Source organism: Eleginops maclovinus, chromosome 9, assembly GCF_036324505.1.
Source record: "Eleginops maclovinus isolate JMC-PN-2008 ecotype Puerto Natales chromosome 9, JC_Emac_rtc_rv5, whole genome shotgun sequence".
In the NCBI taxonomy this organism is placed as follows: Eukaryota; Metazoa; Chordata; class Actinopteri; order Perciformes; family Eleginopidae; genus Eleginops; species Eleginops maclovinus.
The window spans coordinates 19,096,786-19,328,642 of NC_086357.1; the positions used below are offsets into that span (position 1 = coordinate 19,096,786).

A 231,857-nucleotide genomic window follows, 5' to 3' on the forward strand; every position below is an offset into this window, starting at 1 on the left:
CTGGAGGCGGGAGCTGCGTCAAACTTACCAGCAGTAGCTAGAGTTGTACCGGAAGTATGATAATTCAGTCTTCATAACAAGAGCATAGATGTTGCAAGCATGTTGAAAGCATGACTGCTCATAACTGCTCATTATCCTTTTTACTAAAAGATTAGTTTTGTGATAATAAAGGGTATTTTAGCCATTGTATGATCTTTGAATATTTATTGTGGATGAATCTTTCTGACATAATGTCGCAGATAAAAATAATATGTAAAAAAATAAAGGCACCTACAGTATGAGGTTTCAAATTGCACTGTTTGTGAAATGTGTGCAGTGATTCAGTAACTGTCACTCATTCATACCCACACTGTCCTGTTGAGGCATATAAGCTGAATGTTGTGATTTTAAAAAGTGATATCCAGTATGGTTTTTTGTGTTTTTTTCATTCACTTAACTATCAGTAATTTAAGCCAGGTTATGGAAGATATAACCCTTTAAGCCCTAGCAGATGCCCTGAAAAATAAATACCAAAATGAATCAGGAATTGTTTTCAGCAAGAATTCTTATATGGTGTTTCTATTTTGGAGTATTATTTACCTTACAGGAAAAAGTATATAATCTACATTTTTCAAAGCAATATATATATTTTAGTCTTGGATATAATTAATCATAATACTCTGGAAAAAGATTATGAATGTATGACATTATGAAAATAAATAACTACTACTCTCTCAACTGAGTTGAAGTAAAAGCAATTAATTCACTTTTAATGCTAACAACTATTTATTCTCCTTCTCTACTACAACTTTAAATGTGATGAAAAAATGTTTTTTTATGTACTATAGCCTACTTATACAAACATACTTTTATAATAAAGTGTAGTTAGAACTTCTAAAGATAAACTTCAACGGTTTCTGTTTGATAGGAGGTTTGGTTACTTCCATAGAGGCATGTTTCTAATAAAATAAAATCTACAAAAAAATCCACATGTTTTATTTTGAAATGTTCTAAGCGGAAGTGGTGTGCCGTGTCGCTGTGACTTGGCTAGCTGGTCATGTGAGGGTTAAGGGAGGGAGGGACCCTTGTTGAAAACCCTACAACACGTTAGTAGCTGCTAGGCAATTACAGCAGCGACGTATCGAAAGGAGGGTGGCCACCGAAACTAATCAAAAGGGCCGTCCAGCACCTGAACCATCAATCGGGTTTATGAGTAAAGGCGATCAATCAGCCCGCGGTTAACCTTCGGTGAAACGCGGAAGTGTAATTCAACGTCATCGTTTTTTGTGACTTATTATCGGTGACAACATGGCTGAAACTGACATTAGCATCGACAAGAATAAACTACCTGGAGTGAAAGAGGGTAACGTCTATAATATATTCGTGTGCAGTAAGCTAGCTGTTTAGCATCACATCACTAGCTAGGTGATACTAGCTAGGCTAACCGAGTGAACACAGGTGTATATGTTTGGTGTTGTGATTGTGATGGTTGCTAGCACATCTTGCCATTTGCTGCTAAGGCTGTTAATTCTGGAGTCAGGTGGTATACACTTCTCGGCCTGGGAACAGATGTCGTGCCAGATTTTGTATCCCATTCTACATACGTTTCTTATTAGGCCAGAATACTAGACATTATTTAAGAAGGGAGAAAACAGTTGGGCATATTGTATCCCAAATAACATTAATGGTTTGGATGATGCTCAAATGATTTGCGGGCAAGTGGACATTACAGTGTACCGTCTGTCACGAAACCTGTGTGTGTAAATGCATTGTTTGAGCCAAGTGGCTTAGTACTGATCCCATGGAGGTGTTTCGTGTTGTAAGGTATGTGGAGGACTAGATGATTTGTTTATGATGAAAACAGCATGAGCAGTGCACTCTTCATTTTGAATTTCGTATCTGACAAACAAAGGTGGAAGAACTCGTAGCCTACATGGTAGAGATCCTGTGTTACAAGTAAAAGTCCTGAATTCAAAATGTAACTGTACAAAACTATCAACTACTTGGAGACCCAACAGTGAAATGACTCGCTATGCATAACTTGTTAGCTTAATCTATCATGAGTATTGAATCATTAATATGTAAGTAACTTGAGTTTTCTTGCTTCTCAGATGTAGGGTTGTAGAAGTATCAAAAATGAAGTCCTAGTAAATGCAGCTATCTCAAATGTGTACTTAAGTACAGTACTTGAGGGTCTTAGAACATTTCCACCACTGCTGACATTAACTGTTATGTTTTGCTTTTGGCTTGAAAATCTGTCGCTGCTTTGACATTTTATCATGAAGACTTTGTCACAAGGAAGACATAACCAACACCAGGCCCCCCTTTCTTGTCTGCCTCTGTAAGTGATGTGAAGCTGGAGAGTGGATCTTTCACACTGAGGCAGGATTTGGATCTGAAGCTGTGTTTGTCGGAAGGACCCGTCCTGTTGGTGTGAAGCAGCTGCTCAGCAGGATGCTTGTTATTCTGGTCAGAGAGAAGGAACGTGCATTGCCACTGCTTGATTAGTCTGCAGAGGCAAAGACTCAGAAAGCTGCTGGAAAAGTTTCAAATTTCATCCACCATGTGTGAGGAATCAAGTAAATATTGTGAGCTGTCTAGTTGTGCCATAACTCACAGATTTACTGAGGTTGTATTTTGCCATTTCCCTCTGCACATAAAGTGGTTCTTTATACTTCAAACTGAGAATCATCCTGCCTCCACAATGCACAAATTGATCAAATGATTGGCGCTGTAATCCGTTTGTCACTTGTTGCTTTTGAAAATAACATCAAGTCAAATACTGCATTTAACGTACATAAGCTTTTGAAGCATCTGACACAAACATTGTTAGAGAAGTAAAATCAACTAGTGTTCACGCTGATATATCCAGCAGAATCAATCTCAATCAAGGTTCCTTGGCTAAGACTATTAAGCATATGGTTGAAAATAGTCTGTGTTGTTCAAATCCTGTACTGGTTGGGGCTTTGTGGAGGTCTCGCCCTCCTCTTGGCAGCATCTGCTTAAACCCAGCCATCGACCCAGTCACCTCCCATCATATTAAACTGGACAATCTGGACCACTCATCAGGGTTTAGTTTGAATCCCAGACGATTTTGTGCTTGGCTTTAACGCAAGCTAACACATACTCATAGACTGTTGCCAGTTATTAATTTTTTATATGGATGAGGTCATCTTTGTGAGAGCAGATGATGGGCTGTGAGCCTGGCAGCCTGGGGTTACTGAGCGTGGGTTTTCTCTGTAATGAAAGCTGAGAAAAAGCAGAGCTGGAAATACAAGATTAGTGTCGCATAAAGGCTTGACTGAATATATGTCGTGTATTAATTCTCATCCTATAACAAATAGAGTAGGTTAAAGAAATACTTAAGAGTAAGTAAAGTATTCTTTAGTTTGGTCTTCGCTGAACAGAAGCCTCTGCCAACAGCAGAGCGGTGCGTGGCTGCTTGTGAGATGAAATCATGACCTCTTTTTGTTCTTCTATATTTGATGCAGTGATGTTTACACAATTTTTGCAGCTGAAGAAACGTTTCTTCCCGTACTATTTTAAGGTGTATATGGTAACCACAGTGTAGTTAAATGCATGCACTGAAGATCTCTACAAGCAGATGCTTTTAAAGACATATGTCCTATGCTATAGGGTCCACATCCATAATTAGCTAAGGCTTTGAGAAAGGTCTTGAATATCCCTTTAGCTTTTACTGTTTCCTACACTGGAAACAGCCAGTATTCAAAAGACTGGTGGAGCCATACAAAATGAAAGGCTTCTTCATTCAGAACAGTTCCGATGGATGTGATGCTTTTTTTTTTTATTGGGTTTTTATAAGGAAACCCCCCTCCTCTAAACATTTTCACAATTGTTTTCATAATGACTGATTGCCCTCGGTAGCCTTAATATTGGAAAATCGTGGATGGAAAGTCTGCTATAATTTAGTGTTTTTTTGTGTCAAGTTCAGGATATTAGTCATATGTGATCAGTTTGAGTCCTCGAGCGTGCAACTGAAAAGACAATAGGCCAGATAAAAATGATATTCTGTTTTCAAAAACTCAGCTTCAGTAAGTGTGAGTCACTGGTAGTATGCTGTCTGTAAGATTTAAAGTTAAAACGGAGTCACGGTAACATATATTTGTGGCTGATTAACATTATGTAATTAAATCAGCATTTAGGATAAACCATTTTCAAAAATATATATATAACTGAATCTCTGACGGATGGACACGTAGTATCGCAGTATTTCTCGAGAACTGTCCACCAGTTTAGGGAATTTACCCGAAAGCTTGTCAGTGGTAAGCATACTTCTGACTAATTGCATCCCTTTGCACCTCTTGAATAACTTTGAATAAGATGTAGCCCAAAACTCACCACAAAATCAGCCCTTATTTAGGCTTTTACAGTCTGAGGGTGAATAGTTGTTTCTCATTCAAAGTTTCGCACACAGAAATAACCTAACCACACACCACTTGCCAAATGGCCAAACTTTTTTTTTTAACAGACTGAGAGAAACAGTTTGTTCCAGTTTTTAATCTTTGAAAAATATAGTCTCAAAGTGTGATGAAGAAAGTGTTAAATAAAGGTATTTTGTTTCAATGTAATCTAATAGTCACACAGTTTAAAAGGCACATCCATAAATCATGTGGACTCGTGGTGAGCATAAAATAAATCCATACATGTAATATCTCTTAAACTGCATTGATTGAAAAACAGACGCGTTGCTTATGTATATCATGAAACATGACCTCCTGTATTGGTTGTGAGACAGATTTAATTGTGTGGCTCTCCGTGCTTATCTGTGTACTGTGTAGTCATGTAGAACACCTGAAACTGAATGTCAGATTAAAATCTAACATCTCAACTGCCTCGAGCTTTCCTTGTACCAGCTTCATAGCTTTGAGTCTGAATAAACATGCATGAGACTCATTTTAAACCTTGTCTTTGTTCTTTTTCCATTTCAATATATTTCCTTTTCAGTGTGTCGAGACTTTGCTGTACTGGAGGACCACTGCCTGGCCTACAACCTCCAGGAGCAAGAAAGTAAGAAACTACAAATTAGCCATGTTTTTTTTTTATGTCATCTTCCCAGCCCTGTTCATCTTTCCCCTTTTTAAAAGATGGGTAATTCAAACAGGGGACATCTGCTTTAAATCTCACTGATCTGTGGTCCCATTCAGAAAACAGTCTGACTACCTTATTAAGAAAGGAAATAAATATTCATACAGGTATTGGAAGTCCATTTCCTGTCGGTTTAAACACTTGGTACATGTTTTCTGCATCAAACCCCTGACATCACCGCTGACCTGCTGCATTCTACTTGTAGGTCACTCAATGCTTACGTTGCAAGAGAACCAGCTATGAAAGATGTTTTCAGAGCGTTGCTGTAGAAAAAATGAATGCAGTCCACAAAGCTCCCTTTTTTTCATTTATGGAAAAATCTGGAATTGTCTCCCATCTGCAGCATCAGTGGCTGCAGTCTGATTAAGCCGACATAAACCCTGCTTCATCATCGCAGTTAACGGTGTGAATGGTGCAGGGTGCAACAACAATACTGTATCAGGGCCGTGGCAGTGGACTGCTGCATGCGATTAGTTTGGATTTCATTAATTTGTGTGTGATGCAGCTGTGGCACAGAGAAGCTTAGCCAGGTTTTTTTGGGGGGAACATGCTATGAGTTGTGGTGCCAGTGTGTGTCCCTGCATGCCTTATTAGACTAGCTGGTGCTTTTTATGTGAGCTCATATGTTTGTAATTAGCCGGCATGTTTTTCACATGATTTGAAAAGGCACTTTAGGGACTCACTTGAGAGGGTTTGTTCCCTCGCTGCTGATTTTCAGTAAGTGTATTATTAGGAATTGCTGAAAATCTCAATGTGATTATAACTTCTTTTTCTCGCATCAAAAGCTTTTTTGGCTTAAGTGTTTCCGGTTAAGTTATTCTGTGTGGAGCTGCTGGCCCTTGTCTGTAGGTTATGCGGTCGAGGCGGGTTGAAAGGACATGCATAACAGGGGCTTCCTTTGATCAGACACAAATGGATGTGCAGATGGCTGTGATGGCCACAGAAACTACTCATATCCTCCACCTTGACAGGAACTAACAGAAAAATGATTCTGCTTTTAGGGTGTGAAGGAAATTAGTTAAATTCTATTCACATTTTTTTTGGGGGGGGGAACTTGAAGCCTGTTGTTTCATAAACACTTACCAATCTTTACTTGGTTATTTCAATACATTACTCACCATAAATGGGTAAATTATGCAACAACTCTTTAAGTAAGAAGAACAAATGTCACCTAGCCTTGCCCTAACTGCAGGTTAGGTTTTTTTAGCTTAGATTCATTTTGTTTTGGCTGGCCTTTGTGTTGTCATTGACCCTTTTTAAAGCTTTAGTGATCCATGAAGAAGGATAATCCCCCTCTGCTCAGTTTGTTGCCACACTAACTGATCTGCTTTCACCTTTGACCTTGGAGGTTACTGAGGTGAATGCTGCCTGACTTCTGAATATGCAGTGTAATTTTTTCCTGGATCCTATCAACTGATGGCCGTCCCCAACAGATTTTTCTTGAACACATTGACTTTAAGTTAACAAGGAGTTAAAGCTGTTAAAGTTGTTTCTGGAATGTGTTTTTCTGTATTACTGCTTTTCACTGATATGTCTAAGGTTCAGACACTCTCACCCCAACTGCCCTGTTCTGAATGACGCGAGAGCCTTTCAAGGTTGCGTTTTGTTGAATGAACGAATGTCACAGTGTCTGGCCGTGTTTGTTTTGCTGCCTTGAAAGATGAATCAATTTTCCTTTTGTTAGATGTAGCGATGGATAAATGATAGCCTTAGCTTGAGTTATGACATCAGTTCTTTCCCCTCAGATATTTTTTTGTAAGGTGCCATAAACTTTAACAATTGATCAGCGTCATCCAAAAAAAAAATCAATGTCAGCCCCTTGACTTTTTATCAAGTCTCCCCAGCTGTGACTCGCAGCTTCCTCTTTCAATCCCACCAGTCACAAAGCATGAACTTTATGGAGCCTCTCACGGGTAAATTGCCAAACGTAATTTGGTCCTTTTCACATGAAAGCTGTGACCAGATCGATAGCCAGGTGAAACAGAGCTGAGCAAGTGAGTGATGCCCTCCTTGCTAACAAAGTACCCAGAGTGCGTCAGCAGGCAGGATTTATCATCTGTTATGGCCCACAACTAGCCATCACACAACCTTGGAACAGCACCTCAGTCGCGAACAGTCATTTCTCAGTGACTAAGAGCGCTCTCTGTTTATCACCAGAGACTGGAGCACCTGTGTCCTCGATGTTCATCTTGTTCTCTTCAGTCCATCTTAACAACACTGCTGCTCCCCAGAGAGGAAACGTTAAGAACGTGTGAATCTGTAAATAAACTCCTTGATGCTCTGCTGCTCATCACTTCTCTAGTTCCTCATCACCAGCCACAGGCCCTCTCTGCTCTGTGTACACACATTTTAAGAGAAGTGCTTATGTGTTTGTGTCCAACAGTTGAGAGCCACTTGGCGTCCAACGTCAATAAGAGCCGTCTGGTGCAGAAGGACCTGCTTGTAGCCAAGAAGCTGCAGGAGGAGGAGGATCTGAGGGCCAAGGGCCAGATCCTGAAGCAGCATGTTGAAATGTAGGTGTTTCTCTCTCTCACACACACACACATTATAGGTTGCGACTCTCATATTTTATATCAAAGCACAAGTTAATGGAGGAAATTGACAATGAATCTATACACACAAAAGTGGAGTAGGCAACTCATGAAAATACGTGGTAAAAAGATACATTTTTCTTTAGTAACATATTTGATACCAAGAGTTGTTCAGAATACTTTGCAATAGTAGCTGTGTGCAGTATTGCTGTTGATGGCATCTGTTTCAGATTAGTGTAATCTAGTGTAATTACTCCCATTCCCCTATAGCGACAGATTTATGCTTCAGCAGCGAGGGGATCCATCACTCCCACCACAGATAGCTCCAAACTGATTTATCCTTCAGTGGAGGGTTGACCCTTTTATCGTCGTAAATTAGTAGGTCACGGCTTGCATTTATTACCAGCGCGTTCATGCTCTTTCATTTAGTTTGTGCTCGAGAGCAAAGATACAAAGAATCAGAATTTGGTTTATTACCAAGTAGGTTTACACATACGAAGAATATGCTTGGGTACATACAGAGACACAGAAAGAATAATACGTAGCAACAAAAAAAAGTAACTATAAAAGCTATTTTATGACTTGTAAGAGATGAAAAATAAAGACAGTATTTACACAAAATAGAATTATGTGGGAAACTGAGTACAGTGAAATACAATACAAGGTTTGACTTTGTCAGAAATGAAGATTTTTCTACATTCTGTGTTACTGAGTCATACATTCAGTACATATACATTGTACTTGACTCAACATTATTGATTGATTAGTTCTGGTTGTTAGATCACACAATATAGTGTCTATCTTATCTGAAACAAAGATAATCCTCAAGAATGTCTCTTGATATGTTGTTTTCACAAACGTGTAGTAAAACAAGCAGCCAAAACAGATCTCAGTTTCTGTGGTCTCTGTGTTGCATCTTCATAGCCCTGAAGTATAATGATATTTCCTACGGGGTCTGTAAGCTCTACAGTAGCTGCATGTCCAAAGCTCTGCAGCTCCCACACAGTTGACTGACAGCTCACTCACACAGGGAAGTGTTCTGTTGCCTCTTGTTTTTGGTCCAGATCAGGAGCTGCAATCAAGCCCACTCTGGAGTTAGTCCATGCAATCTTTATTAAAATGAAAATGCTGACTCACAGCTTAGAGCGAGCCCTGCTTCACAAACCTACACAAGCACACACACACACAGACATACTCTCCCCCCGGGGAGAGGCCAGATGCTCCAGCATCGATGCAGGCAAGTCAATGCTGCTCATCACGCTGGGAGCTCACACTGTCATCCACCCTGCACTTACCAATGCCACTTTATATTCACACACTCTGACATGTGGCTGAGCGCACACACACACACACACACACACACACACACACACACACACACACACACACACACACACACACACACACACACACACACACAGGGGAATGCAGCATCTCTTGTTTCTTAGTACGTTCTGATGAAGGCATATTAGGGCGCTACTGGAAAGCATTACACTTATGTTTGTCTCAGAACTCAAACTGAAAAATGATCTTTGCTTGCCAGCCCTCGGGGCAGATGGTGTTGTCAAAATCACGTCTGTGAAAGATGAGTGAGCCAAAGTGAGCACATACTCCTGCCTGAAGCAAACATGCTACCTCTCACATGTTAGATAACGTCTCTGCTGATCACTGCTCTCTGATTATTAACTGTTGTGTGCCTTTGGTTCACTTTGCATTTAGATGTATTATTATTTTTTGACATTGATGACGTGTTTTAATTTTCTACAATGTTTTAAAAAAGGGCTGCAAATGAATAATTTTCAATTAATCTGACATCTTTTTTATTTATTAATTGGTTGTTTGCTATAAAATGTCTTGTTTAGTTTGTCAAACACCGGAAGATGTTCAGTTTAATGTGTTTATGAAACAGAACAGCAGGAAATCTTTATATTTTAGAGGAATAAAACAGCCCTATTTATAAATGCAGTGAATTTTAATTTAATCCTCATGACGAGGTGGAAAATGTATGTAATGTCTGAGAGGGATTATAGAAAATCAGAAGAAAGCCAACAGATGAATCAGCAGGAAGTGCTTAGAAGAAAGAAGAGATACAGGGAACTGACAAACATTTTTATTGTTTATAAGATGCTTTACATGAATGAAAAGCATGTAAAAACAGTGGTTCATGGCCATCGTCAAGAAACATTTTACATTAAACATTAATAACGCCATGACCCCAAAGCTATTAAAAGGTTAACTTTATGTTTTCTTTGTTCTCCATACCCCTCCCCACACACACATGAACCCTTGGTAACCTCAGAGAGCGTCAAGACAATGAGATCGCCCAGGAGATTCAGGAAGAACTGGTGCGACAGGCCGAGCAGCAGCTAAAGCAGGAAGAGAAGGATGCGGTAAGAAACGCACACACACACTGACATCTTTGCACACTACGGCACAATGTAGGGAACATCTACTCCACCCGTCTGTCATTACTCTGAGTATAGATGTACTGTACTGGGTGGGTCATTCAACTGAATCGTCACGTCTCCCCAGTGTAATAAAGGAATGACGGCCACAGGGATCTGACCTGTATTTTTTCTCAAAGGTTAATCACAATGGTTGTGTCCTACATAAAGGGCAGCGATTCAATGAAGTATATGCACCGAGATGCTTCAGGTGAATCAGCCCATCAGCGTGCAGGGGGATGGGGAAGGTGGTTGGACTAAGATGGAATTACAGTACAACATGTACAAGAGACATATCCAAAAACGTTACCTTTATTTTCAAAATCTTTGTAGATTTTCAGTTAATCTTTCAAAAAGTATTGCTTTCCCTTTTAAGTTTAAGGAGTTGTGGTTCCCATTGCTTCGCAGTTCTGTCATCTCACCACTGTCATCTGATATACTTGAAGCTACTCTGATGTCAAAAACTACTACCCAAAACAAAGTGACATATTTGTTACATCTCAGCCCAAACAAGGATTTTTCATATTTACTTGGGACCCCTTGTTTACTGTGGCTTTGTTTGTTTGTAGGCCATAGCTCGTAAGCTGCAGGAGAAGGAGATGAAAGAGGAAAGGAGGAGACAGAAGCAGATGGAATCGAACCTTGAGCAGGAGTACTTTGAGGATCACGGAGGTAGGCAGAGAATCCCTGACTGATGTTATTATGTGGCCGTTCCTGCGTCTCCTGTCCTTAAGGACATGAGAGAAGATGTACCTCCTCCTCTGAGGCCATTTCTTTTTTCAGGTCAGGATGTCTAAGGGTTTGCTTTTGATGCTGCACAGAGCTGGAGACTGTGGCACACTCGAGGCAAAGATTTTGAAATACATTTATGAGCTCATTATGAACCTTGAAGGCAGGATTATATGTTCCTACAGAGAAAAATATGTGATTTCAATTCCATTCTACAGGAAACAGTGCTGTAAAGGGTTTAACAGTGCTCCAGTTTTATGATGCAGCTTGAATTTGCTTTGAAGACAGATTTAACCTCGGTATAAAATTAATCGCAAATTGTCGGGAATGATTGTATCAAAAACATAAGGATTTACCGTCTAATGATGCAGACCAACAGTTATGTATCTGTCCTCCTTCTTTAACAGTGGAGAGAATGTGTCACACATCTGTGTTAAGTAACCCTTTGCGGATGATTTAGCTCAAATCTAGGTTCGATGCAATCGCCAAATGTGCGATTGTGAGTATAGGAGTTAAGTGTATTTCTCACAAACTGGTGTAATGTGGCACATTGACTGCATGAACACTTGTGTGGTGTTTGGATTTTGTTCACGTTTAGCATAACACAAAAAACAAACAGTTTCCGCTCTCTCTGCTTGGTTTTTTCCCGTCCAAACACCTTTCTATTCTCTGCAATAAATACACAGGACTATGTTGTATTTACTTTCTCTGCCAGTGTTGTATTGACTCTTAGGAATAGTTTTGTTGGCTTATAAGAGGAATCTAAGGCTTCCACTCCTTGACTTTCAATAGGGCAGTTAAACATTGTCTGCAAAACAGGACAGCGTGACAGACCGTAGTCGAAAGACAGTTTCTGTTACAGATGCCTGGTTTAGATACTGCAGCACCTCACTGTGTATCCGCTGTGTTGACTTGAACAGGACTGAGAAAAATGTTCTCAGCTGTCAGTCTGTCTGTCCTGCTGTGTCTGTATCTCATCAGCTGCCCAGGTGCTCTGCCTCTCTGTAAAGCTGTCACACGTGGCTGGTGCTTAATGAAGCCACAGCCTGTGCTTGCTGACTGAGCTATTTATACTGGAATATTTGCGCCACTGCCAGGCGCACTGTCTTTGCCCTATTGTTTTGCTGGTTAAATAAACCCTCACCTATAATGTCCCTGCATAGTGTGTGTGAATGTACACACAGTAGAACAATGACTCGGTTCCCTTGTTTACTTTGGCCTCTAACCCTGTACAAGTCGCTGTGAGTAAGCGGACATATTTATGCAGGTTAGTAGATTTTCACAGAGCTGTTACAGTTTCAGACCAAATCTCTGAGCAATTTAACCTTCTTGTGCTCGTGACAGTTTCATTTTAATCCCCCCTTCCACCAAATGTGTATGCCCACCTTATGCTCATGTACACACTGGCAGAGACACACACATTCACACCAGATCATGTTGCTTTCCATCCGGTCGTGTAATTGGCTGCTCCTCTCAGGAAACGATCGCCTGCTGTCTTAATCCAGTGGATTACAGTCGCACACAAACCAGCGGGGGGGCAGATCTGTCTCAGGTTGACTGGTAAAAATGGGAAGGAAGAGAGGTTATTTAGAAGAGAGCAAACACTTATGCCTCCTCTCTTGGTGTATGTATTTACCAGTCAGGCCGTTTTGTACCTGCCTTTTGTTTTCAAAATGTGAACATCAACGTGGTGTTGAGAAGTAAAGTAGTCGGGGAGATAACTTGAATTCCATTGAGCAGACAGGCCTCTGCTGTTTGCTTTACACAGCACTACGGTTTTCTTAAGAGGTGAGCATTTGTGACGTCCCTAGTTCAGTTATTTTTCCTTTTTAACTCAATCTCGCACAGTTTTAAAAAATGCAGTGATTGCATTTTTCGTGGGATTCTGATTTCACAAAAGTCTGGGTTTTTTCTCCAATGAAAAATAAAGTTGTTTGTTTATACATATCAGAGAACATGTATAAAGTAAACTATTTAATAATTGTCTAACACAATTTATTTATTTATTTATTCATTCAGACACAACAGGTAAGTAAAGGTGCATATTATTATTTTAGACACACCCCACCTACAGACAGACGCTGTGATGACTCTGACCAGTATGCATGGGAATGACTCAGAATCATTGTTAGGTTTGTTGTTCCAAATGTTTTAAGGTTGTACCACCAAATCATTTTGGAATTGCAGGTGTTACAGATCGCCAACGTTATGTACGTTCAACAAAACTGAAGAGCTGGAAATGAAGGGTGTTGTTTGTTTACTACTATAAGTCTGAAGTATTTGGAGCTTTTTTACTCTTCAGGACAAAATTGTGTGAATATTACCATCTTTATTTAAGGCTCCAAACACTTTAAACTCTGACACGATTTAACCCCAGGGTAGTAATCCCATCTCTGGACATTTTGGGAGCAGCCTCTTCATCCACCCTTAACATCCATAGCATGAACTTTGTCTTTCCATCAATGTCCTCACAGGGGTTATGTCTTACTAACCATCTTAGCTTACATCAGTCCTGTGTTTTTTTTTGTTTTGTTTTTATGTTTCTATGTTGTCATCAAACACCTTCATCATTCTGTCCTCGCCGCCCTCTTCCGATCCTCTCTGCTCAGCTGCCAGTCAACACCTTGACCCGGAGAAACACAGGCGTCACAAATCCAGTTCCCCAGGCCGACATGATGCATATGCTCCAGTGAGCACACATCGTGATAACTCCCCTGAATATAGCTCAACACACCCCAAAAGGAGCAGGTACCCAAGACAGGACCCAGCAGCACCCCACAGCCACTCCCGATACCCCGAGCATCACCTAGTGGCAGAAGGAGGGCGAAGCAGGCACGCAGACCCGTACCCAGAGCACCTGTTGCCCTCTAAAGGCAAGCATGGGGACAGGTACACAGAGTATGAGCCCACAGAAACTGGCAGGGCCAGGGGCGACGGGGGGGGCGACACAGTGGTCAGGACAAAGGAGAGACCGGGCAGACCGCCTCCACCACAGAGCCCCATAGAGAGAGACGGGGCCTGGGATAGGAAAAGGGACAGGCACCATGATCGAGACAAAGGCAGAGACCTGGACTGGGAGAGGCATATGGGGAAGGATCCGAGGAGAGAGCAGGACCTCAGGGGGGCGAGAGCAGGAGGGAGAGATGATGAAAGAGAGAGAGACAGGCAGAGACAGAAAGACAAAGACAGACAACGGATAAGAACAATGAGCAGGGACAGAGGATTCGAAGAGGAACGGGGGCACAGCAGGGACCGGCCCAGGGAGGGCAAGGCGTCTTGGGAGGAGGAGGAGGATGACGGTGAGAGGGAGAGGAGGGCCGGGGTCCGGCTGCGTATCCACTCAGGCCCCGAAAATGTGTTTGATGATCTGGAGTTGGAAGGCGGGGGTCCTGGCAGGGGACGCAGTCATTCTCGTTCCAACGGAGAGACAGGTACCGCCCTGAGCCCCCCCCCCCCCCCCCCTTGGGGCTCTGTGGGGGAGTTTGTGTGGTGTGCAGCTTTTTTGGCTTTGGCAATCTCAGGTGGTGGGTTCATCTAACCTTGCAATCACTAACAAAGACACTAATTTCCTCCCTTCTCATGAGGACCACCAAGTGATTCAGATGATGGTTTGGATGATTCAATTTGTTGTTGTTGTGCTGTGGGGTTGTTTCAGTTGCAATGTGTGCTGGGTTGTTGCAACGAGCAAAGAAATGATCACACTGATATTTTGTGTGTTGTGATTTTGTCGTAGATTAGCGTCGCATATTCTGATGACCTCAAATCTGGTAATCTCAAAGGGTTTCAGGGCTAGCGTGCTGGTTGTATTATCCCAAAAATGGTAAAAACATTTAACCAAACCCACTGATAAACACCAGTAGAGACGCACTGCAGCCCTTTGAGGTGCCTCATCACTTAAATCCAACTATAATTGAATTACTCGATCAGTCAGAAAATTATGTTTAATTGGATCATTCAATTTGTCATTAGTTAAGAAAAATGCCCCCAAAAAATAATAATAATTTAAAATAAAATATACTGATTATTTGACTATGGAAAGAAACCTTTTATCTATTGTTAACTGTTTTTGGCGAAATCAACAGGTCGTATTGTGCACCGAGGGAGCGGAGCAGTGATTCCAGCAGAGTTCGGAGTGACCGAGGCCACCAAGGGATTAGCAAAGCTCGATATCCGTGAGCAGGAGCTGAAGGACATGGAGGTGGCCAGGAAACTGCAGGAGGAGGAGATCAAGGTGAGGAAGAAAACCTGAAACCTTTTTTGTTTTCTGCATGTAAGATATGAAGGAAAAATTTTAATACAAAACCCTTAAAAATTGAAATTACACAATATGTTGAAGATGTCTTATTCTACTGGGTTTTATGTAAAAATACCATTACCTGGTCATTACTTAACAACCTCAAGCACTTAAACCTAGTACTAAGAGCCACAAAGAGCAACACCCATCAGATATACAAACTAATCTGATATGCTTAAGCAACCCAGCTCCAATATCTGGAGCAAATACTGTAGCAAAGAAGCACCAGAATGGCACATTGTGATACATTGAAATACACTCTGATGTCAATGCAAAAAACAAACTGAAATGCCTCAATCTCGGCCATTTCCTATGTTATGTAACACTGGAACAATGTTTTCCACTCTGACTTTTTGATTGTTCTCTGGTTTCAGGCCAGCAAGATGCACGTGCGTTCAGCTCAAGTCGCGCAGGATGAGGTGAGTGGGCACGAAGTCTGGAAACCTCTCTTAAGCTGTCTTTCCTCTTTTTTTATATACCCTTTAATTTCCTGAACTGAGGCAATTGAATCAGCTTTATTTTCCTACACTCTTGATTCTGCAAGGCCATTTCTAAACCAGCTTTTGGCCCTAGGTTATCTAAAAAGTAATGTGATGTACCACTGTGCTGTGGCATTTTATTATAGATATATTATATGGCTATTTAATGGTCTTTAAATATCGCTGCGTAAGATAATTTGCTTCTCTTTGTATTTTGCTGCTGCAACGCAAACATTTCCCAGTTTGGGATAAATGAAGTACTTCTGATTCTGATAATAAATGCATTGCCCACACATTAAATGCATGAGGTTGTTCTGTGTTAATTATCCTGTTGATGTGTCTGATGCATCTGGCAGGAAATCGCCCGACTGTTAATGGAACAAGAGAAGAAGGAGTACAGGAAAAATCGAGATCGGGAGAAAGAGCAGGACAGGGAGGAGAAAGAGAGGGAGAGGTTGGCCTTGGAGAAGATGGCATATGAAAGGAGGCGTCCAGAGGGAGACTACCGGGTAATTTGCTCTAACCAAACTAATTTTAAAAGATTTGCTTTGGGGTGAAATATTTTTACAGACCTGACTTAAAAAAGTGTATTTCCACTGCGGTACTGGAACCATAATTTAAGAAACCATAATTTGTGTTGGTTTCCAGCCCAGCTCGGAGGAAGTCGTCCGGCCCAGAACACGGGATGAGCAGGAACACCAGAGGCAGAGGAACCACAACAAGCCTTCCAGGTACAGTACAAGACTCTTTACTTCTTAAGACCAAATATTTTGCGTCAGTCGAGGCTCACAATCTCAATTATGTCATTAACTTTTTAATGTTTAATGTTTTTCTCCCTCCGTCTGTCTCAGGCCTCCTCAGCCTCGTGCACATGACTATGAGAACGTGAACTCTGCCTACGGCTACTCGGACCTCCATGCCCCCCCCCCGCGCTCCCACCAGACCCGAGGCTCATATCAGAGGTATAAAACACAGATTATTAACATTACAGTTTATTACTTTACTAAAGTTTTATTTTTTTGGCCTTCTTAAAGCTTGAAGTGATAGTATTTTTTAAAATATGTTTTACTCGATTCCATTTGCTGAATGCTTCAAAAATGGTGGACTGTCTTGACTGTATATATTCTGTACTGTTGTGGAAAGTAGTGTTGGTCTTTAAATAACAATTAAGAAAATAAAAGTTCTCAACTCACAAACCTTCCCATAATTATGAATCCTGGTTTATAAAAAGTTTATATGCTGTATATCAGTTGAGTTGTGGCTGTTAGATAAGCCAATTGCTATTTGCACACAGGGTATAAATAGTCAGCAATGCTAATTGTACCTGGGTGTAAATCATCAAGAATATATTATTGTCAAATATTTGTTGTGGGTTTTTTTGTTACACCTGGGTGCAAATATTATTGTTGACTGTTTTCACCTGGGTGTACATATTTTTGGGGTTTTTTTTACACCCCGGTGCAAATAGCATTCTTGACTATTTACACCCGGGTCTAAATATTGTTGTCCACTATTTTCACCCGGGTGCAAATATTGTTGTACTTTCCGGATCTCAGAGACAAGCTGATGTTTGAAAGTTGCAGTGCAGAAATACTATGAATGCAGCGTGACGTGTCAGTACTGATAGATGTGTCTGTCTCCTCCGTCTCTGACAGGTGCCTATTATAAGCGGTGACTCCGGCTCTACACCCTGTCCAGACATCCTTTCAGTCCTCCTTCGTCCTCTTTTTTATTTTTATTTATCTTTGTGTTTTACTCTGTTGACCCAAAACTTTCGGAAAAGTTAATGCAATGGGATTCTTTTCTTTTCTTTTTTTAAATACCCTCCAAAGTCGGCCCAGAGTTAGGAAAGTGTGTTTGTGAGTGATGCAATCGCACTCATCTGTTCCTTTGTTTTATTTGTAAATTATTTTATTGTTTCTTTTAACTGACTCAACATCCAGACAAGCCAAAAGCCTTGTGACACGACTCCCCCTGATTCTTAGCTGTCAACATGTAGAGGCTCCTCACTTTCTGTGGTCAACATGTGCTGATGCTCCTGCCATCTGTGGACCATGCCATCACAAGGGCTCAACGCCTCTGCTGGATATGACCATGCAATCTCTAAATTCCTCTCATGGACGTGCCTGCCTGGTCCAACTCGGCTGCTAGTGTCTTACATACCAACATGGCAGCTGCTTTATACCTCATGCTGCAGTTCTGTTGTCTTATCATGCTGTGCTACGAGGCTATACAGGCCCTCTCCATGTGCCATACAGCGTACCACTCCTGTTATTCAAACAACTCGAAAAATAAGCCTTTATCAAGATGCTGGTAGTTTTGCTTCGACATTTTTTACCACCTTGTTCCAGTGCAGGGGAGGTGGAGCTTTGTGATGATCCATGGACATTTTAATTGGCTGTAGGCTGTCTTCTTCTGCTTGTGTGGGGCACTTTTTAGCCCCATCACCCTTAAAACTGTGGATGGATGATATTCTGTGTATGACTCACTGTTTCTATGTGCATGCTTACTGAAAGTATACAACTGTGTACATGCATTTCAGCTCTATACCAAGTTCTCTGACTCCCTCTTTATTGTCAAAGCCACAAAAAGCCAATAATATCTTTGTGAATGAACAAAATATATTAGCTCATACTGTACTGCTGTGAAATATATCACTTTCCTGCCATTATTTCAGATCAGCTTATCATTTACAAACCAAACCTGGCCCATAAAAGAACCAGTACCCAAATGAAATGCATGTACATTGCTTGTCTGTCAAACCTGAATTCATGCTTGTGCTTGTATGCACTTGTTGTTGCGATGGAATATATGCTCTTTTATTTAAATGTAAATATCCAGTTTTTGTTTCTTTTTTAATTGTGCCACCAAATGATGTTCCCTACAGTGAAAAATACAAGGTTCTCTCATTAGTACCTCGATCAAGTGTCTCCACTTTTTTTTATTTTATAAAGGGACCTTTCTATTTTTTTTCACCACTGTTTTATTGGTCTTTCCTAAGATTGTTTCTTTAATTTACATTCCCAAAAGCTTTCCCACAGTTACTTCAATCTGCTTCTTTGTCTGAAGCTCAAAGGCAGACTTAATTTCCTGCCGGCAGAAAAACAATCATTCCCACAATGGAAGTGCATATGGATTTAGGGAAATCGGTCAAAGGATCAGCTTCAATACATATTACTGCTCAAAGGGACCTATTTTAATGTCTTTATTACTCTGGGATCCATTATTTTCTGTTCATATTGAATAATAAGGATGTTAAGAAAAGTAAAAAGCACATTTATGCTTTTGAGTTTACTGAAACGTTTGCGATTCTGTCCTTCCAATCTTTAGTGCTGCCTCCGAGTCCTCATGTTGTATTCAAATGTCTGCTTCCAAAATGACTCCCTCCCTTTTCAGAGAAAGTGTAAGAGGTTTGTATTGCCAAGGACAAACAATTAGGTGTTGAAATATGAAATGTGCTAGTTGCTGTTGACTTAATGAGATTCGTGCCATATGTTTGTAATTTTCAGGGACTTGAAAATGGGAAAAACGTAGAAGTTGTTGTGGTTGTAGCAGAGAAACCACACCAACCAAGGTGGGACTCCTTATTTATTATTTGGTGAGAGCACCACCTTGTGGACATGTTGACAATTAAAAACTAAACCTACAAAAATGATATGCTTGGGGTCTTAAGTGTATTTGGGGATAATGTGCATCAAACATTACTTTGGAATAGAGTGCTGTCAACAAAGTGCTACAGTTGTTTCTTTAATCCAGGGCTTGTATGCAATCTACCAATCATGAATCAGCACACATGTTGGCATTTGCTGTGACAGATTGTTTTTAAAGTAAAACAAATGAAGTCGATTTTACCTTTTTAGCATCTCAAATGTAATAAACTATCAGCATTTCCATCGTTTGTGCATCGGACTCTTTCATTAAGCCTCATTTTGGTCACCGATACAAAATAAGCTGGTCAGTGAGTTCACCGGTAAAACGGGTTTACGCCTTCATTTAAAGAAGAACCTTAAGGTTTCTTGAATCATTTATATCCATATTTACATTTCCAGAATGTCCTCTAACCACAAGACACTCTACCAGTAAAACAGGTATGAAGCTTACGAGAGACAACCTGCCCTCTGAAGCAAAACGTGTTTTTTTTGTATCCCCTTTGAGCTCTCCCTCGTGGCACTGACCTGCTGAAACATTTGACCATGAGTAAATCTTAAGCAAAACTCAAATAATACCGTAACATTTCATTAGGATTGATTTGTCCCACCCAACTGTTGAGCAGATCAAAGTTAAGTCTGCATCTCTGCAATACTGAAAAGGGATCCCAGTTTGAACTATGACCTTCAGCTGTTTGTGCATAAAAATGTTACCTAGACTAAATCTAGCTAAAAGAATAGTGAGACATGAAAACTAAGTATACAGTAATAATTGTATCGTTTATTTATCATGTGTATTTCTTTTGGAAAAGATACAAAAGTGTATATTTAATATAACCCAACATGCAATATTTTTCCTTTGATATAAAACAAATACTTTGTAGTTTTCATCTCATTATCTGTGACTCGTATCTAAAACATGACAACATCATGTGCTCAGTGGATTCATTGTGCAATACTTGTATGTCAGTTAGTGTTTTATTGACAGCATGTTTAATAAACCTTGCCAATCTCCAGTAAAGTACAGAGTTACACCCTTAATCTGAGAATGGCTGAGTTGATCTAGTTGACCAACATACCTGACATACTGACGCCTGCTTGCATGTGGTAACACCGCTGCCATGCCCTCAGTGGGAGATGTCACAACCAAACTACTGGAGCTACACCTCCACAACGAGGAAAGTGGTTGCCGTAGAGCTTAAAGGGTTTTGAGATCAGACAAGAAACCTGTCTTGCTTCTTTAGTGTCCTTACATTTACATTTGAATTAAAACTTGTGAGATGAGATTTCAACTGTGTTAAAAATTAAGATTAGAAATAGTTTAAAAACTATAATATCCATGCAACTCTAGATACTGTAAAAGTATACAGTCATGCTGCAACATTTTGGCTATGCTGTCCAGACAGTTTAGCTCATCGGTGTTTCATACTGGCATCCATTCAAGTGTTTGTTTTTTTTAATTTACAAACTTTTTAAAAAAATAGATAGATTTTCCAAGCCTGAAAACGGCTGTGGCTCAAACAGATAAGAAATCAGCCATAACTCCATTGGGTCAGCTCTTGTTGGCACTGATGTAGCCTGCATTACACACACGACCAGAAACAATGACTGAAATTTTTGAGCAAATAATACCCAGGCAAAGTTTCCAGCTGTGCGGATTACAGAAATACTGCAAAACCCTGTGAAGAAAAAAAAAGTATAAATTATGTTTTAACAATATATAGTTATGCGTCATTTGTAGGCTACACGTTTGAGCGTGTTTCTCAGACAGGCTGCATAACATAATAGGCCCAAACACACACAATTATCTTAAAACTGCATTCTTAACACTTTGCTCAAAACTCGATTGATATGAATAATTTGACTCTTCACTGTGTGGCAATCTGCACCGCCACAACAGGTGTTTGCGCCGAAAAGTGCACAGAAAAAGTTGACAGTGTTGCATAACAGAATTACGCGTTTTCACGGGTAATTGAACTCACCTGCCTTCCAATCACTCAGGTAGCACGAGAGTGATAAACGAGCTGCTTTATTCAACGCGAGAGTGGAATCAATTCTGAGGACTGAATGTCTTTTCCGTGTCTCACCTGGCAGCTAACAAGGTGAGTGCAGCTGTCTATCAACTGCAGCGTGCCGTGTTAAGACATGAAGACGCACCCACTTATTAGCGAGAGAGGGAGGGAGGGGAGGGTGGGGGAGAGAGGGAGGTTTCTGTCTATCCTGGTCAAGTGTATATCAACATGTAAATCCTACACAGAGAAAATAAAAGCATGTGCTTCAGTTGCGCTGTTTGATATCACTTAATTATTTTAAACCTCATTTTAATCCTTTGATGTATTTTCTCTCTCTCTCTCTCTCTCTCTCTCTCTCTCTCTCTCTCTCTCTCTCTCTCTCTCTCTCTCTCTCTCTCTCGGCCTGATGAAGTCTTGGGCGCATCTTCAGGAAAAACCGGTGGAGGGAGTCAGATAACTATTTGCCAGACACTCAACTGATCCAACCCTCAACTAAGCTCTGCCTCATTTTCATGGGAGGGGATCATTACTGCAGTTACAGATCAAAATGCAACTCAAAGAAACAAGGAAAGTTGAGTGAAAACCACATTTCTGCACTTATCCATAATCTGAATATATTTTATCATTGCATTTGCAAACCTATTTTGCAACCTATTTATTTTTGTTTGAATCCCGTGTTTGAGTTGTCTGTCTGTCTGTCTGTCTGTCTGTCTGTCTATTAATCCAGGATAACTTCATATGAGGTAGCCCGAATGTATCAAACTAATGAGAGTGATATAGCACTCATATTTGTGCTCATATGCTAATCTCATCTATTCACTTTTCTTTTTTTCCCCTAAACTTCCTGTATGAACTTAATAAAGGTACAAATGGCTCTCTTATAGCCCTTGAGTGCATGTCACATGTTGAGATAAGGTTGAAATATAGCTGCAGAAAGGGACAGCTGATGTAAGCTGCCATGTCGGCAAAGGGAAATATTCTCATGATTAGGTGTAAAAATGAAGCAGGCGGTTGAGCCCTAGGCGCTCCGTGCTGTGCCTGATGCAGGAATGACATCGGACTGGTTTAAAGCTGCACCAAGGCCCATCATGCAGGGAGTCACCCTTGTATGCATGCCAAGGTGATTATTTGCACAAAAGTACCAAGTACAACTGAAATCATTTTAGAATATTGATCCATTAAACTTGTAGTTAAAAGCGGCTATAAGAAATACTATACAGCTTAATGGCTATTTGTTTTTTAAAGATAATGCCCTGATACAGGAAGGAGACTTTAGAAAGTTTACTATAAAGGGTTTAATCATGTTCCGTTGACAGACTGAAGACATTTTGAACTAGACACAGAGCAAATAAGCAATGAAGTAAGTTTTGCTTCAATTTAGCTGCTTCAGTTCCAGGAATGTGAGTGATGGCTCATTGACACACTTACTGGGACATTTGAGTAAAACAAAACCTTTCTCATTCTTATAATTACATTGGGGCTTTTCCTACTACGACAAATCAAAATGTCTGCATGAGAAAGAGGTTGGGAAATCTGAATCTGGGTCCTTGCTGAAAAGCTTCAATGTAACTCACTCAGATACAACACTCTTTTTGAAAGGCTTGGAAAATACCATATCGTTCATGTGTAAGAGTACCAATGCATAATGAGGACCACTGCCCCAGAACATGAGGGTTTCATGTTCTGGGGGATACATGCTGTAAAAACACTTGTGTGTTCAAAGACCTAGCTTTAAAGCCTTAGATGATCCTTGTGACAAAACTACTGACTATACAGGAAGCCTCTCTTCCATCCACTAGGAGCAGCACTGAGCAGCTCCTCAGGTGGGACAGAAGAAGAACCTGCTCCATCTTTGATGTCACATGCTGCATTGAATTTAATGGAAACCCCCTCTCTGTCAAATGTAATCATGAATACTCAGGCTTTTGATATGCCTAACATAAGTACTCCTGCTATAAATGTAGAAAAGAAGATTGCCTACCCTCTGGTGAGTTTGTATTTTTCTGGAAACACATTTTATGATTGCCTGCACTGAGTGACTGAAATCCCCACCAACAAGAATAATAAAAACACACTTTAAAACGTATGAAATGTCAAATACTGTTGAATAAAGTCCACAGAAAGAGGCAAAACCATCTTCAACTTACGGCTATGATTAACTTAAAGTATACTCCCAGTACCCGCCTTATTTGTATTTGTACAAACCAGACACACATTCCTTACAGGAAAAGAACAGGACTGTAAATGCTTTAAGAGCTCTTTGGCATTGAAACACCTTTTGGACTGCAGCCATTATTATTGTTATGAGTTACACCCCTGTATGACTATTTAAACTTATTTTTTGGGCAAGGCTCACTAGCAGTCAGTCTCCAGCTCTCTAAAAACCGTAACTCACATTATATCAATGTAGCAGTAAAAATGATAAAATACAGTATCTAAAATGACTTACTATTTAACATTCAAAGGTAACAATGACAGTTACAGAGCCTTAATAATTCTTCCTGATTGAATCACTTGTGCACTGATTCATAAATCAGCAATAACACAAATTGTAGTATAACATAGAATCATATGCTATTTGTGTTGATAGGGGTAAAGAAATGACTGGGATCCAAACTGTTAAACTACTAGGGGGGGCAGTGGCTCAGTAAAAAGGGACTTGGGACCGAAGGGTCGCCGGTTCACGTCCCGATCGGACCAAAAAAATAAAAATAGCTAGCTAGAGAGGTGCCAGTTCTCCTGCTAGGCCACTGCTGAGCCTCTATCTGCTCCCTTGGCGCCAGGTACCTGGCTGCCTCTCTGCTCTGCGACCTCTCCTCTGCATGTGGTTGTGTGTGCATGTATTTCCTCTGTGTTTGTGCATGTATATCCTATGTGTGTCAACACAACAGAGTAGAGAAAGCAATTTCCCTGTAAGGTATTAATAAAGTATGTCTTCTTCTTCTTCTTCTACTACACAAAGGAAAACTCCAAGGTTCTCTATTTAATACAATGTAAATGCTTTTATTGTTACAGTGTTAGACCTAAAGTCAAACTCTATTTGCGTTTTAACATTAAGATTTTGTCCGGGTGTCAAAAAAATAATAACTATAACTTTGGCACTGAACTCATCTTGTAACAGGTGTCTCATCTCGTTGGGGTTGTCTTGCTCAGAGGAGCCACTAGATGGCGTCTTCGTCATGTTTTCCACCGTAAGAGGTATCCTCACCATGATCCTTACTATTATTTGTAGCAGTGTCAAACTTTGTTGTGTTTTTTTTCATACTGGGGTTTGCTTAATTAGTGATTGAAACACTTTTCCGCTTATAAAGTTGTAACCATTCGTTCACTGTCGTCCCTGCTCTGAGATTTTTTGTTTATTTTGGTCACATTGTACAGACATAATAGGAAGGCTAATGACTTTTAACATACTTTCGATTTGGCCTTTTCCTCTTAACTAAACACATTTTCGGGTGCAATTAACAATGCCTCACTGCTATTCCCAGAAATGAGATTACACTGTAACTCCTCCCAGATTTGGGCTTCCTTCTTTTGTGTGACGATGGCAAGAATCTGTCATCACTTCGAGGAAAGCATGCCTAGCGATTGCCAAAAGTACATTTAGAGAGTCAAACAATGACAGTGGCAGTATAAAGTCATTTTAACAGATAACTTTAATTTACTGTAAATCTTACAGGTGATTTCCAAGAAATTAAAACGTCTCCCTAAATTGGTGTTGACCTTACTATGTGCTGACTGAACTCTCTAGAAGGGTTTTGTCTGCAGTTGTATATTTTTGAAAAAGTCACACTCAATTTCCCAAGTGTCAACCATCAATGTGTCTGTTTTAGTTGTGTTTTGTTTGTGATCTTTACTTCCTGTCAATGCTGATAGATGTGATAGAGGATAATAAAATAGATAACTTCAGAAAGACAACTGAACAACAGCTTTCACAGCTCAGTATGGAAAACCAACCTTCAGTTTAACAATCCTTTTCCTGCCAAACTATTGTACCACAGCATAAAACCAGCCACCGGTGACAAAGCTTTAAAAGAAAACAATGAGTTTACAACTGATCTCGAAGGACTGTGGTTTCCTAACAAACAACCTTTTCTGTGCCTTTTTAACTATGCATTTACATTTTGTCGCAATTTTGTGTTTTGTATCCACAAACACACCCAGTGAGAGGAAACATTATCAGCCTGCTGAATGTTGATAAAGATTGGAGTTACCTACATCTGTCTTTATTTTGCAAGTCGGTTTTTGCGTTTGTAATAGGGGTTTTCTGTGTACCCTGTCTGACATGTATTTTAAATAAAATAAAATGTTTATATCATCCTGACCTTTGCATTGTTTAACTTTCATCCTTTATCAGCTTGCAACTACTTTCATTAGACTAATACTGTAGCAGCTCTGTGATGATGCAATTGGTCCCAAACTATGCTGCAAGCTCAATGCTAATGTCAGCATGCTAACATTCTCATAATGTCTGGATGCTAACATGCTGATGCAAAGCAGGAACAATGTTTACCATAATCACCATCTCACCTTACCGTGTTAGCAACATTGAGAATTAGCTTAAACAAGTAGCTACAGTTGAGGCTGATGGGAAATTAAGACTCAAACTAATTAACCACATTTTTGACAAGAGGAAGGCACTTAACTGAATTTCAGGGGAAACCAAAGTTACTACAGTTCAGGGAACAATGAAAGTGTAAACTACATTTCATGACAACAATTCCAATAGCTGATGGCAGTTAATGAGGTTTTGTGTGTTTATTACAGTAAACACATAAAACCAAATATAGTTTTTCTGTTTCATAGTGGCAGATTGACTGTGACTCTGTAGGGAGTGTGTGCATCCGTTGTTCAGGCATCAGGATCATAGTTATGTTTTGAAACACTCTAGGTATGTGTCATACTTAATGTTACAAACATAGACACAAACTATGTGACTATGGTTCAGTGCCTCCTTACCCTTGAAACCATGAGCAAATTGCATGAGTTTTCAGTTTCAGTGTTGCATTAACCCTAAGTGCAAATACAGTGAATTTGATTAAAACTTTGGTCTTTCTCACTTTTTTTGTTTAGAGTTTTTTGTGTAGTGTTCCAATGCCTAATTGAGTTTATAACTAAAACACATGCACGATTATGTCAAAAAAGGCTAATTAAATCATGAAAAAACCAAGAAAACCATTTGCTCTGATGGCATACTAACTACTACCTGTTATCAGCATACATATCCTACAGATACAATCTAAAATCTCTTTCTCAGGATGTGAGTCAGTGATTCCACATAGTGGGGTAGCCGATTTACAATCACCATGTTGTCCAAGCGGCGTTGACGTATGAAATATACAGTATTTTCCTCTATAACAAATCCTATTACTAATACTATAAAAAGAAGTCTGTTTCCATGCACACAGGAGTTGTCAGATTTGATAATCATTTTACCATGTAATCTGCAATCATAGACCAGGAATTCCTCAATATTAATGTGTGGCCTGAGCAGACCTTTTAAAGTGATATTAAACAATGGGCGTGAAACAATGTAATAACTAAACTAAGTGCCTGTAAGGGAGGGCTACATAATGACTTGCTTCAGGAGAATTTAGATGGGAGCTGTGACTTTAATTGCGGCACAATGTTTTGATGGAGGCTTTTTTCAGGAAAGGGTGGAAACTGATTCAATCTAACAGACAAATGCAGTGTTTACAAACTGGCATCCACTTAACCAAATAAGGTCAAGTGATTTAGTAATTGCCTGAGTAAAATAAAGACTTTTTAACCACGTAAACATAAGCTTGCTGCTCTAATTTGCTGAGGAAAGGAACATCAATTAAGCATCCTAACCATCACTTGTTTGGTTGAAAGACCTCCTCTTTCAGTGATGTTTGTGTCAGTTTAGTTCTTGTTTTTATTTGTTGTCTTTCTTGTTGATACTGACATGCACAATAAACCAGTCCTGCACTAGGAACAAACTAATCGTTTTGATGACCTCCATTTAGAAATAGCCAATTGACACCTTTATGTGCCAGCCTATCACTCTCCCATGTACACCATTGGAAGGCAATGTTTCCTTAGTCTTTTTGTAATTGTCCAGAATAACACAACATATATTCAGTCAGCAAATATTACTCAAAGGGGATCTATTGTGCTTTTCAGGGTTTTCCCTTTCCTGTATATAGGTTTTTGAACTGCCATTTTGAACTGAAGCCATTGTCTGCAAATCTTAGAATGGGCATCATCAGGGAAAATAACCTTTTTATTATTTAAGAGTTATAAACAGATAGATATAGTGTCAGAAGAGATAATCCAGAGTGGTTACATCTCTATAGATACCAGCACACACTTGTAGTGGGTCATAAGTGATGATCTAGAAGGATTCTTTTTGTATGAGCGGTGGTCGAAAATAAGTATATTTACTCAAGTACTGTACTTAATAATCATTTGAAGGTACTTATACTCTCCTTGAGTATTTCCATTTCATGCTACTTTATAGTTCTACTCCATTACATTTTGAAGGCAAATATTGTACTCATTACTCCTTACATTACATTTATCTGACACATTGTGTTACTTTCCAGAAGTATACAATTAATTGCTGATGATATGTATATAAACTATTAGATTATGATGTACAACAAGGAAGATGCCTTGCAGGGTCAAACTCAGTAAAGTTATAATAAAACAATAATAATAAATCACCAATTATTATCCATTGATATAATATATATTGTTAAAAGGTAATTCTGCAATACTATACTTTTAGTTTTGGTACGTTCAGTATATTTGACAAAATGTTTGTAACAACATGAATGCAGGACTTTTACTTGTAGCAGAGTATTTCTGCTGGTATATTTACTTTAAGAATCCGAGTACTTTTTTCACCACCATGAGTCCATACAGTGTTTTTATTTTTAGGGAATTGCTGTATTATATATTTGAATGTGTTGTCTTTGAATGACATTGGGTCTGCAGCATCCAGACCAAGACCACCAGACTCTTTTATACCACAGGCTATAAGACTGCTGAACTCCTGAGCTCTGTGAATGTCTACGCACATCTGTTTATAGTAAACACATACATATATATATATATATATATATATATATATATATATATATATATATATACATACATATCTGTTTATAGTACACATATCTATATATTATACATATCTGCCACATACATCTGCTATACATAATATATGCATCTGTCCATACCTCCTCATTCAACAGTGTAAAGTATTTAAATTACTGTACAGTGTATTTAAATACTTTCAATGTATTCCACATATGTATATATTTCACATCCTTAAATCTTTATTGTTGTTATTGTAAATATTCTTCTCTCTTTTTGCACTATTTTATTTATCTTATTCGCACCATGTATGTTGAGTTGTTGGAGGAGCACGCGACATAAGATTTTCATTGCCAACATATACGTTGTATATGCTGTGCATATGACCAATAAAACCTTGAAACCTTGAAACCTTGAAACTCACTCTTGTGTCAAATGTGTAACACTGAAGGTAGAAACTGACATTCTAATAATTTAAAAGACTATAACGTTTTTGTGTTTTTATTATGCATTATTCACCGCAATGCATCTAATGTTCTGCTAGGACTTTCTAAGAAAGTGTATTCCCATCATCCACTGCAGGTGGAGTGGACGTAACATGCGTCACGCTCCATGCACTTTAAATAGAGGCTGCAGAGGAGCGCGTGTATAACGGTCTGCGAGGAGTCACATAAAGGTAGATCATCTGTTGGCTTCAACGACTTTTGCTCGCTTTTAGATTTTTTTCCTCTTGTATTCAGTTTTCAACCAACTTCTCGGACTTCTTACAGTAATTGAACTCTTGACGCTGTACGATGGCCAGCTCGGGACTGCAGCTCCTCGGTTTCTTCCTCTCTCTGGTCGGTCTCGCTGCCACTGTGGGCGCAACGTTGTTGGTTGAATGGAAGAAGCAGTACCAGGGCAAGACGCACCGCATATTTGAGGGTTTGTGGATGAGCTGCAGTGGCAATGAAAGAACAACTTGTGAATATCACCAGTACCTCCTGAAGCTGCCAAGTACGTTTTTATTTATCACATCTGCATCTCCTCCAAAAACCAGACGCTGCTTCTTAAGATAACAAGTTACTATAATTAGACAGAAGTGCGTCTTTGTTGTATGAGCTCTTTAGATTGACCTTTACTGATTTTATGGTATGTCCTATATTCATAGAAAGTATATTTCTTGAAAGTACATTTTCTTGTTGAATTCTTGAGGATTTTTTTGGAGATTCATCTTTATCTCAGCTTTTTCTTTTTATAATTGTTTGCTGTCAAAAAGTGCAAAGGTTAAAAAAAAATGCAGCGAAATGTGTAATGATTGAAGTTACAGAAAGATTATGCAATTTCTCACAGAAGGCATTTCCAACAATTATCAGACAGTATACATGAAAAGTGTTTATGTTCCAACATTCCCAGTTTTTCTCTTCTAGGGGAGGTCCAGGCTACAAGGGCGGTGATGCTGATCAGCGTCTTCCTCTCCACCGTGGCTCTGATGGTCTCCACAGTGGGGATGAAGTGTACTCGCTTCATGGATGGCAAGCCTGAGAGCAAATCCATAACAGCTATGATCGGAGGAATCATGTTCATGGTTTCAGGTGCGTACAGTGGTTACAGGCTTTACCAGGCCATCGTACTCAATATAATATCCTAATCATATTCTTAAATGTAACCTTTATATAACAAACAAAAGAAGCATCATTGAGATTTAAAATCTCTGTTTTTCTCCTGGCCACAATGAACAGCAATGATAAAGAGTAACAGACACCAAAACACGCATGTCAAAAATATGCCACAACCCAAAGTTAAAAAGAAAAGCTGTTATAAAAATCACAAATAGTATTTTTAATAGTAATTTAATATAAAAGATGTAATGCTATAAACAACATTACCCAAGAATTGTTGAAAAACATAGACGTTTCTTAGACTGATGCAAATCAATAACTTAAGGAGACTCACACATTAATACTTTACACAATCACAAGACATCGGCTTTACTAATGGGGCACCGAATTGATATTTATATATATTTAATTGCTGAAAAACAACAAGCAATTAAAGCCCTGCACGGTTAACAGGTCACTATATTTTGCACTTTGTTTTACCCATTATTTCTAAGATCGTGTTTTCTTTTTTTATCTGAAAATGAGGTTAAGCAGTGGTTTGTCGTCAAGGAAATTACTCATCTATCCTTTAACCTCATGTTTTTTCGCGCCCACTGTTTTTTTTTACCGATGTCATATAATTGAATCATCCCTAAAACATTAAGCAAACTACACAAGAAACAAAACAACTAAAATAATTTAAATGAGCCCTTCTCTGTTTCACAATATGATGTGTTTTCTTTTTTCAGGTATATTGACAATCATTATAACCTCCTGGTATGTCAAAGTGATTGTTGACATCAACCAGGAATCCAGTCAACTTCAGAGGTATACACACACACACATACACACACACACACACACACACACACACACACACACACACACACACACACACACACACACACACACACACACACACACCGAAGGTTTAAATACTAAGGCATACGTACACACTGACTGGTCTGATGTGCTCTGATCGGCCTGGCCAATAGGAGCGCTTCAGCTCGGCCTCTCCTTACCTGTGGTAAGATCAACATCACAGCTCCCTGCCTTGATGTACTGCCATGTACTCAGTTCATAAAGACGTCAACACACTCTTAAGACACAGGGGGGGCCGAAAGAAAGGTCTGCTCAGAAAGATCTTAACTTTCTGCTTTGTTGTAAAAGAAATGTCACTATTTCTTTAAAACATATGTTAAAGAAATAATAATTCTTCCCACAATAGATTAGTGATATTTTTACAGCTGGCTGGGAATCTGTGAGTGAGGTCGTGACTACGGTCATGTCTAGACAGGAGCGTGCACTTTTATGAGAGGATCACATCAGCTCTTAGTTATTCTATGCTGATTCAGAAAAAAATGTGTTGCAAAAGTAGTTTAAGTCAGGACACAAAACACCAACATAAACAAATTTGATTTTGTACATCTAAATGTGTGTATATCTGTTTTCCTCTGCAGCTTTGAGTTTGGTAATGCTGTGTTTGTCAGCTGGGCTGGTGGTCTCCTCACTGTGGCTGGTGGAGCTTTCCTGGGCTGTCGGACATGCTCGCAGTCTCAGACGACCGGATCCATGATCTCCAACAACCACCTCCTCCCCCCCAAGGAGGGCCCAAGGTCCAACTATGTCTAGTGGAGAGGCTGCGATACAATCAGTCCAGCAGTGACATTACAGAGCAAAGCAGGTTGTGTTTTTATTACACGATTAGAAATACTGAACATCAAGGATCAGGATTACACACAACATCAGGCAGTTTGTTCTGAAATTCAATATCATTTTTTAAATTTAAAGTTTTCTATCAATCAGAAAGTCACTGCCTTAACTTGTTTTATCTAGAAAATGTGTTTGGGTGAGTACACAATTGTGAAGTTGCGCAACAACTACTAATGAAGAGCGATATATCAAAAACTAAGAATAATGTAGAATAATTATTTAGATGCCTGGTGGCAAAATGCCTTTTTTTTCATTGCTGTACAATCCATTCTACTTCAGTTTCACACTGGTGTATCGTGTTGCTTGTGTATTTTGTTAAAGTTTTATATTTTTCTTGTTGTTTTTATTTTTTTCATTTAACTTGGTTGTTATTTTTATTTGTCAGTTTGAAAGATTGTTGTTTATACATTTTGAGAAAGTTTTTTAACTGATTCTTTACTCAGGTTAACTTTATACTCTTTTATATTACATACAGTATTCACTTTATGCTTGTGTCAAACTCATGAAATCACTTCTGGCATGTTGAATACAAGGTATATACATTTATGCTGTCCAAAACTAGTATTACAAGATTATTGAAGGTTTTGTTGCTATATGTGTGAATGTTTTTTTGGCTGATGTAATGCACCTGTAACACCATTCATTGCATTTGCTCACTTCTCTCTGTTATAAATCACACATTTACAACATACACATATTGTGATAATATTATAAAACTTAAGTAAGAAAAAGGGACTAACTAAACTGACTATTTATATAGTTTGTTTGCTCCCCTTTTTCTTGGTTGTGTTTACGATATGATTTAAACACTCACACATCGGCTTTTGATTCGGCCAAAATCTTTGGACTTCACTCCACTGAAGTCTGGTTCTTATTAGGAGAAGAGAAGTTTTAGGCAAATTACGTGATATATTTTCTCTTCCTTAAATGACTCAAATACTTAAATTCTGACTTTTGTGGTGCAGTATTTGAGTTAATGTACTTGTTGACTTAATTTAAAATGTGAGGATGTTGATGTTTGTTGTGACTAAGTGGAGCCTGTGCTGTCCTGAGGCTTGGCTCCAGTAATGAGAGCCTTCCTGACAGCCAAACAGTTTCCTTCCTCTCGTATCTGCTGTCGTTTTACTCTCTAAATACTGTATTTACAGCCATCTGGTATCAACGCTGCTGCCATGGTGAATTCAAAATAGAGAATAGGTTTTTGTACAAACAGAGACTGAGAGTTACTGCTATGAGATTTGCTTGACGACACTCTTGATCCTTATTGAGATTAGTGCACGAGACCTAGATGTGCAGGTAAGCCATCCTTGGTCAAATGGTAGCAAAAATCTGTCTCTTCAGTTAAGCATACATTAATAATTTGCTGGATTGGGTTGGATCTTCAGCGGATACAAACTCACGTAGGAACCTCTCATGGTGGCACAGTGCTGCCCAGACTCTTCCTGAACTCTCAGAGAGCAAGGGAAAGTAAAATAGTAGAACATGTAGGCAGCATGATATCTTTTTTTACATGTTTTAAGTACCTGGTGAAACATGGTATTTGCCAACCTTGCATGCTAATTCAGATCCAGATATATTTACTCTACACATAAAACAAAACAACACAATCTGTACAAATTAAAACAACCAGTTTATACCTGCAGCACAAACTAAATTACACCTACACCTAGTGTACCTTCTGCATGTATATGAATAGAGACACAAATATCTGGATGTGATGGCATTCCTCACAGTAAGGAGCTTGTTGGCACCTCAGCAGATGTGAAGTATCTAAACCACACATTCACTTACTCTATTTAAAAAACATTGAACCACACAAACTGGAATTTAGATCTCAAAGGTGGAGTTGTCAAAGTTGAGGGACTATCCAGGATGCCAGTAAGGTGTATTTTAATGCAGGTATGTGTAGCAGTAAATTATTGTTACTGCTTTTGCTTGACATTGTGATGACTAAACTAATGATGATAAAAAAACATTATTTTAATTATTAGCTCATAACATTTTGCTGCAACACTTGTGTTCACAGCAAGCTTTCTATTGTGTACTTTAGCTTATTTACTGGAGTGATTGTACCTGCTTGGCTACATACCCATTGCCCCTGAAGTAAATATAATAATAATTAGCAGTTGCTTAAAATGTAAAGTTTATTTATTTATGCTTCATGGATTTCAGTTTTTCCTGAAAAAAAAGGTAAGAGTTTGGTTGAAAAACAGGTAGCAAAACTGCCTTGAACTGAATTATCCTGGAGAGGGAGACATTTTCCTTTAAGTGAATTGTTTCTGACTCTCACATCAGCCCTCCTGAATATAGAAACTTCCAGAAGACAAGACAGCACATAGTCTTAGATTTAAATGTATAACTCACAATAAGGGGTTGTGTGTGAAACACATATTAAAACTAACTATCAGCCAATTTATTTAATATTTCTCTGTATTACTGTTATTTATTGGTGTATTTAACAGGGCCATTCTGTAGTCTGTGGGCTTATGTTACAAATTCAAGCAGAAAAAGATAGATATTAGGAAGGGGACATTTTTCTTCAAAAAACACATTCAAAAATTAAAATAAATAGCAATATGGAATGTTAGGTAGGTTGTTGCTTCAATGCTTTCTCTGACGCAACAACCTTTGATTTAACTGTGCCATGTGAACCACACTTCATGAAGTGTAAAAGTAAATTGGTGAAGAAATGATGCTACTAACAGTATTATTTCTCGTTTCTCCCTAAAGGACCCTTGTGTGTCTCTGCTATAAGGAAAGCTGGCATTGTGCTCCGGCCATTCATGTCTTGGAGGGGCGGAGTTAGCGGAGCCGGAGAGGGGTCATAACAAGATGTGTGTCCCCGACTGAAGCAACATTATTTCCGCCCTGGTCCCGAGCCGTCCTGAGTCTCTTTGAAAGGAGCTTTTAAATGGACTCTGAAACGAGTCTGAGCTGATCGCAGAAGTGACTGACAACTCTGAACAGAAGCAGAGGATGGATGGGAACTTTTCCCCGGCTGCTATCTTCTCAGTAGTCCTGCTCACCGTGGTGTTGTCCCCTTCAACAGCTTTTCTGGAGCCTTACGACCTTTTATATGACAATGCGGTTCAGGCGTTTTACAACAGCGACTACTCAAATGTGGTGCGCTTCATGGAGGGAGCGCTCAGCAGCTACAGGGAAGTCCGCCAAACCAAGGTCCGGTGCCGGCTGAGGTGCCAGGACCAGCATCCCTTTGATGCGACCTTCTCGGACCTGCGCTTCCCTGACGTGGTGCTCCGGAGAGCAGCGTGTATGAACACATGCATCGAGGAGAAACTTGGCAGTCAGTCTCTGCACAAAGTCAGCGAGGATGTAGTGCAGGACTTCCACAGGAGGATCCCCTACAACTATCTTCAACTGGCTTATAAGAAGGTAGGGGGAGGGGGTCTGCATGAGAAAACTTGCTCTGAATGAGCACTTCTGTTGTCAACCCAGATGAGACTTCATTATCTTTCTGCTATACTTTACCTGCTGCCACAGTCTTCATCAGCTGTTCCTGCTGCCCAGCCACCTGATGCAGAGAGATGAAGTCAGCTTCACAGCGCACATGTAGAAAACACTGTAGCTCTTCCCGAGGATTCAAGGTGTTGTCACTTTACTGTTAGGCTACACTTAAACTAATATTTGAGGATATTAAAAAGTTGGGCATTTACACAAGTAGGCAGCCTCACTCGCCTTTAAATTTGTCAAAAAGCATGATCTCTCACAAATGAGGGTAATCTTTAACCAACACCCAACTGCAGAAGTACACAATTAACCATGTTCAGGTAACAATATTGATATTTCAGATCATAAATAAGCATTTATTTAATATTTGCAAGAACATAATGTAAAACAAACTTGATAAGAGTAACCAACTATTTGATCAAGTTGAACCTGTAGACCCAACTGGGATTGCATTCTGTCAATAACACATAAAAACATACTATACAAATATATATACTTTTTTTTTTAGCAAAATGAGGGGACATTTACCATTAAGATGCCGGAGAAATCAGGTACCTCATATCTGATACTGATCTACAGTGTGTGATAAATCAATAGTGGCCTGCTGATATTATCAGTTGGACTCTTTGCACTGTAATAATGAACAAGCGAAAGCTCTATACCTTAGTTCTTTAAAAGTCAAAATTATGTAAACGAGCTGCCTCATCCCAGCAGGCTGACACTACAGGTGTCTGTGCACTTGCTTCAGCCCTTTGTTTACAACCAGACTTTGGTTGTTATGGCTACTCTCTGTGCTATGTTATTTTCAAGCAAATGTTTTTCTGGTATCTTTCTGTTTTGGCAGTTCCGACTTTCTCTTTCATTCTTCATTCTACTTCCACATTGACATTAACCTGCAAAATGGCAGTGCATAACTTAAAAGTGCAGTCAGGTAATAGATTCAGTTTGCTTTTGGTTATTGAAACACACCTAAACTACCATTATTCGATAATCCCAACACATTAGCACTATTTGTTATTTGTTTCACATTCAATGTACAAACTTCCAGATCAGCATTTCCCATGAGAAGGCGTGGGAACAATCCAAGAGACGGGTAAAACAGGAGAGCTGGGAACAAAGTGTAACTGCTGATTCAGACTCAGTGCTGTGTGCTAGATCTGTCCCAGAGGAGCAAGTGAATTTGTTTTGTCTGTTGAACATTTGCCATCAGTGTTATACTTGGAGTTGCACGAATGTATCTCTTGTAGAGATATTTTATTCCAAAGCTCATTATTTATAAATAATTGGAAACCCCCAACTTTTTTGTTTGCAATCTTTGTGTGGAAAAAAAAAAGTAATGGGAACATTTGGAGTGTCTCCAAACCTCCCTTAGCTGAGTATTATTTTGGACTTCCGACTGATGAAAAGAGTGAGACTTGATCTTTACAAATACTCCCTTCAATATGAAGGCATACAGTAATACAATGAACGATTCCTGCATAAAAAAAATATTTGTATGCATCTCCAAACAGCAGCTCAGTCGACTTCAGGACACTTATGCTTATAGCTTGAAGTGTGGTTATCATACAGCAAGGACTACATGTTAGTGTGTACAAATAATAACTCTTTGAACTTTTCACCTTATGTGAGCAAGAGATTGACATTTTAACCCTGTTGGAGCTCCGTTGGGAAACTGGCATGATCTCCTCACATGAACCTGAGACTCAGTCTACTTCCGCTGTCGCTGACTGCAGACCAGCTCTAAATGCCAGGGTGATGACACACAGCTTCCCCCGCTCAGAAGTGGTGGGAAGTCAATCTGCCATGTTGCTGTCTGCTGGGCAAATGGTTTCCCCATTTTTTTCTGAATCAGCATAGAATAACTAAGAGCTGATGTGATCCTCTCATAAAAGTGCACGCTCCTGTCTAGACATGACCGTAGTCACAACCTCACTCACAAATTCCCAGCCAGCTGTAAAAATATCACTAATCTATTGTGGGAAGAATTATTATTTCTTTAACATATGTTTTAAAGAAATAGTGACATTTCTTTTACAACAAAGCAGAAAGTGAAATTATTTTTGAGCAGATCTTTATTTCGGCCTCCCCTGTGTCTTAAGAGTGTGTTGACGTCTTTATGAACTGAGTACATGGCAGTACATCAAGGCAGGGAGCTGTGATGTTGATCTTACCACAGGTAAGGAGAGGCCGAGCTGAAGCGCTCCTATTGGCCAGGCCGATCAGAGCACATCAGACCAGTCAGTGTGTACGTATGCACATTAGTATTCAAACCGTGTGTGTGTGTGTGTGTGTGTGTGTGTGCGCACCCTCACGTGTGTTAATATGGGGGTACTTGGTGGTGTTTGTGAAAATAAATAACATTCCTGCACATTCCAGCGTCACACACCCTCCTCCTGACAGCCTCTGGCACAATGCTGCCATTGGGCCTGTAAGAAGAGGTTCCACAGTCACCAACTGTTCTCCTCACTCAGGCTGCTGCGTATGTCCCTAGCTCGCCCATCATTTAGCCTGGCAAATATTTTATTTTCCTGTTGTGGTCTGTTTACTTTTCTAAAAAAAGCGAGACACGCCACATTCTGCAGGTATTAAAGGGAGACTTCTGTAGCTGCCATTGCCCTGGACCTGCAGTGATTCTTTGCTTCTGGCCACAGCTCTCACTACAGCTGCCCAAATGCAGAGCGATCAAAGACCCTGAACTGCCCTCAGAGACAAGATGACATCAAATCTCCAACGCCTATATGCGTTATCTGTACAGCTGTGCCAAGAAGTTGTTGTGAAAGAAGGCCCCTTACTGCAGGACTGTGAATTTATCAACGTTTATCTTGATTATGAAAAATTGAGTGAAAATCTGATTGAGTGTTCAGTTTTGAGTTGAAGACACAACCACTTATTTTTACTAGATGGTGTCTTGCGAATAAGCAGAAGCTAATTTGCATTATATAGAGACATAAAATCTTTGTCAAAATATATATTCAAACTTTGATTACCTTCTGAGAATCAGTGAATTTTCTCATGAGGATCATCTATAAATGATAGGCATACACTCTTAAATCCTACAACAGGCTATAGGTGGTCAGTCATTACAAACTCTTGCAGTTCAGCCAAACATCTCCAAACCAAGATAACTAATAATCTTGTGTTTTGGCTTTTTAGAAATGATGTACATTTGTGCTCATCTTACAGTAACTGACATCTCATATAACCAAACCATGGGGTTTGTTTAAAAGCTATTGTTTTTTTCTGCTGATCACAATGATCTCCATGTTACAGATGAGTCCAGGGAGATTGGGATAGCAGTTACTAGTAATCAAGGGGCTTGATGTTGCTCCAAAATGAGCCTGTTGCGATGCTCCTCCTGTACGCCCACCAAAGTACATGCAGCATTAATGATGAGAAGAATATTCAGCCTAGTAGCAACCAGTAAAATGAAATATGTCTTTTTGTTATGGCACCGACCTACAAGAGAAAGCTAAGGAATGTGGGACACGCATCGTCTTTATGTTTTGAGAACTTCCCTGTCTCTCACAGCATGATGTTAAAAGGTGACAGGGGGTCAGGAGAGTCTCTGAAGCCTGATGTTGTGAGCCTTCTCTGTAGATTCCTCTAAAGTCCGACTCTCTATCATGTTTCCTCTGTGAATGTGATGATTTGGTTACAACACAGCAGGCAGCTTATGGCTCAAGTACAGTTCCCTTAGAAGGCCACATGGTGAGATGAAATTTGCTAGTTTGAATGTGAGTAGAGGCTTGGTTAGTGTGAAGGGGCTGTAATGATCTTGTGAATAATCTCCTGATTATGCGGAGAAATTGCCAAACACCCAGCAGCATGAACATGTCTTTTTCCAGGTTGAACCCCAGTGATGAATGTTTGGCTAGATGGAACTCACAGATATTGTTATTGTCATCTGCAGCTGTTAATAGGTTGTAGACAGAGGGAGAGTGAGCTTTGTGTTTATAATGGATAAAGCAAGTTGTAACGCTGCCATTTGCTCAGAGGCATGTTGTTTGCCGCCAAGTCAGATTTTATGTATTTGGTGTAACCGCAGGGTTGATTTGCGCTTATCCTATTTGTAAGGTCACTTGGAGCAGTGCAAGAACAGATGACGTAGATGAAGAAATCTTAGAAAAACACATGCTTAACTGAAGGAAATGAAGGCTGTGGCTCAAAGGTCCATTTAGGGTTTGTGATTAATAAAGTTGTAACTGTAGCAACTTTTAGCGTCTTCATGAGAGTAGTATCAAGCTAAATAACAGCTCTGATTGTACTATATTTAAATGTGTCTTTGTGTTATTAAAGATATTTAGGTTTTACAATGTCTGCTTACTTGCTGGGCAGTAAAACACCAATACAAAATAGTTGAGATAAGATTGAAAGTTTTCTTTCATTGGAAAAGCTCAGGGAAACAAATCATAGTGTTCCAGGAAAGTGTATTGGCAAAAAGAAACGACAAACAGGATCCTGTCTTCCTAATACATGTAAATAAGCCCCTTAGCAAGAACTACTTTCTGCACACACCTGCAGTGCCATCATGCTCCCCTGGGTCCACTGACCTAGCGTGCAGGGCTGTGCTCTGCCCAGACAGCCAGACATTGTGGCACTTGGCTGTGCCAAAGGCCTTCTGCATGACTGGATTTGAGTGGATAACCCACTACAGGAATGTGGGGGCACACTGTGGCGTGACACACCAATATTGTTCCTGCCCCCATTAACAATTAAATGCCTGTAGGATATGAGAACCCAGAATACTGCTAATGGGTCACTGCTGTAAACTGTGCATTGGTTTGGGGGCTGGGACGAGGCAGCAGCATGTTGTGGACAGGAGTTAGATTTTGTTTAAATGTGACAGTGCTGCCACCTGTGCATGTGTGGCTGAGGCCGAGCAGAACAGCAACTGGCCAAATGCAAGAGCTGACGATCATGAAGCTTTTGGTTCAAGTTCCAAACTCTTGATTTATTGAGAAATATTTATGATAGTGACTTCATTCTGATCTCAGTATATTCTTAATTTATGGAAGATTAGAATATCACCTGTCACAAAAGGGAGTATTTGGACCAGGATTCGCAGTCTTGATCCAAGCAGCTGGAAGACAGCATGTCAATATACGTAAATCACTGTGTGTGGGGATTTCTGAATTTCCGTAAATGAAAAGTTGGCGGCAAGGACAGATTCAGTGTGTGTTAGTATGTGTACATTTGGGTTGCGTCAAAGACCAAAGACTCCTGGGTGTCTGAGTGGAGTAATCAGGGCTGGGATGGAAAAACCAGCGTTTGCCAGGCATCTGTTCAGCTTCACTAGTGAGTTGAACGATGTGTTGGCGTCTGCAGGGGAGCGAGCAGAGAAACATCTTCTATCCGTCATGACACCTTCCACAGAGCACGCATTATCACACTTCATTTTTCATTAAATCAAGAAAAATAGACAAATGTTTCTCACTATCAAGTGTGGCACCATCACAGTACACACAGTAGAAAATGATATTTTCCGAAATATGCTGTCAAATCAACTTTGCACTAGCTGCATTAGAGAGAAGGAAGCTTTCATGCTGAAGAGGAAGAACATAAATTGATTTTTGTTGTTGACTTTTTCAGAAACCCATGGGTGTGTTATACACTGTATACCTAGCTGTTAAAATATGAGGTAGAAAGGGCCAGTGTACTGTGTACTGGTTGGTCATTTTCGTTTTTACCAGAATGTTTGTTCACATAAAAGCCAGTAGCTAGTTTAGGATATATTCCGAGTGTGACTAAACACATATTTGGCTTTGACAGAACTGTAGGTAGGTATTTCAAAACATTTATGTCCACACAGAGAATAAAATGTTCCACAGGTTTTCTAAAGGTATCTTATATCCACCTCGCAGCTTGTTCCACACAACTGTGAGCTAAATGTATCTAACGTTTCAGGTTGCTTCTGTCCTTGGCAGATAATTTCTGGGAAGTGGAGAGCTGTGGGCTTCAGCAGGAAACCACAAAGAGGCTAGAGGGTACACAAAGTCAATTCTGATCTGAAAAATCTGTCTTTTTCTAAGTTAGCAGTTTTACTTTAAGTTAAAGTATAGAGGGTTGTTTTTTGTCTTTGTGAATCTTTGTGTGTTATCATGGCAGAATGTTCTCCTAGAGACTCCTAATGCCGCAGGAACAACCACAGAGGAGGTTAAAAGTAATTTGCACGTGTTTATATTTCTGTCTGTCTTTCTGGATTTGGACACATTTTTTGTGTGAAGTATTGTAAGCTTTCTATGCTGTCACGTCTCATGTGTCTGGGTGCTGGGCTGTTGAATAGACAAAACAAGCTATCAAATTATTAGATACAGCCCTGGAGTACAGTGATATAAAACTGGGCTTGTCTGCTTTTGGTATGGTATGTTGCGATATTTCTTTTAGTTATGAAAGTTAAGATGCAAGTAACCTCTTTGCTTTATAGGATACATTAACATATTTTTTATGCAATTATATGTGTGAAGTTTGGCAAATTTAACACGTCTTCTTTACACAAAACAATTGATTAATTTTCAAAATGTTAATTTTGACTCCTGGGCCAAATCCTCTTCCAAAGTGAGAGGCATTCATGTATTGAGGGCAGCTTGTCTGCTTTTTTGAACCAAGAGCTGTTTCCTGTGAAATTCAATTAGAGGTCAGCAGGGCAATGCTCCCTGGGTGTCTCTCTAGCCAATTTCTGCTTATATGGCACTGTTTAGGTAGGTGTAGGTGTCTGTTTAAGTGTGTTTGAGAACTAAGATATATAGTTTGATATCAGAATGTGTCTAGATTGAAAGCGCCCCTGAGATTCTCTTAGTATTAGAAATGTTCCAGATGTCTTTTTATCATACCGTGAAAGACAACATTACATCTCCCCTGCTATGCTGCACATCACTAAGTTAAGTTTGACAGCTGGCATGGAGAAGGGGACTCTTTCCAATTTGCACACCCCTGTCTTTCTCCCTCCTACCGACGACTGCCAAAGAATAATTCATGTTAGCAGTGCATACCGCCAGGATTTCCAACTATTATCCCCTGCCGCTCTGTGACCTGCTTATCTTTGTCGTTAGATCTCAGCACCTCCTGATCCCTGGAGGTTTTTCCCTGCAGAGAAACGGGTAATATTACCACCTATTAAGAAGTCAGGAGAGAGTGGTTTTCATGATCTCATGTTGACCTGTACCCTGGTCGACACTGACCTCGCAGCGTCTCCACATCTGGTTCAGATCTCTGAATTGCTGCTAATAACAGTGCTAAACAGCGTCAGGCCCAAGGAGCCACATTCAGGCTGTCTATTTGCCAGACTACTGTGACAGCATTAGAAGAAAATTAGGTTTGGGATGAATTGTGCATTAATGTACGTAGTTTTAGTTGCAAATACGTCAATATGGTGGTGGTGTTTATTGTTTAACCCTAATTATTTATCTATTAACTCCAAGAACTGTGTATTTAAACAATGGCCTTCATTACTTACATAATTGTCAGGTTTTACCTGTTAATTGTTTTTTTTGGTAATTATCCATGATAACTGAAACAAATATTGGAAGAAGAAGATGAAGATGGACCTTTATTGATCCCCCGAAGGGGAAATTCAGTTTTCCACTCTTTTTTCTGACTGAACCACTCCATTTTATAAAGAAAATAATCCATGCTTCTTAAATACATCCTTAAAGAAAACTAAAAGTAGTTCCAACATGTGGATGGGTCATATCACATTGCTGCCAAAGTGGTGATTAAACAGTATAACTAAGAGTCAATTCTTCCCATGTGAAAGACAAATGTCCTTAAGGAACCTTCACTGCAAATGTAAGCATTTGCCTGAGAAGCAGGAGTGTATTATCCTAGAGTTGCATGGACGCTAGTTCTTTATCATTTCTTGCTGGCTCCTACAGCAGGCTTTAAAAATTAGATGCACTGATTAATTGGACAAAAATGAGACTGCCTAAAAACTGACTGCTTTTTGAATTGGAAAATAAAAGTTCAAAACTAATTCTATCAGTTTTAATATCTTAAAGCAGGTCTGCAATTCATTATTATCTTAACAAATCAATATCATTGAATACTAGGACTTATATAACACAGAGAAAAACAACCCCGTGGAACCAACCCCGATAAACAGTGATAGAAATAGCTGGATAAACAAACTAATTATGGTTTTATTGTGTTTTGAAAAAGTATTTGCCTTTGAATCTATTCCTTTTAGAAGACCTACATCCTCTGGCACCTGAATCAGGGATGTCGTTTGAAGTACATCTTTGGCAAAGTCAAATGAATTGTGATCAGAACATTTCGTTTCCTTTCAAAACATATATAAATGATCACTGACATGTCTCCTTTTACTTTATGTGCAACTGTATCTTCAAAATGTAGCTGCAACCTTGATCTTATTTACTCTTTCTTGGAGTTACAAATACATATTAAGTCATTCAGCATGCGTTAAAATGATTTACTCATAAAGGCCCATCCTAAACAAACACAAGTCCTTGTAAATCCCTGAACACTGCCGTCAGCTGTCCAAGTTGCAATTTATTTTACAACATCTTTTTACAATTTGATTATGCTTGAGGCTAGTGTTTGTATTCAGCAAGGTTTGCCAATTTTCTAATGAGTCACTAAAGTGAATTTGTAAGTTCAGTTTATATGAAGCAGTCAGAGGACTGTGATGTCACCCAATGGGAGAGTCTCTGCAAACAACGTAAACTTTTGGCCCCCGTCATGAATTTGAGAGAAAACAACCTTGGTGTTGCCACTCAGGGAGACATATTACCCTGTGACTACATGCACTGAATACAGAGGGAAGGCATCAGTCTTCTTGAACGTCAACATGCAGGAGTAATCATTTCTCCTGTGAAGACAGACGAATCTGTGAAAATAAACTCTTCCGTGTGCTGTGATCATAAACCTGGTGACACGTCCAAGGCCAGAGACCCGGTCTGCTCAGGAGGAAAAAAAGACTTCTAGGAAGTTCACAAACTGTTTGGTGTTCATGCATAAGGGTATCGAATGTCATCCCGAATGTCTGCTTCGTATAACGGTGTGGCATGTTTACAATACTTTATTGTTTAGTTCTTGTAGCTATTGCTGAGGTACTGTCTCTGGTTAGCACAGAGTTTTGATGTTATAGTTATGGTGGATATTACTGTTTATTTAAGTACAATTCGAAAAGAAAAATATTTCCTAGTTTTATCAATGACTGACCTTTTTATTTTCTGTTTTACGTGACTAGTTGTATGTTTCTGGTTCATAAAGCCTGAATTTGGATTTTTTGTATTGTCATGGGTAGAGGCAGTGTATTGACAGGAAGCTGTTCAAAACAAAGATGGAATAAGGTATTGAACCTCAATCTGAACCTCAGGTTATTGCAATACCCAGCATTTCTTAAACAGTTTAGCAAGTATCCATAAGTATCCAAAGTTTTACCCCATAACGAGTAAGAGTTAGAACAGTCAGGCTGAAGGAACACTACACATATTTGGCTTCTGTTCAGGAGAAAATAAAATGTTTCCATTTTAATATAAATGCCATTCGAACAAGGGCGGCTGTGTCTTTTCCCTTGGATGAAACTGACATTATTGTTACTGTGTCAGCGTTGGTTTACAGGAATTTAATAGAAACAGGATTACCTACTTTTATTGTTCTCCAGTATGGAAACCTTGACATGGCAAGTAAACTACGCTCAACAGGCTTCTCAATTTAGCAGCAAAATACTCTGAGGTATTTACAGAATGTGAGTCCTCTGGAGGGCCAAGGCCATCCTATACGGCTCCGAAAGGCACCGTAAAAAAAGTTTGAACTCCTGCCATCAGGCCACTGCTGTGGAGCACGTGGTCAGAGGACAACAGGGCTGCAGGTTGCTTTTGTATCCATGGCGCTCAATAACACTCAACATGGATTTAGCTCCTGCACATAAAAAGCTGATGACCTTTTGCACTCTGTTTCCACTTGAACATGTATTTGTATGTTATTCTTTCTTCCTTTTGATCTTATATTCTGATCTTTACTGCCTTCCAATCTGGTGTAGTTTTTTGTCATTTAAGCTAAACCGTTGTATTTGTAGTGGAGTTAAACCTGACTTCATGTGACTTTCACTTAAGTTTTAGTCTTAAATCTGTGTTAATATTTACATAGTTGCCTTCGAGTCTAATATTTATTATTTTCAACATAAGTCCATCACAGTATCAGTTCATGGTGATGTAATGTTTATACTTAGAGGTTGGGTTTGTAAAACTGTGTTATTGTTGCTAAGTTGCAAGCTTAAATGCTTATTATAAAAGTAAACAATTGATACTGAGTTCATTATATTAACATGGGCCACGTTCATAATAAAGTGCACAGACTCGATTATGAAACTAACTCATGACACCCATGATAACTCCTATCTTGAAATAATAATTATACTACTGCATTCCATACTTATCTTTTTTGGCACGGACTCCAAAACAACATGTAGGAGGCAACATGTATCTTTGTGGTTCTACTTATGACTACAGTATTGAGTTATAGTACTGTTAAGTAGGGCACTTGAGATACATTTAGCCTTAACTTACTTCTTTTGATTCCTGTACAGCGTTTTTAAGCTGTGGATATAGACCTGAAGTGCTGACGCATTTTAAATCCACATGACTCAGATATTTCCTCTTTATGTTGCTTTTTTCTGGCAAACCCCATAAAGACCAACATGTTTTCTTTTATTGGACTAAATGAGGCTGTGCATAGCAGTTAAATTTGGCTTTAGAAAATTATACGTGCTGGTTCTAAGAATATCTCACATGTTCATGGCATATGTTTGCATGTTTGAGGTTTTGCCTAGGTACAGCTGAAATAAATCATGAACTGTGTATTGTAGTCCATTCCTCACTTTAACTGCGGTACACACAAACTGAACCACATAATTAAGATGTTGAATTTCAGCAATGAAACCTGTCCATCATTCTTTTATTATTGCTTCCTCACAGAGAAGGCTATTAATGGCTTCAACCCAGTGCAAGAGCTCACCTTGTGGGCTGGTTTCTAAGCAGCAGCAGGGATACAAACAGATCCAATGAGAGACAAGCTGCACCGCGGTTTGGTGTCTCAGAGCATCTCTTCACCAAAGAGGAATTTTTAAATGGTTCCCGCAGAAAGCAGAATCTTGGAGACTGTCTCAATCTGAGGAAATGACTAGTTAATTCCCCATGAAAGGATGTAATATGGACTTGAAAGAGGAGTATGACGTGATGTACAGTAGGGCCCTTGTGGTGTTACAGAAACTGGTTCATGACATCATGTTGGACAGTAAACAAGTGTTCTTTGTTACGCACCGTTTGAGTGGGACAATCGTGCTACAAGTTATTAGAATTCCACGGAGTAGTTTCACTGATTGGTTTTGCAGTATCTCATATGATTTTGACAGTTTTCAATATACAGTACATCAGGCCCCAGCTGGCACTAGTTTGACTTGCTGTCATGAAGCATTAGGTCATCTTCATCTCCCTATGAAGCGTCCACTGTGCCTTCTCTTTTTTAAAGTTTCGTGTGGGCCTGTAGTCTGTGTCCAACAAAAACTGCACTTTTTGTCCTCTCACTTACTGGGTGCAGTGTGGTTTTAAGTAAAGTGTAGACATGTCATGCATCCACTGAGGCCTCCGTGTTTCATGTTTTCCATGAGCTACTTGCTTCTACTGTACAGCCCAGCTGAGGTTTTGGTGTCAGCCTGTAGGAGGCATAGCCTGGTGGCTCAGTAACGGCATGCACAGGCGCTGACTTTGCCTCAGACGCTGATCACTGCCAGGGCAGGATGAGCTCATGTGAATAAGTGGTGCTACAATATAATTTTATATGTGAAATGACTGATGAACATTGGGAAATTGGGAAAGGTTTTTTTCTCTTATTCTTACAGGTGTGCCACTTTCACATGTCTAAACAGAATTGTCTCAAAGCAGTTATTGCTTTTGTTTGGTATGTGTGGGCAGGTATGAACACAAAACTAATAAGGTAACAACCTTTTGAAGATGTTGGGGACTCCATCTCTCTGTTTTCCTTGAACAGGCGTGACAGTCTGTTTCTATTGAGAATGAACCTACCAGTACAACCAGCACTGAATATATGAGGCGTAATGTAGAATTAATAGGTCAGACAATTTTATTTGATTGTTATCTGTTGCCCGGAGTAGTGGATTCTAAGGAAACATTAAACATTGTCTGCAGTTAAACACTAGCAATCAACTTATCTGCCTTTTTGTGATGTTTTGCCTGCCCTAATATGCACCTTTTTAGGTTCTTATTTGTACTTTGTGCCTCTACTGTGACATGTTTACATACTTTAATGTTCAAAAAAGTGCTCTTTTTTTTCTCATACTGCCTGTGATATCTGATTGGTAAGCTTGCTGGCACAGTTGTGATTGGTGCTATGAGATGTACCGCCACTTAACAATGTGTTGGAGCGCTAGCCAATAGAAGCTCAAGTTTGTTGTCATTATGTTACGGAAGTAAAGAAAGGAGTCCAATGAAGGCGTTTCAGGCAGGGAGGGGGGAGTGTGTGTGAGAGAAACTTCAGCCTTTGTGGACCATTTACATGCAGCAAAACCTAGAAGAAAGGGAAATCCCCCAAAACAGCACAATAGGACCCCTTTAACACAGTTGGACAGTGAGTGTGTTCCTAAGGTAGCATTTAGTGTTGAGAGTTACTGTTTCCAACGGGTTTCTTGTTGAGCTTGTACCTGGTGTAGAAATGTCACACACCCTGTGTAGCCAAAAGTTATTCATCTCGGTTTTCTCACAACCTCTACAGCGGACTTTTGACGGCTGAAAAATATATCTGGGTCGACAAACTATGTTACTAAACCACTGTTTCTACTTTTTGAATTCACACAGTGTTTGTCATAAGTTGATCTTGGCCAATACATCAATTCCTCGGTCATGGCTCTAAAAGAGATGGTTGAATAGTCATACAGTTCATTTTTGAAGCATTACCATGAGGTCAGAGCACAGTCTTGACTGCTCTTGTTCAGCTATGTGTTCTGGTCGGAAGATACTCTGTCACACTATCCAGCGCCTGAAGATGAGCTATTAGCTCTGGAATGAAAAGTGCTTTGTGCATATTGGTACAGATCTGTTATTGTCTCTGTAGTTAAAGTGGATCAGCAGTGTTGGAGTGAAGTATTTGGAAAAAAAGAACCCCTGCCCTGTGTGTTTTCAATCATTGCTGTCTCGCCCCTAACTCACCCTCAACTTTGTTATAAACTCCATGCCCTGATGCGAGCAAACAACATTTATCATCTTAATAAGAGCTATGGAGAAGATAGTGGCGGCTTTATAGTACTATTAGGCATTTCCCTAGATCCGATCTAGAAATATTCGCAATAAACAATAATAATGTCACTACCACACAATTTTAGGCTATTGAAATAATAGTAGAACTGCCACACTTGTCTCAACAAACACAATGGATAAAATATCTAGGTCAGAAAAAGTGACCTGAGTCATGTCTTTATACGATAAGTCAAAAACATATTTATTGTGACACTTACAATCCCACATAATGTTATGTAAGAGAAACCCCACAGTCACCTTTCCTCACCTGCTTGAAATTAATAGGCAAGGTAAAGGTTTGAAGATCTCTGTAAATGCCTGGTTTGATTTGTCAGTCCCACCACTTACAGCTGTCATGGCTTAGTGTACAAACTTACACTCATAACAATCCTTCATCCTTGGTTATCCTGGGGGCCTTAGAAAGACGACAGTAGGTATAATTTACTGCCTTACAAACAGATTATTCCAACACTTTGAGGGTACATACCTTTGTGGATTGTTCAGTGAAAGTGTAGGCATGTCATCATCCCTGTCACCTACTGCTTTGTAGTTTAGGGAGTGTGTTTTTTTTCCTGTTATGTAACTATGTTATTATGATGTTTTCAGCTGCTCTCACAGTTGCCTCCGCACCTCCTCAGGCTATCAGAAACATCAAGTGAGTCTCTATTTCCATTCACAAAATGGGTAATAAAATGTGAAGTGCATGGTTTTATAAGTGTGATTATTACATTTTCAGCCTGTTTCCACCTATTCCTCTTCCTCACAATGCCACACATGAGACAGATCACAGCAAAATCTTGGCATCGCAGCGCCACAGTGAAACCCAGACAAAAGAGCTGTCTTTGGAAAGATGGAATAACAGCTAATAAAGTTAATGGAAACAGCAGTTGGATGTTGTGACACATCTCCGTCTCTGGTGAACAGAGGCAGGAAGACGAAATGAGGAAAGATGTGGATGGTTTCATTCTCAGGGGCTCAGTACGAGCCAGCTGTGGACAGGGAGGAAATGAGGTCGGCCCCTACTCAGGGAGTCACATTTGTAGAACTGCCCACAACTATAACGATGATACATTTCTTCAGCTCTTGTCATCATCTCTTTTTATTTAAATACATCTTTATAAGACATTTATGGTACAGTAGAGCCACATGATTCAAGATGTATTGATAGTGATGGTCGAGTTCTCAAGAAATGTTTTGGTTTGGGAAGTCTGGAGGAGTTTTTCCCCTCCAGATTGTTGGGGATTTCCTTTCCTTCCCCGGGGACATCCTGTTATCTGAGATGACTCAATGGAAAGACCTGCTTTCAGTGACTGGAAGTTTTCTCCCTCTAGATTACTACACTTGATTGATGAAGGCTATTTTTCTTATCTAAAACCCCACATTGAATACTCTGGTTCAATGTTGCAGCATTTTATCATTATTTAATCAGTCTAGGAAATATAACCACTTCTGACGTTTGTAATCGGTCCTTCTCTTTTATAACTTTAGCAGCTGTGTGTGGGATGACTCAGGTCTGGACAAGCAGAAATACAGAGGGGGGGGGGGGGGTAGTTACGACAGCTCAACTCTAACATTTCTTTTGAGGAAGGAAAAACTTAAACTAGTCTTTGTGGTTCAGGCAGATGTAAGAGGGTTAAACATGTGTTATTTGAATTTTATTTATTTGCAGTTGTTTTTACAGACATTTTAATGACAATACATAATTTAAGTCCTGTCCTTACACAACACCACAACTTAAATCAACAGCTCAATTTTGGAGCAGTGGAAAAAAAAGCTAAATTGGCGTCTGTAGGGCACTTATAATATCTGATGCCTGCCAAAACTGTTGTGAAATAATTAAGTTTTATGATGTGACAATGCTATGTTTAAAGATTGTCCCCGCTTAAAAAGGAAGATAAACAAACTGTGGTCTCCTATTTTAAAGTCAAACGTTTAATTGTTTATTGGACTTAATCCAAAGTGGCAAACATTAGGCTAAAAACAGTGAGGAGACTTTCCCACCAGGAGAAGAGTGCGACAGCTTTTTTTATCTGTGCTACCATGTTACTCCCGATATGTCCATGTATATTTGTATCTTTTTAGGAAGGAGAACACCAGATGTCAAACTGTTGTTTATGAGTCACTAGTAATGTTTGGTAGCTTTGTGAATAACTGACTCGCACAGACAGCTGGGGCAGTTATGACAAACTTGTCCACGGTGATTTCTCTAGTGTTGTAACTTTTTGAGTGAAGTACACCCCAGTGAAAGACCTGACCTTTGCCCTCAGCTTCTAGCCTTTTCCCTGATTAATTTGTTTGGTCGAGCCTGGTCTGTGTCACACAAGGTTTCTCCAAAGACTAATTAACATCATGTGAAGTAGAAGGAATGACGATGATAGAAATATAGACCAGTTGTGCCTGTGGGCCTGCTCTTAAACACCTGGCTGGGTTGAACTCTGCCCCACCTGCGTGGACCCTCCTCAGATTAACATGTCAGTCAGTCGCTCAGTTTCTATCTTGGGAGTTTTAACAAAGAGAACACACTATGCTCATTTTCAGGTTTATATTTGTATTTTGTGCCTATACTGTGACTTTACTTGGACTTTATTTTTTCTCATACTGCCCGTCCTGCAACCAGAGCCTGGTCTGCTCTGATTGGTTGTAAGCTGGTCGGCTCTGTTGTGATTAGTAAACTGCTTAGAGATGTCCCGCACCTTAGCCTATCATGTACTGTACAATGTGTTGGAGCACTAGCCAATGAAGCGCAAGAGTTACATAGTTACAGCACTACGTTACGGAAGTCAACAACAGAGTCCAAGAAAAGTATTTAGGCAGGAGGGGAGTATGTAGGAGAGAATGTTGGAATTTTTGCATTTTTAGACCTTTTACATGCACAAAAACCTATATAACACACTACAGGAAAGGGAAAACCACAAGCCTAATGGGGCCTCTTTAATGCTATTTCTGCTGTCCCATGTCACACCCAAATGAGCTTTCATACATATAGAGTATGTTGTTTTGCTAGAAAATATGCTGTGAATGATTCAGTTGTTAATGTGTGAATTATAATTTTAATTTAATTTACATTGCATTCCGTCCAACATCCAGTGTTTGTTTCTCACCCTCTCTTCAGCCCTACAGAACAAGTGTTGTCACAGGCGAACATTCCAGAATTTGGGACGAACATTCTAGAAGTCTATGTCCCAGATTCCGGAATTGTCGTCCAAGATTCCAGAATGTTCATTCAACATTCTAGAATTTTCGTCCCAAATTCCGGAATTGTCGTCCCAGATTCCGGAATGTTCATTCAACATTCTAGAATTTTCATCCCAAATTCCGGAATGTTAGTTCAACATTCTAGAATTTTCGTCCCAAATTCTGGAATTGTCGTCCAATATTCCAGAATGGTCGTTTAACATTCTAGAATTTTCAAATTCTAGAATGTTTATTCAAAATTCCAGAATGTTTGTTCAAATTCTAGAATGTTCGTTCAACATTCTGGAATGTTTGTTCAACATTCTAGAATTTTCGTCCCAAATTCTGGAATTGTCGTTCAACATGTTTATTCAAAATTCCAGAATGTTTGTTCAAATTCTAGAATGTTCATTCAACATTCCGGAATGTTTGTTCAACATTCTAGAATTTTCGTCCCAAATTCCGGAATTGTCGTCCCAGATTCCGGAATGTTCATTCAACATTCTAGAATTTTCATCCCAAATTCCGGAAAGTTAATTCAACATTCTAGAATTTTCGTCCCAAATTCTGGAATTGTCGTCCAATATTCCAGAATGGTCGTTCAACGAATGTTCATTCAAAATTCCAGAATGTTTGTCCAAATTCTAGAATGTTCATTCAACATTCCAGAATGTTTGTTCAACATTCTAGAATTTTCGTCCCAAATTCCGGAATGGTCATTCAACATTCTAGAATTTTCATCCCAAATTCCAGAATGTTCATTCAACTTTCTAGAATTTTCGTCCCAGATTCCGGAATGTTCATTCAACATTCTAGAATTTTCGTCCCAAATTCTGGAATTGTCGTCCAATATTCCAGAATGGTCGTTCAACATTCTAGAATTTTCAAATTCTAGAATGTTCATTCAACATTCCGGAATGTTTGTTCAACATTCTAGAATTTTCGTCCCAAATTCCGGAATTGTCGTCCAAGATTCCAGAATGGTCATTCAACATTCTAGAATTTTCATCCCAAATTCCAGAATGTTAATTCAACATTCTAGAATTTTCGTCCCAGATTCCGGAATGTTCATTCAACATTCTAGAATTTTCATCCCAAATTCCGGAATGTTAATTCAACATTCTAGAATTTTCGTCCCAAATTCTGGAATTGTCGTCCAATATTCCAGAATGGTCGTTCAACATTCTAGAATTTTCAAATTCTAGAATGTTCATTCAAAATTCCAGAATGTTTGTTTAAATTCTAGAATGTTCATTCAACATTCCGGAATGTTTGTTCAACATTCTAGAATTTTCGTCCCAGATTCCGGAATGTTATTTCAACATTCTAGAATTTTCATCCCAAATTCTGGAATTGTCGTCCAAGATTCCAGAATGGTCGTTCAACATTCTAGAATTGGAAAATTCTAGAATGTTTATTCAAAATTCCAGAATGTTTGTTCAAATTTTAGAATGTTCATTCAACATTCTAGAATGTTCATTCAACATTCCAGAATGGTCGTTCAACATTCTAGAATTTTCGTCCCAAATTCCGGAATTGTCGTCCAAGATTCCAGAATGGTCGTTCAACTTCTAGAATGTTTATTCAAAATTCCAGAATGTTTGTTCAAATTATAGAATGTTCATTCAACATTCTATAATTTTGTCCCAAATTCCGGAATGTCGTTCAACATTCTAGAATATTGAACGAACATTCTGGATTCGTCGTTCAAATTTTAGATTTTTTGTTCAACATTCCGGAATGTTTGTCTAACATTATACAATTTCTGTCCAACATCTAGTGTTTGTTTCTCACCCTCTCTTCAGCCCTACAGAATGGGTGTTGTCACACTGATAGGCTGAGAGGGAAATGCAGCAAGCTGCTCTTAATTCTTAATTAGGAGCCGGTATCCACACCTCGTGCAACAGGTGATCTCAATTAATTGCAATCAATTCTATTGATTCGTTTTTTAAATCAAAAACCGTTTCATCAACTTACTAACAGTAAGACAATCACGAGGTTGTAAACAAACACTTCGTTGGTAAAACTTATTTGGAAGAAAAGACAAGGGCGAACAATAAAATAAAAAATGATCTGTAGATACATGGATCCAAAAAGGTAAAATTGCATTGGAGTAAAACAGAGCGAGGCACAAACAACTGTAAGCATACATAGATGATACAGCTGTTTGCACCTTGTTTGTCTTCTTGTTCAAAAACTACTGATTAAGTTAACTTGTATTCCCTGGCCTCCTGGCTCATAGTATGAATTTTGTCCACGTTTAGAATCAGACATTTTCCTCTATTCATTTCCTCCCATTGAGTCTCAGCCCAATGATCTCATGTTCGTGTCTGTAATTACAAATATCAGAGGGGCAACAGCCTGCCCGGTTTGGATCAGGATGTTTGGATCAGCATGTGTGTATGAAGAATGTGACTCTGTATCAGGCTTAAAGAGAAACATTTATTCATTAGTCTAAAAGTGTTTGAATGTCATAAAGACACATGCTTCCCTTTTTTAAATATTCTGTCATCATGTGGTCAATTCACAGTGGTTTTCCTCACAGCTTTAAAGGAACCACAGAGTAATTTATAGGTCTAAATTTGGTCCTGACCAGTATTTCAAATTAAAGACATTTATCTGCTATATTGGGTACGTTTTAATGACAGACAAGAACGTTAAAACAGCTGTAATCTATATATCCTTATGATCCTTATAACTGAATAACATCCATTCTTTATGTGATCGCAGCACCATCATTTAGGCATGAACTTACAGGAGATTTATGTGTCTATTAAACTGGCAGAAGATCTAATTTTCTAATGACTGTATGCAAAGGTAAAGAAAAAAGGCTTAAGAATGTAGTGGGTTTTATTGGGGATAATATATTGTGCGTTTTCTTAATAATTGTTAAGTGCATACGGCTTAAAGTGTATCCCTATTTACTGTACCAAGCAAATTATGGAAATCCAGTGAAGCATTTGGGAAGTTGGTTGTTGTTGTTGTTGTTGGTATTTTTAAAAAGTGTCCCATGCCAACCAGATAATGTGAATGCAATCTGGGGTACGCCTATAAAGCCTGTCTGGTATTTCTCACTTTCTCCATAATCTTTAATTGCCCTGTTTTTGGATGTGTGTGGGTTTTCATGTGGTCCTTGCAGTTGTTTATGGAGATATTTTGAGATATTCTTTCTGTGTTTTCATTCTTGTTAAATCAGATCAACTGTGTTGTAAGATGTTATAAAGACTTTATTCTAATTTAATCTTCAGGATGTGTTTGTGAAGCAAAATCAGATGTTAGAGGGGCGCTCTGTTGACCACAGTATGCCAGCTACAACCTAGATTCTCTGCATAGGATAAGCAGACTTCTTATAATGAACAGATGTCTAATCCTGGACCTCCTGCGTTTCCTTCTTTTCCAAACCACTTCCTTAGTAGTTTAACAGGGCATGGACTCCAGACCTGAACCTGAGTCTCTCACCTCTGTAGCAACAGGTGACATGCATCCAACAAACATCTCAAAATACTCACTCAGGATTTCACAATAGCTGAGGTCCAGAAGCCTCTCTGTTCACTATTTTAAGTGGTAGCTGGCATTGTTTCATGCCAATGTCACAGCCCTGAAAATAAGTTTTAAAGTGAAGTGTCAGAGCTGCCAGAGTCTGAATGTTTGAGATTCTTGGTTGAAGTGATGCTCTTAGCCTGTATTGTGGTGCTTGGCTGAAGAAAACCAGGACTGTTTGTCTCCGTCTGTGTTTGTGCGATGCTCTGCTGACAATGGAGATGTTCAAGTTAGAAAAAAAATTAACGAGAACCATCTGTGCCCTTTTTTGAGGCTCAGATCCCATCATTATTTATTCTCCTGCGTCTGTTAGCTCTCAACCCAAGCTGGGAGATCGGCGTGCACACGGGTTGACGTGCAGATACACACACTCATGTATGGACACACAGAGGCTCGAACAAACCCTTGCCTGAGGTGTACACATGCTAGAATACACACACATCCAGGGGAAGTTGATGCAGGTGGGACACATCAACAAGCAATAACCCCACACATGTATCCTTCTGCCCACACACATCTTTTCCACCTCTCTCGAATCAAAGCTGATCTCAAAATGACTCTTGTTTAACCTCGACAGGTAATCTCCGCACATGTTTTTATTTCCCGGGGTGCTATTTGGAGGAAGGGGCCGGTGTCCGATCTTACGGTAGAAAGTGTGTTGATTTTATTGCCTGTGACCTAGCATGACAGCAGCAGAAACTATTGCCAGGTGGGCCGCCTCGCCGCGCAGACTGAGGGATGCAAATGGAAATATCTGTCTCTAAGTGTTTCAGGATGACTGGTATGGAGGGATTAGCTGCTGTCAGTCATTCAACCATCATGAAAATCAACAAATACAGAAACCCCTTTTTCAAACCCAGCTAGGTTGCTACTGCTGGGTTTGTTGTTAAGAAAGTGTCAGGATTAATTGGGTACCATTATTGCATTTTTATAGGTAGCCATCGTGACAGCCTGTCCATCAGTCAGACCGTTAAGCCGCAGGCTGTTCTCAAGCCTTTTACATTTGTTATCGTTTTTAACTATATTATATTTACCCTGAGGTTTAAAGTCCATCTGCTAATGGCAAAAACCAAAACCCTTTACAATTCAGAGAGTGACAATTAAACAAAACAAACACAATTTTAGCCATGCTTGTGGCCTAACTTGAGTAGTGAGTTGGTCAATTCACAACTTCAGTTCAGACTTAAAATATCTCAACAATTATTGGATAAATTCCTGTGGAATCTTGTATGAAAATGAAAATCATGCTCATCAGAAATCGAAGCCTACTTTGTTGTTTGTTGATTTTCTCATTGAGGTGAAAGTCTTCTTAAGGGACGTTAGAGGCTCAATTTCTGATGTTGGTGTAGGGCTGTGGTCTTTTTTTTTGTTAGAGATATTTACTTTTATGGTGCTTTGTATAACTTCTTTTGTAAAACCCATTCCATAACCATATATGCTTGCTTGCTTCGTAAATTGATCATTATTTTTCACGTTTTCTTCAACTTTTAAAGGCCTGCTATTATGCTATATTTCAACAATATATTGTAGGGCAATATCTATACAAAACATGTCTGTGAAGTGTTTTGCTCAAAATACCAAACAGATCACCAATTGTAGCTCTCTATTTCAGCCCAAAGTGCTGATTCTGTGACTGTCGCTTTAAATTTGAGCTGACCTGAAGCTGGCCATGCCCCTTTGGAGCGCATGCAGCTCTCTGTCTGAAGAGAGAAGTTTTTAACGGAGAAACTCAGCTAAACGCTGCCGTGATTAAACCCCATATTATGTTCCAAACCACATCAAGCATTATTTCTGAAACACTTATTTTCTCAGTGTTTACAAAGAGAACAGTGACATTATATGTATTATATATACAACAACTCTAAGTCCCTCCTGCAGACATCCTGCTGAACACACAGACACAAAGAGGTGATGCGGAGGGGATTCAGCCCGCGACTGTATATTGCGTATGATAGGTTGGGACGTGTCATGTGGATGGGACGTTGCCAGGAGTTCAATGTAAAGCCAGCCCACATTTCCGATATGACGTCATAACCGAAGCAAATCTGGATCATCTTGTCTGAACCCTCATTTTTAGAGATGTGGGTAAGGAGGAAAAGAGAGAGGCTTGTATTTTCTGACACTTTGTGAGTCTACTTACACACCGGGGACACATATTTATGTATAAAAGACAGCAGAAAGTGCATTTTGCATAATAGGAGACCTTTAAACAACATTCTTTCTGAGTGTCCCTGCTACTTGTATCTATATCATACTTTCTCTCATTCACATAAACACTCATAATCTGATGTACACACAGACACTTTACAACACCTGGGCTCTCAGTGTGTGACCACACAGGGTTTTCTACAACAGGAAACAGAAACCAAACAAAGTTATCTACACACAAGCAAATACTGTAGAATTGTAAACAAACTGCCAACATCTGGACCAGGTCGTCCCTTTTTCTCCACCAATCACTGCGTGAAGAATTGAGGCCTGGACATAGTTTCTGCAGCTTACGAGAGCTACGTTTCCCTGAATAGGTTCAATCATGGAGACACAGACTTTTACTCTTTATTTAATTTGGCATGGAATTAAAACCAAATGGACAGACTTGGACTCAAATGAGGTCAATTAGTTTCCATCAGCGTGCACACACATCACTAGCGCTCCCAGTACTTCTAGCAGCAGAGGCTTGAGAGGGGTACCCTCGTAACAAAGAACAATGAATTGCAGAAGTAAAGTGGAAGCAGATTTTCATAATGAAGGATGGAAATCCTTGCTGGAAACATATTTAAGGGAAATACACATGGAACATATTATTGCCAGGTCTCCAAATGTATGATTGTGAAAGATTAGCTTGTATCTAGGTAAGGTTTGGACTGCGCTCATTCTGTAACATTATTCAGAAAGAGCTCCATGTGCTTGGCCAATGATTCTGAAGCTGTAGCAGCAAATATGAGTCATCAGCATCACTGAAACTACAAGCGGGATCAACTCCTGACTGTTTCATTCATGCTGTTCAAAACCACAACCAACATTACACATTGCAGCATTGCAGTCCTACCCTATTATCAACCCAACACACAGTGTCTTTCATAGCGAGATGCTGGTTTCTACCACTGTCGCTACTCTCCCTTAACCACATTTTAGTTTGGTTGAGGCTTTTGATAACATCTCTCTCCTGATTTCCAGATGTATAGTAAAACACACTGTTTAAAGACTAAAGGAAAGAATTTGAGAAATAAAAGAAAGTCTTTAGCTGAGTTTTCCACAGCGGAAATCAAGGTTTTCTCTTATGACTCACCCTATAGCCTATAGTCTAAGGATATAAGAATTTTTCATTGTCTTTTACCCAGAATCAGTGACCACTTTTCCCCAACATTTGTCCAAAGTGGTCTAATTAGTGAGGGTCATTATGCCGATGGTTTATCCGCATAATGTATTTTTTCAGAGAGGCAAAAAGGCTTTACCTTATTTCTATAAAAGGTCATTTCTGAGCTATGGGTTACAAAACAACAAGATGGAGAACTTTTGTTGGAATCAAGGTGGAAAACCTTATTACTCCTTTCAAACTTGACAGAGGTGCGCTTCCTGTGCATTTTCTATCTTCAAAGCCCTTCTCTTAACATCCAAATTCTATCATCCACTCGACAAACTTAGCTTCCGCTATACTCTGAAATGCTCCTGAGTCAAAGAAGTTCCTAACTCCATCTAAAATGTCATTTGAAACTTTTATAATGAAAATACTTTTATTGGAGCTATGATCACATCCGAGTTTCTCTCCATATGTTGGTTTGCTGTAGTTGCATCCAGCTCTGACTGTCTCATCTTAACACCACAGCTCCTCTGTCACTGTTTGAGAATGTGAAGCATGCTCCTTCCTGGGACGTCTCACCACTAAGTTATCAGCCTGCCAACACACGACCCCTGACCTCAGCCTTGTCCAGCCGCTCACAGCCAGTCACATCAAAGCAAAATGCAGAAAGGCGAGTCGCCGTCTGCGCAGGGGGTTCAGCCGTAGACAGGAAGAGGTGGGCAGGCACAGACTTGCTTGCTAACACTGACTTATATACTGACTTTTCTTTCACAAAACATATGTCTTTATCCCTGAGTTTGCAAAACAAAGAGTAATCAACACTTAACTTGATGGCAATGCAGCAAAAACTGATCATTTGGATTTGCCTATTGTAGACATGATCCTCTCATATACAGTACATGACACACACACACACACACACACACACACACACACACACACACACACACACTCAGATCATATGGATCTTGGGAACATGTAATCAATATCATGTGATCTGAAGCGTGGTGTGTGAGTGTGAGAGTTTATTTGGACTGAATTCCAGTCATCATGCTGTGTGTCAAGAAAACTAGATTCATGTAATGTGACAGCAGCAACAGGAGCATGTGGTGTTTATGGAGAAAGCGCAAATCACTTTCCAAGGCCTTTGAAGAGATTTACCTCCACCACTCCCTGGGGGGGCCACAATTACATTTACCAATTAAGCTACAAAGACGGTGATGTTATTTGAGTGGAGGATACCTCGTAAAAAACACTGTAATTAACATTTTTGTGAAAATCTGATTATTTTTCATAAGGCTGATCAATAAATCAATATGATAAGCATAGTGATATAAGACTCGAGATTTTGTAATATTGCATTTGTGTTTTCCATTTCTGGTTTGAAAGGCTACAACACAGTTACGTGATGTAATTGTCTGAACTGGCCTAGCTGTTCTGTTATTGCCTTAACAATCATATTCAATCCACATTAATGATCATTATTCATCAAAAGTCTCATTGTTAATTTATTTGTTCAACATACCAGAGGTCAACCCCAGAACATTACCTTTTATATTTGGTAAGAAGTATCATAATATATAAAGATCATGGTTATCTTTAGATCCCCTAGCCCTTAATATGCAGTAAGGTCTCACAGCAAAGCCTTTCCCAATTGTATTTTAGAGAACAGTGTCTGCAGTAACTCCCCTCATGTTCTCATGTGTGCACACACTCGTATAGAAGAGTTATGATCACTGGCTCACACTCCAGCCGACAGACATGGCCTCTCACACATACAAACAAATTCACAACTTTGAGTTTTTTCGCACACCTGTCCACACACTCCAATTCACAGCGAGTGTGTATAAAAAGCCAGATGAAATGTGGCGGTGTGTGGACCCCCGGCAGGGCAAGGTGGCAAGGTATTTGAAACGGCTCCCCAGAGGGAAGTGGTGTCGGGCTGAAAGAATGTCTGAAATTAGGTCTTGTCAGCTTTTTCCTCCCGACAAGACCTCTGAAGATTTATTACCCTCTGTATCATCACATAATGTGCAGAGTGTAGTTTTTCTCTTAAAATGCAGTCACAATAAATGTGAATTATTGTTGCTGTCACATGAATGTAGTCTGTGCCAAGATCCCCCAGTGGGTAATGTAGAAGTGTGTGTTTTTGCACATATTCATGCAAATCTTTCTTTAGCGTTGCCGCTTAAAAAGATTTCTCGGTTGTTGGTTGGAGGCATTCTATTTCAAGAATGTCCTTTTATCCGCAATAATGGTTTCAGCCTGTCAAGGAAATGTACATCCAACAGTTGGTTCTAATTTGTATTGATGTTTTCATACTTAAATAGGCTTACTTGATTTACCACACATATATATTTCACAGGTATTAAAGGTTTGGTTTGTCTTTGTTTTTCTTTTCTTTATTGGACAACACAACAAAAAAGCCTCCCACTACTGTCCCAGATTTATGAGACGCCAGAGGCCAATCTTAAATAATCAGCTGAACTCGCTCTGTAATGAAAAAACATCCTAAATCAATCCCAGCTGGTGGTGGATGTGAAACAATGCAAATGTATAGCAGGCAAGGATAAGTGTTGCATGATATTAAGCACCATGTGTTCTTTATATTGCTGTAGGAAGAGATGGAGGGAAACACAAGAAGCTTCATGTTTGTCTCTCACAACAGCAGCCTAAAGCGACACAGCTCATATCTTCTCAGCTGGAATCTGTCTTTTACCTCCCGCTGAGTGTTTACAACTCCAACCTGTGTCTGCTTTTCTTGCCTCCCCTTTTGCAGCTGACCACTAAGCTCCTCTCCTCTCATAACGTCTGATTGTTCAGCCCCACAGGGATCTTATCCTGGATCCGGTTGCATCCTCTCTAGTGGTGGTCTCTGCAGGGGAACTAAGATGATATCGCCAAAGGGAGGGGAGAGACACTTACTGTAAACTTCATCTCACCTATTGGGTGCATGGGAAGATTATTCTTTTGGCAAGGAACCTGTCACAGGACCATTTTGTCTTCAGAAAAACTGAACTGAAAGGCAGAGGAAGGCTTCATATGATGGACTACTGGTCATTTGAGTCATGCTTTGTTAAGGATCTGGTTAGCTTAGTCTCAAGCAGGCATACCACTAGCAGCTTAAGAATGAGACTATGGGAAATGCATTCTTCTCTCCTTTTAGGTAATCCTTAAATCATGCAGGCTTTTCTGTTTTGGCTTATTTCCTTGGACATTTCTTGATATTTTCCATGTCTGAAGTATCCTTGGGGGGTTCTCTTCCAGGGCTCAGAAGGCTGCAACTTGATTGATGGGCTGTGTCTATGCTTAATCATTGGGCTGCTCTGTCATTGTTTGATTTAGCCCTCAGAGAAAGGTGTGTCTATTCACAAGAAAAAAAAAGCTTTGCTTGAAGTCTGACCCAGGAAATACTTCTCCAGGGCACTTCAACCGTTTCATATCTTCAAAATCAGCTGGTTTTTAAGTCTGTTAGATGATGATGTTTCCGGTATGACAGCCCCTTATTCATAATCAAATATGCTGGTAAACATTCTTGAGTGACATGGGAAGTTGCTCCTTCATGCTCACTTTCAGTTTTTTCCGATTTGTTTTGCATTAAAAGGCAAATGTTTGATGGCTTCCAATAGTTTCCTAATGTAAAACTCTCCTGTTATTCTTAATGTAGAAATATTAGTGATTCTTGCATCCATTATTTGTTCTCAGATGCATTTCAGTCTCCCAGCTCAAGTTGAGAGTTGTGGGCGTTGTTTATAGCGTGTTAGTTTTTAGAAGTGTCTCATTGTTTGAACACTAGATTGATTTCAGCATGAACAATTATATTTTATATCTCTCTAGGGTATGAAGGGGCTGGACAGGGTGAGAACTGCAGTGAGTGGCTTAATGAATGCTGGCTTTGTCTGCTGTGGCACACACACTGGCTGCCACACACAAACACACACTTACACACAGTTCATCATAGCATACTCCTTTGTGCTTTCTTGAAGACTCTGTTGTGTTTGAACTAAACATTTGTCTGCTTAAGATTTATACTTAAACCTCAGAGCATGCTCACCTCTACTTATACAACCAGTGGAAACGCTGAATGTGCAAATGTTCATATGAACGGGTGACCTCCAACCCCCAGCTCTGTGAGTGGCGGGCTCGTAAATGTTCCTTCAAATGTGCTGGACCTTGTAAAGTTCATCTCAGAAGGGAAATCCCCTCATCTCTGGAGCTTTATAGGGAAACATAGTTAAAGGTCTACAACATTTAGAAGTGGTTCAGTCCTTCGCCTCTGAGATATTGGTAACTTCTGAGACAAACATGTAAAAGGGGCCCTGTTATGCTTTTGGGGGGTTTCCCTTTCCTGTAGTTTATTATATAGGTTTTTGCGCTTGTAAATGGTCTGCAAAGGCAAAAATCCCTAGGTGGACTCATTAGTGTACCTCAGCGATATAGTGTCATCACTATGTAACACTTGCGCTTCTTTTGGTTAGCGCTTCAACTGATTGTCCTTGACAGGCTAAGGGACATCTCTACGTGGTTGACCAATCACAACAGAGATGGCCAGCTAACCCAGTCAGATCAGACTGGGTTGTGGTTTCAGACAGAGGGTGAAAAGAGGTGCTGCAGCACAGGCAGGAAAACTAAGGCCATTTAAATCATTTAATTATGTTAACATGTCACAGAAGAAGCACAAAATACACATATGAACTGAAAAATGAGCATAATAGGGCCCCTTTAATGTAAGAATCTGGCTTTTGCTTTCTTTGGAGTTATCTTGGTATGGTGTCACACCAGCTACAATGCCGATAAAAGTGTTAAAACCTCCACAATATCCATTAATAAAACATAAAAGAATTGGATTTAACAGCATAAATAGATGGGAAAATAACATGTCCAATGGCATTAAATGCCTGGAAGAGCAGCGTACTGCAACTCCTACAGATATGCAGTGACTCTAAGCAAGAAAGCAAAAAAGTATATTTCACACTATTCCTTTAAGCTGTTGCAACACAGTAGAGGTTTCTGAGGAAAAAGCTGCCTGCTGGTTTCTGATGTGTGGGCTCCAGTTCCAGTCTGTATACACCTTCAATACACATAGCACATCTCTACTGAAAGCAAAGTTAGAGAGACAAAACACAACTGTTAGTCACATTTCAGATTTCTGGTTCCAGTTAGAGGGTGTTTTTCCAGTCTTGAAAAAGGCACCTTTATGTGAATGGAAACTGGTGGAGTGTGAGATCAGAGGATTGTGGCGTAAAAATAAGACGTCGGTCAGTGGGCGTGTGCAGCTGTATTTAGAAGTTCCAGAGAGAAAAGAGTGTGTGTGTGTTACTGTATTTTGGGCAGGAGAGAACGTGAGGAAGGTGTCGGGCGGAGGGCATCTAGGCGACGGGGGAGGAGGGAGACATTATAGGTGATTTTCCAGCCCGTCTGCACTACTTAAAACGTACGCACCTTGTGTTTTTGAGGTTTCCATACAAAGCTGCCTTTGTGTGTCCTGAAACTGCCCAGGAAGCAAGATCAGACATGGGAAAGAGTGTGATGGTTGACTAAGGGTACAGTAGCCGGTGTGGTGTCAGGTGGCCTCAGGATAGCTTAGAGAAAAATGTTGTGTAGCCTCTCAGTGTTAACTCCCACAAAGCTTAACTAAGCTGTCAATGGGGATGGAGACGATAATGGAAGCAGTCATTTCTTTCTATACAGCCAAATGATGTCAGCCACAGGGCAGACACAACTACGGATGCACCAAAAGCAAGACCTGTTGCCTGATCCAGATAAGCTCATAATAGATATTAATTGTGTTTTGATAACTAATTTATTCTGGATCATGAGGGGCTGCTCCACAATCTTTCTGAGTTCAGGATGCGTTGCTCAAATACGTTCACTCATATTTCTCTCTAATCCAAGCCAGCAGCTTCAGCGCACACAGCTCAGGCATGCAACAACAACACAGAGTCAACAGTGGCATTGTTATTGTTCTACCACAGTTTTCTAATTGATGGACTGTTTCTGCCTGCTGGGGGTTTTAAGGATAGTTGAAGACCAGTGAAGAAAAAAGTGAACGCTGTCATTCGTCCTGTGTGTATCACTGGGTAATGAAAGAGGCTTTTTAGCAGCGACAGCGGTGAGGCATTCCTTTGACATGACCTTCTAGGAGGAACACACTCCGGCCCAGGGTGGGGCGAGGACAAGCAGAAAGAGGCCACTGTGCTGAGCTGTCAGCGGGACGGACAGATGAGAGAAAGAGGGTTGGTTCGATGTCGAGAGCAAGGAGCAGAGGGAGGGAAGACATCAAGGTGGACAACTTTAACCCATGACATCACATAGAGGAAAAGCTCCCCTCATTTCTTTCCACAGCATGTGCTTAACGTGTTGGCCATGTTGCATGTAATGTACACACTGACCGGCTGGCTGGTTTCCTGCCTGGCATTGCAAACATATGAGTTACAGTCCAGGTCTTGTGTTAAAGTGTTATTTGATTTAGCAGCAGAGCAAAAACAAACCCTTGTCTGGTTCATTTAGCTGAGATTATCAAGCGTCTAATTCACACCTGCCTTGTACAGTAAAGACGTTATGCGGCCTGTGTGAACAGTAAGCATAAGCGGAAGCAGCCTTTTGTCCATCAAAGTTAATGGAATGAAAGACTTAAGGGTAAATGATGGAGAGTTTCATTTGTCGAGGCTGTAATGTTTTCCTGTCCAATTAGTCTCACACTTACATCATGAGCACCCGCTTCGTTCTTGGTGCTCAAGTGTGCATTTCTAAAGATGTGCAAGTGTGTGTGTCCACTACAATGTCTTCCGCATCATCTTGTCAAACCCTACTTAAGTCAAGGGTTCTGCTGTATTGTCTTACAGGGGATCTTTCAGTGTAAACACTTGAAAACAGACATAAGTTATTTTCCAGACTTCCAGGAATTTCTGAAGTTCCTTGAATCGTCAATCAAAGTGTTCGCTGTGTGCCTTTGAAACGATCCAGAGTGGAAGGAAGTGGGGTGCTCGCCTCATGGGGAGGTAATCATTCAGTTAGACAAACTTTCCTACAGTGAATTGCTTGTGCCAGGCATTGGTGCCAATACCTCGCCTCCGCATCGCTTATACAACTATCACTGGCAACACAAAGTTTGACTTAATAGAGTCTTTAGGCATATGCAACTCTCATCATCATGGAAATGTAAACCCAAATCTTCTTCCATTTGTTGATGATTTACATGTATTTGGAAGTACTCTGATTCTTCTTTCCAACCTGATGCTCATATCAAAGTGCCATGTGTTTTCTCAGGCTCAAAACTCATCAATTTAATGGACCATGACTTTGAAAAACATAGAGACTTCATTGTTGATACGAGTAGAAAGACCACTCTGCATTCAATGAAAGTACATCATCTATTTGATGATTTTCCATGATCATGAATATTATCATAAAGGGAAAGCTGAGTGAAGAAAATAGCGAACTTAAAGGAAAAAAATATATATTATTATAGGAAAGTAAAAGCTCTATTATATCCAGCTTTATTTATACAGTGGGACTTCTTCTAGATTTATGGATTTTTCACTTGTTTACTAAAGTGATCTGATTATTTTTATTTGTATTGACCTATTGTTGTACAAATATGAAAGCTGAGTTTTGGCACTAATAACTAAACGGTACTCTTTTTTGTTAATTGAACCAAAGCCAATCTTTAAAATAATATTTAACTAAAGCAGCAGCTCAATAACTATTAAGCTCTTGAGTAATTCAACAGTTGTTGGTAGTCTGTGCTTCGGACGCAGTTCAAGTGGTACCAATACAGTATTGAGTTTTGATACCCAACCCTTCTCATAAATTAAGCCAAAAGGAAGCGAAGCACCCCTTTCCTCAAAGTGTTTCCTGCTGTGAACCATTTACAGTGTAAACGCAAACATGGACTTTCTTCTCTCATCATAAACTTTAAATCATGTTGTGTCTAAACAGCTGAAATGTTTGGCTTTGTTATGTCTGCTCTCGACCCAAAGTGAGATGATTATGTGTTTTACGTGCTTGTTTGGGGGATATTTGCGACAAAGGCCTCAAACCCTCCAACTCATTACACAAATATTGGTTTAGTGACAGTAAACTTTCCCATTGGTCTGGTCAGAAAAATGACTACTGTGTTTAGAGACGAGTAAATATCCTTCCCATTAAAACACTCCTGGGATACGTTCAAACATATAAGTGCTCCTTAAGCAGATGGCTGTAAGGTTTAGGGCCCAGCTGTGGCGCACAAATGTGTTTATAAATCCATAGATTTAGGTTGCTTTTGATAGTTATTATCCTTTTATATTTCAAACCAGATCCCAGTTTGACTTTAATGTGTTTTAAAGACAAGCTTTTCTTTCCATCCTTCAAAGATTTTACAAGCACAGGTTGAGGTGAAACTTCTTTTGTGTTTTTTCTGATAATTTGAGTTCCTCTGAGGTACATTCCTAAACAGCTGTATCACATTGACCTTTCTTAAGCAGACACCCCCCCTCATACTTCAACTTAAAACCATTATTGGCTCTATAAGGATGCTGTTATCACTGTTGCAGATGTTTCTGCTGGAATACGTTCATTGCAAACTGGCTTGAGGCCATTTAGTCCAGGAATGGTTATTTAGGATTTAGCAGGCTAAATGATTCATTTCACTGCAGCTGTATGACATAAGCAATTAGCACTTAAGGGGAGTGACTGAAAATGTCTGGAACGGTGTGGGTGTATTGTTAATTGTATGTGTGAGAAGATAAAAAGAAGTCCAATTTCAGTACTTTGAATTTGTTTTAATGTTTATCAGCTGCCGAACTCTTACCTAACCCTCTGTTTGATGAGCAGGAGCTAAACAGCAGAACTGCAATGCAGGAATGTACACATTTGATTGGCCAATGCAGTGAACTGTGAGTTGAGTTTGGGTTGACTGACAGTAAAAGTTGATTCTGTGTCCTTGCAGGTCTAAACACTGCCTTTAAGATGAGGGAACACTTGAAACTAGTTTGTGCAGCAACAGTGTGGGAGGGGGAAAAGTAATTACAATTGTTTTTAATTAAATCACAAGATAATATGAATGTTACAGCACACACTTTCATTTCATTTATGGTTATGCTTGAGAGTTTACAAACCTTGTCCTCTGTCTCATCCCTGCACATCTGGCCCATCTCGACATGAAGTAAATGTATGAGCATTGCTTTTGCAGGCCCCCACCCCCCCGTATCTGACCAGAGAATGTTGTGGGTTGATGAGGTATTCAGAGTGTTCAACAAAATGACAAGCACTTGAGTTTACACTTTACAGCCTTTAAACTGCTCACTGCACTTAGTTTAGTAACCTCTTGGGGAACAGCTTGTCTATTTAGGACAGCTGCTTTCCAGGTTTCACCCTTGTTGAGCTCATTTTTCCAAATCCTCTATCATTACATGGGTGGTGGTTCTATTTGGGACAAGTTCTGTCACTTTCTGTAGCTCTCTGTAACTGTTTCAAGGCTTGTTTGTGGCATTTTGGATACGTGCTTTTTGTCACAACATCATCTCTGCATCCGTGGCGCCAGCCCAGGATTATTTAAATACCTGTGAATCAAGCATGAGGCCCAGAGGAGAAAGGCATGCAAATGTGCGTTTGCCTTGGCACTGTCTGTGCCCACATCAGAGCACGTCTCTCAGAGTGGCAGGGCGGTCCGGCAGCTCTGACACAGGTTGTGTTTAGTGAGGAGGGTAAGCTGAGGGCTCCCACTGAGTGCTAGTTATTCACCTCTACAGGTGCTCCTTTGAAATTCATGTGAGAGGAAAACTGTACTCATGTGGTACGACATGTAAACTTCTGATGTGTTCAAAGGTTTGCTTTTAATGGCAGGATTTGAGAGTTACTTTGATATTAAGTCTTGTTCAGATTCATGTCAGAAATCACTGATAGAATTCAGATCAAATTAGCTGTTGTGATTTGCTAGCTCAACATGTTTTTTGTGTTTTGAACTTGAAAGATAGAAACATTTATTTAGCACAGATGTTTTCAAGAGTTACATCAACACTGCAGTAACCTTGTGCAACTTTTTGATTTCTATATGAAAAGTACTTTTTCCAGTCAGTTTCCTTTTTGTACACAGAATAGAATAGATAGTTTGATTGTGGCGTAAAAATAAGACGTCGGTCAGTGGGCGTGTGCAGCTGTATTTAGAAGTTCCAGAGAGAAAAGAGTGTGTGTGTGTTACTGTATTTTGGGCAGGAGAGAACGTGAGGAAGGTGTCGGGCGGAGGGCATCTAGGCGACGGGGGAGGAGGGAGACATTATAGGTGATTTTCCAGCCCGTCTGCACTACTTAAAACGTACGCACCTTGTGTTTTTGAGGTTTCCATACAAAGCTGCCTTTGTGTGTCCTGAAACTGCCCAGGAAGCAAGATCAGACATGGGAAAGAGTGTGATGGTTGACTAAGGGTACAGTAGCCGGTGTGGTGTCAGGTGGCCTCAGGATAGCTTAGAGAAAAATGTTGTGTAGCCTCTCAGTGTTAACTCCCACAAAGCTTAACTAAGCTGTCAATGGGGATGGAGACGATAATGGAAGCAGTCATTTCTTTCTATACAGCCAAATGATGTCAGCCACAGGGCAGACACAACTACGGATGCACCAAAAGCAAGACCTGTTGCCTGATCCAGATAAGCTCATAATAGATATTAATTGTGTTTTGATAACTAATTTATTCTGGATCATGAGGGGCTGCTCCACAATCTTTCTGAGTTCAGGATGCGTTGCTCAAATACGTTCACTCATATTTCTCTCTAATCCAAGCCAGCAGCTTCAGCGCACACAGCTCAGGCATGCAACAACAACACAGAGTCAACAGTGGCATTGTTATTGTTCTACCACAGTTTTCTAATTGATGGACTGTTTCTGCCTGCTGGGGGTTTTAAGGATAGTTGAAGACCAGTGAAGAAAAAAGTGAACGCTGTCATTCGTCCTGTGTGTATCACTGGGTAATGAAAGAGGCTTTTTAGCAGCGACAGCGGTGAGGCATTCCTTTGACATGACCTTCTAGGAGGAACACACTCCGGCCCAGGGTGGGGCGAGGACAAGCAGAAAGAGGCCACTGTGCTGAGCTGTCAGCGGGACGGACAGATGAGAGAAAGAGGGTTGGTTCGATGTCGAGAGCAAGGAGCAGAGGGAGGGAAGACATCAAGGTGGACAACTTTAACCCATGACATCACATAGAGGAAAAGCTCCCCTCATTTCTTTCCACAGCATGTGCTTAACGTGTTGGCCATGTTGCATGTAATGTACACACTGACCGGCTGGCTGGTTTCCTGCCTGGCATTGCAAACATATGAGTTACAGTCCAGGTCTTGTGTTAAAGTGTTATTTGATTTAGCAGCAGAGCAAAAACAAACCCTTGTCTGGTTCATTTAGCTGAGATTATCAAGCGTCTAATTCACACCTGCCTTGTACAGTAAAGACGTTATGCGGCCTGTGTGAACAGTAAGCATAAGCGGAAGCAGCCTTTTGTCCATCAAAGTTAATGGAATGAAAGACTTAAGGGTAAATGATGGAGAGTTTCATTTGTCGAGGCTGTAATGTTTTCCTGTCCAATTAGTCTCACACTTACATCATGAGCACCCGCTTCGTTCTTGGTGCTCAAGTGTGCATTTCTAAAGATGTGCAAGTGTGTGTGTCCACTACAATGTCTTCCGCATCATCTTGTCAAACCCTACTTAAGTCAAGGGTTCTGCTGTATTGTCTTACAGGGGATCTTTCAGTGTAAACACTTGAAAACAGACATAAGTTATTTTCCAGACTTCCAGGAATTTCTGAAGTTCCTTGAATCGTCAATCAAAGTGTTCGCTGTGTGCCTTTGAAACGATCCAGAGTGGAAGGAAGTGGGGTGCTCGCCTCATGGGGAGGTAATCATTCAGTTAGACAAACTTTCCTACAGTGAATTGCTTGTGCCAGGCATTGGTGCCAATACCTCGCCTCCGCATCGCTTATACAACTATCACTGGCAACACAAAGTTTGACTTAATAGAGTCTTTAGGCATATGCAACTCTCATCATCATGGAAATGTAAACCCAAATCTTCTTCCATTTGTTGATGATTTACATGTATTTGGAAGTACTCTGATTCTTCTTTCCAACCTGATGCTCATATCAAAGTGCCATGTGTTTTCTCAGGCTCAAAACTCATCAATTTAATGGACCATGACTTTGAAAAACATAGAGACTTCATTGTTGATATGAGTAGAAAAACCACTCTGCATTCAATGAGAGTACATCATCTATTTGCTGATTTTCCATGATCATGAATATTATCATAAAGGGAAAGCTGAGTGAAGAAAATAGCGAACTTAAAGGAAAAAAATATATATTATTATAGGAAAGTAAAAGCTCTATTATATCCAGCTTTATTTATACAGTGGGACTTCTTCTAGATTTATGGATTTTTCACTTGTTTACTAAAGTGATCTGATTATTTTTATTTGTATTGACCTATTGTTGTACAAATATGAAAGCTGAGTTTTGGCACTAATAACTAAACGGTACTCTTTTTTGTTAATTGAACCAAAGCCAATCTTTAAAATAATATTTAACTAAAGCAGCAGCTCAATAACTATTAAGCTCTTGAGTAATTCAACAGTTGTTGGTAGTCTGTGCTTCGGACGCAGTTCAAGTGGTACCAATACAGTATTGAGTTTTGATACCCAACCCTTCTCATAAATTAAGCCAAAAGGAAGCGAAGCACCCCTTTCCTCAAAGTGTTTCCTGCTGTGAACCATTTACAGTGTAAACGCAAACATGGACTTTCTTCTCTCATCATAAACTTTAAATCATGTTGTGTCTAAACAGCTGAAATGTTTGGCTTTGTTATGTCTGCTCTCGACCCAAAGTGAGATGATTATGTGTTTTACGTGCTTGTTTGGGGGATATTTGCGACAAAGGCCTCAAACCCTCCAACTCATTACACAAATATTGGTTTAGTGACAGTAAACTTTCCCATTGGTCTGGTCAGAAAAATGACTACTGTGTTTAGAGACGAGTAAATATCCTTCCCATTAAAACACTCCTGGGATACGTTCAAACATATAAGTGCTCCTTAAGCAGATGGCTGTAAGGTTTAGGGCCCAGCTGTGGCGCACAAATGTGTTTATAAATCCATAGATTTAGGTTGCTTTTGATAGTTATTATCCTTTTATATTTCAAACCAGATCCCAGTTTGACTTTAATGTGTTTTAAAGACAAGCTTTTCTTTCCATCCTTCAAAGATTTTACAAGCACAGGTTGAGGTGAAACTTCTTTTGTGTTTTTTCTGATAATTTGAGTTCCTCTGAGGTACATTCCTAAACAGCTGTATCACATTGACCTTTCTTAAGCAGACACCCCCCCTCATACTTCAACTTAAAACCATTATTGGCTCTATAAGGATGCTGTTATCACTGTTGCAGATGTTTCTGCTGGAATACGTTCATTGCAAACTGGCTTGAGGCCATTTAGTCCAGGAATGGTTATTTAGGATTTAGCAGGCTAAATGATTCATTTCACTGCAGCTGTATGACATAAGCAATTAGCACTTAAGGGGAGTGACTGAAAATGTCTGGAACGGTGTGGGTGTATTGTTAATTGTATGTGTGAGAAGATAAAAAGAAGTCCAATTTCAGTACTTTGAATTTGTTTTAATGTTTATCAGCTGCCGAACTCTTACCTAACCCTCTGTTTGATGAGCAGGAGCTAAACAGCAGAACTGCAATGCAGGAATGTACACATTTGATTGGCCAATGCAGTGAACTGTGAGTTGAGTTTGGGTTGACTGACAGTAAAAGTTGATTCTGTGTCCTTGCAGGTCTAAACACTGCCTTTAAGATGAGGGAACACTTGAAACTAGTTTGTGCAGCAACAGTGTGGGAGGGGGAAAAGTAATTACAATTGTTTTTAATTAAATCACAAGATAATATGAATGTTACAGCACACACTTTCATTTCATTTATGGTTATGCTTGAGAGTTTACAAACCTTGTCCTCTGTCTCATCCCTGCACATCTGGCCCATCTCGACATGAAGTAAATGTATGAGCATTGCTTTTGCAGGCCCCCACCCCCCGTATCTGACCAGAGAATGTTGTGGGTTGATGAGGTATTCAGAGTGTTCAACAAAATGACAAGCACTTGAGTTTACACTTTACAGCCTTTAAACTGCTCACTGCACTTAGTTTAGTAACCTCTTGGGGAACAGCTTGTCTATTTAGGACAGCTGCTTTCCAGGTTTCACCCTTGTTGAGCTCATTTTTCCAAATCCTCTATCATTACATGGGTGGTGGTTCTATTTGGGACAAGTTCTGTCACTTTCTGTAGCTCTCTGTAACTGTTTCAAGGCTTGTTTGTGGCATTTTGGATACGTGCTTTTTGTCACAACATCATCTCTGCATCCGTGGCGCCAGCCCAGGATTATTTAAATACCTGTGAATCAAGCATGAGGCCCAGAGGAGAAAGGCATGCAAATGTGCGTTTGCCTTGGCACTGTCTGTGCCCACATCAGAGCACGTCTCTCAGAGTGGCAGGGCGGTCCGGCAGCTCTGACACAGGTTGTGTTTAGTGAGGAGGGTAAGCTGAGGGCTCCCACTGAGTGCTAGTTATTCACCTCTACAGGTGCTCCTTTGAAATTCATGTGAGAGGAAAACTGTACTCATGTGGTACGACATGTAAACTTCTGATGTGTTCAAAGGTTTGCTTTTAATGGCAGGATTTGAGAGTTACTTTGATATTAAGTCTTGTTCAGATTCATGTCAGAAATCACTGATAGAATTCAGATCAAATTAGCTGTTGTGATTTGCTAGCTCAACATGTTTTTTGTGTTTTGAACTTGAAAGATAGAAACATTTATTTAGCACAGATGTTTTCAAGAGTTACATCAACACTGCAGTAACCTTGTGCAACTTTTTGATTTCTATATGAAAAGTACTTTTTCCAGTCAGTTTCCTTTTTGTACACAGAATAGAATAGATAGTTTGCCTGTTTAAATGCATGGTATACATGTAGGTACCTCCAGCAGCAAGGTAGTCTGCTATTCAATCCCTGAAATCCTTGTGTCAGACCATTTTGGACGTTGATAAGCAAAATAACGAGCACTGTAAAAATATATGTCGAAGTGGCTAACACTGACTAAGGTTTTCACTGAAAAATAATGACTTTCTTAGTATCCACTTTCTCCTCTTTGGCAGACAAGGCATGAACCTTTTTGATTTACCCACTCCCAACTGTTTCTAGGCTGCATTGTTTTGCAATACACTGTTCAGTATGATGGCAATCTCACTTTAAAGAAGCCCATGATTGATTTCTGCTCTCTCATGAGAGGGTGTTTCAACCTTTCACTCTGGTGGATATATGAGCATCTGTTTTCAATCCAGAAGCTTGGAGTATTTTGTGTTTTTTTGACAGTTTGATACAGTACTCCCAGAAATCATCCATATTGAATTATCCAGCTCCATAATATAGTAGTGCCTGTCCATCTTGTATGTGTGGGCTCAGCTTTTAATGATTGTAAATCTATCACCCAAGTGTTAGTCATGCAATGAAACACTCAGTATATATATATTGTTCTTAATTTCTGCCCAAATGCTCCAGATAACTCCTGAACAGATAAGGTTTTCTTTTATTCAAGTAATTTTAGCTATGATTGTGAAATCCTGTCAATAAAGGAAAAAAGCCTTCAATCTTTTCACAACTTTTGGGATTTCTTTTCCCCAGGCAATAGATATTACAGTAGACAAGAACAGCTTTGTGTGTGACCAGCACTGTGACCTACATTTGACCCTGTCCATAGCCCATTTTTTTCATCAGCTTAAGGGAAGCCAGGTCCAGAAGAGGTGGAGGCAGGTGAGTTCACGTCTGCTGAGTCTCCCAAAGACATATCAGCAGATAATAATCAAATCCAGTTAAGCCAGGTCGATAATAGTGTCTTTAAGGAGGATGTTTTCCACGACTAACCTTAGGGAGACTTTGTCAGGAATGCAGCAGCAGAGGCAACGTGATAGAGCTGTGTTCTGTGTTTGAGGTTGCGCCATCACTTACACCCCCAGATCCACTTAAAATGATTTCATCAGCGTTTTATTGCATTCCACGATTTATTGTGTGCTCAGTTGTTGCAACTGAGTTTTCGGTTTAATCAGCTTTTCTAAATGTGCAATCTATTGCTACTTTTTCTGATTGTGATTTACCTCTGCATTTTTCGTAACAACTCAGTTGGCAAACTGGTTTTGATTTGAGTGTTTTATTCTTAGAAATACACAAGGGAGAAAGTAGTTGTTTGTTCATTATCTGTCAGCCAGCATTTTAATAAATACAAGTCCTCAAAACTGCCGTTGGTCGTTCATCATCCCCAATTAATATCAATTGTACTGTAAGTATAACAGCATAGGAATGCCCACTTTAAGTATTTAATGCATGGCATGAGGAATATGAACTGCTCTTGGAATTTTGTGATCATTCACAGAATACAAGTTAACCTTGTTTAGAGTTGTGCATTATTCAGCTTTTATATACAGTATTTAATTAAATGCGTCATGCAGTGCACATGCACAGGACTTAATATGTGCCACCCACCTTTCCTATAGTCGTCATGGTATGTCTCCCGGTGGCTCCAGCCAGGTGATCTGACCAGGAATGCACCCGACGCCACTGCAACTCTTTGGCCTTTCACGGGTAACCAAGCATGTCCAGCTGGGCTTTTCGCTCCTGCCTCTTCAAATACCACATGAAAGAGACCCAGTTGTGTCTCACAGGAGAGTCCTTCTTCATAAGGAACTGGGTTGTTTGTGGGAAACAGAATTTCTGCTTCTTCCATCAGAACAGTAGTTCAGTGTCTGTTTTATTATGCATTGTGCAGCCTTTGTGGAAACAGTTTTCCTCTTTGTGCTTTGTTTTTGTATCAACTTCAACTTCTGTACATTCAGCTGTGTACAGATTTCCCAGATTTCTTGGATAAATGTGTGAATTCCCAAGCTTTATCTTGCCAATTCACCTCATAAACCCCCCCAAACAGAACTAAAGTATTCATAACAACAAATGTCTTTCCTGGCAGACATGGATCAGTGCTGAGTGTCATAACAGAGGCTGGGTGTGTTGAGAAGCTCTCTCAGCCTGTTGTGGTTTTGGCAGCCATGCCAGACTGACCTTCTCAACTGTAAAACACTGGAATCTGCTTCACATTTGCACCTGTTGGGACCATGAAGGATCTAAACAAATGTGATCAGATGTCTCTGAGTTACTGTGACTGAGAGGCGTTGCTGCAAATATTTCACAAGAGAGCAAGCTCCGTCTACTCTCACCTCTCTGTGTCTTGTCTGCATCTTATTTTCTCGTCCTGTCATCCTCCTTCTGTATCGTGCTCAACTCACATTTTTCCCAGTTCAGTTGCTATCAAACACATCATAACTCTACTGGTTTCTAGTTTCAGTTGTCAGTACTTTATGCTCTAGGACAGGAGTGCCCAAACTACGGCCCGGGAGCCAAATGCGGCCCGTAGGGCATTTTGAATCGGCCCTCTGCAAATTCTAAAAGTATAATGGAATGTAGCCCACAAATTAAACATTTGCGTATCTTATATTGTACTTCTCAAATATATATGTTATATGTAAAACATTTTCTAACAAACCTTAGTTGATAAAAAAAACCCAATAACTTATTTCTATAACAAGCTTGAAATGTAACCTTCATATTTACTCATTATCAGCAATCTGAGGCTTCTGTTTTAAGGAATGCGCTGCCAACAAAATAAATGAAACCCTAAAGACAGACGGGATGTAGGCTGTTTTTTTCTGAAAGCATTTTCAAGTATCGCGCATTATTCACCTACATTTGATTTGTTTTGCTAACTTATAACTTAACTTTTGAGACAATTTTCACCTCTATAAGTGGCCCAGCTCGTATGTTTCTGTATGTGGCCCTCGGTGAAAAAAGTTTGGACGCCCCTGCTCTAGGAGATTAAAATGCAACAAATGTCACATGGCAGCATACATCTTCGACTTATTCTCTCTTGAGTGTTGTAAACTGGCTGTGTTGAGTATGTCGTACTGTGCAGTAAAAGACTATTGTGTAAGGTTGTTATGTAAGTTGACCTATTTTGAGGCTCAAGTATGATCTCAGGATCTTGTCTTCTGATCTTATGGTGGCTTTTGGTCGTAGTTGTTCTGAAACGATCTGTGTTTTTAGGGATAAGCATCATCTTAAATCTACAAGAAACAAGCTTGCACCAGACATCTGGGATCTCTAAGCAAAGTATTTTTTGGTTGAGAGAACTTGTGTTGTGTAATACCAGAGCGTAACGGTCTATATATCTGACATGTTAGAGGAAAGCAGTGGTAATGATTGGGCAGAGGCTTATTGTGTTACTTGTAATAAATGTTTCCACTTCCTTAATTGTGGTAGTATTGTTAAATAGTTTGTTTTGAAATATATTTGAAATGGAAGTGAATTTGTCTTGCTCTGTTGACATACAAACGTCAACATATTCTTTATATTCTTTTTTATCGATTCGACATTTGATCTACTGCTAAAATTATTAGTCGATTAATCAATAAGTAAAGAAAATAAACATTTCAGGACATCACTGTGGTCACTAGGGACCTGTTGCTGATATTTGAATAAACATGTAAAAAGATGTGGTATTTTATCTAAAGCCATATCAAAAAGTTACATGTTACTTTTTAACAAAGCTTCATGTGTCTCACTGACTTCTGTTTGTTATTTGCATGTCCCCTTTATGGTTTAAATTAAACAATAAATATATATTTCAAATGACCTTCCATGCATAGCGTACATCAACTTTAGTATATAAAACATATTCACACATATTCAAAAGTACTTTTTCCATTTGTGTTATTTTATTTGTCAATCATGTGAGAGCTGCTCTGCTCTATATCCTTTTTAATCTTAAGACATGTTCTGCACTGTATCAGTATTACTCGCACGTCTCTTATCTAGCCCTCAGCTGTGTTTATGCTGGATACATTTCTCAGAAAGAGGATGGGAGGTCTGTTATTTTATTCAAATACTCCCTTACTTTCACGAAGTTCAAATGCTTCAAGTGCAGAGACCTCATCCATCACATTAGTTGCTATGATGAGGGCTTTTTTTAATGACAGGATGTAGATGGAAACGGTTTGTGGCCATAAATCTTTTTCATTTTTCCTCTTTCCAATTAATTCAATTCAGAAATATTACTTCCTTGAAGTTGATTCCAAATAACTTGCCAATAGGAAACACTTGAATGCACCCTCGTATTTAAGTCTGTTTCGTTGTCCAAAAAACACTACAGAAAAACATCTGCAGATTGTCTGTCTGTTTTTCTTATTTTAAAACTCGTTTCAAATGTTTTCATAATTTTTGTAACACATTTCAAAACTCCTTAAGAAAACATTTGCTTCATCAAATTACAAACTCATTTATTTTGTGTAGTTTTTGTCATTAATGACTAACATCGCTTTTTCCTTCTCTCTCTGTTTCTCTCTTTAGTTGAAGCAGCCTGACAAGGCAGCAGCGGCGGCTCACACTTATTTCCAGGCCAACCCAGAGCATGTGGAGATGAGTCAGAACCTGGAGCAGTACAAAGACCTGAAGGGTGTCGAAGAGGACCACTTTGTGGACCGAGAAGCCCGGCCTCACCAGGTAAGATCTAGAACAGTGTTAACTGTTATTTATTCTAGTCTATTTCATCGCTTTTATTTGTTATACCTTACCTTCTAGCCTTGACAATCATACCTGATAACGTTTAAGATAATACATTTAACCTTTTGCCATTCTTTTTTCTATCATAGCCAAAATGTCTAGATTCTTTTTGTGCTTCTCATCTTTCCTAAAAGGAAATGACAGCTTTGTCACTGACAGTATGGAGGAGCCTTTGTGGTAATGGCCTGACTGGAAACCTCTTTAGACATTTAAGTGCTATCCTGCTGTTAAACCCTGAATGCCGTACAGTTTTGGATCCTTTGTGCTCTCATTTATGTACAGAAACATATCTCTCTTTGTCAAGCTCCAACATGTTTACCTTCTCAGAGAAGCTCAACAGATATAACAACTGCAATATCTTATTTATTCCAACTTATCCTCAATTTCTGTGTCTTTTTTTTAACTTTCCAATCCAAACCAACATTTATTCAGGGACCATAAATACATATTGATCCTTTTTTGAAAGTATTCATAAAGTATGGAAACTGGGAATCCTGTCTGACTGGCAGACATTCAGGCTAAGCCATACCCTGCTCCTTCTGTTTATCCCAAACAAATGATCGTGCATGCTGTAGGAATAATGATGTGCACCAGAGGTCCTGTTAAACTTTTATGAACTGGCTACAGGTTTACTTTAAAAGTGAAAACAAATATTTGCTCATGTACAAAAATGTCAATACAAGCATTACATAAATAACTTTACTGCACACTGTAGATCATAAATACTCATCCCATCATTCCTGACTCATAATTTTTCCATTTCTCCTCTACCACAGCGCTCCTTTGCTGGCGCAGTGAGTTTGTATGATAAAGGCTTCCATGAGGAAGCCATCGCTCTGTTCGAGCAGGCTCTGGTGGAGTACTATAAAGCAGACTCCGAGTGCCGGGCCCTGTGTCAATGGCCACAGAGGTTCGAGGGCCACGACTACCTCCGCTACCGTTACAGCCTTTATGAACTCATTTCAGGTAAGAGCCCGCATCTAAACAGGTTTATTACTGAAGAAAACAGCTGTTGACCTGCAAATATACACAAGTATCTAAAGAAATCTCCCTGGGCTGAATAATGTAAATTCATTTATACCTGTACTTAAAATGGGCTTTGGAGGATAAAGGGGGTCTGCAAAATGTTATTCCCAGTATGAGCTGATTCTAAATTGATCCCCTCCTTCTGTTGCAATGCATTAAGAGCTTCCTCCAATGTTCTCTGCTTTCTGAGGAACCCCACCTTTGTGTTTTCTGTGGATTTGTAAATACCACTTTGTCTTGATTTTAGACACACCGCCCTCTGACAGTGGTTTCATAAATCCTGTCTTTAGTGTTTCTGAAAAGACCCAGAGGTCTATTACAGTCCTGGATGAAAGGAATGGGACAGTTAGGTTGTGGAGCATTTTGTCAACTTATCGTGACTGCTCCCCCAACACGAGGATTGTACTGAGTGGCTCTGAGCCCAAACTCAGCTGTTGTTGTACAAGGCCCTTCATGCTCACTCGCTGATCAAATCTCCCTGGCAGTGGCTTGGCACTGGATTGAGATTGGCACGGAGGCAAAAGGCAGAGGAGATAAAAGCCATGAAAAGAGAATGTGTGTTTTGTTATATAAACTGTATGTGTTCTTAACTGGATTTTTCCCTAGAAATATTGACAGTTGAGGCTTTATTGTGACACAGTTAGCTATCCCTTTTATTAGGAAAAAGACTGTTAGTTACAATCAATATTCATATTCATCATTCTCTTGGATTTTACTGGCACTTTACCAGTTCAACATATTGAAATAGAGATATGTATATGCTGATGCTTTGGTTTGAATAACTTTGAAATAAGAAGGGTTACAAAATGTCCACAGCTAAGGAACACCAGGTCCTCCAAACAGTTTAAATATTTTGTCCACAGACTTCCTTCACCTTCCTTCCTTCAATGTTGTTGGTTTTTCATTTACCACATCACTGAGGATTTGGGTAAACGCATTTACTCAAACTGCATCCAGAACATTTTTGGTCTTACATTTTTATTCATAAATTTCATGTAATCATCACAATACTTTAAAAGAGGCCACATTACAGGCCCTCAGGTGTCATTAAACTTGACTTATTATGCTATTCAGACGTGTTGAGCCATGATGCAGAAAGACTCACGGCACAATAGAGAGCCCATTGATTTACTGCTAAAATCAATATATTACGTTTGGGTGCATTGAGTTTGCACTGTATGTTTTTAGCATCCTCTCTACGCTAAATAAAAAGCAGATCCGAAAGTATAGATTATTAGGGACTGTTCAGGTTTTAGAGCTTTTTACCAACCGACCTTGCTGTTGTGTTTCTATGGAGGGGGGCGCTGACATCCGGCTTGGTGTAAGTCTACCCTCGGCGACGTGCGGCGCTAGAAATTGTTGCCGAGTTCTGCGCTCAAAATTGAAAGTATTTAAACATTTACCTCAATTTCCGCTGACCTTTCGCTGAGCAACCAATCAGATTATTGCTGTGCCAAGCGACGCAACCTAGCAGGGGCACAAGGTGTTTTCACCAATCATCAAAATCGCAAATCATGTGAATGCAGTCCGAGGATAGGATTCAAAACCAATGTTAGTAAATATGAAAAAACATAAAAAGAAAACTGCACTGATCCCAGTCTCCACAGCTCAGTGTTTCTCCCTCTCTCTGCTGCTGATCTCTGTACCCTAAACAGAGAGCAGAAAAACGAGAGGGCACTGTGAGACATTTAACGTTCAGCCCTGTAGCCGCTGGCTTTCATCAAACTGGCAGCTACAGAGGGGAACTTCCGTGTTATCTCATCATCGAGTGTTAATCATACAGTTTTAATGAGCTTCATAAACAACAAGCTCTAATCACTGAAACATTTAATGTACCGCTTTAAGATCTTATCTTGTTTACATCATGTTGGGCAGCCAATAGGAGTGATGTCGGCCTTAACTATCTTCCTGCAGAGAATCAGGCGTTTTTGATGTGGAGGGATGTGTGTATCCACAGCAAAGCATCGGATCATAATTACGGGATTACACATTTAAACATACACATCTACTTTGGGCAGTCTGGCTTTTGATGACATGAGTCAGGCCTTTCTTTCTCGAAATCAAGGCAAGTTTTGTGCAGTAGCCACAGCTTAATTTCTGACAAGTGTGCTTTGTCTCAAAAATGTATGGCCTGGTTGCATAAACACAGAAACCATAGGTAATTAGTTTTGGCCATGCTTTGTTTTACTTACCATCAAGGGATTATTTTCCATAGCACCACGGTAGAAAGGTCTGTGATTATGATGTTTATTTATGTTAAGATGACCTGTATGTATTTTTTGAGAGTAATATAATCCGCTTTGTGGGTTTAATAAAAGAGAAAGTTTTTCTTACAATGGCTTCCTCATGTTGTGATTTGATTTTCAGAGAATAAAAGAAGCCCCTTACAGTGCTGCACGATGCTGGCCTAAATCATTTCATATTTCAGCACCTCTGAGACTCAGCAATGCTGTCTGAACATGAGTAAAGTAGCATTGCAGCTGCTCAAGAATGACCTCACTGTATATTCATGCACACACACAAACACACACATGCTATCATCTCTTTGTCTGGCTCTCCTCTCGACATAAGAAAATGATATGTAACACACTGTAAAATCTGTTGTCCATGAGGTGGTGATGAATCCTGTTGTTTGTCGAACCCTCTGGAAACACGAAGACATAAAAATACTTTACTGTTATAAAGTAAACAACTTGATCTACTTCGCATCACCAGGGAACAACGTGATGTTGGAAATGCTGTATTTGATTTGAAAACAAAACTGGATGAAAGGGAACAAAAGACACCGCTGAGGTGCTTTAAAGAGTCCCTGTTGTGCTTTTTGGGGTTTTCCCTTTCCTGTAGTGTGTTAGATGTAATGGTCTTTAAAGGCTAAATTCCCAAAGCTCCTTCCAAAGGGAGTTACTCTTCCACACAACCCCTCCCCCCCTGCCTGAAACACCTACATTAGACTGCTTTGTTTACTTCTCTAACATAATGACATCACTATGTAGCACTTGAAATTCTATTGGCTAATGCTCCATCACATTGTACATGATAGGATAAGGGGCTTGATTTCTCTAAGCTGTTGACCAATCACAACCGAGCCGGCCAGCTAACCAATCGGAGCAGACTGGCCTCTGGTTTCAGACAGAGGGTGAAAAGAGGTGCTGCTGCACAGGAAGTAATAGAAAAATAAAGAGCTTTTTGAACATTAAAGCATGTAAACACGTCAAAGCAGAGGCACCAAATACTATCTCAACAAGTTTATTTTCAGTTTAGGCAACCATAAGGATACACTATGTTCTCATGTCCAATAGTAATCTCTGCAGTATAGTATACAACAAACAAATACACCATCAGCTATTCAATGTTGTTTTAAGCATGCGCCTTAGTGCCAAACAGGTTCCTGAAGAGCTGGAGATCTGCTGCCATTAGCTTCCATCAGACTGACTGTAATGCTGACAAGCAATTCATTACATTCAGCTCCATTTGTAATAGTCACCGTATTGCATTGAAGCATTACGTTTACAACAGACCAGAGAGAGGTTCAGTGGTATTGTTCATACTGAATATATAAACTCTGTGATGGAAGCTGCTGGCCACTGTTCTGGGTTGATTTAAAAAATACAGGTTTGAAATAACGGTGACTGATCAAATCATTATGACAGTAAAGATGAAAAAAACATCATGTTTTCTATCTATTCCTGGAGGACAAAAAGTGATGTTATGAACGGATTGTAAAGACCTCTTGCAAAAATGTTTAAATGCCATTTTGGTAAGAAGTACTTTGATTAGATGTATTTTGGACATGTTCCTCTGCACTATGGAAAACTGAGATTGAGCTGAGAATATGAATGCTGAGATTTCACCTCAGTTTGAGCTTTGAAACATTTAGAAAGAAAGAAGCGTTATACGTTAAATGAAAAAATGTGCAGGTTTTGTAAATAAGCGTTAACTAACAGGCGGATGTTTTGTATAAACTCATAACCTCACATCAAGTATAGGTGATAGTAACATTGTTCCACCCCTTAACCAACACACAACAAAATGCATTTCAGATTCTGATTTTTATCATTAATCATTTTGTTGATTGGTTGCAGATCACTTCACTCAGGTGCTGCACTGTGAACACGAGTGTGTTCGAGACCTCGCCACCCGACCTGGCCGCCTCTCACCCATGGAGAACTACCTGCCTTTGCACTACGACTACCTGCAGTTTGCCTACTTCCACGGTAAGTTCAATAAATGTGATACTTTTTCAGACCTTTTACAGATTTCATTTTAACGACTTTTCTGATTGAAGTGTTTTCAAAAAGCTATGAAGCACAGGGAACGAAACTGATCCTGAACACACACATCCAAGAACTCATGGTGAAACTGGAGCTGCAAACAGCCGGTCAAAAGTTGTCCGCACCCCTTGACATTGTCTTTAAAATGGGTATATCTATGTCTCATGTCGGGGCTCTCAGGTGTTGTTTGTGTGGGTGTGTGGGTGGGTGGGTGGGTGGGTGTGGGTGTGTGTGTGTGAATAAAAGGATAGGCTCAAGTCTTTCTTCTGTTCTATTCTCTTCTATTTGTAGTCACGAAAAACTCTTTTAAATGAGGGCGTTGGCACTACAACAAAGCGAGTTGGGAAAGTCATTGTGCCGAGTGGTTGTGAGATCACTAGATTATATTTAATGACCCGTAAGCATGTGGCTCTCATAAAGCAAAGTGAATCATTGGGTCTCTGCAAACACACTCAGAGCAAGCTTTGATTTTTTTTTTTTTTTACAGCCTCTGTGTGTGGACATGCATACGTGTGTGTTTCTGGCTGTCTGTGCTTTTAAGTCTATGTTTTATATCGGATAACACTGGGCAGATTTCAATTCAGCAGGCCTTTTACTTCTTCTTTTTCCAAATTATAAATCTATGGCAGTAACTCCTTGCCACATGTCAGGAATCTGAGTGATTGAAGGGCTGACCTGTGTCCTGCTGTGATTTACTCTCCTCAGTGGCTTCACATCACACAGCAGTGGACGTTTGGCATCACTCAGCAGCATTGTGCTTTGGCTGTCTCAGATTCTTAAATAAATTCTCAATGACGTTTTTCTGTTTGACTGAGCTCATATCTCCAGACTCTTATTGACCAGGGAACACACAGCTGAGCTGACAACGGCAGATTTGCTGCCTCAGCCTCTGCCAAGACAGGAAGTCTTTGGTTAACCCTCATCTTTACAAGCTAGTAAAAAATGTGTTTGTGTGTGCACTTATCAGCTGTCGTAAGGCACAAGGTGTGTGTGTGTGGGGTTACAGATGTGATTGTGGATCTGTGGTCTAATGATTATTAATTAAAGTGTGATTGTATACGTGTTGTAGGGTACAGGACCGTCCTGCTGTATGTTTGTCTCACTTTTACTCCTTTATATTAACAGTTTTGGAATGTCAGTCTTGATATACACACACACACACACACACACACACACACACACACACACACACACACACACTGGTCAGCAGCAACCAGTCCATGATGCTAATGGTTATAAAAGGTTAACTTGATTTATGTTTCTATGTCAACATCAAAGGATACACCACTTTAACTGCTTTCTGTCTCTCTGTGCAGTGGACAGGCTGGAGGAGGCGCTGCAGTGCGCTCTGACCTACCTGCTATTCCACGAGGGAGAGGAGTCCATGACGGACAACATGGATTACTACAGAGAGGAGCTGGGACACGATGGCAAGCCAAGAGAGGTCAGGATCTGCTGTTCTCATTGGGTGTGGAGGGGGTTAATGGTGACGGCTGACAGCTTAGAGAGCCATGAACAAACCATGACAATTTCTAATGTCAGGATTGATTATTCTCTGTAAAAAATGACAATAACTTGGCATGGGAATTATGCCCCCTAAAATTCCTGGTAGAAAGACATTATAGTAAATGTACTTTTTGAGTGCTTGTTTTTTGGTATCTAACCCTCAGACTGTGAACTAAGACAACCAATACAGTTGTGTGTACTTGTTGTAAACATGTCCTAGTAAAAACTCAAACTACAGGAATGAAGCTGAAAATGAGCAATATGTCTCAAAGAAAAAACAGCTTGTTCTCCTTGTGGATTTAGGTATAGTTATTGGGATGACTCATCAATTATCATCATTAATGTCTTCAATTAGTTCAACAGTATACATTTTCAGCTGAGGTAATGTAGGTCAGAGACGGGAGAGGAAAAGTGTGTATTTGAGGGAAAACTAGGGGACTGGAGGAACCAGGCTGTTTTCTGTATTTCTTGGATAGGTTTGCTACTCGCGCTTGGCAGCTATCGCCTCTTAAAGTTTGCTTTACACTTGTATAGGTCCTTCGTCCAGCTGGAAGTTTTAGGCAGATTTTGCTACATCAATGTGTTAACGACAACATATTTCTTCCTCTGGGCTTGCTCTTTATGATGTCCTTGCCCCCCTGGTGTTTATACCACTCTGAATGATTAAAGGCTGAACGTCTGCCTGCTCAAGAAAATGTAATTAGTTAAGTCTGGCTACCCATCAGCCACTTAAGCATTGGGAATGTGTTCTTTCTCAAACTCTGATCAGCTGCTTTGAAAAGTCAAGCAGTGCTTGGTCGAAGTCTCAATTACAGAAACTGTCTTTTTCCTACAAAGCCTGGTACTGATTATGTTGAGCAAGACTCCCAGAAGGACTGTGTGTGTGTGTGTGTGTGTGTGTGTGTGTGTGTGTGTGTGTGTGTGTGTGTGTGTGTGTGTGTGTGTGTGTGTGTGTGTGTGTGTGTGTGTGTGTGTGTGTGTGTGTGTGTGTGTGTGTGTGTGTGTGTGTGTGTGTGTGTGTGTGTGTGTGTGTGTGTGTGTGTGTGTGTGTGTGTGTGTGTGTGTGTGTGATAAAGAGAGGCCTACTTGTTGCAGTTTTTCTGTTTTTCTACTCATAGCATACATTTTTCTAGCATTAAAATATTTTCAGTCCCGTCAGTTCACAGATCAGTCGGTAGCCCTGCGTCCTCTCTCTCTCCCTCCGGCCTCGGGGAACTCATTTAAAGAGCCCCTAGATCTCAGTGCCAGGCCGACCTGCCTCCCTGCCAAAGAATCCTGCCTTTCAGGAACGTCGAGGAGCAGGAAAGTCATGTCACAGTGCCCACAGAAGTCTCTGGAACAATTTAGGGGATGTTAATATTAAGGGTGATGGAAAAAAAAAAAAAGAGCTTCTCTTTTCTATTTCTTTCAAACCACAAAAAGAACAACACTATCGGGGGCTCGAGTTTCATAATACTCAACTCAACAGCTGACAGTTGTTCCATTTTAATAAAATAGAAAAATTAAAGTATTATATAAACATAAGGAGTAAAATGTTGCAATAAAATGTCCAACAAAGATACCATAAATCAAATATTATATAAAATAAGAAGTCATGTGACATTTTGACTCTATTGCCTGAAACTCCTGGGGAGGAGTAGGATAATCTAATGGCCACAGGCAGGAATTACTTCCTATTTCTTTTTGACTTATCTTGTGTGAATGAATATCAGTACATCATCGCATTTTTAGTATTTTAATATAGTAAAATCGATATTAAGGTAATAAAATCCTGTAACATCCTGTAGATGCAAAATCACTGCAGAACCCACTCGCACTGTATTATCTTAGCTGGAGAAACAGCATTTGGTTTTTTATTTAGGTTTTCACTCAAGGCAGGAAACAGTAGTAAAACTGTCCCTCTGAGAGGACATAGAAACAGAGAGGCCATCATACCCCATTAGTCCTGGCACTGAGGCGAGGAGAGCCGAGGGAAACAGAAACTCATCCTGCTTCCCTTCATTTAGGGTGAGAGTGGGAGGAAAGGAGTACACTGTCACTTTAAGAGTTTGGAAAAGTTATGGCAATGAGCTTTGAAACAACACCCAAGATATACGTTTTTAACCATAATAGTTTTACTCTACTGTACCTATGGGGAATGAAAGAGTGCAGTGATTTAAATATGTTATTGATGGCTTAAACATTCCTTTATAAGTCATACAATAGGTTCATTTGGCAAAATAATTCATTCTATTGTCTATTTTTCTATGTTTTCTGCCGTTATTTCCCTCCTAAACATCTGTCCCGGACTTAAAGCATGTGCTTACATTTACCTTAATGACCCAGGAAACTGTTAGCCATTAACGTTTGGTGTGTTGTTGTTCTTAGAATGCGGCATGGTACCTGAGGAGGCACAAACAGGAACTGGAGCTCCTTCTGATTGGCAGCGAAACCATGGGTGTAGAGTTTACAGAAGGGGTGAGTTAACAGAATACAACCATATCCCAAATGTTGTTCATCTTCCATGTGTAACCACACACTCAAAGCAGGCTGCCAGTATTTATTGGCAAACCAGTGCTCTTTAATTCCCAGGTTTGCCCAGAAATAAAAGGAGATTGTGTAATTTAACAGGCGTATATCCCTAAGCCAGTCCACATGTGTCTGATGCTGAGCAGATCTCCTGCTGAGTGTGTAAAGGCATTAATGTGCCTCCACTGCTGGCTGACTCAAAGCAGGGTAACAGGTGTTTGGCGGCCACCATCCACCACTATCCTCTCAGCCTACAGCGACACCTGCTGGCCACTTTGAAACATATCCCACTGGCATATGACTCCCTGGCACCAGAGATTTAGAAAGTAAAAATGTGTATTTAACACATTTCCATTATTTTTCCTACAGAATTATTGGAGCAGCACAGGTCGAAGAGAGGACTCTAACAGGTAAAGAGATATCTGAATCTGTCAAACTTGTAGGTGTAGCCTTAGTCTTTTAAGAAAAACTGTTTCTCTGAACTCTGTAGGGATTTATATTTATATAACTTGTTTAAGCTCATTGTTTAGCTGGGGGGACTGCAACTTTACTGTTTGTGTTCATTCATAACTATTTTTCAGCTCTTAAAAAAACATTTGTATGCTACACACTCTGGACTAAACAGCAGACTGACACAGTAAACAAATAGCTGTGAACATAATGGAGCATTTAGTAACTTTAGAGCCAGATATTCCCTCAGGAGTCGAAAGAGACAGATACAGAGCTAAAGGGGAAGGAATATTGGACTGACATTTATCAGGAAACCCCCTAAATTAACGATAAGGGTGTTTTGTATCTGCTTGAATTTGTTATATTATCAATTCAAACCAAAACATAACATGTTGGTGTTTGCTGGTGTCAAAATTGCCCACATAAATACATTTTAAAAATAAAATAATACTTATGACCCCTAATGGCAAAACAATTATCATTTTTTTCTATTTTTCCAGGATTCCCTCTGGTACAGACGGTTGGATGGAGTATGTTCCCATCTCAGAGAAGAAGAACATCTCTGCTCTTGCTCCACAGCAACTCAAAGAAGGTAACTCCTCACTATAACCAGAGATAAAGCAGAACAGGAGTTAAACCTTGAAGAAGAAGCTCTCAGTTAAATTATCTCTGAACATCATTGCTAAGATAACATGTTGCATTTTTTAAATACTGCTCTGTGATCTGTGTAGGTGGCCCCTTGCTGTTCGACAAGGTGCAGCTGGTGCAGAACTCTGCGGCTTTGAACGGGACGCAGCGGGTGCTGCTGGATCATGTCATATCTGAGGTGGAGTGCTCGGACCTCAGAGACCTGGCACATGTAAGGACATCCCATTCATTAAGATTTTAAATCCTAATTTTACGATGAATCTTATGAATCTTAATCTTGCTTCCAGGCTGTCACCAAGGCAGGAGACGGCTACAGAGGGAGGATGTCTCCACACACTCCCAATGAGAAGTTTGAAGGAGCCACTGTGCTAAAAACCCTGCAGGTACACTCACCACTAAACAGAAAGGAATGACTGCATTAATCATCAGACTAGATTGTTGTCAGGGTTACAAAAAACTGCATATTGTCTGAGCTAAAAAGAGTCCAAATTCAATCCATGGGCTCAGCAATATTGCACCATTTGCTTCATCATCTGTGGTGTTCAATAGAATGTGTCATCTTTCTTAATTTGTGGTTTACCTGTACATGCTCCATTTTGTTATTATTTTCCCTGCAGTACGGCTATGAGGGCAGGGTGCCGATGAGGAGTGCTCGCATGTTCTATGATATCAGCGAGCGGGCAAGGCAGATTATCGAGTCTTACTTTCTGCTCAACTCCACCCTACACTTCTCCTACACACACCTAGTGTGCCGGACAGCCATCACAGGTCAGGAACCCGACCTCACAAGTGCCGTCTTTTAAAAAGTAGTCTTTAAGTTATACGTGTAACAATAATCTTCAATTCTTGTACTTTAATCACAGCCTAGACTGTAATAAAGAACGCCCTCCAATAGTCAATCTAATAAAAAGTCTTGCCATGCTTTATACCTTGAAAACTACAGAGGATGTTTGATTTGTATTTATGCGTTTTGTGTATTGCTTGTCCTTCACAGGTCAGCAGGATCACAGGAATGACCTCAGCCATCCCATCCATGCTGACAACTGTCTGCTGGACCCCGAGGCCAATGAGTGCTGGAAGGAGCCTCCAGCGTATACATACAGAGACTACAGGTGAGAGGATGCCATTGTTAACACTGCTTTAAATAATTAACCCACTTTTTTGCAATGGCCTCTTTCAATTAGTTGAGTTTGTGCTGATCTTTACTTTCCTTATTTTTTTTTCAGTGCACTGTTATATCTAAATGGAGATTTCGAAGGAGGGGAGTTTATATTCACAGAAATGGATGCCAAAACAGTCACGGTAAGAAACTGTCTTCTTGGATGTGAGAGTTACTTTAAAATGATTTTGCGGCACAGGAAGTCAGCGAACATGCTAATGTCACTAAACCTAAATCTCAATTTCTCCAGGCATCAGTGAAGCCCAAGTGCGGCCGGATGGTGGGTTTCTCATCAGGAGGGGAGAATCCACACGGTGTGAAGGCCGTCACAAGCGGGCAGAGGTGTGCCGTCGCTCTGTGGTTCACCCTGGACCCGCTCTTCAGAGAACTGGTAAATTAATGTTTCTGTTAAAGAACACTTGCAACCATGAAGTAGAATTACTCTGTTAATATGTTTATTCTAAGATGGTTTCAAGTTTAGTGCTATTAGCAAATGTGACCATGTTTACACTAAGATGTGTAAGTGCTTAGCTCCCAACCCCACTGCACATAAATACTGCCTAAGAGAGCTGTTTGTTTGTCGATCTACAAAACAGCACAGCTTTAAATGACAAAAGCTGGTCTTAAGAAAAATCCAAAAGAGGGGCTGGCATAAATTTTTCCCATAAGTGAAAGGCCATAGATCTACTTAGGTACTATTAGGTTTTGGAGGCAAGTCAGCCAAACACAGGAAATAATGGATCTCCCATTTCACCCAAAGCAATGGGCTAGCAACAACCTTTAGTTCTTATTCGTATAAGAAATCCCTTCAGATGATTTATTTGGTGTGTAATTTTTACTCTAGCCTGAATTAACTTTTTTTTTTTTGTGCTAGGAGAGACTTCAGGCGGATGAGGTGATCCAGGCATTGGACACACAGTCTGTGTGGGATCAAGGCCTCAACATCAACCCTAAAGATGAACTTTAGAAGCTCCACCTCTTCCCCTTCTACCAAATCCTTCTAAATATTTTAACTATTTATTGAAACAGCCTTTGGATCAGAACTTTTCTATTTTTGTACTGTTTGAAGTGCAAGGTTAATAATATTGTCGTTTTTTTTGTGTTTTGTTTTGTTTTGTTTCTCTACCCACAAGTACTTGAGTTTACCTTTTGTCTTTCCCTCCAGCGACAGCTTCTGAAATTCAACTATTTCTGTTTTGTTTTGTTGTACCTGGTAAGTAGACTGTTTCATCTAAGATTGATTATATCTGTAATCTCACTGAACTGTGAAGAAGCCAAACCGAAGAACGGCAGTCCTTTTTTTTGTTGTTGCTCTGAGTTGTGCTTGTCCTTGTTTTGGACAACATATCTAATGGGTTTTATTCATCAACACTATGCAGATATTTACAAAGAATGTCGTACTTTCGTGGTCTCTATTTTAAAATAACTCACAAAGGGTACCGTTGCAATTACTATTAATAACTAACAACATAATGTTCTTCAATATTTTTTATAGTGCCAGTATTAACTATTTTCAATGTAGAAACGGACTGTTTTTCTAATTTGGGTACCTGATTTTATAATAGTGCTCATACAAAGAGTTTAAGAAAGAGATATGTTCTTATATGCTGAATATTTAATGATCATGCACTCTGTCCTCCTCTGTGTGCCAAGTCTGAAACTGTAAATGTCTTCTTTTCCTTTGTTGTTTGCGTGATCCCCCTTACTCTCTGGGCACACAGAGCAGAATATACTGTTTTACATGTTCACTGACATATTTTACTATTATTTATGTGTTTTTTTAATAATAGCCAGCTGCTGACGTAACTGTTGGCATTTAATATGAGGAACTTTTTTCATAAAAGATGTCAATCATTCCTGTTTCAAGGAATAAATATGTATCTATTTTTTTTTTTTGTCTTTATAATTGTGTTGAGGATACAGATGAGAGGTCGAGTCGTGCACTGTAAATCCAATGGAGAGAAACGTACAAAAAGCTTCGTCTTCTTCTTTTTTTTTTTTACATAGATACAAACTGCTAACCAGAAACTTAAACCTGTCGTGTTATGAGGTTGGCCACTTTTGTTTCACTGATATTTAATTCTGAAATGCTGTAGCACACAAAAATGTATGTGTCCATGTCTATAAATTAAAATTATAAAATTCCATATCTATATTTAACTGTGTATATTGTTTTATTTGTTCATCTCATCATTTGTTCCTTTGCAGGAAACAAGAATGCATTTTAAATGAAGCAAGTGATACATTATTTGTGTATCTGTCTCTCAAACTACCAGGCATATTTCCCTTTTATAGATATATATTTAATTCCTTTACAGTTGTCTCTGTTAAAGTCACCGGTTGTAAACTCAAAGGTATCTTTGTATGTCTATGTAAAAGTAAAGTGCATCAGCCACAACACAAGGTAAATACAGTATAAAATCATTCAGTCTTTAAATGTTATCACACTAAGAGGAGGTCACGTCGGTAAACTGTTTCTTCTCAGAATGTGCTTTAACACAACCAAGAAGTATAAATAGATAAAACAAGATCCTTGCAACAACTGGACAATACATGGTTTACTGTAGTGTTGCTCAGTCCGGAGTTTGAGGTGGTGTTTGTTTTAATTCAGGTGCCGTTTGGTTCAGAAGCGGTGGTCCAGCTGTTCAGTGAATCTGAATGGCTTTGTTTCATTGACCGTGCAGAGCAGGTCCCTCATGCGTCGTGCGCGTCGCTCTTCCAGCACCAACCTGCGGGATCGCTCTCTAGCCGCCTGCTGCTCCGCTCGCTTCTCCGCCCGTTTACGCTTCAGCCACCTGAGGAGGACGGGAAGAGGATGGAGATGATCAGATGCCAATTTACGCATGAGGAAAACATGTGGAGAGAAACACAATTGAATTGAGATAAACATGGCATTTTTCTACGTGTAAAAAGACATTTCACAGATAATGTAAAACAAACTTACTAATTATAACTAATAACTTACTTTGCATGCTATAGGTAAATTGTCAGATAGGCCTATGCTAATATACTGTACACTGTATATATGAGGATTCAAATAGAGAGACATTTCGAAATATTGTGAGTAGTTGTGGGGAATGTAAATAAAAAGGTGAACTCACAGTTTGAAGGCACGTTCACATTCCTCTCGGCTGCGCAGAAGGTAACCACTGTCCTCCTCCAGCCTCTTCAGCTCCAGCAGATGTCTCTCTCTTTGCTGCTGCTCTTGCTTCCTCTGAAGCCACCGCTTGAATGTTTCCTCTGGGTCGCTGGACTCTTGCTGCCAGACATACATCTAGTAAGCAGTAGCACTTGACATTTAGTACAGTATTGCTGATTTGTTTATCTTATAGGCTCTCAATGCTAACCAACTAAGCGCTCATTTCTATGTGCGTTAAAGATAGATCACTGTTACTACTTATTGTAAAAGTATGTTTGGCCTTTTGCGCTATGGAATTTTTCTTGAAAATGTATCTGCTATACCTTGAGCCTAAACAAGTTTGCTGTACAAAATGCAGATGATTTCATGTCTTTAGAGTAGGATAAAGACTTGAGAAAAACTCTTTGAATACCAAAGAATTAATAAATATTGGTAAGATGATATTGAAAACTTTATTAGAGTCTGATAAAAGAAAAGGAATATAAAGCATAATCTGCTGTATCTACATCTGCTTTCACTGCTGTACATCCATGCTGTGTGGCCTCCTGTTGTTGTACCTTAGCACTGTTCCTCTCCATCTCCTGGGCTCTGTGGATCCTCTTCTCCTCCTGAAACTGCTCTCTCTTCTTCATCAGCCAGGCCTTAAATGCCAACTCGTTCTCCTGCTTCTTCAGCTCCTCTTCCTCCTGTTTCCTCTGCTCTTCCTGACACGAAGAGCAAGAATGATTAGATCTGTATTTTAAGTAATTAAGGCTCCAAGTGGAAATGATAATTGGTTGTTTTGATGCTAACTGTGGTACTCTTACTGGTTAAATACAGTATATACTATTTTTTGTCATTCAAGTATTCTTTGTTACCTCTCTGGCCAGCCTGTCCTTCCTCTCCTGGATCCTCTGCAGCAGCTCTTTCTGCTGCGGTGAGAGGCTGTAGGTGGCCTGGCAGGGTGTCCCGGTGGCCGACTGCACCCGCCGCTTGCTGTTTCTTCTCTGGGTGCCTCTCTGGCTGTGGCTGGCTGAGCTGGGCCTGCTCCTGGGCTGGGCTGGAGGTCGGGGTGCGGGGAGGTAATTTATGCCTTGATGGAAAGGGTGAGAGACGGCGCGAGGAGAGACAGAGGACCTGGAGCTCTTACTGGAGCCCACAGTCTGCTCCGTGTGACGTGAGAAGGAGAAGTCACTGTTGTTGTTGTTTGCTATAGGAGGAAGCAATCCTAGACTCTCCACCTCTTTCAGGCTGACTAGGTCAAACTTACCATCCTTTTCAACAAGGACTCTTCCTTCCTTTAACCCTCCCTCACTACTCTCCGCAGCTCTGCTAGATTCTCTCTCCTGTCGAGGGGAAAGTTTAAGCTCAGAAAGCTTCCCTGACACTTCGATCTCTACCTCTGAATCCTTGGTGCATGGCTCCCCTTCTGTAACCCCAGTGTTTTCTATCTCAAACTGCTGTGGAGACACCACCAGGTCCACCAGCGTCTCTTTAAAATGCAGTCGCCTGCGCCTTGTCATACTCGGAGCCTCCTGGTCCTGCAGCTCTCGATTAGCCTGCTGGATCTTCTCCAGGATGTACTTCTTCTCCTCTTCAGTCTGTTCCTCCATCTCTGGAGGAGGTGGGACTATGGTTGAGGACTTGTTTGGGCTATCTCTGTCTGAATCATACTCTAATGGCTCCATAGGAGAGGGCCACCTCTCATCCTCTTCTTTCAACTCCTCTGATTTTTTGCCTCTCTTCTCCTCTAAGGCTTCTCGGCTTTCTTTTCTTTCTTTTCTGTTTCTCATCCTCCTCCAGTTCTTTGTCAATTTCTGCTTCTATGTCTTTAAAGTCAGGACCCTGGGGTGCAGAACAACAGAAAAACTGCATTAATTAATTAGGTTTGAAGGTAAATGAATAATCAACATCAATAGTTAGCAAGTATTAGGTGGTGTGATAACAGACATGCATTAGTGTGTTCATCAATATTGCATCCAGCAGTGGTGCACAGTGAAAGTATGTCACTGCATGTCAACAGCATGGGTTTCACATGTATACACTGATATGTGCCTGGCTGGGTAACTCAACACTACAGATGCTGCACCTAGTCTGCAGTAAGTAGAGCAGCACAGACCTAGTTTCCCATGATTTAAAAAACAAGCAGTATTAACAAATAGTATATAGAAGAGAAATTATCAGCCTTTCCAAAGACGTTATTTAAATCAATTACCTGGCCCTCACTCCGGGATTCCTCGCTGATCAGCCAGTCCAGATCCTTCTCAAAGTCGTCCTCGTATTCCTCCTGAGACTTTGTGCAAACCACCCCACTCATAATCTTGACTGGAAGAAGATCAGAAATAATGTTCACACAAGATGGTTGCCACATTAGCAGAAGGGCCTGAGAAAGATATCTTAACATCTGACCAGATAACCCCAAATGATTCTTGCCAACATTCGGTCAATACCACCGCATGACATCAAGGTAAGTGATAGCCAACAGAGGTTAAAGGTCAGATGCTAGACATCTCATGACTCTCATCACTGAGAATGTTCACAGATAAGCAATACTAAACATCATCTAAGGTCGTGAGGAAAACAGATTATACTCCATCTATTTGGATAATCAAAACGACACCACACAGACCTTACAGAGGAATTTTTGGATCGTTGTGTTGCCCCTTCTTCCCACACATCCTTTTATGTAATGTGGATATACAAGGTAAATTAAAAAAAAATTAAAAGCTGGAATGTTACTAAGAACATTTACTCAAAGGCTGTACTTAAATAATGTAATTCAATTTTGTGTGTGTGAATTCCCTGCTAAATGACACCTTACTCTATCTCCATTGCATCTCAGACGGGAATACTGTACTTCTATAAATCACTACAGTTGTGATACATTAACTTACTAATTACTTTAGTTAATAAAGATAAGAAATATAACATATTCAACAAACTACGACCTAATATTAAAGATGAGACCTTATTTATCCCGTGGTCATACTCATGAGCTAGGAATAGCAGAATGTCGCTCAAATGTTGAATGAAGCTACAATAAAGCAATGCAAACATTAGTATATCAAAAAATATTATCCAGTATAACTTAAGCATTCATGTAAAGAACCATTCTGAACAATGAATACTTTTACTTTTGCTGCTTTAATAATATGTTGGTGCTAACACTTTTGTGTTAATTTAAGGACTTTAACTGTAGTATTGCTTCTGTGTATTAATAAAGATCTGAATCCTTCTTGTGGGTATACAATTTAATTCTGTTGAGGGTTGGTCGTCACCTACTGGAAAGAAACCAGTTCTACCAGAGCACTAGTGAACTAATATTCTTGTTGTTGTTCTTTGTCACAGATATGCCCTCTCTGTTGACATGTAGGTTTACAGTAGCTATGCCTCTGTTGTGTCTCAGAACCAATTCCACTGGCTATAACACAGAGTTCAACATGTACAGACTATAATCCTGTTTATCTGTGTAGTTTTACGAGCTGCAAATAAACAGGAGACCGAATTAGGGGGCTGATTTGTGAGGTTGCTTGTCTACCGGGAATTAAAAGCATAGCAAATAATTGGGACAATTGTTAGTAAACTCACCAGCACCGGCGGGTCCTTGCTTAGTATTCCTGTTGAGTTAAGAGCGATGTAACCACCATCCGGCCGGGTTGTTCTGTAACTATCCCTCCATCTAACTGGCCCACATAGTGTCTGGCAGTCTGTGGAACAACACCTGTGCACATAATCTGCTTCCAGTCCCTCTGCAGCCCTAAAAGGTTTATTAGACCCGTCGTCATAGAGACCTACAACACGCTTTACCACTTGCGCATGCGCACACTGGACACACAATTCACTTAAGTAATAACATCTCCATGCACACGAGAGAAAACACACACATTGTTCCAGAAATCCCTCGGAGAAATGTTAGGCTAGTATACAAAATTCCAATACCACCTTCTCTGTTTATTTATTTCTTTAACAAACGAGTTGCCTGTTATAGTAGCCTATCATAGGAGATTAAGAAATAAAACAATGCGAAAATCATGGCTTGCTTTATGATATTTAAACAGTGATGGAACAAGTACTTAAATGTTTTACCGCTTAAAGTACTAATACAATTGAATACTGAGTAGAAATACGAAAGATATTAAGGTTCTAAAAGTAGGCCTACTGATTATACAAGATGATTCATTACTGAAAAATAAAAGACAGCTTCTGATTTTCATTGCAAGTTGGTATGTTGATGCATCACTACTTTATTACTGCTAAATCACCTTATGAAGTTCATTTTAAGGCTTATTTAATTAATTAATTAATTAATTAGTATATTAATTATATTAATTTTAGTCAATACGAAGAAGGCTGCTGTAAACAGAGACTATTGCCAAAGAAAGCATTACCCTATAAATTACAAGAAAAATGTCATTTAATAAATAATGTTCTGTAAATCTTGTTAGCACAAACGGCCATTGCGTCATTGGTCAGTGTCAGAGCCGTATGTTGGCTCTGGTCAGTGTGCCACATCATTTGTTCTACATGACACAGGCACAGTCAGTCATCCGATTACTCTTATTTTGTTAATTTTATTATAGAAGGAAACTATAATACATATATATAATGCAAATACCTGTACATGGTTGTTAATTTTGGCATCTAGGATAGTATTGTTGTATGAACAAAACATAAACCAAGCATAAAAAGTACCAATTTCGTACAAAGCACAAAATACGAAACATATTACAATTATTTGAACGCAACATTTGGTGTGTGGCGCACTGCATTTCGGGCCATGAAGTTTTTTGTAGACTGTCATTACGTGGAGTGAACTTCAAAGAACGACATTTCCCACATTGCATCTGTTACTACCGAGGAACTACACGCCCCCTTGACTGATAACACACATGACAGCACGTAGGCACAACTTCTGATAATGTTTAAGTAACTATACAATAACTACAAATAGCCCTAGAGCGGTTGTTTTTCCTACAAATGGCTACCATTGTCTTTTGCTCTGTTAACAAAACGGCCAGGACCACTGCAAGACGATGTTTGAGTTCATATTCGAAAGGGCTTGCTAGTTCAGGAGAGTCGCCGTTTTCCTGCACTCACAGCCCGCTAACGACTCTCCTTCCGGGTACAAGATGGTTTTCCAGGGGCTCCAGCGTACGGTTCATGTCCCAAGGGACCGCAGGCAGAGCCGGGGCCGGGAGAACCAGGAGGGGAGCCCTGGCGCTCACTGGAGCCGCAGCCGTCACAGCAGCAGCGGCAGTAGCAGGATTTTTAGCCAACGCTAACCACTTCCAGCGTGCCGAAATGGCAACGAAAGTATCCCCAATTGCTGAGGAGAAGCAGCCGGAGGGGGATATCTTGGAGAGGTGCAGGGGGTTCATGTCTCCTCCGGTGACCGACATTGGTGAGCTGCAAGAGAGGAAAGGGGAGATGAGGACGCGGATGGAGATGTTGATCATGGAGACGCAGGCCGACTTCTGCAAAGCTCTGCAGGAGGTGGACGGTGGGAAGTTCAAGGTGGACCGGTGGCAGAGGAATGAAGGTGAGGGGGTCTTGCCTGCTATTTATTCCTTACTATGAAGGCCTATTGAAGTTGGTATTTCACCATTTGTGTATGTGTGTGTGTTTCAGGTGGTGGAGGAATCAGCTGTGTGATGCAGGATGGAAAGGTGTTTGAGAAGGCGGGGGTCAATGTGTCCGTGGTGTTTGGACACCTTACGGAAGAGGCTGCCAAGCAGATGAGGAGCAGAGGAAAAGTGCTCAAAGGGAAAGATGGTACGTTCTGTTCCTATGATATTTATTGGCAGGTTTAAATCTCAATATAGCTCTTAACTGGAGCCTTTGTTTTCTCATAGGTAAGCTGCCGTTTTGTGCCATGGGTGTGAGCTCTGTTATTCACCCCAAGAACCCGCACATCCCCACAGTGCACTTCAACTACAGATACTTTGAGATCGAGGAGGAAGACGGTGAGCGTCATTTATGATGTCAGCAGTTGTGTCTTGGTGTCAGTGACACTGTTGAGTGCATCAGTGAATGAATGATAACACTTGTTTCTTTCTCCCTTGGCTTTGTGTTTTGTGTGTGTGGGTTCAGGCTCTAAGCAGTGGTGGTTTGGTGGAGGCACAGACCTGACTCCAGTTTATATTAGTAAAGAAGATGCTTTTCACTTCCACAACACCCTGAAGGAGGCTTGTGACAAACACCACTCGCAGTATTACCCCGACTTTAAGAAATGGTAGAGTTTGATTCTAGATTATTCCTGTGTGTGTGTGTGCACTTCAGCACGTAGGCCTGATTTCTGTGAATTTGTGTGTGTGTGTGTGTGTGTGTGTGTGTGTGTGTGTGTATTACAATGGGTGTATCCTCACTGTAAAACGATGATAAGAGGAAGTCTTTGACAAAAATCTTCAGTTACAGAAAAACCGTTGAGCCCTGACACAAGTCAGTGACCATTGGCGGTATGAATGGTACGGGTGTGGTTTATCTGATGTGGCTTTTAATAAGGACGTTTTTTATTTAATTCACCCTGTGCTTGTTCCATCCCCACGGTGTTACACTGTCAAGCTGTCAAAGCTACTATGGAGCCTTCATTTTAACTGCATTTCCCAGAGACATATCATTTATTTTTAAATGCAAGCAATTTCAGAGAGAAGCAGACAGAAAAGTCAACAATATGCATTTTGAGAACAGGATGTCAAGCTGATTCAGCAGCTAAAAAAAGCTGGTTAAAAAAGTAAAGATAGTTAAGCTGAAGCAGAACACATTGTAAAGGTTAACCACCACATCACCCTGCAAGCAAGATATAAGACAATAAAAATAAGGAACATTACTTAAAAAATCTAAAGCAGCATCTGTAATGCATTTTTCCACCAAAGGACCAGACACATGCAGTGTTTCAGCCTGCATTCAGTCTATGCTAAGCTTAATGTCAGAAATGGGAGCACACTTAATTTCCATTGAAATTCCATTATATACAAGCACTATAGATGTACTTTAACCCAACTTACTTTTTTATTCTCTTCGTCCTCTTGCCTTTAAATAATATATATGCAGCATAGCCCAGTTCTACTGAATATTTTAAAGTCTATTCCTGGCTTTAAAAGGCTGGCTTTTTATTTATATATTTGGCTGTGTTTTTCTAGGTGTGACAGATACTTCTACATCAGACACAGAGGAGAGACTCGAGGCATAGGAGGAATCTTCTTCGATGATCTGGACTCCCCGAGTCAGGAGGAGGCATTCAGCTTCGTTAAAAGCTGTGCTCGCACCGTGGTGCCCTGCTACCTGCCCATCGTATCCAAACACCTCAACGACTCCTTTACTGATGAAGAGAAGGACTGGCAGCAAGTACGACGAGGAAGGTGAGTAAAAGACGCTCATTAGGACTTGTGGCTTTTATTGAGTAATGTGCACAATTCACATAGGAGAGGGTTAAGATGAGTTGTTTTACATCGTAGGACATTGTGGTTCAATGAATGAAGGCTTCTAAAACTAGTGATACAGCAACAAACGTAAACCTTTAGCATTTCAATTCTTTGTTTATACCATTTGCGCTTAAAAATTCAGCCAGATCAACTATTAACACAATAAACATTAAACATGCTAATGATAGGTAACCCATCGCAGTCAATATTTATTTTCTTCTTGTTTTATAAAAGTTAAAATAAGAAGATACCCTAAACATGTTGATGTAAAAAAGGTCTCCATGAACAGCCTTTTTATCCAAAAATAGTAGTTTGTAGCTCTCTGCACCAGCAGGGGGAGTATTGAGACATTTCAAAAGAGACCACAGCTAAATAAAAAACTGAAAAGGGAATTTCTGAAAAGTAAAGGTATGATGGTGGGTCAGAAACTCAGACAAAGGTTGGGTAAAGTGGAACGTAGGAGAGGAAAGAGACGCTGAAGTTATGTTTATGGTGTTTAGAAATATGCAGCTGATAGTGCAGATTAATGTGGATTTGGTTACAGCATTAAACGGTTTGTTCTCTGCAGTGAGACGTTTCTAACAGGGCTGCTCTGTAGCACAGAAATGATTATAGAGGATGTTAATGTTAACTGTGCTGGAGTACCTTTTAATAGTGTTTCAAGAAATCTTGGTCTGGATGTTGTTTCTGATTGGATTAGGCACAACAGATGATACCTCATGATGATAAATCACATTACCCTAGGTGTCTACATTAGGTTTTTTCTATCTTTCTGTTGCAGATATGTGGAGTTTAACCTGGTGTATGACAGAGGAGTGAAGTTTGGCCTGGCCACGCCTGGCTCTAGAATCGAGAGCATTCTCATGTCTCTCCCCCTCACTGCCAGGTAAGATAAATTAAAACACCGCTCGCCTTGCTCCTGTATGACAGCAAAAAACTCTCTGTGTTGCTTAGTAACAAACTCCCCCTTCTTCCTCAGGTGGGAGTACATGCATGAGCCTGCCAAAGGTACCCTGGAGGCCGAGATGCTGGAGGCATTACGAAACCCCAAGGAGTGGGTGTGACCGCTGATCCAAGGTTTATACATCACTATGGATGAAACCTCCAGGGATCTGTCTGTGATGATGGTGTGAACTGTTGGACTAAATCAGCAGCAGTTCACTCTGTTTACTCAAATCCTATATCAATGAACTCGTCCGATAATTTAAAATCTGCTATGGTACTTTTCCCTTTTTCCTGTACGCTATGTTTTGCCAAATCAGCCTTGTTAAAACTCACTGGGATTGCATTACTATACTTGTACCTGCTTCTAGGTCACACTGATGATGTTCTCCTTTTGTGAAGTGTTTGTGTCAAACACTAGCTGTTTTTTCTATGTCTAAGCTAAATTGGGCTTGCTCTACTTGAATCTCTGTAGTCTTCGTTTAACAAAGCACTGAAAGAGAAAATTGGGACGAACTGAGCCACTGCATGTGTGTGTGCACCCACAGGTGGGAAATGTTAATAAATCTGTTGTTATGTTTCAGTGCAAATGAGTCACTTTCTGGTTTGTTTGAAGCAGTAAAACAATAGCTGGATGTTGGATCCACAGAGAGGATATATGTGAATCACAGGCCAGGTGTCTCAGTGAAGAAAGGAGAATGGAAAAACAAAATGCCATTTGAAATATATAAAAATAATTTATAGCTAAAATCATAATTGTTTGTTCTGTTATCTTTCAAGTCTTTAATTCAAGTTAATCTCAGTTAGTACTGCAACACGGACCAAAGCTCAGCAATGTGTCATGTGCTAAAAAAGCCTTAGTATAGTATATAATAAAAAAATCTGGATAAGCAATGTCATAAAAAGTGTTACTGTAGTTTGTTATTAAAAATGAAAGTATGCAATAATACCTGTCACCAAAAAGGTATCACTTCATATGCCATAAACATAGTCATAGCAAGTCTTTAAATAGTAATCAATATGTACGGTATCCGTTTTTCATAAAAATCACAGTACAATGTCATAGAATAGTATGTTACAAAAAAGTCAGTTACGTATGTCATAAGAAATGTCATACACTATGCCAATCAAATGTCCATAATGAATTTAAAAGTACAGTACGCCATGAGACGCATTAATTATGTAGCAGTTTGTCACAAAATAAAGCCAGACTACAGAACTTTATATACATGTCCTATGAGAGTAATCGTATGTGATAGAAATAGTCTAGTTATGTAATCACAATCTACAAAACTGAATGCCTCGGTTGTTTCAAGGGTCTTCATTGACACATGATTGACACATTGTGGATCATTGCGGGAATCCAGCAGGAAAAAGAATAGAAAACTCAAATTGAAACTTGCATGGACAACAATAATAATGTGTCACTAAATGAAATTGAGGAAACGCACGTTGCACATTTTTCGTGTTTTATTACAAATTAATTCAAGCTTCTGCACATATCAAGGACTTATTACAACTTTTCTTGCAGTAAATGTTATATAACATTTTGTTTAATAAAGCATTGTAAAAAAAGGGCTCTGCAAGTAACAGTACAACAACTGACCTTACCAAAATGGCTGCCCCCCCCCCCCCCCAACTCAGTTAAAGGTCATTGCAGGTGCTGAGGTTCACAGGTCAACTCACACAAAGTATAATAATCAGTGCTCCACGTCTGAGGTGTAGACAGGAAATGTGACATGTATGAGTATTATTAGACAGATATATTTGGTTTTTAGAGTGTATGCAGCAACATTGCATATAGAGTATGAGCACTTTTTCTCCAGAAGATTACAGTGACATTGTAATGGCTGAAAGTGACGCTGAAGACGTCAAACCAGGGTCCTGGTTTTCATCCAGCAGCTCAGTTTGAGCTCAAACACAAAGTGCCTTCATGTATCCAAACCTACTGTATAATAGAGATCCCTGTGTCACTGCATTGAAAAACAATCACTGTAACTCACCTTCACACGTCAAGACTATACATATTTATATACAGGTACATTACACATGCTAAATTTGTCCATAGTATCGTTAATAACATCTCTTCCCTCTTTTAAACATTTTCCAAAGGGTCTGTTTCTATTGCTTCCTGTCCCACAATCATCTGCAAGTCACTCCCAAAACTCATTAATGGTGTAGCTGAAAACCTATTGTGAGAATCCGCAGTGTGCTTTTAGTGAAAGTGGCACAGCAGAAGACTGTGTTAAATTCCAACACGGTTACGTTTGCTTTAGAGGAAAGAGTAGGGAAACATTTCACAGTTAAAGCAGGCTCTGGTTAATGCCGACAGACCGGAGAAGGCCATGGGAGCTCTGAGCATCAACAGACTGAGCAGAGCCACATCCAACCTCATGAGAACAGACCCAGCTGCATGCATTACCACACTGTAAGCACATACGACACACACACACATTTCACCACCCCTTTATAACTGCTGGTTTTATCTTACATTTTAATCTCCAAAACAATCAAGTGTATTCTGAGGTTGGACCAATGCATTCCTTTGGCATCTTGACTTTTTAAACCTGTAAAATTAGATTGTTTTAAATAATTAAATAAATGTAGAAAACGATGATTGTTTTAGGTTGTGAAACCTGATCATTTACTAAATGCTGGGTCTCAGGACTCCCTTTAACCCCCAATACAAAACTGTGAGCAGTAATTTAAATGTAACCGTCCTGTTGTCCTCCGGTCGAATTTGAAACGTTTCCAAATGTTTTTATGTTAGAATAAAGGTTTGTTCTATGTTCATGCACGTTTTTGAAAATAAGTATGATCACTTTCATTAAGTTTTGGGTTTTATTCAAATGTATAGCATCTGTGATCTTCTGGGGTCATTTTGTAAATACGTTTAACATGTTTGCCTTTTTTAACTCAGAAATGAGGTTTAATTCTATGTAAATGAGGTCTATTTACCATCAATTAAAAAAAAGAAAGTAAAACTTGGTCAGAATAAAGTTGGCTTAAACGGTGTAACATAGATTTGGGTGATTATTTATAATGAAGTGGCACAGTTGATAGGAAGACAAGAGTGTTAATTGAAATTACAATTTAGAAAACAAGCATCTACCACTTGCCCATCATAAAACAGCAAAAGTAAACTCACAAAATGTTGGTGTTAGGAGTCAGTCGACCAGGCCAGAGCTAACGAGTAAATCTTGAACTTAAGGTGGGGTGAACCTGCAGAGAGATACATCATTGTTTGCTTACAGGTTAGACACACAAACCTGTAAGCAAACAATGATTGCTTGATTTTGTACTTGCTTCTCTCTTTCTGACCTCTGGTTGTCAAAAATCACTTATTGTAACAAAAACGGCTCTTTCAGAATTGTGCTAGGCAACATTTTAGCAAAAGCATGCAGTCTTCCAAATGTAAAAGACTGTTCTCTAGCAAGTAAAAAGTATTTGCATTCATAGTTGTGCCCGTAGCTCAGAGGCATTTACAACAGATTCACATTTTTTTATTGGGATTACTTTTTGCATTTGTAAAATCAATCCTTGCTAGTTAGAAAAAAATGAATAGAAACTCTTGCAAAGAATGGGTACGGACTGGGGCCAAACCGTAGAAAATACCATATTTTTTTACAACAAAAAGGTTGAATTCCAAAAAGGTATTCAATTGTAAGTGCAGAATATGTACTAACGAACACTAAAGCCTACAAAATTGGCACTAACCCTTCAATAAAGCATTGGTCCAACCCTTGTATACACTTTTAGAGTAGTTGTCCTCCATTATGGCAATCTGAACCCTTTTATTCCCCACATGCAACATTTGTTATGCCTGCCGAGTTAAATATTTGCGACAGTGTGAAAGCAACAGATGAGGAAAATCAGAGGAGGCTGATTGGTTTTGGGATTGCAACATCCTTCCTGCTATTACTTCACCTCATCAATGAAAGATTAGTGCAAACTTCAACAGTGCTGGCACCGGGCAGACATTGTGTTAGTCCACTGAACGGTTAAAAGTGTCTCTGTGTGAAGGGAAAAGGCTGGTGATTCCTCAACAGTGATTCTGCTCATTTATCAGAGGCTCTTAGTGTGTGTTAGGGCTTCTGTTGGGGTGGTAGTGAGAGCAACTTTACTTCCCATGGCCGCCAGAGCTAGTGTTGACTATATCCTCGTATTGCGGCGGTGGCTCCGTCTCTATCTGGACGTCTGTATGGCCCACAGCCTCCTCATAGGATGGTGGCGGGTCTCCGGTGCCTCCTCTCCCTGATGTGAGCTCTGAGCCCTGATAGGCGGGGCTGCTGTGCACACTGAGTTCTGAATGGTCCCCTTGGTGGTATTCCCTCCCCCAATGGTCCATAGAGACCACTGAAAGGACGTGGTCGTGGTGCGAGTGACCCAGGCTGGGGCTGCGTTGCGAGCGCTTGCGGGAATGGCAGCGCCACACAGTGATGGCGACGGCGATGATGATGAGCACAACCAGCAGCAACGGCACAATCAGGTAGAGAGAATGGACTCCTCCCACCACCGTTTCCAGCCCTCCGTTTGGACTGCTCTCCCGCACATATTCCTCCCAGAACCGCCTCTGAAACCAACCAGAAGACAGACATGTTGTAAAAATGAAATACAGGATAAAAACATTTCCCTTCTAGATAATGAACTGGCAGGGTCAACACGGTGGCACAAAGCGGTTTCAACAACAACGGGGCGCACAGCATAAATGCTTTCTTTCTGGATTGCTGTGAAACAAAGGCGGTAGACAACAACATCCGAAACAAAAAGCGAACACATGATTGTGCCGCGTCCATCTGCGTGACTTTGCTCTCTGGCCTCTCACAATAGTGTAACAGACACACACACCCCCCCACCTCTCTATGGACTCGGCTGTTCTTCCTGCTGATAATCATCACTTCCTGAAAAAACACACACATTCCACAAGCGCCACTGTTGGCATAGCATTTCATTACCGGACACCTAAACCTTACAGAATAGCACTTTGAGGGGATATTTCAAATGTTTGCTGGTATGAGTTACTCAGCAGTAGTAGTATTGATTTGAGGCCCTTGGCTCCAGCTGGAGGTCTGTGTTCATAGATTTCCAGCCAGCTAGGCGGCATGATAAGAATTAATTACTAGAAGGCAGCAGCAGAAAGAGAATTTAGTTTTTTTATAGTTCTTATTATTCTTTAGTGACCCCATGAGGTATGGTAAATGTTTGTCTTTCTGGTAAATCCCGGTACACATGACTCGCTGCTGGAGCTAAACCCCCTTTTCAGACATTGCAACTAACTCAAATAACCTAATGATAATATAAAACTTTCCCTTCATGTGTTTATACAGGTGCCCTCGTGTAAGCCTTACGTGTGGCAGGTGTTTAATGTGTTCTACTTTTTCAAATTAGCACAAGGAAGGTTTGCAGGTCTGATTAGAAGCTAATCTCCTTCCCTCACCGTCTTCTCGTCATTCTCGAAAGCCTCGCGGGCCTCCTCATAGGTGCAGATCTCCTCGCGGCACTCCCTCTGGATGTTCCCCTGCTTCATCTCCTCGAGCAAGAAGTTGGCCCTGCGCAGCCTGTGCAGCACCGAGTGGGCCGCGTCCGCCGGCAGGAACACTGAGAGGCAGGAGATAGAAGGGGAATGGAGGGGAAGACAAAGACAAGGGAATAAGAGCTAATTATGCAAGATGGAAACATGAGCGAGGAAATAATACGTAAATCAAGTGACAAGCCGAGACAAGAGAAAAGGAGAGGAAAGCTGGGGTGAGTCAGTAAGCAGAACAGCATGGGGGAGGAAGTTCATGGACGGACGGTGTTTTAAGCAAAGAGAGAGTGTTTTGAAAGAAAGAGGAGTAAAGTAAAGGAGGATAGAGATGCCAAAAAAGCAGAAAAGGGAGAGGGCCAGGAATGGGATGGTGGGGATTGAAACAAAGGCAGTAGAGCAGAGCCGGGAGCTGCCAAGTGCCCACATTTCTGAATAAAAACAAAAGCTCCTTTGATTTAGGCTTCCATCCCTGGGCCACATAAGACACACTTGAGGAATGAACTTAGAGAAACAGAGCGGCCCTCTGTTTCACACATCCAGGACATGAACATAAACTCATGAAACATGCCCAGGGGTGTGTTATCAAATTAGGGATGTGATTAGCTTGAAAAAATACAGAAAGGAACATAATGGCAAAATTGATCAGAACAGGAAAAAATCCCTTAGGAAAGAATGGGAATTGTGTGCTTAAGACAACAGAGAAAAACCTGGAGAATCACATTCCACGACTGAGCTTGTGTTTCACGGACAAACACGTTTAATATCAACACAACAGACAAGAAAGAAAAAAGGAAATTGGAGATTATTTAGGAAATGTATAAGTGATATGTACATGTGAACTTCTGTCTGTGAAACAAAAGCAAAAAGGTTTCGTGTCAGTAAACTTACCACTCCCCATGATTCCTGAGCGTCTGTTTAGGAGGATTTTTCTGCAGAAATCCAAACACACATGAGTCAACAGCTCTGGACCTGCTGACACAAATCCAACAATGACCAAGACATCCTCTCACAAAATACACATATTCTTTTCAAACATAAACAGTTATCTAAAAAAATCCCCCAACGCAGCTTTGACCTGTTACATTTGGAACGAATCAAGAACACAAGTTTAAAGAATGTGATCACCCAGTACAAAAATAACATCTGATATGAGCCAAATCACTTTCTTAATTATTCACTTTCATTAAAAAATAAAAGCTGAATGAATCAATGCACGACATAGCAGCAGCATAGCCATGTGAAAACATCCCTCTCCTTTTACGACGTATTGCAACATGCTTTGGGGATAATAACAATGGCATATTATATGAATCGGTGGAAAGTAAATGTACTCAGGTATTGTACTTAAGATGGTTTATGACATTATTGTACTTTACTTGAGTATTTCCATTTAAAGATACTATATACTTCTATTCTGCTACCTTTCAGAGGCGATAACCATACATTTTATTTAGTTATTTAGTACATTTAAAATCACATGATATGCTGATATGGTACAATGCAGTACTGGACTGCTACACAGTATTTTAGTATGTCTATTTGGTCCACAGCCACAAAGCAAAGTACTTTCACAGTTGATATTTTTAGTACATTTAGCTAACAATCAGGGCTTGAAAACGAAATTATTTTTCAATCGTTCCGTTCCGAACGGTTCAGGCATGTTTAACGTTTTCGTTCTTGCGTTCCGCCACCAACATATCGTTCCTGAACCGGTTCGGAACGTAAAATATCGTTCGTTCTTATCGTTCCGGCAGTGTTTGGCGGGCCTATCAAGTCTATGTGTGTGGACTTTACCTTAGAATAGGCGTAGGCTACTCATTAGTATTTGCCCTTGATTTACACCGTAGCTCTGCCCAAAAATAATAGGCTAAATCACCGGCGGCATCCAAAACCATTCTGATGGGCTATCCATCCCACATAGCTTACTGTAGCCTGTAGGCCTATTCCATGATAAATAATTTCTTATCAAAAACATTTCTGGATAAGTGGGGGAGAGACGGGACGAATGAAACACGTGCGCCAATGCGCGAGATCCACATTTCTGTTAAGCTTTTTTTCTACCATTCTGAAGACTATATTTAATCTAATTCACTTATTCTATTATTATTACTTTAGGCTACTTACTTGAGCCCTGTTGCAGAATTTATAGTGGATCGGATCCTCCTGTTTTATTTTGATCCAGCATTAAGGCGTGGGTGACGATTGAAACAAGTGTTTCATTCGTCGAGTGTCCTCCTATACTGACACTTAAATCCTTTTTGTCAGTAAACCTGACAACGTTAACATTTCAGACTTTCGGATTTATTAAAGTAACGATTCATCTGCTGTATGGTCATAACATCCTACTGCATAAAACAACTAAAACAACTTTTGATCACAAAAAAACTACGACGGGTAAGATGAATGTAGGCTACTGACAGAATAGCCTACATGTTTCATATGTGTACTGTTCTCGAGGAAATCGCTGTTTCATTCGTCCCTGCTCTCCCCCTCTCCTGCTAGAAACTCCTTACCTGGTTGTAAGTTTTATCCATATGGAGATCTTCAAAGGCTTGCTCAATAATTCCTAACCCCGCTTATAAGCGAACATGTTGTAGCCTGTCTGTTGCTGACAAATATACCTCCAATTTCCTATTTAACGCCGCATTAAATGAGAAATGTTTTCTCATCGGGTTTTCCTGGTTCCGTCCCATCTAAACAACACGTAAAAGCCAAAATAAATGTAAGCATTCAATCCGTAACAACCAAACTAGCCAGCTAACATTAAGTCCTAATTGGCTATATAGCTAATGTTGGCTAGTTAGCTCACATTAACAGTGTAGCTGATTCGTTTTTCGCTGCTAGAAATGTCTAATACATAGATTTTATATTTATATTTGTAACCTTGTAGTGAGTTACTGCTAAGTTAACGTTATTATTGTGGACTCGGTTAATTAAACTCAGTTACCTTTGTTGATGTTTTATATAGCTCAGCTTCAAAAGCATCGCCTCTCGCTGGGGTGTGATTCGTGACAGCAGCCTGCATTGAGCCTAGCGGGCAGCGAAGTGAACGTTCAACCGGAAGTAGTCTTTTTTTCCCCTGACAAAGGCTATGCTTTTGTGAAATTTTATAAAAGTTTTGAGAACGAAAAAAAACGTTATTAACCGGTTTTGTGGATTTCAGAATAACAATTCTGTTCCGGAACAGTTGAAGACCATTTCGTTTTCGTTTCCGTTTCCGTTCCTCGTAAAATTCCGTTCGTTTTCGGTTTTCGTTTTCGTTCCTTGAACCGGTTCGGAGCCCTGCTAACAATACTTCTTTACTTTTTAATTCTGAAAAAGGACCTTTTGCACAATGAGTAATTTTACTTTTGTTACTTTAAGTGTATTTTGGTTCTAATCATGTAATACTTAAACGTTAGTAACATTCTGAATGCAGGACTTTTACTTGTTACATAATATTCCTACACTCTGGTACTTCTACATTTACCCAAGTACAAGATCGGAGTACTTCTCTACCACCTCTGACTATGAATCAATGCCTGACATAGAAGTAGCACAGCCGTGTGAAAACATCACTCTCCTCTTAGACATTTTGCAACATGCTATGGGGATTATAAGACTTGCATATGGTATTCCAATGGATGTGTAAGGATATAACAGCTATGCGTTAAAGGGCGTGTAGTGAGTGTGACATCCTTGACCAGAGTGACCAATGGCGGCTGCTGGACAGTGTTAAGTGTTACGGGAATCCTGCTAGCAGCTACCCGATTTAGATCACCAGCGGAGGAGACATCACACAAAGAGCCGCCGCCCCGTTACACAGATTAAAAGACAGCCTGTAAAAACAGAAAGCTACAACAATGCTAGCGAGCATATTTAGGGTATATTCTCGTCCGTATGTGTAGCGCTGTTAGCTTTGGTTAGCGCCCCGTGTATTGACAAGCGGGGATGATTTGTAGGATCAGTGAGTCTCCTGCCTCGGATGCGATTTAACGAGCAACACATGATTCACACGGCCGGATACACCGAAAAAGAGGTCGAAAGAAGAACCGCTAAATACTACAAGCATTAACCTCGTTTGGGAGTCGTGTGTCAATGTAGGAAAAAAGTTTATCACTTCAGCTCACCTCTTTTCGTCCCAAAAATGCGCATAAACGATCCCTCTTCTCCTCTGCCTTCCCAGTGTTGCTATGCACGTCGCGCATGCGCAATGCTCTGTTTGCGTCCAGCGCCCCTTCCCCTCAGTTAAAGGGACATGGACCCAAAATATTCACATCAAACATAATAACGTTTTATAGCACTAAATAAATGTTTATATTACTAGATAATACAAGGTAAGCTGAATTTTCATTGAAACCCCCTAGTAGAGTTCTCTGTGTCTTACTAAAAAATGGATATTGCATATTAAAAAACCAAGATTACTTGTTAAAATAAACATTGCATTACATTGAGAAGAAAAAGTCATTTGACAAATCACAGATTTGTCGTTTTGGGCTTTACACTGTACACACGAAGAATATAAACCACAAAAAACCGTTAACATAGAACATGTAGATTAGAGTAACTGATGATGGGAAGGTGAGCAATGAATCGTTTGTAGAACAGACAAACATCAAATTACGATATAGACAGCTAATATAACAAATGATAGCTACATAGAGTGAGAACATGAATGAATAACATAGATCTAGAAGGTTGTCAATGGGAACAGTTCATCTTTTGCAAGCCTTATTGTGACCACTAGAAGTCACTCTTCACTGTCAGCTTTTCATTTACTGATCACAGTAGTTAGACACTTGGAATGAAAAAAAGTGGAAGATAATGTCAGATTTCAGCCCCTTTTCATCTTCCATTTTCTTTTTTCAGAACAAATTACTGTACTATGAATACATGTGTAATATGAGGAAATCTGACAGATACAAATAAATTCTGATTTGAATTTATTGTGTAAATTGTTGCAGTTCTTGTTAAATAGAAATCGTTACAAATCTTGATTTCTATTCCTAGTTGGAATGGCTGTAAATTGTATTTGAGAAAGACATTGACTGCAACAATTTCTCACCTTATGTTGTAACTTTTGACATTTTCATGAATTAAGAGACTAAGAAAAAATCCCAGTCCAATGAATTCGATCTTTTTTATTAAACAAACATTTAGTACATCAGCCTCACATTTGTCCTCTGCTGCTTTAATTGAGTATTTTGCTCACATCATTAATCAGCTGCGATACACAATTTTCCATGCAGCTTAACTTTTACTTAATGTTTAATCCAAGCAGTGACATTTTGAACCCCACACATTATTAAATATGTGTGCTGCAACCCCACAGTAGTAATTTTATATCAACGCTGAAGAAAGAGTAGTAAGAAAGGAATGTGTGTGTGTGTGTGTGTGTGTGTGTGTGTGTGTGTGTGTGTGTGTGTGTGTGTGTGTGTGTGTGTGTGTGTGTGTGTGTGTGTGTGTGTGTGTGTGCGCGCGTGTGTATAATCATGTTTTCGGTCACAATCTACTGATTACAATCTGTAATAATCAATACATTTTTTTGAAAGACTTTGCCGCCAGGATTAGTTGACCTACTCCTGTGAGGTTTTTTTTTCAAGTATGTCTGTTTTTAATGAATCCATATGGGGTTTGGGAAATTGAAATCTCATAACACTTTGTTTCGTATTACATGACCACTATCTTCTTTAATGTATTGGTTCCACTCTACCGCCAGTAACCCTTTAATGTATAGTTAATTAACAAGAAGCATTTATTTTTAAATGTAACCATAAACTTAATTTGATTTAAAAAATCATATATAGTTCATGCATACAGTATATATTGTGTGTGTGTGTGTGTGTGTGTGTGTGTGTGTGTGTGTGTGTGTGTGTGTGTGTGTGTGTGTGTATGTGTGTGTGTGTGTGTGTGTGTGTGTGTGTGTGTGTGTGAGTGTGTCTTACTGTATCAATAATGAAGTCAGAGAATCTTCCCTCAGGACAAAGGATTAGCTAAGTTCAATTAGGCAAAAAAAATTAGCCGTCTAAGCATCCCCTCAGCACATTTTGTGTGTGTGTGTGTGTGTGTGTGTGTGTGTGTGTGTGTGTGTGTGTGTGTGTGTGTGTGTGTGTGTGTGTGTGTGTGTGTGTGTGTGTGTGTGTGTGTGTGTGTGCGCGCGCGTGTGTGACAGAAAATTGGATGTTATACAAAATGTAACCTGAAGACATAAAAGAAAGAGCAGTATAAAGAGGAGTCTAAATAGCGTTGCAAACACAAAGCAGAGATGATGTAGTTAAAAGGTGAAACAACTAAAACAAAAACATGTACTCTATTGCCATTCTTAAGTTATATTACCACAAATCTTAAGATACTTTTCTGAAAACATTTTTATTTTTGGATGTTTGCCTCCCGATGGCTGCATTTGATGACTGCATATGTTGCTGATATTCTCCATAAGCTGTTTTTAAAAAAGTATAGCAGCAAAACATCTCAAATCCCACGGCAACTCATGATTCACGTTTTATAATACATTGTATACTCTAAGAGTATATTATGATCAGCAACACGTTTTAAAACACATTTGAAAAGTTTAAATTCAGCCACCATACAGGTTTGAGTGTAAACAGCTGATAATGTAACCGGCTGATCTAAATACAAAGAACAATGCACAGTTTGGCTTATGGCAATTTAAACCCATCAATTGGTGTCCTTTTACAACGCTACATTTGTTTAACATAGTTAGTGACTTTACACATTTGGATTAATAATGTGAAATATAATTAACACTCTAGTTAAGACTCTAGTTTCACCTGGAGTAACATTCACAAGCTACCCCGCAGTATTCAAAGTCATCAAAACTTAACAAAAAAGTTGACTTTGACTCCTACACTGGTGGTGGATTTAGAGTAGGCACTAGGACCCAGCAGGTGCAGCCTGTTATCTCATCGCTCAGCAGCGCGGTCCCGTCAGCAGAGCGCAGCTCAGCGGCAGCAGCGTCTCTGGACTCTGGACGCTCAGTGAGCAGCGTCTCCCCATCCTGCTACCCACAAAACGGGCACGGGCAGGGGGGACAACCACAACTTTGATTCCTTTTGTGGATCTGAGGTACAACACAGAACCACAGAAAGCAAATGTTTTACTTATTTTTCATTTATTTTAAATGAGTAAGATACTTTAGACATGTCTTCATCCGTGAGCGGCACAGAGGAGGTCCGGGTGTCGGTGTTGACGCCCCTGAAGTTGGTGGGACTGGTGTGCGTCTTTCTCGCCGTGTGCCTGGATGTCGGGGCCGTGTTGAGCCCGGCGTGGGTCACTGCGGATGACCAGTACTACCTGTCCATGTGGGTCTCCTGCTGGAAGCCCGTCAGCTCCGCGGAGTGGTCCTGCAACAGCACGCTGGCCACCGGTGAGAAACACACTCATGCGCCTGCACACACACTGATTAATAGTGGCTGATGGGGTGATGAGCCACCATGTTGTTTTGGAAGTTTGAAACCAGTGGGTTGTACATGGTTGTTGTAGGTTTAGGAATGTTTCACCCTTGAAATGGCAGATTTCGAGGTGCAGACAGACACCCACATTCATATTCAAATGAAGTCAGAGGGATAACAAAGAGTCCCTGCAGACAGTGCACTGCTGAAGCAATCTGTGGGTGAGAATTATAAAATATCACCCAAGAGAGTGCTAAATATAATTACTTTATAATTAGTTATTGCCTGCTTAATTTAAACTTAGAACTGTTTTATACATGCAATAAGATAGTTAGCTATTGGCTCTTCATTGCAACCTGCCAAGTGGGAAATAAAATAAAAACTATGACGTTATCCTTGAGTCATCAATAAAACATATTTGGTTTATCTATTTAGGCTAGTTAACTTTTCTTTTAAAACATTTGTGCGCCTCTGAATGATGTGGGAATTTTGCCTTGCCAGGAGCGGTCCAGCTGGGGTTTCATTTGGCCTTTTGTTGCTCACAAAATGAGCCTTTGTATGGGTTTCTTCACCAGCCAAGGAGAGAGGGCAACTCAGAGCAGAGAACTCCCCAGAGGTCCAGATGCCTGGAGATTAGTAACCAGGGAAACAAGTGAAGCACTCTAGAATTGCTGATATTCCTCTATTTAGGAAACTCCTTCACATATATCCCATGAAGGTTTATTTCTGGAAGTATTTCATATTTTCATCACAATCATTAATTCAGGAATGACATGTGACTAAGAATAGGTTACCATATCGATAACATCCGCAAAAAATCAATCATGAATTCAGGAAAACATTTATTTATGTCTTGTTGTGACAATTATAATATTGAATGTAATCCAATACAGCAGCCCTGCATAGGGATTCAAACTGGTTTAACTTTGGCTCCATGTTACACATTGTGGGTTTGCTGGAAAAGGTTAAACTGTAAGATGGAAAAAATAACAATAATGCAGTCAGCAAACACAACTATAACACGAGGAGAACAGAAAACAGTTACAAGCTTTCTGAAGTTTGCAGGGTAACTTAGCCTAATTAGCACTAAATATTGTGTTAATATCCAATAAGGGACTTTTTCAAAAGTTGTCTAAACTTTGTTCTGGAAAAAAAAATGTAGCTCTATCTTACACTACAGCTTCTTTAGTTATGTCTTTGTGTTCATGTGTGTCTCTGTGTGCACCTATATATAGCCTATAATTAGTTTTCGTCTGCGTCTGACCTCCTCCTGTACTCCTGAGTGGTAAATTGTGTTTTTGTTAGTCTGACAAAATGTTTTCTTTCTGTCTGAGAGATGAGTAACTGTGTGTCACGCTGGCCCCGATCCTCCTCTGTCAGCGGAGACAAAGTGCACTTTGGTGCCATATAAAGACAAGCAGTCTCCGCGTCAGCTCTCAGCATTGGCGGCAGCATACCACAGTAAATGCACACAGCAAACTGCCCATTTCCTCAGGCGTGTGCTTGGCTAGGCTTATTGATTTGAATCCCAGTAATCAGTTTCTACCCCCTCCTCACCAGCTCCCCAATATTTCCTCAGTGTCATGCTCTGGGCATTAAATAAATCCTGTTAGTTAGAAACACCAGCTGGCCTTAGATGTTCTGAGCTTGTTCTGCAAGGCATGTCTGTGTGAAGTTGAAGGCAGAAATGAAATATTGCTTCACTACGTGCTCGTGAAGTGTTTAAAATATACACACACAAATAGTAATCCTCCTTTCTTCCAGTTTTTCTATCTCACACACATACACACACTTGGGCAGAAGGTCCGAGGTCAAGTAGAAAAGATACAGACATTACGAGATTAGGAATGTGGAATGGTCGTGCAAGAGAAGTGTGTGTGGATGTCATGTCGGTGTAAGACGAAGGACGAATGTGGAGCCAGTGTGTGAGCTCGGTCATACGTGGTGAAGCCCAAGCATATTAATAATTTAATACGTTATTGATCCCGTATTTGGGTGACTGTTTTGTCTTTGAGGGAGGTCAGAGCATTATGTTGGACACAGAGTGCTTGTAAAGATTCAGCGTCCTGCTCACAGACACTGGGGTCATGACTTAAATTGATGAACTTCCTGCTTCTTATTAAATTCCAGTGTTGAGAGAGCAAATCTGAACTGGTGTGTGACAGCAAGAGAGAAACTCCAGGCTCTTCTGTGACACAGATCTTCCACCATTGTCTTGGACAAAAAACAGACCCCAAAGGATTCTTTTGATTAACACTTAAGCAGTGCCTGAGATGCACATAGGGGACCATAATTAATGCTCAGATTGGATCTTGTGTACTGTATCTCCTTTTCCATCTGTCATCATGCAGGGCTCAGATAAATAGTTTGGCGCTTCCTGCTCATCAAAGCCTTTAAGCACTCACACTCTGGCTGAGTTTCTTGCACAGCGCAAAGGGTCTGTTCCAAATCTGAGATGAGATGACTTTCTGCATCCTGCTTTTTTCAGGAGCTCTCTGATAAGGCTTTCGGTTGCAGGCTGGCTGGGCTAAAGGCACCAAATAGACCGAGAGAAGATATCTCACCAGTGATAGGCTTTGACAACTGCGGGTCAAGTCATTGTGGCCCTTTGCTGAGAGAAACCAGTGAGGCAGTGGTAGAGAAAGTCAAGGGGTCAGTCTCCAAGGGGGCCTCGTGTTGTGCAAGCTGGAGGCCGGAGGGAGCAGGAGCTCTGTTTTCTGTGGGCTCTTTCCAACATCCTGTGGTGACAGGACCCATTTTTAAACTCTAAGTCCTGAGCCATATTTGGTCAGAAGTAGTTGATGTTTGTTTATATTTGAGCTGCTTGGCCCCTGGAATAAAGTTTCCCTCCAACAAGAGTGGGAACTGTACTTTAAGCTGCTTATGTTCAGGCACTTTTTCTCTGCTGGTTTAATGATTTTCTGCCTCAACAGAGAGGAGATAATCTTGGCAATTCTTTATATTTCCAAAAAAGACAAAAACTAAAAGTCTTTAAATTCTCCACCCACTATAATATTGGATCACTTACACAGAGCTCAGCCCCCTTTATGCTCTGATGTTTTTTCTCTTTCCCCACCCACTGTACTTTAAGTGATTTCCTCCGGTGTAATCAAATGCTTCATCACAATATCCTCTGCTTGTTTACCAATGGACCTCCTGCTTCCGCAAGTACACAGTAAAAACAGTAAAACTACGAAAGAGACACATAATCTCTAAACAATAACATATAGTGTGCTGTTAATTAAGTTTCTTAAAAACATTTTTTATATGCAACCTTCTGTTCAAGTTTTTTTGTTTAGCACAGAGCAAACAAGAATCTTTAAAAAATGTTTGTTTTCTACTTTTTTTGACGAACACATTCCTATTTTGTCCACTTTTTTTGTTGTTGTTTCCGATTAGGCATTCCAACAAGGATAGGAAGCGGGATTGAAACTGCACTTATTTCCAGTTGACTGTTTTGAAGTAAATCTGAATGAAATGCTGAGAATGCTGCTGAGCTGGCATCAGCCAAGAGAGGGGGATACTCATTATCTGAGTCACTTCACAGAAGCCTTTCTGCTGCATTGGGATCCATTACTGAACCTGCTGAAATGCGTGCGTAGCCAGGCATGTGTGCGTTTGTTTGTTTCCTGTCAAACAGAAACTGCTGTGCTCGGTTCCAGGGTTATTCACCGCATGGTTCACATTCTTTATCTTCTCCTTCTGCTACTGGCTATGGATCCCCAGTGGCTCCTATCAAAACATTATGAGCCACCAGAAGCTTCTCAGAATGTGCTCGAGGAGTTGTCTCAGCCACAAATAGTCTATGTATACACTGTGGTTATTTACCAAAAACGTCAGTGGGTGGAATAATACGTGTCTTGTGTGAGATTGAGCATGGCAGTTTTCCTGCGGTTCACCAATCTGGCCTGTGACCTATCCTGTCCTTTTATTCTATCTATCTAATTTCCTCCCTCCTTAACAGAGCAGACACAGCTCTCCAGAGTAACCTTGTTTTAGCTGCCTTTGTCATTCTATCTCAGTGTGATAACATGCCTCCCACCCACCCCCTGCTCTCTGTCCCTGTATGTGTGTGTTTGTCTCAGACTGGCAAATTGCCACACTGGCCTTGCTGTTGGGGGGTGCGGCCCTCACCCTGATCTCCTTTCTGGTGGCGCTGATCTCCCTGTGCTCTGGATCCAGGAGTCGCTGTTACAAGCCTGTGGCTGTCATGCTGTTCTCTGCAGGTATGCAAGTTATTCTGTAGCAAAACACAAGAGCTGAAGGATAGTGGAATAATAGAAAACAATCACTGTCCAATTTCCAGAGTCAGGCACTCTTCAAAATTCTTCATTACTAGAAGATGTTGCCGATTGCCTTGATTTTCCCTTCTTGTAAGCTGCTCAGTCATGTTTTATATCTGCTTGTATTTACCAAACTGTTTTTGACAACTTCCTTTTTTTCCTTCTGCAGTGGTGCTCCAGCTGTGCAGCTTGGTCCTGTTCCCCATCAAGTTCATCGAGACAGTCAGTCTGAGGGTGTACCACGAGTTTAACTGGGGCTACGGCCTGGCCTGGGGATCCACCATCTTCTCTTTTGGAGGGGCCTTCCTATATTGCCTCAACCCTAAGAACTATGAAGACTACTACTAAAATAAGTTTAACAGGAAGAGAAACTGAGACTCTGCTTCAAACCAATTTCCTCTCAGCAATATGACAGTGCACAACCACAGACTAAAAAAGAAGAAATACAAATGCTTATTGTTAGTTTCGGGACTGGAAATGAGCTCTTTCATTTGATACTGTGAAAAAATAATTGTCCAAAAGACTACCCTCACTCATTGAACCGAAGCCTCGTGCTTTTCTCGGATGGTTTGGCAGCAGACCTGACTGTGAAAAAAGAAATCCAACCCAGCCTGTATGATTTTTGAGAGAATGTCAGCACTCGCATAACTCTGCTTCCCCTTTAAGGTGAACTCCAGTAGGTCTTACATTTGGGCAGAACATCTGAGGGAAACAGATGGAGTCTCTGCCCCCATACCAGGAGGAATTGGTGAAATAATTAACCAATCAGAGCAGAGAATGATGTAAACACAGGCCAATCAGGGAAGTCAGGGCACCAGAGAGGGAGACATCCTATTTAAGTCATATCATGAGGATTACAAAGTAGGAAACACAGGGCACATCTAAGGAAATGCTACATTCCTCCAGGGATAAACTACAACTGGAAAGAGCGGCTTCATGTTCTCTTGTCCTTCTTGAGTCTATTAAAAGCATCAGAGACGCTGCTTATAAACAGAAGCTACCCAACAGTAAAAACATTCCACAGCCACCCTCCAAATGATAACATACTGGTGAGAGGAACATTTACTGGTTAATGAATAGCACAGCATGTCACATGTAAACAGTGGGGAAACCTTTGGCTGCCAATGTAAACCTGCAGGCTAAACCAAGTCATACCTGCTTTTTGATAGAAACGGTTGTATTATATGTAATAATAGGTAAAAATATTCTCATTACAAGACCAGTGGGTAGGTAGATGGCAAATGACCATGTCTGTGTGCGCATGTCTGCATGAACATGCCACCCAGCATGTGCTGCTCACACACCTTCCCATGAGATGCCTCTTTATGTTCTCACTAGAAGAGGCAGTAAATATACAACACATTTCATAAAATCATTGTAGTTCCTGAAAAAGTACACTTAAGTTTTTGCATCTAAATTAGAGTCCATGATAAAGTGCTTTAAGAGATGACCGAGTGCAATGTGCTGTGTTATGAGGACTGTAGGATCAATAAAGTAGGAGAAGAGTGTGATCACAGCAGGAGGCCGAAGTCCTGCACTGGTAATAACATACTTTTTCAAACCTCATTCAGCTTCTCCAACCCCCTCCTGCAACATTAGTGCACGAGTGTGTGCATGCCACTACCATTAGCTGCTGTGTTTCTGATTCCCACTGGTTTGATTACTTGCATAATAAAAATGTACTGGGAAAAAAAAGGTGTGTTTGTTTCATGTGAGGAAAAAGGAGCATCTGGGAATTATTAAAAAAAAACTATGCGGACATGCCAGCTGTGCATGGTCAAGTCACATAGAATCAGCTCCTTTATTAAGTACAGCAAGTTGAGGCATTTGCACAGGATATCAACATCTGAACACGTAATACAGGGTGGCATTATATGCATAGAAGTACCAGGAACATACTTGTATGCAAATGTCTTTAGTGTTCTTTTTTCAGTGAAATCAGCTCTAATACAGAGCCGGATACAGTGTACAGTCTACATTTCGCATTACTCAGAATGTGTATAGCATTGCTTTCATTGTTCCACTGTGAGAGATACAAGTTCTAGATTAAAGTGGAAGTGCCTCCATGTCGAGTTCAGGAATGGGCGCAGTTGTGTAAACAGGGCAGTCACTCTTTCTGCGTGGAATGTTCTCTAGGTAAACCACAGCTCCTCCTCCTCAACCCTCAATCCCTTTGACCGTTCCGAAGCCCCGGCCCACAAACTGCCAGAGTTGCTGCGTTCCAGTCCCTCTTCTACACATGTTCCATGATAAGAGTCTCTACCTGCCCTGAATAAGAATCATCATCCTCCAATGGAAATAACGGGTCAAAGTGCACAGGAGTAGTAGATGGGAGCAGGACAAGTGGGCAGAGAGGGATAGTGGCTCTTCCTCAGCAGGTAAGAGGGGCTTGTATATTGATTGACAGGGAAAGACCTCTAGACAGAGGGGTGGGGTTATACTATCCAAGGATTGGCAAGGGATAGGGCGGGGTTGGGCAATACAGCGCCAAGCTCAGGTGTAGCGCGGCATCTCGCACTGTTCACAGCGGTTGAGGGCAGGGTGGTTGAGGAAGGTGCAGCTTTCACAGTTCCAATGGGCTCCTTCGAAGTCCTCGTCCCTCTGGGGCCCCGGCACCGGCTTTGGGCCCGGCTCCCCTTCTAACAAAAACATAGGAGAGACAGTTTATGAACAAGGGTGTTTATTCATGTGATAAAGTGCAGTCGCCGACTTAGGGCGGGGAATTAACCATGGCTGTCACTCAACACACATGCATGAAAGCATCAGTGTAGATGTTGATAGACTAAGCATGCACTTAATGGCAAGGTTTCTAGTCTGGTTTCCATGCCAACACATTTCTGAAGACCGAAAAAGTTCAAAGTCAGTTCAGCTTTTTGTCTCGGTTTTCAAAGAAAATGTTTCAAATCTTCCATGAACTGGAAAACAAAAAGGACGAGTAGTTTTTGTGAGCACTGACTGGTCTCTAAACTCAAATCTGTCTCGTGGCAACAGGTTAACTTATGATTAATCTGCAGATCTATTTTTCTTCTCTTCTTTACAAATCCCATTGAAGTCTCATGACTCACTCTTGTGTTGGGAAAAATGGAAATGTCTCACCTTTCTTTCCAGGTTTCGGCGGCACAATAGGACCGGGCTGAATGTGGTCATAAAAGTTGTTCATTGCTTTCGGATCAAACTTTTCTGTGGAGGAAAAACCAGATACAGAAGTATGTTAAAGATCCTGATCAGAGGTCTAATCAGTCCAACTGGTTTCAAGCTTTTCTCTTTGAAACTCCTGACTGACTGCTGCATTCAGACAGACAACAACAGCATCCTTATTCATTGTAACAAAGAGGAATTAAAAAAAATAAAGGACGCAGGGGCATTAGTTAGGGTCAGTTCAACCCATCTCAATTTCTACAGAAACGTCATGAAGCATCTGGCTGGTACTTTGTTATTCAACCAAATGCATGCACACACCTCCTCTTAGACTCATTTGTAACATGAAAAACAGTGTAATCGTAATGCTCCTTTTAGGATCTTTGAAACGGAGTTTGGTTAAATTATTGTTGCTATAATTTTCCAGAGTTGCAAAATCCTCTGTCATAGTATTATAAACCACTGTGCAGCGTTTTGGCTCCAAAAAGCCTTAAACACATTACTGACCAATCACCATAATGGCTCCCTAAGCAACATTAAATTAAATTGACAGGACCCAAATGATAGTACAAACATAACTATTCACACATTTGAAGGGTTTGGCCAGGAGATGAAGCCTAGATTTTTGATGGCATGTCTTGACTCTGACTCTCATTTTTAAGTAAATGCAACATAAAAAAGGATTCTTGGATTTTTTAAAGCCAATTTGGTGTTTTTTCCAAATCAGATTAATGTCACATTTCTTAACATAGTATTTCATTGTCTGCTTGGATGAAGTTTTAGCAGCATCAAAAAGAAATATAGGCCTAACGGCTCCAGGCTTGCAGTTAAATTGATTAACTGATTTATTTTTGCAACTGGAAGGAATTTTCTTCAAGGAAAATCCCCCAGTTCAATAAGCTGCTTTATTAAGCAGGGCTCCAAAAAAGGCACGCAAAGATCACACACAAATTAGCGATAATTTACACCATTTTTCAGAGGTCTACAACAACATCCATTCATTCCAATTTTCTCTACACAACAAATAAAAAGCAACACTTGCAACACCAGTAGTCACCAAAATAAAAAGACAACAAATACATATCTGTGTAAATAACAGAAAAAGGAATCCATAGCTGTGTACACCTGTCCAGCTGATATGATGCTAACTTTAAGCTTGCATGTATTCTCTGCCACTGAACACATAAACATGCTTAGCTTAACATAAAAAAATACAATGCACCCAAATTCACAACTTCAAACTTTCTATTTAAATTGCAGCAGCTTTTTTTCTACATGGACTGAGCCAGCCATTCATAAAACCTAGGGCGAGAGGGGCAATGGTGAAGGAAGTCAGCATTCAGATGCTCAGAGAAGAACCATTGTTTATATAACAACTGCTGCCCGGGTGCTTCATCATTCACAGCTTCAGGGAGGAGTGGCAGAAAGAAAGCCAGTGTTAAAAAGAACTTGCATGACACATCAGCCAGAGTTTGCTAAAAAGCTTTTGGAATACTGAAACAAAGTGGAAGAATGCTCTACGAGTTTTCATGAACACAACCAACCAAATGTTGATGGGCAGCAGGCTTCAGTAGTGGCCACAGTCTTTAGCCTGCTGCCAGTTTCAAAAACAACACTTCTTGTAAATATGTATAGTGCTTCAACTCATTTCCACAACTCATTGGTTAATATCAGGGCAATGCTTTTATCAATTACGTTATCATCGATGACCACGAACGCTAACACTGTGCATGAACCCAATTAGGGTCAACCTTGCATTGGCCCAGGTCCTGTCACAGACTGGTCATTTTTGAACACTGCATCCGTGTGAAGTGTGAAGGAGCCTCACCTATCAGCCAAGAGCCTTCTCTGCCTGCTGCGGGGCCTGGCTCTTTCAAGATCAATGCTTCAAATTAATCAGAGAAACACTTCAAAGGCTTATGTGTCAGAATGTGTATTTTAGCACGTTGTATGTTTGTATACCTCTAGACTGTAGCAGATCCATCTCCTTCAGGGTACAGTCGATATCAATCTGAAGTTTTCTGTTCAGACTCCGCAATCGAGTCATCTCTTCAGGCTGCAGCCGGCAAAAACACACAACCCGGTTAAATTAGACTACATTTTTGGGAAAACAGCCAAATATTCCCCATCTCCCCTTTCAAACTTTGTCTTACTGGTAGGGAATTGTTTCAAACATCACTTTGTATGATTGTTGGGGCAATTTGTCTTTTTATTGCTTCACTTTTTCTTAACCTTAAAATAAAGTTCTTAAAGTTAAGAGTAGTTTGAGTTCTTTTTCTTAGGGTCAATTTGATTCTAATCCTGCCTTTTGAAAAACACACGACTTACTGACAAGACAATACAGAGTCTGAAATATTCCAAATACTGAACATGTGACATAATTATAATTTCCCAGCCCATTGTTGTACCTTATCTTTTGGAGAATGTGAAATAGCAAAAAAAGTTTGTGGTGACAAGGAATTGTCAAAAGGAGACAATGATCATGTTCAGTTGAATATTACTTACTCTGGGTATAAGACTGGTGGAGTTGACTCTTCGAAAGCGTCTTTGGAGGGCGTCATATTCCATGTTGTTGACATCGGACTTCAGGTTTTCGAGTTTCTGCTTCTCCATGCCCAGCTCCTTCATTAGACGCTCCATCCTGGCACGTTGGTGGAGGAGGAGAGCTGTGGGGGGAACACACAACAACATTATTGAAATTCAAGAATAAAAAATACATTTGATATAAAACCGTTTCTCTCTTTAAGGGCTTTGTAAATACTTCTTGGGAATATAAAAAGCACCCTCACGTTGAGATACAGGGGCGGAATAAACTATTAAACACATCTGGTGAAAATAAAACACAAAAAAGGCAGCAACACTGACGAATTGTGAAATAAAAGGCCAACTCGCATATCGAGTCCAAACGTACATCCAATGTAAACACTGGCAGAAAGTCAGATATACGCAGGGCGAAAGACAGAAAAACAAACAGGAATCCTTTACCTTGTGTGTAGGCATAGTCATCGGAGCCTGAACTTGAACGTCGGGGCATGTGCTGAAACTGACTGACAATGTTGCCTGGCAGAGCGGAGATGGGCAGGATGGGTGCAGGGGCAGCATTGTGCTCCCCTTGGTCTACTATGTTGAGAAGAGACTCTGCTTCGGCAACAGGAGGCGAGCTGAGCGGCCTCTGGGGCTGGCCTCCTGGGGAGACTTTGATTTTGAAAGTGTACGCAGACTGGCCTGGTTGAGGAGAGGAGGCAGGCCGAGGTCTTGCGGGGCCCTGATGCTGCAGGTACATCCCAGGATGGAAGGATGCCTGGCCTGAAGGTCCAATCATAGTGATGCCCCTTGAAGGGGAACTGGGCGAGGGGCTGGTGGCCATGTAATGTGGTCCCTGGGGGTGGGGGGTGTGCACAGGTGAGTTGCTGCGAGGTCGCTGCCCCTCCATGCTTATCTCTATCTGGTTCTTGAGGGTGTTTTTTGTGTGGTAGGGCCTGTAAACCGATTGCTGTTGCTGGGGTTGTTGCTGGTGATGAAAGGGCATGCTGGGAAGGGTTGGGGAGCTAATGGGGTGGAAGACATATTGCTGGTGCTGGGGTTGCGGCTGGGGCTGTTGTTGGGGCTGGATTTGATGCTGAGGAGAGCTGTAAGGTGAGCCGTATGTGGGAGTACTATAGGGGGACTGCTGATGCTGATACACAGGCGCCCCTGGCGAGGACCAGGGCGCCGGCTGTGGGCTCTGGGAGGGTGAGGGTCGAATATACAGGGCATTGTTGTTGTTACAATAATGCCCAGGGGGGATCTGCAGGGCCTGTGGGATATTGGGTATACTTTGAGGAATTGTGACTGTTATAGGGTTCATAGTATAGCGTGGGACAGGGGTGTATGTGGGAGACATGCCCTGCATTGTGGGTGGAGGAGTGGGAGTGCTAGCCGGACGGTTTTGATCGTTCATGAAGAAGGGATTGTAACCTAGGGAGGGGGCCATAGTGGCGGGGGCTGACAGTGGCTCAGGGTAGCTGGGTCGCTGCGGTTCGATGTGACTGTCACTGGTGCTGTGCACAAGAGAGCGCCCTACTCCTGCTGCCCCTCCATTTGTGTTGCTTGCATCTGAGCCTGGGTATCCAGTGCTAATGTGCAGCATGTGATTGTGATTCAGTCGGCCCTCGTCTGGACTGTGATGGAACTCTCCATACAGGTATCGGTTACTCTCCTGAGCCAGCAGGCGGCAGCAAAGATCCAGGTTATTGTTATTCTGAGAAGGCAACGGTGAACAATTCCAGTTATGCGTGCAGAACAGTCATAAGGAAACATCATAAGGTATACTAGCATTGTATTAGCAATTGGTTAATGCAAACACAGGAAGATATCGTTATACACACAAAATAAATTCCCAAAACAAACAAAAATCCAAACTGCTTTTTCTGAGCATGTGCATGAAAAAGGTGGGCAATTTCTTGTTTACCTGCAGAAGGCACTGTGACACTACCCCCTCTGGGATCTCTGGGAAACGCTGCTTGAGGTCCTGCAGGATGTGGTAGTCCAGCTGAGAGCCTCCCTGCGCCATCCTGAGCCAGCACAGACAGTCAACGAGCCCAGAGCTGCAAACGCTGAAACAACCGATCTCGGCTCATCCCCTGAATATACAGAAATGACAAACAACTGAAGACACAACTCAAATGTCGTGGAATCGTTCACGATAATCCTATTAGAACCGTTGGCCTGCCAAATGACAGTTACACACCCAAATGTGTCAGCAGTAATTACAGCAAACAGATAAACTGAATTGTCTTTGTGGGCATGCCTACCTGAAAGAGAATTATCCACGAAGAAAAGGTGAAGCAACCCGATATAAACTCACGAACACAGAGAAAACACGCCGGTGTCACTAGCATTCGTTCACTTTAGCACACGATAGCTAGCAAGGTGCCTGTCAGTCTGTTGTTGTTTGTTTAACCATACTGTTGCACCGAGCAACGACGACATATCATTGCTAGCTAGCAGGCTAGATACCAGCATCTGTTAGCTTCCGTGCATCACTCAATCAAACAACCGCACCTGTGTGCAGTGTGGCTAAGACAGGAAATCAACAATCCAGTGACATTGTCCGATGTTACCCGTCACTAAATCAGCAGCACACTCCCCGAAACAAGTCACCTGTTTAAACGAGATAACTAATATCTTTAACTGCCTGCCTGCCAGCTAACGTCGCTAATGCTAACCTTAGCTTAGTGCTGTTGGCTGGTCAGCTGTCACAAGCTTGGGTGTTGATGGATTAGCTAGCTAACCATGCTAAAGGCAGCGAGCGTTAGCTACTGAATGCTATATAAAAACTCACCATGTGTTAGGAGTCTCCCTCATGTGTCGGACCATAGCTGAGTCCCGTGGAGAGCGGTGATGTTTCTGAAATGTTACGCTGAGATTTGTCAATAATTATTTTGGCAAGATAACTTATAGTTTCACATTCCAACGTCAGGCCGCTGAGCTGCTGTATATCTATCGCGATAATGTCAGATTTCCCGGACCAGGAAGTTGTTCAAATCGGCTTGCGCGACGCTTTCGCTGATGCGCATGTCTGCAAACTGTGCGTTTCTGATGATAATGTGGCAGAATTTACACTTTTTACTACTTTCTACTTTCAAGCAACACGTCTCATCGAAAAATAGCTTAATCCCTGTTAATACAAAGTGTTTCAATACACTTGAACTCATACATCTATTCTGATTATACCAATTCCCATTCTAATACATATACTATTTTTATAGATATGAACATGGTCAGTGTTGGAGAATGTGAGGTATAATATGTCTGCCAGTTATTTTGTTATTATTTGATAGTTTTTAATTAAGTATACATTAAATGTTAACGTTATTCCTCTTATAGCTCTTATAGCTAAGGGGTGTTTTCCTCCAAAGATAAAAAATAATAAATAATAAATAAAATCAATAATACCTCAGTGTGAAAATACTTAACAATAACTTAAAGTCATGCAATCAAACAATGTTGAGCAAAGTATGAAAGCATTAAATGAAAAATGTAAAAGATCATCATGTTTGTAGCATCATTGTCCTGGGAGGAACATGACCATAGTTGTTAAGAAGGAAGACGAGCTCTCAATTTTTTTTTTATCTTAAAAGAAGCTCCATCCACCTCTTGTTGGTGTGTGTGTGTGTGTGTGTGTGTGTGTGTGTGTGTGTGTGTGTGTGTGTGTGTGTGTGTGTGTGTGTGTGTGTGTGTGTGTGTGTGTGTGTGTGTGTGTCTCTCTAATATTATCATATGTCATATTTGACATGCTTGTGTGACTCTACAGCCTGCATGAGAAGAGATCAGTCACCAGATCTAAATTCATTTTGCATGACTTGATAATAGGTTGTAGAACGCTGACATGAACTGACCACGCTGTAATGTGATAAAATGAACAGAGAGGATGAAGCCATGTGGTAAATATTTATTTATCTTTTTACCAAATTCATATTCACTTGTTCAAGCTACTTTGTTCTATTAAATCAGCCTTTGAATAAAAAATAATAGAGGAGCAAACTATAATATAATGAATGTGTAGCAATAAGAGATTAGGACACAACACTTAGTTTTTAACAAAGAGATCTACGAGCACATAATTGCTGCAACAGCAAAGTCAGGATTTGTTGTCAGAGGCATTTGTCTGCGTTTTCACTAGGGGGCAGTAAGAGATCAATTAATCCTGCACAAGCACTCCCACTTAAGACAAAAACAGAAGAAAGTTAAAAAGGGTGTCTCTAAAGGAACATGTACATTATGGTTTAATTTGTTCCACAAGATTTCTATACATTAAGGCAAGATCAGTAACATCAAAGTCTTTATTATAGGATGCCAGTGCATGTGACCAAAAGTTAAGCACTGCACAATTATATATCAATCTTTGTTAATGGTGTAGTTAGAGATTGTGGTCAGCCATGGATAACACTACTCTTAACCGTCTTGCAAGAGTATGTCTCGCTTATGCCAATGCCTGTTAGCTGAGAGGGCTGACAGTCGGTTTTTGAATTCTACACACATAGGAAAGACACAAGGCATTAGACCATTTCAGACCCAATTTATTACTTTTGATGTTATCAAACTTTTTTTTTTTCTCTCTCACTGTGTGCCTTAAAGTGACTTGTTAGGAGTGTGGTGTGCTCTTTGAATAGGGGGCATCTGTTCTGTGGAAGGGTTGCTTTTATTTTTTTGTTAACCACAGCTGTGTAATTGCAACATGTATTCATTGCTTGTGAAGTTTAAGAGAGAAACAGTTAAACACATTGTGATTTTATGCATACAAATACTACGTGATCATATAAATACAATAGTTGAATTAACTGAGATCAGATTTTTACATTAATTATAAATAGTTTGTATTGCAGGGACATACAGTAAGGATATTTAATTTTGCAATAAAATGTAGCATCAGTTAAGATTTCCCTTGATGAATATGTTTCTGTACAGTGTAATTGATCAAGTCTCCTTGGTAATGCAGTCTGGTATTTATTATTTACTTTTGAACACTGTTTCACTAGAGGTGCAGACAGATGGCGTGATGTGTCCAGCAGCCAGCAGCACAGCTTTGACCTGCTGAGCTACTGGGGCTCCAGGAGGGGGGTGGGGTGGGCTATACCACCACAAAAAACATTTATAGGGGTGTCGGGGCAGAGCTGCAGCAGCTGAGGCTGAGGCCCGGTCTGACTCAGGTTAGCTGTCCTTACAGTGTTGATAAGTCCCCACAACTGTGGTGCTATTTAAAGCCGTCCCCTTGTTGTCCCTAATGCCCCGCAGGACACAGAACAGAGGAGGACGGAGCCCTTTTAGCCCGAGAGTTCACAGAACAGACCCCCACACAATGCATGCCTTAATCTGAGCAGGAAGTGAACAAATGACAGGGGGGAGAAGAGACCCTTCAAAACAATCAAAAGTCCATATGGTGCAGATACGGACACCCATTTCATGTTTATTCTTTATATTTAACTTTCATAAGGCTTGAGTTAAAAAAAACTCCAAACAAATACACCAACATAAAGTAGAAGTTCACGCTATCTTAAACTTACATTGGCTGAAGGTCTTAGTGTGCATCTGCTCTTATATTTATTTTGTTCAGATTTGTTGAATTGTGTGAATAACTGTCTAACTTTTTGCAAGTGATGAACTTGCAGTTGTATTTAAGTTCTTTCAACAAATGAATCCCCAATCTTTCCCATTTCTTTCTCTTCCAATCATGCTCTGGATCTCAGATTTCACAGCACAGTATTAGCCAAAGCTTCGGCCCTCTTGTTGGGGGGGGGATTTCCCTAAGCCTTACCACCCCTAACTGGACATAGTGAGCATTTCTGACATTTGTAACCCTCACTGTTTATCTTGACATTTACCTGTGGTTTCACATTATCATTCTTAAGCAAATCATATAATACAGTGTGCCAAACGAGTTTAAAAAAAAGTTTATGACAGCCTGATAAGAGAGGAGGTGTGCCACTTTGCAAATACATCTCTATAACATTCCTTGAATACTTGAACGGGGACTTTACCATGAATGTACTTGGTGGATTTTCTGCGTGCAGCCTTTTGGTCAATGAGTCAGCAGCTGTGCATGGAGCCATTAGAGCAGACAAAATGTGTCTGCTGCAGACTTTCTATTTACATCCACCCTGTGTTAGAGAACTGCTTTCTCATCTCAGTTCAAGTGAAGACTCAACCATCAGAACTCTGATAGGCTAATGCTGGGAGCCTATGTGTCCTTAAATGTGTGATAGAATTTATTCTGGATGACTAGATGTGCCAATATTTAAGTTGTCATTCAGCTCTTGGCGTGACAATATGCGCTCCAACTGCCATTGCAAACGTGACAGCAACATCTAAGGTAGGCGGGAAAAACAAAGGTCAAGCAGGTCTCCCTCTTAACTGATAAGTTAGGAATTTTGGCTCGAACAGGCCAACATGCAGATAATGATAATGTCTGACTGCAATTAGATGGTATCCCAAAAAGACCTGACCAGAATAGTGTCCAGTTTTTTTTTAAAGCCAGTCAAATCAGACATATATCAGACAGACAATGATATAAACAGAAATGATTGATGAAAGCAGGACAGGTAAGGGTATACACAACAGTTGTGAGACTTCGATCTGCACAAAACTTTCCAAAATGACACAATTAGTCCTCTAGCAAATCAACAACAAACAGATGGAAGTATGATGATCACTGTACTGACCCATACATTTAATAGTTTACACTTAAGAATAACATAAACACTTTTAAATGGTGTAATATGGTGATAATGAAACTATTAAAGCGATAGCACAGAATATAAACATGGTCAGTGCATTATAAACTCATTAACCAAAAACCTGGATACCTTTCAGTGACTCTGTACGATAAATGACTACAAATGAATCATTAAAACACAATAACAGGACCGATAATTGTCCGTACAAGATTGTGAGTGATTTTTAAAGGCAATTATTCGCACTATTTATGCAGCTGCGAGTGACTGCAAATGATCTGGACCAGGCCGTGTGTGTGCGCGCGTTCACGAGGCAACAGCTGAACCTCCAGCAGGCGTGCGCGGCATGCAGTATCCGGTAGAAAGTAACGGTACTTTTATGGAAAAGGCTCGCGGACACGCTACCAGCAGCCAGTGGAGTGTGTGCACGCGGTGGTCGCATCTCGGATTGTCTTGCGTTTTTACTTCGTGGCAAATATCGACCCAAAGGATTTCAAGAAAAAATCAAACACAGGAGGACGACAGCAATCTAAAGAGGTAAACTCCCATGCTTAATAAATTGGCTAGAAAAACTTGGTTTGTTAAACAATAATCTGTTCATCATGATGAGCAAGGTCAAAGCTATGAGTCAATTAAAAAAGTTGCCTTTAATGGATCATAGACTACTTCGTAATTTAGGCAGATACATCAGATAGCCCCTTGTTGTCAATCAACATGTGTTTGTTAGTTTAGATACAGGTGGTAGTGACCACTCATATCCACAATATGTGATCAGGCATTAATAAATAGACGATAAATATATCTGATGGACAGGTTTAGTTATAATAAGTTAACACATTACTCTAACTGTATATTTTCAAAGTATTTTCTATGACCCAAACTAATATACTGTGCCAGCTGAGTACAGAAATAGAATATTACCCCCCATACCAGAAAGTTTGTCCTTTACCTGGATTTTCTTGTAGTTTAGCGTTGATTTATGTGACATTGAGTCAGTCAAACATCAGATCAGAAGATTTATGAGCGAGCCTATTTTTGTTTTGATTTATATATATTTTTTGACATAGACAACAATTTCTCATCACCCCATCTCAGTCATACCATTTGAGTCTTAAATTTGTACACATTTGTCAGTCAGTCTCTCAACATTTACCTTCTTCTTACTGCTGAGATTGGGAGATGAGAGCAATTGATCATGATTAATAAGAAACCTTTCATAATGAACATTTAGAAACAAGTAATGAAATTAGATGTACTGGTTTCGATATACATTTGCATTTTTAATGTCATTCTCATTCAAAAAGCTTGGTCCCATTGGTCAAACAATACAATGCACCTCTTCACACTGTGCTAAACTAGACTAAATGGAAGAAACATGATATTAATATTCTAAATAATGTTGTAAAGATGGTGACTTTTGAGTCACAATGGCGTGGAAATGTTAATTTGATCACAGACAGTGGGCCCACTTCAAGGTTGTAAAAGAAATGTAAAAATCAATGTGATATTGACACTATCATCACACAAAAGGTATTTGAGGACACAGGTGAATGGAAACAGTTGCTAGTGTTGATGACTAACGGCCCAAACAGCCCTGGTTCATCCAGTTGTCTCTTTGTCTGGCTGTTTGGTCGAGGGTCTGTGGGGCGACATGTGGGTGCCACCTTGAGCTCTGTCCAACTGACTATCACTCTTCAGAAATAGCCATGATCACATGTCCTGGACCAAAAACTGGTCTATAAATAGAGGTCAAGCTTCTATTGCACTCTTTCTCAACATACTAGGAAGTGAAGCAGCTTTCTTTGCCCCTAACTTTGTAGTCAATAAATACCTGTGGCACATTTAAATCCCAACACTTGGAACATAATATTACAGAACTATAAATCAATGTAACAGTATAGGATCCGGCTTTTAAAAAAACAACTTCATAATGCAGTTTAAAATGGAATAAAAACATTGTAGTGCTAAAAAGGCTAACGAGACAATACGAATATGGATCAGTGAAGAACTTTCAAAGTTGTCATAACTTTTAAAAAGAAAGTTTATATTTTCTTCCATCTCGAATTATGCACAAATGAAGGCACTGACCGCTAACCCATTTTGGGTTTGAGACTAATGAATGCTCTTGGTAATCCCTACAATGAAATAATAAACACAATGTAGAATTTATCAACCAATGTTTTTCACATGTGTTCCTATGAAGTTTTTTTTGTCTTTTTGAAGACAGTTAGATTTTGCAAAGTGCAACAACAGAGTATTTAAGAAGACATACATCCCATAACGTACTTGTAAAGTGCAGATTGCCAATGAATCACTTGTACATATGGTTCATGCCTTCACTCTCTGTTTTTGCCTTGCAGGTAACATTAGAACAGTCTGTTTGTCAACTTGTCCTTGTGGTAAAACATGACTGAGGTGGCGCAGTTTGCGGCTGTGGACGGCCACGACATGGATGATGTCACAACTGAAAGTGAACTCAACATGAGCGATGCCGAAAACAAGGAAGCTGATGCAACACTTGAAGAAGATGACGTGGTGGTTGATGAAGAAGACACAGCCGAGGAGAAAAATGAGGAGACGTCGCTCACAGAAGAAAAAGAGCATTGCAACGTGACTGATGAAGAAATAAATGAGACAGATAAGACACATATAAATGGTGTGGATCTAAAAGAAAACAGCACAGCTGAGGAGAAGGAGGATAGCTCAGAAGCTGTTAATGGAGTAAAACAGGACACAGAGACAAAGGAGGATGCAGAATCTGACACAAATGAAGACCTGACTACTTCTGAATTGGACCTTAAAAAACAAGTGAGTGAGGAGTATTAAAATCATTAAGATTCATTTTTTTGCATGATGTGATACTTATCATACAAAGACTATTTTGCACAATTAATTTGATATTTCCTCTCAACTGATAAACCACAGAAACTCCTCCGATCCAGAAAGCGGGTTGCAAGAAGCTATGTGCCAAGCCTTAATAAAGAAAAGGGGGAAGTTACGGGCAAATTTGAGGCCATGCAGAAGGCCAGGGAGGAGCGCAGCAGGCAGAGGAACAAGGATGAGCAGCAGAAGAGGAAGGATCAATATGTCAAGGAGAGAGAGTGGAGCCGCAGAAAGCAGCAGGTCAAAGACATATAACCCCACTAACCTCCAACCGTGACCTGCATGGCATGATGAGGCATGAGGGGGTGACAAGGCTGCAAGTTTGAGTGAGAACTTACTGTTACACCACACACTGTTTCATAGAATTAACACAATTCATAAGTATGGTGTCATGTTTGTTCCACTTTGATTTGTGCTTGATTTCAAAAGAGAATTACAAAATATATTTAACCCTAATAATGTTCACAACCACTAAAGGACTGATTCTGCGTAATTGTAAACGCATGTTGTGCAACAGCCTTACGCTAAATGACATTCATTTTAAGTTAATTAACTTCCCGAATTGTACACATACCATGTATATACTATATACTATACCAATATCATAGGGGGAAAACAGTGGTGTATAAGTACTCAAAAAATTTGGCAACAAATGATTACTTTACTGTAAAAACACTTCTCAAATAATTTTAGCTACAAGCATAATTGGGCTAAGATTTGTCAAGTTGCATTGTGGGTAATGTAGGCTGCAGGTTAGGGCAACAGAGAACAATGCGTAAAGTGTCTGTCGTCTCAAATAAGTTCATTTTCTTTATAACCGGCCCCTCTTAAGGGACATTTTTTATAGAAAATATCTACTGCTAGGCCTCAAAGGTAATGACTTTTCTATCTTTTTTTTTTGTGTTAATTGCCAGCTCAATATTTTTGGGTTTGGACTTTTGTTTGAGCAAAGCACAATCCGACTATAATCTGGTCTTTTACGGACTATTGGTTTATCAACTAATCGTTAAACAATGGACAGATTTGTAAATAATATAAAATAAATAATTGTTAGAAATCGTCTAAAATTATAAATGTCTTTTTCAATTTAAGTAATATTAAGCCATTCAAATCAGATATTTTTAATTTCAAAACTGAAATATATTATTAAATATTTTAGTGACTGAGCAGCTATGTGTGAAAATGAAAGTGGAATTCCAGAGATTAATTCTAAATTAAGACAGTTTGTCTAGGGTTTACTGCAGTGAAATAAACAGTGATACGGTGTTACGAGTGGATTATCAGACAGGAAAACCTTCCTGTGTACAACTGTGCCAATGCTGGTCTGGCTTGAGCACCTGCGCTCATCTCCTGCTGGTGCAACAACACCAAGGACCAATCAGAGGCCCACCTGCAGGTCACATGACCCGGTTATTAGCAGGGATTAGGCTCTTGTTCTTGCTGGGACCAGCATGGCTCCTGAGGTTTGCAAAGGAGATGATCCCAGCTAAACTGTAACCTCACCACAACTCTTCCTCTGATCCGCCAACAGATAAAAGAACTACTCGCTTCCAGTGATGAGGAAGAGGAGGTGAAGCAAGTAAAGGTAGAAAAATCCTACGTCCCCAAAATCACAGGTAAGATACACAAAGGGAAAGAAAGATGGATAATCAGGGAGGAATTATGGAGGGAGAAGGCGCTAAAGGATTGTGTTGTGCTCTGTGTAATCCTCAGGTAGTGTGAAGGGGAAGTTTGCAGTAATGGAAAAACAAAGACAAGAGGGAGAAAGGAAGAAGATGGAAGGAGAGAGGAAGAAGAGGGAAGCCCAGGACAACATAGAAAAAGCCAAAATAAAGAAAGAACTGGCTAAGAAAGCAGCTGCGGTGAGTAGACTTGGCCTGAATTCTTTGACCTGCTGGGAGGTGGGACAACATGTCTAAATGGTTAAAGATTGCCTTACAGATGAGAATAGTATATTTGTATCTTAAATGATTCAGGTAATCCTCAGCTGCCACTCAGATAAGTGGCACTTGAGATCTAAACAGTTGGAAGAGCCCGACTATAGATCTTAAAATACCAGTAGCAATGTTGACATGAGCAGCAGGTTAACTTGTGGTAAATGGATTATAGTCATTATTATATCTTACTGTATAAGACTTCTGGTGAAAAGGGTTTAATGTGGATCAAATAAATAGTTCCAATTAGTCCAAAACAGACAAGACTTAACTACTTAACTACTATACCTTTAGACAGTGTGGTTCTTGGGAATGGTTATGTAATATTATTGTGCCAGAAAGGCTATTGAAGGCAATCACAGACTACTTCTTTTGCTCTAATGCTGCTACAGTACAGCGAGAACAAGGCTGTAGAAAAACGTGTTGAAGCACTATAGATTTGATTTGGCTTTTTGTTTTGAATATGTTTTAACAAATGTGAGATTTCCTTTTGAAGGTTTTGGAAGTGATTAGGGCTGTTGACAATCAATGTTTATAAATCATGGCTATGGTCCTAGTAATGCTGCAGACAAAATAATGACGTGTTTCCTCCAAAGCCTACAAATGGAATTTATTCTTATGGGTGACTCATCTACAAATACATTAAATAGAAAGCACTTTTGTGCATTATTTCTTACATCTGTTATGCACGGCAAATGACACCTCCATTCTTTAGTTTTTCTGCATTAGTGTTATGTAGTAATGGGTTATGTCTCATGATTAAAAGGATCCTGTTGAAGGAAGCACTGACTGTATGTTCTAGAAACAACTGGAACAGCAGTGCTGTCAGGTGTAGACAGCAAATGACTGGCAACTGTTTCCCACACCTCCCAGTGACCAAAGTAGCTCTAGACCTCCTTACTGTGACTAAATTAGACCCAGCTATCTTAGACTGACACCCAAACCCTGACCTACTGCAAATGGCGACATTAGGCCAATAGAGTTACCCCCTACCCACCCACATGCTTTTACTCCCAGCCTGTGTGTGTATTTGTGTGTGTAAGCACTGAGATTGACCTGAATGTGTTTTTTGAAAAGGTAATCTGATACATTACAGTATCCATATGTCAAAGAAACTCTAAAACAAGTAAGCAACTGTAAGTCATGCATCTAAATCCCTTCTTAAGTAGAAGCATTATCAAACAATTGTACATAAAAAGTATTACTATTTTTTGCTTATTCATTTTTAAAGAGATTAGGATTAAAAAGTAGCATACAGTAACATTGAAAAACTCAATTACAAGGATTAAAGTTATTTTTCTAAGGAACTAAACTGTTGCAAATGTAATCATCATATAATTTGGCAAATGTGTAACTTGTGTGTTACTCACCCACTGTGCTTTTGTAATAATTTGGGTATTCCCACATTACCAAACACCATTTAGGAAGGAGATGACTCAATCCTGGTACGAGTGGTTCCAGGGAAGGTATCTCGACCTCCGGGCAGAATCAAGATGAACTTTGAAGACATGGAGAAGAATCGAGAGGAGGAAATAACAAAGAAGGCAGAGGAAGAGAAGAAAAGACGTTACGATGAAAACAAACGCTCCTTCAGGGATGCCAAGCGGTGCTCGGTTGTTGAACAGGTAGGAATATGAACAGTATGTTGTTGTTTTTTAATAATAACTAGAGATTGTGGATCACATTTTAAAAAGTTTCACTTTTATTTTGATTTAGGAGGATGAGGAGAAGCCTTCAGAGAGGGCGCAGGTGGTTCCTGGAAAGCTGAAAATGACATTTGAGGAACTGGAGAAGGAAAGGCAGGAGCACAGGAAGAAGCAGGCCGAGGAGGAAGCCAAGCGCCGTCTGATAGAGGAGAAGAAAGCTTTCGAAGAGGCCAGGCTGGGAATGGTAACAAAACGACTTAATATAATGTCAATGTATAGCTGTACTAGTTTTATATGACAACAATCCCTTTGCAACACACCATATAAAGTTCCTTGCATCCAGATTCTGACAAGAAGCGTAATCAAAAAAAAATGTCAGTTCTGTGATGATAAACAAGTGTGGATTTACACCTCATAAACTTCCAAATATAAACTTGTTTTACCCTGAAGTAAATCTTGACATTTTGCTTTTTAAATGTTTGCTTGTTATCAGGGAGAAGATGAAGAGAATACTCAGGCAGTGCAGGAAGACAAGGAGGAGCACCGTCCTGGAAAACTAAGGTTGAGCTTTGAAGAGGTGGAAAGGCAGAGAGTGGAGGAAGAACGTAAGAAAGCAGAGGAGGAGTACAAGAGACGAATGGAGGAGGAGAGAAGAGCTTTCGCTGAAGCCAGGAAGAGCATGGTCAGTATGCGTTCCAGAGATACAATTCAGAATGAACACTTCTTAGATGATGAAAGTTCTCAGACAGTTCATTTTGAAAACATCTGGTGGTAATACCATCCACATGAAACTGTTCCCCAGATCTGATATTAATTAAAAAGAACTGTCACAGATTTAGGGGAAAAATACCTATTGGCTATATGAGAAATATGAGGAAATCGATAACACTTTTACATCTGTAAGCTTAATGTGTGGCAGCAGCCAGAATGATTAGCTTAGCACAAACACTCGAAACAGTTAGCCTGGCTCTAGCTCAAGACAAAACAATCTACTGTGACTTCTAAAGATTATTAGCTAAACCAAAGTTTTGAATTGGATTATGGGCTATATTAGACAATTTCTTGGACTGGAGAAGTAACTTCCTTGAATCTAAGCTGGTGGCATTGTGAAAAAAAACAAAAAAAACCCAAAATGAATATTGACTTAATGAGTGAGCTTTAGGGGAATTAGGTGGATTTTAAAAAAAAATGTGGGTTATGGATTCTTTTATTTTCATTGCTAACAGTTCTTAGTGGGAAAAAAAAAATCTGAAAAATAACAGTAGCCTCATTTTGAAAGAATAATTAAAACTAGCAAAATATAATCACACCATCAGCCATTCCTTATCTAAAGTAATACAACCTTACCTTGCTGCGCTCTCACTCTTGTAGCTCGTAGACGAAGATGACGAGGTGCTGATGGCCTTAGTGAACCTGGAGGGCAGTAAGCCTGGAAAGATTTGCGCCAGTTTTGAGGATCTGAAACGCCAGAGAAGAGAAGAAGAGCAGAAGAAAGCTGAGGAGGACGCCAAGAGGAGACTGGAAGAGGAGAAGAGGCTCTTTGCTGAGGCCCGTAAGAGCATGGTAAGTCAAAACAGTGTGATTTTCTTTTACTGATGATGATTAACAGAACAAGGTAGTTTCTGGTGCCTATGCTTCGACTTAATTTGCTGCTGCTAAGCTACTGCGCGGCTGAACTGTCCCTGGATACAGTTATATACACTAAATGCACGTCATGCATGTCATTATAAATAAATAGCAGCTTTGAACATAGCAATTTTGGTCTACATCACGCAGCCGCTTATTTTCACTTTTCCCACTGTCTAAATGTGATCTATTATTGGATTCTGGATGAGGATGAAGGTTTATATAATTCTGTGCTTGCTGGCTGTTTTGGCATTATTTATTATTGGATCAGTATTTAAACATGTATTTGTTGTTTTGCTCCGTTATGGATAAACAACTTGACACTGGTATTTCCCTACCACTCAGAAATATATTCCTTTGTGTTTACTTGTATGTGTATAGGTACTGGATGCAGAAGAAGGGATGGTGAAGAGTGAATCTCAGGAAGCACTGCACCCTAAAAGACTGGAGATGAACTTTGAAGAGCTACTGAAGGAGAAGGAGGAAGCTGAGAGGAGGCGCAAGGCAGATGAACGCAAAAGGAAAATGGAGCAGGAGAAGCAGGAATTTGAACAACTCAGACAAGAGATGGACAAGGTGAGTTTGAAACCGATGTGTGCAGACCACTGTAAAACTTTATCAGCCAATTATTGTTGACTTTACAGTACTAACATCTTCTGAAATCCTATGAATGCATACATGATATATCTTACTGCAACCACGAATGTAACCACATACTTAAATAAATTGCGTTCTATCTCACAGGACGAAGTGAACGAGAGCTCAGATGTTGTGAGCAAAGAGTATGAAGAACTAACCAAGCTCAAGCGGACTGGCTCTATCCAGGCCAAGAACCTCAAGTCCAAATTTGAGAAGATCAAGCAGTTGACTGAAGAGGATATTCAGAAAAAGATTGACATGGAGAGGGCACGGAGGAAGGCAGTTGATGATGAAATAAAAGAAAGAGAAAGTGAGAGGTTCCAGGAGGTAAGATTATACAGGGACTTTTCTAACAACAGATCAATAAGTCAAGAAGCCACAATTTGTTAAAAATTAACACAAAAAAGTGTCCCTCATTCATTTTTTTCATATCAACACGGGATATGTTCAGAATCACATTGGATAACTGTTTTTTAGGAGGATGAAGGAGGAGAATCATCTGCAGTGAAGGTCGATGAGTCACCATTCAAACAGAAAGTGGATATGAAGGCCAGATTCCAACAAATGGCCAAAGCCAGAGAAGACGAGGAGAAAAGGAGGATAGAGGAGCAGAAGCTGCAGAGGATGCAGTTTGAGCAGCAAGAGATCGATGCGGCCCTCCAAAAAGTAAAGTTTGGAACATTAATGAACATATATGCAAAATGATTTTCTTATTCGTGTGAACAAAGCAAGAGATTTGTTGAAGTTGCTTTGACTTTGACACCAATGTTTTTATTGTTCGGTGTGCAGAAGAAGGAGGATGATGTGGAGGAGGAGGGCAGCATCATTAATGGCTCTGCGGCTTATGAAGATGAGGAGGATCACGCCAGATCGGGGGCTCCTTGGTTTAAAAAGCCTCTTAAAAACCAATCAGTGGTGGACTCTGAGCCAGTTCGGTTCACCGTTAAGATCACCGGGGAGCCCAAGCCGGAGGTGACCTGGTGGTTTGAGGGAGAGATGCTCCAGGACTGTGAGGACTATCAGTATATAGAGAGAGGGGAGACGTTCTGCCTCTACCTGCCGGAGACCTTCCCTGAGGACGAGGGAGAGTACATGTGCAAGGCTGTGAACAGCAGAGGCACAGCAGCAAGTACCTGCATCCTCACAATAGAAAGTAAGACCACCTTGGTGTGACTGCATGCCTGCATGAAACCTCATATCTGGATTCCAACTCCTTTCTTTAAAGTGGATCGCATGCTCCTCTGTGAACTCCGTGAACTCAGACAGATGTGGATAACTGCTCTTCTGTTTCTTTTTTGCAGCTTATGACTACTGATGCCCTTCCATGTTCTGGAAACTTTCCCTGTTGTCTCTCAATCCTTTTGTAAAACTTTGTCCCTCATAGTGCGGTCAAACAGCAGAGGGAAAGGAATAGCAGTATGCTTGGCATTCCTAAAGGAGGGATACACAACACAAAAAAAGCGACATGTTGTTTACGTTTGTAAAGCTGCACTCCCTGTAGAGTAGGATGATACTTGTGCCAAAAACAGACACGATTCTTGTTCCCATGTCAAGGGTAATCTTTGCTGCGAGGCTCTTACAATATTTATAAGATCCAGGAATTTTAAAGTATCATAGTATTGCATTGTAAATATCACACTTTATAGTACATCCATGCAAACATTGTGTTTGAGGCATTGAAATGTAAGATGTTCTTCTGTAAGAATTTTAAAGGACAAGGTACGGGAAAATCAGTAAAAATAATTTGGCTTAGATGTTGTACTACAACTTCATCAAAACTAATACGTTTTCTGTACTCTGTCATATTAGTGGACACATGGAAAACCACAGTGAAGAACTACTGACAATGATATTGATGAGACAAACTAATGAGAACTCATGTTTATCCTGATTGTGTTTAAACTCTTTAGGTCCAGTTTGAATGTTTTTAAATTGCAGCATCTTAAAAAAAAAATTTATATCTTGATTTTTCATGCACCAACCCCTTTTTTCTTTTTGAGTCTGATGTAACCCTTGATACAGTTGTCATAAATCAGTTGTGCTTGACAGTAGGTAACCGTTTTATGGTTTGATAATTAAAAATGAATATGCTAGTCTGAATCTTTGTCATATAATATTAATTCAAATGTTTTAATAAAATTAACAGAAATATCAGAATGTGTGTGGTGTCTTTTCCTGTTGCATGGGGAAGACTTGGACAAGTGCTTCCCTGATGCCTGTGCTGTTGTAATTTATAAGTGAGTATAGCCCAGGTATCCATCAATTTATTTTCTAGATTTGGAAGTGGCCAAAATTGAAATTGATTGTCATGCAACTGGGACTAGCTATGTGTATATGAATATATAACTGGAATTCAAATTTGTGTCCCTTTTTTATAGGCAAAGTGGTAAGATAATATTAAGTTTTACTCTTGTGTTAGTCATCAAATTGATTTTGCTCATATGATATATAATATTTTTTCTCAAATTCCAACAGAAGAAGTTGCTTTACACTAGAGGTGACAATGTTTATACACTCCGGTAAATCCAGCGTCCACTTCGGACAACCCGGTGCCAGCCCCCACGATGTTAGCGTTGCGCATATCCTATGCTATGTAGAGGCCTGTAAAAACTGCCTTCAAAATAAAACTCTTACTCTTACTGGTCAATAACAAATATACCTTAAACATACCTAAAATATGTTGGAGCTCAAATAAAGAAACATGTACTAAATGAAATCAATAATAATTTACTACTTATTATAACTGAATGAATACGTTCTCAAATTCAAAACTTAAGGTTACATTTATGAAGACATATCTGATCATGAAAATTGAACTTTCCATTTCCACTGGGTGAGTAATCACAATTGATGTTGATAAAAGGCCACCTCAGAAAGTCACTCAGAGAATATCAGGACATTCTGATGTACATTTTCAAAATAATGCACCTTCGAAATATCGTATATGCGCTATTATCCCTCTGTTTTTGGAAAGAAACTAAATCAGCACTGAGGGCGCTGTGTCCGAATCACTGGACACTGTAGTTAACTAGCTCCAGCAGATGGCAGTAATGCGACATGAAGGATGTGAGCTACCCTAAAATATAAACGAAGAAGAATAAGACCTATTGCGCATGGCATCACCATGACAACGTACATTGCCATACAACTGATGTGAAAGACCAGCGCAGTTGTTTCACCAATCTGTAGCTCATTTGGACGGTCTCCTAAAGGTCCAGGTTGTGGCTACACCACACACCCTTGATGTAGTTCACTAGACGGCCAGCTAAAGGCTACTGTCCGAGGAACTGAGTATTTGTGTCAGAAGAAGGCCATTACAGCGGGACACATTCATCACTATGGTCGTTTCAGCTGAAGAGGTGGCTTCGTCCGTTGTACGAGAGTATCTGAACCGAAAGGTGAGCTGGGTAGTAACGTTAACAGTGAGCTGGTGAACGGGCTCAGGATGTAAACAGTTACCAGCGCTAGCTAGCTAGTTAGCCCAAAGCGGTGCTACAGTTAAGACGGGCGACTCCTCGTTATCTGTGCGACAAACTTTAGACTGAGGTTCAACTCTGAAACCAGATTCTGCTGTCAGAAGCGACACAGCAGTGACTTGCTGGATGACTTGCCATGGTCAGTACAGTACATGGCGATCGGCCCCCATCTGGAATGCTGTTTCACCTCGAAAATAAAACTACTAGGGATATGTTTATGGCTTTTCATGCAACCACAATAATATGAGTTTTACCTTGCACATCGGGGATGCTTCCTTGCTTTATTGTGTGTGTTGACTAACCCTATTAAACACCAAAGTCATTCAACAACACAACAAGCCAACCCATTACGCAGCGGTTCGACCATCCACTCTGTTCAGCACCTGTATGTAACATTACAGTGTTGGTCCAGAGCGACTGGTGGCTTTCATACAGCCTACACTTAAAGCTAGAGTTTGTAGCCTTAATTTAAGAAGTTTGCAGAATATATTGAAATTATCCGATTAAAATACCATTAAAGCGACTTTCCAATGGAAGTAGCTAACCGTTCTTGCTCAAAGTCGCTAAAACTTGAAAAAAATAGCCAAGGTGGTAACAGTGACAATCCGTTTCTTCAGGCCCCCATCGCCAACACCAAAAAATAAATCCAATAGAAAAGTACACTGAGCATGAAGACCATCAGCAACTAACAGGGCTATTTCTTGTACTCACTGCTGTCGAGCTAGCAGCTTGTGAATGACGCCGGTCACGTGCAGTGAGTGCGCGCAGACAGATATGTCAGATAGTTTGGCACGTATAGGCTTCATGATTGGACACACTTATTACAGCCATGCCACAACCACATATGCCTACGTTTTAATATTTAATAATTGCCGTCGGGTCGTAAAGAGAATTAAAAAAAACTGTTTTGGGAGAAGATTAAACCACCAAATATTTAAAAGTATTAATTTATTTAGATAGACTTTTCTTTTAGCGGGCTTATTGAGGTTGCCCTGTCCATAACAACACAATGGCTTTGCTGTTTCCTCCTTTTTCTTTCTTTCTAGTACTTATAGTCTCATATAGTATAATGTAAAACTCTTTTGATGCGCAGGGGCTCAAGAGGACGATTGCCTGCATGGACGAAGAATATCCTCGCACAAAGGCCAGTATTAACAACAGATCACATCTGAGGCAGATTCTACACATGGAGGGGCTCTATCGAAATAATAAAGTAAGTTTTGCAGCTGGATATTGGCTGCTGTGATGTGGATTACATAAAGAACAAGTGTGTTGCTAACTTCTCTGTTGTTGCAGGTTCAGAACACCCCCTTGAAAACATTACTCGAGATTATTGTCAAGCATCATATTGAGGGGCAGGACAAGACCCCCAGCAATGAAAGTTATCCCCGTCAGTCTGATCAAGCTAAGAGCTGGATTTCTAATTCTCCTGCAGAAACAGCGATGAATGACACAAAAACAGATGAGAGCACAACGGCTTTTGTTATTGGGAAACACAACAAATTAAGGTATTTCACAAGTTTAGTTTTGATCATTATTTTGCCTTTAAAAAAATAAATAAGTTTAAACAAATGTGATTTATCTCTCTTACAGATCTGATATAGGAGACTTCCGCCCTTCTCAACTTGAAACAGACCCACTGTCCAGCCAATATCAAACAGGTTTCTGGGCCTATGACTTAGAAGAACAAAAAGACCAGCCACTGAGGGCTTCCCTCCACGACAATGAACGCCTCACCAGAGCTGAAACTGAGAAAAAGCTTTCCATGATTACTGAGAGCACCCAAAGGAACAGAAGTAATCGAATTAGACGTGGAATGATGGCTGGACCAATAGCTAGCACAGCTCAGGTGCTGGACTACTGATGCAGAATACAATGTGTTCATCCCATACTCATCACATTACTCATATTCATAACATTTGTCATTAATTATGTTTTTTTTCTTTCAGGAATCAAACAAAAAAAGGCAGACTCGAAAGCTTGAAGGGTCCCAGCCGCTGCTAAAAAGAGATGAAGACAACAGGCAGTGTAAGGACGGGGTTTTAGTGGCGGGCAAACGTCAAAAAAGCCCAGAAAGCAGCCAAACACAAATACGCTCAGCTAACTGTGTTGAAGGGCAATGGGAGATGTGGAGTGAACCCGAAAGACTGCAGAGGGAGAACAGCTTTGACAAAGCTCAACAAGACGTACGGAAGACTACAAAGTAAATAGCTTTAAGCTGCTAACAGTAGTGATTCTGTTGATACTTCTCTGTGGATTTGTTATACTGTTTACGTTGTTTCCTATCACGTTCATCATAAGTTACCTACCTTGTGTCTGTTTCTCAGAGTGAAGTCTTTGTCCAGTCCAACTGTGGCAGATTTGGATGTGTCTGAGATGGTTTTAGGTCAGTACTCTGAAAAAAGAGGCTGTGTTTTGTATTTGTTACCTCATATTTGTGGAAGCTGATGGTGTTGTTAATCGAATTCCAGATGACATTGATGATGATGATGATGATGACGATCTGGGAGAACTCTCCAAAGTGTCCTTTCAGCGGACTGTCCCAGAGCACAGCCATGCAGGCCACCCCATGGACCAACACACCGCCATGGTTTGTGATTTACACCAGCAGTACTGAAAAATGCTGTGGAGTTTCTGTGGTTGCCTTTGATTTTCGGTTTATTTGCTGTTGTTGTTTTTTTCCCAGGAATTGAAAGCTGTTCTTCTGGGTACCAGCCTAAATTGTTTCAGTGTTGAATGGAGAAATCAGGGTCTCACGTTCTCAGAAACACATGATCTGAGATACGGAATCGTGCAGAAAAAGGTTGGCTTCAATGTTCCATCCCACTGCAATAATGTACAAAAAACGGATTTCCATATGATTTATTGATTTGCGGTATTATGCTCTCTGTTTATTTATTTTCTAGGGTGGTCCTTGTGGAGTTCTGGCATCCTTCCAAGCCTTTGTTCTAAAGAAACTGCTGTTTGAATACACTGAAAGCAGTAGTATAGGCCTTCAGTACGTCACTCTTCAAATCACAGCTTTGATCCTCAATGTTAACCTCTGAATGCCCTGCTGTAATCACACAGATGCTTTTTCACATCAAGGCATGCTTTGTAGCCTATGTTAAGTACTAAGTATCTGCATTTAACTGTATTACCACACCACACTAACTGCTTTCTACTCAAATGCCACTTTGTTCTCAGGAGGTTAAGACCTTCTAATTCTACCAGAAGAAAGTGTCTTGTTTTAGCGACTGCGGAAATACTTTGGAGGGCTGGCGAGGAAAACCAAGCTACGATTGCAATGTAAGATTGCACTTAATCTTCTACTTCCAGACCAATACTAAAGCACCTCATTAAAGGAATGTAATTAGTTTTAATGCATGTGGATACTGGCTTATGTGTTGAAGGTCTGGCTTTGATCACAATACCTCTGGTAGCCAATAGTTCACTTCCTGACAAACTTGTTGATCTCAGAAATCCCCTACCTCTATTTTCTTTAAAAACAGAAATTCAGGAAGAAATCACTTCACCCCAGCAGGATACTACAAATCTGAAGGAGTGCTTGAAAAGGTATAGAGATGCCACTGCATACACACCTGCTCTTATGAGTATAGTAAAGTCATATTTAAAAGTATTCAATATTTTTACTCTACATGATACAAACCTTGCTTAACAGAACTTCAATGAGACCTTTTGAATAGGTTGAAATTGTGAATTATTACTATATCTAACATTTATTTGGAAGGAACTGAATTGTGTGAAATAAACAAAGTAAAGCTGTGTTGATACTCTTTCAATTTACAAAATGAAATTTGCTGTGGCGGTTTTATAACTACCTTTCGTTTCAGATAACATGTTTCACTGTGGATAACTTCATGGACCTGCAGTCCCTTCTGGAGCGGCACATTGATCAGGTGAGAAACCTAAATATTGACTTCCTCAGTTTAATTTCAACTGTCAACTTTTTCGCCATAACCTCTTTTTTCCACAGTTTGAGACTGGGGCGTTAGGATGCCTTCTGCTCAGCATATCTGCTGTCCTCTCTCGAACCGTTGAAAAGTATGTTGTGCCTTTTATTGCTCTATGACCTGAACAAACTCTGAAGTATGAATCAGTATAAGCGGGATGAAGAAACATCACTTTTTTCTCTTAATTCTTTCTCTAGAGTAAGAGAGGATATGGACGTGCACACTAACACACTCATTGGAGCCCATGGCTACTGCACACAGGTTTGATATAACCCCTTACTACAGATTGCAGGATAATATTTAGAGCATTGAGGATTCTTTTTGTTAGTTTGTGATTCAGCATTGCAATTTATATCAAACAATAAAGGTGCATGAATGGAACTTGATGAAATTAGTTTAGGAACATTGGTATAAACATTGTGTAAAGCAAAGGGATCTCTGAGTAACACAAACAAACATGGCAGTAAGCAATACTGCTAACTGCTGTTTGCACAAAATACATTGTGATTATTAAGTTGCTTTGTGTTTCACCAGGAGCTGGTGAATCTGTTGCTCTGCGGCAGGGCAGTTTCTAATGTCTTTGACAATGACATTGAGCTGGATTCAGGCAATGGCAACATGACTCTACTGAAGGGAGTCAAAGACCACTGTGACGTGGGCCTGCTGTCCCTGTTTGAACACTATAACATCTGCAAGGTGAGTGACTTTGGCAGCCGACTCTTTGGTCACCCTGCCACTGAAAGATCAGATACTAGTCAGATTCAAGTTATAACACAAGACCTCAGGGGGCATTCTTTGCTGTAATTATGGGCACATCTGTGCCATCAGAAGCACAGATGCGCCCATAATAACAGCAAAGAATGTTCTAAAGGCTATTATGGGATTTAGTTGATAGTTAACAACACATACACTGCCTGAAAGTGTTTATTCTAAATACGTCGCACACACGAAAATAGGATAACTAAAGAAAAATGGGGAGAAGGCTCTCTGGATATCAAGCTGTGGCATATTAAAGTCAATCGACCGAGTGGTGTACATGGAGACTCTCGTTATGGGATCGCTTTAACCACAATTGTTGTTTTTTTTGGCGTCGGACCTTAAATAGTGGAGGAGGTAGAGCTTTAAACTGTACAGTATACAAACTTGTATAATGGACCTTGCCAAAAATAAAAATATTCAAAGTTTTTCTACAATCTTTAACATACAGATAACAAACCACTGTTCTGTTCCTTTTACACAATGGCAATCTGTGTCTACTTTGAAGTGCATCACGAGGCATGCATAAACAAATACCCTGACCCTGTTTATGTTTTACTCCTGTCTCATAATCACATGCAAGGAATGTTTTTACAAGTAGAAAAAATAATGTAAATGATTGATGGATGATTGCCATTTAGCTGAGAGTCCTGGACTTAATATATGCCTATGCTGTGTTTGTCTCTATCTAAGGTAGGAGCTTACCTAAAGACTCCCCGTTACCCTATTTGGGTGGTGTGCAGTGAAAGCCACTTCAGCGTGCTGTTTGGCCTGCAGAGGGAGCTGTTGACCGACCAGGACAAGGGCCTGGAGTTTGACCTCTACTATTATGATGGACTGGCCAATCAACAGGAGGAGATCCGCCTCACTGTCTGTATGTGTCATCACTATTTTTCACTGCACATCCCCTCACACCAGTGAATGAGCCTCCTCACTTCCTCACATATATGTTCTTCTGCCAATCTATATGGTCAGGGTCAATGAGCAGTGTTGACTTATTGGTAATGATGCATCCATCAAGTGTCTCTAATTTGGATTTTCAGTTGTTGGCAAATCGTCCCTAAGCGATCAAGATGTGGACACTGATCTCATCCCTCCGCTGGAGCACTGCATCCGAACAAGGTAGGGATGTTTATGCATTTCCAGCACACAGACAACCATGTGCCAACAGATTTTCTACAAATCCTCAAAACAACTATACAATGTGCTTATCAAATTCCTTGACGTTGTAAAGAATCATGCAGTAAGCACCTGGGTCAGCTCTTAAGGCCTTAACCGATTTCTTTTCGTTTCAGGTGGAAAGATGCATTCGTCAATTGGAACGACACAGAGCCTATTCTCTGATGCTTTGATCGTATCAATCATCCACCGACAAGAAACCTTATGCATTATCAATAGAGATTTTCATACATTTTATGATGTTTTCTTCATATTTATCTTTTTATTATTATAACCATTGTTTGGTTGTGAGAAACATGTTGTGCCATTTGTTTACATGATGGTCTGGATGTTATATACTGTATCACACTATGTATGTACATCTGAGAGCATTTGAAAGAGTGCAATTAAAAAAAAAAAGGGTTGCTGTTAGATAGTGCATCTTACAGCTGTTGACCTCAGTGGCCTTTACTCTTGTTGTCCTTATTTTAAACTTCATAGGGAAGAGCTCCCTGCTCATTAGAAAATAACTTAATATGTGAGTTTTAATCAAGATCAGTTGAAAATGAACTTTCACATCATGTCTTAACTTGTTACTCACTGTATTATCTTCCAGTTAGAATGTGTAATAGCCTAAAATCTAATTGCCTTTTATTATGTGCATGCTTTAAATGAAATAATCTGTTGGGTTGTACTGTTTTTGTTTTTTTCAATGCTTCATTTCTATTCTGATGTGTTGTCAGGAGAGTAAATTAAATAAATATGGACGGGCATTTGTGTTTGTTAAAGAGAGTGAATATTATATTACATTGCCTCAATGAGTTTCCACTTTTGAAAACCTCATGTGGAACAGAAAATAAAATGGTGGTTCTGTGTTTCATTTGTATACACCTTTTTTGTGAATCTGCTTTTTAAAGATCAAAAACTACTGTTATTTATCCTACAGTAAATATAAACTGTATATGTTTGGTAAAAGACTGAAGTAACAGAGCATACTGTAGTAAAAATGTTAAGCTAAAAACGTGACTCCTTCTGAACACTGACCCATTCAGGTTTTGCAAAATGAATTTTTTTAAAAGGAGAATAATTCTTACAGGCATTGAATGTAACTTGTCAAAATAAATGTATTCTAACTGACTTAAATGACTTGATGCATGAGGGTAGTGTTAAGGAGATTGCAGCTTGTGTAATGAACCTTAAGCAAATCTGTTCTTTAAAACAAGTTAAACTGTCAGTCAAATGTAAATGAGGCCTCAGTTATGATGCACGACGTATACAATAGTGCTCGATGGCCAGAGATATACCACCCCTTTGAGCATTTGAAGCATTTATTTTTACCTCATTTGATAAATTAACATTTTAATCATGTTTACACACACAAAATATAACTAACTCGAAGCTAATTGTAAATTAACTCAACTGTCACATGCAAATACAAATTCAACTGAAAGATGCCTTGCAGTTAATCGGTGCAGTTATGTTTCAGCCACAGCAGGCATCAGAGCACACAGTGTGGGGCATGCAGAGGGGGTGGCAGGGAGACCCATGCCAACACCTCCAGCGCATGGGATCAAAGACGCTGCAGCTGTCACACAGACAGAGTTGCAGGAACTCACTTCCCATCAAACTGTCTTGTGCAACGTGGACCAGAGTCCACACCGGATCAGAGTGGGGATAAAACATATCCAAAACATATTTTCAACGACAAACAAGGAAACAATAGAAGCTGCTGTCTTTATTAAACCTGTCAAAGTCAATCAAATCCATGACATTTACATTTCCCTTCAGTGGAACTGCTGGAGAAGAGCTCAATATGACGAAGACAATTCATTCATCTTTCAACTGTCTCATTCCTAATGAAGGTTGTATTATCTCAATGTATATTATTGGTGACTCATGTAGGGATTTAAGCATTCAACATAAGACATAGGAAGAGCCATGAATTAATCATGAGACATGAATCAAAAAGCTCTACAGCCATCAAGGCTAGTGCAATCACTATAAATAAGGTTTCTTGCTTGAATGAGGCTTTGGGGTCTAAGAAATTGGATTAAAGTGTTTACTTTTGCCACAAAAATCTTCTGCAGATGGGGGGACGTTTGATATACGTCACAAGGAGCCATATTTAGGTGTTAGGGTGCTAGTCGTCATAATCTTCCCTGAATAGTTGGTGCGTGTTATATTTAATTTAGTGCCAAAGGGGTAATGAAATTACAAAACTGTGTATGATTTAAAATTAATTGAAGCAAGGATCGGGACATTCCATTTGCTGGGTGAGCTGGTTTTACTCAGAACTTGAATTTGCTTAGAAATGTCAAAGTGTGCTGCAAGACTGGTGTCACTGTCAGGTCGAAATCACAGCTAATAGTGAATAAAGGATAAAAAAAAAGCTAATCTGCATATCTCATCCAATCTGTTTCAAAGAATAGTGCAGATGGAGGTGACTAGCTTTTAGTTAAAATATTGAGGTGTGTGTTCTCTCTGCTGAGGAGCTTTGGTGCATCCGGGTGCAGTCTGACAGGAAACAAATGGCCCGGCTTTGGTCTCTGTTTACTATTTATCGCCCCAGCATTTCTCTGAGGTATCAGAGGAGGGATTTGGTGCTTGTGTGTAATTGTGTTAGAGCCCTCCCACATGCTGTCCCCAAAGCATCTTCTGTCTCCTCTCCTAATCTATGCTGTTTGTCTCAAGATAAGTGATATCCTCTTCAGATTAGGATCTGGTGTCCCTGCCCTGCCCACCTGGAGGGAAAGGGATCCCCAGTGCCTCTCTGTGTGGTGCAAGTCGTATTTTTAGCTTCCTAATCCTTTTATGGCTTGGGCAGAAAACATCACCCGTTTCCATTAATTGTCCGAGGTAATCAGTATACAATATGTCAGAAAAGGACTTGTTTTAGCAGCTTTGTTTAGCAGAATGTGATGGAGCATTCCTTAGATGGACTCTCCTGTTGCTCCTGAGGAGGCTGTGATTTGTAGGAGAGACAATTGTACATTTTATGGCCCTTCAGAACAAGAGCCATCTCACATAAAATTGGAAACATTGCTTGGATTGAAGATAACAAGGTTTTTAAAATACATTTTCAGTTCAACCTTTTGAACTGACTACTTCCCCAAAATGCTTTTTTACTGATCTCTTAAAAATCCAAACTGTGTTGAATAATGCACAATCCAAAGTCTATAGAGACATGCTGGCGTGAGAACTGAGCTGCTGTAATCTTTGGCTTAGTGGATGTTTCGTTCTGAAACTATAGTCTATCAGCATCATTTGTGCAGGGCCCAATATTTATTCCACTACCCTTAAAACAATCACTGTAACTATTCCCCAGGCACTTATCCAGATGATACAACATGACAAGAAGAAGAATGTAACATCCTGTTTATTGTGTCAGGACTTTACGGCACCCTGTTACTGTATACGAGTAGGTAATTTAAACTCCCCTGCAGAAATAAACAATGATCAAGCGTCTCATTATAGGGCAATTTTGATGGCTTTATCGACCAACGAAATCAGAAAGTGAGTTTTAACCTCTTACAAATCTCAAACATATTGTTTACTGACACAAGTCACACATTATGTTCGCAGTGTATCCCATTTCAAACCATTAACAAGTGGTCTGATGCTGGAGGTCTGTTATAGCAGGCAAACTTCCTTTATTGGATTATGAGGATCTGGAACCACTTAGCTTGAAATAGTTATGCCTCATTATCTGAATTTCTCAATGATAAAAGAAACTATTGGCAAAACTATTTTTGACAAAGGCAAGAAGACCCTCACAGGAAGAAGTTAAAAACAGTACTTATCTGCTCACACAGAAATGTACAGCTCTGAAAAAATTAAGAGACTTCTCAATCTCTGCATGTATGGCAGCCATTCAATTCCAGTGTCTGTTGAATTCAAACACAGAGAAATGTTGTCAGTAGTTTAGAATAATAAAATGTTAATTTTACTTATAAACAGTAAAACCAGAACAACTGATAATGCTGCAGTGGTCTCTTAATTTTTTCCAGAGCTGTATTTCCACAAATGAATACCCGCTGAAAACTACAAATGTAAAATTCCTTGAACATGTGATTACTTAAGAGGTTCCCTAAGCGCTTCTGATCTTATCCAAAGTACTGTATATTTGGGTCTTTTGAGCTCAAATTGCTCAACATCCTCTTGAGTACAAGAGTCCAAGAGATCTGACAGCTACGATTGACTGCCAGAACTTTTGCAACAAATTGTAGTCGGAGGGAAATCAGCCATAGAAACACCTGCGGCAAGGCGCATTGACAGAAAGCTGCATCAGCGAGGTTCTGAAAAATAGTGAATTTGAGCCAGAAAGAAAAGAAAAAAGTATTCCCACTGCAGCAAGTTCGTAACAGAGACCAATTTTGTTTACCTCTTTTTATATATTTACAGAGTGGAGCTCTTGGATGAATGTTGCAAGACTTGAAGCAGTTATACTGAATCCTTTTCATATTTTCCCTGATTCCCATCAGCTCCAATAATAGCAAAATAAGCTGTGCTTCAATATTCTTTATTGTTCAATACTGCAGTGCATAATCAACACTGCTGTCATTCCACATGTTCTCATCGTCAGCAATCACTCAAGTGCCAAATAAAACGTAATGAAGACAACGAAGGAGATGACAAATCTCTCAGACCAATTTCAGAATAAAATATCAGCATAGTAGCGGAAAATGAATTCATATATAAAGGAGAAAAAAAAGCTTCCTCTCCGCCAGATATGACTTTTACAACCGCAATAATCCGATTTTGAATTATTGTGATATTATTATATACATACCATTTCAATAAATAGGTGTATTTAATATTAAATTAATGGGCCTTACAAATATATGATACATACAGGTACATTGAAATAAAAAGCACATCCATTCAAAAAAAACCAACAACGTCCATCAGCATTTTCAATAATGACAACAGAACAACAAAAATAGAAACACTATAAACTGGACAATGTTCATATGACTGCTGTGGATTTGAAGGCACTTCCTTGGCAACACAATGATCCCTCTTCCATTATGTTGGGACCTGAAATGAAATAAGAAAAATGTAAATTAGATTACAGTTAAATATCTTTCTGCAATCTTTTAAAGCTGTATTTAAAAGGAATACCGTTTGTTGTTGTAAAAGAGACATCTTTACATCCCTACCTTTCTAAGAGAGTAGTTTTATCAGTTTCTTAAGAGGGTCATTACTGGCCTGCCATTGCTGGATTTCCTCGATGTTATGTCTAAGCTCATTCAGGATGACTCAATAATGAAATAATGAATCACTTTATACGCCTTTAAAAGCAGATAGTGACATACATTTGTCAGATTTCTCGGAAGAGGAGAGATATTTTATCTGATTCACTTAAGAAAATGAATACCTGAGAATGTGTCAGCTACTTCAGCTTTTATAATCACCAGAAATCTTATACCGCGAAAAACTCAAATGGCCACCTGTGTAGATGAACGTTCTCCCAGTAATCACTCTCCAGCTTGACCTACTAAAGGTCTGATCTGCTATCACCCTAACAAAGGGATGACGGTTATACGTCAAAAATGACTGCAGGCCATAGTCTGAGTCTTGCCTTTTTCTTAAAAGAGGAGTTTTGGTTTAGTGTTACGATTGGTGTGAAGTCTGTAGGAATGGCTTTGACACTCACAGTTGACCTTTAAAACCCATCATTAATACATTGTTAATTGATAGCTAATAAACTTTCAATTCTTAACTTTAACAAACAATGCTATTCTTGGATGACTTTAAAGGATGTTGACAAGTAATCAGAGTGAACTCATCCCCAGCAGGAAGAGAAAAACAATGTTACTCACATGCAACATCTACGATTGCATGCAGAGTGGACTCATTGCTAATCGTGTTAGCAATCTTGCACATCTTTTGTAATCTGAAAAAAAGACAGTGAAGAAAAGCCACAAACATATTATTATGTTATCATTGTAACTAAAGCAACACAATATAATTTATCTCTCTAAATAGATTCTTGAGAATACAACCTTAGCTAATTCAGCTGTAAACGGTGATATACGTCATAAAAAATGTAAAAATAATGCACTTGTTCTCAACACATTAATGTGTCAATCAAAGGGAGTGAAATGTCAATAAAAAAGGCATATGACAGTACTGACGTCAGAGGTTGAGCAATATATAGTTCCAGTTGCAATGTGAATTTGACGGAGCAGCTCTGCATGGTAAACACACGATCACTTGTTTTCTAATATCTTCAGAAATATTATCATGAGAAATTAACCATGTATTATAAAATACTCTGCGTCATTCCAGTCTAACAAATGGACCCTGATTGTGTCCACGATGTCTCCCTGTCTGACTAAAACTGCACTACCTACTGTATGTAACAGCAGGACATTATTATTGCTTAAAGTCGGACTTAATGCACAGATGCAAAAGGCAGCACAAAAAGATGAGCTTCTCTCTCTTATTTACTCTGTCCACAATAAAGGCAAGTGTAACTAAACGGATATCCATCTGTCACTGGGGAGCATCATCTGCAATCATTTTCTGATGTTTTCTTGACGTCATCTGCTTAATTCCCAAATGTAAACATCCCAGAAAGAAGGATTGCTCCATCAGTATGCTAACTGTGGTTATAGCTCTAGGTGCCTCTGCATTAGTGATCACCCAACCTGGGGTTTTGGACCCTTCAAGGGTTGCATGGTAAAAAAGATTTTAAAAAGCTACTTTTTGGTTAAGCTTCTTGCAAATCACAGACATGTGCAACCTGTTACAAGGTAGTGGGTCAGTGAGAATCAAATGTTTATATGTAAAACAGCTGGGAACCACCGGTCATTTTGTCATAGATGCATATTCATTTTCTCAAAGCGTTAATATGAAGTTTTCGGTTTTCCTTAATCTAATAATTTTCTTGCATTATTTATCACTCAACAAGTCAGCTAATCTGCTCCATCAGAACACTGTAGGCGCGGCTTAAACATATTTGAATGCCAGTGTCAAACAGACCACCAACTGTAATCCCATCTTGATTAAAATATTGCTAAACCCTGATAGATGTGTAGAAGTATGTGACATTTTCAACATTTTTTCAGTGAAGCCACACCCATTTAAAACAACTCAGAAGAGCATAACAAGAAAAAAACAACCACCCAACCCAAAAAATAACAAATTGTGCTCCAACAATGGCAAAAAAAAAATAATATTCATATGGGAACCACTCACAGTAAGAAACTGATAGAAAAAAGCATACGTACATGCTGGTCTTGAGCAATCCCTTGTGTTGTGATAAAGTCTATGAAAGTGTGTTCTGCACTCCGACGAGAACTTGACTGGTCCTGCTTAATAGAAAAGGTCTTATCAGGCAACATGAATAATATTTCAAGGGCTTTTTTTTACTTCCTCTCTATCTAATGTACAACACACTCTCAGTTTTTTTGAATTTGTGTTTGGTCCACATACAAAGTGAAAGTTTGCAGTTCACTATCACAGACATGGTTAAGGAGTCAGAGTTCAACTTGACTTAGTGAACAGAGGACTTGAGTCTTAAGTTATAATCACCTCTAAGAGTTTCTGAACCAACATTTAAACTTTCAGATTTTCACACCAATAATGAAGTCTACTCACAGGACCTGAGACAAATAATCAGCTTAACCTTGCACTGGCTTCAACTTAATTCTGTCGGCTTTAGACCATGTGCTGTTTCTCTGCACTGCTGCCCTATAGCTAAGCCATCAAACCTTTTTCTGACCCACAGCACTGCCAGTGTTAATGAACCTACCAACACCTAAGCATACTGTATGTTGTTTGTTATCTCACAGGAATTATTTTCTCAACAAAAGGGCAAACCTAAGAACTTCCAGCCAAAGATTGAACAGGAAACGTGCCAACTATGCTGTGAAAGAGCTGTTGCCAGATAAAGTAATTTTGCAATGTCTGGAAAGGACATCAGTAAAATGCAATCAAGGTTGAAACGTTACCCTCATTATGTTGTTTGCGCTGGTGATTTTCTTACCTGTGAAATGCTGAATGAATTTTCCTTTCATGTTTACATCTCTAGGGAAAATTTCTGGAAAAGAAAATCACTGTTAGCTTGTCAATCAACAATCATTCAAAAACAATGAAGAACTTAAAGCAAGTTACACACTAGTTATGATGATGATGATTGTCATTGTCAATGTCACTGGTGTCAGTCGGGGTATTTCATGGGTAATGGTAACCCCCACCCCCCCCTTTTTTACACAAAGTCCATATTGGCAACTCTAACAAGCTAAAGAGATTATTGTTTAGGAGTTTAACGCTTATCAGAATAAATCCATGCATCCATACAGTGCTGACATTAAATTATCCCCCAGACTATTGTAGTGCTGTTACTGTATATAACATTCGAGGAGGATTAAAGATAACAATTTGGCCAATTAAAAAATGTGCAAAGGCCTTTTGGCAAATACATTTAAACTCCAAATAAATAAGCCAAATGAAAATGACAAACACACCTATAGGACACTTGATAGATTTGACTATTCTAAAAAGAGATATAGTCATGGGCTATCAAGCCAAACCCTCAAGATGTGAACATTGAAGTGGCAGCCTGGGCACACAAAGCCAGTTAATGCGATTTGTTCTTTATCAGTTTCATGGTATTTTACCAGCCATTAATAAATGCATGTCAACAAGAATTATATACAAAAGGTCAAGCGTGCCAGGCTGAAGCTGAAATACTGTGGCGTACCAGTTAAAAGACAAACTGTAACAGATAAAACCGATATATGAAATAAACGGTTCCCTGTTATTCTCTGTGTACCATCAAACTGTCATTCTTCGGACACAGCAATGGCTTCTGAGTAACATGCAAAAAAAACCAACTACAGGGTGAACAAATCACTGGGTTTACAGATGTTTTTCCTTCCCCCTCATTGTGTTCAAAACATCTATCATTGCGTGACCATGGATCTTTTGGAAGTGTCACACGCACCAGTTGCTAATATGCGGCTTTTAATATCCTCAAAAGATAAATTCCATCCAGTCAGTGGTCTGAGAAAGGTACTTTTCCAATTGCATGAGCTGGGGCCGAGACTTTGAGCTTTACAATGCCTGTGCAACATCTCAAAAACATGATCTAATGGATAGCGACGGAAGAGAGAACCTGAGGTTGCAGATAAACAACACATCATGTTCACTTGGCTCTTATTAAACTCACATACCAGTGAGGGACAATCCTAGACTACATCCTAAGCTTTGTCTGTTGCAGCCATATAAAAAGTTACTTTCTCTTTATTACAGTCTGATTTTGGTAAGCCTTCTGTCCTGCATCTCAGATAATTGAAGATGTATGTATAAAACATGTACTTTACTGGCTTAATTCCAGTCCGGACATAATGATTTATTTGAGCCAATAAAGGCTGGGCTGCACCAAGAAGAGTCTTTCAGATGCGGCTCTACCACCAGTAATGTCGGGAGGAATAAACAAGATTGAATTTTAGTAAGAGTAATATTGACAATTTATTTAGGTAGAAGCTCAAATCAGTTACTTGGACTGGCCTGTTCTAAAGTCTCCTCACAGTCTAAAGGAGGGGCTTTGATACTGCGCTGTAAATTACATGAATGTGACTCAACCACAGCCAGTCTCGTCTCTCTGCTGTGCCCAATATGTCTTGTGGAGATGCTTGCGATTGGAGACGCTTTCTGGGACGTCACAGTGCGTTTGTGTGCGTGCGTGGGGGGTCATCATTCTTGTTTGAGATTTCACAATGAATCACACTGAATAAATCATTCACAAGTTTGTTGCAACGATGCTCCTCCTTCTCGAGTACCTATTGTACCTATCTGTGCATCTGTGCATCAATCAATCACTTACAATGTGTAATATGTGTCCAAGACAGTGGGAAAAATTATGTTTTAGTTATAACATCACCAAGAATGATACAAAAGATCCTACAAAGATAAAGCCAGCCTATATTACATGCGTAGTTGGACCATTTAAGATCTCAACAATCCATGCTGTATTTTAAGCACATTCTTGCAAAATACCATTTATAACTTGGCAAAACTTATTTTATGTTCTAGAAATCTTGAATTAACATTCATGCACCAAGTCAGCCACACTTAATAAGAGTCCTAAATAAGATGTACAGACAAATGACAGCTGTCTCCCACAGTAAAATGGGGATTATACTTTCATGATCAGGACCTAAAAATAAATCTTATCAGCTTACCTATGAGTCTACTGTTATCCAGCCTTGGAACATAGGAAGGCTTTTCACGGGAGGTGGACTTCATGTCTTGGGCTGAAGTGAAGAGTCCACTGCTACAGCGTCTGGAGACAGTTTTGTCCCGTTGCTGGCTTTCTCTAATAACCTGTAAGATTAGATCCAACAGGGTCCTTCTTTCTTTCTGCTTGACGTCCTTGCTGTCCATACACTGGCCCGAGGTGATGAGCAGAAAGAAGATAGTAAACAGAATGTGCCATTTCCTCTCCACCTGCATGACTTCACTGTCTGAAAACAAGAGCAAATAAGTTTTGTTACACATGCTTTCTTGCAAACACTAAATGATGTCTGTACATTTGGCATTAACAACAACAGACTTATCAGGATTGCTTGTCTTGAAATTTCTCACATATTAACAATTTTTAAAAAAAGAAAGAAATCCATGTTAGAGGTTACATGCATACAAGTGGAATGAATCATCAGAAATTATGTAATGTAATCCAATTAGGCAGCAGTAAAGGTAACTTTACACTTACTAGTTTGGGAGGTAAAGTTGCTTATGTCCTGGAGAGTGGACACAGTTGTCTTCAGCAAAATTCTTCCAGGCGTTGTCTGAGGTCCGGATAGGAGAGAGAGAGTACAGCCGGCAGATTGTGCTCACCACCGTCTTTCTTGAAACAATGCGTCCCTATTTATACGAGGAGCCACCTTCTTGAAGGTAATACAATCGATTTCGTGTGGGTGGTAAAGCAATGTTGACATCTTTGGTGCAATTTCATCCAGTGGCATTCGCTCACTTTGCCATTCGCTCACTTTGCCATGCACCCCTCCTTTACGCACCAAAACATCACTAGTTGTAGTTTTAAAAAAATGTTGAGCTCTAGATAAAAAATACGTTTTACAGACAGAACAATGTCAACAATTTAACATCTAAAAAAATACTCCCAGTGACAAATCCATTGAAAAATTCAACGACAGAGACCGTGGCGCAGGAGCGCGCAGGAAAGTAGTTTTCCAGAGGAGCAACTTGTTGGATGTTGGACACAGAGAAGAGAAGAATCTGTGGCCTGTAAGCTTCTAGTCGACCTGTCAGCGTGTCGGTGTTTTTGCTCACCGATGTCCAAGTCTTGTGACCGCCTAAGCGCGGCAGAGAATGCGCCTCCACGAGCCCCCATCCGGCAGCTATACATCCTTATAGTTGGAATAGAGCTTTAAAAAAAACCACGAGATTTGCATGTAAATGTGTTTGAGAAGCAGTCTTAAAATTTAGTGCTGACTTTTTTTTTTTGTCAGTTTGAGCCCCACTTTTAAAGCTAATCAACCAAATTAAATGATAGAATTAATAATAAATGCATGAAATCTGCAAATTGTTTTATATTCTGTTAGCCAATTGTCGTCACATATGAGGATACATCTGCCAAAGCGAACTGGCAGATATACACCAACTGTGTTTACATGTTGCATGCACACCATTAAAGCAGGCAAGGCTAAAATAACAAATCTTTACTGCCTTAAAACAATAACATCAAAAATAAAAGGACGTCACGGTGTGTTGCACAGAGCATACAAGGTTCAATTAGGATGTTGGCCTACGAAACAAAACATCAGTTTTCGGTGATTCTTTTAATAATGCAATTAGGGAAAGACGGAGGTGAATTAACATCGTTATTGTAACGGTCACATGATAAGCTTCCGCCTCCGGAGTGACTGTCACCATGGAGACGGACCAAGCAACATGTAAACTTGGGAAAACTGTCCTCATGTCTGATGCGATTTATCTTAAGGAGTTACACTCATTCAGTGGTTCGATTATTTGTTAAGAAACATTGGAAACGTATTTCTCTTCCTGGAGCCAAAGACATGTCGCAAAGGTAAACTTAACCCCATTGTTGCTTTAACTGGCTATCGCGTAATTCTACTTTAGTTGATCAAATGTAACTGTAGCTAACGTTAGCTAGATGGCTAACAATCCTAGCAAAGGTTGGTTAAGCAAAGGTGAAGTGTCAGCACAGTGCATAAAACCTAAACAATACATTTATAATACGTAGTCTATTTAAAATAGTCAAATAAACCACTCAGATCTCGTACTTAAGTAAAAGAAGAAATACCAGAGTGTAGGAATGCTCTGTTACAATTAAGACCTGCATTCAAAATGTTCCGCAGGTAAAAGTATTAGCATACAAATATACTTAAAAGTACCAAAAGCAAATAACCCATTTCAGAATAATATATATGTTTTGATGAATTATTGATGCATTAATGTGCTTATGAAAGCTGGTAAAGGTGCAGCTAGTTTTAATGACTTGTATGCTGCAGGGTAGATTGTGAATGTTACTCCAGGTGTAACTAAAGTCTTATTGAAGAAGTAAATATTACAAAGTCTCTCAACATTTTACTTAAGTAGAGTAATTAGTAAATATACTAAGTTACTTTACACCACTACATTTAAGGCAATACCTAGGCTACCGATGTCAATCTGCCCCGTGCAATTTGGACACTTTAAATTGGCTTAACCCAGGTAAAAACCCCACAACACCATAGCAAATAATAATATTTAAGAATACACTAAGGTTCAGGTGTTAGTATTTCTTTCCAAAACTCACGAATGGCAGCAAGCTCTAAAAATGTGGCATTTAATGGCACGTGCTTTAAGCTACCTGCTCTATTGCGATTGTTAGCAGAGGAGTCCTGCTGGTTGAATAACTGAACTGTTACAGAACCACTGAGCAGGTTTGTCAGTGGTGTTTGTTTACCTTTACTTACTGTAGCTCATTGATTAAAGACACAAAGCTGCAATCTTAAACATTTCTTCAATGGTGCAGTGTACACTTTGTTTAGTATTGGAGGATTTTCATTTTCTTATGATTGAAATGTATACATCACTATATATGAGAGTGAGTCACTTGGCAGATTCAGGTTATAAATACAAAAAATTAAACAATTACCAGATCATGATGTGAGAGACGCAGCAGAATATAAGCGATCAAATGTAGTTCTACATTGGTAAAAAATATATTACGGGCCATTTTGCACAATGAGTTCATTTATCTTTGGTACTTTACAATTATTTTGAAGCTTGTCATTTTGTAATTTGACATTTAATTTTAGAGAGTATTTTTACTTTCAACAGAGTATTTCTTCCATCAAGGCATTCCTGAAATGTAGTTTATGGAAACACAGAACCACTTTATTGTAACACCAATGCGTGATGACCCTGATGAAGGCCACAAGCTGAACCGTGTTGGCCTTACAATAACGTTGTTCTGTATCCTGCAAATGTTCCTGGAGCTTTTGACCTCTTCAGAATTCATCCCTTATCCATGCACCTTGAAAGTTCAAGAATTTATTATTTTTCTATAAATACGGTATGGCCTTAATAAAAGATGACCTTTTTCTTCTAGACTATCGCTCAACTCCCAGGTACCTTTTTTCCAGTGTCAGCTAATCAGATTGTTTACACTGTTCCAGGAGATACAACGAGCTGTGGGCAGATGCTCAGTTAGCGTTGAGCTGCCTGCTAACTGAGGAGCTGCCTGCTGAGCCCCCCCGCCCAGAGAAGGACAGGGTGGTGTTCTTCCAGCGGCTGGCCATGCTCTATGTGCGCTACATCCAAATCTTCAGACAGCTTGAGGAGATCTATGACCAGGTGGTCCACCCTCAGAAGAGACGAGTTATTCGGGCAATTCTTGATGGTGTGATTGGGAGGGTGTTAGAGCTGAAGAATGAAATGGTGGAAAAAGAGTTCTCAGAGTACCACTACATGGATGATATCCTTCATGATTTAAAGCTTACACCTGTGAGTTTCATAGTTCAGAGCAAGTATAATGAAAATTGTATTCCTGATACACCCAAACTGATTTATGTTGATATATCAGCAGCAGGCATTGGCTATCTGTTTGATTACCCTTCAGTAATGAAATAACTCAACAGATATTTTCTTTGTTGTATCCTAGGAAGCCCTGGAGATCCCCATCCCTCGCTATTTCATCAGTGAACGCGGCAAGGAACTCCAAAAAAGAACGACTATGCTGACCGATATTCTTAAAATGGTTGAGGTTACTGAAAGCCCAGAAGTGAGTTAAAAAAACGAGCCACATCTCAATTAAAGCCTGTACGTGATATTCTTTGACATCATTTGGTAATTTTGTTTTGTTGCAAAACAGGAAAGTAGGATAAGAGTAAAACAAACACAGGTTTTAACTTCGAAACAACAATGCCTTTTTTATATTTAATTAAGGATAAGCAGAAAAATGTGACAACAATTTTGTCCTTACAGCCTCTGATGGCCAAGGACATGAGTCAAGAGAAGGCCATTAAGATCATTCAAGTGGCAGAGAGGGCCCGACAAGGACGCCTGAGGGCCAAGTTGAATGAAGAGAGCAGAAACATGAACAGGATGTACCGGACCAAGGACCCTGGAACAGAAGCCATTGAGTCGGCCACAGTCTGCATACAGAAGGTGCTCCGTCATCAACATAACCCCACATGCCTCTGTCTTTCACCTCTCATGCTGAAAGATTGGTTGAATTTGATTTGCAGGTGTGGAGGGGCTTCATGCAGAGGAAGAGGACAAAGATTGTTAGGGAAGAAGAAATGATTTTCCTGGGAATGGTGAGTTAAATGGAACACCCATTTTTCTAATTGCATTAAGCTTTAGAAATGGATCCACAACTTTTTATCAATGCCACCTGTACTTCTAATACTACGATCTAAAAGCTGATTGATGTCATCCTTTGTGTTGTATTAAATAAATCCAAACCTAAAACTGTTTTTGTTTGTTTAAAAGAAAGAGAGGAGTGGCTTTATCGTTAAAGCTGTATTGCAGTATTTCTTTGCTCAGTAGGAGTTCATATTCAGCTTCAATCAAGTGACTCTTTTCCGTTCATAATAGTCTTGTTGAGAGCTTGCATTTGTTTAATATGTAAAGTATGATTTGTCATGTTCTTGTCAGGCCATGGATCCAAAATTCCAGGCGCCTAGCCCCGCAGAAGTCGCTGCCCTGTCCAGTGAGGCTTGCACAAAGATTAAACAGGAGGAGCACTGTGAGGACTACCAGAAGTCTTTAGTGTCTGTCACAAACCAACTACGAGATGTAGAGGGTGATGATATCAGCAAGACCATGAAAGAGCAGATCCGACAGTGGTTCATTGAATGCCGGTAAGCTGAAAGTGAGAGGGCTGTTTCACTTGTGTTATTTCAGTGAAGCATTTTAACACTACATAACTTACATAGCTGCGTTTCTTTTGAAATAGTGATACCACAGGATCCTTTCCAGACTACCCCGATGAAGAGGACGGAGGCTCAGCCCTGATTTTTGCTGAAAAGAACCCTAAGCAGGTGAAAGAAAAACAGTAGGATTCATTGCATTTTTTTTACAGTAGTGAGCAGAAGGTCAATTATGTTTGCTGTTTCCATATTTTTCAGTTATTGGAAGAAATTGCTGCAAAGGAAGAGGAGGATTCCAACAACAAACCAAAAGGGAAGGAGGAGAAGAAGGAAAAGGGGAAAAAGGAAAAGGGAAAGGATGATGAGGAAGTAAGGCTCATTGATATTTTATAGATTACTATAATAAGTAGTATATCTGGTGATAAAAGGATTTCACTTATTCAAACAAATCTCAGTCAGTTTTTTACTGAACCACTGTACTTTATTTTGAACCAAAGGAAGAGGAGGCAGGGTTGAAGATGCTGCCTTCAGCTTTTCTGCCAGACTTGGAAATGGAAAACAAAATCTTTGAAGGTAGGTTTAAAAAAAGTCAAGATTTTATGATGTATTTCTTCTTCTTATTATTATTGTTATTTATAATTATGTAATTGTTCAAAATAAACCTTAAATTGAATGTTTGTCATCCTAAGATTTTTGGAAAAACAGAAATGAGACCAGAAACTTCAGTCAGAGGCATGAGGTGGAGCTGATCAAGGAGGAAAGGAGGAAGATTATTGAGGCTGAGATTCGAGTGAAGGTGATGCCGTCTACAGAAAATCAACACATGTTAGGAATAAACGACCAAACTTAAATTCCCACGTGGCACCACCTGTAGCTGCACTCTTTGGTCTGTTCTGCTTCTAACAGGTAGACGAGCAGATGAGACAAGAGCTGGCTGAATGGAAGCTAGCTGTGGATAAAGATAAGGGTGGGAAAACCAAAGCGAATGCTAAGGTAATAAGTGAGAAGAAAAAAAAACACCAAATGCCTGGAAGGGCTGGTCACTCTTGATGATTTCCCTGAGCTGTCTACCAATGATTTTCACCACAGAAAAAGAAAGGCTCTAAGAGTGGGAAGAAGAAGAAAAAGGAGAAAGATTTAACAGCTGACAGGTGAGGTCACAAAGAGGGATTTGGTATAGAGGTGAGTTCATATGAAGCCCACATATTAATCAATGCAATTCTTTGTTTATTATCGTCTTCTAGGACTCTGGAGTCTCTGTGTCAGGAGCTGGTGGAAGAGGGCTTGTTGAAGCAGGCTAATGACGTTAGGCTGCACGATTACATGGGTAAGACTTTGTATATTGTTTATAAAACTGATGTACAGTATTGAGAATCCTTCTTTGCATTAGATTTATCACCATAAATGTATGTGAGTTATAAATCCAATTGCAATCAATGTGTAGACAAAGTACAGCGCTCACACAATTGAGCATTTTCTAACGGTAAACGATAATGGAAATCATTTAGTGGTGATGTGCTGCCCTCTTCTGGTTCCTGCGGGACACAACACTATGAACATGAGCAATTGCTAATGGGCAAACTAATCTTTGTGGTAAGAAAATGGATTTTTAATGCCTTACTTGCAGTGTTTAATAACTCTCTAACAGTTGATCCATCTTGTCCCTAGGTGACTATAGCTACCTTGGGACCACACTTAGGCAAAATGACATCGAGCCCATGCCATCATTGTCGGATGTGCGGCAGGTCTTATCTCTATATGCCGTTTTACCTTTAGGTATGAAGCTGTATTCAATTCAACATTAAATAAATATGACATAAATAACATATTGACCGTGGTTTGAATATAAGGTGTGTGTTGTTGCAGGCTCTCAGTATGTACATGAGAAGGCCCCTCTGATAAAGGCCATCCTACTGGCAGGGCCCGAAGGAGTGGGTAAGAAGATGTTGATCCATGCAATCTGCCAGGAGACCGGAGCCAACCTGTTCGATCTGTCCCCTCTGAACACGGCAGGAAAATACCCGGGCAAGAGTGGCCTAGCCATGATGCTTCACATGGTTTTTAAGGTACAGTAACAGTGGGGTTTGAGAGATTGCAGGAACATGATTAACATTTAAGACTGTAATGATAGTGGTTGTTTTTATTTCAATAACTGCTATTAAGTTTTATTTGTAAGAATTCATCTTATTGGGGATATTAAGTAAAATAACCCATTTTCTACTGCCATTATTTCTGGTAAATGGAGCCGTATGTAGTCACTTTGCAGCAGTATTGGTGGAAGTTTAATATTTGATGGTGAATTTGGTGGAGCAGGAAGAATGGTCTTTGTCAGGTATTTATATTTTGGCTCTTTTCATAGGTTGCAAGATTGCTGCAACCTTCAGTAATATGGATCGAAGATGCAGAAAAAATGTTCTACAAGAAGGTTCCCAAGGAAGAAAAAGAGGTATTTCTGAGCCGGACAAAATATTGAAAAGCATCAGCAAATGAAATGAACGAAATGCAATGTCATTTTAAACCATTTTTGATTTTGTTCTCAGTTAGATCCCAAGCGCTTAAAGAAAGACCTACCGAAGTCTCTGAAGCTGATCAAAGGGGAGGATCGTGTTCTGATAGTGGGAACAACTAAAGACCCTCTGAGTGCCGATATCAAATCACTTTGTAAAATGTACAGCAAAATTATTCTCATCCCAAGACCGGACTACGGCTCAAGATACAGTAAGAAAACACACATTTTGATACCGCTTGTGGTTGGAGTGAAAATGTACCTGAATTGAATCTGTTTGCCTTCAGTCTTGTGGAACCAACTGATCAGGAAGCGGGGCGGGGATGTGACCAGGTCGCTGGACCTCGGCTCTCTTGCGAAGATTTCTGATGGCTATACACCAGGTCACATGGTCCAGGTGATCCAGAGCATCATCACCAAGCGTCGCATCCTGCAGCAGGCGAACAGACCGCTAACGGCTGCAGAGTTTGTTGCTCCATTAGCCAAGATAGACCCTGTGTTCCAGGAGGAAGAAGAGGCCCTCAAAGTCAGTGGACATGTCATATTGCGTTTTTACTGCATGTTTATGATTGTCACTGCTTTGTTGTGTATTCATTGAGTTTCTTTCTCTGTTTGTGTATCAATAGAACTGGTATGCAAAGACCCCTCTGGGAAAGAAGAGGATTAAAGCAGCGACAGGAAAGGAAGAAGAGGAGGCACCAGTCAAAGGCAAAGATGCAAAAAAGAAAGGGAAGAAATAGTTTAACATGTTTTTGACACAACTGAATGTAGTTGGATATTTTTGAAGCTTGTATGTGATTTGTATTCTGTTGACTTTCCCATTTACTTACAATAAAATTGATAGAAAATGTGAAAAGCAGTCATTTTGTCTTTCTTCTGTCAACAATTAGGGCTGACGGTAAAAGTAGGATTTCCACTAAAAAATACAATTTGAGGTAACAATGTGCAATAAAAATCTTACTTCGGTACATAAGTACTAGCATCAAATATACTTAAAATACCAAAAGGAAATTATACATTTTGCAGACTATCAAATTGCAGGTCATATTTAAAAAAGAAAAAAGGCACTAAAATCCTAAATGAACAGTTGTGTAAAGTGTATTAATACATTTTGACATTAAAATTAAGTCACTGGATTTAATTGATATCAAATAAATGAATTCATAAATACAGTTAAAAAGACAGACATCTAAAAAGCCTCAGTTATCAAATAAGTGCGGTTAAAAAAAAAGAAGAATATCTCAGTTTTTGAGACACTTGTTTGTATTTATTTATTTTCATTTTTCTAAATTTTGTTTTCGCCGTTTACATTTGACTTATTTTTCTATTAAATAGGAACACGATTTAATCAGACGAACAGAATCATTTCAAAGTACCTGCACATTTACTTGATGATCAATGCTTACATTTCCAAATATCTTTAAATACAATCATATTTATTCATGTATTATAGTACAGCAGGGGTGTCCAAACTTTTTTCACCAAGGGCCACATACAGAAAAATATACGGAGAGCTGGGCCACTTATAGAGGTGAAAATTGTCTCAAAAGTTAAGTTATAAGTTAGCAAAACAAATCAAATCTAGGTGAATAATGTGCGATACTTGATAAAGCTTTCAGAAAAAACAGCCTACATCCCGTCTGTCTTTAGGGTTTCATTTATTTTGTTGGCAGCTCATTCCTTAAAACACAAGCCTCAGATTGCTGATAATAAGTAAATATGAAGGTTACATTTCAAGCTCGTTATAGAAATAAGTTATTGGGTTTTTTTTTTATCAACTAAGATTTGTTAGAAAATGTTTGAAGTTTTAAATGACTAGATTTATTTGAAAGTTGGGCTCATTAATATATTTTAACATATATATTTGAGAAGTACAATATAAGACAAGCAAAATTTGTTGAATTTGTGGGCCATATCGCATTATACTTTTAGAATTTGCAGAGGGCCGATTCAAAATGGCCTGCGGGCCGCATTTGGCCCCCGGGCCGTAGTTTGGACACCCCTGCACCACAGCTTTGGTGCTCCACAAACAAGTATATTATGTTTAAAGAGATGCTTTTAAATATTGCTCTGTTGGGTCATATTTTATGGCAAACTGATCTTTTAATGTCTGTGAGTAGATGATACATACAAATAAAAGCTTAAAAATAGAAACAGCAACATACCGTAAGCTCCCATCACAAAACGGCTTAAATTCTGCTAAAACTTTCTCCTGGGACACCCGTCTGTAACCAGATGGTGAGCTTGGTTAAAGAGGGCAAACTCTGAACGATTGTATGCAAGGATAAACCAAAGTAAGAATACATGGAAATTATTATAATGAGAAACATTTCCTATTTCCTGTACTATGTATTGATCTGAAATTCTCATGAAACTGCTAAAACTATATAGAGCAAGAAACAAAACAATACTTGTATGGAGTATTTATTCTGTTAGATAGTTGTTGCAAAAGCATATTGAAGCTGATAATGAAATCAAATGACTGATGCGATCTGATTAAGGCACCCGCTATAATAAAGTGGTATATGGTCAGATGAAATACATTACACAGGATCTATGACTGAAAGCATGACAGCTACCCCTAGTGGCAATTTTGTGTCAGGTTTCTCCTGAATGAATAATGATGTGCAGCATATAAAACGTACAGTCGGCAAAATTATGCTGTATTCAAGTCACTTAAGAAACAAAAAAAGCTACAACTGATATATCCACACTAGCAGTCAGTCGACGATTCTGAAAAATAAAATGGAACACATTACTCTACCATGGGTAAGTCAATGTACAAAACATAACCACACCTGGCAAGCAATCATTTTTTATTCTGAAGATTTGCAATAGTTATTGGAGTAGTTTTTTATCGGTAACTAACTTGCCTAGACTGGGCACAAAGTATTTTTTCTTTGTTCACCTCTAGCTTTTCACTTGTTCTGCAGGTGCAGCTGGAGTCGCCTTCTTACATTCTTCACACACATGGTGGCAAGATCTGTAGGGATAACAATCTGGTTAGCGTTCATAATTACAATACATTTATTTATTAAAGCAGAAATGTTGACAGATTTACTTGTAAAAATCAATGGTTTCAAAGTAATTTATTTCCAATGTTTGAAGCTAAAACAGACAACATTTCTAGTGGTGCAACATTTCATAATGCTGCAGCAGCTGTGAGGTTTTAGTATTGTTTGTTTTCAAGGAAATACTGTATTCCACACCTGTGTCCATGACCCAATTTATTGAAAGGTCCAAAGGAACCTTCCTTAGACCAGGGTCCAGATCTCGGTCCACCTTCAAAGCCAACCTCCTGGAATTTGCTTCGGCAGGTCCCAACATAAGATGCTTTTCCCACTGCGAAACCAAGGATCCCAGCAACTGAAACAAAGTAGTGGGTGAGGAATGATTGCTTAGGGATTTATAAAAGGCATTGTTGCTTAGAAAGTCAAAGACACTGGTCGGTACACACCTAAGAGTTTTGGAAATGGTCCAAATTTCTTTGACGATTGCCAAACACCTGCATGGAAAAACTTGAACTTAGCAACATTGTGCGATATGATATAATGTAAGAACAGGGTTTTACTATTAGTGATTTACCATTGTAGATAAGACCACCGGTGACAGCCATGCTACCCATTGAGAGGGGAAGGGCTGGAGAAAGAAAGAGAACAGGGTCAAATAATACAACAATGGTATATCCACAAATGTGACTTTTTGGACTGATTGAACACTAATTCGCGCCTGTGAAAGCTACTTTTATCTCTTGTCATAGATTGATTGTGCCTCGATTGAATAGAGTTCAAACTGACTGAACTTTGACCTGTTAAATAGAGAGACTCAAAAAAATGTGTTTCATTTTGCTAGGACTGGACTTCTCATTCAGGAATGCTGTTCCATGTTTATATAACTGCATAGTGACAATACAAACAGCAGCTGCTTGGTTGGCGCTGAGTACGGACAGGGATCAGGACTAAAGGCAAAGTGTTGAAAACATGGACCAGTTTGTGGATCGTAGCTGTCACCTGAGCTAGCTCCAGCAGCTTATGCTAACAACCGTCGCCACAATATTCTGTGTGCTGTTCCGGGGTTTAGTATAGTATAAAGATTTAGGTGACCTGAGCACACCCCTGGCTTAGCTCCACGCAATCCTACACTTCAAACGGGATCTTATCAGCCAGAGTAACCTTAGGAACTCAGCGCTGTTGTGATAATTCACTGAACTCCCTAAAAAAATATTACAAATAAGCACAGAACATAGACCAAAGCAACCAACCAACAACATCAACAACATCAATAACATCTCTTTACGCCATTCGTAACTTCACTCTGGGTCAACATATGGGAGTGTTTTTGGGGGCCAGGATGAATTCCAGAGGTAAATGTAAACAGAGAGGGTTTAGTAAAGAGGGTGTTGATAGATACTTCTTCTACTACAAATACTTGTCAAATGCACCTTGAAGAACATACACAAGACACGCGGTGTGTATTCACAGTTTGACATATTTGTTGGCTTGATAGAAAATAAGTTATTATGTACGTGTTGAACGTTAAGAAGAGGGAGAATACCCTGTACCAGAAGCTTTCCTCTTGGCACTCTTTCCAAATCTTTCTCACATCTTCTCTGTGGACATGATGATCACTCAGGGGGCACTGGAGGACACAAAGGACAGGTTATCTGATGGCCATGGTGGCCACATCGTGTGGTGCAAATCATTTGTTGCCTCTTACCTTCCACTCCCCTTTCTTTGGAGCAGCAACAGTGTCAGCAGCAGCTACCGCTTCACCCGTCTTCACGGTTATAGTTTGTCCAGATTCGGAGCTCATGATGCAGGAGATTTCTTTGGACACGAACTGTTCAACTTCCTCAAGTTCGTTTCCTAATATTACCCTCTCTCAGTGCCTCTGACCAAACTACTTATAATTGCTCCTCCCTAACTCCACCCCCTCTTGAAAAAATAAATACTAAGAGACATTGTCTATTGAAGGCTGTTTTAACATAAGGAGTTGTGAAGGTAAAAAAAAATGTTTGTATATTTCAAAATAATAACAATCAAACCCTGTGTCAGACACTAATGTTTTAACAGACGATGAAAGACACACATTAAGGATTACAACTTTCCCCTTTAGACTCAACCCTGTACACCTATCCACACTTGCAAGTAAGACACACCTTTATGATGTGTGGTCTTTGTTCCTTTTAGTCTGTCGTTTGTCAAGTATGGTTAGTGAAAAAAAATCTATTTCTCAATTACATGTGCAAGTGAGAATGTTGGGCATGAGATACTTAAAATAAAACTGAATAAAAGAAGGCAATCCTTGTTTCTGGTAGAAATGGTTTCGTAAAAATTTGTATGGATGTATGGTTTCGTAAAAAGTTTTTGAAGATTCAAAGTTACCTTGAAATCCTCTCACTTAATCTAACTGCATTGTGTAATATGAACATACAGTTAACAATATTACAGATTTTCTATAAATAAATAAATCTACAGCCTTACATTAATCTATTTATGTGAATTATTTTTAAATTAAATGTGACATTTTTTTTATAATTCATCTTTACAGCCATTATTGTCGGCAGAAGAAAAAAAAAAGAGCCTACGGGAAATAATAGAATTAGACTCCAAAGAGCCAAAGGTCAGGAACTGGTTCGAATAAATCAATAAGGGTTTATTACCCATGATAAAATAAAACAGTAATATCAGAGGCAGTTAATACTGGAACATACTCGATATATTGTCTTGCTCAGGGACATTTCAAAATGATAACAATGACTCTTGTTTAACAATGCTGAATTTCCACTATTGTTTTAAATATTCTATTAACTGAAGCTCTCCTTTGTGAAAAACTATTCCTATTATTCTTGTTTGTACAAAAGCACACATTCTGCCTAGCACAGTGAAAGCATTGCACTGTTCAGTAAACATTTAGTCAAAGGTTAGCCTCTGTGATTAAAAAGTCCATTTTTAATTGGCCTTCAGCAAATTCTGAAGTCTATTGGAATATGGCCCAGACCAGGAACTAGTGCTTGTCTTATATTGTACTTCTTAATTATATCTGTAAGTCTATATTACACATTAGTGTTTATGTGTTAATAAGCCCACTTTTCAAATAAATTCAGTCAATTAAAAGTTGAAAATATTTCAAACAAATCTTAGTTGATAAAAAACAATGTATGTGCTCAAGCAGCTTGAAATACACCCTTCATACTTCCCCTTATTGTAACCAATCTGAGGCTTCTGTTGTAAGGAATGAGCTACCAACAAAATAAAGTAAACCCTATGAAGAGCTGAGATGTTTCTTAAAGCATATTCAGGTTTCAAGAATAATATATTTACATTTGATCGATTTTGCTAACTTCTAACTTAACAGATATGGCAATATACCTCACGTCAGGTGAGGGGCCCAGCGGCCCTTTGTATATTTTCTGTATGTGGCCCTCAGGGAAAAAAATGTGGACACCCCTGCACTAGAGGCAGGCTAGTCACAGAACTGTCAGATCAATGTAGTGGGGTAACAGTATTTCCCTCTGAATTGTAATTGGGTAGAAGTATAATGAGTAGTAGGCTACATTCCAACACTGTAAATGACTGTGAAAAACAGTGGCCCTACTCATGCAGGTGTAACCTGCGTTGTGTTTGGCTGGTATTCGATGGACTGGGATACTCTCAGAATGAAGTAGTTTATTGCCTGCACAATGGGTCAGACAAAACAAATACAGAGCATGGGTTTCGAATTGGGTCCACCTGCAGCAGACGTCGTATTTCCTGCTTATGGCGTACTACATTACTAATATTCTGTTATAATAATATTACAATTTCCTAGAAACGACTATATTTTACAGCATTATATTAATATGTAATGCTGTAATAAAGCAAACATATTTATAGTTCTAATTTATATCTAAATGCATACACATTTTATCATGGTGATCATACAGTGTCTTATTTAAAACTAATGCTATATAAAAAATATACAGTTACTATGTCAATCTGACATACAGCGTACAATCACAACACTACATCCATTTTCAATGTTAGTTACGCCAGAGAACTTTTAATATTGACGAGAACGTTCACTCTCAAAACCGTTCCGGTATGGTACTGCACCTGGGGGGCGCTGGTGGGCCAGTGCAGAATGAATGTGGTCCTATGGAGCCCCACCCATAGATTCCTACATTTCTTTGGATATAATTTTTTTTTAAATCACTGCTATAGTTTTTTAAACATGGAATGGATAATCCTCACAAACGACACATAGCTAGTATTTTATATTCGCTTGATTTTGACTAAAATTAGGTTTTTGTAAATCGGATGACGTCATGCGTGATAAATTGCTTTACGGCACCGTGTGTCTCTCCTTCCCTTTCCTTTCCCTCGCAGCAACAGCTGCATACGATCGCAGCTGATTTGGCTCCGTGGGACCAGAGAACTTTTAATATTGACTTGAATCCGTAGACGGGCTTTGGCGTTGTTGATGTTCTGTGGACAGGTACCACAAAGCGTATTCTTCGGTCGTAACCAGTCGTGAGTTCTTCATTGACCAATCGGCTTTCATTAGCCAGATGCTAGCAGAACCTGGGTCGCAACTGCCCAACCTGTAAGAAAACAAAAGGCTATGACCCCCAGATTATTCCACTTTTGACGAAAAATCCCTGTCGACCTCTCGGAAACCACAGTAGTATTTTGGATTTTGTAGACGATATGCTAGGAGAATGATGTAGCTAGCCGCCTAGCTCCATAGGGGTCCATGTATTCTGCACTCGCCCGCGATCGCCCCCTAGGTGAACTGCAGCCAAATTCGGTACAATGGGGGTGAATAGAGAGTGAAGGGGCTTTCCGTAGACGGGCTTTGGTTACGCTGAACAGCGCTCAAAAAAAGGGTAAACACTCCACGCGTGTGGCGACCAGCGGTACTGCATGCGGAATGCAACAATGACCTGACGTGACCTGCTAGTCATTCTGGCTCGAGAATGCTAGCCTCGCCACGAGTGGAATTTTAAAACATACAAGAAACATATAACTTAACCAACAAATCTAATTGGTTACCTGCACAATGGGTCAGACAAAACAAATACAATTTTGTTTACATTGCAATCTTTTTTCCAATTAAATGTGCAAAGTGACAAAGAAATCCTTAATTCAGTCTGAATTATTTGGAGAAAAAATCGTTTGAGAGGGTCGGCGCGCACCATAGCGCGCACAGGCAGGCAGAGGCAGGCACAGAACTAGCGAACCTTGGTCTTAGATTTTGTTTATTTTATATGGCAAAGAAATGTTAGAAATGGGATGTTAATGTCTTTATTTGCTGATTGTGGGTTGGTTGAACTGCTTGGGCGGTGGCGATTAAAAAAACACCATAATTCCCAAAGCTGTTTTATCTTAATGTAGGTATACCTTCATCAAAGGCTATTTCAAGCCGGGACAGGATAGGTCTACTTAACTCGTAACTGGACTTAACTTCAAATCGTAGTGGGCATTAGGGCCTATAGGCTACACCAAGCAAATTTTAACTAAACAGGATGCACACGTCCCCATTTCATAAATCAGCATTAGATAACGCTAAGTCTCCGCTTAGCATGCTAATCACTAGCAATATAAATGCACTTAAACTGTAGACACACACTAACGAACTTTATTTGGCTACTTTTACAACTTTTTGTGTTGGCATGTAAATATCCAGTCCAAAACGAACATTGGCATAGTGATTGATGCTGGATTTGAACCGTAAATCTTTCAGTGTAATCCCGCTCCTCTGACCACTGTGCTACGACACTTCTCATGAATGATGAAATTGCAATAACGCTAACGATAAACGAACTCAAAGATCGTAATTCTTAATTTCGCTTACAAACTGACGGTTTTATGCGTTCACTAAACAAAGATTATGGAAATTAAACACCACTTTTCTATCAAAAAGCTTGTTGTAAAAAGCATAATTTGTTGGATCTAAGACCTAAGTTTGCTAGCCCTGTGCCTGCCTGTGCGCGCTATTGTGCGTGCCGACCCTCGCCAACGACCCCGGGCGAGATGCCCCAACATTTCAGAGTCTGGAGAAGATGACGGTAGGAGACGCCCACTTTGAGCTTCATTACGGCTCTTCACAAACCTATGAGTGACGTCACGGATACTACGTCCATTATTTATACAGTCTTAAAGCTCAACAAATTGCTTCACAGCAGCCACAGTTAAAGGTACCATATTTGTGTCATCACTAAGGATTTCAGTCACATGAAACTTGCTTTGGGAGTGGACCAGTGCATAACAGACTTTTACCCACCCCTGCTGAGAAATGACAAGCACTGCCGGCTTTAGTTGGGTCATCATGAATTTAGACATAACTCACGTTGCCATACACACCGCCACCAGTTTGCTCCAGGTTGCTGAGTTCACATGGTTCACATCCATGAGGCAAACACAAGCTTCACGGGGAGGCCTACTAATGACTACATTGACCAATCAGATTCCATCGTGGGCTGGTTTTAAGCTTGCACGAGGAAACTCTGGTGACTGGCGTGCTCATAATAACCTCTAAACCAATGAATCACAGAGCTAATGCAACCTGTTTGGAAAATCTGACTTATCACATGTGTGCGTGGGCGGGATCTATTTGCTTTTCCCCTTTTCCTCTTTACATGGCACCTTACATAGCAAATCAACAGCGACCGGAGGCGGGGACCGAGCATGCCCAGATTCAATCACCGTCTCGGGGCGTGGTTTACGCGGACAAGGCCCGCCTATTGGCCGGTCTCAGGACTTCCCACAGACAGTTGTATGTTTCATAAAAATGCACTCTGATGCGGCAAGTAAGTAGTAACGTTATAGAGGTTTTTCAGCATAAAATGACGAACCTTCACGGATACTGCAGAGTTTGGCGGAGACGCGTTGTGTTTCTACATCTACTTTTAGCCCGTGTCTCTTTTGGATTGGATGGGAACGTATGAATTCCGTGCTATTCCGTCCCTTTGTATATGCCAGTGTTGTCTTGGGCGACAACAAAGGAAGGATAGCTAGTGTAATTTTAGTTGTTTTGGACATGCAGCATGTGTTATTTGACACGTCAGTCTCCCCGGAGTGATTTTTCTGTGTAGCGTTAGCAGGGCTGAGCTGAATGCAGCCGACGTTAGTTAAATCAGGAAGGTTTTTGATAGTAATCGGTGGGCTGTGATGTTTTTAGTCATCATTACTGAAGATGCACTGTGCGTTTCGACTCAAACTTAGCATGGACGTACTGCCATTATAAATAGGTCCATTTTCTGGGCAACTGCGGACTATTACAGAGAAAGAAAATTGTGACGCAGTTGTGGAAAACATCTTTCACTGCCTGCTGCAGCACTGCTGTCGGGCTTTGCGGCACAAACAGCATCTGCTGCAAAACGTCTGCGCAATACTTGTGTGCCACTAGGCATATGATGTTAGATTTTTACAAGACAAAGTATAACGCATTCAATCAGTTGACTGAGTAAATGTTGGGGGTAGAGTGGTCTGAAAGAAATAGTTGTTTGGTTAAGGCTTGGGATTTGTAGTTTAGTGTCACAACCGGAGCAGAGGTTGCAATGGCCCCTTTAAAGGAAATGGACTACAACAACCAAACGCCCAACTCTCTAGATACTTTGTAAACTCTGTGCAAGTTGCGCGTCTGCACTGCTATTTTAGGTATGCAGCTAGTGCTATCTGCTCGGCAGTGTGATTTTCCTCTGGTTTTGGCCTCTACACATACATTAAAAGCATCGGTGTTTGATGACAGCGTTTGGATGGGAATGCTTAGATGATATTTGGCGATAAGGTAGCATGCACGATCAAAAATCATCGAGTTCTGGTGTGTTTCGAGGAATGCAGAGAGTCACTCCCTCATTCGTGTGAGATATTTTCTCTCGTTTGAGACGTAAACCCTTTAAGTAGAAATCACACGACAATAGTTTTGACATTGAAGACCTTTGCTTACTGGCCAAACTGGCACATCACAGGTTCCTGTTGGTGCTACCATGATGTCACCTTTTTGTACCCTTGTGCTCACACACCAAACTAACAAGTTAAATTAGGGGCAGAAGGATGTGTGTTGTGCTTTGGTTTGATGTTATTTTTATTCTTTTGTGGAAATAGATTTACAGCTGAATTCCCACTTGACTACACTGGCCAGCATCCATAAGATCCACCACACCTTGCATAGGCTGGTAAATACATTTAGTCAGCTTGTGTATGTTATATATTTTAGTTTTGTCAGTGTGTACATGTGTCCTAATCACAAGTGTGTCTGTTTAAATAGAACCTGACAGAAGACGTTGGACAGGATAGCCTCCCCTCAGGTAAATTGACCTGGCCCGTGTGTTTGTTTCTAGTCTTATGTTTACAAAAAAACCCCCACCATTGTCATTGCTAACATAATCATCCTCAGACAACTGTAAGAGCTGTTTCTCACAGAGTCCATGCATGACTAGCAATAGAAAAAATAAGCATTATCTTTGAATTGCTTAGAAGTAGCCCTCTTTCATTCTGTCTTCAACTTCCTTCCCTAGCGTGTTGCTCTAGAGCCATGCCTCCTAGGAAAAAGAGGAGACCCTCAGCTGGAGATGACATGTCAGCCAAAAAAAGTCGCCAGGACAGGTGTGACAACTCTTGTGTTAGAGGTGGCAAAACGACGGCTTTGGTCTTGTCGGTTTTAAAGGAGCACTTGATTATTGTCGCTAGCTAGAAGAAAAATGTGGACATGTTAGGATATACATACTAGGAGCCTTTTAAATCATATTGAGTACTTTTGAAATTATTTCCTTGTGTGTCACTGCTGAGATTGAGACAGAAACTTTCTCTCCATCTGCAGCGTTTTCAGAAAACATGAAACACCACAAATCCGTGAGGAGGAGACATTTTCGAGTAAAAGATGCTTGGAGTGGTTCTATGAATATGCAGGTGAAAAATGTGCGCAAGCAATCACTTTGTTTACATTAGCACCACTGATCAATGACTTAGGTTTTTAGCTACATGTGGCTTCACACTTGTTGGTTTAAAATAGGTTGTGATGACGTGGTGGGTCCAGAGGGCATGGAGAAGTTCTGTGAGGACATCGGAGTTGAACCAGAGAACGTAAGCGGACTTCTTGTATTTTGGTTATATCTGTTTTCTCTCTGTTTCCTCGCTTTTCAATTTTTTTTTTCTTTTGGCTGTCAGTCAAACCAAGCAATGAATTTGAGCACACTTTTGGACTGTGGGACGTGATGGCTATTTGTCATCATTTCAGATTTTATAACAATAAACCGTTTGCATAATCAACATAGTTGGACATTTCACAAAAAATGTCCAGTCCTTGTTTTACTGTAACGGCACTACAGATTTCCACTTTTTCTTTATTTTAAGGATTACTGAGGTCAGTTGATTTGTGTTTGACTTGTAATAGACATGTCATTCAGTTGATAAATTGACACATTGTCTATTTAAAGATGTCTGTGGCTATTATCTATTTTGTCCGTGCCCAGGTGGTGATGCTGGTTCTTGCGTGGAAGCTGGATGCGCAGAGTATGGGATACTTCACTCTTCAGGAGTGGCTCAGAGGCATGGGCTCACTGCAGTATGTCCGTTAACTACTTTCTGTATTTCTGCATGCTGTATTCAAGAATGGTTGTGGCATTGCTGTGTGTTTGCTCTGTCTCTAGTCATGTCATTCTAGAGTAGAGCAGAGCAGGTAGTGAAGTGTAGAGTATGTCTAAAGCAATTTTCTGCCGTTATCAGGTGTGACTCCACAGAAAGGCTGAGGAACTCGCTCGACTACCTGAGATCTGTCCTAAACGACAGCACCAGTTTTAAGCTCATATATAGATATGCCTTTGATTTTGCTCGGGTGAGTTAAGAAAAAGTATTTTCCGCTTACATACACAGCATTGTGAAACAAATTGAATTCAGTTCATCTGAAAAATATAATCCCTGTGCCAAGTTTGCCTGATCGAAATTCTCATAAGGTCTTATTCAAGCCAATGTTCAGACCAATCTTGACCCTTTGAGGAGGTCAAGATCATTTTCAAGTTTGACTTGGAGTGGGAAAGCACTTATCAAGTGTGTTGCATATTTACATAGCCTGAGTTTTCTCTCATGCAGATATTGAACCATGATTTAAGGAAAGCAACTCACTCTTTTAGAGTGAATGGAAAAAGTGTATGAAAACATGACGCAGTGATTGTGATAAAAAATGTTATATTTTTGTGACCTCTACAGCAGTGGGTTAAGGAATATAAGCCTGTTTTCTGTATTGGGCTAATGTTGATAATAAAGATTGTATAAGACTGCCCCCTGCAATGATTTTATAAAGCCTGGGGTGTCTTTGAATGGGCAGGAAAAGGATCAGAGGAGTTTGGACCTGAACACAGCCAAGTGTATGCTTGGGCTTCTTCTGGGCAAGACGTGGCCTCTGTTTCCTGTGTTTAATCAGTTTCTAGAGGTAAGCTTCATGTTCACATATTCTCTCTACAACATTGGCTCAAATCAAATATGTCCCATAGAGTAGTGGTATTCACGATTCTGTAAATTTATGTCTGATCTCTTATTAGGGTGTTAAAACTAAAGATGTTGTTGTACTGTATTAATAAGGCATGTGTTTACTTATCCTCAGCAATCCAAGTACAAAGTCATCAACAAAGACCAATGGTGCAATGTTTTAGAGTTCAGCAGGACAATCAACCTGGACCTCAGTAACTACGATGAGGATGGTGCCTGTGAGTGAACACATTTACACCAAACGTGACACCAGTGCTTCATATTACTGTAACACAACTATTGTTTATTTAATATCCTATTTTTTGGTCTTATTCTTTTTTTCAGGGCCAGTTTTGTTGGACGAGTTTGTGGAATGGTACAAGGAAAGACAGATGTCATAGGGCAGTGTAAAAAGGAACAAAATACAACTGTGACAACGACTATGAGAATCAACAACCAATAAGTTAACAATACAAAAATGGTAAAGCAGTGACTGTGGGTGCTTCCAGATAAAGGAGGGGTTCTGTGGGGGGGGCTGGGGTGGGGACACTGGGTTTGCAGCCTGGGTGCATGCATCCCGGAGTGCGGAGGCGGAGGACTGCCATTGTGGAAGTTATGTTCCCTACCGAAGTGCATAGTGAGCAAGCTTGCAGCAATCCCCAGTGGCATTGCTCTCTCACTGTGACATGTCATATTGCTGTCTGTGTTAACATGGTATCATACGTGGACGATGGAAGCAAAATGGTTTGTGTGGGAGAACCACTCCTCAGCCCTTGTCTACAGCACAGAGAAGCTGTGAAACAGTGACCATTCATGCATTGTGTCTGAGTCTTAAACAGGGTCATTTTGACCTGGGCACATTTAAATATTATACATCTGTGCAATGAACTTGAGCTTTTTCTGGACTGATGGCACCAACTATTGTTTGTCATATTTTGAGTTGGATACAAGTTCTACAAGAAGCACACTGTGTCAAATGATTGATCACAGGTTTGTGGTGCCTGTTCTGTTTACTATTGATTTGTGCCAGTGATCTTTTTTTTCTCCTTCCTTTTTTCCCCTCCAGTTTTGTTCTTTCCTGCTGGTTTGCTCCAGCTAACGCTAACAGTTTGCTACCCCTCTGTAAAGGTTTCAGACCTCATAACACCAAACAAATCAGCATTGCTGCTTACTAACTCTTATTGCAGTACAGCGGTGAGCCACTAGTGCTCTGATCAGCATTAATTGGTCCGTTGACCAATTTACGCTGTGTAGGTAAGAGTATTATTGTGCCTCAATACATGGAAATCACACTGTTTCCCACAAACATACAAACCCAAATGTGTGTTTATACACGCGTGGGAACACATACAACACACGCATACACACTGAGTGGTCAGGGATTATTTCAGGATGAATTCAGACTTTGGGCTGTGTTACAAATTGAGATAGAGCTGGTTGGTACCCATTTTGTCTTGATGTGTGACATCTGTTTTGTCCTCCTTAGTCAGCTGATAGTTTCAGGTTTCTTACTAGTAGCATCTCGCCAAACACTGACAGTGTTAATATAACTACAGTGGAAGACCATTGGCCCTCTCAGGACGAGGTCCTTGAGGCTTGAGTTGAAAGGTAGGTTTGCTGAAAGCAATGCTTTATACCACCCGTAGGATCTAATCAAAACACTGACAGTTTGGAACTGTGATTATGCTATGCTGTTATTTTTGCCTAGTATAATGTTCTTGTAACACATGTATACATTTCTGTCCTTGGCTGTGGTGTGATGCTGAATCGTCAGATTTAATATTTGCATGCATGCTCCAACAGAGCCTTTTGTGAATGGATGAGATTTTTGAAAACATTTTTCAAACTTGTTTTAGTTTTGTACAGGAATTTGTGCAAGTGTTTTGTGCTTAATTTGATATTCACAATCATGGGATGTTAATTCTGTTGAACAACATGATTGTGTCTATTCAGACCTGGAACACACCTGTAACCTCACGGTGGAGCAGGAGTTCCCTCCTGCATTACCCCATCTTTGACATCCTTAAACATGCTGTAAATCTTTAGATAGCTGCAGACAGTATATAGGATTTATTTTTATTTACACATGATACACTTAAAACACGTGGAACTGTGTTAAGATAAAAAAAAACATCAGCTCTTGTCATTGAAGTACTTCAGCTGACACTTTAAAATCCTTTTTTGTCATTACATTGCATCAACCATCAGCATCAGATCGAAGATTGAGGTAGAGGTTGGATTGCTTACCAAATACTGTGTAGAGATCGATGTTTCAGTACTCCAATGACAATGCAGGAGGTTGAACGCCCTTGTCCCAACTGTATATATGTATGTAAACTATGTAAGTGTCTATATGTCTGTTTTCACTATAACCTATGTCTATATACATAAATAAAAGGGTTTATTAACTTACTGGGTTATATTTTGGTTCTTAAGTTAATATTGTGTTTATTATATTCATCACTGTTTAGATTTACTTATACATACATATGGAAGCTCAGGATTGTTCAGTGAAATTGCCTTGTAAATGGATTATAATGTTTATCAATAATACATGACCATTAAGATGATATGGATTCTTAATTACAGACAACTTTTATAATAAAATAAAAAAGCAAATTAAAGAAATAAGGCAATTCTGAAAGATATGCATGGTGCCATCTATAGCTGTCATACAATAAATAATTTCCATTTAGTCTCAAGCCTAATAGTTAAATTATATATAGAGTATAATACAAAGTATTTGTCATTTACTGGCCAGTCAAGAATTTGAACTGCCAATTATTTTTACTTTTGTCAGAGTTTAGGTTGCAGTTAAACTGTTAAAATCAAACTTCACTTACAGCATGTTCACATTTGAGAAATCATTGACTTCCAGGTTTTGTGAGTTAGGTAAAGAGCTGTCAAATGTATCTGTGTTTCTGCTCTGTTGAAAATAAGATCTTCCCTTCCCTTGTTGCTTACTGCTCTGTGGAGACCTTGACCTTAGCCTTGCTGCCTCATGTAGGTGGTGGAGTTGCAGGAATAGGAGGTGGAGCGCCCTGCGATCGTTTAACACCTCCAATGTCATGCCTCCTGTAGTGGGGAATACCATACAACAAATCTATAACTCTGCTCTCAACTGAAGTAGAAGTAATTTGTGATTGAGTTAGTGGCTGTAGAGATGCTTTCCTATCTACATTTACATCTAATGTGTCCCAATGTCGTCTCTCTGATGACATGACTTTTAGGGCACTGAGGCCTTTCCTTTCATTTTTGTCTTCAGGTGCAGCCTTCATAATCTCATTTCTGCTGCTTGGTGGGTTGTCAATCTTGTCCAGAGCTCTGCTGGATGAGAGCGAAACACTTTTGGCACTAAGAGATGAGTGTTTATTCATCCATGTCACATCTGCTTTCCCTTTCCCTTGTTTTACCTCATCATCACTTTCACTACCAGAGGAGTCAGGTGGGGGAAGTTCTGACCCTGCAGGTGGAACCTGCTGTGGAGATGATGAGCCATAGTATAGATGTCTCATTGGACTGGGGATGGTCAGATCAGGCAGCTGACGACCAACACCAGTCCACCTCAATACTGGTGGCAGGTCCACAGGTGTGATGAGTTTGTTTTGCTCAATCCTTTTCATTTCTACACCATTTGTGGCAGTTTGCTCTTTGTCACTGAAGGAGACAGAATTACTTGGTGGAGACGAAGCTTTCATAATGACACGTTTGTAGGTGATTAGAGAGTCATCTTCTGTCCTGGCTGATATGTTTGACAAATGTCTGCTTTGGTTTGCAGTGGACCCTATCGTCTTATTTTCATTCTCGCTGCTGGAAGATGACTCTGGTAATGGTGCTTTCACATTCATGCGCCTCTTAATGCGTGGGACACCAAGACTCAGGTCAGGAACACTGTGGTCTATCATCTCATCCTCACTATTGCTGCTGGAGGATGATTTCGTTTGGAATGGTACTCTGATATCCAGAGAACGCTTGACACGGGGGAAACTCAAATGAGGCCGCACAGAGTCAGACTCCTCTACGTTTGATGTTTGGGTGCTGAGCTCCACCCTGGCCGTCCTCTGAACCTCCTCAGTTTGGCTCTGTGGCTGGACCGGTTTGAGGTTGACAGCATTGGCCACATACAGAGATGTCTGATCCTGGGATACTCCGGCTGCCCTTCTCTGTTGTCTTGTTCTGCTGCTTTTACTCCCAGTCCCACTTTCACTGGAAGAGGAGGGGGAGTCAGGTGGAGGTGATGAGGAAAGATTTGGTGGTTCATGCGTATTTGATGAGATTTCTAGACGCTTTCTGAAGCGGGACCTGCCAAGATTCATTGCGGCCCAGCTTGACTGAAGTTCTGGGGTTATGTCTGGAGTTGTGCTCATGTTGACACTTTTTGTTTTGTCCCTCTTGTCATCTGTGATAACCGTATACTTTTCCAATTGGATATTGTAGTCAGTCTTTGGACTGCGAGAAATGTTTATCACTGGGGACTTTGCCGATATATTTAATTTATTCTCTGTCATCTTTGATATGGCTGATACTCCCAATCCTATTTTGTGGCTTGATAATGAATCAGGAGGGGGGGATGGAGCTTTGATATCTAGACGCCTCTTGATGCGCATAGTATGGTCAAGATCAAGGGCAGGCCACGTTTTGTCTGGATCATGACTTTGTGTTTTATAACCTTGAAATGTGGGTCCTTTAATGTCCACCTTCTCTGACTTATTTGTGTGGACTGTTGTTTCATCGTCACTGTCACTCTTAGAAGATGAATCAGAAGCCGGGTTGGGGGCTTTGATATCCAAACGCCTCTTGATGCTTGTAGTTTGCTTGAGATCGAGGGCAGGCCACTGTGGTTGTGGGTCATGGCTTGCAGTTTGAGACACTTTACTTGGAGGCCTTGCCATGTTTATATGCTCTTGCCCCTGTTTCTTTATATGGATTGTTGTTTTATTGTCACTGTCACTACTGGAAGACAAACTTTGAGGTGGTGATGGTGCTTTGATATCTAGACGCCTCTTAACACGCATAGCATGTTTAAGATCAATTGCAGGGAACATTTTGTCTGGATCATGACTTTGTGTCTGAGATAATTGAAATTTGGGTCCTGTAATGTCCACCTTCTCTGGCTTCTTTGTGTGGACTGTTGTTTCATCCTCACTGTCACTACTAGAAGATGAATCAGAAGCTACATTGGGTGCTTTGATATCCAAACGCCTCTTGATGCTTGTAGTTTGCTTGAGATCGAGGGCAGGCCACTGTGGTTGTGGGTCATGGCTTGCAGTTTGAGACACTTTACTTGGAGGCCTTGCCATGTTTATATGCTCTTGCCCCTGTTTCTTTATATGGATTGTTGTTTCATTGTCACTGTCACTACTGGAAGATGAATCAGAAGCCGGCTTGGGGGCTTTGATATCAAGACGCCTCTTGATGCTTGTAGTTTGCTTGAGATCGAGGACTGGCCACTGTGGTTGCGGGTCATGGCTTGCAGTTTGAGACACTTTACTTGGAGGCCTTGCCATGATTATATGCTCTTTTTCTTGTTTCTTTAGGTGGATTGTTGTTTTATCCTCACAGTCACTACTGGAAGATAAACTTTGAGTTGGCGACGGCCCTTTGATATCTAGACGCCTCTTAACACGCAACGCATGTTTAAGATCAATTGCAGGGAACATTTTGTCTGGATCCTGACTTTGTGTCTGAGATACTTGAAATTTGGGTCCTGTAATGTCCACCTTCTCTGGCTTCTTTGTGTGGACTGTTGTTTCATCATCACTGTCACTCTTAGAAGATGAATCAGAAGCCGGGTTGGGGGCTTTGATATCCAAACGCCTCTTGATGCTTGTAGTTTGCTTGAGATCGAGGGCAGGCCACTGTGTTTGTGGGTCACGACTTACAGTTTGAGACACTTTACTTTGTGGCCTTGCAATGTTTATATGCCCTTGCCCCTGTTTCTTTATATGGATTGTTGTTGCATCGTCACTGTCACTACTGGAAGATGAATCAGAAGCCGGGTTGGGGGCTTTGATATCAAGACGCCTCTTGATGCTTGTAGTTTGCTTGAGATCGAGTACAGGCCACTGTGGTTGCGGGTCATGGCTTGCAGTTTGAGACACTTTACTTGGAGGCCTTGCCATGATTATATGCTTTTGTTGTTGTTTCTTTAGGTGGATTGTTGTTTTATCCTCACTGTCACTACTGGAAGACAAACTTTGAGGTGGTGATGGTGCTTTGATATCTAGACGCCTCTTAACACGCATAGCATGTTTAAGATCAATTGCAGGGAACATTTTGTCTGGATCATGACTTTGTGTCTGAGATAATTGAAATTTGGGTCCTGTAATGTCCACCTTCTCTGGCCTCTCCCTGTGGACTGTTGTTTCATCCTCACTGTCACTACTAGAAGATGAATCAGAAGCTGGGGAGGATACTTTGATATCCAAACGCCTCTTGATGCTTGTAGTTTGCTGGAGATTGAGGGCAGGCCACTGTGGTTGCGGGTCATAGCTTGCAGTTTGAGACACTTTACTTGGAGGCCTTGCCATGTTTATATGCCCTTGCTCTTCTTTCTTTAGGTGGATTGTTGTTTTATCCTCACTGTCACTACTGGAAGACAAACTTTGAGGTGGTGATGGTGCTTTGATATCTAGACGCCTCTTAACACGCATAGCATGTTTAAGATCAATTGCAGGGAACATTTTGTCTGGATCATGACTTTGTGTCTGAGATAATTGAAATTTGGGTCCTGTAATGTCCACCTTCTCTGGCCTCTCCCTGTGGACTGTTGTTTTATCCTCACTGTCACTACTAGAAGATGAATCAGAAGCTGGGGAGGATACTTTGATATCCAAACGCCTCTTGATGCTTGTAGTTTGCTTGAGATCGAGGGCAGGCCACTGTGTTTGTGGGTCACAACTTAAAGTTTGAGACACTTTACTTTGAGGCCTTGCCATGTTTATATGCCCTTGCCCCTGTTTCTTTATATGGATTGTTGTTGCATCGTCACTGTCACTACTGGAAGATGAATCAGAAGCCGGGTTTGGGGCTTTGATATCAAGACGCCTCTTGATGCTTGTAGTTTGCTTGAGATCGAGGGCAGGCCACTGTGGTGGCGGGTCATGGCTTGCAGTTTGAGACACTTTACTTGGAGGCCTTGCCAAGATTATATGCTCTTGTTGTTGTTTCTTTAGGTGTATTGTTGTTTTATCCTCACTGTCACTACTGGAAGAAAAACTTTGAGTTTGTGACGGTCCTTTGATATCAAGACGCCTCTTAACACGCATAGCATGTTTAAGATCAATTGCAGGGAACATTTTGTCTGGATCATGACTTTGTGTTTGAGATACTTGAAATTTGGGTCCTGTAATGTTCACCTTCTCTGGCCTCTCCCTGTGGACTGTTGTTTCATCGTCACTGTCACTACTGGAAGATGAATCAAAAGCCGGGTTGGGGGCTTTGATATCAAGACGCCTCTTGATGCTTGTAGTTTTTTTGAGATCGAGGGTAGGCCACTGTGGTTGCGGGTCATGGCTTGCAGTTTGAGATACTTTACTTGGAGGCCTTGCCATGATTATATGCTCTTTTTCTTGTTTCTTTATATGGATTGTTGTTTCATCCTCACTGTCACTACTAGAAGATGAATCAGAAGCTGGGGAGGATGCTTTGATATCCAAACGCCTCTTGATGCTTGTAGTTTGCTGGAGATTGAGGGCAGGCCACTGTGGTTGCGGGTCATAGCTTGCAGTTTGAGACACTTTACTTGGAGGCCTTGCCATGTTTATATGCCCTTGCTCTTCTTTCTTTAGGTGGATTGTTGTTTTATCCTCACTGTCACTACTGGAAGACAAACTTTGAGGTGGTGATGGTGCTTTGATATCTAGACGCCTCTTAACACCCATAGCATGTTTAAGATCAATTGCAGGGAACATTTTGTCTGGATCATGACTTTGTGTCTGAGATACTTGAAATTTGGGTCCTGTAATGTCCACCTTCTCTGGCTTCTTTGTGTGGACTGTTGTTTCATCCTCACTGTCACTACTAGAAGATGAATCAGAAGCTACATTGGGTGCTTTGATATCCAAACGCCTCTTGATGCTTGTAGTTTGCTTGAGATCGAGGGCAGGCCACTGTGTTTGTGGGTCACAACTTAAAGTTTGAGACACTTTACTTTGAGGCCTTGCCATGTTTATATGCCCTTGCCCCTGTTTCTTTATATGGATTGTTGTTTCATCGTCACTGTCACTACTGGAAGATGAATCAGAAGCCGGGTTTGGGGCTTTGATATCAAGATGCCTCTTGATGCTTGTAGTTTGCTTGAGATCGAGGGCAGGCCACTGTGGTGGCGGGTCATGGCTTGCAGTTTGAGACACTTTACTTGGAGGCCTTGCCATGATTATATGCTCTTGTTGTTGTTTCTTTAGGTGGATTGTTGTTTTATCATCACTGTCACTACTGGAAGAAAAACTTTGAGTTTGTGACGGTCCTTTGATATCTAGACGCCTCTTAACACGCATAGCATGTTTAAGATCAATTGCAGGGAACATTTTGTCTGGATCATGACTTTGTGTTTGAGATACTTGAAATTTGGGTCCTGTAATGTTCACCTTCCCTGGCCTCTCCCTGTGGACTGTTGTTTCATCGTCACTGTCACTACTAGAAGATGAATCAGAAGATGGGGAGGTTGCTTTGATATCAAGACGCCTCTTGATGCTTGTAGTTTGCTGGAGATCCAGGGCAGGCCACTGTGGTTGCGGGTCATGGCTTGCAGTTTGAGACACTTTACTTGGAGGCCTTGCCATGTTTATATGCCCTTGCCCCTGTTTCTTTATGCGGATTGTTGTTTCATCGTCACTGTCACTACTAGAAGATGAATCAGAAGCTGGGTTGGGGGCTTTGATATCCGGACGCCTCTTGATGCTTGTAGTTTGCTTGAGATCCAGGGCAGGCCACTGTGGTTGCGGGTCATCGCTTGCAGTTTGAGACACTTTACTTGGAGGCCTTGCCATGATTATATGCTCTTGTTGTTGTTTCTTTAGGTGGATTGTTGTTTTATCCTCACTGTCACTACTGGAAGAAAAACTTTGAGTTTGTGACGGTCCTTTGATATCTAGACGCCTCTTAACCCGCATAGCATGTTTAAGATCAATTGCAGGGAACATTTTGTCTGGATCATGACTTTGTGTTTGAGATGCTTGCAATTTGGGTCCTGTAATGTTCACCTTCCCTGGCCTCTCCCTGTGGACTGTTGTTTCATCCTCACTGTCACTACTAGAAGATGAATCAGAAGATGGGGAGGTTGCTTTGATATCCGGACGCCTCTTGATGCTTGTAGTTTGCTTGAGATCCAGGGCAGGCCCCTGTGGTTGCGGGTCATGGCTTGCAGTTTGAGACACTTTACTTGGAGGCCTTGCCATGATTATATGCCCTTGCTCTTCTTTCTTTAAATTAATGGTTGTTTCATCCTCACTGTCACTACTAGAAGATGAATAAGGGAGTGTTGATGGTGCTTTGACATCAAGATGTTTCTGAATACGTGTTTTATGCTGAAGCTCAAAGGCAGGCCACCTTTTGTCTGGATCATGACTTACAGTTTGAGATTTTTGAAATCCAGATCCTGTAATGTCCACCTTCCCTGGCCTCTTTGTGTGATGTGTTGTTTCATCGTCAGTGTCACTACTAGAAGATGTATCAGAACGAGGGGCGGGGGCTTTGATATCTAGACGGCTCTTGATGCTTGCAGCATGCTTGAGATCAAGGGCCGGCCACTGTTGTTGTGGGTCATGGCTTGCGTTTTGAGATACCTTAACTGGAAGACTTGCCAAGTAAGTTTCTTTTTGCTCTTGTTTAAGGATTATAGGATCCTCCTCACTGTCACTACGAGAAGATGAATCAGAAGCCAGTGATTGTGCTTTGACCTGTGCATTATGCTCAAGAGCTAGGGCAGGCCATCTTAGGTCTGAATCATGACTTATGGTTTGAGATTCTTTTATTTTAGGCCTTGTCACATGTGTCACCCTTTGCTTCTGCTGGTTTGTGGTTTCTGCTTCACTCCCACTGCTTGAAGATGAATAAGCTTCAGGTGTTAAAGGTGCACCAGTATCTAGACTCTTGCCGTGGCTGGTAACAGTCAAACTAGGTACACACCCTTTTTTGACTTTGTAGTCCTTCCCATCACTGTCACTGGAATGAGAGGAAAAGGAGCCCTGAGATCTCAATGTAGGCTTTGTTGCGTCAAATCTGTTGTTACCCTGATTTAATTTGATTGAAGGCCTGTTAGGGTCTGCTTCGTCGAAACCAGCATTTTGTTTAAGGCAAGCATTGGTGACCTCAGGTTTATTAAGGATCCTTTCTATTTTCTCCTCCTCGTCTGAGTTTACAGTGTAATGTGTAGGCTCATCTTCACTTACATTTGAGCTGGAGCTGGATATATCATTTCTCTTTTGCTCATCAGAAGTGGGTACAGCTATACGTTTAGAATCATTAAAAGAAACGCATACACTGCTGGACCTTGCAGATGTGCTTCGAGCAGAATCACTGAATTCAAATAGCTCTTCATTCTCTTGCGATAGTTCAGGGGGGTTTGTGTAATTTGTATGAGGTGACCAATCTGCAAAGGGCTCTGACGAAATTCCAGGAGTTTCACTTTCTATGGAAATTTGTGGCCCTCCTACGTTTTTCCCTGCCGAGAAATCATCCCTCTGCTGAACAGAGTCCTCGGACAGCTGAGAAGACTTTGGTGTTGAGTGGTTTCCCTGGATAATTTTAACCTCATTTAATTCTTTGTCAGATAGTGAAGAATCTGAGCCAGATGACAAGCTTCTCCTTTTCTTCAGCTCAACAGGGTCTGGGATGCCTTCAAACTCCATGTTGTGCATGTGGCCTTCAACAGTGAGGTCTCTATCACCTCTCTGGTTATCCTCTGAACTCCTCAGCTGGAAACTGTTTTCACTTACTGCATCTTCAGCTGCCTCCTTCTCAGCCACAGCTGCCTCACATTCAATCACTGCATCATCATTTTTCCTTTCCTGATTTTCACCGGCTACGGTATCATAATATTGTACATTGCCTTCTTCTCTTAGATCTAAACTGCTAAATGTGACTCTCCTTTCCCTGTGAGTCTGCATTTGTTCTTGTTCCTCACCATTGGAGTAGGCCTCATTGTCATATTGCCTTTGTTCTACAGATGAGACAGAGTTGGTTGCTAAAGATGTTTTCTTCTTGAAGACCCTTCTCCAAAGCACATCAATACAAGGTCTCGATAGGACTCCTAGGATAAAGGCTATCAGAAATGTGATGAAAACAGATAAACACACAGCTAGAGCCAAGTTAGACTGTGTGGCTCTCAGATTCCTTTCCTGGCCTATCCTATTTTCGGTGCCATGTTCGATTATTTGTTGGCTAGTTCTGGTTAAACTTCTAGTTTTTCTTCTTGCACCACCCATTTTACTAATTTGAAGGTTAAAAACAGACACAACACCATGTTCTTCAGACACACACACAAATAGTCCTGTGTTTCCCTCTGTGATGTCACTGGTGAGCAGACCAGCCTGAGGATGGCTCACAGATGCCTGACCACTGGGCGTCAACCATAATGAATCTACAACAAATACAGTATTAACAGTTAACAGACTGAACTACAATATCTTTAAATGTATGTGATTTTACACTAGACTGTGTTACCTTGTGTAGCACAAGACAGCAATATGTCAGAGCCACTATAGACCGTCACATCTTGGTGGGACTCTGGCCTGTTTTCAGAACCAACACAGTTAAGGTCATCTTCCTCCAACTGTAGTAGGTTTCTTCCTGAGAGGATAGGGGGGGAGGCACACGTCATGCTCCAGGTCTGCATGCCTGTGCTACTGTCAAAGGCCATCCGCCTTCTCAGACTGCGCATACTGCAATCACAATGCCACCTGTTCCCTTCCAGCATAACATCTGCCCCGATGTTATGCAGAGAAAGGTGAATCAAAGGATGGAGGCTGGTCAACATGTTGAAGCTCAGATCCACAAACTTTAAGGGGGACACAATTTAGACATACAGTTGATGTTAAGACAGAAAGAGCACTTCCATTTAAAATATTCACATAAAAAGCGCTCTAATTAAAAGCAACATGTTCTTTTTCTTAGAGAGAATATAGATAACAAGACTATGAGGCATCATTGAGATTATTGTTTGAATACGAAATTCTGGTTATATTTTTACAATAATAATAATAATAATAGTTTAGGTTACCTGGAGCTGGGCTAAATCCTGGAACATCTGTGGATGGAGACTTGTGATGAGGTTATGTCGCAGGTGTAGCTCTTTTAGCTGTTGAAGGTGGCTAAGGTCTGCTGGTTGTAGAGTTGAGATCCTGTTGAAGGAGAGCTGCAGAACCTGTAAGGACGTGCAACCTCCCAACCCTGAATCACAGAAACAAGAGCTGTAATAAGAATGTGGCAATAACCATGATGTAGTGGTTCCTGAAGGAATGTACTGTGTGTTATACGTAGGTTTTGAAATATAAATCCACATTCTTCTGGCTTATTTTCACTTTTAGCACTCTCACAGCATCACATATTATTGGCTATAGGATTTATTTTTTAACGGGGCTCTTCTCTTGCTGTCTCTGAGAAAATCTCCCTGAGAATGCTGGCTGAAGTAAAGCACAGTGGGTCTGTGTTTCATTAGAGAGGCACTGCTGTGAGCTGAATACCAAACAGGAGAGAAGTCTATGACTGTCAACACAGTTCTTGCTAATTGAATGGGCTGTCCACATATGCCTTTAAAGCACCCATAGTGAACGCATTTCCTTGAATCACACGTGTTGAGCAACGCTGCAGGAATTTATGATAACATGATAGAGGGGGGAACTTAAACGGTGTACTGCATGTTTACACCTTTCTTTAGTTGCTGGAATGTCAATAAAACTGACAGACTGAGGAGTGTTCATTGTTATTATCTTGGGAGGTTTAATAAGTTATGAGTGGAGCAAAGTACTAAAGATAAAGTATATCAATGAGGGGGCTTGTTTATAACTGAGAATTAAGTTAAAGGAGAGTAACAGCAACACACACAAGTTTTATCTACAATCTGGACAAAGAAGATTGAAATTGAAGACCACCTTGTGTATATTTGGTAAACGACAAGCCTACAAGGGGGCCCTGCCTTTCATCTCTGACTCATTGACATTTCTAAACCCTGTTACATAGGGCAGTAAAAGGTGTGCAGAGTGTTCGATTGTGTAAGTTCACTATCAGACACATTATCTTAAATTGGCTACTCGCATGAAAAATGTATATATTTAAGAAAGGGACATTCAAGTGTAATTTATTTGAACAAATGTTTAAATAGTGTGACTATAAGAAGTAAACCACAAAGGTAACGTCATCTTCTGCCTCTAAGCGTTGCTCTGTTAATGAAATATTGGATAGTCTTACTCTTCATGCCATTCTTTGTGATGCAATCTGAAAACTTTAGAGGCAAAAAGCTAATTGAATCTGAGGGTTACAAGCCATACAATCTGAGAGCCACTGAAAAACATGCAAAGCAGCACACATTTCTGTTATACTGTATTCACAGAAGATATATACTTTAACCACTCCAGCACCATTCATATAACCTTTACTACACACGCAACATGTTCCAACAAAGTGGTAGTGATGGTTTAGCTCCATCAAGGTTGAAATTCATTCAGTGAAAAACATTTTTTTATCTCCAGTTTGCACCCCATAGAGAAACTTAATATATGTTATTGTGGGTTCACAATACATCCAGACAACACACATTTCATACATTCAGCCTTAAAACATTTAAGTTGTGGTGTAGTAGTCATTTAAAGAGACAGGGCACTATCTTGGAAACGGCACTGTACATTTTAGTAGTTGGAAATATGAGTTACGATTGATATATGTTGGCAATTCTATTTATTTTTAGGTATTTGTGTGTTATAATATGTAGCGTTATTCATATTTACAGCTTAAGTACATTTACTCCTTAACTGAAGTACAGAGGGCAGTATTGTACCTTATTTTCCACTACACCTGATGAACAGCGATTTTTGGATTAAGATTTACAAATCATAGTCAATTCATAAAAATGTTTACTGTTATAGATTTAACTACCAAGATATTTAAATAAAAATAAATTAAATAATCTCCACCACGAAACACTACGATACAGTGTTAAAGTGTGCACTATAATAATAAGTAATAATAATAATAATAATAATAATAATCGATATCCATTAAATATAAACAAAAACGAAATCAATCCTGCTTACACTTTTATGTTTGCCAATATTTCTCTCCTTTATAAAACGTACTGCTATGTGCTGTGACAGGTTTTTATGTATGGGTGTATGACCATATAACTGACTCACCCTGTGGGAGTTGTTCAAGCTGATTCCTCTCAACAGATAGCAGCTGCAAGGTGGGGGCCCAGGACACACATCCCCGTCCTCTCCGAGGTCTCAAGCGTTGAAGATGGCTTCCTCTGACATAACGGCTTCCACTATCTATGCACAGGGACAAGTGTGCAATGCTGTTGTTTCCCAGCCATACATTCCTGAGGTTATGATGTGGTCGGTCGAAAGTGACAGAGTCGAGGAGGTTATGAGATAAGTCAAGCTCAATGACAGAGTCTTGGATTTGTTGTGGCATCAAGGAAAGGCCAGCGGAGGAGCAGTTCAGCAGGGGAGCTCTCTGACAGGTGCAGGACTCAGGACAGGCAGGGAGGTGAGAGGAGACGAGGAGCCCTGAGGAGACGAGGAGCAGCAGGAGGGGCAGGGACAGCCCCTGTGCCACTGCCATCAAAACCTGACACGAGAGTACACAGAGATCACGAGTGACAGTTAGGATATTCAATCAAAAATAAAAAACAACATAGAATTTACCATTGGAATATGAAAAACAGACTGTCTTTGAATAAACAATAACTTAAGACCATTGCTTATAACACCAACACATTAAAACTAACACTCATCAGAGGAACATCTTAACATAAATTAGTAAAGGTTTGTGATGGGCAATAATATAGAGTTTCAAAAAACAAGTACAGTAACATAAACTGTAAATGAACTAACTCACCTGTGTATTTACTCTCCGTCAGGCTAGCAGGAAAAATTGTAACCGTGTTTTCACGCCCAGTGTTTAACTTTGACTGTCTCCCACAGTTCTGATCAAAGTCTGAAGAATATTTTGCTGCGTCGAGCTTAACATGGACCTACCCTCGAGATGCCATTCTGTGACTCATGCAATCATTCACATGTCTAGTTAATATCTTACTATGATTGTTTTCCTTGTTTTCATGTATAGTAGATATGCTGATCCTGAGGGTTTATGGCGAGTAGAACTCTGCCCCAGCTGTACATTTATGAGGTAATAAAACAGCGTAATGAGGCACAGTATTCCTTTGTGGCTTTAAATGACCATATAAACCCTTGAGGAATTTCCGGAAACCAATGATAAGAACTTTCACATAGCAACATGTCTCTTTATTGAAACAAACATAGCAATGAAATGTTCAACATTTTTTCAAAATAAGGCTGTTTTTCTGTTGTTATTTTCATTAGTTGATCAAACACATGTTTTCTCACAGCAGGCTCTGACAACATCTACTGTATGACATTTCTCGACATCAGCATTTTTTTTTCAAAGACAAGACAATCCAGAGCAAAATGAAAGTCAAATATTTTATACTATATTGCACAAAATTCAACCCACTCAATACAGACGTTAAAGCCAAAATGATTTACTTTCCTGTCAATCATTATTATTATATATATTTTTGGGAGCACAACTCTCCCTCTGTTATTGAATAGTGTGTTTTTTTTGCTTTACAAAACTTTTTTCAACAAAATTAGATACATATTATATTTTATATCATCCCTTTTAAATCCATTGGCACGTGCATTACAGTCAGTCCCAGATAGAGCACTTATCTGCTGCTTTAGCATTACCGGACGGCTTACAAAATGTGTCTTATATTGTACAGTTTATGCCAAATTGAATATTACATATTGTCATGTAGTGTCTAACGCTCCTCAGTAAATATAATAAAAAATCTCAAACAAAGCTGCCAGAAACAATGAGCAAATACAATATTTTACAAACCTCTAGAAGGTTTGTAAATTGGTAATACTGGACGGTAAGGCAAACAGAAATTACTGTTGTTTCTCATTTCTATCAATGGCCATTATAAACAACCATGAGAGTGTTATACTGATATGGCATTATTTATGACACAGTTGGCACATCTGCAAACCATTAAAACACATATGTGCATATCTTTGGCCAAGTGGCAATGATCTGTAATACAATTCCTGTTAAATAAGAAATACATAATTTGACGGGTACACGGCAGAGGTATTATTATGTGCAAGTCATGATGAATGTCCTATAGAATTTTCTATACACCCAAATAAGTCATCTGACTTCAGTGCCGACAAAATGTAGACACGTGAAAGTAGACTTCAGCCAACTCTCCTACTGAGTTTTCCCACACGGGTTATCTGAAGTCTGGCAGCCCATGTTGGGATATTTCACCTGCACACGGAACAGAGTCCCATCTGCACACATGCAGAGCTTATACCTCTCCATGCCTTCATCAAAATACACATCTCCTGCAGAGTTAGGGATGCGTGTAGCATTAAACATGACTGATCCATTCAGAACGATGCTGTTCTCCTGGAAAGAGAAAATAACCATTTCAAATTAACCAGCTTTAAACCATATTCACGAAGAGTTTGTAAAACCTTTATTATAAAACATGCACTCCCTAACCCATGTTGGTACAATTCATACTTACAGCCCTGAGCTCGATGTTTCCGCCCATTTTGAACTCTATTGTCCTGCCCATGATGTTGACGCCCTCGTTTCCACGAATGATGGCCTTGCCGTCTCCTTTAATGTTCAGGTCAGAAGATGCACTACTGGTGATCTAAAAGAAGAGATGAAAAGAACACAACAGTCAAAAACAAAGGAAGTAACACATGTTTTGATAGTAGTTTTGGTAAATGATTTTCTTTATTCATTGCTATCATTGTAAAAACAGCTCTGATAGGAACTGCCAACCTCACGTCTCTCAGGTATATTCACATTTTGAGTCTGGGTTTTGGTCGGGTCACTAGGCAACACCCAGACACTTATTGTGAAGATGATTCAGAATCAGCCTTCAGTCAAGGCCATGTTGAAAACTGGATCACTGAACATCTTCCAAGTCCAGTGTGTTTTTGGGCACGTTAAATGCTTTTAAAAATGAAATTGCAACATTCAGAAAAAGGTGACTTTGTTGAACTATTATGGATTGTTGTGTACTGAAAGTATTTCACAAACTAATAACATAAACACGAATGTTAGGTAGGTTTATAGTTATTATTAGCATTATACACACCCTTTCTGTGGAAGCCTTTTTAACACTGAGAATCTTGACTCCTTTTGGCAAGTGGAACTCATGGTTTTCAAAGTCTGTGCTGAAGTACGTGTTCTGTGTCCGGGGGTCTGTGAAGGATATGCCAACGTCACTGACGACTGAGGTCTTTTCTTTCTCCACGCTCAGCCTAGTAGTGCCTTGCTGGAACACAACCTGAAATAATATACATAAAATTAACGAGGAGAGTCATACAAATGTGCATTCAATATTTAAGTTGCTATTTTTTCAAATTGGTCAGTGTTTACTTTGAATGTCCCTCCGTGTTTCTCACCGGATTATTGTTGCCGACAAGAACGAGGTCCTGGTCCTTTCGGCCCCCTACTGTGCTCTTGTGCAGTGGGTGAATGATGCCCATGTCTGCCTTCTGTTTGAAGCGCAGCAGGCCACTGTCATGGAACTCCATACTGTCACAACCATTCGGACCAATACGAATCACTGTCCATATTACCAGAGTGATCTGTGGAAATAATGCAACAACACATAATGATCAATGGAGCTTCGCCAACATCGATTACATTAGTGTAATCAACATGGTTGATTAGATGGACATTTGTATTGCTTACAATGAGGTTAATTAAGGCGAGGATGAAGAGGAGGATAACGATGCAAACAGCCATGTTTCCCTTTCGTCCTCTCAGTCCAGTTTTATGAAGACGTTCTTCTTCTATGGGTACATATCCTGCTTTGAAGTTACTGTTGTGTTCCTTGTTAATATTGCGTCTTTCAATAGCCTTCTCCCGCATTGACTTTTTCACAGGCCCATTGGAACTCTCCTGAAAGAAAAAACAATAAACAAAACAACACTCAGATCTTTAATAGTGGAAGGTTGCTTCACCTGCGCTGTGAAAAAGACAACTGCAGGTTCTTCCTGCTGCTGCAGACTCAAAAGTTTATGTAGTTATCATATCAGGCTATTCTTTTTTGGCTCATGGTCCTTGTTATTGCACTTTCCTGCTGTCCCGCTGCAAATTTCCCTACTGTATGGCTAATAAAACATAATCTTATCTAACTTATAACACCCTCCACATAGATAGACTGGAGATGACCTTCTAAAATTAAAATTCCCTCCTAGGAAAGATAATTAAATTTCACACGTAGAATTGTATATTGTTTCCATGCATTTCTCTTTGATTAGAACAACAGTTTAATCTACATTTACTGTCCATAGCCATATCAATCTTTAGGTTTTAGATCAGGGTACACAATTAGTACGGTTTATCAGTTAAATGATGATCAAAATATTCAAGTAGCTGGTAGATACAAAATGCCAACAAAAATCTAATAGCCATTTTGCAAGTGGACAAAATGAATTCATTTGGATCCCTGCTTCCTATTTATCGTCCGTCTCTGTGCTGGAATGCCTCTCAGTTAAATGCCCTCGACTGCCTGTCTGTGGCCAGAACTAAAAATAAACTGCACTCATTTTAGCAGCAATAAAGAGAGTTAGCCTACGCCCGTCTGCCGTTATTAGGCAGCTTCTATGCTCTTTATATTTGTAAAACATAATTGCTGTTTTCTAGGAAATGTGTTACAATAACGGTATTTTTATTTCCATGTAACGCTAGCTATAATACTGACGCGATGGCCAGTATTTACAACACGTAGAGCCGACAACAAAGGAGGAAACATTTATATTAATAAATCCGGGTCAATCGGGAACATATTATGGCACTTTTGACAAACAACACACGCAATAAACGTACTAAAATACAACAAAAACAACAAATAGTGAAGAAAACGGACCTGTTCAGACGCCATGTTGACCCTCCCTCTCCTGCTTGCAGTGACAGGGGCCGTACCACTTTTCACAGTCGAAAATGTAAAAATGGTATGTTGTGATATATTAACAGCACGAACGGGTAATGAATGAAAATAGTCTACTAAAACGAACAAACAACTGCATGAAATTTATATTTGCGTTAAGCGTGCTAAAAAAGGGACGTTTATATAAAAATAAAAGATGGTTCATTCCAAATTCAACCATCCAATGAGAGAAGGGTCCTAAAATAGAAAAAGATGTTCATTCATATTTTCCATAGGTAAACTGCCAAGCGGGTCATAACACGGTCTAATCCAAGATCCAACAATAAATTCTAAGCTTCATTTGGTACAAAGTAATACATTTATCAAACTGTTGTATTACAGCCTGCATATTATTTGTATTGTAGCCTGTCTATAAATAAATAGATTCAGGGATATTGGTATATGTATTGTTATCTGACTTACTAATACCACATACCTTAGCAGAGATCTAGATCTTCGTCTGCTCGTTAAGGCTTACATTAATCATCGATATTATATTATTTAAGGCGATTTATATTTAGGCTTTAAATATGCAAATAGCGTGGTAACAGGACTAGATCTCTCATTAACTAATGAATCCAAAAATAAATGACAAATAAATAAGAAAAAAAAGCAGGAATAAAAGCCTCGATTACTTAAATAAATGTGCAGGTTTATTTATTTATTTTAAAGCCTTGTTATTTTCATATTAGATTGCTTTTAATGTAAAATAAATACATTGGTTTAACCTTTTTTTTTTTTTAAAGTACCTGCATAAGTTATACTTATATATATTTTTTAACATCTCTTTCATTTTTGTATCCAATTATTTATTTATTATCATGGCAGCCCAACACTCACTGCACGTGTAATTCAAGTAGGTAGGGCCTACAGTATTATAATCGGATTTACTTCAACACACACACATACACACATGCAGACACATCAGCATATCTGTGTTACTGAGCTGTTCACTCTGCAGGCCTTTGGTGTCGTTTGACAGTATGACATTACAATCGTATTTACACCCCGGGAGAACAGAGCCTGCAGATGAGAGACAGACAGCAGTGCTCGAAGAAGATCGGTCACGAATCATTTGTATTTAAAGCAGTTCGTTTTCAGATTCTCTGCTACAGTCTCGTCTCCTGGTTGCCACAACTGAGGCGGTGCTTGGCATCCAAGTCGAAGGTGGAGAGAAGCTGCCAGGACAGGAATTTTAACTGCTTCTTGTCCTCCTCCTACAGGAACATTTTTAAACCCCACGGTCGGCTTATTAGGACGGACATGGCCGACACTTTGAGGAGACTGACCCATACATCCTCTTTCAGCGTCCTGCAGGACAAACTTGAGAGCTGGCACAGAGACTACCATGTAAGTTCATCAATAATTTAAGACCACCGACCTAAATCTGACCAAAGCATTTCATCTGTTGCACCGTGTTTATGTAATGTATTAGAGGCTAACACTCACAGTAGTGTTAAATTAAAATGTACGAGTTAGTCAAAGAGTTGCAGGAAAAAAATATTATCTGGTAAATATAATTATAAATTGCTTTCCTTGTCTTTGTTTACTACTATCAACTGGAGATTTGTCCACTATCTCGATTTTTATTGACTTTTTATTCTGCAACAGGGCAATACAATTGAATACAGTGGTTTGGATGATGCAAGCACTACTTTAAAATACCACAATAAAGGAATGCAAAGCTTGTTTAGATGACATTGATTTCCCGGTTGAGTTTGGTTGCTATGGACGCCGGTTACCCTGGCTACAAGTGGACTTCCGAAGATGTTTTTCTGTTAGTGGTTCACTTCCTGTTACTTCCGGTAGAAATCCGGAAGGGTTTTTTATTTAACTAATGCTATCACACAATTTGACAAAAGGAAATAATTTGCAAAATCCATAGTTAAACATTCCTGGTGGCAAGCTCAACATGGTATGGAAAATAAAATAAAAATAAAGTAAATAAAAAACGAAAAGATATAAAATAACAATTTGTAAACAAAATGTGTAAAGAAAATTATATTTGCTAAATATTCAAATGTGTATTATGAGGAGTCTTTATTTATACCTATGAAAGAACATTTCAGGAATGTTGCTTTTTAAAGCACTTTTATTGAGACAATTATACAGGTTTACAACACACAATCTCGTACAGCACAGTGTTATGCATTTTAACAGTTATTTATACAACAGTAATAAACAAGTCCATAAGACCATTATATTGTTGAGCTATAAAATAATATAAATATAAATACAAAGTAGGCTACAGCATAACAGCCTATATACAGTAGCTGCAGCCTGTTACATTTTACAATTTAAAATGCTTCATGGTTTTAAATATTTGATTAAAATAATAAAAACTGGCTAATTGGTCAGTTTCCCTGTCATCGTATGTCAGAAATGAACTCTACTAACTTCACGTTGTCTAGTTCATTAACCTATTGTTTTTCATTTTTGTCCGCCCAGATTATTTCCTGTGACAACAATCTAAATAGATGCTGTGAGCTGATTGAACTAACTGCAAAGATCCAAGGCCAACTGTTTACCATCCTTAACCACACAGCTGCAGAAGGTAGGCTTTACATTTTCAGTCTAGTATAACACAGCAGTATGTCATTATCCATGTCATAATACACTGATGACTCAGGTGGACACTATGCTGGAGTGGACACTCTCAAAACTCGCCTGCTGCCGTGGCTTGGAACCTGTTTCTCAATGGCAAGGCCCGTGGTCACTGATGACACAAGTCTGCAGCTCATCCAGGTGACATTCTTTAACTGTGCTTATTTAAACCGAACATCTTATTAAGAAATCTATCAAAATCATCCAGTGTAACATAGTGTCCAACAAATTCGAATGAGTTCCCTTTAATATGTACATCTCCGGTTGCAGTAACTGTATACATCATTTGTTTTGATCAGGATTCAGTGGAAAAGGACAGGAGGATCAGGGAGCTCTCTGCCTCCCATGACAGTGACATACAGAGGAAGGACACCGAGCTGTGCTCCACTCGTCTGCAGTTGGACTCCATGAGAGCAGAGTGAGTCTAAGAGACTTAAGACAGCAGGAGTAGATCAGTCATCCAGTTTCATAGCTCAACTAGCCTTGCTCTGGTTTAGATGTATTTGGATACAAGTCTATGGAGAATTGGATGTACATTTAATGTTTTATCCCTTCAGATTGGTCGATACTCAGAAGGAACTGGATGTCACAAAGAGAGAGTCAGCAACTACTCTGCTGGCAACTGAAGAAGAAATATTGCAACTGAAAGCAGAGTGGGTGATTCACAAAAAATAGTGCCATGATCTATTTGCTCTCAATTGAAATATACAGTATGTGCTACTGTTGTTGATGTGAAGCGTGTCTGTGTTTCAGTTTAAGATCCGCACATGAGCAAGTGGAGAGTTATAAAAGGAAGATGGAGGCTTTCAATGATTATGAGCGGCAGATTCGCTTGCTGAAAGGTGAAGTGTCCTACCTGAGCACCGACAAGGCCATGCTGCAGGAGAGGTATACATGCCATCGCTGTATGTGCACACAGACACCACTACATAGAATTGACTCAAATCATAGCGTTTCTCTTTTGTCTATCAGGTTGGTGAGAAGTCGTTCTCCGAGCCCCTTGCCGAGGCTCAGTCGCTCTTCCAGCCCGTTGAGGAGCGAGTCGCCCACCAGAGCGCAGCTCACCAACTCCTCCCGCTACGCACGCCTTATATCACGCTTCAATGACCTGTATGCTGTGGAGCGGCTGGAGGCCCAGGTCACTCTTCGACGCCACATTGATGACTTGGAGATGGTCCAGAAAATCATCTTCATTGCCGTCGTGGTAGGACTGATATTGTTTTAGAGAGGCGAGCCGATCAGAAGATTATGCAGGGAAAAGAGTGCATTATGTGTTTTAATGAACTTCACAGTTGCTTGATTTGATCAGGGTTTATATTACGACTAATATATATAGAGCAATTAACTTTTGAATTTCATGTTTTTTTGTCATCATGTCCCAGGAATCCTTTAAGACAGCAAAACTGGCCTACCGTCAGTTCAAGCTGCGCGTGAGAAAGACATTGTCCCCGCACTTTGGGATAGAGAGTCTGGAGGATGCAGCAGTTGACTACATCGTCAGAAACCTGGACCTCTACGACATTCAGGCCAGCATCAATGTAGGACTAAACGCTTTATGTCTACTCTCTCCACGGTTTATGGAAAAACTCATATGTTACTAAACGTACATCTGTCTGTGTGCTTAATATCTCCCTAGGATGTGATCAATGCCATGAATGTGAACCCTCGGATCTCTTTTCCGCCAGAGGTGGACTTTTTCCTCCTCAGTACCTTAATCAGGGAGACGTGCAGGGTGGCGTTTACCATGCAGACACTGGACCCCCCGCTTGATATGGCCTTTGCCAGTGATGGAGAACTTTACAATGACAGCAAGTAAGTCCTTTGTACATTACTGGGTAAATTTAAGTCTGTCTTTTACAGGAATATGGCTCTCACAAGAGGTTTCAGAGAGTAACGCTGTAACATATGATGCTACAGGACCTGTACAACATGGCCAACGTATTCCTTAGGTTATTTGCAGTCTCAACAGTAGATGTCGCACACACACACACACATTCACAGCTCTCACTGTTTTTTCCCCACTGCTTCTCTGACTGACAGGTATCGCCGTAGCTATGACTCGGAGTTAACTGCTCCTCTGGTGATGTACCATGTGTGGCCAGCCCTGTTGGAAGGAGATGATGTGGTAGTGAAGGGCGAAGCTGTGACAAGAAGGGGTGCTGTGGTACTGACTGTTTAATACTTCAAAAATACAATTCATTTAAGTGTTCTATGGAGAGTACAGTACAGTACTGTACAGTAAGGCTTCCATGAAAGTTCCACATAATGCTCATGTGTTTTCTTGTGTGTGTTTTTGCAGTGGAGTAGAAGCAGGAGCACCAGCCCTGTGCGCTCTCGTTCACTCAGCCCAACTCGCAGTCTTGTAAGTCTCTATAATCTTTGACAGTACAATCAAACACACAGAACCATATAGGCAACATTTGGGGTTTAGTTCAAGAAGTTTCCTTTTTTGTCTGGTTTAACATTCAGCTTGAATTTCAAACTCAAATGTATCATTCTTTCTATTAAACATGCATGCAAACCCATGGACTTAAGGGTATGAACTTCAAATACCTTTACATTTGAATTTGTTTTCTTTAAATTTAACTCAATTGTTGTACACTTCATTAACAATACTATCTTCTTTTTTTTAAGGCATTTCTTAAAAAAAGAAGCCTGTCTCCTGAACGTCTCAGAGCGAGCCACCTGTGATCTCTGGCTTCTCTTCAACAATAACTCACAACTGTACTTCACATCAGTTAAATAAACATTAAAGTATTATTATTTGTATCTTCCACCCAAAGACTTCTCAGAGTTGACATATTGTAGGGCATTAGATGGGACTATGACAGGTACTTGAGGTCAGTAGATTATAGATAAAGCAAAAGCAGTGGGGCAGCTTACTAAACATTTGTCTTAATTTACTATATTTACTCAGAGATAGATAATACTAACAGTTTTTTAGTGATAGTTAGAAACTAAAGTGCATTTTTCAGGGGGAAACTAGTCCTGCACAGAAGCACTTTCTTAGTCTTGCAGATGCTGATAAAAACATATTCAACATTTACTCCTCTCTTTGCGTTTGACCAAAAGTCTTAGCAAAATCCTTTAGGTGTATTGAAGGATATAAGGTGCTTATGACCGGTGCTAGCTCCTTCAGTACTTGAGTGACAGATGTTGGTTATTTGGATTTTTTTTTGTCAATTGTTACAGTGTTTTTTTACTTCTTATTTTCCTCTTTTGGTGCCGTTTTGTATTCTGGACTTTTGTTTGAAATAAACGAAAAGTAAAATCGTACGTTTATGACAGGAATAACTGGATATGTATTTAAGTTGAAAATGTTTAGTTAGTTATTCTGTACAAGAATAGGACTTAAAAATCACATGTATTCTTTATCATTTACAACTTTTTAGCTCTTTATTGACTTTTTAAACAAATGTAGTTGAAATATAAATACAATTGAATGAATATGTGGATTTCCCTATGATTGATTTGAGCTGTTTGATGACTATGTGTATAGATGTGCCTTTTAAGATTGCTTTTTTTAAAGATTAAATTACAAACCTTTAGTTTTCTGCAAATCCAACTTTGTTTTTTTTCCTCTGCAGCCGTACACTGTTCAGAATCACTGCTTTATATAACATAGTCCTATCAGCCAAATACAACAGTTGGACGATTTGTATGTTAAAATGCAAATAGACCAATTAAAATTAAACACTTGCAGGGACACATTTCTATTATTCCCTATTATAATCATGAAAGCTGTCCTATCTTGTATTTTGGCTCTAAAATAATTAATCTTTAGTTATTTTTCCACAATTGGCTAAATAATTTCTCCAATTTATATTTTCTGACAAAAACAGTATTGCTGTTACCCTGTTTGAACAGTAGATGATGCTGCTGCTCCATCCTGAATGTGAGCCCACAGTGTTTAACGCACTGCAGTGGGTGCAGGGACTCTGCAGCTTAACTTTCTGAAGACCAACTTCATTTTTCAAAAAAACTGGCCTACCCCCAATGGTACAACTCGACGTCACCATATGTGTTGTGTTGACTGCTGTGAAAGTAAATGTTACAAACCTAAAAGTTTATCCTGATAGGACTTTTTATAATTTGCTTTGAGCCACTGGGCCTCATTCATATGTGCAAGTGAACCAGTATGTTTACATTTGAATAAGATTCTTAAAGGAATCCCAGCAGCAACACCATCTGAGCGACGCCTTTACAAATTATTTTAGAATTTTCAGCCACGTAATTAGCTCTCTAGGCCTTGCCCGGTGCTGCACCCGCCTGCCTCACCAGGCAAACAAATTGTGCTGCCAGCTCTTCGAATCATAATATGTAAAATAATTTGCTTCACAGAGCAGAAACTGAGCTCTATAACCCCTGTGACCTCAGAGTCGTTAAAAAAAAAGTTTTAACGGGTTCTAGCACTGACCACTTCTGTAGTCTGTAGAAAGAATATATTTGTGTTATTAATGTATTGCTGCCTAGGATAATTTAGCAAAAATAAGATTTGTTTAGTGGATTATAAAGAAATGATGCTGATCCAATTGAGATGATGTTCAGCTCAAAGTATGTATTTGCCGGTACTGATATCAGCTAACATTGGGGATTTGCGTCAAGAATAAAGTCATCAAAATCATAAATACAATAATTGCATATCATATTTTGTGCCAATGCAGTGAAAACATACAAACCCCAGGCGGACCTACGTATTTGCAATTTCTCCAGCTGCCACATCCGAAATTAAAGTGTATTCTCACCAAAATATAAAAAGAAAATCCTGTGTATATGTATATGCAGAAACGCATGTCATGGAAACTTCCGCGATGCCTCCTCATCCCATTCGCACACAATGAGCTACTTGTCCGATGTAGCGGTTCAGAGGGGTCCTGGCTCCTGGGACAGAGGCCAGGTCCTGATGCCATGATGGAGCCTGGAGACTCTGTCTGAACTTCGTGGGAGGGTATTTACTCAGGTGTGTTGCGGTCGACTGTGGTCATGGACAGGGCGACTGCAGACGGTGGTTGATGGAGATGAGAAATAAGAAAAGGGTTGTGCTGTCCTTTCAATTTTGAGTAGAATATTAAACTTCTACATCCAGATTAAGCTGTATTTGGTAGCAAAACTACATTTCATCAGGTGCTAGAAGTGAAATCTTAATTCATGGCCCAAACCAGAGTAGTAGCTGGAGCTCACCCTATACAAACCGATACGTTTCCAGTTTGGTGTCAGAAGCCTGACTCAGTGCTGCTGGACCGTATGACATTTCCTCTGGACATTCTTAATGTGCGCAATGCTGGAAAGAGTCGAGTCTCTGGAGCTTGAGAATGATGAGTACCCGCCCTGATCCCAGAGCTAGACCAGGGAAATATTAATCGAGCTGTATATCACGGCACATGATGACATGGTTATGTGTGACCAGGCTGCAGCACATAAATCAAATGCTATATATTAAAAAAGAGAGGAGAGGAAATGAAGAAAATCAAGGTCAGAGCATACAAAACTTCTTACGTGGCAGGTGCCCCATTTTCCTGCAAACATGAATACTTTTTACTAACAATCACCAGCCTGTGATTGTTGATTTTGCCTTTCCTCTGATAGGGTCACAATTCAAACAAGGAGTCAATGAGCCACTGCAGATCGACAAGGCCTCTGTTTATCCAAGAGAGGCAGTAGGGTCTGTGGCCCAGAGAGGCCGTTAAACACATCTGGAATGGAGCAGGATGCAGGTCTTGCACAGGAGGACCTCACGATTTATGACAGTAGGGACAGAGGTAGAGAAAATACATTAATGGCATACTGTACTAGTGCAATGTTGTGTGTGACTGATCGCACCATACGAACAGAAGGACCCCACCCTCTGTACTCTGAGCTGTGGTATAACACCCAGGGGGGATTTCCTTGGCACTAACGAGTGTGTGAGGTCATAGCGAGGGCTGGCTGCAAGCATCAGCCCAATGGGTGCTGAGGAGCAAACAGGCGTGACTGCAGATCTTCTCAGTTGCAGTGAGATCAGACATCAAGTGACCACATCTTTTGCCAGAGATACCACGGATAAATACTTCCTTCCTCTCTCTATGACGACGATCATATTAAATAAAGAAAAAACAACTTTGATTTTGGACTGTCTTTTTCCCAATGCAGACATTTGTCCAGACTGTTTCCTCTTCTTGCTCTGTCATCCATCGCACATCTGGGCTATCACATTGCAACGGTTGATTAGGAATATTTGAAAGCCAAATGATTTGATATGTAGCTTTCAGAATTGTTAGTTTTAGACAAAGGTTGCCTGACAATGAGTAATGAACTTGGGACTTCTTCAAATAAGCAGCCATGGCGGTAGATATAATGTCTCAATGGAGTGCAGAAAACATCCAGCTCTGCTCAAACAGTGTTATTCATCTGATGAGCAGACCAGACCTGGCCTGGTAATCATGTGCCCTGCTTTCTTGTAAGAGCCGCGACACAAAAGCAGGCCCAGAGAAAGGTGATTTGGGTCATTATTTTCCACTGAATTGTTTTTAACACATCATTAAAGCCTCAAAGGCTGTTATGACCTTTTCTCTTTTTTGTTGAGGATAGGGGGGGGATCAACTAGATGTCAATGGGATTTGAAGGCTTTGCTCTGCTTGGCATATCAATGACAGGTGGAAAAATCCTACAGCTGCTGAGTAGAGATGTCAATCTGAGCTTTAATTACATGGTTTGCTTTGTCAGGAGGTGCACTCTGGTGAACTCAACCTGCTCCTTGTCCTACAAAGGGAGCTCTGCCTGGATGCTAGAATGCTCCATGTAAAGCACATCTGGATGATGTGATTAATGGGAAAAACAGCCATCCATTTACATTACAGAGTAGCACTGGCAGGGCAAAGTGCCGTGGATGCAGGTGTGAGTCTCGAAGGTTATGGCTCAGCTGGGGCTTGTTACATTTAGCTTGGATTTGATACTCTCACGGAAACAGGCGATCAAATCTGGCGCCAATCTCATGTGCGACTGGCTTCGGCACAGAACACCCCCACCCTGAACAGGGATGAAGGAAAGGAACATTTTGGGGAGAGAGAAAGAAAAACGAAAGATTTGAGAGCTGAAATAACATGGCCTTACAGAGAACATGTAACTATTAAATATATGGAAACTTTCTTGCGGCTGTGGTTTGACCTCCATGAGTGCTGAGTCTTACTTACTCTGACTAAAAGGTTTTCATAGAATCAACAAATTAAAGAGGTTATAGAAAATGCTACAGAACAACGAGATATTTTGATATAAGAAAAATTGTATTTGCTTCGATTTTTTAAAGATGAAATAATGTGAAAAGGATTTACATCTGACTTTTCAATCTCTGTATTCTGTCTTGTAATACATTTCTAATTAACATTAATGAAAAATTACCACTAGATGGCAGTTTAACACTAGTTTATTTCAGTGTATTTAAGCTTCTTACAGAAAAATGTACTCGCTGGCAGAAGTACTCAGATACTTTAAGTAATAGCCTAAAAGAATATTGCTTCCAAAGAAAAAGTACACCATTATAAAAAGCAAGATGTAGTCAAAGTATTAAGAAAAAATACATGCATAAATAACCCCTTTTAGAGTGTTATTTAATACAGATTTATACAAACATGTAAGTATGATCTCATTTAAAAGTGTACTTATTGATTTGGTTATATGGTATTTTGTATCTTGACTTTGAAACATAACAGAGAGAAGAGGAGTACAAATAATACACTTAAGTAAGAACAAGTTTCCTAAAAAATAAACGTAAACAGTAGTTATGTCAAACGACTTCCCACCACTGTAAATGCAATGCTTACAGTAAGCTCCACTCCATGAATACGCGTGTCGGGAACCTCTCAGGTAACATGAACTTGCTAAGTGTACTAGTGGGACAAACATTTTCCAACTGATCTCATTTGATATGCTGCCTGTCTGCCTGGGGCCCCTGAACCAACACAGTGCTCAGACAAGTGCTCCTAACAAATGCCTCTGTTTGTTGCCCAACACTCAATCCCCAAGAGGGGGAAGATAGATAAATATTTTCTAGGACAGAGGTGTAAAAAAAAAGTAGAGGAGATGGAGAGAGTACGATTTGTAGGAGGGCTGTGTTCACTCCCAGTGACCAAAAACAAAGACCATGTTCATTGGTCATTAGAGACCCAAAGCAGATTTTGTGTTTAATAGGAAAAGCTGCTCTGTTTGTGTGCAATGCATAAAGGGAATAAAGAAAAATGGATTAGCCAATTAAAGCTCAGTTCACTTCCATTGAATTTCATGTCTTTCTCTAAAAAGTTAGAGGTGGAGCAGTAAAATAATATTTCAGGATGAGAAAAACACATTCTGAGCATGAACACTCTGAATCACGTTTACATGTTGAGAATATCCAAATATTTTATTATAGGAAGGGAACGAATAAATAATGATTCATAACTGTAAGTGTTAAAGGCAACATCCTGTAAAAATGAACGGGAAATAACAGTCTAATTACCACTTTAAGCATCCTGATCTTGTCTCTTTTACTGCCAGCACATGCTCAATCATTTGCTGTGGAATGATGACAAATGTGACAATCACACGTGACAGCAAGCTAACACGTGTTTCCGATCAGACAAAACATGCAGCACAACAACAACACAGCTCTCATTCTCACAACATGGGCACAAGAAGGAATAGCTGCTCACAGTTAGAACAAAATAAACTGAAATTGAAAAAAGTAAATTGTTTTTGATTATGTCCAGCTCTGAGCTGTGGATTTGTTTATGTAGATTGAAAATCCCTGTTTTTTTTCCACTGGTATGAGCTTAAGAAAAAGGCTATTTCTGCTCAGCAGTTTTGAGGCTAAGTAGACAAGAAAATAAGCTAACAAAAATGACAACAATGTAGTTTGAATATAATTTAGACGCCCAACAACATCCACCTCTCTTTGCCACTGTTTATCAACCTTTAAATGATCAGAATTGCACTATTTTACATCTTCCTCTTAACGAACGCCGCCCGACCTGACACTTCTGACACATCACCTCAACACACAGACAGTGAAGTGTCAGACCCCACTGAACACTGTTGATCTTGAACTACATTTCCTTCCAAGTCAGCAAAGAAGGTATCTAGCCCTCAATGCAGGGTATACAGTTTATAACTCTTCTAATAAACGATGTTTGTTTTCTAAAACATTTGCTGCAGATGGTTTTCCGATGATTTTAGCTGAAACTAGATTACATCTGTAACTGCTTGGCACGGACAAATCGTGTCACAAGTACTAACGCTATGTAATGTCTTTTGTGAGGTTTCCAAGGGATTATGTGACACCAGTACACCTGGTTTTCTATTTGCAAATAGAAGTCTAGCAGACAGACTAACTGGAAGCTACTGAGCCTCCTCTCTCTAGGGACTTTGTAAAGGAATTTACTTCCAACATCTATTTTTAGAGCACTGCTCTGATAATTAGCTACAAAACTGCAGGTTTATTTTGTGCTTTTCCGATACAGCTGTCACTGAAATAGCCATGATTTTGTTAGTACAAAATGATAAAAATAGAGTAGTCTGTGTATGCTCTTCAGTTCTCTGGAACTCAGGTGCATATATGGGTGGTTATTGTAACTTCTGTTCATTGATATGCTCTGACAAAACAGCTTCTTGTTCATATACTTTGATGTTTTAGTTTACATTCAGTTCGGTCCATTAGCAGCCCACCTGCACTGCCTCCAAAACTACAACAAAACAGTCACAAGATAAAAGAAAAACAGTGATATCAAACAATGACACAAACCCCAAAAGACAACTGTAAATGCACAAATAAAAGAATATAAAGCCTATATTTTAAAGTCTGTTCCTAAATTAGGATCGAAAAGACACAATATAAAAGGCTGAGGCACTGATTTGAAAGTGTGCTTGTTACTTTGTTTTTTCCATAATTGACCTTGTACAAAAATATAACTGACACTTTCCAAAATTACACATTGTCTCATTGTCGTTCATCAGAGGTATTTGAAGAGTCACACCACTGACAGGCATCCTATCATTAGTTTTTTGGAAGAACGAGGTGGTATCCTAAAATGTACTGATAACCAGGACGCTGTCAGGGTTGGCTGAAAGTGTGTGTTTGTAACCCGGAGGTGAGTTCATCTTTCTGAACAGCTCTGTGGGAGATGATGTGTTTCTGAGAAGTGCCTGCAGATCTTTCCGTAGAAACAGAATGAGAGGTCGGTATCATATCCGGGACCACATGTTGACTTCACTGTGATTTCATTTCTAAATCTTACAACAAATTACCGGAGAAGAGAAACACCCTCAATCACCCCTGGCCTTGTTGTGCCTCTGATCCATACTGACAAAAATGTGATCAAGTCTTTAAATTGTATTAATTATTAATTTGATATGGCTTCTGATCGACACAGTCCCACTCCAGCCAAGTGTATCCAATATTAAAATGTAATTATGATTGCTAGTGGACAATGCAAACAGTAGGTCTCAGCTCTACCAGCTATATCAGAAATCTGGGTGGCTAAAACATACATTAGTATCTTTGTTTGAATAATACTTAACTACATACAGCGTACAAAGTGTACCTAAGGGCATATAGTGGTGAATTTCATATCTCAGGAAAGACTGAAACTCTTGTTATAGAGTAAACAATTAGTGCTACTTCTAAAAATGTGTTTTTATTGTTAGGCCCTAGTGTCTGTATGTTAAGTACTTCAATAGAAAAGTTGCATGACTCATTTGAGTTTGCTCATCTGCATAACATCTGTTAGAAATAGCAGGTGCTGAGCATATTTGTGCTAAATGACACGCTAAGTCGTGATAGGTGTGTTTTTACTGCCCTAAAACTGGTGTTTTGAATTCTAAGCAACATTTGATCATCCAGCATTATATGCAGTGCACATGCTTCAGTGACTTGAGCCTGATTGTGACTGTATACAGCACAAACTATTTTACAGACAAATAAATTAATAAAGAAATATCACTCTTTTACACAGTCAGCGATCACACAAGACATTTTTAAAAAGGGTTGTTTAAATCAAATGTTAACTTTAATACTATTGCAAATTACCGGATGATGTTCAATCTTTAATTAGGACACAGTTCAATGCAATTTGCCCAAGATGTGTGACTTACGACACCACACATTAATGCTCAAATTGTCTCCTGTGCCTCCTCGATGGAATGGTGAGTGAGAACAGACAGAGGGTAGAAATACCCTCTGTCTGCTAACACAAAAAAAACAAGGAGAAGAAGGACAGAAAAGTGGAAGTATCAACACGCAGTAAAGACTGTGCCAGACTCCTGGCAGCTGCAGTATTCTTCTCCTGTGGGATTAGCTGAGGTTTCAGGGTGACTGAGAGGACACAAAGCTGATAGCTGTAAAGATGGACAAGTTGTCTAATTTTCTGTGAAACCAAAACAAACAGGCTTGTTTGACTCGTGTGTCAGATGGACAGACTCGGATGATGCAGAGGTGATAAAAATGTCTGGTTATGTTTGTTTTCATTCTTTCTGAGAGGGAAGTGATAAAATATGAAAGAAACTGCTAAAGTTAAGTTGCTTGAGGTCTTTTTTCAAGGGACCCAAGACATCTTCTTGATGAATGAAATGGACAAATAGTTTACTGAATGTTTGTTGCAATGTACACACATAACAAAAAATATACCCCTTTAAAGAGATAGTGCACTTTAAAAATCACCTCCTAAATGAATAGATCAATAGATGATCTGAAAACAACATGATGTAACTGGCTAATGCAGTCCTTCTTTCATTTATTTGGCTAAATCTCTCCTTCTCACCACTTAAACTACTATTTCCCTGTGGCAAACTTTGTTCAAATACTTAACTTTAACCTCACAGTGGGAACACAAAAGCAAATACAAAGGTTACAAGTCTGCAACAACAAGTTCGCTGCAGCCAAGATAATATTTATGCTTAGCAGAGAATAAGCACACAGTCAAACTCACAGTTCCTCATTCGTCCTGACTGCTGGAGCAGCTGTAGTCCTAAAGATGAAACCAGAGAGCTCCGAAGATGAAATCCTAGACAAAAAAGCCCAATAACACACCAAAGGTCACTTCCGGGTAACAATTGGCGTGCTCTGATCTAACGACTAGCCGACGTTAGCTTAGCAGTTTGCACACACACACTTAAATCCTCCCTAACGAACTGATATTATTGAAAAATGTACGTCGTTGCTTTCATTTTTCTTTTGTTTTAGTTTAACAATGACAGGCTAGCCTTTCCTAGTGTTCTTCGTGACTCCTCTCTCTCCATTGTTTCTTTCTCCTGCTGTTTTACAACCAATTAGCACAGGTGGCACTGACTGATGCTACAGCAACCAATCCAACAAAATCGCTGAAAGAGCAATCTGTTTATTTTTATTACCCCAGTTTACCCAAGTTTTCGTATTCTACCATTTTTCGTCCTTTCTTGTGTATTAATTCATTTTATTGTATGTTATATTAAAGGAAGTAATGGTTTCATTGGTATATAAATAGTAACGTATAATGACAGCTATTGCCCTTTGCGCATGCAAAGTCTGACAGAAATGGTAAACCGTTTTACGATACACCCTTTACATTGTGGTGGTGCAATAACAAAGGCAAAGGATCACCAAAGGATTGGTTGGGATAATGTTTGTACAAATTGTACAACAGTTATATTTCAGTGTGGATCACTGTAGCAAAAGATATTGCCATCAGTAGGCTAAATGAATTGAACCATTGTGTCTGAAACTGTTGTATTAACGACTCATATTCCCAGACTAGTAAATAACAGGAAGCAGCAGGTAAATAAAAACACTCCAAGTCATTTGAGTTATTTTATTGAATAGAAGAAAAAACTCAAAACTAGTGTGTTAAAATGTGGTTTTTCATGTTAAAGCATTGTAGCTCATCACTAATAAAGTGCACTTTCAGTTTACAACCAAATGGAGACACCAATTCATATCCTCTTTCCCTTCCCATAAGCTCAATAAAATCCCACTTGATGCAGGACTCTCTGCACCAGAGCTCTCCAAGGCAGAACAGTACCACAATAAAATATATCAGACCAAGTGCTGTGACTGAGCATCTCAATGAGGGCGAGTGCATAAGTGTTAATGGAAGATCAGCGAGTCTCTTTCCTCTCACCTGGGTCTAAAATGTGTCAAGACTATACCTGCTACCATTTCCAATCTGGGCTCAGTTCAACCTAGAAAAATAAATAATAAGAAAGGTGACTTCTTCATAAATATGATTATGCAATTGAGTGATTGTAAAATAGCACAGTATTTTCTAAAGGAGTTTCAATGATGGCCAGTGTCAAGCTTAAATCTTGAGTGTCTTTACATTTTAAGACCTTCACTTTAAAAAAATATTTTCCTATATGCAGTAGTCTTTTCTACATAATATATATGTACAGTTGTATCTTTAAAAAGAAAATAATGCTTTGTCAAAGACTGCAAAGTCGGTATCGACTCTAGTTTGGCACGTGTTTGTGATATCACCGAATAACAGACTAAATGGAAGAGACAGCAGAAACAAGCGCATTCAACACCCAGTCTTGCCTCTCCTGAAAGGACAGACACTAAGCTAGCAAATCAATCCTTTCCTAACTCTAATTTAAAAAGGAGATGCATTAGAAATAGTAATTCTGCTGATGTGCAGCAAATAGGAATGTGATTCATATGAGAACAAGTTGTTTGATGTCACTACAGGGTATGGCCATAAACCCTGGGCCACAGAAAAAAAAACACATTGACAATACAAGGGATATATCATGAATCAACACTATTGAATTTGAATTCTATGTAGTTTAGCATTAAAATGTGCTACATATGACAGACACAACGGCAATAAAGTCAAGAGACAAATCAAGAGAGAACTAAGAAGCTGTAGTTCAAAATGTGAATGAAAAAAAGAAAAGAAGAAATTTCTGGATGTTAATACAAAAACAAAGGGATGAAAGAACATCCCTGCTGGTAGTGTGCATTTCACGTGGTGAAGGGGGAATTTAGTTTGATATCAAAAGTACACAAACACACAGCACTGGGAAAATAATCAGCAGCTAAGAAACACATCTACTTCTAACATTTACATTTTATTAATATTAGTTTCACTGGGAACTTCCACATTGGGTAACCTCACCTCTTATTGCACTGTTTTGAATATTTCCTGTCAATCAAAAGATTGGGCAGATCTGGGATGTCATGTATTTTCATTTAACATGCACATTACCAAATTTAGCTGATAAAACCAAATCGTTTTTGGTGCTGTCCAATAAAAGTTGTGTATTACATACACCATGTCCTTCATGTTGAGAGTTTAGAGTAAGGGTCTTAACATAAAAAGCTCTCAGAGGAGCAATATTACACAGATACCTTCATTAACTACCTTTCTGCATTACAAATAACAGTAATAAATACGTACAAGTAGAATAAATATTAGTTTTTGTCCAGAATAAAAAAGTATAGATTCAGCTGATTTCAATGTGGACCAGTCTGACAGAGAAACATATTTCCTTTCTTGTGTAGTGTAGGAGCATTTGGCTCAGTTGGATTTCAGGTTAATTGTAAAGTTGTAACAGCAGGCAAAAGCTCACAAAGTGATTCTATAGGGGACCTCTTCATTATCAGCATTTACAGCTGAAGTTTAGGTAGTTTAAAGCTTTTGAGTTGTATCTAATTAATGCTGAGATATTGCTTCAAAGCCATTAATAATGCATGAAACCTCTCCATGAGCATTATACAGTGTTTGTTTCCAACTTCATTCGCTTTACATGCATCAACCATGGACATAAACCTAACCAAAGGACTAGACAGTGATGGGAAAAGTAGCCCAAATGAAAGGAATTGACAGTGTGGGGGAGATGCATCATGGATGAAGACCTTATATACATAAAAGTGATATAGCACAATTTCTGGCAGCCGGACCCTTCACCCCATCATGTTCCTGATGGAGAATTACTTCTACAGGTCTTCACGGAGCGTCTGGAGCTCAATGTGGACGTAGACTCCTTTTTGTTTCCGTCGTGCTGATAAGCATTTTTGCTTTGGTTTTAAAGTGCAGTCCAGATGCAGGTGACTAAAAGGGAAGAAGCAAATTACAGAGAGAAGGATGAAGCGAAATAAAACCCAGAGGATGGGGTTGGGACAGAGGACTGGCACGTACATCAGAGAGGTCAGACTTGGAGAATGGGAGCAGGATGGGTTGGAGACGGTGGGAGTCTGAGTCTGTTAGGCTGAAGGTTAAAAAATCCTATTTAGTCTCTCCTGTGTCACTGATGCAGCTCCAGTCACTCTCTGGACTGGTAGAAGAGAATATATCCCGACTCTGAGTTCTTGGAGATGTCTGAGGTAAGCCCGTAAAACTCCTCAATGGCCTGGGCATCAATTTTCTGCACAAAACAAATAAGATGCTGGTAAGTGATAATAAAGAACAATAGCAAATGAACAAACAGATGAGTCAAGGATCATTGCAGCAGAACATAACATGCTGAGCCTGAGAGTGACGCACCTCCACAATGTCATCGTCAAACAGCAGCCAGAAGCCATGACTCTTCACTATGGTGATGTAATGACCTCTGTTTGGACCACTGAGGAAACAAAGACAAACAGAGACTCTCTGATGTGTACACACGGTGCAATCTCAAAACTCTTACATTAAAATTCATCTGGCTTCACATATTTCACACAAATATTCAATGTTGTTTTATCTGGATTTCAAGTAAATATATGTTACCTCGAAGCACCATTGTTTTTTTATAATTGACCTTATTTTGGAAAGCAGAATATATATTTAACTTTAGCTCATGTTTAAAAATGGGACTTTGCTTCACAAATGGCCGTGTACGATTACGCCTAATGGAAGGAGGATGTGTGTCCCTTATAATTCTATTGAATAAAAACATTGTATATAACTAAAGGAGTACCATCACCATACTGTACCTGCCACAGTGAACCACCACAGCCACTAGATCGTACATGCGGTCCAGGTTAACCGCATCCCCCGACGTGTTGAACAGACGAAGCTCTAGGGGGAAAACTACTCGATAGGACAGCTTGGTGTAGCGGTGCAGCTGCTCCATGTATTTAAACCTCTTCAGGTGCAGGGCCAGGATCATAGGAAGCTTCTTCACCCGCATCCTGCAGAGAAACATACATGTTTAGAGACGTCTACCATCACACACCACAGTGGTATTGAGCTCAGCGCTTTACTGACCGCTTCTGTGCTTCCTGCTTGCTGCAGCACGCCTCACAGTAGTATTTGTATTCACTGCACAAAGTCTCTGTGTTACTGAAGTCCCTGGGGGAAAGCATGCCACAGGAGGCTTGGTTATTAAATCTTATTCAGACCGAAGGGAATGTGATCTACTGTCAGCCCGTTTAACTGTGACTAAATGTATAATAAATCAACACTACCTGAGACAGTGTGTTATGGATGTGTTTTGCTCCACATCCACGGAGAGATCCAGAAAATCTTCATCTTTGCTGCTCACCTGTCAAAGAGAGAGAGACACTGAGGTAACTGAACTGTCACCCTTTTTGACAGGATCAGTAAGGATAAGCCTGAGGTCTGCTGACACATCACCCAACCGCCCACGCAAATACACACTCACAGTCTTTGAAATGCTGATTGTACTTGGTAGCTTTTGTCTCAGAGCACTGCAGTGCCTTGGTGTTTGCTGGGGTTGTTCAGGGCAACCCGTCCCACTCTTTGCCCATAAAACCGTGAGGACAAAGCCTACGCTAGCCCTGACGTAAAGCATGTGGCCGGAGCCCACCGGGTGCGATGACTCCATCATTTTTATACAAAAAAAGGCTAATCTCTGTTCCAGACTTATTCAGGAGAGATCCTTAATTCAGTGTGACACAGGGACAATATTAAATATGCTACCGCCCTCCAAAAGAACTCAATGGACAAACAGAGCAGAGCCACACACCGTTTCACAGTTGAGGCAGCGCGTCTCATTGGTCAGCGTGCCCTGGAAGATATCGTGAACCCACGTGGGCTCTGTCTTGTTCTCGTTCTCTGTCTCCGTGCTGACGGGGGTGCCGTTGTTCTTGAGGCGCCCGTTCTGTTTTTCTTGCTTCTTCTCCTCTTGCAGGATGTCGGCCACCGTGTTCAGCAGGTAGTTCAGGAATTCGTGGGCATCCTGTTGCATGTAGTTGTCGAACAGATCTGCAGGGAGATAAAAATGTATGGTGATAATTCATAGAAAAAATTATGGGGATGTCCCAGGAAGGTTTTTTCGGCCATTGATCATGTCTCCTTTAATTTAATATTGATTATCTGCCCATGCTGAATCCAATGTTTATGTTCATGTAGGGATGCAACTAAGAATAATTTAATTCATTGAGTTTTAAGCAAATTATTTTCATACAAAATGTTAAATAGTTATTAATAAAAAACAGCTATTATTCATTTTTTACAGTAATAATCCAACATCCACACACACTTCTGTTTTGACAGATCTGAATGGGAAATGGGAAAGCTGAGAAGTGGGGAGTTGGAGTCAGTGAGAGAGAGAGGAGGCAGCTGACCGAAGCTGGGTCCTAACAGAGACTTCATTGTTCATTCACATAAAGAGCTTCCTCAATATAGACAGCAGAGAACAGTCAGCCTCTCTGTCAGCGCCACTCTCTAAATGACCTTGCCTCCAACACGCACATGCCCTCACCTCGAATATTCAGAATACACCAAAGCCAGCACTGCTATCGACATACAATGCAAAACCACTAACCTCCCCTGTGTTTGGTTATGAACATGCATACAAGAGTGCAGACTTTCCTCTGATCCTGAAATTGTGTTGGTAATATCTATTACATGTGTAGTGGAAACTCAGAAATGGTGATGTTAATAGTTTCACCTGTGTTCTTCCTGCCTTTTCCATTAAAAAATATGCACTTAAAATGTCCATTGCAGTTATTTTGTGTTAAATCAAGTGATTAACTTTGAAATTCCTACCTAACATATACAATTAGATTGTATGGCTTATTCTAATAATGTAATACTAAAATGTCATCATTTTTCTAATGTACCTGTTTGACTGTAAAACCCTTTCATCCTGCATGTGAATTTTAATGATTTACTTTTTGCTATATTGCATATCAAAGAATAGCTTTGTGTGCACCTTCTTTAAATGTATAAATTGAATCACTACTCATTGCTTCCATCTGTGTGAAGATGGTGTCGACAAAAGGCATAGTAAAAAATATCAATCCACTTTTTAGGTTTTCAGTCCCTATATGATTTCCTTTACATCATCTGGGCTCTCACCGTTCTCTTTCCGTAGGCGGGAGATGAACTTCTTGGGCGGGATGACGCCCACTTTCTTCTTCTGCGTGGCAATCGAGTGGAAGAGGTCAGCCAGACATGTGAGCAGGTTCTCCTTCTTCTTCTGCTGGGCTTTGTAAGCCAGCACGTTCTCCCGAAAAGGTCGGCAGAAGTAGAGAGCCTGTAGCACTGAGTTACAGTAACATGTGTTTCCAAACTGTAGGAAGGAAAGAGCAGACACACTCAAAGATGAGGACCAACAGATTTTTTCTCTCTATTTTTATTTTAGATTATTGTTTGAATTACCTGGTGGAAAATTACAGAATAGGTCAAATGTTTTTACCAACTTGGCAGATATATCTATGTAGGGTGTTGAAACAATTGGGTGTTTACATGAATGTGATATTACAGATACAGAACATCCCGATGTTGGGCAACAGGCTCATAAACAACACTCTCTCCTTCACTGCTCCCTATCCAGTAGAGGACATGATTCACGTAAATCCCGTGGCAGTTTGTTTTGAAAAAGGACACCAGTGTTTTTTGGCAAAGCCCTTTGTTAATGTATGAGAGGCTTTAGTGATACTCACATTGACCAATCCGAAGTAGTGTTCGTTGATTGGGAACTGCTCCGGGCCGATGTCTTTCTCCAGAGCAGAGGCATTGGTGCCCTGAAAGACAAAACATGAGACAGGAAAACATAAAGGTGTTTTTGTTATTCGTACTTCCAACACCATCATCTCTTTTATCATTCATTTAATATGGAAAGTTACGAGGCCAGAATGAAAGCCTGATTTGTTTAATTTAGTCCATGTACAGACAGCCAAATGAATATGTAAATGTAGTGAGTAGTGAGTAAGTAGACAAGCACCAACTGGTTATGGAGGGTTTAAAAGCTAAGAGGTTAAAAAATAATAGAGGCCTCTTTTGCATGCAGAATAATTGATAAAAAATGATCCTCTCAGCCAAATGTCACTGTATCAGTTTCTTTAATAATTTTGTAGCTCATCTCAAAGCCTTTTTCTCCTCACCCCCAAAACCTTCCTGTCACAGTAGAAAAAGGATATGGCCTAAATAGGTAGACCCATGTCAAAATTCAGGAGTATTCGCCCCCTGATTGCGGAGGCTCACCACTTATCTCTAGTTGGAGCCTTTTCACTTGTCAGAGCTCAAAGCTTTTCTAAATGAACCACAGCTTTGTTTTGAGAACACAGAAGAGACAATTTAGTTTGGGGACGGCTTTGACTTTCAATGACTTTCATTTCTCTCTGTCAAAGCAGACAGTGAATACCTCTTTGTCTGATTTACCATTTCCAGTCTGAAAACAAGCCCATGTACTGTACCCATACAAACCGACTCATTCTGTGTGGGAACTTTTATAATGCAAACAACATGACCTTTATATTACATATCTGGAGAGAAATATTGGTAATGCAGCACAAAGGTCTGTTAAAATTGATTCAAAACAAACTCCTAATAACTCCTGATCCCACATTTTGAAATGTTAGCCCTTCATGATTAACAGAAGGCATTGGTATAATTTATTAAAAGGAAAAAAATACTTTAGCAGAAGACCCTGTGAAGAACCAAGACACCCACACACTGTCGTCACTTGCTTTGTATAATAATACTCACCGTCACTTATTACTGTGTAAAGTTGGACACGTATTCAGCCTCACCTTTTGTATAAAATTGATTCATTTTATTTTGTGCATTTAAATGTCCGAGAGTCTTTGGGCAACACATTGCAAATACTCAAAAGTAATACATGATAATGGAATAATTTAGTTTGTACTCTTTGAGGTCTTTTGAGTTCGATAAAAGCAGAAAAACTGCCCTTTTATATTTAAAATATAACTATGATTATTTTGTATTGGTGCCTTTTATTCCAAAAATAATTAAATAAATGAATGTTGGGCAAGTACATATTTTATTCAATAAGCAATATTTTATACTTTAGCAGTATACTAAAAGCTGCAATAAAAGCAGAACCAGTTAGACAGTAATATGAGTTTATTGAGTGAGTTATATTAATATTGTGATATTAAACAATGTAATGGCATATCCAAAAATAGTTATTGAAGGTTTTGTATACACATAGAAGAAGTTTTTGTGGAACACAGTTCATTCAAATAAGTCATTTCGTATGGAATTTCGATATTCAATATTTCAATATTAGAAATATAGCTAGAGATGCAACCACTTATCAGTTTTAAATGTGTGCTTTTTCTTTTCAGTTGTCTATGATGGCAAACTAAATATTTATGAGTTCGGGACTGTTGTTTGGGTCAAAAACAAATTAAAGAGGTGTTGTTGGTCTCTTGGATACTAACGAGCATTTTCAATAAGAACAGTGAAAAAAACCAAGATTGGATTATTTTCTTTGTCATAAATGGTAGAAAACCAAATTATACATCATCTTGAGATGTGGGAAACTATAACAAGTGTGTTATTTTGTAAACAACACAATTATTTGATTAAATCATAAAATAAAACACAGATCAATTGATAATAACAAAGTTACAGTCCTCCTAACTAGAAGATTATTCATATGATCTTAAGCATATCCCTCAACCCTACCGCAAACAGGAGAAGCTAACTTATTGTACAACAAGACAATGGCTGTAGTGCAGGGGACACAAGCTGCATCCTTTCACTTACAGTACCACTTATATTAACTGTTAATACGCCAAATGTCCACAAAAGCTCAGTTCATTCAAAATTCACTTGTGTTTAGCAGTGCTGAAACACTTCGTCAGGAGGCCTATCTTGGACCAATGTGTCTGTTAAACTCACAATAAAACCAAATATATAAAACCTGTTCTGCTTGGGATGCTGGGTAATAACTCTTTGTAGTGCGGGCCATTAATGCAGATCAGCACTGCAGGCTCCTGACATTAGTATCCCTTAAGTATACTGGATGTCAGAAGCTCTCTGCAGCCGCAACACATTATGCAATGACAACAAGCTGTCAAAGGCAGAGCGCTGCCTCATTCACCTGTCAATCATCGGTGACAGCTATGCAAATGTGAATTGTGTCTCAGCAGGACGCAAAACAACGAAGCAGCAGTGTGTAAAGGTCTTCAACATTAATATGAATGTTTGGGATGCAGGCCCCGTCTGAGCACCGAGACCTGATACAACTGTGAATCGTAGTATCTCTTACATGCATGTGCATCTTCCCCCTGCACAGTGTGTCTGACTGCAAGGGGGGGTGGGGGACGGGACATCATTACACACCAGGTTCAACACAGTGGCTGCAGGCAAAATCGATAGCAACACACATAACCAGCAAGGTACTCACCATATTACAAATGGAGGCGATGTTTCTGACAGTCATTTAGTTTACAGTGTGCCCCTCGCCGCCATCTTTATAAAATAAACATGATTTGAGAAGAGGCCGACGCTGAGAAATGAAGTTAAATCGCAGCCGCGGCTGGAGGCCAGACTGCAACCCCAATAGTCAGAAAGCCTGCAGAGAGACGCGGAGCACCATGCAGCAGCACGGAGCTGAACCTGCACTCAGAGTCGACACGGCTTCATCCTCACACACATCTCAAAAACACCTGGAAACCGTTAATGCATGAGTGGATGGTGGACAGGCGAAGTTGCAGGCAGCAGGTTGTTAGCAACGAGCAGCAAACAGGCGTGATGTGTGTAAAGGAAGCAGTAGCCCCGCCCACATGAGCTGAACTCCGGAGCTGATTGGTTCAGATTTGCTGAGATTGATTGACAGGATCACAAAACCAAAAACGGACTTGTATAATAAGGTTTGAGTGAGCTGCAACCAATCAGCAGCAAGGGTTTGACGCTATGGTGTGAGGGAATTGCAGTTCATTTTTGAGCTAGGTTTAAAGAGATTTTGTAGGCTGTACTGTATGTTGGAATGCAAGATGTTCTCTAAATATAAATATAACTATAAAGTTATCAATTTATTTATTTATCTTTACAATTGATCATGCTGTAAATTAATAGAGTTGTTTTTCATTAGACCCTTTTGCTTCTGAAAAAACAACAGCAATTGTTCGGAAGGAATGTGGTAATAGTTAGTGCACTAGCATTTTTGTGAATTGTAAATTCCCAAACAAAATACAATCCATACAATAAAACTGTAGGGCTCTTTTCATCATTCTTTAGATTTTGTAGACTACATAACTAATCATTCAATTTGCAGGTATTCTGCACTCAAACCACCAATTAGCTGACCACACTTAGGTGTCCCCTCTGCAGGGGTCCCGGGGCCCTCAGGACACTCTCATTCATCACTGTCTTTGTCAGTGCTTTCACAACAATCTCCTGGCAATTATCTCCTTAAAATTTATATGTGAACTAAAAGAAAGGAAAACAACAAATAATTATGATTAACAGACTTCAAAAGGAACAGGAAAGCAGAGAGATAAAACTATGCTCAGAAAAACAGATAACAGGGTTGCCAGTTTGTGCTGTGGAAGATGGGAACGTTTCATTGTTCCTCAGACGTTTGATATGCGCCACTTCTTTAATGAGACATTTGTTGATTGACGCTTTCTCGTGGGTTTATGTATGAATACTGATTGGCAGGCAAACAATGACATGGGGTGGAAGCTTATTTATACAGAACAGTCCCAGACTCCATATGTACTTCATTGGAATTTGGCACTGTGGTTAAAGCTGCTCTTTTCCTGACTCTACTGCTTTTAATGTCATTGTGTGCTTTCTGATGGACTTGGATAATGTGAAAACTAACATATGATTAACTTTTATTGTCACCCAGAATCAAAATATAGGTTTGATGACAACTTCTGTACATCTGCTGAGTCTTGTTGTTGAGATAACATCACTTTTATCTTCCTTTTCAGGCGGTGCAGGTCAGTTTATGTGTTGACAGGAGTCTTCAGATGAAAAGCGAAAGTGGGAGAATTCAGTCTGTGTTTATATGAAGTTTTAACCTCTCTTATCCAGTGTTTTGCCTCCATGTTTTGATTGAGTTGACGGGACCTTTGGATCCACACCACGGTTTTTCACCAGCCAGCAAGTGAACCTCAGAGGACCTTCTCTGCTCAGTGCTTCAGATCAGAAGTGAGAGGGATTGTCTTGATTTCTATATGGGCGCACGTGCACTACACACAGGCAGGCAAACACAGAGAACAGCAAAAAAAAAAAAAACCCACCAGGGTCAGAAAATGTTTCCACTAAACAAGGCTGGCTGCACAACTTCCTGTGAAAAAAGAGGCGGATGAATAATGCACCATTTCTGTACCTCAGAGAAAATAACACTGAGAACAGAATCTGATTCACTGCAGCCTTGTGACATTTTGCACAGGCTTTTGAAAAACATTGAACAACTGCTTGTCTTTTGTACTGTATCACAGTTGGTACAAATTCCATGGTTTGGATGTGATGTGAATGTTTGCTAAACAAAATCATAACTCTTTGTCAAGCAAACATTAGGTTTTAAAGTTTCCCTGTTGCATTTAGGATCCAGCTGCTTGGTTTGAAGTGAAAAACACATGCATTGTTTTAACTTTTTACTTACTTTTGTTTATCCCTCTTGCTTTGTTCAAAATGTATAGGTGCTTATGCTATAATGGGATATGAGGCTTTTGCACAGCTTCTCTGACACAGACCTTTTTATGTTTGTATTTTATTTTGTGCAGGTTGCCATAAGTTATTTGATGCTTTTTTGAACCAGTATGCAAGATATTTCTTCAGGTAAATTGGAAGGAAGGGGCAGGTTTTAGTGTATGTGTTAGCCTGACTTTTTTAATGGCATCTCTTGTTTCAATAGTGCGAAGAAGCTCTTGTCTATTGTATGTGCTCCATATTGGATAAGTCTTATGGTAGAAACATAATTGCACCTTGGGGGAAGTGTTGTGTTACAAAAACATACCAGTTATGACCAGATTTCTCAAATTTAGAACACTTGCTCTTTGAGAGCTTTCAGAAAAGTCTGCTCATGTTAGAGTCATTACCACATTCCTATGGCACGTAAATGCTGTGCATAATTAAACTTTATCTTGACCTCTAGTCATGATTAACTTGAATCCAATCAGACAAGGCCCCATAGTCAAGTAACATTCCTCATTTTGCACTCATTAAAACCTTTTAAAATACACATTGCCTGTGTTTTATCAAAGGAGGTGAGGGGAAAAATAGCAAGAACTTGGCTACAACAGAGAAACAGGAAGGAAAGGAGAAGGAGCGCATTATAAGTTATTATTAGCACAGACACAGGTTTTGGCACATTTAATGGATTCGGTACACGCTGTTCCAAATGTTCTGTACCCCTGCTTCTATAAACAAAGAGACAGGCTATGTGAGGTACTGGCACTGTGTTATGTGGATGAGCAGCAGACTCACCGCTGTATTGACGGATTGGCATGCTGGGCATCTGTTCTCTTGGTCATTAGCGAACAAACAGGGAACACAGTGAACTCAAAACACAAAAGTAAGACACAGAACAGGATAAACATGTTCTTGATTGATTATTTTATTATTTTAATCAGCTGACTCTTTGTTGAGTGTGCCGGAAAAGGCCGGAAATACAGCTTACCCTGATAACAAACCCTGATATGATAGTGAAAGCAGATCCTTACTCATTGTACATATCAATCATGAATATAAAATACTGATAATGTTTAGGAATGTACTCCAAATCATTGCTAGTGAATAAAACCAACTATTTCAGTTACTGTTTCAATCTTTCCCCAATCTGCTCTGTAAAACTACTCGAGCTGCTTGGGGACTGTGCAACCTCCGGGAGTCTTTAAATCTTCTTCAATGTAATGTTGTAAGACAATAAAATATGGAAAACTCTAAATATGAATTTTTTTATAGGCAATGTAATAAAATAAATGCAAAATGTAATTTCCCAGAGCTCAAAGGGATATCTTGAAATTGTTTGGTTTGTCAAAATCAGTAAAAAATAATACAGAAAAGGGAGAAACATACAAAATCTTTGCTGTGAAATCAGAATCATTTCATGCTGCTTTGTTAAAAAAAAAATGTTATCAATAAATAACATTGTTGATATATTCACTTACTCAACCCCAGATTGTTGCATCCTCTCTTCTTGTTGCTCTATAAAGCTGAAAGATGTTTATACTGTATATACAGTTTTTCCACATTATATACTGTATATGTATTTCTTGTTTTAGCTTTGTGTGTCTTACCAATAACTTCATTGGGAGCAACTGGAAAACCCAAGTCCATTTCCCTGTGTTTAAATATATGAGACAAGTTAAGCCTAGTTGTGATTGTGAAAGTCTGTTGTCAAAACAAAAACATCAAATAGCACGTTTCACAATCATAAGATCCTTAAAAATACACACATGTTCAGTTTGTTGTTTTAAGTTTGCAGACTCCTCTCTTGTCGGCCTGAATTATCCCAAAATGCACCTGTTTTGCTCCAAAACCACTTTCAGTGAGGTAGACAACTGTACAAAAGCCGCTTTGTTCTCGTTTCACAAAGCAGGGAGCAGAAGAGTTCACTGTGGCCATCTTATACAGTCGGCCCCAGAGACTGAATCTGTTTCAGTACCTACAAATGTTACCTTTTGAGTGAGTATATGTAATTATATTGGTTACTGGTTAAAAGTACTGGCCTACTTTTGTATGATACTATCACATAATCACAGAAGGAGAGGGACATTGGTAGTTTGCAATCAGGCTATAAGTGATACTAGTATATAATAGTATATATATAGTATATAATAGTTCCTGTTACAGCTTTAATTTAAATACTAAAGGACCTTTTAGATTACAGTAAATGGAAAGTGCGCCAGAAAATCTGCATGCCATTTATAAGACAACCTCCTGCCACACACATACACACAAGTGTGCATATACACTATATCCCCTTCATATTTTCCTCATCTCTATCGCAGCTCCAGATTCCTGAGCTGTCCTTCTTCTCCTGTGGAGGCTCACTAGCATTTTGTCCAGATCATGGCCTACAACAATAGATCTGTTTGTATAACTGGATGTCTACAGTGATGGCTGCAGAAAGCACTGGAGCCTGACCCACTTTCCAGTCCTGTGAACAGCATTAATTCACTCTGCCAGGTGCTTGGGAGACTGGAGGTCTGCTAGGTGAATGTACAGCAGCCTTTATCTGCTTTACTCAGCACAGACTAAAACTTGGGGTTTGGATTGTAGCTGGGCAAAGGACCTTGAGAGGTTGTGTTTTGTAGAAAAACAGAAAAATGGAAGCTCCTGCCTCACTTAAGAGACAAAACTACTATAGCATGAAAATGTCAGACGAGGAGACTGTGATGTTGCTTTCATGAATACATGAAACAGACACAATGATGTTTTCTCTGGGGTTTTTCATGTAATTTTCGGCCGTGTCAGATCTGACTTATGCTCTCATTTAATTGCACCCTCTATTTTGGCAGTAATTTACCTACGTCATCACACTTCCGGCCCTCACTAAGGTATCATCAACTTAACTGAACTGTTATCATCCCTCTCGCTCCTTGCACAACAGCAAACAAGCCAGCCCACAACTTTTCAAAGTAAAAGACTATGACTAAGATGCAGTCGAGAGAGGTGACCTTGAAGGAGATCAGCCTCAGTCTGCCTCTGAATCAGCAATGTAGAAAAAAAAATAAAATCTGAAATCCTTTATTAATCCCACAGCGAGGGAAATTTACATTTGTTACAGCAAAAGTAGCATGGACGCAAAGGAGGCATTGCAAATGTATGTAAATGCTGAATTTAAAATTGACAACCCTTACTGTTTGTTACTTTAACATATTGCCAAGTAATATATTACTTCCCAATGCTGCAGTTTGAAGACACTGCAATAGTGGCCTCAAATCCCCCCAATTTCCTCCTGGCTCATTGTTGATTTTCACTTCACTGTGAAATGTGAGGTTTTAAGTCAGTGAGACAATAGGAAATGTAGTGGATTTGGGGAATCAGGCAGTCTAACATTATACGTGCACTTTCCTTCTTTCAGTAGTTCTGCAGGAAAAACACATTTGACTAATACAATTCAGTGCATTTTTGGATGCAATAATCATGCACAGAAATCTCGTTTTCTGCAGGATGTTGAGCTCCTCTGTGATGCAGCTGCATCCTTTTTAAAAACCTTGGTGAATAGTTCAAATAATCTTTACAAATGAATCTCTTTCCTTGAGTTTTTTTGTGTGAGCCAAACCAGTCGGATCTGCCACAGAAGAGGACACTATTTTACTTTTCCAACATATGCTTTTACTTTACGTCATAATAAGAACACAAATCCCAACAATTATCAAGACAGCTGGACAAATAAACCAAGCCCAATGCTACAATGCCCAATTGTACATACACATACACACAAGAACAAAAACAAAGCAAGAGTAGACTAGCGTAAATGATCATGCAGGCACTATCATTTAGAAGATGCATAAAATGATGACAAATATACAAATAAATTATAGATGATGTATATATGAGTTCCGAAATTGATCAGTTTGGTCAGTAAAACTACTCAAATGTCAAAGCAATGAAAATCTTCATCTTTCTCTACAATATCACAGCCTTGAAATGTTTTCTTTTAGTCACCTGTTTCTGTTTGTGATGTGCGAAGCATTCAGAAGAGACAGCTCTCTCTGCATGTGTTCAGTGGTCTAATGAAGGAGAATCAAGAGACACATTATGCTACCCTCACCTTATTGATGTCTGACGCAAGTCTATCTCCTTTTATTGTACTACCAATCTTCACGTGGAGTGCAGTGCGTACCCTTCAAGGACACTGACACGTGTGTGTCATCTTCATCTCACTCAGTGGCAACCTAATGACCCAGATACACCACAACACCTTCCAGTAGCAGAGATAATTTAATTATGTGTTGCTCAAAGCCAGGCTGGGAGGGATGGAGTGTGTACATACCCAGCATCCAAGTATCGCCTGTGGTGGTGCTGAAGAGAGGCAGAGGCATGAATACTCTTGGTCTATAGCAGTAAACCTAACAAAGAGGAAATGGGATAATCACATCAAAGAAAACAGCATGTTTCACACATAACCAATGATGAGTTAACCCACCACTTAAATATGTAGGGATTAGCTTCAAATATGACCAACATCCACATAATAATAAATAAATATTTCCCGTTACATCTTGAAATGTATATGTTTACAGGTGAGTTGATAAATGGGAGCTACCATTTCACTTCCGCTTACACTCAAACTTATATAAAAAATGCAGCAGCATCCGTTTTCCCATATGCTCTATTCCTTTTGAGCACCATCACAAAGGGCCGCAGCTGTAGAGAGAAGCGACCTTGAGAATCTAGGAAATCCGTCTCTGCCTGCGTCTGAATCAGGCAAACACAGTTTTCAATTCTTTGTGCAATATCTGTGAGGGTGCTGCTAGGTTGTCTGTGTGGGTGTGTATGTGCTTACGAATGAAAGTGAAGCATTCAATCATAAGCACATTCTCATACGGATGTTGGAGGATCCTTTTACTGAGTCCATCTGCATGTGCAGGATCTGAAGGGTAGTTTAATGAGAGGAATAATCAAATGTGCTTCACTATTATGTTAACTTCACAGTGAACAATAACCAGGTGAAAGGTGAAGGTCAATGCAGGCCGACGACTGCCAGACTAGACAGAATGGCATCAGTAACTGAGCGTTAATCTCAGGAACAAGGTGAAGACACTCTCATCAGTGAGTGCACGCATGCAATTACCTCCATACATCTCCAAAATGAGTGCTCCATGTCTCCTTTTAGTCAGGGTGCTCATCTGAGGAAAAGACAAGATGCAATTATTTTCAAAGCAATAATAAGCACTTAAATAATAAGCCTCGTAAAGAAACACCTTGGGCTTCATCTCATAAAAAAAAAAAAGTCTAACCATAAATATACTTGAGGAACAAGCATATATTCACATTTCACAGCAGGTGGTCCTTCAAAATGTTTTTTGTTTTTAGCTAGCTCTATACTGTGCAATCCTTTTAACAGCAAAACCTCAAACCCCTCTGTTTTGCTGGTATCCATTAAAATATGCTTTACTCATCTGTCTACAGCATGTTGTGGGAAGGTCCTTTAGGTCACACACTAAAACACCACATTAACACCCCAGTGTTTTCTATGAGTTTAGTAGTGCAAATTTGAGCCATCAGATTTGTGTCCACACACAGGTGTCTAATCCACCTGCATTCAGGTTCACTCGTCCTGTGAGAGGTACTGACAGGACTGAGCCTGTCTGTCAATTTTCACACTAAACTATTTACATTTGAAGACAGTGGACTGACAGATTAGCTGAGTTGATGGCAAAAGATGACAGATTCATGTGTAAACTATGAAAAAACACAAGTAATCAATGTTCAGTATAAGACAATGACCACGATGAAGTAAGGATGATGATAGATGTTTGAGTAAGGTCTGACTACAAAAAGATCAGACTACACGTTTTCTGAGATGGTTTCCTACATGCACATTCGGTTCTTTTTTTTCTTTGTTTCATTTAACATATTCTACACCTGAAAAGTACTACACATGCGCAGCTGCATCTTTATCCCTACTCATTACTGAGCTCTTGTTACTGCGGGCCCCGTGTCCTGCTGAGGCTGTGAAGAGGCTGAGAGAACATATTAGAACCAGAATCATATGAGAATCTCACATTTATTTTCTCCATTGTTGCTCACAAAAACCAAAAAACCCACTTCAAACCTGATGTATTATCAAGCAGTACATACAGTACTATAGAGTACAGGCTGTTTCTCATACTGTTGTATAATTAAAAGTATCTGAAGCAGGGCTTGGCAGTAGTTTAATTTAAGCCACTCAGTGACCACATCCACGGATCAGAGCTCCAGCCCTGGCCCAAATTCAGCCCTCAAGGAAGCTGTCCGTCTACATTAAACCTCCACAGAGGCCCTGCTCTGA

The 231,857-nt window shown here is 39.9% G+C and overlaps 17 protein-coding genes and 1 long non-coding RNA gene across 33 annotated transcripts; 9 read left to right on the forward strand and 9 right to left on the reverse strand.

The window, feature by feature from the left end:
- Positions 1 to 1,065: 1,065 nt before the first annotated feature.
- On the forward strand, positions 1,066 to 32,160 carry ccdc50a (coiled-coil domain containing 50a). Its single transcript, XM_063891639.1, is given in 16 exon segments — positions 1,066 to 1,342; positions 4,945 to 5,007; positions 7,469 to 7,598; positions 9,916 to 10,006; positions 10,630 to 10,732; positions 13,399 to 14,220; positions 14,872 to 15,020; positions 15,458 to 15,502; positions 15,919 to 16,071; positions 16,211 to 16,293; positions 16,414 to 16,474; positions 16,476 to 16,524; positions 29,067 to 29,279; positions 29,693 to 29,857; positions 30,613 to 30,691; positions 31,324 to 32,160. Coding segments are annotated over 16 exon segments (2,433 nt in total). The 5' UTR covers positions 1,066 to 1,287; the 3' UTR covers positions 31,496 to 32,160.
- Positions 19,971 to 21,324, reverse strand: LOC134869685 (uncharacterized). Its single transcript, XR_010166445.1, has 2 exons — positions 21,192 to 21,324; positions 19,971 to 20,888 (listed from the first exon to the last, which is right to left on the reverse strand). It is a non-coding gene; the product is annotated as an uncharacterized LOC134869685 (long non-coding RNA).
- A 328-nt stretch (positions 32,161 to 32,488) lies between the features above and the next one.
- On the forward strand, positions 32,489 to 91,727 carry p3h2 (prolyl 3-hydroxylase 2). The gene is made up of 15 exons (XM_063891541.1): positions 32,489 to 34,969; positions 77,787 to 77,939; positions 78,776 to 78,965; positions 83,108 to 83,239; positions 84,613 to 84,740; positions 87,170 to 87,259; positions 87,680 to 87,720; positions 88,261 to 88,352; positions 88,492 to 88,619; positions 88,696 to 88,791; positions 89,026 to 89,176; positions 89,403 to 89,520; positions 89,635 to 89,710; positions 89,818 to 89,958; positions 90,442 to 91,727. The coding sequence occupies exons 1-15, from the start codon at positions 34,553 to 34,555 to the stop codon at positions 90,532 to 90,534; spliced, it is 2,046 nt and encodes a 681-aa protein (XP_063747611.1). The 5' UTR covers positions 32,489 to 34,552; the 3' UTR covers positions 90,535 to 91,727.
- Positions 91,728 to 91,814: 87 nt separating this feature from the next.
- Positions 91,815 to 96,434, reverse strand: ccdc181 (coiled-coil domain containing 181). Its single transcript, XM_063891946.1, is given in 7 exon segments — positions 91,815 to 92,362; positions 92,669 to 92,841; positions 93,264 to 93,410; positions 93,564 to 94,466; positions 94,468 to 94,530; positions 94,901 to 95,010; positions 96,274 to 96,434. Coding segments are annotated over 6 exon segments (1,560 nt in total). The 5' UTR covers positions 95,003 to 95,010; positions 96,274 to 96,434; the 3' UTR covers positions 91,815 to 92,190.
- A 1,101-nt stretch (positions 96,435 to 97,535) lies between these two features.
- Positions 97,536 to 101,638, forward strand: cpox (coproporphyrinogen oxidase). Its single transcript, XM_063891266.1, has 7 exons — positions 97,536 to 98,224; positions 98,314 to 98,457; positions 98,538 to 98,648; positions 98,776 to 98,917; positions 99,825 to 100,043; positions 100,888 to 100,992; positions 101,086 to 101,638. The coding sequence occupies exons 1-7, from the start codon at positions 97,663 to 97,665 to the stop codon at positions 101,168 to 101,170; spliced, it is 1,368 nt and encodes a 455-aa protein (XP_063747336.1). The 5' UTR covers positions 97,536 to 97,662; the 3' UTR covers positions 101,171 to 101,638.
- An 862-nt stretch (positions 101,639 to 102,500) lies between these two features.
- Positions 102,501 to 110,762, reverse strand: prrg1 (proline rich Gla (G-carboxyglutamic acid) 1). Its single transcript, XM_063891267.1, is given in 5 exon segments — positions 102,501 to 105,621; positions 106,486 to 106,646; positions 107,464 to 107,494; positions 107,496 to 107,504; positions 110,685 to 110,762. Coding segments are annotated over 5 exon segments (732 nt in total). The 3' UTR covers positions 102,501 to 105,168.
- A 2,757-nt stretch (positions 110,763 to 113,519) lies between these two features.
- On the forward strand, positions 113,520 to 119,945 carry tmem47 (transmembrane protein 47). The gene is made up of 3 exons (XM_063891421.1): positions 113,520 to 113,941; positions 118,052 to 118,192; positions 118,419 to 119,945. Exons 1-3 carry the CDS (start codon positions 113,716 to 113,718, stop codon positions 118,595 to 118,597), a joined length of 546 nt encoding a protein of 181 aa, XP_063747491.1. The 5' UTR covers positions 113,520 to 113,715; the 3' UTR covers positions 118,598 to 119,945.
- Positions 119,946 to 119,983: 38 nt separating this feature from the next.
- tab3 (TGF-beta activated kinase 1 (MAP3K7) binding protein 3) lies at positions 119,984 to 126,897 on the reverse strand. Its single transcript, XM_063891420.1, has 7 exons — positions 126,711 to 126,897; positions 125,838 to 126,009; positions 124,373 to 125,627; positions 123,893 to 124,053; positions 123,350 to 123,443; positions 121,346 to 121,429; positions 119,984 to 120,888 (listed from the first exon to the last, which is right to left on the reverse strand). Exons 2-7 carry the CDS (start codon positions 125,937 to 125,939, stop codon positions 120,743 to 120,745), a joined length of 1,842 nt encoding a protein of 613 aa, XP_063747490.1. The 5' UTR covers positions 125,940 to 126,009; positions 126,711 to 126,897; the 3' UTR covers positions 119,984 to 120,742.
- Positions 126,898 to 130,990: 4,093 nt separating this feature from the next.
- On the forward strand, positions 130,991 to 141,484 carry nexn (nexilin (F actin binding protein)). Of its 2 annotated transcripts, XM_063892169.1 has the most exons (14): positions 130,991 to 131,136; positions 132,960 to 133,407; positions 133,525 to 133,722; positions 135,014 to 135,098; positions 135,196 to 135,344; positions 136,841 to 137,041; positions 137,133 to 137,306; positions 137,556 to 137,744; positions 138,434 to 138,625; positions 139,070 to 139,264; positions 139,433 to 139,654; positions 139,805 to 139,993; positions 140,117 to 140,480; positions 140,629 to 141,484. In XM_063892169.1, exons 2-14 carry the CDS (start codon positions 133,006 to 133,008, stop codon positions 140,640 to 140,642), a joined length of 2,574 nt encoding a protein of 857 aa, XP_063748239.1. In that variant the 5' UTR covers positions 130,991 to 131,136; positions 132,960 to 133,005; the 3' UTR covers positions 140,643 to 141,484. The 2 variants fall into 2 exon arrangements, with proteins under 2 accessions (XP_063748239.1, XP_063748238.1); XM_063892168.1 differs by lacking the exon at positions 140,629 to 141,484 and having other exon boundaries at positions 140,117 to 140,500.
- Positions 141,485 to 142,450: 966 nt separating this feature from the next.
- mindy4 (MINDY lysine 48 deubiquitinase 4) lies at positions 142,451 to 149,550 on the forward strand. 3 transcript variants are annotated; one of them, XM_063890518.1, is made up of 18 exons: positions 142,451 to 142,725; positions 143,897 to 144,016; positions 144,100 to 144,311; positions 144,397 to 144,652; positions 144,753 to 145,006; positions 145,131 to 145,189; positions 145,275 to 145,393; positions 145,490 to 145,606; positions 145,710 to 145,801; positions 145,990 to 146,091; positions 146,295 to 146,358; positions 146,637 to 146,702; positions 146,780 to 146,847; positions 146,954 to 147,017; positions 147,291 to 147,452; positions 148,206 to 148,386; positions 148,556 to 148,634; positions 148,808 to 149,550. In XM_063890518.1, exons 1-18 carry the CDS (start codon positions 142,666 to 142,668, stop codon positions 148,854 to 148,856), a joined length of 2,124 nt encoding a protein of 707 aa, XP_063746588.1. In that variant the 5' UTR covers positions 142,451 to 142,665; the 3' UTR covers positions 148,857 to 149,550. The 3 variants fall into 3 exon arrangements, with proteins under 3 accessions (XP_063746588.1, XP_063746589.1, XP_063746590.1); XM_063890519.1 differs by having other exon boundaries at positions 147,294 to 147,452; XM_063890520.1 differs by lacking the exons at positions 148,556 to 148,634; positions 148,808 to 149,550 and having other exon boundaries at positions 148,210 to 148,386.
- A 3,630-nt stretch (positions 149,551 to 153,180) lies between these two features.
- alkal1 (ALK and LTK ligand 1) lies at positions 153,181 to 167,011 on the reverse strand. 6 transcript variants are annotated; one of them, XM_063891411.1, is made up of 7 exons: positions 166,792 to 167,011; positions 164,086 to 164,186; positions 158,864 to 160,066; positions 156,664 to 156,717; positions 155,906 to 155,989; positions 154,493 to 154,566; positions 153,181 to 153,707 (listed from the first exon to the last, which is right to left on the reverse strand). In XM_063891411.1, exons 3-6 carry the CDS (start codon positions 159,177 to 159,179, stop codon positions 154,502 to 154,504), a joined length of 519 nt encoding a protein of 172 aa, XP_063747481.1. In that variant the 5' UTR covers positions 159,180 to 160,066; positions 164,086 to 164,186; positions 166,792 to 167,011; the 3' UTR covers positions 153,181 to 153,707; positions 154,493 to 154,501. The 6 variants fall into 6 exon arrangements, with proteins under 6 accessions (XP_063747481.1, XP_063747480.1, XP_063747486.1 ...); XM_063891410.1 differs by having other exon boundaries at positions 158,864 to 163,407; XM_063891416.1 differs by having other exon boundaries at positions 158,864 to 159,145; positions 159,394 to 164,186.
- On the forward strand, positions 159,419 to 168,038 carry zgc:153738 (uncharacterized protein LOC558115 homolog). 2 transcript variants are annotated; one of them, XM_063891409.1, is made up of 19 exons: positions 159,419 to 159,575; positions 162,326 to 162,653; positions 162,811 to 162,930; positions 163,134 to 163,316; positions 163,397 to 163,468; positions 163,809 to 164,014; positions 164,110 to 164,194; positions 164,282 to 164,392; positions 164,521 to 164,596; positions 164,713 to 164,819; positions 164,930 to 165,016; positions 165,113 to 165,174; positions 165,268 to 165,350; positions 165,692 to 165,799; positions 165,890 to 166,089; positions 166,383 to 166,469; positions 166,564 to 166,741; positions 166,817 to 167,055; positions 167,156 to 168,038. In XM_063891409.1, the coding sequence occupies exons 2-19, from the start codon at positions 162,447 to 162,449 to the stop codon at positions 167,267 to 167,269; spliced, it is 2,325 nt and encodes a 774-aa protein (XP_063747479.1). In that variant the 5' UTR covers positions 159,419 to 159,575; positions 162,326 to 162,446; the 3' UTR covers positions 167,270 to 168,038. The 2 variants fall into 2 exon arrangements, with proteins under 2 accessions (XP_063747479.1, XP_063747478.1); XM_063891408.1 differs by lacking the exon at positions 159,419 to 159,575 and adding an exon at positions 160,557 to 160,728.
- Positions 168,039 to 168,940: 902 nt separating this feature from the next.
- ociad2 (OCIA domain containing 2) lies at positions 168,941 to 171,472 on the reverse strand. 2 transcript variants are annotated; one of them, XM_063891418.1, is made up of 7 exons: positions 171,246 to 171,472; positions 171,085 to 171,167; positions 170,115 to 170,170; positions 169,987 to 170,034; positions 169,739 to 169,895; positions 169,403 to 169,512; positions 168,941 to 169,262 (listed from the first exon to the last, which is right to left on the reverse strand). In XM_063891418.1, the coding sequence occupies exons 1-6, from the start codon at positions 171,339 to 171,341 to the stop codon at positions 169,440 to 169,442; spliced, it is 513 nt and encodes a 170-aa protein (XP_063747488.1). In that variant the 5' UTR covers positions 171,342 to 171,472; the 3' UTR covers positions 168,941 to 169,262; positions 169,403 to 169,439. The 2 variants fall into 2 exon arrangements, with proteins under 2 accessions (XP_063747488.1, XP_063747487.1); XM_063891417.1 differs by having other exon boundaries at positions 169,438 to 169,512; positions 171,246 to 171,471.
- Positions 171,473 to 176,235: 4,763 nt separating this feature from the next.
- Positions 176,236 to 182,386, forward strand: dcun1d4 (DCN1, defective in cullin neddylation 1, domain containing 4 (S. cerevisiae)). 5 transcript variants are annotated; one of them, XM_063890698.1, is made up of 11 exons: positions 176,236 to 176,319; positions 177,617 to 177,687; positions 177,780 to 177,819; positions 178,030 to 178,117; positions 178,332 to 178,429; positions 178,524 to 178,594; positions 178,984 to 179,075; positions 179,237 to 179,345; positions 179,835 to 179,939; positions 180,111 to 180,213; positions 180,320 to 182,386. In XM_063890698.1, the coding sequence occupies exons 1-11, from the start codon at positions 176,301 to 176,303 to the stop codon at positions 180,373 to 180,375; spliced, it is 852 nt and encodes a 283-aa protein (XP_063746768.1). In that variant the 5' UTR covers positions 176,236 to 176,300; the 3' UTR covers positions 180,376 to 182,386. The 5 variants fall into 5 exon arrangements, with proteins under 5 accessions (XP_063746768.1, XP_063746769.1, XP_063746770.1 ...); XM_063890699.1 differs by having other exon boundaries at positions 178,332 to 178,420; XM_063890700.1 differs by lacking the exon at positions 176,236 to 176,319 and adding an exon at positions 176,338 to 176,451.
- Positions 182,030 to 195,115, reverse strand: LOC134869218 (neuroblast differentiation-associated protein AHNAK). The gene is made up of 5 exons (XM_063890694.1): positions 195,029 to 195,115; positions 194,323 to 194,758; positions 192,195 to 192,364; positions 191,639 to 191,972; positions 182,030 to 191,555 (listed from the first exon to the last, which is right to left on the reverse strand). The coding sequence occupies exons 2-5, from the start codon at positions 194,750 to 194,752 to the stop codon at positions 182,974 to 182,976; spliced, it is 9,516 nt and encodes a 3,171-aa protein (XP_063746764.1). The 5' UTR covers positions 194,753 to 194,758; positions 195,029 to 195,115; the 3' UTR covers positions 182,030 to 182,973.
- A 298-nt stretch (positions 195,116 to 195,413) lies between these two features.
- On the reverse strand, positions 195,414 to 199,158 carry sgcb (sarcoglycan, beta (dystrophin-associated glycoprotein)). Its single transcript, XM_063890695.1, has 6 exons — positions 199,116 to 199,158; positions 197,936 to 198,145; positions 197,644 to 197,829; positions 197,334 to 197,525; positions 196,749 to 196,880; positions 195,414 to 196,627 (listed from the first exon to the last, which is right to left on the reverse strand). Exons 1-6 carry the CDS (start codon positions 199,128 to 199,130, stop codon positions 196,427 to 196,429), a joined length of 936 nt encoding a protein of 311 aa, XP_063746765.1. The 5' UTR covers positions 199,131 to 199,158; the 3' UTR covers positions 195,414 to 196,426.
- Positions 199,159 to 200,122: 964 nt separating this feature from the next.
- On the forward strand, positions 200,123 to 205,279 carry spata18 (spermatogenesis associated 18). Its single transcript, XM_063891905.1, has 12 exons — positions 200,123 to 200,525; positions 201,624 to 201,729; positions 201,805 to 201,920; positions 202,079 to 202,197; positions 202,337 to 202,432; positions 202,533 to 202,667; positions 202,752 to 202,983; positions 203,162 to 203,317; positions 203,416 to 203,591; positions 203,820 to 203,943; positions 204,079 to 204,141; positions 204,414 to 205,279. Exons 1-12 carry the CDS (start codon positions 200,205 to 200,207, stop codon positions 204,468 to 204,470), a joined length of 1,701 nt encoding a protein of 566 aa, XP_063747975.1. The 5' UTR covers positions 200,123 to 200,204; the 3' UTR covers positions 204,471 to 205,279.
- A 9,274-nt stretch (positions 205,280 to 214,553) lies between these two features.
- usp46 (ubiquitin specific peptidase 46) lies at positions 214,554 to 223,633 on the reverse strand. Of its 2 annotated transcripts, XR_010166493.1 has the most exons (10): positions 223,305 to 223,633; positions 220,591 to 220,671; positions 220,004 to 220,217; positions 218,667 to 218,905; positions 218,146 to 218,222; positions 217,946 to 218,029; positions 217,672 to 217,869; positions 217,241 to 217,319; positions 216,896 to 217,121; positions 214,554 to 216,808 (listed from the first exon to the last, which is right to left on the reverse strand). XR_010166493.1 is itself a non-coding variant. In XM_063892067.1 (9 exons), exons 1-9 carry the CDS (start codon positions 223,338 to 223,340, stop codon positions 217,020 to 217,022), a joined length of 1,110 nt encoding a protein of 369 aa, XP_063748137.1. In that variant the 5' UTR covers positions 223,341 to 223,633; the 3' UTR covers positions 214,554 to 217,019. The 2 variants fall into 2 exon arrangements, 1 of the variants encoding a protein (XP_063748137.1); XM_063892067.1 differs by having other exon boundaries at positions 214,554 to 217,121.
- Positions 223,634 to 231,857: the final 8,224 nt, after the last annotated feature.

Excerpts from the sequence above, each read along its gene's own strand:
- p3h2 (XM_063891541.1), top strand. The coding sequence starts at position 34,553 with ATGGATGGGAACTTTTCCCCGGCTGCTATCTTCTCAGTAGTCCTGCTC. Across the intron at positions 78,966-83,107 it reads CCTTTATGAACTCATTTCAG|ATCACTTCACTCAGGTGCTG; the intron begins GTAAGAGCCCGC and ends GATTGGTTGCAG. Across the intron at positions 83,240-84,612 it reads GCAGTTTGCCTACTTCCACG|TGGACAGGCTGGAGGAGGCG; the intron begins GTAAGTTCAATA and ends CTCTCTGTGCAG.
- cpox (XM_063891266.1), top strand. The coding sequence starts at position 97,663 with ATGGCTACCATTGTCTTTTGCTCTGTTAACAAAACGGCCAGGACCACT. Across the intron at positions 98,458-98,537 it reads AGTGCTCAAAGGGAAAGATG|GTAAGCTGCCGTTTTGTGCC; the intron begins GTACGTTCTGTT and ends GTTTTCTCATAG. Across the intron at positions 98,649-98,775 it reads TGAGATCGAGGAGGAAGACG|GCTCTAAGCAGTGGTGGTTT; the intron begins GTGAGCGTCATT and ends GTGTGGGTTCAG.
- tmem47 (XM_063891421.1), top strand. The coding sequence starts at position 113,716 with ATGTCTTCATCCGTGAGCGGCACAGAGGAGGTCCGGGTGTCGGTGTTG. Across the intron at positions 113,942-118,051 it reads CAACAGCACGCTGGCCACCG|ACTGGCAAATTGCCACACTG; the intron begins GTGAGAAACACA and ends TGTTTGTCTCAG. Across the intron at positions 118,193-118,418 it reads TGTCATGCTGTTCTCTGCAG|TGGTGCTCCAGCTGTGCAGC; the intron begins GTATGCAAGTTA and ends TTCCTTCTGCAG.
- tab3 (XM_063891420.1), bottom strand. The coding sequence starts at position 125,939 with ATGGCGCAGGGAGGCTCTCAGCTGGACTACCACATCCTGCAGGACCTC. Across the intron at positions 121,430-123,349 it reads GGATCTGCTACAGTCTAGAG|AAAAGTTTGATCCGAAAGCA; the intron begins GTATACAAACAT and ends TTTCCTCCACAG. Across the intron at positions 120,889-121,345 it reads GCCGAAACCTGGAAAGAAAG|AAGGGGAGCCGGGCCCAAAG; the intron begins GTGAGACATTTC and ends TGTTTTTGTTAG.
- nexn (XM_063892168.1), top strand. The coding sequence starts at position 133,006 with ATGACTGAGGTGGCGCAGTTTGCGGCTGTGGACGGCCACGACATGGAT. Across the intron at positions 137,307-137,555 it reads AAGAGGCCAGGCTGGGAATG|GGAGAAGATGAAGAGAATAC; the intron begins GTAACAAAACGA and ends GCTTGTTATCAG. Across the intron at positions 137,745-138,433 it reads CTGAAGCCAGGAAGAGCATG|CTCGTAGACGAAGATGACGA; the intron begins GTCAGTATGCGT and ends TCACTCTTGTAG.
- mindy4 (XM_063890518.1), top strand. The coding sequence starts at position 142,666 with ATGGTCGTTTCAGCTGAAGAGGTGGCTTCGTCCGTTGTACGAGAGTAT. Across the intron at positions 147,018-147,290 it reads CCCATGGCTACTGCACACAG|GAGCTGGTGAATCTGTTGCT; the intron begins GTTTGATATAAC and ends GTGTTTCACCAG. Across the intron at positions 148,635-148,807 it reads GAGCACTGCATCCGAACAAG|GTGGAAAGATGCATTCGTCA; the intron begins GTAGGGATGTTT and ends TTTTCGTTTCAG.
- alkal1 (XM_063891414.1), bottom strand. The coding sequence starts at position 159,179 with ATGTGTAACAAAACTTATTTGCTCTTGTTTTCAGACAGTGAAGTCATG. Across the intron at positions 155,990-156,663 it reads ATTCATTCAGCATTTCACAG|CAGGACCAGTCAAGTTCTCG; the intron begins GTAAGAAAATCA and ends TTTTCTATTAAG. Across the intron at positions 154,567-155,905 it reads GGATTGCTCAAGACCAGCAT|ATTACAAAAGATGTGCAAGA; the intron begins GTACGTATGCTT and ends TCTTTTTTTCAG.
- zgc:153738 (XM_063891408.1), top strand. The coding sequence starts at position 160,625 with ATGCGATTTATCTTAAGGAGTTACACTCATTCAGTGGTTCGATTATTT. Across the intron at positions 163,317-163,396 it reads CCACAGTCTGCATACAGAAG|GTGTGGAGGGGCTTCATGCA; the intron begins GTGCTCCGTCAT and ends TTTGATTTGCAG. Across the intron at positions 163,469-163,808 it reads AAATGATTTTCCTGGGAATG|GCCATGGATCCAAAATTCCA; the intron begins GTGAGTTAAATG and ends TGTTCTTGTCAG.
- ociad2 (XM_063891418.1), bottom strand. The coding sequence starts at position 171,341 with ATGAGCTCCGAATCTGGACAAACTATAACCGTGAAGACGGGTGAAGCG. Across the intron at positions 171,168-171,245 it reads CAAAGAAAGGGGAGTGGAAG|TGCCCCCTGAGTGATCATCA; the intron begins GTAAGAGGCAAC and ends TGTGTCCTCCAG. Across the intron at positions 170,035-170,114 it reads CGGTGGTCTTATCTACAATG|GTGTTTGGCAATCGTCAAAG; the intron begins GTAAATCACTAA and ends TTTTCCATGCAG.
- dcun1d4 (XM_063890696.1), top strand. The coding sequence starts at position 177,282 with ATGATATTTGGCGATAAGGTAGCATGCACGATCAAAAATCATCGAGTT. Across the intron at positions 177,688-177,779 it reads ACCACACCTTGCATAGGCTG|AACCTGACAGAAGACGTTGG; the intron begins GTAAATACATTT and ends CTGTTTAAATAG. Across the intron at positions 177,820-178,029 it reads ACAGGATAGCCTCCCCTCAG|CGTGTTGCTCTAGAGCCATG; the intron begins GTAAATTGACCT and ends TTCCTTCCCTAG.
- LOC134869218 (XM_063890694.1), bottom strand. The coding sequence starts at position 194,752 with ATGGCAGTGGCACAGGGGCTGTCCCTGCCCCTCCTGCTGCTCCTCGTC. Across the intron at positions 192,365-194,322 it reads GCTTGAACAACTCCCACAGG|GGTTGGGAGGTTGCACGTCC; the intron begins GTGAGTCAGTTA and ends TCTGTGATTCAG. Across the intron at positions 191,973-192,194 it reads AGGATTTAGCCCAGCTCCAG|TTTGTGGATCTGAGCTTCAA; the intron begins GTAACCTAAACT and ends TCCCCCTTAAAG.
- sgcb (XM_063890695.1), bottom strand. Across the intron at positions 197,526-197,643 it reads TTGTCGGCAACAATAATCCG|GTTGTGTTCCAGCAAGGCAC; the intron begins GTGAGAAACACG and ends ATATTATTTCAG. Across the intron at positions 196,881-197,333 it reads AAAAGGCTTCCACAGAAAGG|ATCACCAGTAGTGCATCTTC; the intron begins GTGTGTATAATG and ends CTCTTCTTTTAG.
- spata18 (XM_063891905.1), top strand. The coding sequence starts at position 200,205 with ATGAGAGACAGACAGCAGTGCTCGAAGAAGATCGGTCACGAATCATTT. Across the intron at positions 203,944-204,078 it reads TGACAAGAAGGGGTGCTGTG|TGGAGTAGAAGCAGGAGCAC; the intron begins GTACTGACTGTT and ends GTGTTTTTGCAG. Across the intron at positions 204,142-204,413 it reads TCAGCCCAACTCGCAGTCTT|GCATTTCTTAAAAAAAGAAG; the intron begins GTAAGTCTCTAT and ends CTTTTTTTTAAG.
- usp46 (XM_063892067.1), bottom strand. The coding sequence starts at position 223,340 with ATGACTGTCAGAAACATCGCCTCCATTTGTAATATG. Across the intron at positions 220,672-223,304 it reads TCGCCTCCATTTGTAATATG|GGCACCAATGCCTCTGCTCT; the intron begins GTGAGTACCTTG and ends TTTGTCTTTCAG. Across the intron at positions 218,906-220,003 it reads CCGCCTACGGAAAGAGAACG|ATCTGTTCGACAACTACATG; the intron begins GTGAGAGCCCAG and ends ATCTCCCTGCAG.